The sequence below is a fragment of the Leiobunum rupestre genome, chromosome 9 (genome assembly GCF_980474605.1).
Source record: "Leiobunum rupestre chromosome 9, qqLeiRupe1.1.hap1, whole genome shotgun sequence".
Lineage (NCBI taxonomy): Eukaryota > Metazoa > Arthropoda > Arachnida > Opiliones > Sclerosomatidae > Leiobunum > Leiobunum rupestre.
The window spans coordinates 25,435,828-25,665,620 of record NC_143392.1 but is presented as its reverse complement, the minus strand read 5'-3'; the positions used below and the strand labels follow the sequence as shown (position 1 = coordinate 25,665,620).

The following is a 229,793-nucleotide window of genomic DNA, read 5'->3' as shown; positions in this document are numbered from 1 at the left end:
CATGCCACGTGAGTCAATAGCTCCCTACACTCACTATTACTGTTAACCTCAACAAGTTTTTACGGAAGGGGAAACCCCTTAAACCATACGTGGGGAGAGAACTTGCAAACTCAACGCAGGAGTTGGGCAAAAGTGAAGAACAGCCCCCCCTCCTTTTATTGTTTTTTTATTTTCTTAGATGAAAGCCCAGTGTGTAAGGAGTGCGAAGGTATTTTTTTTAGTAACCGCAAATGATAATTAGTTAAGTTAACGCGTTTTGAAAACCGTCAATTTTAACGCATTTTCGACAATAGTTTAATGTGAGTTCTATACTTTTTCTCCCGAGATAGAGCAGGACACGTGAAAGCAAACTTTATGTTTGGTGTGTACTAAGGAATAATACTGAAAATGAAATTTGTAGTGGTAGTGTAGTCTATACTTAACAATGCAAAAAGTTTTAATCACAATTTATTGTTTAAAAAGATATGATCAATGTAAAATTGTTACTTGCCAGCAATTTTTACAACGGGAAATACGACATATTTCGAGATTTGTTTGTTTATTTGATGACGTAGGACTGATGAGGAGGACGATTCTTTAAATGTCTAGATTTTAATACGTTTTGGAGACCGTAGGACTGATGACGAAAAAGGAAAAGGCTGAAATGCAGAACAGTACTAACTTTTAAGGGTTGGGAATTTTTCTCGTATTTCAACGCATTTTAGGTTTTTTTTAACCATACTATGACTTCTGTGTGATGGTGACTTATACAACGTCGAATGTACTCTAAGTATTGGCGCCTAACGGCGCCGCGCACTCACTTCGCTCGAGCGCTGGGGGCGCGCAGCGCCTCCCCAACCCCATACTAAAAAAAGCTATGGGCCAACTATAACGCAACCTAGAGGACAGCACCAAGCCTGACGCATCAAGTAACATAAACCCGAAAACAATAAACAAAACCAAAGTACCTATTGTTAAAAATAGCCCAAAGGACTTCGTTAACACGTGTGAAAAATCTACAATTTCAAAGCATTTGCGAGGGTAAGAAAAGTTCTTATCGACTGAATTTCAACTTGTGCAATTGAAAACAGACTATTGGCGCCACCCCAACCCCATTCTTGCTATCACGATGGGCCGCCTATAACGCGACCTAGAGGACATTACCTAGCCATAACGCATCAAGTATGGTCCAAATACGCGGAAAACTAAAATAGTTAATTGGTGTTCAATGCTTCACAATGGCCCAAATAATTAATTGATGTTCAACGCATCAAGTATTGTCCAAATACGCGGAAAAGTAAAATAGTTAATTGATGTTCAATTCTTCACATTGGCCCAAATCATTTTTTGATATTCAATTAGTATAGACCAAAATGAAAGTTTGTTTTCATGTGTCCTACTCTATCTCGGGGTAGAACAGCCAGTGAAATCTCCTGATAATACCAGTGAAAATTGAAAAATCCCATTCCCGATAACTTTTAATTTATATGTTTGCGGATAATAATTAATACACCATTAAATTCAGCGTAAAAAATGCTACCAATAAATCGAATAAAAATCGAAATATAATAGGGGGGGCTATTCTTCACATTGGCCAGGAGTTGTTCTGAGTTTTCACCCAGTGCCAATCAATCTTCCTATCCCGCTGATGTCATATCCTTGAACAAGCCGGCCCAGGCCATAACATTAGTTCCACATCGGTGTATTCGGGTGGACAAACCCATACACCCTTAGTAGACACAGGTGGGCAAACTAATATAAAAGCTGTTGAGCCCATGCGATTTCCTATTGTTTGATATATAATTTACTATCCTATGTTAAAGAGTGGGCACTGCCCACCCTCAGGATACGCGGGTGGGCAAACCAATACAAAAGCTGTTGAGGCCATGTAATTTCCTATCGTTTGATAGACGGAAAGTATCAAAGGTGAAATAGGTAAGCAAAACACGACGAACATAATTCTTTTAAATTATTGAAATTAGTGGAAATTCTTAAACTGGGATTCAAATGCGTTTATTTTAGGAAATTTATATCAAACATTTGGGTAGTTTAGGCACCAAAAGTCATGTAAATTCGCCAATTCATAGAAAAAATACGCATTAATGTAATTTTGCAGAACAGAAACTAATAGAATATGTCATTCTCGAATTTTATATTATCTCGGTGACTAAATTGGTATTTTCTTAAGAGCTGATATTTAACATGGATTATTAACAACTGCATGAATCATATTATTGCAAGAATGTATTTATGTACAGTAATGTACTAAGAATATGGCAAGACCGAGATTCTGTCCCCATGGTCGCATACTTGGCAGCTTAAGGGCCTGTTGCAAAAGCCCTAGCCAAAGTGCAACAGGCACTAAGTTTGACTGCTTTGGATTTTTTGGTCTCACTCTTTCACGTAGACGCGAGCGTAGACGATTCCAATCTTTTACTTTTATTGTTCTATCAAATGAGACCAACTTTTCCCCCCGGTCACTCTCCCTTTAAGGGGTTTGGTCGGAGGGGGCGGAAATTAACGGCACGCGTGGAGGGCGGAAAATCTCTGGACCAACTATACAAAATATACAAGTTCGCCAAGAAGGCGATAATATTATTTCTTGCCACACATAAACGACTTCGATAAGAAAGTGCCACACTTATTTATTACTTCTGACCATACACGGCTTTGATAAGAAAGTGCCACACTTATTTATTACTTCGGCCCATACACAGCTTCGCTAAGTAAGTTCCACACTTATTTATTACTTCTGACCATACACGGTTTCAATAAGAAAGTGCCACACTTATTTATTACTTCTAACCATACACGGCTTCGATAAGTAAGTGCCACACTTATGTATTACTTTATATAATAAGGCTACATTTTATAAACGATTTGGAACTGTTTTCTTCTACAAGTCGTAAGTTGGTTTTCCAAGGAGGATTTCATACTGCGCAGAAACCTTATTCTCCTTGGTGTAGCCCCGTGGTGCAATTTAGTTCTCATTCGCAATATTTTCGATTTTCTTAGCTCAACACCAACGATTCCCGAGGATTTTAGGCTTAGCTTGACGCTACCTAAATATGCGCTAAGCTAAATATAAGCAAACAATGCAAAAATTATATTAAGTGAAATTTACGAATAAGGATGAGTAAAATCTAATAGCGTCTGCTTTAGCTGCGACCTAGTGTTGTTAATTTTCCGAAATAATAAAAATAAACTCTTACGAAGGGCTTAGCCCGGTTTAGCCTGTATCTAGCTCAAAGATCGATAGGAATTTAGGGTCTCTGAAGCCTGGGCCCCTTTTTGCGCCACTGACAATGGCTCTCAATTTTAATTGGTCAAAATAGTAACCTAATTTCACCTAAACCTATCCTAAGCGACATTAATCAAAACTGCACGAAAAACTACGCCTTTCCTTCAATTCGCGGTTTTCATAACCCTGGAAAAGAAATAAGATGATGTAGTGTTGTTAATTTTCTGGAAAAATATTAAATTGAAACTGAAATTACTTTTCAAGGATTTTTAATGTTTTTAACTTTTTATCGATATAAAATGTCTAAAACATTAATAGTGTTACATTGTTAATCAGTTGAAACTAGTCTAGATGTTTAATTTTACTTTCAGATTCGAAAAAATGAGGCGAAAAAGCCGCTTTATTTAAATTTTCAAACAATATTAGACAAATCATGAAATGAAACCTTTTTTATTTTTTTCGGAAAAATACGTAAAAGGCCTCGGTCATTTTCCGGAAAATTTTCCGACTTACAACACTACTGCGACCTATCTAGCTTTCAATGGCCAACCAAATGGTGCATAGCGATTGTTTTCGGTCGCGAATATCCTTTGAATTTTGTGCTTTTCCACTGGAACAGTTGAAATTTCCCTACTAGGGGCATGACCGAGCTAGAGGTTCTCTAAGCAGACGGCACGTGTTTTCGTTTTTGCGTTGTCTAGGCTACTAATGAAATAAATACTTGTTGTGAAACTTGTGACAACTACAAGGACTTAGCTAAGATCTCCCCCGCGAAACTCTTACGAAGGGCTTAGTCCGGTTTAGCCTGTATCTAGCTCAAAGATCGATAGGAATTTAGGGTCTCTGAAGCCTGGGCCCCTTTTTGCGCCACTGACAATGGCTCTCAATTTTAATTGGTCAAAATAGTAACCTAATTACACCTAAGCGACATTAATCAAAACTGCAACGAAAAACTACGCCTTTCCAGGCTTTCCTTCAATTCGCGGTTTTCATAACCCTGGAAAAGAAATAAGATGTAGTGTTGTTAATTTTCTGGAAAAATAAAAAATTGAAACAAATTACTTTTTAAGGGTTTTTAATGTTTTTCACTATTTATCGATATAAAATGTCTAATATCAGTAAATATACTACAAAACGTTAAAAGTGTTACATTGTTAATCAGTTTAAACTAGTCTAGAGGTTTAGGTATACTTTTAGATTCGGAAAAATGAGGCGAAAATGCCGCTTTATTTAAATTTGCAAATAATATATTAGACTAATCATGGAATGAAAACCGTTTTTATTTTTTTTCGGGAAAATACGGAAAAAAAGCCTCGGTCATTTTCCGACATACAACACTAACTGATGATGTTTCACACTGCCTACTTGGAGGACCTCTAGCTTGGTCTCTCCAATAATCGCGAAATTTCCTTTCTAGATAGCCATTGCGTCAAATGGAAGGAAATATTTGAAAAAAAAAACTTAATTTTTCACAACTCAGGTTCACGCCTTTATTATTATCCCCCACCTTCTCCAACCAAAAGTGAGGATGATGTAATATTGCATTCTCCCCTACGTCAAACGGGTGATTAAAGCTGCAGCGGTGCCAATTTTGTAGGCGGACAAAAAATAACTTGTTTCTTTTCCCGCAAGATGTCATCGACGTACGGCTTCTATATAAAAGTTTCAAAGTCTAGAGACAAGGCCTAAAATGTATTAACAACTCTTGCGAAAGAATTGCTATCCTTCTTTTTCTCTTTGAAAGAAAACGCCGCCACCTTTTGAGAGGTAGATTGCCCGGTTATATGTTCAGTTCTTTCCGAGAATTCGTTTCGTTATCTAACCCGAGAACGGAGCCAAAATAATATAATTTCCCTCTTAAAAAGTGTTATTCAACTTTTTGGTTCGTCGAAATTTCGACTTTCTTTTAAGAGTAATTACAGGGGGTTTTCTCGTTAATAACTATTTCGCATTTATCTCCTAAATGTCTACCTAGCTCCAAACACCGGTGCGCAGCCGGTGGAACATTTCTACAGGCGCATTGTCTATTTTTGACCTAATTTAAGTGTTCACGCTTGCAAAGAGTGTCAAACATTTTTAAGTTGAAATTAGATAATTCCGTTCCGATTTCAAAGTATAGTTTGGGTAGGAGACGGATAAAATTAATGATTTTTAAAAGCAAACTTTTTGTTTCTTTAGTTCATTCGCGAAATATAATTATTATTGCAACACTACGTAAAATTTCTTAGCCGTATTTTGCCATATAGTCGTTATATTTATAGCGAAAGAATACATATATTTTTCGAAGGCTAAGATGTACAGAGGTTTTATTGGAGAGGCAATTCTTTTTCTGGATCATCATTGAACTTATAATGGACAAGGAGGCAAAACCTTGGAGACGGTAATTGCCATCCGTCTTTTTCTTTGGATGATGTCCCAATCGCCCAAGCTGGCTAGGACTTGTGTAACGCATTTTACGAGCACTTTCCCTTTCGAAGGTTGACAGTCGTAAAGTTGACATCCGACCTTCGCTCATTCGTCCATTCGTCTGATCTTCAAGTTAAATTTAAAACGAGAGCTATCCTCTTGCCACTCCGTAACGTCGCTTACAATTCCAAAATACGCGTTTGTTTACATACAAAATCAATGTTTATTTATTGTGAACTTCCAACGAACTATCAAATTTCTTAATATTCTTTGCCAAACGCTTCTTATTTGACAATATTTGGCCTATGGTATAATCATAAGTCTATTATTCTTAGCCATAAGTGGGTCAGGTAGTCGAAATAATTAATGAGAGCTATGTGTGGACTGTGTAGAAATGACGTCATGGCCGAAAAGATAAGCCAGAACAATACTCAACTTAAAACCAATAGATGTGTCTATAACTAACGTGGCCTTCTTGTTTAAATGTAGCTACTACGTCACTGCTTTAACTTAAGTAATATTACGAGCGCGCGCTTAAGGCGAGAGAAACCTCGGATTTACACGTGCGCGTGTTAAAACTATTCTTATAAAGCTATGACATCGTGACGTAAGAGCAACATAAAAACAAGTTCAGCAAGCGTAGCTGAATTTATAGAAAGACCTATTATCAAGCTCCTATCCAACGCTACGTCATGATTCTTGCACGCGCTAACTGTGACGGCGAGCCAAAGAGCGTCTATATAGGCCTAATGAATTAGTTTCAAGGCCCCCACCCTGAATGTGTGGTCATTTTAGAATAGGTTTTCAGTAAAATGTTTAACACGCGAAAGATATGGGACTGGTACACTTTAAGTAAAATGAAATTATAAACTTATGGTAAAATTGACCATATCCATGTGGCTCAGATTTTTATAAGTACTTGAAGAAATTTCAATTTTGGCGGCTACTGCCCGGTTAGCTCACTATTTCTAGTCCAAATCTTAGAATTGTGATGATGATGATCTGGAATATTGTGGCATCGAGAGGAAAGAGTCGGCTGGGATGAAGATGGGTTCTTTCTCGGGGCGGGCGGGGGTCGAAAGGGTTGATGAGCTGTTTATTTTGAGAAGAAGGGAGGGTTTGTTGGTTCCAGAAATAACTTCCGTCCTCGGCCGTCGTTTCCCCATCTCTCGCGTGGTTCCTCGCTTGCCAAAATTCTGGATTGCGCAGTCCGGAGTGGCAGGGGGACAACAGAATTGCGCAGTTAGAAAAAGCGACCTAAGAACTGGTGTCCCGCAGTAGCCAGTGTCAGTCGTCTCTCGAAGTTCCCAACTCTTTGGACAGACACGCGAAGTCTTCGCCGTTCGACGACGCACCGTGGTGCTTTGGTTTTACCGTTTCATCGTCTTCGAAGATCTATCGTTTGCCCACTGTTACCACGTTGATTGGAGTACTTTGAACCATTGTGGTACATCTCGACATTACCGGATCTTCCAAACTAGATACGCAGTTAAAAAAAGAGGCGTCTAAGATGTCTTCCGCTTTCCGCCTCGCTCACCCACCAAACCCAGCTGGAAAAGCCGTCACCAAAGTCGTCTGGAGAGTCAACGACGCGCAGGAAAATCAGAATCTTGGTATTGTGTCTTTTTAACTTTGTTAAAGGCCGGTTTTCACCATGGTAAAACCACCGCACTGCCGAGCGTCGACGCAAAAAAAATTGTATTAGGCGTAAAGACTGGTTTTCACTAGGGAAAAAAACGTTGACGCAAAAAATACCCGTTAGGCCTAAGCCTTAGTTTCCAGTAAATCTTTAGCGTGCTTAAAAAAAATAAAAACCTTTGTACTTGCCACAGTTGAGTGACGTATCGTTACGCGCGCTAGTGGAAACCAAGGCTGCGTTTAACAACCTTATGATTCATTCCCGATTATCAGCGATTATGTATCAGAAAAACCGTAACAGTTTTTGAACGATTTTTGCTTCTTCCAGCTATAGGTATTAAATTAACCTGTTCCACTAGCAAGTTTTTCTGATACATTTAATAAACGTATGGTTGTTGAACGCGTACTTAGAAGATTTCTGCTTGCCGCCATTTTGATTGATTCTTTTAAACGTGTTTTGAGCGTTTTGGCGTTCAAAACCCGTTTACGTCACGATAAGCAATCGGACCGAACGGTAATGCTTGGTTTCCACTAACACGCGTCATAATGCATTTTTCTTTTCTTGCGTCTAAACGTTTGTACATCTCAAACTTGAATGACGCGTCGTTAAGCGCGATAGTGGAAACCAATGCTAACGCGATCAGAAGTTTCGTATTATTTTAAGAAGTTAGTTATTGAACGCAGCCCAAGCTATATAATTTTTTTGCGTCGCGCTCGCCGTCGTGGCGTTGTTGCGCTAGTGAAAAGTAGCCTTTAGGCCTAACGGATACTTTTTGGGTTGACAGTCGCTGTCGTCACGTATTTGTCTTACTGAAAACCACCTTTAATTGACCTTGGTTATGTTCTAAATAATAAATATTAGAACGTATTGAATTTCGTATTATTGTAAAAACACGTTTGCTTTGTTTTCAAACATAAGCAATCTTTTGGACTTTGTTTACTTAATTTATACTGTTTTTGGGATTTCAATAATTCATACGCTAAATTAACCTAACAAACGCGTTTATTTACGTCGAGGAGGACTTTAATCCGCGGAACGTTTTAACTAATGACGTAACTAGAATCCCTCTTTTGACACGCTTGGAAAAATCCCATTGGCACTAATTCAACTTTGGCCATGTGTTTATGTCAATTTGAGTAGACAGTATGGCGCTGGTTTCCGGTCTGAGAAACAATTTGCCGAGCGTATATAGATTGTTAGGAATTTCCAGATCAAGATGATTTACGCCTGCACTTAACCATTCTTCGCGCTTTCCTCGTAATTGCGATAAAAGTGATTTCCAGAGAGACGAAGCGACTAAACTCTTTCGCCATCCTCTCCCAATCCCGGATGGACTTAGCCAAGAATAATTTCCCAATTTCTCCTCTCCCTCGTTTCTTCTTTCCCTTGAAAGAAACCACGTGTAGTCCTCCCCTCTCCTCCGCTTGTTTCCTCTCGCTAAAATTCTATTTATATAACGGGCTAACTTGCATGTAGATTTTTGCCGAAAAACTGAAACCAAATCTAAATTTAATTTAAAGTTTTTTGTTATAACTTTCTCCGCACTCCCCTTTCTTTTTAACCAGTTTTTTCTTTTATAACCCCATTTTTCCTTTTCGAAGATTTATCCGACTGTCAGTTGATGTCTATCCCAGATGCAATTTATCATCTGATGCGTAATACGGTGCTCCTGGCTTGCAATCTTTCCTGCAACGTTCTCAGGAAGATTCCGCCCAAATTCGCCGTCAAATTCGCAAATATCACCGGTAATATTTCTGGAATTTTGCCCCGAGTGTGTATGCGTATTACCAGAAGCCTATAATAAGAGAAGCCTCTAACTCGCCCAAAATCGTGAAACGTCTCGTTTTCGAACTAGAGGTGTTCGGAGGGATACAGATTTGTTATTGCGATATGTGGCCAGAAAATATAGTTATCTGGATATATTCATACCAGGTGTACAAATCAGCAGTGAAATCACGTAAATTTAGTAGCTTTAATAACTTTAATCAATTAAATATTGAAATCACTTGAAATCTGAAATCATAATTTCTAACATTGGAATGATTGGATAGCCCCTCGATTCATACGCGAGCAGTAGCGGAGAAAACATTTGTAAAATGCAGAAGATTCTTGACATATTAGCTCGTAGAATTCCCATAGGATTTTAAATTTTGAGCTACTCGCCTCGTTTTGATTGAACTTACAAGGAGACTACCCGAGGTGGTTATCACCGATTTTGTTGAAACTCGGGGGTTAAGTAGACCTTATGGTAGTATGAAAATTTCCAAAGGGAAAAGTTGAAATGGGCTTTAGTTTTTCTATGGCAACCGAAAATGGTTTGACCTCTCCATTTAAAAAAGCATGGGATTTTCTCGGTTACCCAAATTTTGTTAAAATTAAATCAAAATTGATCAATTTTACCCAAAATCCTTGATAAATTTTACCCAAAATAGGTCAAATTTATCTTTTTGGGTAAGTTTTGAAAATATAATTTTTTAAAGTAAATAAGTACCCTGTAAAACCAAGAAAATCCCATGCTTTTTTAAATAGAGATTTTTTGTTTTGAGAGGTCAAAAACATTTTCGGTTGCCATCTGAAAACTAAAGCCCATTGCAACTTTTCCTTTTGGCAATTTTCATACTACCATAAGGTCTACTTAACCCCCGAGTTTCAACAAAATCGGTGATAACCACCTCGGGTAGTCTCCTTGTTAGTAATTTCTACATTATAAAGGTAATAAATGTTAAAACTATTATTTGCTATCATAAATATACATACTAATGAACAATAATCGTGATTCTGAAGGCGATATCTCCGTATAATTTTCTCAATACGCTTTGAAAAACCTTAAGCCTTGCCCGCCTTTCGCGTTTAAAGTATTAAACCAAGGATGATCTATACCATGGAGGAAACCATGTCTATACCTAGTTTACCTACGTTTCAGGTTTGCCAACCAACGTTTTGGAGAGCAAACTACCTTTTCGCTACTAAGACTAAATATAGCGCTTACAAGATTTGATAGTCCTAGGCCGTGTTAATTTCTTCTTTGCTCCGTATCGAAAACAAGACGTTTCAAAGGTTTTAAGAAGGCCCCCCAAAAGGAGCTAGTCCGGGGACTGAATGTCTTACTTCGCAGGTTCACGCTACATTTTTCAAAATGTGTTAGTGCAGGGTGAAATACACAGGGCCGTAAACAGGGTGGGGGGGGGCGGTCGGGCCGTGCCCACCCTGGACCGTATGGTTGTATGTACAATTTTTTTTTTTTTATTTGTTTCCATTGCGTGCCCACCCTGAAATCAAATCCTGGTTACGGTGCTGGAAATACATTATATAGTTAATTACTAAAACTCTTATATAGGGTAAATATGGGCTATAACAGGGTTGCCAGAGCACCTGGAAACCTGAAAAACCAGGAAATTTGAAAGCAGGTTTAAAAATTTTCGGGTAATTTAATTTTGAGTGCAAATGGAAAACGTTTCAGGTTGAAGATTTTAAAATTTTTGAATAAAAAAACTTGAGAAGTGATCAGGGAAAACCTGGAAAAGTCAGGGAATTTGGATCTGAAGAAACTGGTAACCCTGTATAAATAAGTAAATATTCTTACGCCGATAAATTGGAACAGTTAAAACGTTAGTGAAAGAATCGCTTCCATTAGAAACTGCCTAGAGCGTTAAAGCTTAGATGTATACTTCTTTCAAAGATGTGTCTTATATTCTTCTGTTATTATGTTTTTTATTCACGTCATTGTTTTGTTTACGCAGAGTTGAACCTCTCTCGTAATCACTTGAGTACTTTGCCAGACGAGCTTCGCGATCTCTCCGATTTGAAGAGGCTGGACATCTCTCACAACAGTTTCTTCTCCATGCCCAGAGTTGTCTTCAAGATGACGGCCATCCACAGTCTCGACGCCAAAAACAATTCCATTACAGGTACCATCACCCCTCTTTTTCTCCTCCTTTATTTTCAAGACCCTCTTTTTCTCCTCCTTTATTTTCAAGAAATTACCTTCTTTTTTTGGTACATTCAACATATCGATAAATGGGTATGCTTACGAGATAGAATAGCTTGAGGTTAAATCTATTTGCTAAGGGGTAGGCTACAGCCACTGATTCTTAAAAAGTAGTCGACTAGTTCTTGAAATTTATGTTAATATTTAGGAAATAATTGATTAAATAGCAAAGACCATTAAAACCCAAATTATTTTTTAAATAAAAACGAATAAGATTTGTAGCCCACATGTGATTAATCTCTAACGCTAGATACAACACTACCAAATTATATCATTCAGTCCCAGCAGAGGTTTAGCTCAAAATTGGCCATACACTACACAGAGTCAGACCAACAAGCATTTAGAATATATTTTAAATGGAAAAATCTACTGCTCACACGCTCTATGAATTGTATTTAACGAAATCAGTGCCATTTACACCTACATTTTGATAAACCTGGTGGTAGAAATATGAAACTAGGTGATCTTATACTTTTAACGTTAGAATAACTTTACCCTTAAGCTATATTTCCCCCGAGCCCTTCGGTTTCCCCTTCCATAAAATATTGTTGAGGTTAACGGTAATAGTTAGTGTGGGGAGCTGTTGGCTCGCGTGGCATGAAGGGCTTGCTACCACCCTCCTACGCATTGTAACCCGGCCACCTGAATTAATGGCTTTAAAGGTCGCTTGATGACTTAGGCCTAAGGTGGTGCCTTGGGTATTAGCCTAGCTGGTTATAATTAAATTTTAAATTAAATTTAAAAGCGATATTTAATGGTAATTTGGGTAATGATGGTAATGAAACTCTGACGACTATTTCCAGACGTGGACGTGCTTCGTCTGAAGGGCGTGACGTCATTGCACGAGGTCAACTTGGAAGAAAACCCCTTAAATTCATCCTGCCACCAACAACTTCGCGAACTTAGCTCAGGCCGTTTGGTCATCGCGGTCAGTGATTTGCCCATCGACAGTGACTCGGACTCGGACTTCGAAGACGAATCTGGCAGCTCTCCGCCCAGTCCGTCCAGTGGAAATAGCAGCGACGAACAGAAATCTCAGTGAACGTGTTTGTCATCTCCATTGTGACGAGCGTCGAGCCATATTCTCATGGTTCGACTTTGTATTTTTATACCACAATATTATTATTAACAACATGGCTGGAAATGTTGATAATTTTCCAACAACCGTGATTGCGTATAGCTTTTTTTCGGAGTTTCTTTTAAAAAACCATTTAGACTCGAAATAAACGATTTTATGAGGGAAATATATAAGAACAGCTACCAAATAGATGGCGCCACTGAGTAAGAACTACGGGGTTTAAGCTATTTTCACCCCTTCTTTTCTATTTTGCAATGGAAAAGCGTGACCTTTCATCCGCTTTCCCGTTGGTGGAATGAGCTTAGTGGCGCCATCTAATCGGTGGCTGCTCTTAAAAAATTTCCTCATTGTTTGATTATTTCGAACTGAAATCAAGAAGAAACTTCGAAAACGTGGGTGTTTAATTTATTAATAAGTTGATAATTTTTATTTTATATTTTGTATTTATAACAAATATTTTTTGTTTGTGTATAGATTTTATAAAAAAGAGATTGAATCGCGTACCTTAGGTCGGTTTTTATATGTATATTGCTATTTCTCTAATACTACTCGCTAACGTAGAAGATTTTGATTAGATACCATGCCATATTTTTCGACGCATTGTCTTTTGAAATTCTATTCGAACGTTTTGTACAAACGGCTTTTTCCTGATTATTATTAGCTAAAGTCTATAATATTGTCCCATAAGTGAGTCCTTTGCGAAAAATTTGCTGGGAGTATATTCGAGAAGCAACGTCATCACGGGAAGAAACTATCCCCCTAGTGGACGCCAAACGCCGCCGAACACACAATATAGTTAATGTTGTGAATAGCTCTGGGTAAAAATTTTACCTATGAAGAATACGAAAGTGTCCTACTTACGGAAAATATTATACACTTATGTTATTAGATTTTGATGAAATTATGAACCTACACTTTTCAAAGAAAATACATTTTGTTATAAGGCGAATAAAATGAAATGAATTGAAAAAATAAATTCAGGTATGAACAATAATATTTTCATCGTTGCTCTATAAATATCGACTCCAAACTGGAAGAAAAGGCCTAACCTACCGTGAATTTACGCGCTTCTGTTGTTAAATTTTAAGTATATCCTTAACGTGTCCTGTCGTGGTGGGTCGCGGTAGTCAAATTGCCCTCTCACAAACCGGAAGTGCCTCATTACATCCTCAGCGCGGGGTTATTAACGAGGCCACCCGAGGATCCCCGAAAGAGGAGACAACGGCGAGGGGGGAGGGCCGCCAGCGAAAGGGGGTACTTACAAAGATCAAAGGCTAACAGCCGCCTTCTGCGCTTTGGGGATCCCAAAACAAATTTTGAAGTACTCTATATAGATTTTGCCCTGGCAGTAACACTGTAAATTCAAAGTAACTGACTAACTGTACCAGTATTACCGGGATATTGGTGGTTTGGGAATCTAATTTTTGGATTTTTAAATATGATTATCCGTTTTTCTATGATGATTTTGAAAATTTAGGTCTGATTTTCGCCCGGATTTCAAGATTTTCACATTGGTTTCCAGATTTTCAATTTCATTTCGAGATTTTCACATTGATTTCCAGATTTTCAATTTCATTTCGAGATTTTTAAATTAATTTCGAGATTTTTAAATTAATTTCGAGATTTTCAATTTCATTTCGAGATTTTCAATTTCATTTCGAGATTTTCAAATTAATATCGAGATTTTCAAATTTATTTCGAGATTTTCCATATATTGAAGTTGATACCAAGATTTTGAAGTTGATTTCCAAATTTTCAAAATGATATCAAGGTTATCAAGTTGATTTCAAGATTGTTAAGTTGACATCAAGATTTTCAAGTGGATATCAAGATTTTGGAGTTGATTTAAAAAATTTCAAGTTTTCTGAAATATTTTCCAAGACTATAGTTAATTTTAAAATTTTCAAGATTTCTGAAATATTTTCTAGTTTATTTCAAGATTTCAGAAATATTTTCTAGTTTATTTCAAGATTTTCGAAACCTTTTTTAGTAGAGTTTACGGGATGTCGACAAACCACTAACGTGGTGAAAACGATTAGGTCCTACCGTAATTAATCCAAGCACGATATTTTGCATATTCAAGAATCAGGTGTTTAAATCGTTTGTCAAACCAATAAAGATCAAGGTTAAATTATTATCTATTCAAACTTCCGCGCATTATTTATATAAAAAAGCGACCTATATCCCATTCATGGCTGTATTTTGTTTCTTATATTACATAGTTATACAGGGTGTTAAATAAAAAACGATACAGGGCCAAAAACTCAAAATGTGTATTAGCTAGGAATTTGAAATTTTAAGGACACACGGAACGTGCAGGGGGCACGAGCGAGGGGGCAATTGATAACGGAAATTTCCATGACCTTGAACCATTTTGATACTCTAGCATGAGTATTTTTCGAGGTAATAGCCCTTCAACCTGGTCTCTGGTAAGTGGTACAACATTTTCCTGTTTTTGTCTAAATTCCCTCGACTTGTCATTAGTCAAATTAGGTGGTATCAAAGCCATTTAGACCTAAAATGTGAAGGGGAACACTTTTCAAATTGAAACCAACTTTGTATCTCTAATGGTTCAAGAGATAAATTTCAAATGACCTTGAAGACATGGTTCAAGGTCATGGAAATTTCCGTTGTCAAGTTACCCCCTGCACGTTCTGTGTCATGAAAATTTTAAATTCCTAGCTAAAATACATTTGGAGTTATTGAGCTTGCATCGTTTTTTAGCTAACACCGTGTACATTATTTGGCATAAAATATTTGCATCGTAATTTACAGACGCAAAAAATCACTTTTAGGATTAATAAATACGTATACAAGTACCCTCCTAAGCAATCTAACCCGGCCACCTGAATTAATGGCAATAAAAGTCGCTAAGGTATAGTGCCTTGGGTATTAGCCTAGCTGATTATTATTATTTAATTATTTTTAAAATAGGTATTTGGGTGATTCGGATTCCAATTTGTAGGTTATAAAGGGCTCATGTATGAGTTGGCTGAAACGGCACCATAGCTGCATAATCGTTACAAACATTGTTATCGATTCCAGGTTAATTTGACTCAAATAATACTCTTATGCCTGGGCCCGCGGCAATGACCCAAATATACCAGAAGCAAATTCATTGAAAAAACAAAACGACTTAGCTCGATATGATAATTCCATGACCCGGCTTCATTGCGCGATAAACAGTTTCCTTTCTAATAATAATTTTCAACCGAATAAGAGCTCTTTTTATTATCAAAAGTAACGTAAGAAACATAAGTTTGCCACGTTCCATATGCTTTTATTATTATCATAAGTAACTTAAACAATTAGGCTGGTGTTATTATCATAAGTAACTTAAACAATTAGGCTAGTATTATTATCATAAGTAACTTAAACCAATATACTAGTATTATTATCATAAGTAACTTAAACAATTAGGCTAGTATTATTATCATAAGTAACATAAGAAATATAAGTTTGCCACTCTCTTATTATCATAAGAAACATAAGTTTGCCACGTTCCATAGGCTTATATTATTATCATGAGAGACATAAGTTTATCACGTTCCATAGGCTTTTATTATCATAAGTAACATAAAATGTATAAGTTTGCCACGTTATTTTTTTAATTATAGTTTTCTTACTATACATAATACAACATAAAAAATAATTTCAAGGCCGTGCAGATAAATTTTGGGCTCCGGGCCAGGTTGTCGCGGGCCCTTCGGTTTGAACTTTTTAAGGGGGTGCTGTGATGGAACCCTAGGAAGAATACCTTTAGGCCCTTTTCTGCCCGTATAGAGTACAGACATTCTAGGGTTTGACCCAGAACAAATTAGAGCGGTTACGAGTTTCATACTTATAGAATCGAATGCGCTCTTTAACGTGGTGTGCTCTCTAATTCTTCTCCCATTGGGGAAAATTCACCATCTTGAAAAATGGCTGCCAAAATTAATAAAACTCTAGATAACGTTGGATGTAATTATCCGAATGGCTAGTGCTATAGCATTAAGTGTAGCTTAGAGCTTTCCGCTCGATTTGTGTTCTATGCATTTCAAACCGGAAGCTGGAAAATATGCATTGAAACAGGATAAATTGTAAATTTCGTGATTTGCTTAAAATTTCACTGTTTAAATAGTACGAATCGCTCTTCTACGCATTGTTGTCTATCAGACGTTTAAAGAAGAGAAAAAAGTCTGCCATTTTTGAAAATAGTAACCAAAATTATAAAAAGGCTACATATTAACATAACGCCTAAACGAGTAAAACCTTAAAATGTAGTATTGAAGGAGTGGAGCCTTACAGTACGAAGTATTTAAAACAAAAACGCATCTGGTATTATGTGAAACAAGTTACAATATCTGAACTTATTGGAAAAAATAATCTAATAGTTGATACTCAAGCAGAAAATCGAATGAGCAAGACGAAAGAATGCTGCGAATATTATTAGAGAGGATATACAAACTCGCGTTTACAATCTGAACGAATATCCATCAGAAGATGAGATAAACAATGGCTCAGCTAACCTAATTCCAATAACCTTGGAAATATTTTTGAAAGAAGTGTCAGGAAGGAAAAACGATTCGAGATCAACCCACGTCAAGCTTAACAGCATCGGACACGCTGTAGTAGCGGTTAAAAAACAATGTTCTTTCATATCCCCTATTTAGTTGGGCTGGCTGTTCATCTCCACAAGCAGATCGGTTCGCGTTATGTAATTGACATCTAGGATTCTGTTCATCTTACCACGAAGTAACGAAATTTGAGAACAGTATTTTGGTGTTCAATGAGTCCCAAATTTTGAACTGTTCGTTTAAACCATTTGTTTTTGAGAACGCAGACGTTAATGTTCGAACACTCGACTGATTAGGAATAATGTGTTACACCTTCTTCCGCTTTAAAAATGCCACGCAAATTAGTAGATATTCCAGCTAGCGTTATTGGATCATTTGGAAAGGTTAATATCGCACCGTAACAAAAGCCTAGTATATCGGGTCTCAGCAAAATTATCGCAACAACTATTTTACTATTTTACTGGAAGACGATTTTCCTACAACGCTTGAAAATGCCAAAATATTTGACTTCATATGGATGTGTGGATATATATTGAAACAACCAAGTTCTACCCTAGAATGGAATGGTTACACGCGATTAGGTGCAAAATGTGAAAACCCTTAAACTACAAGCAAAGTAATCATACTGCCATTTATCAACTTAAATCCATCGAACTTGACAACGATTTACACTTCTCTTTTATTTGCAGGTGATCAGTGTCCTCGATATGACCAGAAAACGTGTGTGGTTACCATTGATCAGCCGCTTTACATTAAGGCGGTAGATATGGTTTTGGGGTTACCCGAGAAATTGTCATCGGTAATAGCTCGGCTTGGGGGACTCCATACCCTAATGTCCTCTATTGGTGTTGTGTGCTATGTAACGGCTGGTAGTGGAAATTCTGAGAGACCACACACCATTCACGTACGAGAATACTTTGGTGTCTCTGGCTTCGGATACTGTAGCAGACGGAACTCTAAATGGTGATTCCACTGTAGAAATTGGCAAAATTTCAATGGAAAGAATGGTAGGGAAGTCGTTTCTATAAACGGCAATGAAAAAGGTATTAAACTTTGGGAAGATATTGTTGTAAATCCACAAAAACAGTTTCGAATAATAGTCTGCGCGTTACAACGCTTGAGGAGGTTAGTCGTTTAATTACCAAGGATATGGTTTAGTGGATGGTGGATTTCTGCTTCATCGTGTAAAGTACTGGCCTCACCTTCGCACATACGGGGCTATCTTAAACCTGTACGTAAAATATGTTAAAAGCCACTACGGAGAAAATATAACTGTTGTTTTTGACGGCTATTCAAAAGGTTTAACCAAAAGTCAAGCAAAATCAATGACTCCGGATATCAAATTCCAAGAAAATAACCTTGCAACGACTTCGCAAGACGCATTCCTTAAAAATTGTAAAAACAAGTGATATTGACATATCCTATTATTACTAAATTACAATCACCTGGTCTTAGAGCTATAAAAGCAAAAAGTGACACTGTCGTTCTTTTAGCAAAGGCAGTGGTTGATTTTGAAAATATGAAAATTACCAAGATGTTGATGTCATTCAGAAGACACCGATGGAAGAAAATTTATATACCGGTGCTAGAAGCCTAACAAAAAGCTTACTACACCGGTGGTCTCATCAGAATGCCCTACGCCAGCATCCACAAGCCGGACAAGTGACAAAACAGCCATGGGTAGCCAAAGGGCACAGCAATGAGGCGACCAGCTTCTACTTCACGCACAGCTGGGGTATAGAGAGTGGATGCTGTATCAAATCCAGCCGACACTGTACCTACGTAGGTGGGGAGCCTAGCCCTTCAGAAAAGGCTCCTAAGGGCGATCGACCCACCTACAAAACGAAGATCTACGTCCATAAATGTTTGATTTTTAATAAGCCTGGAGCTAGTTACGCCAAAATTACTGCTATAAGAAAATATTTCTTACTGTCCTTATATGGTGAAACTAAAAGTAGTACATTAGATGAGCAACGCTACGTTGTATTCGCAAAAGCCACGGGAAATTCACCGATAAGCATCACTTTTGAACTGGAAACTCTTCCACCCACAAGCGCAGCTTCTAGGTAAGTTCTAGCTAACACATGTAAATAGTCTACCACCGAGTTCAAACGTTGCTTGGCAACGGCATAAATGGCGAAGAGTGGGGGTTGCGCCAAATAATAACAACCCATCTCGAACGAAATTAAAAAAAAATGATTTCGTGCAAATGTAAGGGGAGTTGTGTAGGAACTGTCATGTTATCATATAAAAAGATTTACGGATACCTATAATATCTACTTGGAATGCTTATCGCGGCAGATTTTCGTCTCGATGTGGCTGACGGTTTATTTGACGTCACTATGTTAACTTAACAAACAACAACGTGAGAGGGGAGCGCGCGCAGAGGGGATGTTTTCTCTCGTAGGCTGGGCCAAAGCCGCCAGAGTGATCTTACCATACGCGATACGCCAGGATAAGCATTCCAAGTAGAGGTATTGTTTACTGGTAATATATAATAACTGTAATAGTAATGGGGGCTTGCAAATAAATGCTTTCAAATTGTTTACTAACAAATGTGCATCTATTTTTATATTTGAGCATTATTAATTTTGGTAATTTATCAATTTACCCTGTTTCAATGCATGTTTGGTAGCTCCCGGTTTGATATATGCTTAAAATCTTGCGGAGCGCCCTAAGCTACACTTTAAGATATAACACGAGCCAATCAGATAATTAAATCCAACGTTATCTAGAGTTTTATAAATTTTGGCAGCCATTTTCCAAGATGGCGGATTTTCCCCACGGGGGTGAGAAGGAGACCACACCAAGATAAAAAGCGCATTCAATTCTCTGAGTATATAAATTTTCATAATCGTTCTAATGTATTCTGGGTTGACCCTTTTTTGGGCTAGAATGCCTGTACTAGTCGGGGAAGTGAGTCTTCACAAGATATGGCGGAACGAAATTTTAACACGCAGAATTTTGGACCTAACCTAACCGCCAAACCGTCAGTGCTTCTACCAAAAATGAGAGTTGGGTGTAGCGAATTACCAGTTCCGAAAGGTACTTCCAAAGATATTACGTTACTTATGTTAATATTAATAACAAATTAGATGCAAAAATAACCATGCTGGAATAAAAATAATAATAATAATAATCAGCTAGGCTAATACCCAAGGCACCACCTTAGGCCCAAGTCATCTAGCAACTTTCATTTCCTTTAAACTGGTGGCCGGGTTAAATTGCGTAGGAGGGTAGTGGCAAGCCCTTCATGCCACGCGATCCAACAGCTCCCTACACTAACTATTTCAGTGACCCTCTACAAGTTTTTATTATAATAAGAATAATAAATGCTGTTTGAAGGTTTTATCCGTGTTGGACTGTTGCTTGATTCTTATTTCTCGATTATACGTTAGATTGTTTATTTTAACTGCTTAAATTCGAAAATATTTTTATTGATTATTATAAACGGTTTGAAATTGTTGTTTCGTGAGAGATTTTCCTCAAATGCGTGGCTCAAAGGGAGTATAAAAATCCATATTTATGGTCGATCAACGAAATTCACCTTTCTGTCACCAGGTAGAACCAAAAGCGACATGAGACCCAAAAGTGAGTCTTTAAAATATTTACTGACAAGGAGACATCCCGAAGTGTAACCCACCGATTTTGTTCAAACTCGGGGGATTGGTAGACTTTCATGTACGATGAAAAATCCTAAAGGGAATTTATTCAATGGGCAACCGTTTTGCCATGGCAAAGAAAAATGTTTTTGACAACAAAAAATTGAAATTTTCCCATTGAAAATAACATGGGATTCTGACCGATTCCTAGCCCCCCCCCCCCCCCCCCCTGTGAAAAATTTAAACAAATTTCAAAATTTCGAAAATGCCACAAAAAGAAAAATAAATTAAAATTGACAATAAAAACATCAAAATTGATCAACTTTTGATCAATTTGAGGTAAAAATCCCATGTTATTTTCAATGGGAAAATTTAATATTTTGTATTGTCAAAAAAAAATTTCGTTGCCATGGCAAAACGATTGCCCATTGAATAAATTCCCTTTAGGATTTTTCATGATTCATGAACGTCTACCAATCCCCCGAGTTTGAACAAAATCGGTGGGTTACACTTCGGGAGCTAATCTCACAATAGACTATATAGCCTACTAGATGGACTAGTACTAGCAACGGTATATTTAGTCTTTGGTCTGAGGCGATTATCTCTTGCCCCTAAGCCACGTTCACACATACTCTCGTGTGAACAGTTACCGTTGCGCGTCCCAGCGTTTCACATCGCTTCGGCTGAACCGCTTCGTCGACCATTTTGGCAGCGATTCGTGACGTCATCGAGTCGGTTTTTGTGAACCATGAGCCTTTTTTTTACAAAAATCGTCAATCGCGAATTTTTTTTGCGCCTAATAAAATATTTATGCCGTTTTTAGAAGAAAATGTCTCGCAACTTTTTGTCTATTTGTTTAAAAAATACAACAAATTTCTTCTGGGTGCATTCATTTTTAATTAAAATGTTTTGAAACGTCACTCAAATGCGTGAGCAGACGAACTTCTAATTATATTTCTACGCGTGCCCAATTTTCCTCAAAACTCACTGGAAATCAAACGTGTGAACCAAAAGAATTCCAAACGCTAAGAACCGCAGCGAGATCGAAACGAGGCAAAACGTTTCCGAGGGTATGTGTGAACTGAACGTAGCTTAGGTTGTTTTAGGCGGTGCTTGAGCCACCCGAAACATTTCTGAAGCGCCACCTAAAATTTCCAAATAGCGCCTCCTAATTTCCAAAAAGCCCCTTCTCTACGGGAAGAAGCCTTGATTCGGCCAACTATATTGACTTTTTTTATTCGCTAGACAATTGTTTTTTAAATGGTTCCTACAAGAAAGGGACACCAAAAACATCATTTTGCCAAGTCAACCTCGATTTTTCAACTTCCCAAAACATAATTTGGGGGGTTTCCCTAAAGGGGACGCCCTTGACCAGGGCTTATGACGTAAGCGCCACAATTTCTAAATCCTGGTGACGCCACCGCTCACTCGGCGGCGCTGGAGTGGAGAAAATTTCCAATTGTGTAGACCTAGATGTTCTAACCCCGTCTCCCACTCCCACTATTTACTTCGCGCTGAGCTTTCGTTAAACATTATAACGTACTATAAACTAAAAAATAGTGACACGAAAATTATTGCGTAAGTAAAATATTTTATTTCAAACTAAACTTTTACCGTACTGACACACTCTTGAGTCTTATGTCAAGTTTGGTAGAACATAAGCTTTGGGTGATTGGCGTGGGTTACGTTTAGCTGCACGCCCTTTGATTATTAATCATTTTGGGGGGATGTTAAAAAGACTTTTTCTCTAAGCCTTGTTAAGAAACTGTTAAAACTATGTGGAATGTTAAAAATAAGAATTAAAAGTTTCAAAACTAAATGTTAAAAATATAAAAATAAAAGGTTTTCTTAAAAAGTATTTTGTATTATTAAACTTGTTTTTCTGTCGTTAATGATGTATTCGTACTCGTTTTCGAGTTCGCCAAGCCCTTGTAATGGCTGCCAGATGAGACAGTGGACCCCCGCATTGTTCGCGGATGCTCCTTTTCTAGAAGGCCCAAGACACATGTTCAGGGCCGTCTTTACATACTGTTGGGCCCCTGGCACTTTTAATTTTGGGGGCCCCTCGAGTGGCGTAAAAAGGGGGGGGGGGGGTTATTGTACCCGTTAATTTATAGTAATGGCACCAGCCCTCCCGGTTGAATAGTAAAAAGTGCACCCATGAATCTAGAACTTTCCTAAAATATTCGCCTCTAGGAAATTTCGGTGTATACAGTGATTTCAGTATCACGTGGCACGACGTCACCTATGCTTTTTCCCATAGAGAAAAAACTCCCGCACAAAATGGCGACCATAGCCGAAGTTGTGAATAAAATATATTCGTATATTATATACTCTATAAAATTAAACAACATCTTCTAAAACAACTTAATTATCTATAATTTTTACAATAAAAATGTGTTTAGTAATATTTATCTCAGACACTTTATCTGATTTTACTTCTTTAAAGATGTAACAGAAGTTTTCAAATTAATCAGCCTAAGCTCCAGAGAAGGGCCAATGTGTTTAAGATATTCCCAATATCTCTTCTAACTCGGTGCCGAATTATCGTTTACAGAAAATTTTCTGTACTCCGAATTTTGCCACCGGCTATCGGCTTATAACTTACAGCAAATTTTCCAACATCGAGCTTACCTATAGCTATCCCTAGACCCCATTATATGAAATACAGTTTAAGTAAACTCAGGCGGCAGACTGTGAGACTGACACGATGGCATAGGCCTAACAAGTAACAAAGTCGGCCTAGCACCTAGGAATTGAAATAAATAACTGTAGAAAAGTTAAAAAAAATAATTCTTATAAACTTTATATTTAAGAGTCCTAAGTTCTAACGCCAGCCGACATCCAAAACTAAAACTTAATAATATTGCTTGGAGAAAAACCGTGCAAGCTCAGTACGTATTAAAAACCGTGATCCATCCCCAAGGTCATTCAAAGTATTTGTTGTTTCTACGTCTTGTAGGTACCTTTTATTATTTTAACCCCAAAAAGTTGCAAAAACCATTTTTGAACTTACAGCAGCTTAATCGAGTTATCGGGTACTTGACTATGCAATTTTTGGTAATCGATAATCGACGAGTATTTTCCAATTAATTATTCGAGGTCCAGTTCGAGTACTCGACTTCAAAAAATTCCGAGTAATAGATTATGTTCGAGTACTCGCACAGCCCTAGAATTCAAGCTATTAAAAACGGTTAAGAGTTAAAACACGCTATTCTAATGTAGCAGACGACGTGAACTGCTCGTGGTCCAGTCTATTTATTCTAGGCCAGGTGAGTCACTGGTCACCTGTCCGCTTTAAAAAAAATCCTTATTTCCCACTCTGTCCATAATGCTATTAAACTTACTTAGAGAAACGTTTCAGTTGAACAGCTAATTCAAATCATAGAAATCTCATAGGTAACTAGAACTAAGGAGGATTATTATCCTCCTTGGCGGAACCACTCTACGGCCTCTCATTGGCTGAAGGTTCAAGGCGAACTGGCGTCAAGCTCGGCCGTAGGCGGCAGCATTCTAGTTACCTATGAGATTTCTATGATTCAAATCATTTTGGCCTACTAATATATAAAAATAGGCTGTGTCCGCAAAACTGTTGGTGACGGAAAACAAATTATCGAGGGTAGAAATCAGCTTAGACTAAAAATGTGGCGACGTTGTCCGCCCGTCGTCATAAAACGTCTGAGTGAAATACAAAAATAGGGCACAGATATACCTTCGTTTAGTCGTTATTTCAAAGATAAATTTTTAATATTGAATGGTTTTTTATTGGGCCTGAGGGGGCCCCTCTTGATCTCGGGGCCCTGGGCCAGGGCCCAACGGGCCCAATGGGAAAGACGGCACTGCACATGTTAAGTGTTATCTCTTGGGGGGAGCGGAAGGCGAACGAGCGGTAACTTCTGGGATTCAATGAAAAAGAACCACTGTAAATCGGAGAAAACTAAAGCATTGGCTTTTCGGACGCTTTATATTCTTTGGTTCACCTTGAAAAAAATAAAGGTCCTCAAAAATAAAGCTATTTTTCTCGGTTTTAAATAGACTCTGTTTTCACTAGTTATTTCACCAATTCGATCAAACGATAGTTTAGTGGATAGCTTCAGTCCGATTCGCTAAAATCAAACGCTCTTCTAAAATTAAAATTGTTACGGGAAGAAATAAACCGAAATTCTTCAAGCCTAACGGAAAATGCGGATGCGCGCGCTTATCAGGAAATATGTGCAAAATTTTGAGATAATAAGCCTTTCTATAAAGTCATTACGCTTGCCGAACTTGTTTTAATGTATCGCTTTCGTCACGAGATACGTAGGAGTTCAGTTCAGTTTCGAAGGTTAGATCTTTATAAACAGGGCGACTCGTAGAATTTTAATTCGTATCTTGTTCAACTTGTTAAAATGTTCCACGCGCTCTTTCATATTTTAGCGTAAAAGGCTCGCGCATTGTTTTTTTTATTTCAGGGAGCACGCGCGAAATCGCTCGAGCCCCTAGACGCTAAAATATCAAGACGCACGTGGAACGTTTTAACAAGTTAAATAAAGTTTATGCTAGCTAAGTGCAACAAACACAGCACCCCACACAAGGAGAACGCAAACCGTCAAAAGTCGTCCATTTTCTTGTGTAATTTTTTCATTGGTTAGACGCTTTAGCGCCTGCTGCCGTCGGAAGGGAAAAATTCAGAAATTGTCTCCCCCCCCGCCCGTAAAACGTTCAGCTAAAAGTTTCGTCCAATGAAATTTGTTCACAACACCGCGTTTAAAGGCTAGCTGCGTTCTCCTTGTGTTTGTTGCTCCTAGATGCTACATGCTAGCGTCTATTGGCTATCATAAACGTCACTTCTACGTCACGAGTGACGCGCCCGATACATCTAAACAAGAACGCCAATGTTACTTTATAGAAAGCCCTATTAGGGATTCGCGACTGGAAAAAACTATCTTTGGACTCTACTAAACGGTTCGCTTAAAATTTTAATTTAAGTATGATATTTTAAATTAAACTCTTTTCCATAATCAAAATCAGCACGCTAAATTGTATTAGAATTAACATTAATACTTTTATTTTTTAATTTGAAAACATAATAAATAAAAGATTTATCGACAAAAATTTAGTTTTCAATCTGTCTGTAGGAAACTCCTACACTACGGTATGTTTCTACAAATAATATGTGATGGGTGCTACTATAGTACTACTAATTTAGCAGCCTGGCTGAGAATAGGAAAGTTTTTCCTAGTGACGTAGCCACGATTTTGGTATTAGAAGTAGCTTTGCTAAGAAAAATAACTTGGCGAAAAACATTAATGTGCAAAAATAGTTATATAGATGGTGTTACTCTATGCTAAAAATGAATAATTCAGGGACTACTAAGCCGATATCCGCATTAAAAGGAGCGCACTGTTCAGTTCACTTAAAGGGATTCCTCACTCACAACAGGGGGAGGCACAGGGGTAACAAAAATCCAGACTTTCAGTGTGCTTCAAAACCAGTTTTTTTGTGACCCCTATGCCTTCCCCTGTTGTGAGTGAGGGATCCCTTTAAGGGCGGAAAATCAAAGCTTAATTTAGATAAACTTAGAGTCGCTGCAGTTGTTATTTGTTAATTCCTAAAGTAAATGTTATATCTATAACCTATGGTATAAATAGCTTCAAAAATTCGTGTTACACCTAAAGTAAAACGTTGAACCAGAAGTTTATAGTTTATCTCTCTCTGCGCCATAAAAATGAAACCAGTTCCTTCGCAGGGTCGATTCCGTTTCCACTGGGCGAATATTTCCCAACAAACCATGGATCACACGGCTAAGCATTTACAGCGTGTATTAGTTCAAAAACATTGAAAAATAGAAGAATTACTTTACGTAGGGATAATTACTTATTTTTAAGTGGCCATGGTATACTTTCGCGCTATTTCAAGCTGAACTCTTTTAATTTTGTATTTTAACTTATAAAATTAGTATTTAAGTGTAGAACAGCCTTTTGTTTAGTGCTTAAAATAATTTTTAAATTTTAAATTTAAAAGTAATTAAGTTATTACGTTTTGATTCGGACCACCGGAGCTAAACAAGCTGGGCAAGCGTCCAAACTACCATTTAGTTAGGACATTATATCTCGTTAACTATTAATATTAGAATTATCAAAATTATTTTAAGCACTAGAGCAAGGTTCAGCCTAATAAGAAAAATATAATTCAATTATGTAATTGTTAAAACAGAAACGTTCAGCTTGAACTAAAAAGAGGCTTTTACTGTATTCTTCCCCCTTAAGCAATATTTTCCCGACCTAACAGCTATTAGAAGTCATAATATGATTCATTTGACCGCGAACTATTTTTCTCTGATTTTCTAGTTAGAAAGATCAGCTGGAGCCTAGGCAATTACATGTTTTAAGCATAACCAGTATAGGGTAGATCATAAGACTATCAAAGGCCAACCTAAGTTTGAAACGAATAGGATTTCAACGTTAGACAAATGACTGGCGAAACTGGCTACATGAATCCCTCTGGTGGTGAAAAATTCAAACTGATGCACAAGTCCCCCAATGCATGCTACCGGATGGCGAGAGGTAGTATAGTCACGGTGCCGGACATTTCGTCGCGGGACATTTCGTCCCCGGATATTTTGTCCCCGGACTTTTTGTCTTCAAGGACAATTCGTCCCCGGAAAATTCGTCTCCGGACCTTTCGTCTTTTTTTCCCCGGACGTTTTGTCTCCAAAAAAATAAATTTACGAAATTCGAAATATAAAAAATAAATTTACGAAATTCGAAATATAAAAAATAAATTTATACATATACATATACATATATATATACATATACATATACATATACATATACATATATATATATATATATATATATATATATATATATATATATATATACACCTCATACTTCATTCTTGCATAACGCATATAACATGGAATCGGGTAACGTACTTTCTAAAGTAACCAAGCGAGGTGGCGACGTTTTTTCAAAAGACGGTTTTACTGGTAAAATTATTTGGATTTGTCGTGATCGACCACTATGTAAGGCCAGACTTCATATTCGCGATGGCTTCATTGTTAAAACTGTTGGGAAAAAAATCCGTTAGAATTTTTGAAATTAGTCTCCTACTTGTACAAATTTTAAAGACAAAGATTGCTTGAATTAGAGTCTTTATAAAGTGTATAAAGTTTATTTCATCGTTTAAGTTTTTTTTTCAATGGGGACGAAACTATTCCGGGGACGAAATATCCTAAGAGACCAATAGTCCGGGGACGAAATATCCTAAGAGACAAAATGTCCGGGGACAAAATGACCTGGGCCGAACTGTCCCGCGACGAAAAGTCCTACACCCGTATAGTCAGTAGGACGGAGGAGGGCTGGGAGGATTTTCTCTTTTTCTCCGCCAGGTAGCGTAGGTTCTATTTTTTTCTGAATACACGCGCCTTTATACCCAATTCAAACTTAGGGGGCCTTGATAGTCTCATGGGTAGATGGATACTTCTCTCATAAGAGAAATATTATATACTTATGGCAGAAGTAAATGAAACGAAGTTATCGAATAGCGCTCAGAATCGGAGGGCGTTTTCCTTATGAAAATTATGAAAACATCGATTCAAAGAAAAACTAATTTCCATCCCCGTCTTTTGACGCGATTAATTGCACTTGGGAATTGTGGGTATTGCTATTTCTATGTAGAAAACAAAACTTTTGTATGCCTAGAAGCACGCAAAATTTCAAATTCGAGGTCAAAATGTAACGTCCTAAGGAAAACGCCTCCAACATGGGGAGTATAGAAGTCTGATGACTTCGGTGCATTTACTTTTACGTATAGGTTAGGGTTAAACTAATGAAAGCAATAGTTAAACCATTTTTTTTTAATTATCATAAGGAAATAAGTATTTTCCATGTATTTCTCCAAAATCATCCGACAGGCCTACGAACAAACAAGTCCGAATGCCAATGGTAAAAGCATAGAGCAAATCTTCTGCCTCTATAAAGGTGTGACGCGAGTTTTCGTTTTAAATAGACGCGTTGTTAACTTGTTAGTAGTCAAAGATACCACTGAATACCATCAGTAGCTTGAGTGGTTAGTCTCTAAACGTTTACTCGTAGATCCTCATTAGTGACCTAAATTTTACTAAAATATGAATTGTTATTTTGAGCAGTGAGCATAAGTAGTCCCCGAATTATTCTTTTGTAACATAAAGTAACGCCATCTATATTCATATATTTTATCACATACATTTTTTTCTCAAAGTTAATTTTCACAATTTATTATATTTTTTTCTAAAAATTATAATTTTTGTAGAAGAAAAGGAAAAATATAATTTGGTTTTTCGAAAATAATTTGTATTTTAATTTCTGAATATTGACCTAAATGGCGTGCCATAGAATATATTAATTTGAAAATTTATGGTTTTTACGGAGCATAAAGTCAACACATTTTTGGATGAAGTACTACGTATCTTTATGGAAAAATCATGAAATCTTGCTGTACCAATATTAAAAATGTAAACTAAATTTACCTCTATACTGCTCTGCAAAACCCAGCGTTTCTCCTCCAAGGTTTTCTCATAGGGAAAATCACTTTCGCATGCTCTTTAAAGATGACTTCAGTAGTAAAATTATCTTGATCGGACAGGGAGTTGAGAGCACTTTGGGAACAGACGGGCTTTCTTTTTCGCATCAACAGGATCTACACCCTACAACATTTATACCTTTTTGATTCCTAATAACGTTATGGTCACGTGTATAAACAAAAACTTAATTACAACGTAAAAAGGGCATTTTTCATAATGACGCGCACTCGCGGTGTCAAAGAGTAATTAGTGCCCCCATCATCAAGCCCGAATAAGTCATCATTTATTATTTGGGTGCCCCGGTGAGAGCGCAGCCAATTAAAGAAACGCGAAGAACGGAGACAGAGGAACCGTAAGAAATAATTTATTACCAACGCAATTAAAGAAGAAATTAGCGTTCTTTCATAAAGCCACGTTATGACGGGTTTTTTTCTATATAAATCTTTGCCCCCCCCCCCCTTTTGGCCTGCCTCCCCTCCGCACACTTGAACCACAAATGCGTAATATAGAGGTAGTATGTATTCAGTTTCCTATACAGGGTGTTCACTAAAATAGGATCCAAGGCTAAAAGGCTAGAATGGGTTTTTGCGACGGATTTTAAAAGTTTTGGGTCGCAATGCCCGCGCATGGGCTCATTTGACATTGAAAATTTTTAATGACCTTGAACCATGTCTTCAAGGTCATTGCAAATATATCTCAAGAGCCTTTAGGTTTAAAAACTCGGCGCGAAAATCGGCTTCAATAAATTTGTTCCGAAAGTCAGTGGAAGACTTCCTCTTCCTCTACGTCATAACGTCGGCTTCCCTTTGAATGAACTTGAATGATGTCTTCAAGGTCATTAAAAATGTACCTCCTAAACCAAGAAGGTTTATAAACTTGGCTCCAATTAGGAAAGTGTGTGCTATCACATTTTTAGGTACGAATGGCTTTGAACTGGTGTAAACTGACCAATAAGAAGCTAAAATTAATAAATTTTAAATGATCTTTAAGGCGTGGTTCAAGGTCTTGAAATTTTCATTGTCGAATTACTCCCTGTGCGAGCTATGCGACCTGAAAATTTCCGCTTCGTAGCAAAAATCGATTTTGACTTAATAGCCCTGGGCCTTTTTTTTTTAATGGACACCCTGCAGTGCAAACTACTAACGTCACTTGTGTGAGAATTTGCCCATTAAAAAGCAATTCACTATTATTTTTTATTATGGCTTCATTTATTTGCGCTTTCAACCGCCGGTTCTATGATGAAGTTCCGATATTTGAGAACGCTTGGGTATTCGAAAACAAACATTGAAACAAAAACTTGATTATATTTGAACGTATTTAAAATATATTTAAAGAAAAGATTTAGTGGATTTTTTTAAGCAGTAGCTACAATCTTAAATGTATAATAAAAACGTCATCGAGTCGGTTTTTGTGAAACATGAGCCTTTTTTTTACAAAAATCGTCAATCGCGAATTTTTTTTCACCTAATAAAATTTTTATGCCCGTTTTTAGAAGACAATGTCTCGCAACTTTTTGTCTATTTGTTTAAAAAATACAACAAATTTCTTCTGGGTGCATTCATTTATAATTAGAATGTTTTGAAACGTCAGTCAAATGCGTGAGCAGACGAACTTCTAATTATATTTTTATACTACGCATGCCCAATTTTCTTCAAAACTCACTGGAAATCAAACGTGTTGTCAAACAGTTTTCAAAACGCTAAGAACCACCGCGAGATCGAAACGAGGCAAAACGTTTCCGAGGGTACGTGTGAACGCGGCTTAAGAGGATGGAAATACTGGAGGGGAAATATGGGATTCATAGGCCTGGCAATGTGGGGAATTCGGACATAAGATACTAGAGACACCTAGCGGACACCGTAGTCAAAATTTCGTCCGCGTGTTCGTTGGGACTTGGTTAGAAATGCGTGCCGGTTTTAAAATCGTGTTAAAAATTTATTTATTTTGTCTTCAAATTAAATAAACATCTCCGAAATTAGTTTCGTAGAATCCAGGTAGAATATTCGTGTTTCAACTTGTACAAAAAATCCTTGTGAATAGAATGAAAAATAGGCAAAATTTATAGAGACAAAAAATTCTGCCTATTTTTACAATGGCGCTACGCTCGTATGTCCGAAATTGTATAGCTCTCGCGTTGCCGAAGCCAAAGAATATACACCCCAGGAATGGAAGGTGTAGCTTCCTCTAGTGGATATTATTTGTCCCTAGTCTTCAATGGAGGGAAGGTTGTCGTCGCTATTTCCGATTTCTGTGATTGGTCAAAATTTTTAAAATGATTTGGGTAGTTTGGTCTGCTAATAACGAAAAATATTCTTTTTTGAAAGTAAAAAGGGTCCTTGGTAATTCTTTTGAATTTAAATATAAACGAAATTAATAGTTATCATTATTGATAAATAATAATAATAATATTTTTATACTATTATTGAAAACATTTCACAACATACTGAAGACAAATAATATCTTCTTTGCTCAAGGTATGCATTAATAATATAAAACCTACGCCTATGATTCTATGAAGCATTTCAATGTATTTCCTATTTATTGCTAGGATATTAATTCAAAATGGTGAAAACCTGTTTTTATGGGCCATGTACATCAAAGGAAAACCCCAAAACGAAAAGAGTCAATGGGGCATCTGGCATATTTTTTGTTAAGTTTCCTTCTCCCAAGACAGAACCGGAACGTTGTCAAAAATGGGTGTTTGCCTGCGGTAGGACAGATATTACTATTGCAAAGATAAACAAATGGAGTCATATTTGTTCAAGGCATTTTCATGGATTCCAAGGACCAACTCCTAATTATCCAGATCCTATCCCTCTGTTGGACGTATTGACTCCATCCATGTTAAAAACACCTTCAGTAAATAAACACTCCAGTGAAATATCATCGGAATCAACCCAAAACGGTTATGTAACACCAAAAACTAAACCCGTGCCATTTCGAAGAAAAGAATTATTTTTAGATCACCACATGACTGAAAGATTAGAAGTAAGATTTTGATTGTTAAATTTAGTACCTCAGTTTCATAGATAATTAACTGATGTTTTATTACTTTCAGAGACCAACTGTTAATACAAGTATTAACTTGGAAATAGAAAATTTATTTCCTCCATCAGGCTGGGCGATGCAAGTTTCGGATAAAAGTGTGACATTTTCTAAACACAAGAATGACTTTAAAGTTATTGAGTGTTTAATTGATTTAAAAGCAAAACCAGAGTTTTCTATTAATATTTTGGGTGATAAATTTCCCTCAAATAAGATATTCCAAAATATTGATATCAAGTGTAACAGTGATATTTTTAATCTTTTGAAAAAAGTCGATGAATTTAAATTATGTCCTGGAAATGTGGATAAAGATTTGGTAGCATTGTTTAGAAAAAATAATAAGGATGATAGTCAAGATCGTAGGAAGAAAGGTGCCTACAATGATAAACTTAAATCTGTCCATAGCGTCAACTGCTTTCGTTTTATGAAATTCAACAAAACTCAAAAACGTTGTCCGGAGTGTTCAGTTTACAGAGCAGCCTTGCGGAAAATGAGGTTTCGGGCTATGACCAAACATTTAAAAGCCAAGACTGCAGTTAAACGTTCAACAAAGAAAGTAATTGAAATATCAAGAACAAAACGAAACAGACAGTTGATTGAAACTTTATGCAAAGCAAGACTTCAAAAAGAAAATCCGGATTCATTTGTGTCTATAGTATTAAAGGAACAAATAAAGGCAATGACTACATCCAAATATGGTATGAGGTGGGACCGCTCTTTTTTAAACTGGTGTTGTTATGTCAAAAACAAATCAAAAGCCGCTTATGAAGTTATGAGGAAATCGAATATTATACCTATGCCCACGTCCAGAACTTTATACAACCACAGCCACACCATCAATAACTCAAGTGGATTTAATCACGAGAAATTTGTTCAAATGGTTACTGAAACAAAGCTGCATGAACTTCAAGAACACCAAAAATATTTTGTGCTGCTACTAGATGAAATTGATATAAAACCAGATTTGGTAAGCCACAAAAATTCCGGACTATTGACGGGCTTTAAAGACATTTCACCTGAACATAACAAATTGGATGATATTGAGCAAGAAGCAAAAGAATCTTCAAGTCCCCCACTGGCTACCCACATCTTACAATTCATGCTAAGAGGAATTACTACTAATATCAAAATACCTTTTGCGCACTTTCCAACAACCACTGCTACATCTAGCGCATTGTACACAATCATCTGGGACGCTATAAGAAGACTAGAATCGCATGGATTTAGGATTCTCGGTATAGTTGCTGATGGAGCTTCAACCAATCGCAAATTTTTTCACACTTGTCATGCAAATTTTGAAGGAGAAAACGCAAACGTTCCTTACTATACCAAAAATATTTACTCTCTTGATGAAGACCGTCCAATATTCTTTATTTCTGACGCTCCACATCTCATTAAAACTATTCGAAATGCTTTGTTTTCATTAAGTAGGAAAATGTGGAAGAACGGAGAAACAATTAACGCAAAAGTAATTTTTAGGTTATACTACCAACTACTCAGGGATAAAGGAGAATTTAAACACATTCCAAAGTTAACATACTCCCATGTGTTTCTGAGTAATCAATCCAAAATGAAGGTAAGGTATATTAGGTCATAGTAGTTAATTATTAAAATTCTAATATGTACACTTTCCCTTAGGTATCTTATGCCACACAAGTTATCAGTGAAACAGTCGCTTCTGCCATAGAATTGATCTTTAAAAATGATAAGACTAGCCATAAAGAAACTGTGAAATTTCTCAGAACCTTCAATAAATTTTTTGACTTATGTAACGTAAAGAACTGTAGCGAGGCATCTAGATACCTTAAAGAAAATAAAGCTCCTTATTGTTCAGTTAATGATGAAAGACTGAAGGTCAGTTGTCATATTTATGTTAAGTAAAACTTTTGTTAACAGGTATTTTCTCATAGTGGTTAGAAGTTGACCTAATTAATTACTTAAATGATTGGGAAAAAGAAGTTCTAAGCAGACCAGGTGATTTTTCTAAATCAGAAAGACTAAACATGTTGCTTTCTCGGGAAACTATAGAGGGGTTGAAAATGACAGGTACTTAATGAGCCTTACTCTTAATAAAACTTTATATTACATAAATTCTATATTTATTTTATCTAGCTTTATCAACATCAGCGATGGTAAAATTTCTACTAAACAAGGGAGCGTCATATGTTTTAACGCAACATTTAAATCAAGATGTTTTGGAACAGGAGTTTGGGCGACACCGTGCTGCTGGTGGGCGGAATAGTAATCCATCAGTATGGCAATATCAATGCAATATCGATAAACTTAAATCATTGAAAGGATTGGTCCTTGAAGCCATAGGTGGAAATACAAAAATCAATGCATAAATTTGTACTATTTTTAATGCATTTAGGAACCTTTTTATCACAATACTCATTTTTGTTTGACTATGTTACATATATTGCAAATATAAATCTGCATCAGGATCATCATTTAAAAAACTGTAGTCTGAATTACTTGACGGTTGATTTTGTTTAGATGTAAGGAAATCTCTTTTATGAAATTTTTTCTTTGGGGAATTTTCTTTTCCAGATTTGGGGTAGTTTGTTTTTACACTTTCTTGTTTATTTGTTTCTTTTAACGCTTTTCTTAATGATAATTTCCTCCTGATGGCTTCTTTGTGCAAAAATTGGTATTCCTCCTTGCAATCTTTTACTAAAACCTTGCCCCTTGTATTGAGAAAAACATCTACTAATTTCTGAAACCATTTTTGGTCTCCATTAGTTAATTGTATCCAATCATTTGTTAGCTCCAATATTATTGACTTCATAGCCAGTTCTTTAATGTTCATGCCTCTTTGTTGTGACAAATTGTAGTCATAATAACTATCCGAAATATTTTTAATCTTTTCAAATAATCCTAAACAGTCTTCAGTCGCGATCCTTAATTTTCCTCTACTTAATGCTCGAGTCCACTCTTCATTTGAATTTGACATTGAACAGCTCGTTTTATCTTTAACTAATGCTTTTATTATAAATGGTGGACATTTATGTTCGTGTAATCGCTGAATTACAAAGCCTGCTACATAATGCAACGTATCTAGATTTGTCTTCCGTTCTTCAGCATCCTCGTTGAAATTTTCATATAGAGGAATATTTAATTCTTCTCTTAATTTTGATTCTTTTTGCTTCTTTTTAATACTGATTAAAACTGCATTTTCAACACCAATTTTCAGCTCTAACATTAGTTTGTGGAAATAGTCTTGTAGAAATAAGCTAATACAGAACCTTTTCAAATTGATAGTCATGCAATCGTATGATTCAAGTGTTTCAAATATGGTTTTTAACTGATTACTAATATTTTCATTCATACATATTTTGTGGACTTCCACAAAATAATCCTCACGAGTTTTACTGCTCATCACGTTAGATGTGACAATTGAATTCAAAAAATTGTTCAATGAGTAGAAAGTGGTCTCAAATGACACTTCTTCATAATTAAATAGAACATTGAAGAAAGAAACTGCTTTCAAATGGGAAAAGTCCTTCGATTGTTGCTTCATATATTTCAGAGTGGATTTCAGTGCAGCAATACAAGCATCTATGCAAGAAATAAAATTAATTAAAATTATTTGTCATTATTAAACATTAAGGGTTTTTTACCTTCTCTTTTGGTATTCATCATATTTTTTGAAAACAATTTCATAAAAGTACAATAGATTCTTGGCCGAAATCAAAAAATGTATTTTACAAAACCATGCCGAACTAAAGAAACCTAGGCCCGTAAAAGTACGAAAAAAAAATTATTGAGCAGACGATTTTTAATACCGGAAGTTCCCACGACACCCGAAAGCCGCGGCCAATAGGATCCGACTTTCCATTCCTGGGGTGTATATTCTTTGCCGAAGCTAAAACAGCGAGTCCGTGATGGGGGAATACAAATTTCTGTTCCAGGTACGCAGCTAAAATGGTCAACGAAGCGGTTCAGCCGAAGCGATCTGAAACGCTGGGACGCGCAACGAAAACTATTCACACGACGGGATACAAACGGTGCGGGAGCACTCGCAACGTTGTAGAATGTAGAGGGTATGTGTGAACGCGGCTTATGTATCCTGTAGGGTTTGGTGCAGTTTATGTCCATAATTTTTTCACTGTATTTGTTGCGGAAGGATACACGAAGACCAAAAGCGTGGTTGGACAATACTATAACACCTTCACTTACAAATTACCCAGCAAGAAATGTCGCCTTCGTGTACCCTGCTGTACCGAAAACGTAGTTAAATGACGGAAGAAAAGCAAACACGTGTATAAAGGCGCAAAAACGATTGGGTGACTCGGATACTGTACTGAACAATATAACATCTGTTAATTATCGGCAGTGGCGTAGCCAGGGGGGGGGCACAGGGGGCACATGCCCCCCCCCCGAAACGTATGGTCGTACGTACAAATATTTTTATTTATTTACTTTTTATTCAACCAACGTTTGCAGCTCTGGCCGCTCTTGCCGTTGGCTTTAAAAATGTTTGGCGCCACTGTACAGGGAATATTGAAGGGGTCTTCCATAAAGATTGCTTTGCAGGTTATATTCCCTTTTATAGGTAGTTGGAACTAAATCGAAAACACGTAAACTCTAATGGCAGAAATGTTAAATTTGTTGATAAATATAGAATTTAAACGACTAGACGTAGCAGCTGTTCCCAATTTCATTGACTGCTGATTACGTAATCTTGTTTCTTTTCTGCGGTCTACGAAAATAACGAATTGATGGATTAGCCTACATTTAGCCATCCAACTTTCATCGTGTTTTGAATAAAAATCGGTTAAATTATGGTGAGGTTAAATTGGGTTACTATACGAATACTAAGATCTTTAGGTTTAAATCTACTTTAGGTTGCTAGAAAGTGTTTGACCAATTAAAATTGGGAACTGTTGCTACGTTTAGTCACACGTACTTAATTATTAACCTTGGACAAATAATATTAGTTCCTACCTGGATATATCACTCTATAGTTCCGCGTGCATTTGCTAAGTGTTTGTTACGGATTCTACCTTGTAGAAGGTTACGTGTTACGGGAGTTTCGGAAATTCTCCGTTAACTTCGCCGAAGCGGCGCTGCTGTCGCAAAAGCCATTTGTTGGCCAGGTTTTTTCCAAGTGATATATCCAGGTAGAAACTACTATTATTAATCCAAGAATTAACTAAAACAGAGCGAAATATCGGAGACCACAAAATGAAATTGGGTATCGTAACTACGTTTAATCGGTTGTCATTTTAATCATAAATACATCAATTAATAGGACTCGGTTTCCGGCTATAGACCATTCTATAAAATACTACTTATGTGTTTATTAACTTTTGCGTATAGAAAGTCAGAAAGCATGGCCCGATTTTTCATGAACCAGGGATGCTCAAAAAAGGATTCTCTGGAAAACCTGCCAACCTAGTTGTCTGAATAAATAGGCTAGTGCTTTTTTGATAAAATTCCTACTCATTTAACGGTTATAATTTTATACAAAGCATTATAAATAGTTAATTAACTATATCTCATTGATTTTGTAAATAGTTCAGTTATGGACTTACTATATTTTGAAATATACTATCTTCATGTGGGCTACCTTAGCTATATTTTGAAAATCGACTTTATGGGAGACGCTTGAGAAATTACCAATTAAATAGAAATAAGCATAAGCATGATTTTTAAAACCAAAGAATAAATAAATTTGCTATTCCTACTGAAGTAGCACTATGTTGTCTTTGTGAAAGTGTTTGGACTTTTAGCTAAGGATTTATAGACAGGTCTATTCGTAGCTTGTGCGCGCGATAATTATTGCATGAGAGTGGGTAGGGGGGATAATTTCACGTCAAGAGTGGCATCCCCCTTTCCTTCCAGCATAGTTCCTCCGACGCGCTCCCTGCCTGCTTCCTTTCTCATTCCGCACCGACCTGATGTATAACCGTTGTAGTCTGTCGAGAGATTTTTACTGTTAGCGCGGAGCTAGCGAGGGCGAAAGGTTCGAATCGACGCGCGCGCTTCAAACTCCGAACTTTTCCATTGTCGGACCGTTCCTGACCTTGACTTATAAGTGAAATCGTGCGCTCCCTTCCCTCCGTGCCGCCCCCCTTCGTAATTTTTCGTTATCCAATTGACAAAGGCCGCCGAGCGGAACGCGTCGTTTTTTTTCTTTCCCAAGAAAGGAAGCCCCGCTAGTTTAATTTTTAGTTTCTTTTCTTGAGGTACCTTTTTTTCTTTCTTTAAAGAACTGACGGGACTTTTTTCTACGTAGTTTAATTTGTGGATTACATTTTCACGGTAAGAAAATACTTTTAATTTTGCGTCGTTTTTTGTTGTTGTTTTGATTGTCTGGAAAGTGGGGAGGTTTTTTGGTTGAGGTTAAAAACCTTTGATTAAGTTTTTTATTTAGCCACGGTCACACGGCTGTTAAAAGTTACTAATTAACTAGTTTTTAACCGATTTCTGTCATCGTGAGATCAAAACAGGTTGTTATTCGTAACTGACTTCTGCGCGCTGTTTCGCGAAGGAGGTTCGGATGTTTTTTGACGCAAATATTGTTTAATTTGTTATAAACGTGGTAACGCGACGAAAATGTAATTGGACTTTAATACGGCGAAGGTAAAGGTACTACTATAATACTATAGTCCAAGCTTATTAATTCGTTGTTGACTCGTAGTACGTGTACCGTTTTTAGGAGAACATACTAACAGGAAAATGTCAAGTTTGTTAGTGGTTTTCTAACGCTCGTGAGAACTACTTTTAATAAAATAACATTGATGTAGCTTTCAATTAATTACCTGTTAAGCAAGTCTAAAAACGCCTTTTTGAGAATCTAATAATTGAAATATTCAAAAAGACGGTCTAAAATACTTAGTTTTTAACACATCATTGAAGCATTTTATTCGGTGTGCGGCGTAACTATTTTTGGTGTTGGTATTAAAATGTCATAAAAACCCGCGAATCTTCGTTATTTCGTACGATTTTGGTTTAGTGAACGAAGCGAGTATAAATTATATCTTAATAATGCAATCTAAATTTGTACAACGTAAGCTTTATTTTTACTTTTGAAAGCAATTCAATTTTCATTCAGCCTTAACGGTTCTGTAAAAAGGCTGGCGACTTCGATTTCTTGGGCAGTTCCTAAGACGAGTGCCAACGGTCTTTGGTCACGGAATTATTTATACGCTTATTGTCGAAATAAACTTTAATTGCTTTTCGAGCATAGAAATAGTCATACTTATATTTATTATGTACACTTATGGTAGAATCAAACGATTTTGTAATTTATATTGTAGATTCAATCTAAAAAATAAGTTTTTAATGCAATAGTTTAATTTTATTATACTCAATAACCCTGTTTTAGTATTACGTCAACATTTTTATTTCTATTAATTTTGGATTTATAGACATTCTTTTAAACTTTAGAATTAGTTTGGTCTTCATTCATTTTTTCCGTCGAATGCCATATTGAGTTCCGATGCACCATAAATTACACTTTTACGCCAATTTTTACCAAAGCGCCCATCGTTATCTCCAAATTTACGATGGATTTTTTAAAGAGGACCATTTCTTAAGAAATTTAAATTCCTCTATCTCCGTGCCACCAAATCGTACAAAAAAAGGAAATATACGTATTTTTTTCGCCATATTTCTATAGTTCCTATGGTGGTTTGTTATTTGGATATATTTTAGTTTTATCGTTAACGGCTGCTAGAAATGGTTGAAAACGAGAGAAAGAGCGAGCCCTAGAATGAGTGACCTTGTACGTTATTTTCTTTTGGGAAAAGATGTGTTTTTATAAAGCAGCGCTTCTTTACGATAAGTTTCCCATATTTAGTTGACGCGCATTTTTTTACCCGTTCTCAGTTAGGTTCAGTCGTTACCGAATAATTTTTTTTAAAGAACTCGTTTTTAAATAGTTGTATTTTATTCGTTATTTTAACGGTACCGTCTCCGTAGTCGGTCTGACTGGTTGCGATCTCAAAATGTGCATGTAACTTGTAAGTGAATATAATCCAATTTATATAAAAAATAGTCGTGGTAGGGACGTTCGGAATTTTGTCCATAGTGCCTATTTTAAGGATTTTTTAAAACGACCCAAAATTAGGTCACGTTGCCGAAATTTAGTTGTCAAAACCAATTTTACTACTACCGAAACTGACTTCCTGACTGCAATGTTTTTGTAGTAACAGAAGTATATGATATTTTTCTTACGAAAGAAGTATTAATCTACGTATCTTGCTAATGTTATTTGCGTAATCTTGTACCTACGCAGGCACCCGTTGATTTCTCAAAAACGTTTGGGAAGAAAAATAGGGCGTGTTGAAGACCGTCATATATTGATTTTCTAATACAATTTCATCGCTAAAATATTTTTTATCAATAGAGTAATATTGGCGTGACGTCATCCATACGTTTTCCTCTACACTCTTTTATATCCTTATTTGTGAGAGCTGCCATTTTATTACAGGTCTGATTTTAAATAGTAAAATGCAAGGCACGCGACGTCTCGAGCTGATGAGCACGTGCAGGTGCCCTTGCCTGTACTATTTTAAATTAGGCCTGTAATGAAATGGCCGACTTCGTAAAAGAGTGTATAGATAAAAAACTGCCCTCAAAATGGCGGCCATAGCTCAAAGCTACAGAGCGATACTACTTTATAGGAAAATATCCCTACGCAGTGTAATTTTTACATTTTAGCATCTTTAAGCGAATTAATAGAATCGGGTAAGCGTTTGAGCGGTGATGCGGTGTACACGTCCGCGGTTTAGCGGGAAATTCGCGCCTAATAGAATCCGAATCGAGCCTGCGGAGGTACACGTTTCATTTTATTGGCTTAAGCCGCGTTCACACTAGACACTTCGAAACCGTTTTAAAACGGTTTCAAAAGATCAAATTGAAAAATTTTGATATCGAATGTATTTATCGTATGGCTATTAATACAGTTGACACGGTTCCAAAGTGTCTAGTGTGAACGGGGCTTAAGCCAATAAAATGAAACTTGTACCTCCGCAGGCTCGATTGGGATTCTATAGAGTAATATCTGCGTGACGTATGTCGACGTCACCCATTTTTTTCATATAGATATATAATACGGCACTTAATTCGAACGAAAAATACATAGCAGACCTGATTCGAATCGCCAGGATTTCTTAATTGGTGGCGCTTAAGCCATAAGCCCTAGTCAGGGGCGTCCCATTGTGGGAGAAGTCTCCCCCCCTCCCCCCGCTCAAAAAAGTTTGGAAATATGAAACATAAAGGCCGACTAGGCCAAAAGAAGTTTTTTATGCCAATTTTTTGGAGGCATTTTAAAAAAAAAATGAAGAAATGAAAAAATGTTGACATTTTAGGAGGTGCTTTTCGGAAGTTTTAGGTGGGGCTACAGGTCAAGCGCCACCTGAAACACCCTAACGACGTCACTAGAGACGTGTTGAAATAGCTTCTGCTTCAGCATTGTCCCATCACGAGCTTCGAAACCCCCCCAGTGGGTGTTAGTAGGATTAAGGTCCATGAAGTTTAATTTCAATAAAATATTTTTAGTTCGGAATCGTATTGAAAGCCTGATCACCCTCACTAGCGGAAGGCTCTAAACCAAAGAATATAAAGCCCCAGGAATGGAAGGTGTAGCTCCGCCTAGTGGAACCTTTGCGCCTCTCGTTTTTAAAGAGAGACCGGGTTGCGTTAACCGTTTCCGGTTACTCTGATTTGCTTTGCCGGAAGTTTCTAGCGCAGCCAAAACACGCGGCCAATAATATCAATCCTTCCATTCCTGGGGCTTTATATTCTTTGTCTAAACGTTACTGGTCGCCGAGTCGTTAATTACGAAATTGCCACTTTTAAAATGCCTTTTCATATCTCGCACGTAAATTGCTTGTGTGCGTCTAATTAAACTAATTATTACATTAAAGGTCATTAAATAAAGTTTGCCGGAACTATTTCAAATCTAATTTAGTTTTAGACAATGCTCCGTCGCACTTGGTACAATTCCGCAAGAAAAGAGATTAAGCTCGACGCTAAAACGTGTAGGCGTAACGCGTAGACAATATCTCATTTAGCGTCTTTTGGAAAGCGCTTTAAATTCAATAAAATGAGTGTTATATCATTATAAATGTCACATTTTGTGCAGGGACATTTACCCGATCTTTAAAATTACGTCTACGCTCCTACATCTGCAACGTCAACGGGGGAATTTGTAGGAGTGTATATTTTACAAAATGAAGCTACGTCTACGCTTGTGAAGATATAAAGCTACGTTTACGCTTGTGCAGATATAAAGCTACGTTTACGCTTGTGCAGATATAAAGCTACGTTTACGCTTGTGCAGATATAAAGCTACGTTTACGCTTGTGCAGATATAAAGCTACGTTTACGCTTGTGCAGATATAAAGCTACGTTTACGCTTGTGCAGATATAAAGCTACGTTTACGCTTGTGCAGATATAAAGCTACGTTTACGCTTGTGCAGATATAAAGCTACGTTTACGCTTGTGCAGATATAAAGCTACGTTTACGCTTGTGCAGATATAAAGCTACGTTTACGCTTGTGCAGATATAAAGCTACGTTTACGCTTGTGCAGAATAAAGCTAAAGCCCGCCGCACACTGGAATAAAAATTCATAAAGTTGACGCTGGCGCCGGATATCATTTTCTTTTCAAAACACGTTTTTGTCATCAGGGCAAAAGAACGCTGGCGCTGACGTTGGCTTCATTTTCGGCCAATCGCACACTAGCAGATCGCTACTATAGAAAACAGGAACACCATCGGATGCGCGCGCAGTCGTTTGTTTTGATATCCGTCGTGTCTGTCGCGCGGGCATAAATATCGTTTCGTATAGCTATTTTGATTTCATTTATCATTATTATCTTTAAATATTATAATAATTTTGTGATATGCGCAATGGATAAAAAGAGTAGGCATGTAGTGACGTCAGAGACCGAAGCTGAGAAGAGCGTCAAAATGTTCAGGCAAGGATCCTATATGTTAGAAGGATAGGTAACCCTCCGGCCAGCCCGTGTTTTCAAAACGCCGGCAGCGCCGTCGATATTAAGGGAGCCTCTAAACGTGGGACGTCTTGTTTCTATTCCCTCAAGGACAAATTTTGGCGGTGCTTCCTCCATGTTTTGTCCTTGACGGAATCTAAAGGCGGATTCTCTATCGTCCCTCGCCTCATATCCTTGTAACATATAGGATCCTTGGTTCAGGCAAGTTGAAGTCGGTATGAAACGTAAGTTCGTCCGAACAGCAGGTCGCCAGCGTCAGCGCGACTTTAGGCTATTGTAATGGGCGATATATTGTCGCCGATACGAGCAACGTTGGCGGTGCCAGCAACGGTTGCTAGGACGAGCAACCGTACAGTGTGCGACGGGCTTTAGTCTACCCTTATGCCGAATGAAGCTACGTCTACGCTTGTGCCGAAAGAAACTACGTCTACACCTACAAATTTATCCTGCACGTTTTCGATGGGTAGCTAAACCTGTCTATTAAATGAATAAATGAAACCATATGCCTGTAATATTTAGTGTAGACTATAATATTATATTTCGTTAGTTGCTAGTCCGACTTTAGCTCAAATGTATTTTTGTTTTAAATAATTGACCAGAATCTGTTATTTTTTCATCTGCTTCAGTAATAGCATGAATCTATTTAACCCATGAATATCCAACTCTATCATTAGCCACGGTATACTCTGAGGGAACGTGGGGCGGAGCCTATTTTCGCGCCATACGAGTGATTTACTCTTTAAGCCAATAAGAACGAATTCGGAAATGATGTTATTTCAGCGCCAGATAGTTTACGAGAGCTCGGAGAGCAGAATAGCCGCGAAATGACTTCTCAGGTACGGTTCACGTTATTTTGTTCAAAATAAGCTTTACAGTTATAATTCTTTCTAGTATAAAAATATAAATTAAAAAGGAATGTTACTCCGATATTTTGAAAGCAATCTTATGCTATCGAGTGTCTGTGAGATTTATAACAATTTAAACATACAAACTATCTCTGAAAAGCTAAGCCTCGGTGAAACTTTGGAAGAAAACCTGAGTCAATTTTTGCCATATTATTATTAAATAATAAATGCTCTGTTATCATTTTATTCTAATAAAATCTATTCTAATAATAATATGAAATAGATCTATTTATTTAAATAGATTAATGATAAGTACTGCAAAAAGGAAACATAACCATAACGCGTCATTTTAGGAACTAACGCTTCGACTGCTTATAAATAACAGCTGACACAGCTGAGTTCTACTTCGACTCTGTCACTATAAATTGGCTCCGCCCCACGCGTCGCCAGAGGTGACCTAGGGTATTCCAGTTGAATATTCATGGGTTAAATAGATTCATGGTAATAGTCTGGATACTCTGGTACTACCTATACGGCTCTAGCGTTCAAAATCAATATTTAGACTTTCTTTGAATGGAAAATTGTAGTGTTGTTAATTTTCCGGAAAAGTATAATGCGGAAAAATTTCCAAATTGCGGAAAATAAAAAATTGAAACAAATTACTTTTTAAGGGTTTTTAATGTTTAAACTTTTTATCGATATAAAATGTCTAATAACAGTATAGTGTCTAATAACATTAATAGTGTTACATTGTTAATCAGCTTAAAACTAGTCTAGAGGTTTAGTTTTACTTTTAGATGCGAAAATTTGCCAACAATATTAAACTAATCATGGAAAATTTTCCGACTTACAACACTAGAAAATTGTTTCTCAAATATGTAAGCTTATACACGTCCAATAGGGCCCACAATATTGGTAACGAACGTGGGAAACATTTTTAAAATCGATTTCAGCAAAAGCGTAGATCGAAATTGGCCGTAAACTACTCGGGGCAGGCCTAAAGAAATTGCATAATTTATAATTGGCTTCCGCTTTATAAGTAGTATATTCTAAATCGGAAAATCGTGTGCGCAACGTAAATCGGCTTCTTTGATGTTGCCTCAGCCCAAATCTCTCTGATAACTGGCCCGGATGAATCTACTATGATGTAGCCAAACGCTCAGTGGCCCAGCACCCTTTACACGAGGTACAAATACCAGTCTTGACCCAGTAATCCGAAGTCCATTCTCATCTCTAGAGTCCACGAATCTGCATCAGAGGCACTGGTCCAACAGCATATGGAAGCCCAAGGCATTGCTGTCGTAAAAGTGGAAAAAGTCCCCCCTAACCATCTGTCATCCGGCTTCTCCACCTTTCTCGCTACACTCCAGGCCCATAGCGTAGCTATTGCGCTAGACCCGTCAACATGGGACGCCGGCATCGAAATCCGCCTTCATCGCGGGTCGGCTGTTTCAGCGCCAAAAAACACTTCCAATTCAGCGACCGTGTCGGCCTGACCGTCCCGACGGTCTCCCCTGACTCTCCTCTACGCCAACATGGAATCGCTCTGCAATAAGATCCCAGCCTTCCGAGGTTACCTTTCAACTCTCCGCCATGCTATTTGTCGGGGGATTTTTTACTGAAAATCCTACGTCGCCCTCCTAGCCTAAAGGAGACCCAGCGACCATTCCTACATTAATTAAAATGCTACAATAATTATCTGGCGCAAGTCTTCTTCGCCAGTGACTGGCGTCTTATAAACTTCCTCCTTGACGAATCCCCACAGGGAAAAGTCTGGTGGGGTCAAATCTGGGGACCTAGGAGGCCATCGCATTGGACCGTTCCTTCCAATCCAACGCCCAGGGACCTCTTTGCTGGTGAGGAGGCGCACCATCATGCTGAAACCAAAGATGTCGGATGTCGATCGTAGGTACATGTTCCAACGCTTCTGCAACTTCATTCTGTAGGAAGGCAAAGTAGTTATCTCCATTAACTCGATTCGGTAAAATAAATGGTCCAATAACGAGATCTCCTAGTAGACCAGCACAGACGTTGAATCGAAATTGGACCTGATGGTGGTGAGGTAATCCCCAGTGCTGATTTTCATCCATCCACATGTGGTTCTTCTGTCTGTTTAACGGGCCATAGTCCTGAATCAGTTGCAAAAGTCCAATCTAAGTCGCCTATCACCATCGTGAAGTGCTTGGTGGAGCGTGGCATGGTATGGATGAAAGTTATGGTAATCAAGGACACTCCAGACATAATAGGTTGACAAGTCCAAATCGGAGCATGCCATTCTTATACTTGCTCGAGGGTAGACGACAAAGTAGGCGATGACTGTGTCTTCCATATTAATGCTATAATGTCCCTGTCCGCGGAATCTGGGATTCACGTTACTATCATCTTCAACGAAACGAACAGCACGGAGAATAGTGTGGTGATCTGCTCGACTGTCAGGATAGAACATTTGAAATGCCTTACTTACCAGACGGGCGTATTGATGACCATCACCTTAGTAGAACTCTATCATCTTGGACTACTGTTCATGGCTATAGCGAGGCATATTTAATTACTGAAATGCTTTGAGATAATAATTGTAATATCGGTGACTCCGCAATTTAAATTTATAAAATTAAACCAAAATTTAAACGAAGTGCAAATGCAAGAAAAAGCTTCGGGAAATTCAGTTGCCATAAATTAGACATTTTTGTTTATTTTTTACAACCTCCTTTTTTTAAATTTTGTAACACTTTTGGAATTTGTTTTTTATCTCAAAATTAGTTACCAATAAAAACAATTAGTTTAAAAAACGTTCATTTATAGCAGTCATACAAACATTACAATTTATATAGGATTCTTTTTAAATAAGTTGTGAAAAGGCTTAGGCCACCTATTACCAACTTGTTATTTTTCATGACCTAATGTCAGTGACAAATTGACCTATTCCGACCAAACCAATTTCATTGAAGGTTTTCGAGTATGCCCTACAACTTGTTCATTGACAGCTTTCGTCTACCACCTAGCGTTAAAAAAACAAATTCCAAAACCGAGAAAAATGTCAAGATTTTGGATTTTGCTGAAATTTACCAATAACAACGACCTTCACCGATAGTGCATGCACATCCTGAAAATTTCACATTTCTAGGTATTATAGTTTTTGAAAAAAATGCCTCGGGATATCAAATTAAAACATTCGGTATATTTTGCAAAACAAATGTCTATAAAATAATTTAAATCAACTACAAATTCCATATTTATATTTTCCGAATAGTTTTTTTGAGCTTTTCTGTGGTCCCACTGAGAAATATGAAATCCACCGAAAATATGGCACTTCAAACATCCTTTAACGTGTCTAATAGAGAGGTTAAGCCACCCCTCGAAAACGTGAACGGGGGGAACTTGTAGGATTATAGTCGTAGATTTATTCTGTACAACCTACACCCCTACAAGGTCCCCCGTTCACGTTTCCCAGGACTGGCTTAACCTGTCATAATCTCTCTTATAAAACGTGTACGATAAGTGGAAAATGTTTGTGATGGACGCACGCCAAATGAACTCGCTAGTATTTGTTCAGCCATTGAAATGATTACCCACTCAATTTCCCCCCCAATTTCTATATATTGGAATTTTTATCAGTAGAATAGGATGTAATTAGGGAAAAAGCGAAAGGGGGGTCACCGTCTCCCCCCCCCCGTTCCGTTGTTTACCTCTCCATCAGCAAAAGGGGGTGGGTTGGCCTCCGTGGTTAACCAAGCTGAATAAATAGGCGAGCAATTCCACCGTGTTAAATATATTTCCATTGAGAAGACGTATCCCCCCCCCCCTTTCCTCTGTTGGTTTCAGAGTTAACTCGATAATAAATCTGAAGCGAAGCAACGTCGCCATGTAAAAAATAAAATTCCGGCGAAATATTTTGAAGGTCATTCGAGAAATAACTGCTAATTTTAAAATTTCCCATTGTTGTGCTAAAATCGTCTAGAATTAAAAGGAAGTGGAATACAATTTTATTGTAAGAGTACACCTATAATGTATTTTTCTACCATGAAATAGGGAACTAACACTCCGTAGTTTTGGCTGTGGTCGCCATGTTGGGTAGAACTGTTAGCTCCCTATTATTTATACCAATAATTTCCGGAAACTTTTACGCAAATCGGAAAAACATAAAATTCAAATATATAGGTGTTGCATAAAATCCCCATCAAAGAACTACCTAGGAGGTGGTATACTCTAGGAAGCGACATGTAACTGTATTTAGTCTTTAGTTTTCATTGATTTTTCGGGAAACATATTTGCCAGCTTGCACATTCATGGGAGTCGCGCCGACGGTTTTAGAACTGGAACGAACTGAACTGAACTGAACTCCCATCAAAGACTGACGGGGTAAATTTTTGTCGGAGGGAAAACAACATAGCCGGAGTTTATGAAAACACCTATTGGGTGCTTGCTCATAGCGTCGTAGGCATACGTCATAACTAAGCCTCGCCTTGAAAAGGCCGCCATTAATTTCACGTCACAGATTACGTGGCAAAACGCCACACTATCCTGCATAATCACGTGACCGCCATGGGTGTCTTAATGTCATGGCTGACCTATACGCGTTACCATGGCAACGAACAAAAGCCACACCCACGAGCCAGCTACAAATATTGCTTTTTAAGGATTTTTATTCCAGCCTAGGCTATAGGTTTAGTTTTAATTTTGGATTCGAAAAAATTGGCGAAATTTAAAATTAAATTAGGCCAATCATGGAATTAAAACTTTTTTTTACTTTTTTTTGGAAAATTACGGAAAGTTTTCCCGGAAAAAAAGGCCTTGGTAATTTTCCGGACAATTTTCCAACTTACATCTCTATTTGAAGCGCTTAGGAGTTTAATAACAGAGCGCAGGAATCCATACCTCTACTTCGAATGCTCGTCGCGGCAAATTTTCGATGTGGCTGACGGTTTTTTTTTGACATCACTATGTTAACTTAACAAAAAACATCGTGAGAGGAGAGCGCGCGCGAATGGGTTTTTTCTTTCTCTCGTAGGCGGGGCCAAAGCCGTCAGAGTGATCTTACCATACGCGATACGCCAGGATAAGCATTCCAAGTAGAGGTATGCATTACTGTCTATGTTTATATTAAGAATTTATTTATACTGATAATTTATCGATACCGATAAATTATTTATATCAATTATTTATATACACCTATAACAGGGTTGCCACACGTCAGGGAAGTCAGGGAATTTAAGAATGGACCTAAAAAGTCAGGGAAGTTTTAGAATTTGTGAAAAGTCGGGGAATTACATTTTATTTTGCACTTTTTTAAGGTTATTTTTTAGACCAGATCTATGACAAATTCTATGATTATCATTTATTTCCTTGAAAGTTTGGGTAATTTTTTCAACATTGCAATAACCTTTTTACTGAAATATAAGTTCATTAAAATTTATTAACTTCTGATAAAAGTCAAATATAAAATAAAAATTTGGCCTTAAAAAGTCAGGGAAAATCTCTTAAAATGGTCAGGGAATAGTCAGGGAATTTGAATATCAACATTTTGTGGCAACCCTGTATAACGTCATTTATTTAATACCAATCTACTTAAGGCCTTTTCACACGAGCCAACTTTTCAAATCAAAATGCTGAGTCAGCAAAAATGGATCAGTGATCCATTTTTTTCTCGCGTACTTTTTTGGTGGATCAACTCATCGAACTTTTATTCACACGAACCAACTAGTTGACTCAACGCAAGTTGACTCATCTAGTTGGATCAAAAAGTTGGCTCGTGTGAAAAGGCCTTTAGAAATAATGAGTATGTTGAGACGAGTTTTAACGTCGCTCTCAATCTTAGTCACAGCATGCCAGTATGTACGTTCCCTTAAACTCAATCAAATCATATATCCTTGTGTCCATGAAATGTCGTGAAACGTACGTCTTCCGATCAGAATGACGGAACTGAAACACTCGGGTGACGTTTTTATCCTCCCTCTCGTGATGGATTGAAAAATAGATCAGGGTGCCCACAACTATAAAAAATTAATAGGGGTGTGAATCGGGAATACCAAGGTTTTCGGGTGCTTAGCAAAGCATTCTCAAGTTCTTCAATACGTCCGTAATATATCTGTTACGATAGCCGTATCCATCTATATCATTACACTGAAACAAGTAGCCGTACTCATTGGGAACTGCTTTCTCCGCCAAATCACGGTTGTATGCACCGCTACACCGCATCAAGTTCACGGCTCAAACTGTATTACTCTAATACTCTGCCTGTAACAATTGCATTCCGTAAAGATTAGTATAAGAGTAGAGTTTGCAAGTTCTCTCTCCCACTGGTTAAAGGGGTGTTCCCTCGAGTTCTCCTGTTTCCCCTATCCATAAAAACGTTTATAGGATAATGGTAATAGTGAGTGTAGGGAGCTGTTGGCTCGCGTAGCGTTTAGAGCTTGCCACCACCCTCTTACGCGTTGTAACCCGGCTACTGTCCTGAATTAATGACTTTAAAAGTCGCTAGATGACTTGGGCCTAAGGTGGTGCCTTGGGTATTAGCCTAGCTGATTATTATTATTTTGTTTATTAACCTTATGCATTAAAAACTAAACAATTAATTAAAAATAAAGACCCCTGTTGCATAGTAAATGTTTTTAAATATGTATTTAAAAATATCGGTCAACGACTAGTTTCGATGCCGTGCGTACTAGATATTAGAGTGGCCGTTAGGCATCAACATCAGGTGCGCACTCTAATATCTAGTACGCACGGCATCGAAACTAGTCGTTGACCGATATTTTTAAATACATATTTAAAAACATTTACTATACAACAGTGGTCTTTATTTTTATTTAATTGTTTAGTTCCGTAAAGATATTTACTTAACAAAAACCCAAATTTTTTCGATGAAAAAGTTTTAAAAAGTTATTACATAACGCGCAAAATTTTTCTAACGAAACGTATTGTTTAAAATCAGCTGGAGCCAGTTAATGTACGTGTTTTAAGCAAATAACGTTAGCGGTAAGAACTACTTCTCGTTCTACGTGGGTTTTAAACGTTTCCCATAAGACCTTCAATTTTCGTCTATTACCCATTTTGTAAGATATGAAAGCATTACGATAGAAACAAAATGAGAAGATAAATACGATAATTTTAGACTCCGACAATGGCCACCAGTTTATTTGCAATTTACGAAGACAATCTGAGGGTTCAACTATTTTCTAAGTCCGTCTGGTAACAGGCAATTTGAAAAATTTGAGGCAACAGCTGCAGAGCCGACTTTGTTTTTTCAAAGATCGGCTAATCAATAATCGCCAGGTTCAGTCTGCCAAATAAATCTCCTACTCCCTGCGTTTTTTATGGACGTTTACTTTGCAATGGGAATTTTATTTACAGCGTTGGGTAATATTTTAAATACTTCACTGATATTTCGCTTTTTAAATACTTTTGTGATATTTCGCTTTTTAAATACTTTCGTGATATTTCGATTTGTAAATACTTTTGTGATATTTCGCCTTTTAAATACTTTTGTGATATTTCGCCTTTTAAATACTTTTGTGATATTTCGTTTTTTAAATATTTTTGTGATATTTCGTAAATTAAAGAGATAGTGCCAACTCAGATTAATTTAAAATTTTGTTCTTTGGCTTACACGTAATGATAGATTTTTATGTCCTGAATCCGAATATATATACATATTAGCACTTTCAATTAGTATTTCGTTTTATATTTTAATGTAAAATAATGGTATTTCAATAGCCGCGTCAAAACTTTACAGATTGTTGACGTCATGAGTTTGGTCGATTTCGGCGCGCTCGAGCGGCGGGGAATTTCCAGTAGTCTTTTTCTACTATCGCGTAGAGGATTTGTAAGCGCGTTTTTTGACTTTCTTCTCGATCTCGTCGTGTCCGAAGCTTACGAGATCTCTTTCGACAGAGGTTTCAACCAATCATCGAGCTAGTAGTTCTTTTTAACTACCTCCCCCACCCTTTTCCCGTGTTGCGAAGATTTAGCTGGGCCTCTGTCAGGCAGAAGGAAATCAAGTTGCCGATTGATTCCAAAGTTAGTAACATACTTTAATTCTTGTAATACAATATAGTAATCTGTGATGTCTTTTAGATATTAATAGCATTGAGATTTTATGCTGCTGGTTCATACCAGTTGTGTGTAGGACAGGACCTGTTTCTACATGTCTTCAGGCCCGTACATGGGGGGGCGCCAGGGGATGCTCAGCGCCCCTAATGAGTACTTGAGCATCCCCAATCCGACCGACCCAAAAAAAATTACTTTTACTAGCGAGCTAGTATCAGTAGATATTTGAAACCATTTTACTATAGTTTTTAAAAATTGCTTTCCCGCGTCTCACTGCACCAAAAAAACTTTTCAATTGTTTAAATATATTGAACCAGCTTATCAAAAATGTTTTGACAGATATTTTAGGGCTACAACCGGATACGCGAAAAAGAGAAAAGTGATTAGACTCAAGGCATTGGCACCCCCAAAACGAATTTGAGCGCCCCCGAGTTGTGGCGGCTGTGTACGGGCCTGCATGTCTTTCCATAGACCTTCGTAATTTGCCGAGCTAAATGAAGCAGAAAACTTCTTCGTTTTGAATTGTTCATGATGAGACAAAAATTCCACTATTGCCTCTTGCTGGGAAACTGAAACACGACTTTGTCTCTCCGACATTGAAAAAATTAGTTCAGCGATTAATTTATTTCTTTATAGAAGATAATTCTAAGCTAATAAAAGAAATTTCACTAAAAAAACACAACCAATTCTATACACCAAAACTTTTTACCAAACAATAAATCCTTTGGACTTTAAATATATATTGCAGTATTACAATGAAAATAAATATCCTTTCTCTAAACTATAAAACATGTGCGTTTGTAATCTGCTGTTTTTGTGATGGTGTATTCTTATTGGTCGGAAAATAGAGAGCCTATGCGCGATTACAACCGGAAATATGTAGAACCCACGTGGTCTACTCGCTTGTCGAGTGATCGCCTTCGAGATCGACTTCGAGTCGACATCGAGAGTGAGATCGAGATAAATTAGAGAATAGCCTCCCTCGCTCTAGTAGCAACCAATAAACATCAACCTATCTATGACGTAGACAGTATGTGATAAAAAAAAGTTACGCTATCTTTCTATTTTAAAATTTGAAATTAATCGTGAATATTTTTATTTATACCAAATGTTTTATAACTATATTTTTCTTTACTATATTTTTCAATAATTGATGAAAAAACTTCATATACGTAGAAAATTCTGACACTATCTCTTTAATTACTTTGGTAATATTTCGTAATTTAATTACTTGGGTGATATTTCGTGATTTAATTACTTGGGTGATATTTCTTAATTTAATTACTTGGGTGATATTTCGTAAATTAATTACTTTGGTAATATTTCGTAATTTAATTACTTGGGTGATATTTCGTGATTTAATTACTTGGGTGATATTTCGTAATTAAATTACTTGGGTGATATTACGTAATTTAATTACTTGGGTGATATTTCGTATTTTAATGACTATCGTGATATTTCGTATTTTATTTTAAATATTTTGGTGGTATTTCGTATTTTATTTTAAATATTTTGGTGGTATTTCGTATTTTATTTTAAATATTTTGGTGGTATTTCGTATTTTAATTACCTTCGTAATATTTCGTATTTTATTTTAATTTCTTTCATGATCTTTCGTATTTAAATACTTTCGTGATGTTCCATATTTTATTAATGACTTGATGTTCCATGTTTCATTTTAAATTCTTTTATGATATTTATATCATATTAATTATTTTAAATAATATATAAAAGATGTATATTGGAATTTAAAATTTTTAAAATCAAGCATTTAAAATATTTAAAATTGAGTATATTATTTCCAATACTTTCCCCAAAAGAATATTTTACGTAGTATCTTATTTAAAATAATATCCTATAAATTGTTAAGTACATTATTTAAATTACGGTGTAATCCCTATAAAATTCAGTCGAGTTAACCGCACAGCTTTCGTTCTTGGAACGAAGCAGGGTCCTCGACTATTTCGTAGCGCTGACGTGCGGAGACAATGAGGCTTTATTGACCAGGAAACGTTGCCCAAAAATGAATATTATTTTTGAAAGTGACTTGATGGGCGTACACGAAATCCCCGCTAAGTCTCAACGGGACTCCGAGGCGATCCAATCTGCATATTAAAGTGGCTATTTTCGTAATAAGATAACCATTAGTAGAGGTTCCCATGGTAGGATCAGGACCGAGCCCTGGGTCACGACCCTCATCCCAACGGAGATTTTAATTTCACGCATCTATAAACTTGACCCATTGAGAGTCGGTGGAGACAGTGGCGTGGTCGGTACTGATAGCTACGCGTCTCTTACGACCATCATGGTCCGTCGAACAATATGAAAACACGAAGATGTCCTATCTCTACGGGTAGACTACGAAAAATCTAGATATTTTATCGCGCGACGTCAAAGTTGGCGGTAGTGGAACGAACGGAAAATGTAGGTTTTTTTCTTCAAAAGTCCACCCACGTTGATTAAGAAAGCAACTACTTCGGAGTTTTCTATAAAATGGTAAGGTTTCACGAAATGTTTTTCGATGTTCGCGGGGAGTAGTAGTTTAATGCGTTTTCTAAGTTAGGTTATGATGCCCACACGGATGTAAGCTTTTTCCATAGGTATGATCGAGGGGCTGATCACTCCGCGTAATCGGTGTACAGAGCCGTACCTTTGACTGTACTAATGGGATTACGCGTAATCTTTGAAGTCCCTGCCTTTGGCAGTGCTAATCTAAGCGTAATCCGGTGTACAGATTTTCTAAGAGTGGTTAGCCCCTCGGGTATGATGCTCTTATAGACTTAAATTGGATGCATCGGGTATGATTCCACCATAGATATTAGCTTTTTGCATAAGTTATGATGCCTCGTATTAATCTACGCCTGGTATTAAATCTATGGGGCATCACACCCTATGCCTCGGATTAAATCTACGGGATATCATACCCTATGCTTTGTATTAAATCTACGGGATATCATACCCTATGCTTTGTATTAAATCTACGGGATATCATACCCTATGCTTTGTATTAAATCTACGGGATATCATACCCTATGCTTTGTACTAAATCTACGGGATATCATACCCTATGCTTTGTATTAAATCTACGGGATATCATACCCTATGCTTTGTATTAAATCTACGGGACATCATACCCTATGCTTTGTATTAAATCTACGGGACATCATACCCTATGCTTTGTATTAAATCTACGGGACATCATACCCTATGCTTTGTATTAAATCTACGGGATATCATACCCTAGGCTTTGTATTATATCTATTGGGGCATCGAGAAACATCATTATACTACTACTAAAACTGGCGGGCATGGATCGAAAGCAAGAATATATTCGATTGAATAGAGAATGTGCAGGAAGCACTGTTTGCCTAGTGATTTATGGCAGGAAAACCCCGCCCCTCTGCTTTTTTCCCCAGTAAGGCAGGGTGAGAGACACTGGTACAATTTCAGGCTTTCTCTCCGTGTAAAATATCGTTCGGAAATCATGAAAACGGGGGCTATAGCTAGCGCTTCATATTCTCTGTTTGGCTGAATGCATTCTTGGAAGAATGCACGGCGTAATGGGGGGTTACCGAGGTTAAGCCCGCGCTAATGTGTGAGAATTAAAATTGTACGGGATAAAACTACGTCCACACTCTTTGACATTGTCTAGCGATATGATAATTGTTTTTTGATGGATGGGCCAGAAATTATAAGCCACAGCTTTTTAACCGAGCAGCAACGGGGGGTGGGGGGCCAAGTAGTTCGCCATCCGGTGCGGGTGGATATCACTATCTAGGTGTCGTTTTCGGAAGACATTCCACGATGAGAGAGCGAGCAGACACCATGATTTCGGCTCGTGCATTTTGTGGTACCGGTATGAGCGTAAATAAATGTCAGGTACCTTTCAGCCCATTTAATTTCAACGGCCCCAAGGCTCGCCTTTTCGTCCCAGTAATTTTTCAACGCTCCAAACGCGTCGAGTGTAATTAAGCTCCCTGTGAAGTTACCGTCGTGATGAGGGCGAACTCAACAAAAGCTATTATTGACATGGTTTCTCTTTTCAAATTCCTTCGGTTACCGGAGCCGATTTCAATTACCGGTAAAGTATGTTCCTGTTGACATCGTACAGACATTTGTTTTTGTTCTTAAAAGTCGCGAGGGAGGCGTGCGCCAGGTCCCCCCCCACTCCCCGTTCGCGTCGAGCATATTGAGTGTGTTGCCAAGCAACTGTGTTTCTTGTCGACGAATATGGCGAGTAGAAATAGGTCATTTCATTGCAATTGGATTTTTTTTAGTCCGCGGACCTTTACATAACTATTGATTGGTGTGCCCCCTCCTTGGACTAATACGACACGGCTTCCTCGCTAGTTACCAGCGAACACGCCAACGGGTATGGGTACACTCGGTCCCCCCTGTTTGGAAAGCGAAGACTTCAACCACTGGCTACTATTTACCAGTACCTTCTCGGCACTTGTTCCCCCGATATCGACCCCTTTCTTTTTTAACGCGTTTATGGAGGCGCGGTTTTGTAATTAAACGACGCAGACTGTTCTTAACTCCCGCCTTTACCGTCGCTGTCTTTCAAAACGGTCCGTGGCTCAAAACGATTTGAAAATTTAACATCGGCATTTAGGCTCTGTTTTTCTCGTACTTTTGGAGCGGGTCACTTTCTCTTCGTCTCTACGTATTTTCATTTTGGCAAACGTCCAGCTCCATTTTCGGCGGTCCTTTTATTGTTGACTTAGCGGGTGGTTGGTAATAAACGTTATTACCTCATTACCTTGTTCGCGTTGGCCCTTTGATCTCGTCCGTAGGCGGATGAGTTCCGAACCATTTCGGGGGATTACGGATGGGGTGCGGCTCATTGGCGACCAATTACGAATGAACGGGCATGAATCACCCTTTTGCTTATTAAGAAATTTTGTCAGCTATTGACTGTTCCTAAGCGATTCATTTGGCTTCAGGTCAATTGTTGCTCTCGATAAATGATAGAACACGCGGAAGATCGACGGGGTAGCCACTTAAGAAATATGGTGTACAAATAGCGAGAAATCAAAATAATTATTTCCGGAAATCTAGAAATCCACAAGAAATAAAGTTGATCTAAAAAAACTAAGGTTTGTACAAGTTACAATAAATCTAATAAGTCAGGGTAAACGTTAGCGAATTAAGGAATTTAAAAATAGGTTTAGAATGTCAGGGAAAACGTCGGGAAACCAAGGAATTGAAAAATGTCAGGATAAACGTCAGATAATTCAAATTTTATCACGAAAATTTTATGAAGGTGATAAAAAAGTAAAGTTTGTAAAATTTTCAATAAATATTTTAGTCAAAACTTAAATAGGCCTATAAAGTAAAAAATTAATAATTGTGTCGTTCAAATGGTGAAGGGGAAATATTGCGGCAATCCTGGAGAAACATATTTCCCAGTTTGATATATTTCGCCACGTTATCTATCCCAGAACTGTTGCTCCTCTAAAAATTCTCAGCCTTTTTTTGGCTGAAACCTTTCTCGAAAGATTGATACCGTATTGATAGCGTAATAGTCCGCGTATAATGCATTTATCCTGTTAAAGCGGATGATAGAGTAAGATTTGGAAAGATCCTCCTAAAAAATGAATCGCCCGTCTACCGAACTATCCGAGCAGCCAAAGTCAAGCAACTACAAAAACGCCTATTTCAGTTTTTAGTTTTTCGTAGCTAGAATCAGTAACGGCGCCAGGATTATTTTGTTAGGTAGGTCCAGTAATTGGGCCACCTATTATTATTTTTTGGGGTCCCATAGAAGAATTTATGTCAACTTTTTATTTCCTAAGTATCGCAAAGTATGATGATTTCAATTTCTTTAATAAATTAGAGTATAATTGATAAATTTAAAATATTAACCTCCAAATGTTTTCCCTGATTTAATTTTTTTGTGCACTTTTGGTAGAATTTGGCGCTGGGGGACCCCCTTTAAAATATATAGTTAGGGCTCCCAGCGATCCAATAATTCCTATATTTTCCTATAATTTTTAAATGATCCTATAAAATCCTATTATTCCATTTCTATCATATATTTTCTATATTTTTAACATATTCGGTTAAAACCCAACTGATGGAATGTTTCAAAGACTTTACACACCAAAAATAAATATATTTAATTTTTTTAATTTTTCTCTAAAAACAATTACCTTCGTGAAAATTTTAATTTTAATTTATCTGTCATACATTTTTATTTTTATGACTCCTTTTAAATACACGCTATAAAACTTGCCGGATAAAACACCTTAATATTTCTAATTTAGTCCTATAATTTTGATATTTTTGAGCACTTTATAATAGGAACCCTGCCAATGGTCTACCCACTGACGCCGTCACCTAGGAGCAACAAACACAAGGAGAACGCAGCTAGCCTTTAAACACACTAAGGCAGTGTTGTGTACAAATTTCGTTGGACGAGCCTTTACGTTGAACGTTTTACGGCCGGGGTGGGGGGAGAGACAATTTCCGAATTTTCCCCTTCCGACGGCAGCAGGCGCTAAAGCGTTTAGCCAATGAAAACTGTACGCAAGAAAATCCACGACTTTTGACGGGTTGCGTTCTCCTTGTGTGGGGTGCTGTGTTTGTTGCTCCTAGCCGCCAATGACTAGAATAATTACAATATTAATGAATTAATGGAAACAGGTGAATAAAAGGTTTTAAAAAGTACAAAAATGAAATAAAGAGTAAGTCTAATGTAGAAATACTTGGGGATTTCTATTGTAAATATCTTGACTTGCTAGACTACCGCTCTGAGGTATGGTTCGAAGCTTCTCTCTACCTTAGCCACGCGAGAATCCCCATTGATAGGAGTAAGAGTGGTAGCGTTCCGACGCCGCGTTGGACTGCTATCTGCCAGAATACACTCGTTCCGGAATGGGCCAAAACGGAACAACGCGGGTAGGCTTAGATTCGTATTTACCCTTCTTTATCTTCCTGGCTAAACCTATACGGTATAGAATATCCGTTCGACGCAAATTCTGCCTTTTCCGTTTTCGTCTATTCCTGGCTTATAAAACACTGTCGCTCGGCGTTTCGGAGTAACGGTTGCACTTTCGCAACCATTTCAAAGTTGCGTTATGTCGAATAAATCAATATGTTTCTGGAACGATAACAGAGCGGGCCAGTCCGAGGGGATTTTCCCTGACGAGAAAAATGGGTAACTATAGACTCTTCTCGCCCTGGCTGCGGACTATGGTCACGCTCGATAGCCATTCCTTTATTTCCGCTAACTTCCTCGCTATCTCCCCGTGGATATCTGACCTCGTACCGGACACCGGTAGAGCCCGCAACCAGTTGACCATCGCGATGGTAAACTAAGCGTTTTATCCGGCGATTCATCGGGCTGTCTTCCGACCCGGGTTTGGGAAGTTGGGTTTTCAACCCTTTTGATGGTGGCCCGTATCGTTCGATTTACGGCGCACAAAAGAACATATTATTATTATTATTGTAGAAATTTCCGTCCCAATATTGCGTAAATAAAAAATCTAGACATAAAGAGTTGATGGGCCCGTGCCAACAATGAGAGACTTCCGTTCCTATTTTTACGTCGCTTTATTATTTTCAACCCTATTTTTACATTCTTTGGCTTGTAGGGAACTTCCTAGAATTATAAATAAATTGAATGCACTATATTATTATTCGTGATTTCGCGTGTTTACTCGTTGTGTTTGGGATAAAACGTAGAATATTTTGATTGGCGCCGCATTGTACGATGCGAATTTGAGGAGGTAAATCTAGAAACCGTTAATTTGATAGGATCTGCCTATTGTTATATTTATAATATTTAACAGTTGATTTGTTTTAAAAGGTTAAAAATGCGTAAAGATGTTATTTCTAATTCGTATTTCATTTAGGTCTGAAAGCTGTAAAGTATTTAGATTCATTTTCGCTAGCGTACTAACCGAGGGGTAAGACACTCTGCGAATTCGGTGTACACTGCCGTACCTTTGACAGCGCTAAATGGAACCCGCGAACTCTTGAAAATATGTACCTTTAACAGTGCTAAATGCACGAACTCGGTGTACAGATTACCTGAGACTGTTTTACCCCTCGGTATACTAACGCTCCAAATGTTCTTATTCTTGCCAGAATATATTAGGTGCTTTCTTTTCGCCTGTTCTCGGACTAAAAGTGTACTCTTTTTAACCTAAAACGTGTTATTCGCCTGTTCCGGGGATGCTAATTACTCCGCCCCATAAACTATTCGCTGGTTCCGGAGTATTAGGGCTATTCTTTTTACTCCTTCTGAAAAGGAAGTGTAAAGGAGAAAATCGGATTTTGTCGTCTGCTAGCTGAATTTATCCGCTAAAAAGGCCACAGGCAGTCATTTTGGAAAAACGTTTTTACTCCGACTCAAACTATTCGCCACCACAGAATCGGAGTAAAATGACGTCATAACCTTACTCTTCTTACCCTACACCGAATTCCCGGAATAAGCGAAAAGAAACCACCTATTTAGGGATAATGATTATTTTTAGACGATTTTTAGCGTTACTCCCAATCCTCCTTATGCTCTTCCCCCCCTAAGAAAAATCCATATATCATTGGTTCCCTATAACTGACGTCTTCCCACACGACTGAAGCGCACTCCGGTGACGTTTTTCCTTCCCCTCCCCGCCCCTCTCTCGTTCCGGGTAAATTCGACCACGATACTCGGGGATCGTCTAAACTAGTAGCAAGAAACACAGCAACCAAAGAATATAAATCCCCAGGAATGGAAGGATTGATATTATTGGCCGCGTGTTTTGGCTGCGCTAGAAACTTCCGGCAAAGCAAATCAGAGTAAACGGAAACGGTTAACGCAACCCGGTCTCTCTTTAAAAACGAGAGGCGCTAAAGTTCCACTAGACGGAGCTACACCTTCCATTCCTGGGGCTTTATATTCTTTGCAGCAACCCGCATAAGGAGAACGTAGCTAGCCTTTAAACACGCTAACGAAGTGTTGCGTACAAATTTCATTGGACTAGCCTTTAAGCTGAACGTTTTACGGACAGGGGGAAGGCAATTTCCGAATTTTACCCTTCCGACGGCAGCAGGCGCTAAAGTGTCTAACCAATGAAAAATGTACGCGAGGAAATCCACGACTTTTGGCGGGTTGCGTTCTCCTTGTGTGGTATGCTGCGTTTGTTGCTCCTAGGTCTCAATAAATGCATTCTTGATCGAGCTTATAGTTTTAAATCGTTCCTAAGAATTTTAGAGCCAGGGTACAAAAATGGTATACTTCTCCGTGAAAAACGTTCGAAAGTAAAGCCATAAATTTGGTTGTTTATTCCATTCCCAAAAAGCAAGCTTCCTCCGAAACATTCTTCGGTGAGTGTACGTCGATTTCTGGCTTCACGACAAATTAGTCTTGTCACTCCCAAATGTGTACGCCAAGAGAGAGAGAGAGACTTATCGGCACACGGAAGTGTCGAGGTAATCTGACAGTTCTGACGTCATTCGCGGATTTTCGAGGTTAACTTATAGGCGGACGACTTTACCGCTACCAGAGGAAATCCGGAATTAGGGCGGATTAGTACGTATGACGAAATATTCTTACAAACTGTCACTGAGGTAACCGTAATCTTGCAACTTCACTAATCTTTATTAATTAAAATTATCGAAAGTCCGTTGTATATTTCAGTATTGTCATAAGTATATAATTACATTCCATGAATGTGTGTCAGTTAGCAGAAATAATTAGGGGACAGGGAATTTGATAGTAGGCCTACAAAGTCAGGGAAATATCAGGGTATTTTAAGAATTTGAGAAAAGTCGGGGAATTTAAACTATAACCTGAAGAGTCACTAAGGGCTAGTTTTCACTAAACCAAAAACGCCACGACGGTTAGCTTCGACGCCTAATACAATATTTTTGCGTCCGCCCTTCGGTTCCAGTAAAAACCAGCCTTAACACTGAAATAAAAGTTGAAGTAAAAATATTAAAATCTGGTAAAAGTAAAATATAACGTTCGGAAATTCCAATTTTGCTTAGGGAAAATTTATAAAAGTGGTTAGGAAAAACAAGGAAAAGTCGGGGAATTTGAAACTGAAATTTTGGGGCAACCCTGTGATAGCTACGTTTGGTGTGACGTAAAATTGACGTCATACCGAAAGAGATCAGCTCCTCTAGCGAGAACAATACGCGACTTAAAAAGCAAATTATCACGCTATGAAAAAGACGCAAAGACCGGGTATTAGACCTTATGTCTAATTAGTCTGAAGTCCACCAAAAATATGTGGTTGATAAAACTGCGAGACGCGAAAGATAAGAAACTTAACTGTAATTATTAACTTTTGACATTGCATTAGGCTCTTGGTAAAAAGCAATATGGTGGCAGCCTCGAAATGTTGCAGTACCGCGGCGATAAGGTATGGGATCACTTTCTCCAACCGCGTCTTAAGAACAATAAAGAAAAATGAGAGATAATCCCAGTTGCCCCCCCCCCCCGTCTATTGTTTAACGCCTTATCTCAGTTGAAGAGCCCAACGCGATTTTATTTTTTGCGGGAGAGGGGAGCTTATCCATCCATGATTTTATTATATAACAAGGCGAAGAGGGGGAAATCCCACCCGAACGAAGAAGCCTAGCTGTGAAATCAGAGTACGCTCAATAGACCAGCCAGAGAGGAGGGGGGGGGGGGAGAGTATTGGAGGTTTTATTATCTTATCGGTACGTAGGAATTCCCGTGTTCTTGGTCACGCTTATTTGTTCCCGACTCGGTGTAACGAGAACAGCGCTCGGAGAAAGTTTCGCGTCTCTGGCATCACGAGGTGGATATAGAAAACGCTCCTGCAGAAGGAGTGGAGAGCCGATCATTCTAGAGCCAGACGCTCTTTTCAAAGTTTTGACTATTTTCTCTTCTTTTCTTTCATTATTTATGTGTCATCGAAATGCGAAGTTTCCGATTGTCTTGAAATGTGAATGAAGTACTCGAAGTTCTTCAGCGTCGTTCAGTTTCGTTGTTCGTTATCATGCAATTATCGCTCGTTTTAAATGTCGCGATACTCTGGACGATTTTAGCTGGTTTGGCCAAATGTCAACAATCTCAGTCGACGAAGAATCAAAAATGTGGCTACGAGGTAATTCTATATTTCGCTTCTTTACACTTATCTTTTTGTTTGTCACTGTTTTTACCGATTTGAATATTTATTTTTAATTTATTTTGTGGCTTAATTTGGATATTTTCAAATTTAAATCTGATTAAATCTAAGCTTTTCTATAATTAGGTAATTCGGGCTAATTGTCTGTTGGGAAATTGTTTTATTAGCCGTTAACTGGTTTTTCTGGCGATATAGAATTGCAATTGAATCCAATATTTGAATAAAATAAGCAGTTTTTATTTTTTCTTTAGAAAAATTATAATTCTTCAACTTTATTTATATTTTCGAAATTTGAGAACTTTCCAGGCTAATTAACACCTCGTAAATTCAATGTGTATAATTTAATCGTCGGTCTGAAGACTATTTTAGATATAGTAAATATCGGGTTATCAAATTTTAATTTTCCGCTAAAGATAGCTATTTGTTGTTTGTTATTTCTGGCTAGTTTCCGTTTCCGTTTTATTTTATTTTAGTTTTAATTTCTGAGGAATTCAGGGTCGTGTTCGGATATCCCGTTATAATTTTCGCCTATTCTGGGATCTTAGTGTGGGGTAACTAGTGTAGCACAATGGTGTAATTTAACTGCAATAGTTCGGGTTGGTGTAACATAGTTGGGGTAAAAAGAAAAAAGTACTTAGTATCCACTAATCCACTTAAACCCGTTTTTGAAAAAATTTTAACTTCTAAATTAACCTATTCGCCAGTCGATCAGGGACAGATTAGGGGGAGTGGCAAAGGGGTAAATCCCCCCTCCCCGGGCGCCATGCAAATAGGGGCTTATCTGGGGGAGCTCACTGAGATATGGCCCCTGGGCGAAACTTTAAAGGGAATATTGCCCGTTTTCGACGCTGCTTAGTGGTTTGTTGTGAAGGTAATCCCTGAAAATGTTGTTCTTCCTAAAGAACGGGTTGGTGGTTATATTCCTTTAGCTGTGAAAAGACTCGCTTTACAGCCGACCAAATTTGATAACTCCTCTTTACGCCCGTTTTTGAGGAGGAGTATAAAGTGTAGCTCAAATGATCCCAGCTGCCCTTGGACAATAGTTTACAGTGAATTGAGGAATTATCGTCACCGAACACGGGGAAATCGTGGATCTTAGGCTATAAAGTGTACACTTTAGTCCCAGAAGAAACGAAAAGTATCAGCCTACTTAAAACCCCATTTCTCTTTCGTCACTCGGATAGGCTTGCAATCCGGGGAAAGCCGGAATGCTGAACGTTCACATAGTTTGTCACACCCACGATGATGTTGGATGGGTTAGTTCACATTTTTGTATTACTTAAAAACACGCATTCCATTTCAACTCGAACTAATTTAAAATTGAATTTAAGGTATTGACGGTGCAGCAGTATTATCAGGCGTGTAAGTGTTATTAGGAATTTAAAGGGTCGCAACGTCGTTTGAATTTTGAGGGTGGGGTTACGAGTCACGTGACGAAGGGGAGGAGTCACCTGAAATTCTTCCCGAATTTTTTAAACGATTTTGTGGACCTTTAATTCTGAACTGGGGACGATTAAAAAATATATATCCATTTATGAAGATGTCCGTGAAATCATACATTCTGTGATCTTTCATCTGAACCAAGACGAGAACCGACGGTTCGTGTACGTCGAATCTGCTTTCTTCCACATGTGGTGGGAAGAGCAGTCCATCGAAATGAAAAATAGAGTCAAAGATCTCGTTCGAGCTGGTATGAGTCCTATATCAGAATCTTTCTATGGAGAGGTCGGCGTACTCCGTTTTTTTTTGCGCAACTCGTTCGTCAGTTTCAAGTCGGAAACAATATCACTGCTGATTTTCGCTATCTATATAAGTTTATTATATCAAACATCATTTTATGGTTTAATATTATAATTTTATATTCTTAATTATTAAGAATAATATCCTAATATTTGAACAAATTTTATATTATATTAAAATGTCAATATTCAATAGATGGAGCATCGTAAGTCTTCCATATTTTACGTGCAAAAAAAAACATTAGTTCCACTATCGGTCGTAAGATGGCGAGACGAGATGCTATGATATTTTTCCTTTTACGTGCTCTCAGGATCAGAATACGCTCGTGACCTTTTCATAAAACGATCCTGCATACTACGCATACCGTTGTCGTTATTTGTGGTAAATTAACGAACGACCTTTTCATTAGGGCGCTTGGAGTTTGTGGGGGGAGGTTGGGTTATGAATGACGAAGCCGTCACTCACTACTCGTCCATCATCGATCAAATGACCCTCGGGATGCGATTCTTGAACGACACCTTCGGAGATTGCGCCCATCCTAAGACGGTGTGGCAAATTGACCCTTTCGGACACTCCAGGGAACAAGCGTCTTTGTTTTCCCAAGTAAAGAAACTTTTGACATTGGCAGAGGTCACGATGACTAATTTATCTCTCGCACTTTGTAGATGGGTTTCGATGGGGAATTTTTGGGTAGAATCGACTACCAAGATATTGAAGTCAGGAGAAAACGGAAAACGATGGAGTTCCTTTGGAGGGGTAATCCTTCTTTGGGTCGTAACAGCGAACTCTTCACCGGGGTCTTGCCCAACGTTTATTGGCCGCCTAAAGGCTTCTGTTACGACGCGAACTGTTGGGATGAAGAAATTACAGTAACGTTCCTATTCAACGATACGCGAATCTTAGAAATTAGACTAAAACTTGCGTTTCAATGCAGGACCAAAATGCCTTGCAAAAAGCCTACGATTTTATACATTTAGTCAAAGAACAAGTAAGAAATTTAGTTAACCAACGCGTGATTGGAGTCTTAAAATATTTCACATGAACTCAGGCTAAGCAATACAAATCAAATCATACGATCATAACAATGGGGATGGATTTCTACTACCGACACGCCGGAAAATGGTACCGCAACTTGGAACAACTAATGGGGAAAATTAACGAATTGGTACTTAGTTTAATTTCTTCACTATTTGACCACAAATCTGGACTAATAGAAATCAAACGCGTAGCAAAAGAACGGAAGTGACGTCAACATATTCTTTTCAACTCCCGCTTGCTACTTGAAATCCCTGAATGATCAGAAGGTCAATTGGCATACGGAAACGGAGGACTTTTTCCCTTACGCTTCGGAGGCCAATTCCTACTGGACGGGTTACTTCACCAGTCGACCAACGTCGAAGTATTACGGACGGAGGGCTTCGGCCTTTCTGCAGGTAAGCAATTCAAACGCGGTTAATGTTTAAATCCGCTCGTGAACGGCGGCGAAAGAATTATTATTTTTGCGTCTTTTTGGTAGACTTGCAAACAAGTAACGACTTTTGGCAGCATGCCGAATGCGAACATCTTCTCCCTGCGTAAATATCTCTTCTTTCTAAGGTTTATTTTTTTAAATATCACGCCTTCTTTTAATAATCGTAATCGTACGTTGTTTGTTGATTGTAGAATCCGCCGTGGGTGTTATGCAACACCACGACGCTCTTACGTGAGTGTATTATTACTGGTTTATTTCTCTAAAAAGTCGCCGAGAAAAGCTTTGACAATTTCCTTCGTTTACGTAGAGGTACGGAAAAACTGCACGTGGCTCACGACTACGCCAAGTCCTTGTCTCAGGGTATCGCGGAGTGCCAAAACGAAGTGAAGACCGCCCTCAGTAGAATCATGTCCAACGTGTCCATCAGTCTCGATTTGCATTTTTGTAATCTTCTCAACCAAACCGAATGTATCGTCAGTGAGACTCAATCTTTGGTATTTAGGATTTACCTTTCGTAATATGATCGTTTATTGATCATTAGTTAGCGCCGTAATGACGGTCTAATTATAAATCTCATTCAGTTTCAGCTGCTGGTTTACAATTCTTTATCGAGAGAAATTACCTCGTTCGTAAGACTGCCCGTTACGGGCGAGGCTTACGAGGTTCTGGACCATAATTCTAGACCAATGCCAGTACAAGTAAGAACGGAGGGTTATTGGACTGTATTGGCAAGGTCTACTGGCCAGTACAATCCAGTACCGCGAATTTATTTCAACCATAATTCTATAGTAATATTCCATGAGTGTGCCAGTCGAATTAATTACTGGTGGCTATGTGTGAAGTGACTTGCCACTTGCGAGATAATTTGACCAATTTATAGCAAATAGACACTTCAATAAACATCTTCAAGGAAATTGCCAAGAAGTAATATTTCCGAGAGCCATTACCTGGCAGTTACTGTTTATATAGTGCTCGTTGAAATAATGGAAACTTTTCACCTGTAAACAGAACGTCGTGTTTTTGCCTAACCGTAATATGTCAAAAATAGCTACCTGGTTAAAATGGAGCACAGGTGAAAAGTTACCATTATTTCAACAAGCACTATGTAAACAGTGATTTGCAGGTCCTGGCTCTCGTAAATGTTACTTCTTGGAAATATCTTTAACGTTTTTCTTGAAGCGCCTATTAAAATAGTGTTGGCTGTGGAATACGTCCATAGGGTTTTTTCCGGGGTTCACCATGAAGCAAAGAGCACGAAATAGGCCTGATGACTATTTAGTTGGAAGTCTACCTAAAAATGTGCTCTCAGTAAAACTTTTAACACCCGGAACTGACACATTTACGCGAAATATTATTGTGCACTTACGATTACGATTCATCATTTAAAATTGTCGTCTACCGCAGATCATTCCGCTGCAGCAATCGCTCTCTCGAATTCCCGAACGATCCAGCGTGTCCAGGTTCGAGTTGGTGTTCCCTCTGACGCTACCCGCATTGGGAACTACCACGTGCACCGTGCGCCGGTTGCAGAACCTCTCTCCTGTGGAGGATAGGGAAAGCGTCGTTTACACACCCAGAAGCGACAGTATCGATTATCTAGTCATTCAAAACGAAGTCCGTTTCCCGATAAGCACTTACCCTTCAAACCCAGATTGGGTACTTAAAATATTCTCGCTTTTAGTATATCAAAGCCAAGGTGAATTCCATCACGGGTCTGTTGGAGAAAGTCGAAATCAATGGACGTGAAATCAGCTTCAAGCAAAACTACAATTATTACACGTCGCAGCCAGGATTTCAGAACGAGAAAGCGTCGGGTGCCTACTCGTTCAATCCTGTCTTCGAGATACCAATACCCGTCTCTAACAAAGTCAACGCGTCCGTCGTTAAGGTACGACATTAAGATTTCCTACTTGCGCTGCTTATTTCTACCATGCGAATCTAACACTTTCTTTTAGAAACTGTTGGCCAAGGTTGGGTGGTAACTCTCGGCGCGTTCTAAGCCAATGAAGTCTCGAGCACCCCCCCCCCCCCCCCAATGAGAACTAATAAGTAACTTACTTAAAGTATCCATTTCCGGGTATTGAAGCCCTGAAACCCCCTAAAATACGTCCTAGACGAAAACGTGGACTGGAAAACGCTTTTGCGTTTCACAAAATAAATTCCTTAGATTTAACGTGTTAATCGACAAGGCTAATTACTTCTAGTTTTGAGAAAAATACCTGTACAAGTACGAAATTTATTAATTGTTATTAACAAAGATCCGTAATATCAATATTCATGCTTATTGTCGTTCGATTGAAAAGATTCGCGGTTAAAATATACGAAATAAAGATGCTAAGCCTTGGCAATAAATATTACCAAGTTCAAACCATGCGGAACGAAATAGCTTTGGAATAGGTTATGATCGTTCTAATTTCATGGTAGAAATGATAGATTCATGATATTTCTTTATGTAGTTTTCTTTTGGCTTATAACATTTAATTTATTCAGGGTGATCTAGTCCAAGAAATACGCCAAGAATTTAGCTCGTGGGTCAGTCAAGTCATCCGACTATACAAGGGCAAGCCATACATGGAGTTCGAGTGGATTGTGGGGCCCATTCCAACCAAGTAAGTCATTTTACCCTTCATCCGAACCGCAGAAGCAATTTTTGATAATGGCTATAATTCGTTAGAGATTATTACGGAAAAGAAGTGATCAGCAAGTTCGAGACGCCGTTTAAAAGTAACGGGACATTCTACACTGACTCCAACAGTCGCGATTCCATCAAGAGAGTGTAAGCTATATTATGGTCCATGACTATATTACCTCTTGACAAATGGTAATCTGTTTTTGTTCCAGACGTAACTTCCGTCCAACTTGGAATCTGACCGCCTTAGAACCCGTAGCCGGCAATTACTATCCCGTAACGGGTTGGATATATCTCCGGGACAAAGCCACCGACACGCAACTAACCGTTTTCCCCGATAGAGCCCAAGGAGGCTCTAGCATCGACGATGGTTCCTTGGAACTAATGGTCAGTGTTGATTTTTGTTTGAAAAACCCGATTCCTTTACGAAATTAAGACTTCATTTATGGTAGGTTCATCGTCGAACGTTGTACGATGATGGTTACGGAGTGGATGAAGCGTTGAACGAGTTGGGCTTGGATGGCAAAGGCCTAATAGCTCGAGGGAAACACTGGGTTGTCGTGAGTCCCGTGAGCGAGGCCGCCAAACACATCAGAGAGTTGAGCAAAGAGTTGTACCACGAACCCGATTTCATTTTCAGAACTACCAACGAATCCATCTTCGCCGCCGACGAACAGCTATTGCACGTTAGTATTTGACGTATTTAATCTCGTTACGTACGCTAAAACGAAGGATAAATAAAAGGAACCTAAAGATGGTGAACTAATCATTTCAGTATTCCTATTTGAGTCGCAAGCTACCCGCCAATGTCCACCTATTATCTCTGGAAATGCTCAACAACTTGGAAATTCTAGTCAGACTGGAGCATATGTACGCCAGCGAGGAGGACTCCACTTATTCCAAGCCAGCTTCGGTTCCATTGAGGGTAATTGACACGCTTTTGCAATAGTTCTGGTGGATACTACTTCACAATGGCGGACTATACACTCTTTTTCGCGCCTTACCCCCCTCTTTTAAACACCCCGGGCGCGTTCGGCCTTACATCCACCCTCAGCAGGGAGTCCAGGCTCGGGTCTTTGGTCGGCGGGTATTGAGAATTGGGGGCTCAAGGGGGAAACACCAATGGAGGCGCCCAGCAAAATACCGCAAAAAAGTGTGCATTTATTTCTTACCTTAGAATTGGACGCGAAATCAAAAGGCCTCCATTTACAAAATACTGTAAATCTGACCACGCTTCTATCTTTTTGGCCAGCTGATATAAGTTGGCCTGGTAGCTATGTTTCTCCAAACCGAAAATGGTTAATGTTTGCGCCAGAGTTAATTCAACTTAAGTAGATTTGAGTACGGAAGCATACGAATGGCGCCTATAAGTGAGACTCGTTTCCAGAAAAATTCACAATATTTTGTTATTCCACAGGAGTGCCATCTAGGTTATTTGGCTTTTGTTGAAATTTAAGAGTAAATAAATTTTATTAAATTATTTTCATAATTATTCTACCCCCTCTTATTATTTTCTGATTTTTTCCTCGAACTTGCAATTATCTGCAATAGAGGGAGCTGTTCATAAATCAACAAAATTCCCTTCCTTCGCCCAGGTGAGGGGGGAGGAAGAAAGTCTTGTTTTTTTTTGGGTCACAAATTTCTATTATTAGTAAGCCAACCTCGAATAAGTTGAATAACCCTGGTTTGCGCCGGCGAGATATGTTCCTTAACGGTTTGTCCGACCTTAATTTGAAATTAAGACTAAGACTAGCAATTTTTGCTTGGTTGGTAACTACATCAATTTTCTCCTTCTACTTCAGAACCTTTTCTGTCCATTTTCAATCGAAACTGTACGGGAAACCACTCTCTCAGCTCATCAGTATCTTAATACCGTCAAGAAACTACGATGGAACGAGAATCAAATGTTCGGAGATGCTCCGGAGGATGCTTCTAACGCGACGGACTCGTCTAGAGTGCCTAGATCTGCCTCAGGTATTCTATTTTCGCTATTAACTTAAATGTCATCACATACGTAGTAACAGATTTACATAATGTTTATCTTACAATAAAAGTAGATATCTCGTGTGTCACTCCGCGTAATGTCAAAGGGAATATAACCTCTAGGGTGTATGCCAGGGTTCCGATAATGCCGGCCCCCTCCTATGGTTTCAATTAGCAGTATCGGGATTTGGTCCTTTTTTTCGGAAGATACTTGTTATATATGTCTGGTAGTAGGCTAAAAAATAGGCTAAGGAAGATTTTTACGGCCGTGATGAAGCTCGTAGAAGCGGGCGTGTCTTAAGGCGGGAACTCACGAGAAAAACTCTCGCGCCTCACTACCCTAATTCGACGAAAACTCGTCATTAAGTCAAGTCATTATAAGCTTACCTGATTATCTCTTTTATAAACATGCAAATACCTGAAATTAGGTATCACTACACTTCTTTCGCGAAGAACATTATAATTACTTTAAAATATGAAAGGGAATAAAACCTCAGGTATTTGGTGTGGAACACCAACGGTTGCAGCTCTAGCCGCTCTTGCCTTTGGCTTTAGAAATGTTTGGCGCCACTGTACGGGAAATTTGAAAAATTGAAGGGGTCTTCCATAAAGATTTTTTTGCAGGTTATATTCCCTTTAAGTACGATAACAAATTGAGGTTTTTAAATCCATTGTTTTATAAGCCGTTTTTGGGCGGGAAGATCGCCTATTTGTTATCATGACGACGCATTCTTTTCGAGTCAAACCTCGAGCCAATGAATTTGAAACAGGACCGTAGCTAGTTAAGCCCCGCCTTTTTCTCGACGCGCTTTCGTATCACCGTCCCAATGGAACCTTAGAAATTCCCAGTGTATACCTCTATAGAGTAGTATCGCTCTGTAGCTTTGGGCTATGGCCGCCATTTTGAGGGCAGTTTTTTATCTATAGGAAAAAGCATGGGTGACGTCGACATACGTCACGCCGATATTACTCTATAGTTTCCTGCTATCACCTATTACGGATATTTTTAAAAAACCCACGATAAATCTAACCGGATAGGGACAAAATTAAGGGTTTCGCAGCTATGGAACATGCATTCAAGACCCTACCGTATAACTTTAGCCTAACACTATAATTTACCTAAATGAGTCAGTTAGCTGCAAGGTTGCTAGAGACGCTAATATAGGTTTTTGAAGCCTTAAAATACGAGACAAAAAGAAAGTGGTAGGGTCTGATGACTACGTCACTAAAACAATCGATTAGAGTTTCAGACGTAATAAAGTACGCTAAAAAATATGAAGAATACATGGGTTAGGTAGTCAAAAGTCAGAGCAAATATAATCCGAGGACATAATACAACTTTTTTAAATCGTAACGTTGGTGTCAGACCCTTGAAACATAAAAGAAAAAAAATTGACCATTTCAAATCTAGCGTGAGCACCCCTTGAGTTAGCTGAAATAATGACTATGCGTAGAGGATAAGTGCCCCTAGTGAGTAAAAACAGAACTTAGCTAACCACAAATTCGCACACGCCAATCCCGGGCGTCGGCATGGATCCCTGTACTATGACGACGAAACAAAAAGTGCTCAATAGGCCTAATGACTTTGTCAGAAATCAACCAATTTTGTTGAAACTCGGCGGTTCGGTAGACCTTATGGTAGTATGAAAATTGCCAAAGGGAAAAGTTGCAATGGGCTTTAGTTTTCCTATGGCAACCCAAAATGTTTAAAAAAGCATGATATTTTCTCGGTTACTCAAATTTAGCCAAAATTATTGATCAATTTTACCCAAAATGGGTCAAATTCATCTTTTCGGGTATGTTTGGAAAATTTTATTTTTTCAAATTTTTTAAACTGAGAAAATCCCATGCTTTCTTAAATGGAGAATTTTGTTTTGATAGATCAAAAACATTTTCGGTTGCCATGGGAAAACTAAAGCCCATGGCAACGTTTCCCTTTGTCAATTTTCATACTACCATAAGGTCTACCTAACGCCCGAGTTTCAACAAAATCGGTAATAACCACCTCGGGTAGTTTCCTTGTCAGTAAAACCATAAGACTATTGCCCCCCACCCTCCCCCCTAAGTTTGAAGTGGGCATAAGGGCCCATGTATTCAGCACTAGACAGGCGTGAGAGAAATCAAAATTAGGATCTTCGCTACCTGGCGGAGAAAAAGAGCAAATCCTCCCAATCCCCCTCACGCCTACCACCTATAATACCTCTTTCCAGTAGCATGCATTGGGGGATTTATGCATTGGTTGGTTTTTCACCACCAGGTGGATTCATGTAGCCAGTTTGGCCAGTCGTTAGCGTAACGTTAAAATCCCATTCGTTTCAAACTTAGGGGGGCCATTATAGTCTTATGGTAAAACGTTTACTTGTTGAAGATAGGGAACATGATCCCAGCTTCTGGCACTGGGTGAAAACTTGGAACAACTCCTTTCGTGTTGAGTTTAAGTTATCTTTCCATTGGTTAAAGGGGTGTTTCCCCGAAGTTTCCGGTTTCCCTTATGCATAAAAATTTGTATTGGTTAACGGTAATAGTGAGTGTAGGGAGCTGTTGGCAGGTATGGCATGAAGGGCTGGCCACTCCCTCCAACACTTAAAACCCGGCCACCTGTTTAAAGGCATTAAAACTCGCAAGTTGATTACGGCCTAAGGTGGGGCCAAGGTTATTAGCCTAGATGGTTATTATTTTTATACATTTATGTGAAACGTAGTTTTACACAGCGGTTTGAAAGATGATTAACCGTAAAAATCTGTGGTTTTGGTATACGCAGATAATTCCATAGAGGAGGAGCTGGTCAGCAACTCGAATAGCACCATAGAGTTCTTGTCGGACCAGTCCGCTAACGTCCAACAGCAGCAGACCAAAGATGATTTCGAGATCGTACTTGAACCGATGCAAATCCGAACTTTTATCGTTACTATCAGTCGCACTCTAGTTTGTTAAATAGATAAAACAAATATATATATATTTTTTAGTTAATTGTTTACGATGTAAACATACAATTTTATGTCGCTATTATACAGCTGCTCGGCTACAACCAAATAAGTATATCAAATCTAATGGCACACCAAAAATAAGTAACCCACCAAAGCGCGCGTCCCTTCGATAAAATGAAATATTCTAACCATGTTGATAAATCGACTATGATGAAAATTTTATGTTTGAAAAATTTTATTGACAAATACGTTATTTCTATACTATTTGTACCTGAACGAAATTATAAAAATGAAATCTTATAAGCTCACGTATTTCGAGAATGTGTTTTTTTTTCGGCAGTGCTTTTAAAATAAGCTGATTCTACCCTGTCATGGCGACTAAAGCGCGGCGGCAGCAAACGTGGCGCCATCTCTGGATTAATACCTCAATAATTAATTAGATAAACCCCAAGGATTCTAGAAACTCTTGTCTGCTAAATAGAAATTCAGCAAATAATCTAGGAGGTGGATACTTTCTGCTTGTTCTGTGTACACCTTTTATACTAAATTAAACTATTAGCTTGCTTTGGTAGATATTATTCTACACCGTTAACTACTCGTCAAGGTCAGAGTATTCGGTCTACACCAGAGAGTGTAAAGTCACTCTCTGTCTACACTTTAGTCCAGCAATACTTTATAATAGTCAAAAGCGCGAGTGAAGAGAGTAAACTGATAAATTCTGAATAAGCATAAGATTTTTTCTGGTAAGATGTCTACTTGGGTCTTACCCTTACTCAAACTATTCGCCACCAATCGGTGTAAAATAAGATCTTAGGGCTACTTTTCTTACCCTTCTCCGAAATCACAGAACAGGCGGTACTGTAATTAGAAAATTCCGTCTGCTAAGACAGGAGTTTAAACTCAATTTGGTCTCTACATGGAAGGTTTCTTGCTCCAGTGTTTCTAGTACCACGGCCAACTTTGATCACGCGCTGTTCGCGCTACTACGGCCAACACATTCGTCGAAATTCCGCGAGCAAGGATTTTCCCCCTATAAACTGTACTATAATGTGTAGGAGTTCCAATGTAAAAACTATACTAAAAATAATAATCCGCTAGGGGCGCTGACGTCATACACATCTTTTGCTCATAGGTTAACCACGGCCCACTGCGCATGCGCTCGCGTTCTCTCGCCCCCTATGGGGCGAGAGAACGCGAGCGCATGCGCAGTGGGCCGTGGGTTAACACAGGAACGTCAACGAATGAGATGGCCGCTGTAGCGCGAGAGATGCGCGAGAAATCAAAGTTGGCCGTGCTAGTACATATACTTTATCAACCTAGGCGGTGGAATCGGCTATTTTTAGATGATTTTTAGTTGTTTAGAAATAAGGATATAGCTTCCGTTGTTGAAAATACTTGGCGTTGACGTTCCGGATGCTAGGCTGTGAAGTGAGCTCACCTTTGGTAATTACGAAACGAACGGTTTCGAATAAGAGGACACCGAAAGCACCCATTAGTCCAATCAACCAGAGATGGAAGCTGGCTGACAAGTCCGAAATATGCAAAGGGCTTGTGGCTATTTCTTCAACGTGACTTGTTTCGTTGCATTTTTGATTGGATGGTTTGTCCCAGGCCCTGATCATTAAACCAGCATCGACGTACCTCAGTATTCTAAAAAACGCGCGAAAGGAAGCTTCTTAGCTTTTTAACGTGAACTTCGTGAAGGCAGGGTTATTCAACTTTAGGAGGTTTGATTTTTATAAAAACAAATGTGCAAATTTAACAAAGTTGTTTTAATTTTCATACTTATAACTCGCACATTGGTTTTGAAAAACTCTACCCCCTAAGCCTTAGACTTTATAATAGTAATAGAAACTCGTGTCACAATAAGTCACTTTATCCCCCATTCCCCGTTATCTGAAGGATTGGAATTTTATGTTGATTTGTGGATAAATTGCAGATAAATATAAGCTAATGAAAAAATTTAGTAAACAAATGTGTGGTTGACGAATTATAAAATAATTAAATGTATTTAATTTTATAACGTAGGAAGTAAATATTTACATAAGTCTATGTATTTGTACCCCGCTGCTCCGCCTTAAACTACAGCGGCCTATGAAACTAACCAGGCCGGGAAAAAAGTGCGCTTTGCGAAACAACGTTCGGCCAGTGAGACAGCCATCGTGACTGCCTCACATATAGCAAACAAACGCCCTCATCGTGGCCCAACAAAAGGCGACACCATGGGCTGCTGGAAACCCACCCTCGCACAGCTGAGGACTAGAGTGACTTCCTCTTCCACTGCAAACTACCCTCCTCTGTAGGTTACAGAATGCCGAGTATGGAACACCCCTGAGGTTCGAGTGACCCAGCGCTCCGAGCACTCCAGTGACCCAGTACACCGGGTGTGGATCGCCCTCAAGAGCCCAACGACCCAGACGTATTAGAAATTGACTATCTTTACCCAATAACGGTAAAAGAGGGGGGATTATTGGAAAGCACGTTTGATTTATGGGCGCCAACCGAAAGCTTCCGTAATCTAACCTACTAGAAGTTGCGTAACCCTGGTGTAATTAAAAACCGAGGAAAACGCTTACCGCAAGTTAAGATTCTCTTTGAATTTGGCGGGCAATCCACGACGCACCATCAAGGTCACAAATACTCCAAGAAATCCCTCTTTAGCCAGATGGAATTTAGGCGCGTGTCCGCAAAACATCCGTATGATGTCGCTAAGAACTTCGACGTTAGAGATGAGGACTGCTTTTCGCTCCAAAATGGTTATGACTTCGTGAGGTGAATCGAGATTTTTCAATGCTATCTGTCCCTGGTGGCGCTTAATTTGAAGCCATAACTCTCGCATGTTCGCGTCGTCTGAATTCTAGAACGTCGAAAGTACATAAATTACTCGTACTTTTTGATAAGAGATTTTTTAACGATACTTTGATATATTGAACGGGAACAGTGTCCTTCACAACCATGGGACGAATGTTGGGGTATTTAACTATTTGCGATAATCGCTCGATCTTTTCGTTTTCGTTGGACAAAGCCAAACGAGAGATGATAGAGCTAGACACGGCGCTGACGAAAATGACCACTCCAAAAGCCCAAGAGAAGAGCAGTAAACGGCGACCAGCCGTCGTGGTACGCGACTGTATGTTACGTGGTACTCCTAACAGAATACGTAGATGGTATTTTCCAGATATATAGTTTAATCGTTGCTAAAACAAACCTTTGAGCAACAGTACGGTTGCGAAGTAAAATAAGTACTTCGTAATGCGGTATTTGTATCGGGGATAGGGGTTTTGGTAATTAGCATCTTCGATAAAATCACTCCAGTAATAAAGCAAAGACACCGCGATCAAAAAGGCGCCCAAGATATACCACACCTACATCACAAAATATAGACCTTTATACATATTACAAAAAAAATCCTGTCATATAGAGTTAACGAAATTCATTAGAGGCCGAATTTTAACTTCCCAAAGTCTTACCATATGGCGCCAATATAGTAATTTTAACTTTTTTCCATAAAACTTAAAATTGTATTAGAAGCGGTTTGGTAATAAGTAAAATTTTTTAAATTATCTCCATCTAGTATACATAAAAACATTAAAATTGAACCTCTAAGGGCTTCAATCTAAATATTTGTTTCGTGTAAATTTTGTAAATCGGTTAATTGGAACCGAGGGGCTGATCACTCCGCGTAATCGGTGTACAGAGCCGTACCTTTGACTGTACTAATGGGATTACGCGTAATCTTTGAAGTCCCTGCCTTTGGCAGTGGTAATCTAAGCGTAATCCAGTGTACAGATTTTCTAAGAGTGGTTAGCCCCTCGATTGGAACTACAATATCATGTTTTTTTAGATTGTATGTAAGATAAAGTTTACTGATTTACTTCCGCCTGGATAGTTTTCATGCTGAAAAAAGCCGAATTTTCGGATTCCCGATTGATACTGGACAGAATGGAGTAGTATGTTGAGGCGAAACAAGAAGTGAAGTGGGCCACTTTGAATCTTTCGGCGTCAATTCCAAACGGTTGAAAGATAACATCGGCTTCCTACCACAAAAAAATATATAGATAAATTTTTAAGATCTTCCACAGTTCGACTGTAGTTTTACTTCACTCACGTTTCGCGCGATCATCCCCAAAGCTCCCGTCCAGATTCCCGGTTCGGTTTCAGTACCACATTCATGAGTTTTCGGTACCACTAACGTTCCGCTTTAAATATCAAAGAAAGTTATAAATTTGTTTTAAATACTTTAACATCCTACCTTAAATTTAAAGAATCTACAAAGTACTCGAACAGTTCTTTGAAATCCCCTGATAATAAAACTCCTTGTTTAGTTTCATTTATACGAACCCACGGTTCATTCTACGTGTTGAAATTATATATTTAATATAATAAGTTAATAGTTTAGCTACCGTTTTAAATACGTACGTCAAATACTACAAATCGAACCATAATCGAAAAAGATTCCTTTTAACGACCTTAGGACCCTGTTAACTCCAAATATTTAAGCAAGAGCGTGTTTTTCCCGGTCGGGCTAGATCCGGAGCGCCTGTCAACTTAAAACCCAACTCCCGTGTCCACTAACAAGTAAGTGGCAGTTGAAGGCCATGAACGGTCAAAATCTCCCAACTTGGCGAACTTATATTTGCCAAAAGAGGAAGCGAGAAAGCTTCTGAAAGACTCTACAACACCGCGAAGGTAAACAAAACGTCCAATCTGATTGATGAAAATGGACCCCTCTCAACTTTGAATACAGGAGTGATGTTTGCCTAGTCCCCTTCTCCCTGCAGGGATTTCCTTGTTCCCATTAGGGATTTTTCTTTAATAATAAGTTTTTTGTTAATTTAACCTATACAGCACTCAAAGTTCCAAATAAATTTTGCAAACTAAATTTTTATTTATTAAATCTTTCTACAAAATGATAAATTAAGTGTTAATCAAAACAATGTAGTTAAGAGAAGGCTCAATTTTCTGGAGAAGGTGATTGAACTCGTCCACCTGGTGTTTCTGATTTTATGTCGGCACTGTCGCTTGTAGGACCCCAGTCCAGAGACTCGATTGTTTGTTTGCGACCATAAGGGCAGGGTCCAATCAATTTCTCTATGTCTTCGAAATTTAATACTTCCTTTTTAAATAAAGTTTCAGCCAACTATGGTTTTAAAAGTAAATTATGAAGGTAATTCCATACAGTCTTAACCCCAGTTTATATTCTCACCACTTGTAATTTATCTTTGTTTTCTTTTAACACTTTTTCAGTTGCCATATATGCTTGCGATACAAGAACTCTAGCCCGCTGTGAACAATATAAGGTTAATAGAAATGCAGGTTGATTAGATATTGATATGGTATATGTTCACATTTACGTTTCTACTGAATTTTGAAATTATATCCAATTTACAATAAGATATAATACAGTGACAGTAACAATTGGTTCAAAGGTTTTGATGGAAAGGAGAAATTGAAGTACCTGGAGATGAAAACTATTTTGACAGCTGAAGTTCGCAACATTTTACACAATGTCACAAACTGGTGTCCTCATACCGTCTGGGTTATGTTCAATTGGTGGGGTTTGGCTTAAGCAAGTATAATCTACGAGTATTGCCTAACGAGGCAATACCTAAAATGAAAATAAATGTGGCCACATACCTTACCAAACCCAGTTGAGTGGTTTCCATCTTGAATCTTACCTCATCCATCGTATTGGCTAATAATCTACTGTAGGGTTTCTTGCCTACATAGCCAGTTCCTCCTCCCATTTCCTCGTCAGTGGGGAAGTACAGGTTGCCAATGACCGGGTCCATGCCATAATGTTTAATTTGCGCGTACGCCATTTTGGTCACTTTCTTAAGGTCATCCTCCGCGCCAGTTGTAATTCTGTTAAACGTCAGGGATTCGGCCACTCTGCCACCCAACGCCATGCACATGCGATCGAATAACTTTAAGTAGAGTTAATTTTTAACGTATAGCTGTATAAAATGAAGTTAAGGCTTAATTATTACTTCCTCTTTAGTGTATAGTTTCCTATCAGTGGGTAAATACTGAGCAAAACCCAGGACGTTTGTAGTACGTGGTACAATAGATACCTTAACAGTATTACAAAATATTACAATTTCATCATGGGAAAAGAAGGGTGTAACAAATCTCTTTCTTACTTTTAAAAGTGCATCGGTATTTTGGAGCATCCAGCCTACTAAAGCATGACCACACTCGTGATAAGCCACAATTTTCTTCTCTTCCGGGGACATAACTTGGCTACGTTTCTCAGTTCCTGTATTAATTCCAATAATTAGCTATTCAACAAAATCGAAAAAAACGCTTATTTACCTCCCACTACTCTTTCAACAGCATATTCTAAGTTTTGACCCATAACTTGTTTTTGTTTATTTCTCGCTGCATGCAACGCAGCCTCATTGCAAACATTGGCAATATCAGCCCCTATGATTGAAGAAAACATGTAAATATTTGTTTAAAGTGTTCCATCATAACATTTTTAAGCTAACTAACCACTAAAGCCAGGAGTCAAGGTTGCCAGTCTGGCAGAGTAAAAATTTGGCAATTTTTCTAAACTAATAACTTTTAAATGTTTTTCGAATACTTCTTTCCTTTCAATCCTGGTAGGCAGGTCAATTAGAATGTGACGGTCAAAGCGACCAGGCCTAAGAAGCGCCTAAATAATGGTTTTGAGTGATTTTTTTTATGTAAAAACATTATGATTGCTTGTTTTAACGTACTTTATCCAAAGTATCAGCACGATTTGTCGATGCCAACATAATAACGCCTTCTTTAGTAGCCATTCCATCCAGTTCAACTAACAATTGATTTAACGTTTGTTCTTCTTCTCCTGTCCCTCCACCTAAGTTTCTGTCAAAATAAATCCCATTTAGTCTATACAGGGTGTCCACTAAAAAACAAAACGATAAATAATTGAAAAACCTATTTTTTTTTAAATTTCTATGGAACATTAATCGTGCAGGGGGATATTTACTAGTGCAAAATTGAATGACCTTGAACCATGTCTTCAAAGTCATTAAAAAACTATCTCGAGATGGGTTTACGGATTTGGTTCCAATTAGACAGTTGTTGCTCGCCATATTATTAGTTCAAATAACTTTGATTTGACCAGTCAGAAGCCGAGAAATTGAAGGTTAATGAATTGAACCTGATTTCTGTAAGATTGGTTTTCATGACAACAAGTTTTAGAATAATTGCACTCCGTCGTTAATTTAGCATGTATCTTAGCCGACAATGGCATAATTGAACCGTTGTAAACTATTCAGTATTCATTTGTTTAAGTCACATCAAAACTAATAATAATTTTATCAAACACTGAATTAATTAACCTTCAATTTCTCGGCTTATGATTGGTCAAATTTGAGTTACTTGAACTAATAATATGGCGAGCAACAACTTTCTAATTGGAACCAAATCCTTAAACCCAATGCTTCTCAAGATAGGTTTTGAATAAATGTTTTTTTTAATTATTTTTAGTTTTTTTAGTAAAAATTAGATTTTAACTGTACCCGCCACTGCGTCTTTTGCCAATTGCATCAATTTCATCAATGTAAATAATGCATGGTGATCTAGAAAATCCCTTGTTCATTATTTTGTTCATAACTACATTTCATATCTACAATTTGGTGCAAGCTACCTTTTTTTAGCTTCTTTGAACAAATCCCTTACTCGTGCCGCTCCCAAACCTATTTTATACCATAAAATGTAGGAAAACTATGCTAATGATTAAATGAAATTAAAAAATATGACCTCCAATCATTTCTATGAATTCCGAACCAGCCATGGCCAAAAATGGTACATTTGCTTCAGTGGCAACAGCTAGAAAACAAAATTTTTTAGTTAAAATTTTAACTAAGTTTTGGCCCAAGTAGTACAAGTACCTTTAGCAAGCATTGTTTTCCCGCATCCAGGTGGACCTAATAGTAAAACACCCTTGGGAACTTTTGCACCTAACTCCTGAAATTTTTAAGGTTGTAATTCAATACCTTCATTTTGTATTTTACGAATATTTAAATAAACACTTTGTATTTTTCAGGTTTCTTGAGATAGTCTACAAATTCCATTATTTCTTGTTTAGCTTCTTTCAAGCCAGCTACATCCGCAAATCTGACGCCTTTGCCTGCTCCAGTTAAAGGATCAACAACAGTAAACTTTGCACGACCCATTTGAGACTATTAATTGTAATAAATTAACTTTTATTTATTTCATTGTGCCGGTGGAATCCTTCTCTTAATTTCTTACAAAGAAATCCATAGCTTGAGGCGTTTTAATCTGTCCCGATCGAAACATCATCAAGATCATAAGGGCAACGGCCACCAGGGAAACTAGTAAAAGCCACGTGCTCTCCTGATTTCTTTCATAAACAACTGTAACTCCACGTTCACTTGGAATTCCCAATAACTTCTCAGCCTGTCTCAGTTTTTCTTCAAATTTATTAACATCTACTATATTCATATGATAAGTCTTGTATTCAGTCTATAAATAGTTTTGAAGTAACGTTAGTTTTAAAATTATCCTCTCTTCCCAAATGCGTTACCCTTTTTCCCTTGATAATTGAATCATCAAACACGTAAATTGTTACTAGATCAAGATCAGGTTTAACGACTAATTCCTCAACTTCTCCTTTTGAAAGCATATGGTGTACAAACTCATTCCATGATATATATCTTAATGTATCAGGTTGATTGCTTCTTGGGAATAAGAGAGATATTAAAGTTATCACTACATAGGCGCTCATCATCCAAATTGAAGCTTTATAAATCAGTGAGGTTTTAGACTCCCCTAGAGAATTAGAGGTAAAATTTATAACCTTTTTTTCTAAAATATAACTTTTTAAATTTATACCCTCTTCTTCTTTTTTCTTTTTATCGTCATCCTTGTTATCCTTATCTAAATTTAATTTTCGGCATGATGTGTGCAAACATCGTACAAAATTCGGACTAATATCTTAAATAAGAGAAAAACTTTAGTTTATTATATAGAAAATAACAAAATGTACATACAAAATGTGTTATTTAAAGGGAAGGACCTCTGCAATAGTTTATTTACAGCTTTATATTCCCTATTTATTTGTTTAATGACACGCTGCAATGTAAAGACTTTATTACTAAGTTTCAATAAAAACATAGTTTTCCAAAATATATTTTTATACCGATGGAATATGTGGTCTAGATCTTAGAATATTTTGCGTTACGTTGAACAGCGAATGACATTTATACATGGTTATTTAGTTGTTTGAACTCATTTAAAATTTAACTTCAATTTAATATTCGAATCGCGATGTCGAAGGGAAATTGATGACATTTAGGATTGCATAATCATTTAATCATAAGCAGACGACGGAAAAGCTTTCGGGTAGAAGAAGCGATATTTATTTATAAGCTTGTAGATGCTCTAGTAATTTGTACGGTATATTCGTTGATGTTTCTCCGTGCAGTCGTGGCCGAGTGGTTAAGGCGATGGACTCGAAATCCATTGGGAAATTCCCGCGCAGGTTCGAATCCTGCCGACTGCGATGTATTAATTTTATTGAATTTTTAAAATAAGCTTAAAAATTAGACGAACATCCTATAAAGAAAACAAAAACACGATATCAATTGGCAGGATAAATTTTTACTTAAAAACAAGTCATTACAACAGATTGGAATGTATTTGCTAGTCTTGTTTACAGAATACACATTTATTTAAATTTATTTTATTATACCCACTCTTTTAAAAAAAACAGCTTCTGTGACCATTAAATTGAAAAAAAAAAAAAACCTGAATGAACAAGGTACTCAGGAGTCCTTTTCTCTATAATTTAAAACTGCGTTAAAAATGGGCCTTAGAACCTAGAATGTAAAAACAGCAAATATAAAAGAAACAAAACGGAATGTAGTTTGGGAATACTGAAGGTTTTAAATACAGCTGCGTTATTTTAAGATTTTTAGCTCTTGGTAAACAATACCATTTACTCTAGTTTAGTAAATAGTTTTTTTTTTAAATATGGAGGAAAAGTAAACTCAACGAAAAATTTACTCAAACAGATCTTAGGTAACTTCCGAGAGACAAAAAGTATTGCATTTACGATAACTTTCACCAAATAAAAAATTAACCAAATACAGGCCCAGTCAAAAATAAGTACACAATGTATATTTTTTCATTCTTAATTATTTTTCTTATGGCATGATTATATGGTCAATTTAGCTCTTCAAATTTAAAAAAAATAAACATATTGCAAACAAATTAAACCATCATTTCATCAATATATAAATCTTGTCTCAATAAAACAGTATCTAAACAAATTAATACATGCAAAAATTATTAATCAGGGACTGGTTTTTCGGCCTCAATAGGCTGTATAACTTCCTTAGATTTGTCTCTCAGCTTCCAAGTAGCTTATCATTTCATTAATTGGGTGTGTTTCTCGATTTTCAGAGGGTTATAACTCCACCGTCATCTCGTCCCGATGCACTCTTTCCATCTTCACTGTTTATGTCACCGTACATGGTGGAGCCTAAGCCACCCCCTCCTCCTGTATGGTCTCTGATTTCATCCTCATCGTACCTATCATCATCACTATTCACCGATTGGCTGGACTGATGGGAACCGTGAGATAACTGGGAAGATCTGCCGAAGGAATTTCTTCTCGGTAAAGTAACGCTGCCTTGATTAGCTGGTCTTATCGTGACTATTAGGTTGGAGGAATTAGCTACCATCATGTCTGTCACTTGATCTAATGTTTTTCCCGCCACTTCTATGCCATTTACTTCGAGCACTTCGTCGTTAACAGCGAGCAAACCCGTAGATTCCGCTAAACCACCCGGAACAAGGCGCGAAATAAAAATACCCGGAACTTTCTCTAGCCCGTGTGGAGTTACACGAACACTAGTGCCATCTCTTATGTAAAAACCTAATGGTTTGTCAGAGCCGTGTTTTACTAGTCGAACTCTCCGGCACGTTTCAGGCACTATATCCACATCTATAATAGATGATACCTAAAAATTTAAATTTATAATTAAGTTTTTTTGCGGGGAAACAACGGGTGCTGTGTAATAGGTTTTTCAGCCTTCCTAAAATGCCAATTGGCTTGTTAGAAAGGCAAGTCAGACCTGTCTGAAATCTTCAGGCAGTCCAATAGAAATGTGATGATGCTGTTGAATACTTCTAATTCTCGGTACTGATGAAGGCAACAAATACTGGCTGAGAAAGTTCCGCTTCCTATTGGCCCCAAAACCATTCACTTCCTCCCAGCTTTCACCTGGAAATGAACCCCCGCAAACTAAAACAATTATGTTTAATTTCTACATTGATGTAAAATAACAAAATGTATACAAAAGACAATTAATGACAAAAATAAGACAATAACAACCCAAAAGATAGTGCTTAGAAAGAAGGTTTAAAACTTTATTACGTCTTAGATCTTACCATTGCGCTTGAAAGCGTCCTATAGCAGCGTTAAAAGTTTTGGAGGTCAAGATTTAAAGAATAAAATTTTTTGAGAATTTAAGAGTGGCTAACAAGTGATATTTAAAAAAACTCTGAGCCTATACCTTGAGGTTATTTTGTTACCTTAGTAAGGCAATTGGCATAGGAAGGTGAAAAACCTATTTCCACATTTACGGTTGCAATAAAAGTAAGAGAAAAAACTTATGACAACTCAAAGAAAACAAAACCCATGCTATTAAAACAAGATCAACAAAAAACAGATACTTGGAAAAAGATGATTCGTTAGCCGAAATTAAACTTTTTTAGGCTTCTTAAGAATGAGGTTTAAAACAGACTAAAAACTACTTTGTAATACCTTTTCTTTGAACCAAAAGGCGCAGCATAGGTCTAGCAGATGTAATGGCTCTAGCAAAGTTATCGTCATTGTTTATTGGTAACAAATCACCATGCACTGGATCAGTGTAGCATATTGTAAAAGGAATTTCAAAAAGCTTGTGAAAACGTTCGATTAATGAGTAAAATTCCTCAAATTTAGTAAGTTCACTTCGATCTAATGCAAATCGTCTAAATTCTGCATCAAACTGAAATTTCAACAATATACCGAATTAACACACAATTATTTATAGGCGAGTAGAGCTTAATTTAGTCATTGAATGGGCGTAAATTAGATATTTTAGTGGTGTTTTGTAAGCCTTTCCGTGAGTCATGTCATCATTTAATACCCTAAGCCTTGTTATGAAATTTTTACTACGATTTTATATTAATAGAAACCTATGAACTTACTTTACTTTTAACTTCTACAAGGCAACCATCAGTTTTATTTGAAGATTTTTGTGTTTTAGACATGATTTTGATTAATTTCTAACACTAAGTATAATGTAAATGCCCAACCCGTGTAAGGCATTATAATAGTTGGAATCCGATTCGACCCCCTTTTTTGCCCTTCAAAGTGACCCCTATTAAAAGAGGGCACCACGGTCCAACTTTGCTTGTACCTCCTTCCCCCTCCCCCAGCCGGTAAATTTTATCAATCACTTAATGGCGGGTTTTCAAATCTCAGAATTCTAGTATCACCCTTGTAATTAATTTTATTATTCAATAATTTATAGTCAGTTCACAATTACGAAGAAAAAAAGCGGCACAAATTACATAACTAAGTTTAATTAATTTGGAAGAAGGTATGGGAGTTTTGACTGAAAACTCGCCAGGCCAAGGCTTTCTAACCAACATTCTAAGAAATCACGCGTCCAAATTGTCATTTTTGTCCTATATTGGAGGAGTTTTGTGGTTTCTTTCACTTGCTTGGGAACCAAATAACAATCGTACTTATTTCTCGGAAAATGCCTTGTTACCGGCATTAAATCAAAGAGAGTTTCAATTTGGCGGGTTGGCTAATCAGTATTTTCATGTCTTGAAGGAAGAGGCTGGGAAAGACAACGGGTACGAATTGCTGATCTCGTTCTCTTGTAATAGTTCATTATTGTGAATAACTAATCAGATGTATTCGAAAACTAGAATTCCATACCCATATTTACAAGCGCAATTCCGTCAATTGGGGTTGGATGTTTATCTTCATAACTTTACTCTTAACTACCCATTTGGATCTAAATCTGTATAACCAACATTATCCATGTTACAGTCAAAATATTAAAGTTTAACCCTACAATACCTTTAGAGTCATGAAGGGATCAATTTATACGCAATTTTGCGAGCACCAAGGTCTGCTGGACTCGAGTCTCTGGTTTTATCTACTCCTTATCGAAATGAAAACAGTATTCATGGATCAACCCTCCCCAGCATTGCAATGATGCTTTCTTTAGCCAAGTTTTTCAGACGTTAGAAGCGTTTTTGTTTGTTAAATGCAATTTCTAATTCATTAATTGATTTATAAATATACAGAGCAAATTTATTTGGCAAAAGACTTGATATTTTTAATTGCTGATCATGAGTTAGTTGGATTTCAAGCATGGCTCAAAGCATACCATAGCGTGCAACCGTCAGAGACAGAAGGTACTAATTTAACACCTGTGTCAAAATTTTGAGAATAACCAGAATCAGCTTTTTTTTTTCAAACGTTTTCCTCCATTTACAGCTTTAGATTCAGGTTTTCTTTCTGGTCGTAGTGGAGCTATCCAAGCTGCTATTAACTTAGAACTACAATCCGATAAACTCTCTCACATTGATGTAGCCATAGAAGGACTTAATGGTCAACTACCAAATCTTGATTTGTTCAATTTAGTCTTGGAATTATGCCCGCGTGAAAATGTTGTTCCAACTTTTCACAATTTTGTAGGTTACCTTTTTTGAAGATATACTTTCAGTTTAAATTATTCATATAATCTCTATTTTCAGCCAAATCCAGCAGAAAGCGAGTCCTGGAAAGGATATCAAATAGCCCTTCAAACTATGTTATCCATGATGGTTGCGCAAGGTACCGGAGCACCTTCAGGGGCTCACGGGTTGTTCCATCGTTACGCCATTCAAGCTCTAACTTTAAAAGGATACCCTATTGGATTTGACTTCCCCAAAGCTTCTTTCAACCAAGTTGGAAGGTAGCAATTTTAATTAATTACGTCCATGAAGCACTGATTTCAATTTATATAATTTTTACAGAGTCATAGAAGGGATCTTTCGTAGTTTGAACAATCTTTTGGAACGTTTCCATCAGTCATTTTTCTTCTATTTACTCCCAGCTTGCAGACGATATGTTTCAATAGGTCTCTATATGCCTCCTTTTGGCTTAATTGTAGCACCAGCTCTATTTCAAGTATGTCTAATTTGAAGATTATCATGAAAATTAGACTTAATCTAAGCCAAAATTATGACTGTAATCCCAAAGGCTCTCTCTATATATCTATCGATGGAAGATCACATTTTCAGTTCCCAAAAAAAAACAAAAGGAGGTACCGGTAGTCTATGGTCGGCCTTGCCATCAGCTGTAACCGCTTTCCTTTTGGGATATGGAATGGTGCGTTTACCAGAATGGCTAGATTTGCTTGGACTCGAATATAGCTTGACATTCAAAGATAGTCTATATTATGGACTCATAGCGTACATGGGCGCCATTGAAATACTTCCAGCGTTTTACTTGATGAGAAGAAAATTGTAACTTTTTAAAATATTTAGGCTTGTATTAAGCTTAATTTAACTTAATCTAATGTAGGAAGCTGAAAGAACGGCAGTGCTATAAATGCATTGCATTGTTGGCTTTAGGAGCAATATTATTCACTTTAGCCCTCATAAATATATCGACTGCGACGTTTATAGCTGTTTTGTACATTCCAATTGCAACCCTAACTTCTACATTTAAATATAGGTACAAAATAAGAATGTTCTATGGTTTTGTTGGTTAAGTATTTAATTTATTAAAATACTTGCAGAATATTAAGGTTTATTCAAACCTTGCTATTGTTCCTGATCCAACCATTGGTCATAACATACATTATAATCCTTGTATCACATTTATTGGATCCAAATCCGTTTCCAGAAGAGGCTAATCCCGGTTTCAAAGATTATCTGGCAACATCAATAAGAGGACACAAGAATCTAGTGTTATGGAACATTGAGGATTGGCACCTTTATCAAAGCTACAATTTTGTCGGTGTGTCAGCAGTCTTGACCCCAGTTTGGTTGCTGTTTTGGTATTTGCCACCAGCCTGAACATTTTGTGAGTAGTACTACCATTTTTTTGTCTAATTTAAAAACTTACTTATGTGAATTTCTCCGAATAAATATTTATTTGGCACTTACAATAATGGTAATACATGTATACATAAAAATAAACTTTAGAAACTTGCGTTCAAGCGACAAAATACTGAACTTGGTAATTTATAATTATCCCAATTCATTGAGAATCTTTAATTTTGTTCAAGAGTTTTCTGCCATTAACGTGATCTGGGTGGTACTAAAATTGTTTTTTAATAAATGGTGTAAACGTTTTTAACCAGAAGTAAATGAATAGACGTTATTGGACAGGTTTTAATATTTAAATGCAATTTACATAAACGCATGCATTTTAAGGCATATGGTTGAATTTTTTATATGTTAGAAAACGAGAACCACCATTGGTCGAAAGATAACATTGAACAACGTCGAAGAGGTAAAAATGACTGCTTTCCAATAACATTTGTTCATTTACTTCCGATTGGATTCAATACCTTTATCAATCTTTCAAGAAACCCAATTGCTTCATTAACTCTATTTTCTCTCGTTAATAACAAAGATAGGTTGTATAAGGCACTTTGGAATGTTCGGTTTACCTTAAATTACAATAAAATTACAGAAAAGTTAAATATATTATATAATTTTATAGATATTTAATTATTTACCTCCAATGCTTTTTCAAAATACTTTTTAGCTTCTACTTTATCACTGCGATCTAAAGCTAACATCCCCAATCGAAAATAGAGGGTTTCATTGAGGTCTTTTTCAAAAGTTTGCTGAGTTAATTCTTGTAGCCTGTTTGTAAATTTACATTTAAGAATATATTTAAATTTATAAGATTGCAAAGCCTAAAATTTACTTAATAATAGCGGCATTTCTGGTCATTTCCGATTGAGTTTCTTGAACCAACAAAGCTAAGTTTATATGGGCACTCTAAAAAAAGCGTTATAAGTTAGAACGGTTTAGAAAGTTAAAGGTTTTAATCGATTACTTGTAAATTTGGGTCTTGTGATAAGGCTCTACTAAAAGCTTGGAAAGCTTCCTGATCTTTTCCCATGTCTAAAAGTAAGGCACCGTACTGCCCAAGAAAATGGCAAAAGTAGTAATTTTTATTATTAAAATTTAAACTTTAAGTCTTACATTATTTAAGAAACTTGGATTTGATAACTTTCCCGACATTAGGTCCAAATCCAGTGCGTTTTTAAACATTTTCACCGCATCTGAGCTTCTGTTTATATAAAATAACGTATTTGTTACATTGTGTCTGTAAGATTAAAAGTAGCTTAGTTTTTAACCTGTTCATTTTGAGTAGTAGTTCCCCTTTTTGAATATAAGCAGCACTAAAATCAGATTGCAAATCAATGGCTTCGTTTATAAAAGAAAACGCTTCTATCAATCTGGATTTGTTGGTAGCCACAATGTTGGCCATATAAACAAATGCTCTTAGTTCCGCAGTTGAAACAGAATGTTTTTTTCTTTTGACTATGGAAATGGCTTTTTTCAAGAAATTCTCAGCATCCACACTAAAACCTTGCGAATGTAATAAATTTCCGGCATTGATGTAACTTCTTACATCTTTCTCTTGAGCACTACAATTGGAGAGAAAATGAAAGTATAATTTTATAATAAACCAAAAGCAGAAAGATTTATAGTCTGTCATCTTTCAATATTACCCAATAGCTTTTTTGTAGTAAACAAGAGCTTCACCATAGTGGCCAGACTTCTCTAGTATTTTTCCATAGTTATTTAATAGTTTAGTGTTATTAGGAACTATTTCCAAACCACTTTTAAAAAGTTCAAATTCATTTGACCTATTTTGTAATGAAAGTTATCAATCAGAAATTTACCTTTTCTAAACGCTACTTTTGTACTTGGATTGAAACATGTGGAACAACCATTGTTATGCATCGAGTCCAACTATTATTATAGCTAACGCCCTTTTCTAACTTGGGAGCGGTAACATAGAAAGCCATTTATAAATCTTGAATTGAATCAGTGAATTTTGGATCTAACCATGCAATGTCACCCATGCTTCCTCATTGATGGAAAAAACGCGCCTAAAATGGCAGTTAAGAGCAACAAACACAGCACCCCACACAAGGAGAACGCAACCCTTCAAAAGTCGTGCATTTTCTTGTGTACAGTTTTCATTGGTGAGACGCTTTAGCGCCTGCTGCCGTCGGAAGGGGAAAATTAGGAAATTATCTTCTTCCCTTTCCGTAAAACGTTCAGCGAAAAGGCAGTTCCAATGCAATTTGTACTCAACACTGCGTTAGCGTGTTGAAAGGTTAGCTGCGTTCTCCTTGTGTTTGTTGGTCCTAGATGGCAGTCATAGTCAAAGCTACACAATGATATCTTTCTTCCATGATATTAGTCTAGAGAACGCCTACATCTTTAATTTAATAACAGCGAACGCCCAATTTATAGTGTCAACTAGGAGCAGCAAACATACCATCCCAGTGTGGGGTGCTCTGTTTGTTGCTCCTAGGTGTCAAATGTTAACCATACCTCTTATCTTGCCCCAGAAAGGGGTAGGGGGAGAGACGTACAACTCTCCTACTAGTCACAGCCTCTCTCCCTCTGTATCAAATCCAACAAAATGTTTTACTTACCAATTTTGATTTCTCCTTATACTCTTAACTACATGCGATAAAAGTAGACAACCTAACATAAACTCCGATAATATTCTTGAAAATCTGTACAAATAACTAACGACGTAAATATAATTTCGACTATTTCATTTAAACTTAAAAATACGCACCTTCTTTGGCGGGCAATTTTCAAAATGGTACGCATTCCGTCCGCTAGGAGGGCGCATAGTCCCATGCTTGGCAGATATAGCGTTCTCTCGGCCAAAACGAATCCCACGGGTAGGAACCAATTAGAAGCCGGTAAATAGGGGAAAAAAACCATGGCTACGCTCTATGGTGGGAAGAAAGTGTAGGTGTTAAAGACAAGTCTTTTAAGTTCTAATTAGCGGCGTTTACCAGTAGATGAGATATTTTCTTTGATCTAAGGGCGGATAAGATAAGGCCTCCTACGCTAACCGCCACCAGCGCGGTGGCCAGATTCCGGTAATCCTTTAACGAAGTAATTGGAGATAAGCTACCGGAAGTCCAGTCGCAGGAGAGATCAGCCGGGAAGAGGCAAAGCCAGGCGTTTAACACGCTCCAGTGAGCCTTGCTCATTAGGCGAGACGCAAACGTAGCCTCCGCAATCGGGTTGTCCAATCTATGTTTTTATTACGATTAGATCTTGAATTAAACTTGGAACTCCTACTTAGAAACCCCTTTGACTCTTACCTACTAAATTTTGGCATGTTTGCTCCCATTAGTAAGATTCTAGCGGCTAGTAAAAAACCGCTTGATGCGATTATAATGGTAATTGGTAGTTTTCCTGCCTTTTTCCCCATGCTTTTATTCCTACAGCGATTCTATCGAAATATTTCAACATGTGTAAAAAATAACTATTATCGAGGGGTCGGTCATTTGGCCAAATCCCGTACAAAATTTGGAAAAAAATCCACAAATCCAAAATCCAAGAATTTTGCTCCTATAGACTATGACAAATCCACAATAAAAAATCCTGGATTTTCAAAAATCCAAAATCCCGTACACAAAACAGGCAAATGTCCGACCCCTCGTATGTTATACATCTGTTACGAGATAAGTATCCCTTTAACTGAAAAATGTACCTTCGCAGGCTCCCACTGATGTTTTGGGAGCAATAATTATATTTTTTACATTTTGCATCGTTAAACGGAATACGTCATTTATGGGATGCACAAGCCTGCGAAGCTACATGTTTCATTTTAATGATGCTTGTGAGGTATATAAAATTTTGAATTCGGTGGTTTGTAGGAATGTCTTGAATCTACGCTTCTGAACATTAAGTGAATACTTTTTGCTTGTTCTGTACATCTTTTATGCTAAATTAAAGTATTCGCTTTTTCTTATGGGGTGGCGGAGTGGTTAGCACTTTCGCCTCGCAGCAAGAAGAGCTGGGTTCGATCACAGCTTGTGGCACTGGGTGAAAACTCGGAACAACCCCTTCTGCGTTGAGTTTGCGAGTTCTCTCCCCACTGGTTTAAGGGGTTTTCCCCCGAGCTCTTCGGTTTCCCCTTCCATAAAAACTTGTCGAGGTTAACGGTAATAGCGAGTGTATGGAGCTGTTGGCTCGCGTGGCCCGAAGAGCTTGCCACCATGCACCCTCCTACGCATTGTAACCCGGCCACCTGAATTGACGGCGTTTAAAATTCATTTTGCGCGTAAAAAATACCTCTACATGTTATGGTCAAAAAAGCACGCAAAGAAACCTGTAGTGTCGCGCGCTAAAACGTCATTTCAAAATCCGTCCATTAAAGGCTTTAGAAGTCGCTTGATGACTTAGGCCTAAGGTGGTGTTTTGGGTATTAGCCTAGCTGATTATTATTATTATTATTTAAAACAGTTTAAAATTGTTCTATCATTACGCTATCAGATTATAAAATTAGTAAATAAAAACACGAAATTATTGCGTAAGTTTAAAAAGACTTTTTTTATTGCATAATTTAAGTATTCAATTATATTATTATATGAATACTTAAATTATGTAATAAAAAACTTTTTAAACTTACGCAATAATTTGTGTTTTAATTTACTAATTTTATATTATTATTATATCTTATGGAGCAAATTTCTTTAAACCGACGAACTATTTGCTTGTTTCACAGTATTGGGGCCATAGGTCGGCAACACTTTTGGTCTCCAGTCTCCCGTCCTCCAGTTTCCAATGGAAGGTGGGACCTCCAGTCTCCATAGAAATCGCAGGTCTCCGGTCTCGGAGGCCGGAGCCGCTAATGTATGATTGGGGCTACACTTTTTACTCCTCCCCCACAAGCGGGAATAGGTGGTTTCTTTTCGCTTGAACCGGGATTTCGGAGTAGGGTAAGAAGAGTAAGGCCATGACGTCATTTTACTCCGATTCTGTGGTGGCGAATAGTTTGAGTCGGAGTAAAAACGTTTTTCCAAAATGGCTGCCTGTGGCCTTTTTAGCGGATAAATTATGGCTAGCAGACGACAAAATCCGATTTACTCATTTAAATTAAAGAGAGTAGCCCTAATACTCCGGAACAAGTGAATAGTTTATGGGGCGGAGTAATTATCTTCCCCGGAACAGGAGAATCAGGGTAAAAAGAGTACACTTTTAATAAAGACAGTAAACTGATAAAATCCCCTGCTAAAACAGCCATTTTGGGAAAACGTTTTTACCCTGACACCACAAAATGACGTCAAAAGGGTTACTCTTCTTACCCTACTAATCGCAGAACTAGCGAAAACTATCCACCCCAGTGTAGCGCTAATGAAACACTGAGAAACTCTCTAAATAAACTCCCGGTCTATTTTGGACGGCCCTTGGGAAATTTACCTTACAGTAATACCCCGTTGATGTTTGATGTTACGGGCTGGAAGTTTCCTCGCGAAACCCAGACAGTAATTAAGGTCCCTATTTAGCCTTGGAAAGTCGGTTTAGGGTAAAGTGCTGACCTGTTTGAGGAAGAGGTACAGAGCCGAAAGGGGGAAGAACGCGAAGCATTGCTCCTTGCACAAACATCCCAAGAACGCCAAAGCGACGGCCCGAAGACAGCCGAAATTAACTCTTGCTTTTTCCTCCCCGTCCGATGATCTTCTGGCTTTGCGCGGTACCCCGACCTCATCGCCATCTTCACAAACGTGACTAATCGAGATTAAAGCCCAACTGTAAAAAATTGCGCTCAACAACTCCGCTCGTCCGACGATGCTGTCAACCTGCGTGACAATTCAAATAAAAGCAACATTTTTAAACATTGTTTTCCGGATCTCGTGTAGATTATATCATAGAAAATATACCAGACGAATAGCATCAAGGCTTAAAATTTCTATCTCGGCCACCAGCGGCACATCAAAATACTAAGAAGGAAGACTTCTTCGCGAGAATTTTTCTCACCATGAGAACTCGCTAAAAAGCGTCAAATGTAAAAAGATACTTCTAAAGATGGCGGCTTACGAGAATGCCACGATCGTTGTAAACTAAGCCTTTGGCAATAAATATTTTTACACGATTTCACGACAATATATGAAGGAAGAAAACATTTTATTTATAATTTAATAGGAAAAATTTCATCGGATAATAACTTAACATTGGGTTTTCTCTGAAATTCATTTTCGTTTATTTTCTTCAGCATCAAGTGAACTGACTAGAATATTAGCTGCCATTTTTATTTATATTTCCCCCCAAGCCTTTTGACCAAGTGAGAATGCTCGAAGGACCGTCAAAATTTTGAGAAGTGAGAATTATCACTATCAACGGAAGAATTCTCAGAATTTTGACGCGCCCCAGAATTAATGGCATTAAACATCGATGCTTGGTGGTGCTGATTATTATTATTAAAATGCTATCCGTTTTCAAAAGATGAGGGCAAAGATAATATAAATATCGTACCATAGACTCGAAATAACCGCCTGGCGCGTAGTCAATAGCGTTTTTACCGTAAAATTAGCTCCATAGTTACCATGGTAACCAACTACAGATCAGACCACGACCAACTTAGATGACACGCTGTTCGCGCAACAGCGCGTCATCAAAGTTGGCCGTGATAGGGTGATGGCAGCGACTGATGGAAGCGGGTTTTTTTCGTCAGAAAAGCAGACGATTTCCCATTTTTAAAACACAAAACCGTCAGTTTAGCCGACGAAAATTAAGCAGTTTATGAGTTTCTGACTTTGGCCGCTACGTGGCTCTAGGCAAAAATGAAAAGGCTCATTAATTAAGTGCCCCTTAAAGTTATATTATTACCGGAAGTTTATCTGAAGTACCTGTAACTTAAATCGGTGAAGTTGCCATTCTTATGCTATATTTTCTATGATAATACTGGAATTTCAAAGTATTTTTAAACTCCTGCCAGAATAATATTAAATTTTTACCGCTTCGGTGTGTATGGGGTGAATGGCAAACAGCAGAGAAGCCAAAAAACTCGTACGGGCGGAAAATCGTAAAAATTTCTCGCATAACCTTGAAAATTGGTATTCAGTTTCAAAAAAAAATATTGGGCTGGAGTCTGATTGCACTTTGAGTCAATGATCAGATCAATAGTTCGGTGTACGGTAATGCCGTTTTATTTTTCGTTACGGGAAATATAACTTCAAGGAGATGACCCGAGGTGTAACACACCGATTTTGTTCAAACTCGGGGGTTTGGTAAACCTTCATGTTACTTGAAAAACCCTAAACTATTTGTCAAGGACTCAAGGTAAGAGATTGGGTCGACAATTTTTACTCCTCCTTAAAAGGATGTGTAAACAGTGGCAGATGCTATTAGTTTTTCCTCATCTGTATTCGTAAATTTGACTTCATGAATAATGATACTTGCATTTTAATATAATTTTTGCATCATTTGCTTATATTGTGATAAGTTTATTTAAGATAAAAAACGTTCTAATGACCTTTTAATTTGTCTGTAGCAGACGCTAGATAATAGGTGCAACGTCGGAGAAGCTAGCGGCGCCGTTACGCCACCTTTCGGTTGCGAAAATCGTTTACTTTAGCAACTACCTATCTAGGTTTCAATGGCGAACGATAGTTTTCGGTCGATAATTCACTGGATTTATTTCTGTTTTATTTCTTAAAATATTATAGTACTTATATTAAAATGAAATCAAAGGTTTTTGTAATATTATGTGCTCCCTGTTTCAGTAACGATTGTAGCTTGAACAACTTTTTTCCATAGCTCTTAAATATAGTGCCTTGAATGAATAACCGTTGACTCACAGTGCAACAGGTTGCGTCGTCTAAATTTCGCGTTTACAATTCTTACCTTTGAAGTAGAAGGCAAACAACTGCGTGCAGAACTATATTGACAAAATGATAGCTCTGCGTTGATAGTTGCGAAATGGCGTAGTTGAGTCGGAAACTTAAAACGCACAACGGCCGGTATGACTTGTGACTAGACTCCTAAGATAAGGTGGCACGGCTTAATTTAAACCAGACTTTTTCATTTCTTTCTAATGGTACCAAAAGTTCATTTTATACTCTTAGGAGATAAGTATAGATTTATCTTTCTGCTAATGTTATACGCTTAAAACATGTACCTTCGCCGGCTCCCGCTGATTTTGGAAATGCGTTTTGGAAGGAAAAATAGTGCGAAGCGAAATTCACCAAATACAAACATTCTAAAAGTGTAACGTCGGGAAAATACAATTTATAAATGAGTATTTATTCCTTACGCAGGATAATTTTTAGTTTTCACATCGTTAGGCGCAGTAATACCATATGTAACATAATTACTCATAAGTATGCCTCTGTATAACATTTCCATTGAAAAAAATTCAATGAGACCTTGTTTCACGCGGAACATACATTAAGCGGACCTAAAAATGCATATAATCCTTGCGCTATTGAAAAGGTTACCATGGAAATGAAATCATGTGATCGCGAGGCACGAGCTAAACTTGACATTGGCAAAGCCAGAAACGCGCGAGGAATTCTCACTAACTTCCGTTTCCCATCAGTAAAGTTGATGACGCGTAATTCGTCACGGAATTGTAAGTGACGTAATTTGCGTCATATCCCGTGAACAAGGTTTCATTAACGAAAATGCTTTTATGGCATACTTATGAGTGATTATGTTACGTATGGTAATACATACAGTGGTAATGTGATGCGGTGTACCAGAGGTTTATTATAAAACACCTTGTGGTGAAAGGGTTTTATTACACTTCTTGGTGTATTCATCCGTGGTTTGGGAAATTAGAGCCTGTGAAGGTACATGTTTATTTTTATAACGTAGATGAATACTTTTATCGTAAGAGGTATATTTTGAACTTCTGTTGTTACCGCTAAAAATCACTAACCAAATGAATTGGAGTTCCCCAAAAATCGTGGTACCATATATTTCGTAATGGTGTAGTTTGTCGGACATCTCTGTTGGAGACAATAGCGGGTATGTCGTCGAAGACCATTTCCCCGTCCAAAGAGTTCCAATACGTCAGAATGCATAGCAGGCATATGGTCACCGTGTGCCACCACTTGCCCATTTTTCATTCTGGCCGCGAAAAACAATTACCCGTTAATTTACTCCAACGTGACCGATCATCGTAGCTACAGTTTATATCCCTATCAAACGCCCATAATCCAGTCCCAATCGCGTTTTAAATAGTCAATTAACAGGATCTAACAATTTGTTTCGCCAGTTTTGACGCGATACCCTTCAAAACTATTTTTATTACTATTAAAACGGGTTTTTCTTTTGAAAGAACAGTTTTATATTGTGTTAGAGAAATAATGAAACAATCGTTCGTGGCAAAACTATGTTTTTACGCTTGGTCAGTCACGCGTGCCGATACTTCATTCACAAAACCGCGCTACCTCTGCCCTTTTAACATCAACGCTCCCATTGTAAATCTCCTAAGAAAGGTACTTCCAAAGTGGACAATTATCATCCTCATGGCGGTTAACCCTTACCTTCTGCGAAAAAGCGTTGAAAAATACTTACAACATGTGATAAATTTCCAATTTATTTACCGAAATTCGCTACGAAGTCATCGCTTCGAAGTTCGAATCACTAGCTCGACTTTCCGAGTGGAAGTTTTCGCGATTTCTGACTACATAGGGTCTACGGCGCTCTCGGTTCTTCAGGTGTTCCCATCGGTGGATGGGGTCAAGAAAATACCCTCTTATTTTTTCCCCGTGCCTTTTAGCGCGCCGTTCGCTTTCTATAGGTACCTTTTTCCCTTCGGATCCGCCAGTTTAGTTTTTCGTCTCCTAGCCCGCACGCTATCGCCACCCACAGGAATAACTCCCACCAATTCAACTAGTATAAGAATATAGATTACTCGAAAACTGGTTTTGGCATCCCTAATTTTTTTCCCCTCGGGGGCGCGCATTTTATATTATGTCTGTACAGTTGCGCAAAAACTGCCTATGAGCAGCTGGATGTATATTAATGCATGTAAACGACGTTTAGTTTTGCGCCCAAGAAAGAAAGAAGGAAGGGGAGGGGGGGAAACGAGTGGCTTATTATTTTATACAGACTACTGAAGCCGACAAATAAGTGTTATTATTACTGACATCCTCATCTTTCGTTCCCTCTTTCATACTAAGAGGGATTTTGTGTGTAGCTATAAGGGTGGTTTCCCGTTTTTATTTCAAAATTAACCTTTAATATTATGTCCCGAGTTTGTTTTTCAAGCGGTGAACTTGAATTTTTTTAGGGTTCTTAAATGTACGCGAATGTATTTCCTACGAGAGAAGTAAACACAGACTCAGAAATGTAAAAATGAGGGCTTGAGGCAGTTTGAAATAAACGCGTTTTTCCCACCATACCGCGGATGGATACACCGCATCACGAATCAAAATTTACCGCGTGTATTACATCACCTGAAGTTGTAAAATCTCGTATAAAATATAAATATTACAATTGGTAGGAATATTTTTCAGACGAAATAGTGTTCGAAAATGACTAATGTGATTTTACCGAGCACTATTTTTTTAGGTATGCACCGATATGGGTACAGCCGACCGATATATCGGCTATTCGTGGCCGATATTTACAAAGTGGTCTATCATAACAGTAGTGTATATTTATTTTATCATATTATGATAAAATCATTGTAAAAGACGGTTCAGTGCACTGTTATTCTAGTTTTTCATTAAATATGTTTCTTTTCATTTTACTTGATACATCACAAATCGAATATCGTTGTTTTTTATTTGTTTACGCCCGTAACCCCTTGAATGTATGATCTAGCTTCTGAAGTCTGGCGTACGTGGCGCAGCCAATCAAATAAAATTAATCGATAATTTTCTTATTTTTAAAAGTTTTTCCTGAAAATATTTTTTTATTACCGGTATCGACCATTATCGGCCTACAGTATCGTCTTCGTTTAGGCCGATATGTCGGTGCATCCCTACTATTTTTCTTCCGGAATGTAAAAATCGGCTGGAGCTACATGTTTCAGGCTAATCACATTAGAAATATAGAAATATGAGCTTTATATAAACTTCCAATGTAGGGAATTCATTTGGTTGTAGAAGTGGTAACCTCATTTAGATCATATAGTCCCATCTTACCTAGAGCTGACGTCACAAGTACTATTTCGATATGAAAGTATTTAGTAAACATTTACCCTTGTCATACTTTTGTTACTTATGGTTTCAGTAGTGATACTTGCCAAATGAGAACTTTTGAATATTACGCCTCTGCATCGGTAATTACCGTAATTGTCTTATTTTACTCATTAAGAGTTTATCATTTCAGGTATGACGTCAATTCTACGACACTCTACACATGCAATTATTTCGACTAACTAACCATAGAAAATATAGACGTTCTCTGTGCTGACCAAATTTTGGAATAGAATTATAAAATTAAGGTGAAAGTTTATAATGTAAACATAATTTCAATGCCTTTATAAGTAGGATCATTTTTCTTACTTCTGTAAGTAATAAATAAGGTTAATTGTTAAGTTAACAGTCGTTTTAAAACCAAAACTCCAGCATTGTATGAAAAAAATTTAATGTTTCCAAACTTATATTTGTAATCTCAACTACGAATTATAATTGAAGAGTGACTGAGTGACAACTTTTTAAAATAAATATTAGTCAGCTGCCTCAATGGTATATTTTTAAAAGGAGGTTTATCGGGCGAAATTAAAGGCGTACACTTCAAAACCTCGCAAAACATAGTCATTCAAATTTGGCTTTCATTTTGAAAGTGATAACTGAAGGTCTTTTTCTGCGACAATTTGTGCACAGCAAGTTCATTTAACACGTCATTATAAATATATTACAACAGTGATGTGGTAATGAACAAATATTTAAGTAACACTCTCTTAAATCATTAAGGGATTATATTCAATGGTTTGCGCAAAGCAACAACGCTCTTAACGTAAAGGCTAATATATATTTAATAATTTATTACAACAATCTTTCCTAAATGTGTGACAAAAATAGTTGATATTTATTGGAGTAGTCACGCAGTCACTTTTTTCATTTTTTGGGTAATTTTCATTTATACACATTTTTTGGTTAGTTTTTACGAAGCAACAGTAATTTTTACTTTTTTTGCCGAAAAAAAATAAAACTAAGAGTTCATAAATTGATATTCCTTCATAAGCTAGAAGAATAAATATTGCATTACAAAAACAAAAATTAATTTACAGTGGTGGAAAGCCGATTCTTTCCTCTCACCACAAACTCTTTCGAAGATGTCTATATCAAAAACCCAATCTGGGTTCATCCCTAACATGCATTTGTTTTATTATAAATAAAGGGAAGTTATTTTCTACATTTTAAAAAAATAACCCTGTTCTACAACTAAAATTTGTTTTTGGCCAAAACTTTTTACAAAATTTTTCGTCATGTGCTTGAATCGCTTTTGCTGGCTTTTTTTTCTCTTAATGAAAAAAAGTATAAAAATTTTCCATTTATATAAATCTTATATTTTATACGTTTTTAAGTTAATGGAAATATTTCTTGGAGATTTGGTTATCAATATTTTAATTTAATTTTTTGGTTTAATCTTAAGCAGCACTGACGAAACTAAAGCCCTGAATTTTAACGCTTTTTTTGATTGGTTCCTTAAACAAGATTTCTTTTAATATAAAGCCTTTTTGTTAGCGATATAGGCATAATTTAAAATATTAGCCTTCATTCTACTTTTTATTTGTACGCACAATAGAACTTGCACGGTAGAATGTTAAACCTTTCTTATAGCTTTTCATTTATTTAGAAAACAAATCATTTACGAGGGAAAAAAGTTAAATCTAAAAGAAATGATCCTTTAACGCAAAGGCTTAATAATCTTATATCACTTTACAATCCGGCGGAATTGTTGGGTTTTTGTTTATTCTATTACGATTCTTGCACAGGTCCATTTAAATCTTCATTACTGGCTGATGTTGAGCCACTATCTAAAAGAGGTGTACCGCTTCTTTTACTGGTACTTTTCATCATGCGGTCTAGCTCAGCCGCAACGTCAGTACGTCCTGTAGGTTTATCTAGTGATGAAAATTATTTACTACTTAAAAAGAACTATTTAACTCTTTAAAAAAAAAGTCATCACCCACCTCCTCTTAAAGGTGTAGTGACCATTCCCGGAGAAGGACTTCCACTTTTTCTACTCAGTAAACTATTAAAGAAATTTTGAAGTACTCCTTCGCTATTTGCTTTCAATCCATCAGGCTGGAAAAAAAAATTCCACTTAATAATGAAATTTAAATATAGTACTAACAAAAAATCACTTTTTTAGTTGGAGTGACTCCAGGAGTATTTTTGTTCCTATCACTCTTAATAACTCCATGTGGATTCCTCGAAGGTGATTCCTAAGCCCAAAAAGACAATTGTAATTCCAAATATTACGGTGATCACATGATTTTAAACAAACCTGTCGAGTTGGAGTTGTTTGTTGACTTAAGAGCGTTTGCTGCCTTGTTAAGAAAGACTGATCATTTTCAGATGAAACTTCAGCTTCGCGCTGAAGTGTCTGTGAAAAATTGTAAAATTTTGTATCTTGATTTTAAAAACCTTGAAAAAAAAAATTAAGTACCTTTCGAATTAAGGGCTTCATAATGACATCGGAATAATTGTCATCAGGCGATGAATTTGTCAAATTTTCGTAAAGAATGGCAATTTTTTTGTCATTGTCCCAGCCTGCCGGTCTGGGTAGAAAAGAATCAATAAGTGGTACAGGTATAATATAAAGCGAGGTCTACCATTAACCTACATAAAAACAGCATCCTTTTCGACTACTAGCGCGGACATTCTAAAACCAAAGTTATATATCCTGTGGACTAGGTATTTGTAGAGCAAACTACAATTTCTATCTTCTTTAACCGAAGTATAAAACAAAGAGGCACCATCTAAAATAGTGTAATCAAATAAGTAAATTTTTTAACATTCAGATATACGGAACAGTTAGATTTACATCTGAGACAAAATTTTCTAATAGCTTGTTGGATGAAGTCAAAATGTTCATCCTTGTAGTCGTGGTCCTTTTCCAAGGTGGACATGTAGTCAGTCTTAAAGTCAAGATTTAAAATATTAATAACACGAGTGAAAATTCAGCATGTGGATAAATTTATGAATTATACTTTTGTGATAACAACAACGATATCCAGCCCTAGATTGTTGGTTAAAGTGTTTTCCCCCAAGGGAAGCAAGGCACCCCCATCTTCCAGTAAAGGGGAAGTGGTTTTTTTGGCTAATGCCTCTATTTCATCTCCGGGGTCGGAATAGTCTTGAAACCTCCTTAAAACTATTTAATAAACATTGTTATTTAATATTCAAATGTCAGAATTTTACAGTCATTGAGTATACCTTGTCGTTGGCATTCTTCAAAAACTTCATGGCTTAACTTTAGCCTACCAATGTGTTCTTCTAACAGGGCTGCCCAGTTCTCTAGAGACTCCATCATGTCCCAAGGTTGAGCCATGGAAGCCACGAGAAGCACCGTGCTATGTGGGAATGTGTCTTCATTTAAAACAAATTTTAGGAGGTTTCTATGCCATTGGTTGCCATCCATGATCCACACACCAAGGCGGGTCACATCTAAAGATTACAATGATTATAGTCTAGATGAAGATGCACTTGATAAGAAACTGACCATCTCTGTAATCATCTTTTACTGCGATGCAATGATATTCTAAACCAGATCCTTTCTTAGGCTCTTCATTGCCTTGTAATCTTGCGATTAAGGAGGTTTTTCCAGTTTCTTCATCTCCTGTCATTTCATATGAATCATTAGTTTTCATCTCTCAATTTGGAAATTTAAAAATTACACCTTTCCTTACCAAGAACTAATAGAAGTTTGTTTGAAGGTAGTTTTGTAATGGAACTTTCCTGCACTTGAGTCAATATAGCTGACCTTTATAAACATATGAAATTTATCATTGCCCAACTGACAGTTCATCAATATTACTTTGATTTATACTAGCTTTGGTACAAAAGTAACTAAATATTCCCTCGAATATTCTATGTTTATTTTTTTTATTTAGGCTCATGGTAATATTATGCGTTGTGGACCAAAGTTGTAATTTTAAGGATGGGCTTGTGTTCATGGTGTGGACAAACTATGGTAGGTTTGGCTTAGCATAGGCTTAGTTTCACACGCTTTTATATTATAAGCATTAAGGAATCCAGCTTAATTTTTTAAATAGTATCGGTTCGCCTAATTTAAATTAGTCTATAAATTGTTCAATTATTTACCAAATACTTTGGTCCTCTTCTTCATCGGCATTTTCTTCCAACTGCGTTGACCCCGGGATAGGTTTGTCGAAGACGGGTGCCATTTTTCTTTGACTTTCGCGAAAGGGGGATAGAACTATTTCTGAAACGTCATCTATTTCGCGTGACTCATGCCGTTGAATTTTCCCATTTCATTGGCCTTTTCGTAGCAGCTGAGAAAGAACGTCAATCCTTTTCCTACTATTCCCAGAGGTATCCTACTAAAAATATTCTCGAAGTCTTCCGTTTTCCGTCATACGTCTGTCGGTCTTAGGACGCGTTTGTCGCGTCAAGTTGCGTGTGTGTGTGAGAGAAAAAAGTTGATCTAAAATAAAGTTGATCTCAAGCAAGAAGCCGTATCTCAAGTATGCGGTCACCATTTAACGATTCCGGGGTGATGGTAAGAGAGTCAGGACCCCGAAATCACGGGTTATTATAATGCCCAGAGACTTTCTTAAACTTTAAACATGAATAAAAACCGAGTGAGCATTAATTACGATGGCAAAATTGCCGGTTTGTACGATTTGGGCGATACCTTGGGTCGCGGCCATTTTGCCGTTGTGAAGTTAGCCAGGCATGTTTTTACTGGGGAGCAAGTCGCGGTCAAAGTAATTGATAAGACCAAGCTGGACGATGTTTCGAGAGCTCACCTCTTTCAAGAAGTTCGTTGCATGAAGCTGGTTCAACATCCAAATGTGGTGCGCCTGTATGAGGTTATTGACACCCAAACCAAGCTCTATCTAATTCTAGGTAAGGTACCATGCACATAGATGTGCCAAATATGTAGGCCAATCTTAAATTTCCATAATCTGTCAATTGTATTGTTGAGCAAAATAATATAAATTATATGTTCTGCCAAATACACACTTATCGCATAACAACTGGCATACTCCTTGCTGAACCGTAATGTTATCTAAAAGCCACATTATTATTGGTATCCCATAAACTAGATTCTCGTTGATAAATGCTCCTATCATTTCCATTCATCATTTGTCTATTAATCTCTTCTAATCCCTAGGGAGACCTAATGCTACTTTTACTCACTATGTCATATCTAATCACTAAGTAAACTTCCTGGACTTGGTTGCCAAAGTATCCATGTTACTTGACCTTTACCTCTAATAATGAAAAAAGTTTCCACAATACATATTTTGTGGTTCCTAAAATTTTATATTGTGAAATATAAAATACTACTCAATCCTTATTTATTATGACCCCAATTTAATAAATAGGATATTTTACATCTTTATAGTGTTACATAAACATTTGGATTTGTTGTCAGTTTAATTTGTCAGCTTATCAATGTTTGTATATATAAACCCCAGCTCTGGTAGTTAAACTAAATAATGTTTCTAGATCAATTTATTATACCATTGTATAGATAAATGAACATTAATTAGTTCATATAAATATTTGATTGGAAATTCTACTTAATTTTTAACTTAATGCACGTCAAACATTAGCTTATCCCTAAGCGAAGATAAAAGGCTAGTCAGAACTAAATTATTCCAGTGCATCCCGTATAAGTTCTGATAAATATCTAATGATAACTAAAAGCTTTTTTATTATTTTATCCAATTCTGCAGAATTGGGAGATGGTGGAGATATGTATGATTATATCATGAAGCACGAAAAAGGAGTGGATGAAGAAATGGCAAAAAAATATTTTCGCCAGATAGTTAATGCTATTTCCTATTGCCATAAACTACACGTTGTTCATCGAGATTTAAAGCCTGAGAATGTGGTTTTTTTTGAAAAACTTGGAGTGGTTAAATTGACTGACTTTGGTTTCAGTAACAAATTCTGTCCTGGCCAAAAACTAGAAACTTCATGTGGTTCCCTCGCTTACTCGGCTCCAGAAATTCTGCTAGGAGATTCCTATGATGCTCCTAAAGTGGGTAAGCATGATTTATTTCTTTACATAATTTTACACTATGGTTTTGCATTTAGTCTTTAATTCACTACCATAGCAATGAAAGTAGGTGGATGGTTCCAACCAAACTATAGTGGTTGTCCCATGCAATTATATTTATTTATTTCGCTACAATAATAACAAATGTAATAAAATACCTTTTAAATTGCTTGTGTTCAAACTAAAACACATTTTTGGGTGTGTGCAAATTTAACCTTGGATAAATACCTAAAACTTTTTTTATCTTACTTTGTTTACTTCATTTAAAAAAATACTGCAGCTAGAGTACTATCGAATACATGCAGGATTTGTCTCTGAAAAATCATATGCTTTGAATTTTTATTTGAAATTTTAATGTAATTATTTTAACTCCTTGCTTAAATGCTGAACTAATGAATCAAGGAAACCTGATTTTGAAATGATAAAGTTAAATTTTTTAGGGCTCCTTCAAGGTTGACATATTAATATTAATAGTCATAAATGGTTTGAGGCTATGTTTAATTGTCGAGGTATAAGGCTTTTTATTTTTTCATGAGGGGGGACGCCTTTATATAAAAAAAACATGTCAGGGAGTTAAGTTTTGTAATTTTGAACACTATAGTAGTTAAAACCCATATTTATACTTGAAATTTAATTTTTTTATGACCTTTATTGTTTTAGATGTTTGGAGCTTAGGTGTTATATTGTATATGATGGTTTGTGGGCACGCTCCCTTTCAGGAAGCTAATGATAGTGAAACTTTAACTATGATAATGGATTGTAAATACACTATACCCTCCTATATATCTGGTGAATGCCAAAGGTACATTTTATTTCGTTGAAATCTGATTTTGTAAAAATTTGTGAACTTATATATTTTTCAATATTTATTCAAAAAGCTTAATTGAAAGGATGCTTATTAGAGATCCGGAAAAGAGAGCCACTTTAGAGCAAATTGCTAATGATCCTTGGTTAACTTTTGGTTGCTATGCCAACTCAGTACCTGAATGTTTGCCACTCGTGTCTCGCGAACATCTTTCCGAGGAAGATCACACCCATATTATACAGAAAATGGTCAATGGAAACATTGCCACTAAAGACGAAATACTCGAGTATGTAGTTTGTTTTTGAGACCACATTTTCCAGAAACTCGATAACACGAATTGTTTTAAAATTTTAGATCCTTGGATAAGAATGATTATAATCACATTACAGCCACTTATTACTTATTGGCTGAAAGGAAATTAAGACTTCTTAGGCACGAGAAAGCTCAAATACTGAACAATAATAATATTAGCACCAACAGATTATCCAGGGCTGATCTGTCACCAATAGCAGTGACTCCTGGGTATTTGCAATTTTTCAAAGTTTCTAGCAATTTAAAGAAATTAAGGAGTAATTGTCAACTTTGTTTAAATAGAATATCATCCGCGACACCTTCTCCCGCTCAAGAAAAACTTATCACTTCTGTTGATGGGTTAATATCTCCTTGCCTCGCTTCAAATTCTTTGGTTTTGGATTCTACATCCCCCTTATCATCTGATGTACAAAGATTGACTTCAAGTGCCAGTAGTGGCCTGTCTATGATGTTGGAATTACCCAAGGGACCCACTCTTTTAGGTTATTCATATTTTTAATCCGATATATTTTATCAACCTGTAATTGTTCTTTCATAAATAAAATATTTTTTATAGGCCGCAAATGTAGTATAGTTCGCGAGGAAGAGGATTCTTCAGCTAGTGCTTCAAACTCTCCGACCAAATCTCCTTGTCAGGATCTGACTTCTCGGTTGTTAATAGTGCCCGAACAGTTGGGAAAGATAGTGGAAGACACAGGAGGAATGTCTCTTTCATTCTCGGAGAACAGTTTCAATTTTCCAGAGACTATTAAGTCAGAGCAGTCGATAGTCCATTCAACAATGCCATCCACCACTAGACAGAAACTCTCCCTCCCTGTCTCGAATAGCGCGACTGCTCTGAGAAATATTGAAAAAGATCACTCCATATCTCCCGGTAGTTATTCTTCACCCTCCAAAAATTTGACAGGATTTCGAACCGCTGGCGGTTCTCAATCTCCTGTGGCTTTAATTTCTCCTGGCTCTGCAACAAAATGTAAGACATTACCATCACCTGGTAGGAGATTACACTCTGTACAAAGCTCTCCTCATCTTTTACTTAATGAAATAAATGAAGATGACAGAGATTCTGATACCGGTAACGCTTGTGTTAGCCAATTGAGACATCATCGTAGCAGCGCAGCGGCTGACCAACAGCGCAAGAAACAAGTAATTTTATCAGCAATCTAATCTCCTTCATACATCCGTGATCTTTTTCAACTCTCCTTCGCTTATTTTTACAATGTTTGTAAGAGTGTGGTCTTGGCAACTCCTGTTTTGATAGTAGCAAGCGCAAATGGCATGTAGTTGTTTTTTCGCTTTATCACCAATTTCTCGCTTCTGTAACTTAAAAAAGACTTTTATAAATTTGCCAAACAGGAATTCTTTACTAGCAGAGCATGCTTGGTAGTTTCATTATTTTTCTGTGGACTTTTGGTTCAGACTTTTAATTAGGTGTTAAACACTGTTTAACGCTAGATTTTCTGATTTAATGACTTCTAAGAATTGCTACTTGAGCAAACTTCAGTCGCACGGATCGGCTGTTTCTCACGCCATGTTAAGGATTATGGGTAAAAGGCACAAATTTGTCAAGAACCGGACTGCCAGTTGTAGCAGCTCCGATGCTAGTGATGATGAGGAAAACTTGAAACGCCGAATGGGTAAACTCAAGTTACCACACTCAAGAAGGAAAGACGGTGATAATCCAGATGGCAATGGCAATTCCGGAAATAATGGTGCTTATCGCCTTTATGGATGATATTATTGGCAATACTAAAATTAATTACTGCTTTTTTAGGAGGAGGAGGCGGCAGTAGCGGTGGTTTTGATCGTGATGGAAACAGCGGTGGTAGCTCGGGAATTGACAAGGAAGGCAATGGTGAATCAGGCCGAGGGTTCTCTCCAGGCAGTGGAAATTCCTCACCCAACATGGACAGTTTAGAACTGAGCCAGACTGAAGAATGTCTCTACGAAGAAGTTCAAAGTGCTCATTTAAGCCACGTAGTATTCTCCACTGATAGCACAGATAGTTTGGATCTTATATCTGAACCACAACCAAGGCTAGTTTCTTCTGTCTCATGCGGAGATCTTTCTTCTGGTGAAGTGGCTCAAACTAACTCTAAAGTTTGCTACACGGTGTCTGAAGCGGAGGACTTGATTGTGAATATAGACCCGGTGATTAGAATTGAAACTCAAGTGGTTGAAGGTCATCAAGTAGCCTCTAGAAAAACTTCTAGTAACAAAACATCGGTGTCCAATACGCCGTCGCACAAAAATAGAGATTTAGAGAGCATAGGTACCAGCGTCGCTGAAATTCCTAGCATTGGAGGCGATGTAAGCTTATCCGCTAAATTGAGGTCCAAACTCAGTAATAGTTTGAGTCTGAATAGTGGTCTTAGCTGTTTGCAAAATACTAATAGTTCAGATTCTTTAGCGGCTATTCCCTCAAACAAGAATAGCGGTGGGAGAAGCACACCTAAATCCCCTTTGAAACAGCAACAACAATTAGATATCAACCAAAATGGTTGGAAAAAACATGGGAAGCAAGCCAAATCTGTTGTGGATGTCAAAATGGCTTCCAAATGTTGCACTCTGTGTTAAGAGGGTTCTGGTACCTCAGTTTTGTAACGGGTTGGTTACGGAACTTTGGTACTTAATGAGATGTAGCTGATATTTACCCGATTTTTGGGGTATTCGAGTTACCTATGTGGCTTTGCTTAGTGCGAGCTTTCTTAGTTAGTTTCGTGGTAATATAATTAATAGCCTAAACAAAATAGTTGCGAAACCTAAAGCCGTTTCTTGCGTGTAGATATGCGCTTATTTGCAAATTTTAACAAGCAATTTGCTCAAGAATATATTCCTTAAAAAAAGGGCTATGCATTATGCAACTACCCTATAAAGCATTGCTTTGCTGTTAAAAAAGTTGTTGAGTTGTAGCCTAGACGTTAATGCTCTGCCAAAATTCCGATAGATAAATAACTAGAGCTCTACCCGAAATCTCATAGTAGTATTTATAAAACTTGGTGGTAAATTTACCTACTCAATATTGAAATTTTGTTTCCGGGGTGAAGGGGGTATAAATAGATCTGATATTGAAACTTTGGACACTTTGTAAGTCAAGGCAAATTTTTTTTAAATGTAGACTGCTCGTACAACTTACCATTTGAGCTAAGTTGTAAAATAAAGTTTAAATATTTTATTTTAAAATGAAAAGCTTTAACGACAGCTCTCGCTAGATTTGAATAAACTTCCCTCGACTAGTTGAAGGATACCTTTTTAGTATTACCTTTTAAAAAAATTGTATTTTGGGACAAAAAAATGGTTGGTCCAAAAGCTTAGCAATATTTCTCTTGGCGTGTAATACGAGAGTCATTTAACATTCTTTTTTATTTAAAATACATATATTTACAAAAAACGTAAATTATTTGTTTTAAGTAGGTTGTTAAAAATTAAAAAGAAAATGTGTGAAAGTTTTAGTTGATATATTCAATTATGGCAGTTTGTGCTGGTAATTCTGTAAAAAAACTAGCTGTTGGACATTAGGTCTTCAAAGATTATGGGAAATGTTTACAAAAGTCTATCTAATTATGCTTTAAAAAGAAAATTTGTAAGGTATATTTTGGTCCAAAACGGTCAAAGGATAAGATTTTAGGAAAAGTCGATTTGAGAAAACCTAAAAGTAAATGAAGAGAGAAATGGGCATTAGCATCAGTTTCATGTTATTTCAATGTTAAGAAGTAGCAATTTTTTTTTAAAATAGGCATCCTAAAAATTTAATGTAAAATCTAGTAGAGATAAAAATGTTAAAAATTTGTTCTTCGTATAATGTGGTGGAAAAAAATACCCTGAAATGTTTAATTTTAATGGGCCATTTTTTTAAAAATTAGTGCGTTTTTTAGGAAAGCTTTTTTACCTCCATTTCTTTAATTTAGTGTTTTTTAAATTAAATTTAACTTATACTCATTGAAATTAAGTTTATAGATTTAAATTATCTTGTACAGTTTATAATATGAAAAGTTTTTTTATATAATATAAAGTTAGCTGTCCCTTATTTTAGGCTTTTGTGTATATTTTAAAAAGTATAAAACCCTCTTATGTTTTTCCATGACTGCCAAGAACCATTTTGAGGGAGCAATAATTTTATTACAACTATCATGATATTGTTCTTGCATGTACAGACCAAAATAATTTATTAATTAAAAACCAGTGTTTCTATGTATTATAATATTGGTACTACGATTACTTAAGCCTGTATTGAAATCATATCAAAAATTACTTAAAATTTCGTAAAAATCTTTATTTAACAATTTGACTTTTTAAAAAAAATAAAAAGATCAAATTTATGTATCTTTAAAAAAATTTACAGCGTAAAATATTTTTAAAAGCTAAACGGTTAATCTTTTTAAATATACACAATTGTCAGCTAATTTTATCAAAGCTATAAAATATAATAGCTGGATCACAAAATTCTTCTAGGGCGTGCAAAAAACACTGCATTTTATGGTCAAAAAAGGTAAAAATTTGACCAAGAAATTTAGTGGTATTGACACACTAAATTCATTTTACGATCTGTCAAAATGCAAGTACGTTGTAAATTATTTTTGAGCTCTACGTTCGCATTTTGGGCAATAAGGTTTACGTTTTTCGAAACAGTCCCTATAAAAATAAATTTAATTTTAATTAATCACACTTAAAAATCATATTTGTTCATAATACCAATGGAATAATGAAGAACACTTTGGACAAGAAATTCGGCTTTCCTGGAAAGGAAATAACAATTCGTTGCTGCGACAAATTTCGCAGATAAAACCTTTTCCCTGACAGCTCTTTGGGATAAACAAAAACATTTAAATATTTTAAAGGGTGACGGTTAATCTTTACACTGTTTACAGTTTACATAGAGGCACGTAGCGGCCAAGAAGAGAAGACATCAGCTGCTTTTTTTTTATCTACTAAGCAGATGCTTCATGCTTTAGAAATTATAGTCTATTTAGCAGATGAAAATGCAGCAGTTAATAAGCTTATTGCATTGGCTGCTACGCGAGTCTATGAAAGTTAGAAAAAAACAATTTAGTATGAATACTTCGCATTTCTCTTCAATATGTTTTTTAAAACAGGAATGAGTTTCTTTCAAAAACTCGAGAAGAATCCCGTTTTGGACGTCTATTAAGTCCTGCATAGAGTAGAAATTGGAATTTTCCACAAAATGCTGTCTGTCTTTTAGTTTCAGAAGTAATTTGCTCTCCAAAGCTGCGTGGCAAGAAAGGAAATAACGCTTCATCACCAAAATTTCTTCCCTCAATCTCTATAAATAAGCAACCATTTTAAAACTAATTCATGATAGCTTAATAAAATTTCATTCAACCAAAAAAAAAGCTATTTTAAGTGAAAACAATTTAATTTAGAAAAAGTGTCAATTCGAAGTTTAGTCCTTTTTAACTTACTTTAACTAAAGCTAATTCCTCAACAAATGCGAATAAACTTGGGTTCAGTTTTTCAAGATCTAATATCGATTTGCAAGCCATTGAACGTAGAAATTGTAGGGAAGCTCTAGATACCTAAATTAAAATATGCCATATAAATTTTTAAACATTTGAAATTATTCGTATCTACCTTTCTAAGCTGAAAATCCCAATTTTTGACCACTCGAGCTGGAATAACGGTGGTGTTTTCCCAATGACAGTACGAACAGTAATATAGACCATTATAATCACATAACTTCGGAGCCGCAAAACCAACTTCTAGTAATATTTAATGAGATTTGAAACATTTACTTTGAAAACTAATTAAATTTGAAATCTCAATTTTTACTATATAGAATTCTATTATGGCATTCGGAACACCGGTATTTTTGATTGGCTAAACCTATTTCTGGACAAACATCTAAAATGTAAGTAGGATTTTCTTGTACCTAAAGTAAAAAAAATATTACTTTTTAAGAACATAATTCGGTGCTTTATAGTGAAGATTATATACTTTTAAAGAAGTGCATTTCCTGTTAACTGAATTAAGGCATTTGTTGTGGCACCTATAACCGCATTCTAAAATGTTTTTAATTTTAGGCAATATTTAAGGAAAAATTTACAAAAGTAAATTTTTTTACCATTGCAACGATACCACGTGTGTAAAACTGCTATAATTACTCTGCAACATTTTTCACAGTATTGCCCTGATTCTTCCAAATTGGTTCTTTTACTAAACTTATGTCCCATTAAAACTTTCTCTTCTGGAGGAGATTCATCGACATTGTCCTAAATTAACAAATTAATTAGTTTAAAATAAAATTTTATTAAAAAACTGTAGATTTTAATATGTACTTTTATTTCTTGAAGTTTGTATCTAAGCTGAACTAGTTTACGGACAAGTTTCTTCCTTTTTTCTGTCATTTCATCAGTTTCTAAAATCATTTCTTTACAATTTTCTATTGCATTTTCTAGTTCTTCCACATTACTAAAGCCAAATAACCCCTAATCAACATATTCTTCTGTTAATTATATAAAACAATTAGTTTTAATAAATGTTTATATCACTTCTGGTCGTGAAAAGTGATCTTCAGAAAGTCCAAGCTCTGCATCAATTTCATGGTCATTTACTTTTAATTCTTCAGGAGAAGTAGTCATTCCCAGCGTCTTATCAATATATTTTCATTTAACTAGAATGAGTGATGCTTATAATTCTATTTTTAGCTTTCCCCTCTTGGTATCACAGTCTTTATTTGTCAGATAAATGCTCATCATCTGACTATTTCTCAAAATGTCAACAAACCCAGCTGCTTTGCTTTCCCACTCCAGTTTGTTTACCAACTTCTAAGCCTTGATCGAATGTCCGTTTTGTACCCGAAGATAATAAATGATTACTGAAACAGTTGAGATTCCATCTACATCACAAACAACATCGTGCATATTTCAAACAGTTCACTAATATCATTTTTTAACTTTACATTGGGATCATCGAGAGTTCAAGTATTTGATCCATATGAGACTGTGACCCCAAATTTGTATGACGCAATATGAGCATGCCGCGTTTTTCAAAAGCAATTTGGCCTCTTATTAGTTACCAAAATAAAATACTTATTGCTTTTAATATGAAAGTGCTAATTAACTTTTGGAGTTGAATGGCTTTAATGTCCTAGCTCGTCAATTATCTGGAGCAAGGAAAAGGTTAATGTTAGGCAATTAGATTATTAGATCCCTTGCGATGATAACCGACTGACCTCCAATTTGTATTGTAAACTCAGGTCAGATGGTAAACTTTAAATCCCTAATACGTATCCTAGTTTCAGGGTATTTATTTAATCATATTTTCTTACGATTTACAATTAAATGAGTATCTTAAATTCGTAAATATACTTGTGACTGAATTTACTTTTTATTACTTTTGTTTTAGGGCATGATGTGGCTTTCATTACCGCTACGGGCTAAAAACCTGAAATCGATCACGTTTTGACTGAATATTTTGCTACGCAAATATCCAAGAATCTAGGTTTTCTCTGTTTTTTTTTTGTTTTTTTTCCTTCATTGCGAAAAACAATTAGTACCAAACGGTAAAAAGTCACCTTACACGTTTCGCGTTCTTAATTTTATTGTTTTCCTTATAAGATTTCGTTTAACCCATTTTATTGTTAAAAAATATAGCCCCCCTCCGCTTTTTGATCAAAAATAGATTGTAATTAGGAATACATTAGTGGCGGAGAGACCACCTCCACCACTTGATTATTTTCTTAAACGTCCGTTTTGCTGATATGCGTTGAAACATGTGTAGCTCGCGCCAAATGAGGAAAGAATCTTTTTGTTTTAAATCGTGGCTGTTTTTTTTGGTGGCCCATCGGAAATAATAAGGCCATCGAATTTCTGACTAATAAAGTGCCGCTAAATGAAGCCATGCGCGTCCTCCGAGCATCCTCATCTAAGATGGAACGCCGCTTATCCTTGCATGCCATTCTATCTCTATCCTCCCAGTACGACTGTTGAGCTCTCACCACGGACACCGCTGTCAAAGGATAAATTGATCGGTGAGTTTTACTTTTTTTTGGGCTTCTGGATTTTTAGTTTTATCGAAGTAAGCAAAAGCTTTTAAGTCAGAGTATTCACACCAGAAGATTCGTATAATATAACTTTTACGAGGGAAGCTGCGAAAAACTGTACCTTTGTTTTGTTCGTTCGAAGAAGTTTTCATACGGTTTCTGGAGGGTCGACGAATTTCACATTTCTGCGATTTAACAGAAACTAAAAGTGATTGGTGATAATTACGTTCAAAACTAGTCGTAGAAGTATTAGCAGGCGTAGGGATATTTAATATAATAGTTTTAAATAGTCACTATATTGATCTATTTCGCCGTATTTTTAAAATCAAGGGGAATCTGCTAAGGTATATACTTCGAACCAATTACATTAGTAGAATAAGTAGATGGATACTTCCCTTTTAAGATGTATATTATATACTTCTGATGAAATAAGAAGATGGATACTTCCTTTTTAAGATTTATATTATATACTTCTGGTGAAATTGTAAAATTTATAATTTTGTGACTTCTTAGATTTTTTTTATAAATGCAAAAATAGCTAATGACACATCAATAGTCTTCAATTTCTTATATTTATTCAGAGCTGTAATCAATTTATACAAGGTTAAATTGAATTTGAAATCTATGTCAAAAATAAATGATCAGTTATAAAAGCCTGAGACGTCAAAGTACGAAATTAACCTCGTAGGCTATTATTATAATGCTTTAATAGACAGGTTAAGCAACTTCTCCAAAACGTGAACGGGGGAACATGTAGAAATTTAGATTGTACACAGTAAATCTACAAGTCCCTACACGTTTTCTAACATAACCCAATTCTCAATATCAGAAGTTTATAACAACTGTCTTACCAGAGAATTATAAGTATCCGTCTAGGTATATAATATATCTGTTACAAGAGAAGTATTAATCTAAGTATCTTGCCAATGTTTTTGACTTGAAACATGTTCCTACCCAGGCTCCCATTAATTTTTCAAAAAACGTTTGGGAAGAAAAAAGACCGTCATATGTTGATTTTCTAATAATATTTCATCGTGAAAATATGGTCTATCAGTAGCTAATCATCTCTATGCAGTGTAATTTCTACATTTAGCATATTTAAGCGAGTTAATATACGTGATAGATTTTGACCCGCGATGCGGTGTACACATCCGCTGTCGCCCGGGAAATTCTCAACCCCGATGTAAATTCCATGAGTCGCGAATTTACATGTTTCATTTTAATAACCAAGGTGGCTACTTCTCTCTGGTTTAGGCCATTAAAATGAAACATATGCTTCGAAACAGTTTTAAACTGACTCGATTTTCCCGCTAAACCGCGGAAGTATACACGTACGTCATCAAGCCTCAAAATTTACTCCCCGAAACACTGTAAAATGTCAAAATTACACTACGTAATGATATTTACCATAAGTCTATAATATTGTTCAATAAGTTTGTCACTTTGGGGAATATTTTACTGAGAGCTAGTAACGGAGTGACGTCATTACAAGAAGAAAATCTCCCCCTAGCGAGGTGCTGGCCAAGATTATGTGTGACGCTTAAGCAAGCAGACGCAAAACGGTAACGAGGCCCGTAATGCAGTCTGTCTTGAGAATAGCTCTCAGTAAAACTTTTGCTTGTGAAGAATAAGAAGTATCACACTTTTGTAACAATATTATTTACTTATGTATTTACTTATAATCAAAATTTTCCTTGTGAGATAGTTTTTGAAAATTAGTATAATGATGAATTTCCCCAAGCACTATTTTGTTCTTCCAAAATGTATTCTGGAAAATCAACGGTAGCCTGCGAATGTACATATTTCTCACAAACGTTATATCGTATACTTCCCTTAATATCTAAATTGATGTCAAACAAAATTCTTGGTGTGAAGCAGACTTGGCCATTTCGTAACTATATACCACAGTCAATGCCCGCTTTTTATGGCTATTTCTGTTAAATCTCAATAATAACGCTTGTCTGACGTGACAACAAACGGTTATTTGGTTGTCGAGCTCTGGTTTGTATAATAACGGACCGGATTATAAGTGTAGTGTTTCCAGTTTTGCCTTCGATCAATCACGGATAAAATCGGGCTGGTGATCTAAATAAAGATTGCCGTAACAAAACATCCGTTATTTTAGAACAACGTCGAGTTAGCCAGTTCCTGCTTAACTAAAACGTAAATTTAACGCTCATTTCGTCAACCTTCGGTGCGTGTTAAAAATGTCCCGGGTCTCATCAAATGTTTCCTCCTCCGGAATCGTTGTTCCGGAAACAATTTGAAATGGCATCATCGACAGTGCGACAATTTTCAGCGGTTTACCCCAGAAAAGATTTCTCTTTACCTACATCGCGGGGAATTATCCACGAAGATGCTAATCCCCCCTCCTTTTTCCCAGTACTCAAATTACTTGAACAGCCGGTCTATTCTATTCACGCCATGGCGTCCAATAACGTCGAAGGGAGATTGAAAATAGTATAGTGCTCAGTCGTGCGCGCGATTTCGGACCATCAATTTCCAATTAGCATTTTTACCCACTGCCTTTGATCGAGCTAAAATAAACGAATTTCCACCCTCTAGTTTCTAGATATCGGAATAACTAATAAATGGGACAAATATTAAAACGGAACCTAATATTAGACCGTAAAACGAGAGCGTGTTTTCCGTTTCTCATTTTTCATTCAATCCTTCAGCGTCTTCGTTTTAGGGACGTTCGGCATTACGATGAGGACCCCTTGTTTTCTAATGGTAAGTTCAGTTTGATTAAAAATGACCGTTCAATTTTGTAGTTTGGGGTTTGATTGTTTGCGATTTGGCGCAGTTTTGGGCCTGGTTTCTGGGGCGAACTTTGTTGGTTCAAGGTCAGGATGTCATTACCGCCTCCCCCGTCCATCGCGCCCGGATGCTGGCCAACGAAGAGGACGTGGCTTTCGTCAAAATAAGTCCGCAGCAGGTGTTCACGATAGGCGCGAAGGAGCCGTCGGAAGAGCACGTGATGATGCCGCCCATGGCCGAGTTGCCACCCAGGCCACCACCCCATCCTTTAATGTTTCACGATCACGTCCAACAAAATCCATGTACGTTTTTATTTAATCAGACCTTCGGAGTAAGCTAACATCTTCGTGTACGTTCAGACTTCATGAGTCAAATGCAATCGGTGCCGAGAAGTTACGTACATCCCAAGCCTAAACCCAAATCGCAGAAACACACGTTGCATCGACCGGCCAGCGCCGCCACTTACGTATCTCCTCCAGACATTCGACCTCTGACACCGCCAAACAAGAAAAAGAAAAACGGAGATTACGAAAGGACCAGAGCCGAGGCGAAACGGTACAGACCGGATGGGAGTGCCAGTACCGTATCGAAAACAACTTTAGACACCAACGTATTTCCTCAACATACCAACGGAGAATCTTCCCTTAAAATTAAAGCCATTGACGTACAATGCGCTAAGAAGGTATTTGTATGAAGTTTTCCATCAAATTAACGTTTTTGGGTAAATACGTAACTTGAGCAACGCGTCTTCTTTTATTTAGGCGATGCAAGTTCGCATTCAATTCGAAGGGGTTTTCGACGGAACCATTTACAGCAAGGGTCACTTCAGCGACCACTCTTGTCGTTACGTGGCCCCCGAAAGTCACGGACAAAGCTACGAGTTTGTCGTCTTATTGGATAAATGCGGAACCAATTTCGTGGATGCCGGAGACGCCGGGGGTCAAACTTACCTGGAAAACACTTTGATCATACAAAACGAAGCTATGGTTCAAGAAATCGGCGATACGGCCCGAAGAATCAGGTATGACGGTTTTCATAAACTTCTTTTGTAGATTTCGACTAACCTTTGAAGTCTCGTTAAAGATGTTTATGGACGGGTCAATTGGATAAGAGGGTGTCCAGCAATATGAAGATCGACGCCTTGGACGTGGTGGCGGTGACGTACAGCGGGGACACCGTGGAAAGCTTCATGGACATCCAACTGGGTAGAGGACCGCACGCGCCGCCCGTCACCGGCTTGGTCAAAATCGGTGAGACTTTGACCATGATCATTTCCATACACGGCTCTGACGACCACGATGTCCGAGTCAAGGATTGCCAAGCTCACGACGGAGATCCGAAAAACACCATCCAAATGACCGACGCCAATGGTTGCATTCTGAAGAGGAAGCTGATGGGTCCGTGGCAGAAGACGAGGACCCCTTCTTCGGATGGTTCCAGCAGCAGCGTTCTGGCCTATTCGTACTTCCAGGTTAGTATGACCAGAAGTATGTAAATATCTCTTAAGAGACTGTTATTAATCTCCCTAGATGGATACTTCTCTAGTAACAGATATATTATATACTTCAGCTTTCACTCGTAATTACGCTGCTCTGAATAAGTTTGATGGTATTTAACGAAGAGTTGTTTCCAATAGGCTTTCAAGTTCCCGGACAAAATGGAAGTGTTCTTAGAGTGCAACATTGAGATATGCAAGCGAGAATGTCCCGCAATTTGCGAAGAAGAGTATTTTGGAAAACCACGTAGTCGCCGAAGCAAGTTGGTAATGGTGGCCGGTCGGGCTTCGACAACCGTGAACGAACCGGTGGAACCAGTGCGTTTGTTAAGAGGAATCCGTGTCGTCTCGCAAGACGACATCGCGGTTTCGGGCCGTACTGAGAACGGTACCATCTCCCTGACCAAGCAGTTCGTCCGCTCCCGTTCGGAACTCAGAAGGAACGGAATGGGCAACGTCTGTATGTCCACACCGAGCTTCGTGTCCGCTTTGGTCGCCATTCTGTTGATCCTGATTCTAGCCTGCCTCATGACGGCCGCTCTCTGCTTAAGAGTGCGTTCGAACCATCGCACGGCGCGCAACAAGAGGATGCCGATGCGACGATAGCCGAGAATTAACGCTTATTTATTGTGAGATGCTCCGATTATTCAAAACTGTCAGGACTATCAACATTCTTCTATAGCTTCTTCCCCTGTCCCCTAACAGCCAAGATCACTGGCCAAAGAAGCCAACTACAATCCATATTCAAGTCAAATCAAATCAATTAGGTTGGACATTCACTTTATAAGTGAATTTCCCCCCTTCTGATGGTTGGTTTTCATTTTTCATAATGTTAAAAGGGCGTGACGCAAAAAATAACCCAATAGGCTGGCTTAACACTTTTTTGCGTCGAAGCTCGCTGTTGTTGGATCTTAAAATTCATTGTGCGCGTGGAAATACGCCGCCATGTTAGGGTATCAACGCGGGTAAATAAGCCTGCTATACCTCATGATTGGGTAGTGTCGCGCGCAAAAATGTTATTTTGAAATCGGTCAGTACGTTGATGCGTTTTAGCCCATTTAAAAACCAGACCTTATTTCCGGCACCGCTTTAAGCGCAAGAGGCCAAGGACTATATAAATAGTACTTTGCACGTCCAGACATTGTGTTTTAATACTTCCAAACGAATTGGGAATCGGTTTTATTGAAGCGCCAATTAATGTGTATTTAATTGCGAAAAATGTCAGAACTCTCGAGATAGTGTGAAATTTCGCGAATATTTAACTTAAATTTGAGAATTCCTCGAATGGTTTGCGTAAACGAAAATATTTGGTGCCTACTCAAGGATACAAACGCTGTGCCAATGAATTCTTGAGAACTCTCGTAGGTCATTTAATTTCTGTTTTTGGTAAGCAGTATTTATTTATTAGTCAAATAATATTTATTATTAGAATGTGTTTGTTGGGAAATTCCATCGGAATTTCTTTAAAAAATATTTCAAAGCGAATCGGTAATCTACCCTTTTTATATTTTGTTTAAAAAATCATTTTTTATAACAACCTCCAATGATATTTGCTCAAAGAACACAACCAAAGTTATTAGGAAGAAAATAAAAAATTAAACGTAATAAATATTTTTTTTAAAAAATGTATATAAAACGAATAAATTATATATTTTTAGAAGCTGATGAAACCTATTATGAAAGAAAAAATATATCAGTGAGATCTTAACAAATAACATTGTTCACGACCGAAACGAGCTGTGCCCATAAAGCTGCTAAGGTCTCTATTATCAGAAGCTTATAGCAAACCTACTTTGTAAAAAACGTAAGCTTGAATTAATACACCACAATATCCCTAAGCGTTAATTAAACCATGGTATAACAATAATGCTTTTTACTGTGCCTCTTCAACAGTCCAAGACCTACAAGGCAGGGCACAGGTCGTTATGTAGACGTTGTAATAACCAGCTAGGCTAATACCCAAGTCACCACCTTAGGCCTAAGTCATCAAGCGACTTTTAAAGCCATTAATTCGGGTGGCCGGGTTACAATGCGTAGGAGGGTGGTGGCAAGTCCTTCATGCCAAGCGAGCCAACAGCTCCCTACACTAACTATTACCGTTAACATCATCAAGTTTTTATGGAAGGGGAAACCGAAGAGCTCGGGGGAAACCGAAGAGCTCGGGGGAAAACCCCTTAAACTTGCAAACTCAACGCAGGAGTTGTTCCGAGTTTTCACCCAGTAACATAAGCTGGGATCGAACCCGGCTCCTCTTGCTGCGAGGCGAAAGTGCTAACCACTCCGCCACCCCAACTTGTACAAGATCTCATTAAAGTGGTTACTAATAGTTAATATAAACACTCTTATTACTAAATAAATAATTTAACTCGAACGGACCGATAAATATGGTCTTAATAATCTGTTAGCCTTGAAAAAGTAGAACCTTCTGTCGTCTGCTATTTTGTAATATTTTCCGATAAAGTGTGCATTTATCGAAGCGCTTTTGAATAGTGCCTTTTATAAAGTAACGTGGCCTTCTTGTTTAAATGTTGCTCTTACGTCACAGTCTCTTACTTTTACAAGTCTACGAGCGCGCGCTACAGTCGCCAGATGAATATAGATTTCTCTAGCGCGCGTGCAAATCGCTCGTGCGAAGAGTACACTAATAAAGCTAGGTCTTGTGACGTAAAAGCCACATTTTAACAAGTTGGCAAGACCACTTTTATTTTATAAAATCAATTATTGTGCATGAAGTTGGCCAGTCAAATCTCTTAGAAAGGCTGTTACCGGAAAAACGGTTAGCTAGATACATTTAATAAATTTTTGCCACTATGTCGCATCTGCTAAATTCTTAGCCCTAACACGGTAACACCATAAGTCTATAAATACATTTAACATAAGTGTATCAGTTCTAGAATTACCGTACATTTTGGGTAAACTTCGTACTACCCTCTCTAAGGCCTAGAATGGTAGTTTATTTTCAAGTTGCGAAGATTTCGGTCGCGAATACGTAAGCAATAAATGAAAAATAATTTACCCTTTGGACAGCAGACGGAGCTGTGTTTTTTCCTCCGGTTTCTGCAGTATTCGTCCGGTACTTTTGACAGGATAGCGCTAGCACACATGGCTTCGTGGATGCATTCACCGTCCAAAAGCTGACACGGGTCCAGATCCCGTTCGTGAATGGCTTGCGGATTGGTAAGCGTGTTTAACAAATAACTTCCTGTAACTACCGACAAAGTAAAGTTAAATAATAACAAAGGAATTCTCATCGCGACGTTATTAGGCTTAGCAACGTTAACATAAGCCCCTAGCAGTGCCCTCTAGGGAGAGTTTTTGCGTCGCGGGCTAGGACAAAGTTTGGCTACTTGGATCGCTGGAGGTCGCTCGCGTCGCCTGCTTTGATTATTAACGGCTCATATCAAGCGAGGAATAAAACGGTGTTGTACGGTGCAAAAATTAAGTTTACTTTTCTTTCCCATTCTTTCTTTGACGGCGTTTGTTAATTTTGCTGATGATGCCAAAATTTGCTTAGCGAGGAGGGCTGCCATTATCCTTGAAAACGACCGCAGTTCCTCTTATTTCCCGAATTGTAAACAGAAACGCCGAGTTTCATTTCTAGTTACGTGTACCCTAAAATGTCACTTACATATTTGTGGAATGATGCTGTGAATTATTTTTACAAACCCAGGGTACGTTAATAGTAAATTTAACCCTTATATTTCGATTAATACAGATTATAACAGGGAAACTCAAAAGCTAGTAAATTAGTCAGAGGATTTCAAGAACTAGTCAATAAGTCAGGGAAAAATCAATGAATTTCACGAACTAGTCAATAAGTCGGAGAAATATCAATGAATTTCAAGAACTAATCAATAAGTCAGGGAAAAATCAATGAATTTCAAGAACTAGTCAATAAGTCAGGGAAAAATCAATGAATTTCAAGAGCTAGTAAATAAGTCGGGGGCAAATCAATGAACTTCAGGAACTAGTCAATAAGTCAGTGAACAATCAATGAATTTCACGAACTAGTCAATAAGTAAGGGAAAAATCAATGAATTTCAAGAACTAGTCAATAAGTCAGGGAAAAATCAATGAATTTCAAGAGCTAGTAAATAAGTCGGGGGCAAATCAATGAATTTCAGGAACTAGTCAATAAGTCAGTGAACAATCAATGAATTTCAAGAACTAGTCAATAGGTCGGCGGAAAATCAGAGATTTCAAGGAAATGGTCTGGGAAATCCTTGAAAAATAAGGGAATTTTAATCTTAAAACTGTGGCAACCCTCTATAATGTCAAAAGTATGTAATATATCGCTTAGAGATAATATTAACTCTCCTATGCTGCTAATGATATCCGTTTGAAACATATACCTTCGTAGGCTCCGCCTGAGAAGCTACGTTTTTCATTTCTATGGCGTAGATCGATACTTCTCTCGTAAGAATTGTTTTTATATACTTCTGATAATATATATCTTACGAATGCAAAAAAAATGAATGTAATTATGCAGCTTACAGTGAAACGTGTACCATCAGTCCATCACAGGTTCTAATTTTATTGAAATGATAAAATTACACTGCGTACGGGTATTTACTTATACCATAAGTAACATAACAGAAAAACGTATGGAAATTCCTATGGTTTTAATGTTATTTTTCTGACCGAACCCTTTTTCAACACTGTCGTCCAACTCCGAATTAAGTAGTTTATTATTGTCCTTGAGCAATAACTATTGGGATCTCGGTTGAACTAAACCACGATTGCGCAATAACTCTAAACATCAGTTCAGTGATTTTTTCACAATGTCATACTTATCGGCCTTATATATTAGATTTATAAAGTTACTATTTAGTATTTCGCCTCGCACTATTTTTTGATTTTTTCTTTGGAAATGTGTTTTGAAAAATCAGCTGGAGCTTGTGAAGGTACATGTTTCAAACCAATAACCTTAGCAATACAAGGACGACAATAATTTTATAAAAAAGAAATATTTTATATACTTCTTGTTCGGTAAACATTGTACAAGTATAGTGTAACGTATATTTTGTGAAGATGGCGGCCATATCTTATAGGCAGTGCGGGTTAAAATTAATCAAGTTAGCTCTGTGCGGACGGGCTAAATTTTACGCACCCCCCCCCCGCAAGGCGGTTTGACAGTTAAATAATTAATGTTTGGTACAGGAAAGCCTCGTTCGCATTGATAAGCGTCGCCAGTTCCTGAAAATCAAATTATCGTACCAGAGCTAAAAATTATCGATTTTAGAAAATAATTAATGCACGCCTGAAAATTGGTGTAAAATTTTACTTTTCTGGGAAAATAGACGTTAAATTTGAGAAATCAAAATTGTAAAAACCGCTTAAATGAGTTCGAGCGATAAAAACAAAAATCCTAACGTTTAAAATTTGCAGATTTTAATTGGTTTCAGCCAATTGAAAAAAGATCGTACGCTATCGTACGCGCAAGCAGAATTCGAAAGATGCGTACTATTTAGTACGCCGTTGAAATTATCGTCGTGCCCAAACTTAGTTCGAAATTATCGACGTGTACGATGATTATCGTACGTCTGGCAACGCTGCTTTGACTAATTATTAGTTCGAAATTATCGACTGGCCAGTTATTAGTGAAAAAAGGTATATTAAAAAAAAATAATTATAATGGTCTTATTAAAAATGCCGCTTCAATAATTAGTTCGCCCCTTTTTTTCTAATTGTTGAGCCTTTAATTGAAAATCCGGTACTAGTATTTCAGAAAGGGGGACGAAGTAGGGAAAAATTCCTAAAAGTTAACCAACTGTAACTTCCAAGATCGTCAAATAAATTTCAAGGGGAATTTTATTTGCGAAGGCAAAGGTTGAAATTATCTACGGGGAAACTCCGCAAGATGACATTTTGATATCGTCTGTAAACTTTAAAACTATCGAAATCTTTTCTCCTTGAAGTTTCGAAAATTGTATTGATAAAATACGTATTGCTCAGGGTTGTTTTTATAAAATATTTATTGACCCGATTTCCGTTATAATGTATTATAAGTCGATATTAGATGAGAACTTTACTGACCCATTTCGTATACAGAAATTTAATTTACCTTAGAATATCCTATTTGAAATATTATTATTACTTTTTTAAATGTGGAAAACAAAATTAAAAAAAATTGCATTTATTTTTTGAAGGTCCAAAATTAAATTAAAAATAAGAGTATACTCAATTTATTTTTTTTAATATATAAAAGAAAGCGATAAATATTAATAGAGTATATTTTTCATTTTTTAAACCTCCAAAATTAAATAAAACCTAACAGAGTACACTCAATTTATTTTGGTCTAAAAGTATTAAAAGGGTATACCCAATTATTTTTTAAATTTCGAAAAACAAAGTTAAAAAATAGTAAGATATTATCTATTTATATTTTTAAATGTGGAAAACTAAATTAAAATTACAATTAAAGACTCGAAATTATTAGGCCATAATTTCTAGTCTTTTATTGTAATTTTGAATCCCTGAGTGCAAGTCGATTCAACCTTTTATAAATAGAAAATTAATATAATTTATTTAATTATTTCAAGGAAAATATCCCTTAAAATCTCAATTAATCTATGTCTAGGAAGGGTAAGTGGACAATAAAAGTAAAATATAAAACTATCAAAAAAGAACAATTAAAATGTAATACTAAAAAATAAATAGTTTTACCTGAAACAGTGGTTGCCCTGCAGTTCAAACAACCATTTAATAGAATGAAAAGTAACGGCAGCGTGTAGATCTTCATATTTGGTGGCAACGCGGGGAAATACGATTTATGATTCAGCTTCGAAAAGAAAGATAAATGTTATTTGATGAAGTCGAGAAATATATCCCTTCAAATTTTAATAATACCCCGTGCTTCGCGAACCGAATCGACACCAGCGCTCCCAACGACGTAAACAGGAAGCTCGTATTTCGAGGACTCTAATATTTGGTCTCGTTAATAGGCGCTACATCACTCGTACCGGGAACATGTATAATGAACAGTCTGCGAGGGCTAACCTGTCTATTTTTTCAACCAACAAATAATAATAATGTAATGTAATTAATATATAATATAATATCATATCATATCACGTCCTATCACATCATATCACGTCCTATCACTTTATATCACGTTATAACACGTCATATCACATCAGATCACGTCATATCAGGTCATATCACATCAGATCACATAATATAATATTTTATTAATAAAAAATCAATTACAGTACTTGATTTTATGTCGTTCAAACTTTTTAATGTATTGCCTGGGTTTGTAGAATATAGAAACCCAGGTATTGCTAAACGGAATAATTTATTTCCTAAATTAAAAAGTGGTCTTGCGCAACTTGTTAAAATGCTGCTTTAACGTCACAAGACAGCTTTATATATTCTACGCGCAATGTCTCTGGCGTCAGTAGCGCGCGCTCGTAGCCTTGTAAAAACCAGAGACTGTGACGCATTAAAACAAGAAGGCCACGTTACTTAATAAAAAGAACTATTCGTGTGAATTTGTTTTTCGTTTTGTTTTGGGAATTTACACCTGACGTAGTTCGAAATAAAGCCGCGTTTGCACTTCGCCTTGATACCGATTCAAATCATTTCGAAGAAGTCGCGTGAACCAGGCTAAATCGTTTAAAACCGATTCAAACCGTTTTCTACCGCTTACCCGTAAACGTAGCTTAAATGTAGTAATATATTGAAGAAAATACCAAATTTAACAGTGCCAAATCTCTGCATAATATCCATTCCATACAAATGTAGGTCTCCAACTCGAACCGATAATTGTAACCACCTGTTATTGTAGATATTGGTAACGTAAAACTTGTTTATCCCCAAAAAACCAGGTGTTGCATATACGTATCGATGTGGTTATAAATAATAATAAATGAAGTAAATAATAAATATAGTATTATAAAGTATTGTTATGATATTAAAAAATGGGTGGAAGGTTATTATAGAGTTTTGAAATTACAATAATAATGGAAATCACTAAATAAATTTGATATTAAAAATGGCTAAAATTTCATTTTACAAAGTCTATACAATTCCAGTGAAATTGGTGGAGCAAATTTTCCCGAGTGGTTAGTCCCATCCTATTTCTAACTGTTTATTTTGTTTGTTTTAAATTCCTTGTCACTCCTTTTTATAACCGTTAGTTAAAATTTCCATAATTCATTTGCATTCATCGTTATGCATTTCTTTTAGTTTGTCATTATGACGTCTTAGAATAGAAATTAAATCGGTTTTACGGCGATAGAAAATCGGTCTTACCTTTACATTTATGTAGAAAGTGAAGCGGCTATTAATACCCTGAGTAGTCAAAATAGACTTTGTTGGCACCTTGAAAACAATTCTATTATTGCTCTTGTAGATTTAACGTACATCGACTCAACAAGAAGGAATTTATTTGGATTTGGGGAGAATGACATAGTTGAGACGCTCGGCCGGCACCATTACTATTACTACAATTACCATATGTAACATAATTACTCATAAGTATGCCACTAGCTCTATTTCTTCACTAACGGTTTGTTTCACAGATATTGCGTCATCCGCACCCTACGTAATACTTGACGTCATATTTGACGTCATCGAATCTGAAATGCCGATTATGCCGTCGCACAATTAGCTCTACGTCTGATAAACCGACGACCATTATTTTAGTAAACAAACCAGTTTGAACAACCAAGGCTTAGTAGCTAAAATGAACTACAATATAGTGTCAAGTTCTGTTAATGTAATTAATGAAGTTCTCGGAGACTCAGATTCTAAAATAAATTTGCATTGTCAAACAAAATAGGCAGGGTTAAAGGCCTAGGTTTTCTTCAGTCTTTGCAGATTCTTTTATAAATTTCAATAAAGCTACATTGGGCTGACTAAAATTCCGACACCAAAAATTCCTTCTCAATTGAGAGGTTTTCCATTAGCTTAAATACATATGTTAGTAGCCAATAGTGTGACTTCCAAAATTACTAGGATGAGTAAAAAGGAAAAAATCTAACGTAGTCCACCTTAACTATGGATAACTGGCTAAGCCTTGTACATATAACCTAGGAGCAACAAACAAAACACCCCAGATATAACCATAGATATAAGAAACGTATATAAAGGTCTAGATAAAATATTTCAAAGGCAGTGAATACGGAGGTGACAGCTAGCAGAAACGCGTAATTTCTGCAGGCTATCCTTATAAGGCGCTATCTATCAGTAAGAAAGCTCGTGCTATCGTCGCGAGAGCCATTGTCTCCTGCTTAAAAATTATACTAAAAGTCACCAATAGATGGTGTCTAAAGACTACGGCCTGCGGAAAGGTCAAGCACTTAGTACTAAAATGCTAAGAGAGCTCGCGCTCTTGGTCACGTGCCTTCCTCGGTGTCTGCTAGGTGTCAGTTCCGTATTTTATGTTAGGCTTAGACGCCCCGAAATTTATTTAGACCTTTATATACATTTCTTATATCTATGGATATAACTAAGTTTTAAAATAAAATCCACTTTTGCACAATTTGAAATATTTAATTTGCGCGCTACGCACGTTTCGACTCGATAACGTGCGTAGCGCGCAAATTAAATATTTCAAATTGTGCAAAAGTGGATTTTATTTTAAAACGTGGTCCACCTTTTTACTGGTTCGTGGTGAAACAAACCGTTAGTGAAGTTTTTTGAATGGAATAAAGGTACAGTGGTAAACTTACGAGTAATTATGTTACATATGCTGTTACTACTAAGCCAACTCTTATTAGAACGAGGGAAGTTAAGCTTGTGGGAAAAACTCGTAGACGCTAATAAACCAATTGACGGATTTTGAAATGACGTTTTAGCGCGCGACACTACAGGTACATGTCTTGGGCACACAGCCTTCTTTGAGTGCTTTTTTGACCATAACATGTAGAGGTATTTCACGCGCAAAATGAATTTTAAAAGCCGTCAATTCGCATAAAACATAAGGGAAACAAACATTTAGAAACCACCATCGAGTATAAAATTTTAATTTCGTATTTCTACACTATATGACGCCAGCGTGGATATTTTGGTGCAAGATTTAAAAAAACATAAATTATTATATTTATTATATAACTATAATAATTTAAGTGCTATTTATATAAAATATTTTAGAAAATATAGTTATACAAAATTTCAGCTTTTAAATAACCACAATTTAAATTAGACTTTCGCGGGTTTTATCATTTTTGATATTTCTGATTGTGAACTGATAGCGCCATCTAGTAACAAGTAGATTATTTAAAAAAATCACACAATGGCAGTACCCCTGTAAAAGGGTCTTCTCCCTTCTTATACGCGTATTGGTGTATTTATAGTTTAAATTGATAATGATAAATCTTCCGACTTTGATCAGCATAGAACAACCGCGTAATAAACTAATAATCGTAATAAAATCGTGTGAAATTTAATTATCCTTACGTTTTTTATTATTTTTAAGGCTATTAAATATTCGAATTCGTTTCAATAAATATTTATTTTCGGGCAATTTAAGTAACCCATTTTATAACTTTCTATAGTGAACCATATACAGAATGACTCGTGCTTTTCTATAATAACCGAATTGAAAAATTCAAGGAAGTATTAAATGTGTGAAAGGATAAATTATACACGCAATTAGGGTTCCCCTAATTTGCCAATTGAATTTTACCCCTTTACAAGAAGGTTTTAGAGTTAACAGATAATATGTAGCTGCAAATATAGCCTCTGTTTTCATGATCTCCCAAAGCAGGAATCCATATCTCTACTTGGAATGCTTATCGCGGCAGATTTTCGTCTCGGTGTGGTTGACGGTTTTTTTTGACGTCACTATGTGAACTTAACAAACAACTACGTGAGAGGGGAGCGCTCAGAAAAGGGATTTTTTATCTCGTAGGCGGGGCCAAAGCCGTCAGAGTGATCTTACCATACGCGATACGGCAGGATAAGTATTCCAAGTAGAGGTATGGATTCCTGACTAATAAATAATACGCTAAGCATTTTATTACGAAAAATGAAATGTTTATTTATTCAAATAAATATGGCATTTTATGAATTAAGGTTTTCGATGAGGATTTGGGTTGGAAGGCAATATCAAAATAACTGTAGTTTGAAAAACGTTGGCATTTCCGGTTTGCATCAAAAGATGAGTATGCAGCAGACTGTTCCTTCCGTGGGACATCGGGCTCTCAACTGCCTGGGAGCTCGGCCGCAGCCTTCCTGGGTTCGGCATTCACCTCCGAAAGCGGAACATCTCTTCTCGGATATCGACACTGCGCGAAAGAATCAATTATTATTGTATCCGCTTCTTTCTTCTGACGTCAATGAATTTTACGTATTTTAAAAAAGAACGGCTTAGGTGCCCTCGGGAATCGTAAAATAATGGTCGTACAAATCTTTATCCTCAACCGCGAAATTAATTGGGACCGGCAATTTTTTACTAAATTTAACATTTTAAATTGCCTTACAACTGGCTAAAATTTAATATATCATTCGTTCTATTGAAAATTAGTTTTTGACATAAGTATTAATTACTTATAGGCAAAAGTATTATTTACTTATTACCAAAAGTGTTATTATAATATTACCAAAAGTATTATTATAATATTACCATACATATTATTTACTAATTAGCAAAAGTATTATTATCTTATTACCATACGTATTATTTACTTATTACCAAAAGTGTTATTTACTTATTATCAAAAGTATTATTTACTTATTACCAAAAGTATTATTTACTTATTACCAAAAGTATTATTATCTTATTACCACACGTATTATTTACTTATTATCAAAAGTATTATTTACTTATTATCAAAAGTATTATTTACTTATTACCATAAGCATTATTTACTCATAACCATAAGTAGTATTTACTTATTACCATAAATATTATTTACTCATTACCAAAAATATTAGTTACTTATTACCAAAAGAATTATTTATTTATTGTCATAAGTATTATTTACTTAATACCATAAGCATTTTTTATTGTCAAAAGTATTATTTACATAAAATACCATATTTATTTCTATTGAAATTATTTTTTATTACCATAATAACTATTTACTTATTGCCATAATTATTTCTATTGAAATTAGGTTTTATTACCATAAGAATTATTTACTTATTACAATAATTATTTCTATTGAATTTAGTTTTTTATTACCAAAAGTATTATTTACTTATTACAATAAGTATGAAAATAAGTTTCGTTTTTTGGTTTATTTTCTGATAATTTTTGCTATTGTCATACTTATTGTTAATACGTTACTTATTCGTTTATTAATTGCTTGGATTAGGGGTAATTTGTCGAAATTAAACTTTTCATATCAGTGACTCAGATGGAGAAATACTTGTTCAAAATGAACTCTTTAAGTACGTCAATAAGTGCACGAACATTTTGCTCTATTTTATACATATATTCATAGCACGTTGATTGAATATTAAAGACAGCGCATGAATAATGGATTTTTCACGCAGCCGTGGCGACGGGGGAATATGCGCCCTTATGGTCTACCCTGAAATCAAACCAAGGGGGCCCAAAAACATTAAAATTAGGTAAAACATTTGAGGGTAAATGTTGAAATTCTTTAAAATTCTACCAAGAATGTATTTATTTATACTCAGGGAGAATGAATATGTCGAGACTATCGACGGACCCGTTGAGGCCCTAACCCCGTCACGCTAAGGGGGGGGGGGGAGGAAAAAGGAGGCGGTCTTATTTTTTGCGTCCTCGCAGCAGCGTTAATCGCGTCGAAATACGTAATTTTTAAGAACCAATGAGATTGCAGTATTATTTGATTTTATTAAAGCGGAGGAGCATACCGGAGGCTTCAACGGATGGAATTGGAGAAACGCTAAAAATAATCTCGACATATTCATTCTCCCTGAGTATAACTAAATACATTCTTGATTCTACTAAAATTGAAATTTTGAGAAATTAATCGCGAGTTGTAAATCTTTCGAGTGGGATCAACACTTTAAAATAGTTACCCACTTGGACTAATTGATCTAAAAATCGTTTCATATTAAGAACGTATTTATTTATTGATTTGATTTGCGTGTAGGCGGAAGGAGGAGGGGGGGGGGAGGGTGACCTCGCAGCAGGAGGAACCGGGTTCGATCCCAGCTGGTGGCAATGGGAGAAAACGCGGAACTACTCCTACTGCGTTGAGTTTGCAAATTCTTTCGCCACTGGTTATGGGGTTTTCCCTTTCCATAAAAACGTTTAGAGGTTAACGGTAATAGTGAGTGTAGGGAGCAGATCAGCGTTGCCAACCGTACTATAATTATACCTTTCGTATTTTTCCGTACTAGAATTTCAATCGCTTTTTGCGATAATTGTACTATAATTTTACTATATTTCCGATATTTGTGCGATAATTTAAGAAATTTTAGAAAATTCCTTCCTGTTAACATAAGAACGGCGTTTCCAGTTTCTTATGTTACTCCTAGTAGGCTAAGAATTGAAATATTATACGGCCGACTTGACTAATCAAGCGTGTTGTAGCCTAACGAAAACGAAATTTGTTAGTAACGGCCAACTATGATAAAGTGCTACCACGCTATAGCGAGTAATCAAAGTTGGCCGTACTTGTATACTATAATTTTCGAGAAAATCGATAATTTTTCGGCTTCGATACTATAATTTCAGTTTTGGGACCTGGCAACGCTGAAGGAGCTGTTGGCTCGCGTGACACGAAGGGCTTGCCACCATCCTACGAATTGTAACCCGGCCAACAGTTTAAATCATTATAAGTCGCAAGATGACTTGGGCCTAAGGTGGTGCGTCGAGTGTAGGGAGCTGTTGGCTCGCGTGACATGAAGGGCTTGCCACCATCCTACGCATTGTAACCCCGCCACCTGTGTTAAGCAGTCGCTAGATGACTTGGGCCTAAGGTGGTGCCTAATTGGGTATTAGCCTAGCTGATGATTATTTATTAGCTTACTCTTTGTGCATTAGGGAGCGACCTCCCTGCTGAGGCGCGTAGGAACGTTTTGGATCGCGGGGGGTACAACTTGGATGCTAAATTTGGCGCCCCCCTCATCAGCGGCCTTTTGGCGAACATTCTAAACCAATTGGCGCCCCTTTCCAATTTCAAGGGGGCTACATTGTACGCTGTATCCCCCCGTTCCCCTAAGAACAGGGGCGTATTAACCATTCGGCAAAGTAGGCACGTGCTTAGGATGGCATTACTCAGTACTTGACTTGCCCCTACTTAAAACAACACCGAAAAGGGAAAAAAGACCAACAACGTTTCGGGAAACTAAAATATATTTATTTATTTATCAATTTATTAAAAACCGATACGCCCCTACTTAGCTGACCAACCCTTTAGACAATGCCCAGGAGTGCCAAATATTTCTGTGCCTGGAGGCGTGGAAAGGGTTAATCCGCCCCTGCCTAAGTAGAAATAAATACTTTCTGGTTTCAGCCTAAGCCTTAGGCGCGCGAGATTACCTTGATAGCAGCATTTGACGCCTTCCCCAGCCTGATCGGGACAGAGTTCTTCGTCGGGTGTGATGAGTCTTTCGGAGGGCCCCAGCTCGCCGTCCAGGTAGAAGGCCGAGCTGATATTGGCCTCGAAGCCAGCCGGACACGTCCCGTTAGCGACGCAGATCCCTCCGGCTTGCAGGCAGGCGGGCTCGTTTCGGGGCGACACTTGGTCCACTTCTTTGGGTAACGAGGCGGCTAAGACCTCGTCCTTCGCTTCTATGGTCGCTCTGGTCCCATTCAATGACGCTCCTTTGGGGAAAATTGCGAAAGGTTAAGTAAGATCGAACCAACAAAAGCATTTTTGGAGCCTGATCGTTTTTACACTTTTCGTGCCATCTAGGAGCAACAAACACAAGGATAACGCAGCTATCCTTTAAACACGCTAACGAAGGGTTGTGTATGAATTTCATTGGACGAGCGTGACGAGCCTTTACGCTGAACGTTTTACGGGCGGGGGGGGAAGACAATTTCCGAATTTTCCCCTTCCGACGGCAGCAGGCGCTAAAGCGTCTAGCCAATGAAAAACGTACGCAAGAAACTCCACGACTTTTGACGGGTTGCGTTCTCCTTGTGTGGGGTGTTGTGATTGTTGCTCCTAGGTGCCATTTAGATTTTCTGGTTTTCGTGTTTGTTAATTTTTTTGATAGTTTGACAAATTTTACAAATTTTCGCGTTTTGATAGTTTGACAAATTTTACCAAGTTTCGCGTTTCGATAGTTGGTCAATTTTACAATTTTTTTAGTTTTGTCAATTTTACAATTCTAGGAGTTTTGATAATTGGTGGATTTTAAATTTAATTTTGCGCGTGAAAATACGCCGCCATGTTAGGGTATAAAAGCAGCTAAATATGCCTGCTATCCCTCACAATGTATAGGTACTGTCACGACGAAAAACGTAATTATGAAAACCGTCAATTTTACCAATTTTCTAGTTTTGATAATTTATCCATTTTGCACGTTTTGTTAATGTTACCACTTTTTGCGTTTGATAATTTGGAATAGAAATACAGTGCACCGGTACTGGGGGAGTAGTTCCATAAATGTATGATAAGTGCGTCACTTCAGTATCTTCCCCGTGTTAAATATATTACTGAAAGCTAGAATGACCACTCATTTTGGGCGACCTTCGGATCAAGTCATTAGTGATTTTTGCTTCGTCGTCATAGTGAGCGCGTGGAGGAAGCCGTAGCATAAATTATTCGTGTCTTGTTCAACTTGTTAAAAAGTTCCACGCTTTTAGCGTCAAAGGCTCGCGCAATTTTTTCTTCATTTGAGGGGCTCGCGAAAAATTGCTCGAGCCCGTTTAGTCTAAAATATCAAGACGCGCGTGGAACTTTTTAACAAGTTGAATAAGACATCAATAGAGTTTTTATGATAGAATCTAATAGCTATCAGAAACATTGAGTTGATAATATAGTACTTCTAGAGCCAAAATTTGTATTTGATGTTTGGGGCCACTTTCTTGAAATCACGTACGAACCGAAAAAGTTATCATTAGTCGGTGGCGTCATCTACCGCAAGCCAGCGGTGATAATAATTTAAGCCATTAACGTGAACAGAGTATTATAATAAGCAGAAGATATTTGAAAAAAAATATTTTATTTCAAAGATAAGTGACGTCACCGATAGATGATTTCAAGAAAGTGTTTCTCCAGACCGCAACCACAGCAGATAAAAATTGCGGCTCTGAAGTACTATATTCCCAACTCAATGAATTCGGTGAACTGACACAATAATGAAGCTATCTTTTTTGAGAAAATATTTATACTCGTTTATTTTTTATATTCATATTATTTAGTTTTATTCAATTGAAAAGATGCGCAGTATAAAGTCTTAAAAGTTGGTGTTGGAAAATCTGTTATGGAAATCAAGGATATATATATACAGGGTGTTTCCAAAGGTTATGGTAAAATTTAAGGAGTTGTAGGGGGTGAGTTGAGAAGTATGCTTTTTTTTTTCATTTTCCTACGATGAGTTAAAAGAGCGCCAGAGAGCTTCAAAGTGTGGCCTACTAGCCCCTGGAAGTAGGCTGCCATAAGCGCAAAACCAAGCAGTAGGGACTTTAAATACTGTTTAAGTTTACTTTTTTTTAACCTGGTTACCTCGATTTGTTTACAAAGTCCTTTTTACTTATCACACGAACCCAAACCTTAAAGGGGAACGGTCGAGCTTTAACCAGTTAGATAGCCCTATAGCCCATTAAAAACTAAAATTTATGGGGAAAACCGCATCCAAAAATATTGAGTGGTTAATTTTTAATAAAAAAGGGAAATTTCGGGAAATCGAAAAGTGCGCGTCAGCCGCGACACCTGGTGAGAAGTCGGTGAGACAGAAAAACAACGTAAAAGCGCGCGCTGCTGAAGAAGCAAAAAATTTGTTTTTTTACGCGCGGCGCGTTCCAGTTATAAGAGACTTAAGCCTAAATTGCGCGATTTTAAAAGTTAGGATAGTTCGCAAATCGCTCATACGGGGTTAGGGGCGCTGGCGGCGGCCCCTAAGATGGCGACGAAAATTCAAACCCAAACACCTGGCGTTATTTTTCGTTTCAACTTTTTGGGCCAAAAGCTATTTTTTCAAGACAAAAAAGTTACGTGTTAGTATATTGAACGTCTTGTTAATCTTTTGATACGGAAATAAGGCCATATTTGGAAAAGCTTGGCCGTTCCCCTTTAATGTAAACCCAACGGTTCTCGAGATAGTTTTTGAATGACCTTGAAGACATGGTTTAAGGTCATTCAATTTTACACTGGTAAATGTCCCCCTGCACGAGGAATGTTCTAAAGAAATTTGAAATTTAAAAAAAAACTTTTTTCAGTTATTTATTATTTTTGGATCTTTAGTATAATAAACAGATATTTTACTTTTATCAGTTAGCTAATTTTGAATTAAAGGAAATATTAATTAAATTTAATTTCTATTTAATATTTTAGTTTGCCCAGATTATCTAAGTATTTTAATTTTTTTAAGAAGATATTTTTTTGCCAAATATTATTCCCCCATTTTTTTTAAATCACTTGATTTAAAACTGACGTTTTTCGACGCAATTGAAGTGGAAATAAATACTTTATTGTGGAAATTATATTTTCTCCATTCACACGGGGCAACACGGTTTGCGACCAGCGTTGACCAACCATGTTTTTCTCGTGTGAACTCCCCTTATTTCCTTTTGCAAATACCTTAAAACGAACCTTTTAAATTTGCATAGGTCATCCGGAAAGAGGTTTTAATAATAACCGCATCTTTGCAAAGTTTCGTCGCTAATATTGCCGAACTTTATAGCGTAAACAAACATTCACATGGCAGCGAAGCCATAACAACAGCTCCGTTTATCCCGCCTTTTATTAGACTGTCTCAAGCGAAGGATCAATTTCCCAGGTGACTACGCCGAATAACTTAATACACGTAATTTTTAAAATGGAGTTGTCTGGCGTCGATTATAAGCTCGATCGGCTTGCCTAAGTTCATCTTATGGAGGGTTATCTCCATAAACCTAATATACCTCGCGCTTTTGACTCAATTAGGGAAATTATATAGACCATCTGGCAATACCGTTTATCCGCCTTTGAGAGGGGTCAGAAATTGTCGTATGGTAGCACTGCATTCTCGTGGAAAAGCTGTATACTTCGGTTCAGAAATATAGTAATTTTGGAGGTGCAGTTTCGACTGTTTCCTAATAACTGAGATTAAAAATATAGTGATGATATAATAATTTTTAAACTTTATTCAGCTAAAGCTATGAATTTCATTTTAATATTTTAATCGTGTTTAATTATACAAGGGTGTCCTAATAATTAAGATAAAAAATTTAATAATTTAAATTTTTATACTGGCAAAGCTGCAAATGTGATTCTAATCAGATTTAATCGTACAGGGGTGTTATAATAATGAAAATTAAGAAATTAATCGTGATTTAACAACTGTATCATAATAATCAATATTGAACTAATTAATCGTGATTTAATCATTTAATAATTTTTAATCATCCAAATTAAGCTACAGATTTGATTTTTACCGGAGGGGCTCAAAAAGGAAAAGATGGATATGGGAATTAGGTGAAATGGGAATTAGGAGAAACGGGAATAAAGTGGGCAGGGCTCAAAATGGAAAAGATTGATATGGGAATTAGGTGAAACGGGAATAAAGTGGGCAGGGCTCAAAAATGAAAAGATTGATATGGGAATTAGGTGAAACGGGAATTATTAGAAACGGGAATAAAGTGAGCAGGGCTCAAAAAGGAAAAGATTGATATGGAAATTACGTAAAACGGGAATTAGGAGAAACGGGAATAAAGTGGGCAGGGATCAAAAAGGAAAAGATTGGTATGGGAGTTAGGTGAAACGGGAATAAGGAGAAACGGGAATTAGGAGAAACGGGAATAGAGTGGGCAGGGCTCAAAAAGGAAAAGATTGATATGGGAATTAGGAGAAACGGGAATAAGGAGAAACGGGAATTAGGAGAAACGGGAATAGAGTGGGCAGGGCTCAAAAAGGAAAAGATTGATATGGGAATTAGGTGAAACGGGAATAAGGAGAAACGGGAATTAGGAGAAACGGGAATAGAGTGGGCAGGGCTCAAAAAGGAAAAGATTGATATGGGAATTAGGTGAAACGGGAATTAGGTGAAGTAGGAATAAGGAGAAACGGGAATTAGGAGAAACGGGAATAGAGTGGGCGGGGCTCAAAAAGGAAAAGATTGATATGGAAATTAGGTGAAACGGGAATTAGGTGAAACGAGAATAAAGTGGGCGGGGCTCAAAAAGGAAAAGATTGATGGGAATTAGATCTGTGGTATCGCATTTACATAAAATCGGGATGAATTATGTGGCATTGGAAGGAATAAAGTAAACTCGGAATAGGACACAAACGGATTAAAACGGAATAGGAATTAAGTGGAAGGCGATTGATATAACAATTTCTACAGACAATATTTTATGTTGTTCCGAGAATAGCGTGTAATTGGAATTAGCTGGAAAATGGCTCAGGTCAGTCACCCACCCATCATACCTATAAGCACATATTGAAGTTACAATAATTTTACTCTGACATTATTTATTTTTACAATTTCCAATATTGTAGAGATGCTATTTCCTCTCCCATTAATTTTGATTAACTCTTTAAAACTGTTTAGATCAATTTAGCCCGAATCTAAGTTACAATATTTTTCCATTCGGACGCTTCGTGTTTTATAGTCAACGCGTTTCCGCTAAACGCATGAACCCGCTTTTTACTATCATTGTCAAACGACCAGTTTCCATAACAACCAATTTGATAATTTGCGCTCAAAGATAATTAATAAATACCCTTACATCAAACCTTGTTCCGTATTATTTACTCTGCCCCCCCCCCATCCCTTTCATAGTGTTACATTTGTATCATGGCAGTGTAATTTCAAATCCATTTCGAGTTAGAAAATTACTTTGCCTTGTCGCGAATGCGGAAATTTAGCATTTCAGGTGGAACGGATAAGTTTACTCTCCACGTCACTTTTTCCTACGTTCAGGTACCCGTGAACTAGGTCATAGAATGCTTTGTGGAAGCTTACCGTTATCCGTTGGAAATACCCTAGAGCTTAGTTTCGCCAATATAATCTACTTCGATAATAATAAAGTCATTTCCGTTGTTATTTTTCCCTGCCCTTATTTTGAGTACGACCGAAGATAACTTTTTTAATCTACTCTGGCAGCGTAATGTCAGGCGTCGCCTTGGTTTTAGATACCCATTTACCTCGCCTCACCTGTCCTAAGCTATGCCTTTTCGAATCGTTATCACTCCAAATGGTCTAGGAAATTATTTTCCCTTTTTCCGCGAGTATTAAAGGTATTAACTTTTCCATCCCCCACCTCGCCCCCCCCTAAAATCCGGAGCATATGCTTGATCAAGTCTTCCAGAGGAAAACCTTAAAATACTAATCCGTTTAGAGGTTTTTTTGTTTGTTTTTTTTTTGTACAACGCTATAAATGTATTGACAACCGACATAGCCTGCAATCCTTTTCCGCGTATTTGAATACGTCGAAATCGATTTTACATTATATTATTACATTTGTACGTCCATTTTGTGTAAGGAATAAACAACGCCAGGGGAAAGATAACCGTTGCTTTTGAATGTCCCTTATGTTCATAATATAATCATTTTTAAATCGCAGTTGAATCGTTTCAAACAACGTTAAATCACTTTCAAACACGAAATCATCATTTACCAACACGATTTCTTAATTTTTAATAAAGATTTCATAATTTTTAATAACGATTTCATAATTTAATCATTTCAAACACGATTTCATAATTTTTAATAACGTTTTCATAATTTAATCATCTCAAACACGATTTCATAATTATAGAAATAATCTAATTATTTTCAAACACGATTGATTAATTTTAGTAATAATTTAATTATTTTTAAAACACGATTTCATAATTTTAGTAATAATTTAATTATTTTTCAAACACGATTTCATAATTTTAGTAATAATTTAATCATTTTTCAAACACGATTTCAAAATGTGGTTATTTGCCCATTTTAGTGGTTTTTTCCAATTTTCGACTTTAAATCTACATATTTTTTTTAAAACGTGGTTGTAAATTATATTTTCAGTTAGTGCTGATCATTTTGGAACTACGTTTCATCAAGCAATTTTAATTTTAAGTGAGATTTCAGACCAATTCGCGGAATCCCACAGCCCATTTCGTACTAATTGATACAGGCGCCATGCAACCCCATAAAACATTGAGTGCGTTCAACGCGTTCGCGTTTCGCTTCCTTATTTCCAAAAACAGGTAATTCGAAAAATTTATTGTTGATAAAATTCCTCTTGGGTGTATTAAGTTAATGTACAAGATGCTTGAAAATTGGTTCTAATTTAAATTTAATATTTTAAATATACTTAATACATAGGGGGGGGGGTTGTGTGTACTTAAATGTCCGTGACATTTTGTTTTATATAATTTCTTTTGTTTCCGTTAAGTATTTACAGTCTGACTTATGACCTAATTATTTTGTTGTATTTAACTCAAAAGCTTTAGTGATCACTTTAACGAAAGAGTCTACAAAATCAAATTACCAGAAACGTAAAAGTTTTCCTCATTAATATTTAATATGCCTTAATTAATTTACGCTCTGATTAATATATTCATTTGCCACGCGGAAAAACCAAAATATTTACGCTATAAGAGCGGCGACTAAATTATATTTTTGGCCTACTGGCGCCTGTAGAAGTGTTCCACTAGCAAAGCACACCTGTTCAGGGAGAAGCCCACTTTACACGCAAACGCGCAATGGAAAATCTTCGTTTTAAATTTTAACGTAGCTGCTTACATTATTTATATATATCAACTAAGCATTCTTTAGCTATTAATTTTTAGCTAAATTTTCCCACGCTTAAATTATTCAACAGTAAATTGATCTGTCCTAGTAAAAATCCCCGAAGAAATGTGTACGTGCAATGTACGCTGGAAACCCATTAAATGCAGCTAATGTTATATTTTTATTGTTATTTTGGGGAAACGGTAATTACAATAGTGCAGGGATAATTAGTTCTTACGTGGACATTCTAAAAAGCTATTTCATCGACAATAAGAGGCTGATAAATAAGTTCAATTTTTTATTTTTACACAATTAGGCGGAGTACTTACAGGTAGTTAATTGAAAACTGCCACGTGTAGACGTACAATCTACCTTCCTACAAGTCCACGTTTTTAAGGTGTGGCTTAACCTGGCTATTTTTATTTTATTTTATAAATTTTTATACATATCTAGGAATATATATGTTATCAGAAGTATATAACATATATCTTAAGAGATAAGTATTCTTCTGAGAAGTAAAAATGAAATATGTACCTTCATAGGCAGTATTTTCATTGGGAGCATTTTCCCAGCAAAACGAAAATGTTTACACCGCATCATGAATTCACATTTACCACCGTATTTACACTGAATTACTTACTAACCATATTATTTTGAGGAAATAGTTTTAGGAAATCACTATGACAACGGATTTCACCCAGTACGATTTGGATTTCCGAAAAATATTTTGTAAAATCAGTGAAAACTTGCAAAAGTACATTTTTCAAGCATAAAGCTATGTTCACAAAGACGTGAAAATTGGGAAAAGGCAGAAGATGAAACCTGAAGGAAGAAGTAGAATTTAGAAGTTAGAGGTTCACATACCCGCCAAAAGTCGAAATGAAAGGATAATTCCTAAAGATGAGGAGGGGGGGGGGAGTTCGGAGTTCAACTTAGATCTATACTCAGTTGCCGGTGAAGAAAGACCAAATATCTAGTACATTTGGCGGAAATGTACTAGCACGAATTTCCGGTAAATCGAAGACAAGAATTTCGAATTTGCCCTGTTTATGGTTGAATTTCTAAATATTCCTGCGCTCGTTATATGATTTTGGAAAATACCAAAAATTATTGCGTTATAATTCGAAGTGATAAATAATTAATTAACATAGAAAAGATTTAAGAACAGTTTTAATAATTTATTTTTAGTACTACAAATGAAGCATACCTAAAAAATTCGTTTGGCGAATCCAGGGTAAGTATAGAACAGCTATTGCCGTGAGTGGTTAGCACTTTCGCCTCGCAGCAAGAGGAGCCGGGTTCGATCCCAGCTTGTGGCACTGGGTGAAAACTCGGAATAACTCCTTCTGCGTTGAGTTTGCAAGTTCTCTCCCCACTGGTTTAAGGGGTTTTCCCCCGAGTTCTTCGGTTTCCCCTTCCATAAAAACTTGTCGAGGTTAACGGTAATAGTTAGTGTAGGGAGCTGTTGGCTCGATCTCGTGGCATGCAGGGCTTGCCACCACCCTCCTACGCATTGTAACCCGGCCACCTGAATTAATGGCTTCAAAAGTCGCTTGATGACTTAGGCCTAAGGTGGTGCCTTGGGTATTAGCCTAGCTGATTATTATTATTATTATTACCACGTTGACGTACATAAACGTGCGTTTTGATGATTGTTTAGTAGCATTATACTAACAATACGCTAAGTCTAAATATAATAATCAACATCAAATATTTATTGATCACTTTGAAATTTACGCAATTGTTTTTTAATTGTTTTTTTTAAACGTCAGTGAACCCAGCTTAAACATCAGCAGTATAGGAAGATTACGTTGGAAAATGTTATATACTTCTTATGTTAAATACCCCTCATACTATATACTTTTGCTATATTTTATATTCTTCTGTCTATATGATATATTCTTCTGTCTGCACTATATATTATTCTGTCTACACTATATATTATTCTGTCTACACTATATATTATTCTGTCTATATTATATATACTTACTTCTATATTATATATACTTACTTCCATGTCATATATTCTTCCGTCGATACTATATATTCTTCCGTCTATATCATATATTCTTCCGTCTATATCATATATTCTTTCGTATATACTATATATTTTCCCGCCTACATTATATATTCTTCCGTCTATACTATATATTCTTCCGTCTATACTATATATTCTTCCGTCTATACTATATATTCTTCCGTCTATACTATATATTCTTCCGTCTATACTATATATTCTTCCGTCTATACTACATATTCTTCCGTCTATACTATATATTCTTCCGTCTATACTATATATTCTTCCGTCTATACTATATATTCTTCCGTCTATACTATATATTCTTCCGTCTATACTATATATTCTTCCGTCTATACTATATATTCTTCCGTCTATATTATATATTCTCCCGTCTATACTATATATTCTTCCGTCTATACTATATATTCTTCCGTCTATACTATATATTCTTCCGTCTATACTATATATTATTCCGTCTATACTATATATTATTCCGTCTATACTATATATTATTCCGTCTATACTATATATTCTTCCGTCTATGTTATATATTCTTCCGTCTATGTTATATATTCTTTCGTATATACTATATATTCTTTCGTATATACTATATATTCTTTCGTATATACTATATATTCTTCCGTCTACATTATATATTCTTCGGTCTATACTATATATTCTTCCGTCTATACTATATATTCTTCCGTCTATAATATATATGCTTCCCTCTATACTATATATTCTTCCGTCTATACTATATATTCTTCCGTCTATACTATATATTCTTCCGTCTATACTATATATTCTTCCGTCTATGTTATATATTCTTCCGTCTATGTTATATGTTCTTCCGTCTATACTATATATTCTTCCGTCTATATTATATATTCTTTCGTATATACTATATATTCTTCCGTCTACATTATATATTCTTCGGTCTATACTATATATTCTTCGGTCTATACTATATATTCTTCCGTCTATAATATATATTCTTCCTCCTATATTATACATTATTCCGTCTATATTAAATACAGCCACCCATACACCTGATTCATACAAATTAAAAAAACCCAATGTTTGAAACTATCTAATCTCGAACTGTATCAGGGAGATTGTTTGGCAAATTTGGGATTAAGTTGGCGAAGTTTTATTTCTTTCACGAGAAAAGTATATTGGCCGTTTACGCCCGATCCCCGGCCGTTTTATTTCGCATATTCCGCGCTCGAACCCAGCCTCACCCGGCAGCAAAATAGAAGGCGGGGTGCTTTAGACTACTCAGTCGTCGGGAAGCGCGGTGAGTGGTTCGGCTTCCGCTCGGATCGGCGCGCCTTTCTATCGGGGCTTTTAAGAGGTAAATCCGGCGCTCATTGCCTACCTGTTGCCAAGGTAACAGAGTGGAAGCAGACGACGGCGGCGAACAGCAGCAACAGCCAGCGACTCGGCTCTCGGAGCGCGGACGTCGTGGGAGGAGGGGACATTTGGATCGGGCTCTGGCGCGGGTCGCTTCCACTATTATACTTCATCATCTTTGCAGCTTTCGACGCCAATGGAATTCAACGATGATTACACTCTCCAGGTAAAGTCCTTTAAAAAAAAACAACAAAAGTTTACGCTTGATTTTGATTGTTAATTGGCGAATCGTATCCGCTGGAACTGACGAGCGCGATTTGATAGCTATTCCGTGGATATTTCCCTAGATACGTTTGAACGCTTTCGGGTTACGCGTCTTCCCCGTCAAAATATACCTCGCCTTCGTATTCGTAAATAAGAGATTTTAGTTCCCGGGGATTTCCGCCCTGCTAATTGGACGCCCTTAAAACGAAATTAGCCCTTTATAGTTGCGGGGAAAACCATCTTATTTTTGTTGCTATATTGTTGCCACGTTTTGAGGACAGTCTTGATGATTTATCCAAGGACTACACGCTTGACTGTTCCGACTGTGTTTAGCGTTATCACTCAGCCATGGTACTTTATACCAATAATCCCCAATAATAGTGTTTTCCTCGTTCTTTATAATGTATGGAAACTCCGTAAGGTTTATTAGAAATTTTCCGCTTCATCAATATCGCTTGTTTAAATATGTAAATTTTGTCATTATCAAGTTTGCACAGTTAACACGTACTATTTTACAGTAATTTTTGCATGAACGCCGAATTGATTTTGCAAATATATTGGATAAATTATCCTAGTTTAAATAATCCAACCTATCAAACTTAATTTTTAATTGTGCAAATTTTATCATAATTAAGTTTGCGTTGTTAATGTATAACATTTTACTGTAATTTTTTCAAAATAATTGGAACTTTGAAACCCCTTTTTTAATTATGAAAATTTTCCCATGGTCTAAAGCTCGTTAACCAAGATAAACGAGTACTATATTACCGTAATTTTTACAAATATATTGACTAAATTAACGTGACCTATTGCATGATTTCCTAAAATCGGAACCATCCAACCCAATTTTATTTTTTTGGAAATAAATATTTTAGTTACATTATTTTAACTGTTATTCCACGAAAATCATATTTAAGAAAAAAGTCGGAAACAGCCCAATAACTCATATTTTTCGGCTGTGGGGTGCAAGGACCTAAATAACTCAAAAACGTGCGCGTCATATCCCAGTTTTATTTTGGCGACCAGGTAATTTTTCCTAAGACAAAAAAAAAATACCTAAAAAGAATATAAAAATAAACCTAGCGATTAATTTCTGGGGCTGCGTTCTGTTTCTTTTCTGCGTCGTCACAACTCAGCCGCCTCAAAAAATGAATAAGCACCACCCACCCACATCCGGCCTATTGCCAAAATTCATACGCGTCGTTCCCGAAATTTCGCTAATTCGCTACTTTGCTCACTTTTTGACATTTCGACAGTGGTTTACTTTTTTCTTAAATATTAATATCGATAATGGTTTAATATTAATGTCGATAATGGTTTTATATTAATGTCGATAATGGTTTAATATTAAACTTGATAATGGTTTAATATTAAACTTGATAATGGTTTAATATTAAACTTGATAATGGTTTAATATTAAACTTGATAATGGTTTAATATTAAACTTGATAATGGTTTATTATTAATGTCGATAATGGTTTATTATTAATGTCGATACTGGTTTAATATTAAGATTGATAATGGTTTAATATTAAGATCGATAATGGTTTAATATTAAGATCGATCATTTTTAATATTAAGATCGATAATGTTTTAATATTAAGATCGATAATGTTTTAATATTAAGATTAATTATGTTTAATATTAAGATCGATAAGGTTTTGATATTAAGATTGATAAGGATTTAATATTAAGATCGATAAGGATTTAATATTAAGATCAATAAGGATTTAATATCACTGTCAATAAGGATTTAATATCACGGTCAATAAGGATTTAATATCACTGTCAATAAGGATTTAATATCACTGTCAATAAGGATTTAATATCACTGTCAATAAGGATTTAATATCACTGTCAATAAGGATTTAATATTACTGTCAATAAGGATTTAATATAATATATGAATATAAAAGGATTTATATTCATATATTCAATTTCATATTAAAGGTAGTATGTTCTAAATCGAAAAATTGTCCACTAACACCCGTTACGACTTATTTTTATGTAACTAGCGCCAATCATCTCTAGCTCTTGTTAAACCTGGTGACAGATATGGGAAATTCGTTGATCCACCATAAATATGAAGTTTATGCTCCTTTAACATTGAAATGTTTAATATTTATCTTGAGGTTTAATTTATTGATAATAACTTCATATTTATATTAATTAAATTAAATGTTTTTGTTTATTTCCATCTGCGTTGGCTCCTTTATAGAGTAATTCGTAAAACCATAATCATAAACGTGGCAACTGAATTGGAATAAAATCTGCATAACTTATGCTGTTTTTTGGATATTAAAAAAAAATTAAATATTTCTTTTAAATTATTTAATACGCTTTGTATTGATTATAAACTCAATCTCAGTTTCGGAGAGCAAACGCTATTTTCATTGATTTTATTGGATGAGGTATTACTGGTTTATGCTTTTCATTTTAAAGTTATTAGAATCCAAAACGAAGCTACTGTTTGTTATAGTAATTTTCACGTTCCGATTCACTAATACATCATTATTCTGACAAAACGTTATGTTTATTTTTATAAAGAGTTTTAAATTTTCCATATAAAGCCTTAGGTAACACCAGAAGTAAATAATATATGTTTTACGATATAAGTATACGTCTCGGCTGTATAAAAAGCGAAACATCTTCCGTCGTAAGCTCGAGGCAAATTAGCAATGGGAATAAAATATCCTACGTTTTATTATCTTACTTATGGCTTAGGTAATGGTACAGTTGTTACTATATGCGTTGTTAGTAAGTTTTGTAATAAATAAAAACGTCGTTACATTTGTATCTATATATTTAAAAAAAATATATATGCAAATGTAACGACGTTTTTATTTATTACAAAACTTACTATCTTACTTATCAGACATTTTTTCAAATGTAATAGATTTAGAAGCTCTTTTTAGTGTATTTCGCCCAGCACTTTTTCGCTCCCGAAAAATCAGTCAAAGCTTGTAAATGCACATTTTCAAGCGAAAAACATTAGCAATATAGGCAGTAGAATACTCCTCTCATAAGAGTCATATATACTTCTGGTAATACATAATTTAAACAGTCCATGTAATTAATTATTCGATATCTAAAAAAATTTACATAATAATAATAATAATAATAATAATCAGCTAGGCTGGTATATTTGACTATACTTTACGATATTCGTAGTATTTTACTCACGATAGCGAAAGGTTCACCTTAGGCTTATTAAAACAATGCGTATACATACTTTAATTCTAAATAATGGTACCTTAAGTAAATAGTGGAGGAGAAAAAAACGACTTTCAAATAATATGAAAGGTTCATTTATGACGCGTGCTTGGCGTAGACTATTAGCGGGGCTGCTAACGATCGACTCTTATGGTTGGGAAACAGAATTATGACGTTAACACTTACCTCGTGAAGAGACGTGATATCCGCACCTCGAAATATCCGGCTAAGAATGTTTGGTCTGGGATGGGGGTAAGCTAGCTTATACCCGAGGACTACTACCTGTTCCGTTTTTAACCGAAACACTCTTCTCGAAATCTTGAATTAATTAGACGCGGGAAAAACCAGTTTCATCATGGCCCATTTGAAAAACCGACTGGAACAGTTCGTGTCGGATACAAATGATAACCTGACGGTACGACTACAGTTGACTATCGGGTTGACGTTTGTGACGTTTGATTTACCGGGATAACGTACTTATGATGTCGGGTAAGCGTTGACTCCTCCTACACTAAAACGAGTCTATGATTCGTACGCTTTTTGACATTATCACTTCAAACGTGTATGGTTTGACCTCAATAGAATAATATGTATAATTATTTTTTCCGAGAATTTTAATCGCGCTAATATTTTGATGGTTGTTAATTTTTCAATTTAATTTCGGTTGCATAATGTTGGCTAAGATGTAATACTTGTTGCGACCATTCTTAAGGTTCTTTTTTTCTCGCGAAAATATACCTGATTTACTTTAAAGCTTTCTGGGTTCTTTTTCGACATTTGCTCGAAAGAAAATTTTATTTTTAGCTCTCGGTTGGGTTTTTACCACCTCAATTTTAACCTATCTAGAATCGTTCCTAGTTTTGTAAAACTGTTCTTTTACGTCTCAGTTGACCCCAACAACGATAAAAAATGGTGTTTTTGTTACGATATCGTTGTTTTCCCGAACTTTCTGCCGACGGTCAACTTCCGTCAAGGGGTGGACTTTTATAGAGGCTGCCGACGGTCAAGGGGTGGACTTTTATAGAGGCTGCCGACGGTCAAGGGGTGGACTTTTATAGAGGCTGCCGACGGTCAAGGGGTGGACTTTTATAGGCTGATCGTTTATCTAAATAGCTACCCATGTAACTACAAACGTTTGATCGCTGCTTTAAGTTTATAACATCAAAAAAACGCACTTAATTTAATTGAAGTAAAACTACATTTCTAATTTTATCCATGGAATGTTGCGACTTGACCATTAAAATATTCATGTATTGAAAAGTAATTTTCAATACTATTTAGTATTACGCTACTCGTGTAAAGATTATGAATTGCTTTCAATACTATTTAGATTTACGCTACTCGTGTAAAGTTTATGAATTGCTTTCAATACTATTTAGATTTACGCTACTCGTGTAAAGTTTATAAATTGCGAAAATATACCTGATTTACTTTAAAGCTTTCTGGGTTCTTTTTCGACATTTGCTCGAAAGAAAATTTTATTTTTAGCTCTCGGTTGGGTTTTTACCACCTCAATTTTAACCTATCTAGAATCGTTCCTAGTTTTGTAAAACTGTTCTTTTACGTCTCAGTTGACCCCAACAACGATAAAAAATGGTGTTTTTGTTACGATATCGTTGTTTTCCCGAACTTTCTGCCGACGGTCAACTTCCGTCAAGGGGTGGACTTTTATAGAGGCTGCCGACGGTCAAGGGGTGGACTTTTATAGAGGCTGCCGACGGTCAAGGGGTGGACTTTTATAGAGGCTGCCGACGGTCAAGGGGTGGACTTTTATAGAGGCTGCCGACGGTCAAGGGGTGGACTTTTATAGGCTGATCGTTTATCTAAATAGCTACCCATGTAACTACAAACGTTTGATCGCTGCTTTAAGTTTATAACATCAAAAAAACGCACTTAATTTAATTGAAGTAAAACTACATTTCTAATTTTATCCATGGAATGTTGCGACTTGACCATTAAAATATTCATGTATTGAAAAGTAATTTTCAATACTATTTAGTATTACGCTACTCGTGTAAAGATTATGAATTGCTTTCAATACTATTTAGATTTACGCTACTCGTGTAAAGTTTATGAATTGCTTTCAATACTATTTAGATTTACGCTACTCGTGTAAAGTTTATAAATTGCTTTCAATACTATTAAGTACTATTTGTGTATTTTTTTTTAAATACAAATTGCAAAGTTTAGCTTTTAGATAAATTATCAAATATTGGCGCATACAGAATTTCATTAAATATCTGCAGTGGCGTAGCTAGGGGGATGCGAAGGGATCAAAATTTTACCAAAATCGCGTGATAAAATCACGTGGAAAGACCCGAAAACCGTCAAAAATAATATTTATAACGATTCTTCATATTTGAAACGTGCGTTTCGATTTAATCTTTAAATAGCCAGGTGGTAATGTAATACGTATTCCGTTAATCCCACGCGATAATTTAATTTAAATATTAAAGGTACGTGCACCGTATTCTTAAAAATGTGTTCTATAAGTAATCCCCGCGCAGAAATCTCTTCAGCTTCTCCCTCCGAATAACGAACTGCGCCAGGATTTCGGAGTCAAGAGTGCGGAGAATAGAAATGAAGGATTGAAGGAGCGGAGGAGGAGTAGGGGTGAAAAGAAACTCAGGAAAAATGTCCTAATCTGTTTTTTGAGGGTTAAGGTTGAAAGATCTATATAACTACGGATGTCTGTATCAGGTTTGCCCTCTCTCGCGCGGGGAGTCTCTCGCGAAGTTTCCTGAAAGGTTGGAGAGTGCGTTTGTTGAACGTCACTACGTAGAGTCAACACACTCGAAGCCGTTGCTATGACGACCGTTCTTGGCCAGTTGCGCGCTCTAGCGGACGCGGGAGAGAGCGTAATCCCAACTTATAGAAATATATGGAAGGCTGATAGATGGCTTTTTGAATGGTCATGCCCGAAAGAAAAAAAATCCTCTCAGTTTTCAAGACTGCGATCTCTTGATGAGATTATGACCCCTGCTTTTTTTCAGAATTGGTCATTGAAAGCGCACCCTTAACTCCCTAAGCCCTATCCCCCCCCCCCCGTTGACTTATCTATATATCAACTGACGAAATAGACCGTGCTTCTATGTGATGTCAGCGATTGGTTGGCTGACTTGAGTGAATGGCTGAATGAGGGCGGGAGGGCAAGAATGCAATAAAGGGGAATTTTATTATTCTGCCATCACTGCCCGAAATCGAAAGACCTTTGCCCTCACCCTGACGTTCGTTCGTCCCCCCTCCTCTCATCCCGATAATCTCGCATTCTTAACCCCGCGATAAAGACCAAGCTCTGCCCTTAAAGAAGGTCGGTACATTCTATTAGTCTATTTTGATAGTTACGTTTCCGGGGATTAGTTAACGCTTGGCTAAACGTAGCAATGATGCCCAATTTCTAGCCGAAACCCAAATACATATTTCAAACGTTAATACTAGCGAGGTTAAGCCAGTTTTCGAAAACTTGTAGGGCGAACTTTTATAGGAACGTAGACGTATACTGGTCGTAGTTTTGCACAAAGGCTTTGAAATTGAAATTTGCAGCATTCGTTTCTGAACAAGACGTAGATGAGTCGGTGGAAATTTGGTCTCAATCGCTGCATGTCCGGTGTAGATTTGAGGTAAATTAGTTGTTATTATAGCAATAACTGCTGTAGTTTTCAGCTGACCTCGCTCGTACTTATAGCTGTCGATTCAATTACGTACTAGTAACAGTGTAATTTATCCAATATTTAACCTTAACCTAACTCTAAAGCTTGTTTTCCACAAGCGCACGTCATAATGTTATTTTCTTTAAGCGCGTAAAAACGTTTGAACGTTTCAAAGCTGAGAAACGCGTCGTTGCGCGCGCCAGTGGAAAACAAACTTAACGCTTACAGTGTTGATAGAAATATTAACCTTCACCATAACATAGCCATATCCTAACCCTAACAAATATAGTGCTTTTAAAGCACTGCTTTAGTACTGATAGTATCAGTAACCTTAGCACTAACCTAACCATAACCTACCGTATTTAGTGCTTTAGTACTGATAGGAACATTTAACTAAACCCTAATGAATTTAGTGATTTAGTACCTTAACCCCTAGTGCGTAAAGTGTTTTAGTACTGATAAGAAAATTATTTTTCAACCTAAAGCATATAGTGTTGTAGTACTACCAGACACATTAACCTTAACCCTAGCGCATAAAGTGCTTTAGTACTAGTAAAAACATTAACCTTAACCGAAACGCATAAAGTGCTTTAGTACTGGTAAGCACATAATTTTCAACCTAAAGTATATAGCGCTTTACTACTGACAGGAACAATAACACAATCATAACCTAACCTTAACCTATTAGGTCGAGCTCGGCGTTTGGATAAAAATTAACCACTTATTTTATTTTTATCCATAACCTACAATTATCCGAAAATATAAATTATTTTTTGCATGTTAAATCGTTGTTTATCCATGGATAATATCCATAAACAAACAGTTAACCAAAATATTTACGATTAATCGAAATTTTGTCGGTTAATTTATCTGTTACGCAGAGCTCTAGTTCTAGCAAGCGATTCGCTATAATCATAGACCCCGGAAAATAAACTCGATGACGTAATAATAATTATAATAATCTAGCGACTTTTAAAGCCATTAATCCAGGTGGCCGTGTTACAACGCGTAGGAGGGTGGTGGCAAGCCCTTCATGTCACGCGAGCCAACAGCTTCCTACACTAACTATTACCGTTAAGCTCTAGAATTGTTTATCCACAACACTGAATAGAGAGTACTTCCTTATTACTATAATGGAACTCCCATATTTTAATAAATTTCCACTTGCAAATATAAATATTTAGGCCCAGCTAACTTGCCCCCCCCCCCCCCCCCCCCCCCCCCCCCCCCCAACGCTGTGTTCAAAAACTAACAAGTTGATTGAAAGGCACCCATTATCGAGGGGCTAACCACTCTTAGAAAGTCTGTACACCGGATTACGCTTAAATTATCACTGCCAAAGGCGGGGACTTCAAAGACTACGCGTAATCGTATTAGTACAGTCAAAGGTACGGCTCTGTACACCGATTACGCGGAGTGATCAGCCCCTCGCCCATTATGCACCATTTTGACCCATCAGTAACCCATTACGCACCCATGGTGTTCAGTAAGAAATTGCAATTTCAAAGGGGGGGGGCAACTTTATCCGAGCCCCCCCACTTCCACTTTTCCCTAAAATTTGTTAACCAATCAAACGCAACCATTCCGCACCATTATGCACCACATCAAATGTTAATTGGGGGACTAGGTTAACCCCAGCCCCCCCCCCCCTTTCACTATTAGCATCGAAAATGGTGCCATTCAAACGCAGCCATTACGCACCATTATGCACCACAGTCGAATGATTACACACCATACTAGTTAAGGAAATAACTTAATTTTTCAATTTTGGACTTTCAAATTTTCGAATTAAAAAAGTGGGGGCTAGGTATAGGTGTCGTTTAAAACCGTACGATTGGTTTTTCCGTATGAATTTTTTAATATTTCTTGGAATCGAAAGGAGTTCAAGGGGCGGACAAGTAATTCACCGCTATCGAAAAGCCGTCGATATTTGGCTATTGGAAAACTCGTACCCTCGGTACCCTATTAATAGTCGTATCCTTCGATCGTTTAAATAGGTTTTCGTTGAGGTGGGGGGCGTATCTCTTATTTGACATATCGTCCTCGAAGGACAAAGAGCTATTATCTTTTCGCAGCACCGAGAAAGACGCGTTTTGTTCTTCATGGGAGGTTTTTTTATTTCTTTCCTTTTAGTCAAAGCCAAGTTTTATCGAAATTTCTTATTGATGTAATACGTCCCAGCCTCAACAGCTTAAAGTGACTGAAACGGGGGGGGGGGGGGACACATCACGTCGTAAAAGGGACGCTCTGATGTTAAGCCGACGTGAGGTGACGGACGGGTTAAACGTTTTTACTCCACCATCAAACCCCCAACCCTGTACCTTTCTGTCTTAGAACAAGTAGTCCAATAGAAATTTATAGTCCGGCGCTTAAGTTGCCATCTACATTCGTGAAATAATTGACCTGAAATCACAATAATCATATTTAATTATCAATTTTAATTTAACTATCAATTTTAATTTAATAATCATTTAATTATCAATTTTAAATTAATAATCATTTAATTATCAATTTTAAATTAATAATCATTTAATTATCAATTTTAAATTAATAATCATTTAATTATCAATTTTAAATTAATAATCATTTAATTATCAATTTTTATTTAATAACCATTTAATAATTTATTTTTATTTAATAATCATTTAATTATTAGTTTTAATTTAATAATCATTTTATTAACAATTTTTATTTACTAATCATTTAATTCTCCATTTTTATTTAATATTCATTTATCTCTCAATTTTTATTTAATAATTATTTAATTTTTATTTAATATTCATTTATCTCTCAATTTTTATTTAATAATTATTTAATTTTTATTTAATATTCATTTATCTCTCAATTTTTATTTAATAATTATTTAATTTTTATTTAATAATCATTTAATTTTCAATTTTTATTTAATAATCATTTAATTTTTAAATTTTTATTTAATAATCATTTAATTTTCAATTTTTATTTAATAATTATTTAATTTTCAATTTTTATTTATTAATAATTTAATTTTCAATTTGTATTTGATAATCATTTAATTTTCAATTTTTATTTATAGTGAGAGCGCATGGTGATAAATTGTTCGAAATTGGTATACAGCTCTGAAAATTAATGTACACGTGCCTTGAACTATACTCTCGACTACCTAAATTTTATTTTTCAAAAAAACCGACTGTAAAAACTTTTATAAACAAAAAACGGCCTTGTTGCCGAGGGCGCGCGCATCTTAGTTTAACCGTGTTTCAAAAATTTTTGTTCTACGTTGCACCGCATCTCCGCAACTTTAGGAAGTAAAAAATGGTAAATCGCGTGGTAAAGGTGGTAAAGTTATGAATTTTTTTATGGTAATACGTGTCACAGTGCTACTTAAAACCTGATATGGAACCACATCGAGGTATTTTTTTTACTTGACTTTTTTTCCATTTTTCATTATTCTCCATAGGGAAAAATGGTAAATCGCGAGTATCTCGGGTGGTAAAGGTGGAAAAGTTATGAAATTTTTTATGGTGACACGTGACATAGTACTACTTAAAACCTTATATGCCATTTTTCCCTATGGAGAAAAACGAAAAATCGTTAAAAACGACAAGTAAAAAAAATATCTCGATGTGGTTCCATATCAGGTTTTAAGTAGTACTGTGACACGTATCACCATAAAAAATTACATAACTTTTCCACCTTTACCACCCGAGATACACGCGATTTACCATTTTTCCCTATGGAGAAAAATGAAAAAAGGTAAAAAACGTCAAGTAAAAAAAATACCTCGATGTGGTTCCATATCAGGTTTTAAGAAGCACTGTGACACGTATTACCATAAAAAAATTCATAACTTTACCACCTTTACCACGCGAGCTACACGCGATTTACCATTTTTTATTCCTAAAGTTGCGGAGATGCGGGGTAACTTAGAACATGTATTTTAAAAACAGCGAGTAGATGTTTTTATGGACGTTTAGGATCTTGTTTACCATTAAGTGAAGAGAAGGTTAACCTCTTTCCCTTTCCGCACCGCTCATATCGCACCAATTGCTCTTTTTAGGGTTGTATAAAACGTCCAGTTTTACGGTTACGAGTTATCGGATCGTTTTAGTTTGGATTTATATTTGTTCCCTGTTTTTACGGATGGAAATGGTTTGGCTTTAAGGGATTTTTCACCATTAACTTATACGGGACACGATACGATCGTTAACCTTTGACCCTCCCCCCGGACTTAACGAACCGCCTAAAGACCATTAAAGGCAGTATATTCTGAATTGAAAAATCTTCATTTACGCCAACGACTTGTTTACAACTTAACTAGTGTCAGCTAAATGTGAAATTAGCTGATCCATCAGAAATACTTCACTTAAAGTAAGTATGAACTTCATCAACGTTTGAGATTCACATGTTTGTCACAACGTGTGACTAAAGCTAGAAGTGATTGGCGCTAGTTAAGTTAATAAACAAGCCGTTGCGTGTGTTAGCGGACAATTTTTGGATTAAGTTAATTCTTCCTTTTACATAGACGAAATATTAAAATTTCAAATACTGAGGACAAGCTACTAGTTTATCTGTTTGTTGATGGCGATAAATACCAATATAGGATCTGAAATTTAATTTGTCAATATGCAAGAGTCAGTTTCCATGGTCTCAAACAAATATTAGCAGGCATCTTTACCTGCTTTTTACCTACAGCGCCACCCGCGGCGTACGTGTGAACTTAACAATCAGGTCCAATTAACAAATGCGCTATTGTTTGTCCTTGGCAGCCTTCCTTCAACTTGAGCGATTTCAACATCGAAGTTCCACTGGACACGACAGAGTCGGGTCAAGCGGCGGCGGCGGCGGCAACCACGAATGTCGTGTCTTTTTGGCTCAATAATTCCAGTTCCGAAATCCGTTCAGTCGGTGACCATGACCGTCCCGGAGACTCGACCTACACGACCCGGCTAGCCACCAACCCCAACAACCCTCAGGAAGCCGTCCCGTCCTTGATCTTCTACGCCCTCCTCTCGACGCAAGGGACCACCGCCAACATCCTACTGGTCAGCTCGTTATTGGTACAACCGGCGCTATGTCGCCGAGGAAACGCCTTCTTGGCCAGTCAGGGATTGACCAATTTGGTCGTCACGGCCATATTGTTTCCGGCGTCCGTCGTACAAATACTTTCAGGTCATTTAATAGCGCTTATCTTACGAGAGAAGTACACCTCAGGGCAGGAATCCATACCTCTACTTGGAATGCTTATCCTGCCGTATCGCGTATGATAAAATCACTCTGACGGCTTTGGCGCCGCCTACGAGAGAAAAAACCCACTTGGCGCGCGCTCCCCGCTCACGTTGTTGTTTGTTATGTTAACATAGTGACGTCAAAAAAACCGTCAGCCACATCGAGGCTAAAATCTGCCGCGATGAGAATTCCAAGTAGAGGTATGGATTCCTACTCTGGGTCATTAGAATGAAACGTGTACCTTCGCGTGATCAAGTCGAATTTACCGTCAAACCGCGGATGTATACATTGTTTCATGGCTCAATATCTGCAGCGTTCCTTACTCTGTCTAACGCTAATAAAAAATATCGATGTGAAAATCCCTAAATAGAGTGTCTTTCAAAACATGTGTTGTGAAAGCAACGGGATGCTGCTAGGGCACGTGTTTCGAGCGAAGAACATAACCAAGAAGGGTAGATGAATACTTACTCTCGTACGACAATATTATATACTTCTGATATTGGATATTTATACGTATTCGTTTTGTGTTTCCGTGTGTAGGTGCCAGCGGCGGTGAAATGGACGAGACCAGTTCCAGTTTCTTGTGTTACGCTCAGTGTTGCGGGGCTTTGTGGTGTTTCTTGACGTCCATCTTGAACTTTCTTTGCATCGCGGCCGAGAACTTCTTGCGCACCAGGAAAGACGACAGCGACTTGTACGGGGTCTGCTGCCGTCCTTTAGCGCTAACTACCTTCTGCGCGTGCGCCTGGATTATGGGCGTCGTCGGAGTCGCCTGCATCGCATTGGGCGAAACGGGCCCCGACCCGTGCCAGCACCGGTATTCCAACCTGGACCCGTTGACGCTGTTAGGGCCCGTGTTCCCGCTCGGCCTGGCTTCCTTCGCCTTCTTGGGGGCACTGGCGACGGGCCGGAAACGGAAGGAGAACCGCGGCGCCCGGGAAGGCCGCGAACAAGCTCAGCAACGCGGCCTCTCCAGGACAAACACGCTGGCGTTCGCGCTGTTCCTCATCTTCTGGGCGCCCATCGTCTTTCTGTGTGCCTTTGGCAGCCCGCGCGCGATGAAGCATTCCGCTTGGCACTTGATCACTTTGGGGCAAACGTTCGCCTGCATTTGGCCCTTGGTCTACTGCGTCACTCACGGCTCCTTCCGCAACGCGTTCATGCTACTGGTCAGGTACTGTTGTTGCAAGGCCCACACGGACGCCGTCTCAGTGGCCAGACTGAGGGACAAGACGGGCGTTCCTTTAGCCACCACGGGTCCCAGTTCCCTCCGGGTCCACATCGGCATGGAACCTCGATGTTCCGTGGACGGTTCGGGTCGCAGAGCGCGTCTTTCTTCGTTCCTCGTCACCGATTCGGCTCGAGCGCGAAAAATGACCGAAGACTTTCTGTAAATGACGACCGCTTTTTCCCAGAATGGATTCTGTTATCTAGGACTACGGAGGAAATAGCGTAAGCCTTTGTCACCAACGTAGTGTAAGTTCGTCTGCATTTTAATCACAAAACAATGAAACATAAATGCAGATGGCGATAATAGGTGGTTGTTCCGGGATTTCGGAGTAGGGTGAAAAGATTCACCCTATATAACGACCTTTTACACCAATTCTGTGGTGGTGAATAGTTTGAGTTGAAGTAAAAACTTTTTTCAAAATGGCCGCCTGCGTTGATTTTACCGGATAAATACGAGATAAACAAAAGATTTTATCAGCTTACTCTCTGAACACTTCCTTTTCAGGAGTGGTAAAAACTGTAGCAATATTTCACGGTGTAGAGTCATTATCTCCACCAGAACAAGCGAATAGTTTAACTTAGCGAAATAAGTGTACACCTTCGGTTCCAGATGACGTATCCACTCTAAGCGAGAATCATACCCCTAGACCAACGGACCATGTTACTTTGCTCTCAATATGTGAATATGTAGCCTAACCCGTTGAAAACTTCTCCATAAAACTGGTTTGTAGAGAGATCTTCCGCGGGGTCCGTCCGGGATTTGAACCCGGGACCTCTCGCACCCGAAGCGAGAATCATACCCCTAGACCAACGGACCATGTTACTTTACTCTCAATATGTGAATATGAAGCCTAACCCGTTGAAGTCTCCTCCATAAAAGAGTATCACGAGAAAACTGCAATCAGACGAACTTTCGCTATTAGGTACTTGAATGCATTCTTGCTTTTATTGGCCCCATAAAGGCCGCTACAGTAATTTGTATTATAATTTATGTATAATATAATTTTTAGTCCTTCTATTATTAATGTGAACTAATGTGAACTAGTCAATTAATTATTGCGTGTCACGAAACGTAGCGTGTTATTTTTTTATATACCGGCGTGTTATAATATGGCTGAATGTTTTATATCGTGGTATATATATATTTTGTAAACGTCAAATCCGTGGCCATATTCACTCAATATACACCGACATTGCAAATACCTTTGTCCTGCCCCTGATAAGTTTACGACCAATTTTGGCCACCATGTTGCTGGAACTGAATGTATAAAGTTGATATTGGTGTAGCTCTGGACATCCTAGGACTGTCCGACTATCTTCTGCCATATTAAACCTCCCCTAACGTAATTAGTCAAATCCGTGGCCATATTCACTCAATATACACCGACATTGCAAATACCTTTGTCCTGCCCCTGATAAGTTTACGACCAATTTTGGCCACCATGTTGCTGGAACTGAATGTATAAAGTTGATATTGGTGTAGCTCTGGACATCCTAGGACTGTCCGACTGTCTTCTGCCATATTAAACCTCCCCTACCGTAATTAGTCAAATCCGTGGCCATATTCACTCAATATACACCGACATTGCAAATACCTTTGTCCTGCCCCTGATAAGTTTACGACCAATTTTGGCCACCATGTTGCTGGAACTGAATGTATAAAGTTGATATTGGTGTAGCTCTGGACATCCTAGGACTGTCCGACTGTCTTCTGCCATATTAAACCTCCCCTAACGTCATTAGTACAGCGAAACGTATGATGACGCACTGTATATAATTTAAAGGCTCACAGAATCGTTTAAAATATTTCGCAACGAATTTCAGGTATCATTGCCGCTTTCCAAACCACGTGATACGTAGCCCAACTCTCAAACCACGAACGATCCTGTGGCTCTTTAATCAACTGCTTTGTTAAAGCACGGCCAACTTTGACACTCACGCGATAGCGGCCAACCCATTCGCCGAAATTCCATGAACGAGGTTTTCCCCGCTATAAGCCATGTTATAAACTATCGGCTTTCAGCGTCACACTCGTTTTTATATTGGCTTCAATGCAAAAACTATTCTAAAAATAATTTTCCGCTAGGGGCGCTCGACGCCGGGAGATATTTTTTTCGTAGGTTAACATAGAATTTCAACGAATGGGTTGGCCGCTATTGCGCGAGTGTCAAAGTTGGCCGTTGTTAAAGACCTTATAAACCTCGTCGACATAGAAGAAACAACCAGATTCAGTGGCGTAGCCAGAAATCCTTCAAGGGGGGGGGGTTCAAACTATATAAAATACCTAAGAGGGGTCGAGAACGGGGGGAAATTTTAGTACAGCCAAAGTTACAATCGAGAGGGGGGGATTGGACACGGAAACCCCCCCCCCTTGTCCAGGTTACAGTGATGGCGATAAATACCGATAAAACGCTGTTTTCAACTCAAATTTAAAAATAAGTACCTTTAAAAACTAACTAAGTGTTTATAGTAGTCAATTTCGCGTTCCGATTTAATAATTGGTCATTATTACGCCGAAATAAGCTTGAGTTTTCATTATGAACGCGTTTTAACTTTCATTAGGCCTTGGCTTCGAATAAAAAATTAGCTGACGAATGAGATTCCTCTCCTTCGTTAACGTACAGCGTCGAGCCCCCTTGCGGCGTAGTGTGATAATTTGTTTCAATGGTGTTAACGAGGGTTATAGGGTCTTCCACCGAAAATCGTATTTAGTCACGTTTCCCGTACATCGAAAACAAAATATCTTTACCAAACTGATTATTATTTAAATTTAATTAAGTTGTTTGTTGTTCATCACCCTCAACGCTGAAGCCGTCCACTAACCGAAACGCGCCTCAATTATTGTAAAACACCATCTATCGTCGGTGGCCAAAAATACAACTCCGTTACGAGAATATCTGTACAAACGAAAATAACTCGTCAGTCTTGCAAACTTGCAAAGCCTTGCATTTTTATATAATTATAAACCAAAATTGTATATTACTTAAGTTGTCAAGTACTTATATAAATATAGCTATATATCTCAATATACATGTAGATGGGAAATCCTATCAATAATATCTGCCTGAGCTTTTTGCAACTTGTTAATTTTTAAACGTTATTTACGAAAATACGGTAATAAAAGTAACGCTATTTTAAAGAAACGCCTAATGGAATGTGTTTTTTATGACTTCAACACACTATGCTCTTATCAAAAGTAAATGAGCATTTTACTACGGATGTTTACTCATACTCTACACATGCTCTACATAATGAAAAATTTATCACAGAATTCTTTTCATGGGAGTCACCTACTCTTATACGAAATGATTATACCAAAAGTTAATATAGGGGTACGTTCAGTAACGCTCATCAAAAACATCGCTGAGTAATCGATGCCATCATTTTGTTACTGTACGATTTTTCACGTTTCCGATTTGACGTCATGATAGGCATCCGATGCTCATCAAAAAAAACCATCTTGGCGAGAAGGTTTTTTTGATGACTTGACGTCAAACGCGTCGGTGTTAACATTTATAGCCGCGATCTTTAAAAACAGCGCTGACTAAAATAACACCGTTCAGTAACTTACTACGTCACTATGACGATGAGCGGTCATCAAGCAAACATCAAGTAAAAACTGATTTTTCCCAGATTCGCGTTACTGAACGTACCCTAAGTTGAGAAAGTGTTGGACTGACCGCGTATTCTAGCTTCCACTGTGGTTGATAATTACCATACGCAATTAGTGTGCTTTGATTAGATTTAATTCAAATTGCAAATATTTTAGTTTAAAATAGTAGAATATAATTTTGTAAACACTTAAAAGTTTAGTTTGAAACGCTTACAAGTATAGTTTGAGACGCATAACAGTTTAGTTTGAGACGCGTACCAGTTTAGTTTGAAACTTTTACAAGTTTATTTTGAAACGCTTACAAGTTTAGTTTGAAACGCGTACTAGTTTAGTTTGAAACGCTTTCAAGTTTAGTTTGAAACGCTTTCAAGTTTAGTTTGAAACGCGTACCAGTTTAGTTTGAAACGCGTACCAGTTTAGTTTGAAACGCTTTCAAGTTTAGTTTGAAACGCGTACAAGTTTAGTTTGAGACGCGTACCAGTTTAGTTTCAAAAAAGAAGGGAACTCCTTTTTACCGCGGCAGAGTACACGTTTTGATAAAATCCCTGTAAACCGGAATCGGAAGTGAAATCTTTAAAAATAATTTTGCCCCTATACTAGATAGTCGAGGTATCCAAATCAGAATTGAAGACTTTCTACCACTATTTACTTTTGGCAATACTAATCCTTGGGGTTTTTTTTTTTCTATTTTCTTGACGCGATTTCGGAACTTAAACCATTTAGCTTTTCGCCGAAAATGGCAATTTCCTATCAAAAAAGAGATAGAACTGGGAAATATTTTGAGAGGCCTAACTAAAAGGCCGGCGAAACTACACGAAAGTTCTATTAATAAACGTCAACATAGTTTATTGGTTGAAAGATTTTATTATCTAGGTTTTGTTTAAAGGCTAGGGCCGGTCTTTAGATAGAGAGTTATTTCCCCGAAGTTAGCCGAATAGGCCAATATAGACGTCACTTTTTCCCCCTGGTGATCCAATTAGCCAGCGCGTTGTCGGAAAGTTACGTACGAAAATATAGGCGCGCGCGCTGGAGGCTAGTTCGTTTGTCGCCGTATAGATGGAGCCAGGAGTTCCGCGAGCGACCAAATCCCCGAGCTCGGCGATTTCAAGCTCCGGGCCATTTTATGTTTGAGGCCACTAGTTCCCATGGAAACCAGCTAAATCGCTCCGGGATACGTATTCTCTTTGACGGGGAGTGGGGGTACGCGAAATATTCCCTGATAAACTACAAAACGCCCTTTTCTTCCATATAAAACCCGAGGTGGACTGCGCGTGTAGGAGTCCTAAAAATTCCCCACCTTAGGCTATCTTTTATATATTTTTGTACACGCGTATGCAAACTCGAACGAAAAGTTTTGGCTAGCTCATTGTTTTAGGGAAGTAAACTGTTTTCACGAAACCATACGCGTCGGTTTATGTTAAAACCGATAAACCCGTATAATATAAAAATACGCATTAATTCCATAATAATGATAGTGGTATGAGAGAGAGAGAGGAAAAAATTAAAACATTTTGCCAATGTATCTTCAGGGTATGGGGTTGGCATATGCTCCCTCTCGGGTAGGTCGGGGGCAAGGGGAGGAGGGTGGGTGTGGGGTGCAGGTTTTTAGGGAATCTTTGAAGAAGGGCCTGGCGGGCTTTTTAGACCTCTTTTTCGTTAAAATGCCCTGGGGTCATTTCGAATATATTTTCCCCCGAAAAAGTTCCGATATATATAGCGTTAATGTATGCTAGACTACGAGTCTAAGAGGCCTTTTTTATACCTCCAGCTTTATACTGGGATCTAAAACTTCAGAAATAAAATTCGCCCCGAGCTACGAATTGTTCGTTTGGTGCACGCGCCAGGCTTCTTTGCCTTCCCCCCTCTCCCTTTAAGTTTCCCTTCCCTCCCACCCATTGCAAACAGCGACGCCCCGCGGCCAATGGTGTCTCTACTTTTACCCTCGTGCTAAATTCTATTCCTCGACCTGTCCCCTTCCTCCCCCCCCCTTCAGTTCCTTTTGATTCAAATCCGAATAGTTCTCCCTCCCTCCCTCGTTTTCCTTTAAACTGGGCTCCCCTCTAAGCCTTTTCTGCATAAACGCGTGACTCCGAGCGTTCACACTCTGACATTTTATTTTATTTTTCGTCATACTTCCCGCCCCCTATTCTCTCTATCTCTTACGAAATTTTTATTCAATCAATTTCTCCTAAAAAGGTCGAACCTCTGTTGAAAGTGAAAGTAGACTTTTTTACTCCCCACTTTTGCGCTGACGGAGGTAGATTTCGAAGTATCTAAAATGAAATTATCTATAAACATTTAACGTTAATTTAGTTCTTCAATTTGCTAGAAACGCAGACTCCTAGACAGGTTAAGCCTGCACCAAAAAACGTGTTGGGGAGACCGTGTAGTGAAAACAGTCTACGCGCCATAAAGCTACGGCTTCATTCCTACACGTTCCCCTGACGCGTTTTCTAGCGCGGGCTCTGATTGTATATTATTGCGTCAATTTCATGCCGAGGGGGGGGAGTAAAAGATTTTGGTACAACGTTGTGATTTTCAGTGATGTCCAATGATATAGTTAAGTGGTTTATTATGATTACCTACAGTTTGCTACCACGTCGTTGCATATGGATATCTCTAATAATAATAATAATAATAATATAGTAATATCAACATAATAATCTTATGTTACTTACAAGAGCGATTTTACGGCTGGGCTAACCGAATTTTAAGGATCCCATTTTGCCTACTCGACGGGGTTTGGTGTTAAATGTAGCAATACCTAATTTTGTGTTAGACCTCGAGGGGAGGGGGAGATCGCACGCGAGGGATGGTAAAGTTTATAATTATTCTTAAGCACGTAAATTTCTTCTTAAGCACCTAAATTTCCTAATTATAGCATAAGTAATAAATTTGAGATTAGATTGACAACTTGACAATTCCTATTCTTTGAATACTAATTTTCGGACCGAACATTTTTTTCCGCACTAAATCTCTCGCCAAGCTCCAATTTGGACTTTCAGCCTAATTGAATAGTTATCGTCCCTGGCAGTAGCATATTTCGCCTTGACACATTTAGACACTAGGGGGCTCTGTGCTAAACTAAACCTAAATTGCACAATAGCTTTGAAAACCAGTTCAGTGATAATATTTTCTGATTGTCATACTATTTTATGTTACTTAAAGCTATAGTAATATTCGGTCTTTCAACGAATTTATTTATGGTCTTGGTCCAAGGAGTATTTATGTTTTAGTTTCCAAAACAACAATGTAATCTTCGCGGAGCCTTTGAACGAATAATTTCGTAATTCGTTTTCGTAGACTGAATTCCTAACGTTAACTTGTAAATCGAAATTGAGGCTAGTCGAACGGCAAGTACTTAGTGGGTTTGGTAAATTAGCGGAGTGCGAACGAATAGGATATTTTCGCCCGAAGGTATCGTCTCATTACAAGCAGAAAATAGTAGCCCTGTAGCCTCTCGTGGCGTCCCGCGGGCTTTTCGCAACTGCTGGCTGCCTGTATGGGTGCAGCTGGTAATTTAAATAACTCTCAACCAACCGAAAATCTTTAGGTATACGACGCTGAACGAGAGGGGAAAAAAAAGAATAAAAAATAAAATAATTTTTCAAGCGTTTTTTTTGTAAAATAGTAAAAATCGCCCCGGGACTACTTTTGCCCTAAGCCCGTCTTGAGATGATAAAAAGTGTATAAAAAATCTGCTAGTATGTAGTTGGGGAAGGCGGTGTAAACGCCCAGCGCTATTTTCTCCCCCACCTTCGTCTTTCCCTCGCTGGATAGTGGTGCTCGAAGGTGAGCGGGGGGTACCGTTTGCGCGGTTAAAAGGAGTGAGCCCCGGGGCGTCGGGAGAGAGCCTGCCACGCGCTCGCTTCCCCGCGAGAGAGACGCGGCGCGGCGTCGAAACCCCGTCAGCACGCGCTGCCCCGACGCGCGAGCGCCGCGTTTCCCCCTGCCGGACGGCCCGGGAATTAAAGAAGGATAATTTCAGCTCCATCCACCCTCCTCGATTCAACGCCGATTCGCCGATTCTCCAGACTCAGATGGCCACATCGGCGAGAGGGTCCTCGGCGGAATTGTCGCCGGGCAGTTTGTCCTCCGTTTCCGGTTCTCGTCCGGCCAGCGCCGCGGCCAGTCCCGCCAACAACGACCAACCCACTCTCTACGCGGGACGTTTCAACATTGCCAGGTAAAGATTTTACTATCTCTCTCTGTGAAACATTCTTATTTCTAACCACCAGATTTGTCAACTGGGAAGATGTTGTTATTGTGGTAGGCTTAGGTTTGATAATAGGTTTTTTTATTAGGCTTCAATTTCGTTTAGGGTAGTTCGTTAACGCTCATTTTATGTAACTAAATATTGGCTTTTCACTGTCCGTTAGTTGATAGTTTAGAATCGCGTGGTATGTATACGTTGACATGTTTTCTAAAATAACATAATCTTGTTTACGTAATATTTGGAATAAATTATTTCGTGATTTATGGGTTTAATCTCCCGGAACTTCCAACGTTACATACTTTGATATTTCCTACATTTAGATTACCATCGAAAACATTAATTAGAATAAAAGTTTTTAAACTTAATTTTCTTACTAATTTGGTTTCTTTTTTAAAAATTAATACCTTAAATTCGTGTTTTCTACGATTTTAGACGAAATCAAAATTTCGTCTACTACCAAAATAGGTCAAAACCCCTGTAGAAGTGCTCTAGCCGCATTCTCATCGGTAATGCGGGGAAGTCAACATTTTAGAAAACGTTGCTTGTACACAGTACATGACACTCCTTTAAAAATGCTCTTCATTCAAATTGTATTTATTCTATTTTCAGAAATGTTAATCAATTTATAATCTTACAGAAGGAAATATATTTATATATTTATACGATTAAATTAAGGGTTTGCTTCATTTTAGATAAATAAATGCTGAACCTCAATTGACATGACCTTTTACCTCGCCTTTTATGACCTTATACGAACATAACTACGTATACTTCGAGGTTATTCCTGTGAATCGACTCTTTCGATTCTGATTGTTTGAAAACCAGTCATTTTAAGAGCCGTTTGTTTCGGGTTTCAAACGCGCTTTTAATTTAAAATAACTTTTTTGTTGAAAGAATGGAAATGTGTTTAAATGAAAATAATTCATCGAGGCGAAGAGGGGGGTAGCAAAGCTGTGGGGTGGGGGGAAGTCGGCTTTCTGGCAAAAATTTCGAAATGAAAAAAGTTATTTCTGATGTATATTTAAGAATGCAAACTAATTCTTATCCCCGGGGCAGGAATTCTTGCGCATTGCGAGTCTAGACGCCCTAGGGTCATAGACGGGGCTTCTCTCTCTCTCGAAAAGTTCTCGGTAAGCCCGCCAGGGGGCCTCGTCGTCGCGTAGAGAGCGGAGGCGGGGAATGGACTTCTCTCTCTCTCTTTGTACATATCTCGACGCTGCCGCTTTTGCAGGACTATCCGTGTCCCGCGGCGGAATCAGGCGCGGCGTGTGCTAGTCACGTGAGAGCCCGAGGCCTCCGAGATGCTCCCGTCACCGCAGAATTTTGGATTCCATCGACGTCGAGTTCGAACCGGACTCTTTTCTCGTCGACACGGGCCGAATAAAAGCGAAACGCGACGTGGAGGATCGCGTGGGAACGCGTCCCCGGCTGGCTCGAGGCGCCTTCGCGAGGGGCGACCCGCAGTTAGGCCCGGGCTTCCGAGGAAAAGGACTCTACGCGTTATTACGCGCTGGTTCCGCCAGAACGCCACGAGGGATTTGGCGCTAAACTTTCGTAGCGCCCCAGAGTGCATTCCCGTCGTCATGGCAACGCCCGGGGTATATTCTCCTTTTCCAAAAGCCAGCCACTCTTACGCGTCCCCCGAAAACGCGTCCCCGTCCGAATAGACGCGCTACGTAATAAAGTAACGTCGTCCAAGTATTATAGATACCTTTAGGTATTTCTCGATATATTTTCCGCGAAACTCGACCGAGAACCCCCACAGGAGACGAGGGAGAAGAGGTAAACAAACGCGCCCTAGGAACAATCTGGCGGTTTTTCTAAGCCGGCTCCTATTAGGGGGAAAGACAGGATCCACTCTTTTCACCAGCTTCGGCTATATTTAGAATGTTAATTCGTTTGATATAAAATTGGCTGGAGGGGAAAAAGCGGGGTGGGACATCCGTTTCCATATCGATACTGATCCTCGTCGAATTTTTCCTTTGGGCAGTTTAGCGGAGCGTTCATGGTTGGGCCAAGATCACAAACCCCTGATGCGTCCGGACTCCCCCATTTCTTACGCCAATAGCGCCAATAACCACATCGCCGTCATGGCAGCGCATTCCACCGGGAGCGCGTCCTCCTCTCCTTGCGGGGTCCCGGCTTCGTCCTCCCACAATCCCTCGCCAGTTACCTCAGCCACGCCGACGCAAGCCTCCCATCACAAGATATCGGGCATTCCTTGCGTGGCGGCTGCCTCGCGGTACACGGCTCCTGTTCACATAGACGTCGGTGGCACCATATACACTTCCTCGTTGGAGACGCTAACCAAGTACTTACATCTTTCTAACCATTCGTTAAATCACGGAGAAAGTGTTAGGAGTCGCACTGTGATAGTATTTCGAAGTGCCACTGTGATGCGAGTTGGAGAATGGGGATGACAAAAGCGGGGTGTAATCAAAGACACTGTTCCGCTAACGCTATCTCTCTTTGACGTCATCACAAAAATAACGAAACTGGTGCTTACCCTCTTTATTGTCAGCCCCCTTTTATAAGGAACTTTTTCCGCTAGTGGAGTGACCGAGCTAGAGGTTGTCTAAGCCTTGGACTAATTAATATTGGGACGTTTCGTTGCCACTAAATTTATTTAGCAAGCGACCAAAACTCTTCTTGATATTTATCTATCGGGAAAAATAGGCGTAACATTGACTACCCAAGAAGCGGCCATGTTTAAAAAAACAGTAGACGCAAATTCTAATTTTAAAATATGGCCGTTCCGCACATGCGCAGTTTGAGTTACGCGTTTATTAGTTCTGAGAGGGATCGGAAGAAGTGGGTTTTACGTTTAAGGGAAGCCAAAACATCTTTGTATTCATTAGTCCAAGTCTAACCAGATTTCGTTCCCAGACTACACAATGAGGGAAATTTTTAAGAGCAGCCACCGATTAGGTGGTTTAAGCTAATTCCACCAATGGGAAAGTGGGTGAGAGGTGATGGCCCTTTCACCTTCTTTTCTATTGGGCAATGAAAAAGCGTGACCTTTTATCCGCTTTCCCATTGGTGGGAATAGTTTAAACCCCCTAGTACTTAGTGGCTCAGTCTAATCGGTGGCTGCTCATAAAATTTCCCATAGTTTATTCCATCGGTAATCTTGACGTCGCTGTCTGCTTACAGGACCTCTAGCTCGGTCACGCCACTAGTGGCGAAAGTCTCTTCTGGCATTGTTGTCCAACGCGACTCCTAACTTTTTTCCAAGATGAAACTACTCTGGTGAATTAAATTCCTAATTGTTTCTTCAATCGCAACAGACATCCGGAATCGAGGCTGGCGAAAATGTTTAACGGTAGCATACCCATTGTTTTGGATAGCCTCAAGCAGCATTACTTCATCGACAGGGATGGCAAAATGTTCAGGCACGTCCTGAATTTCCTCAGGACGGGTATCGTGGCCATTCCCGAAGAGTTTCCCGAGCTGGAAATACTATGGGAAGAAGCCAAATTCTACAGCATCGCCGATATGCTGAGGTGCTTTTTTTGGTTATTTTTTGGACCCTTGCAATTAGTTTTAAATTAAATGTTTAATGACAATATTTAGAAATTCATAAACGCTACAATTAAACAATATTTAAACATTCATACATATTAATAAAAAAAATTTTAATAATAATAATCGACTAGGATAATACCCAAGGTACCACCTTAGTCCTAAGTGAGCTAGCAAAATATGGTGTTTAAAACTAAAAATTTGAATTTCTATGCTTCTTGTAGTTATTTCCTTTAGACTTTTAAGGAATTTAAAAGTTCACTCCCAAAAGTAAAAAATGTAGGCCTCCTTGCTAGAATTTATGGGCCCCTTTAAAATGTCAAGGTAAACGATAGCATACTTTACCTACCATCTGGCTGCGCCATTGATAGAACAATTCACGTGGGGGGAAAAGTACAAGGTACCGTTGGAGATACGATTTTAATGCATTTTCTTAATACTATTCAAAGTTTTACATCTATTTATTTAAAAAACCCTTAAAATTAACAATATTTTTATGGTAAAATTATAAATAAAAATTCAAAAATTTAAAACAGATTTTTGCGTCTCATAACTAAAATTCTAGCGAATTAAAAAATTGACACCCTATGGCATTACCGCCTGTAAATCAATCTTGAGGTGGAAACTAGTAGAACTTGACGAGCAATATCTTTCGTCTTTAGGCAACTAGAAGTGATATTATTAGCCAGGAGAAAGAGAGACATGATGAAGAATCGATTAGGTTTGAAAAGCGTCCACAGATCCGCCGGAAACTGCAAAAGGAGAGCGATTGGATCCTCGTCAGCGACAATCCCAATGAGGCGAGCGAACGTAGATGAGGTACGTTAAAACTACTACACCTTCGGGCTTTTGTCGAGGAGGTTAAGTCGATTGTATCTCTGTCGGGGTAGGATGACGGCGACACGGATAGCGAAGATATGTCGGGGATGGATCATCGGAACAGTCAAGAGCAGAACCAGAATCGTTCCGGCCGAGAAACGTCGGTCGGTGGAAGGGATTTCGAATGTCTGGCGCTGCACGTCAGTCCTGAACTAGGGGAACGTATCGTCATCAGCGGCGAGAGAGCCTTGGTCGAAGAAGTCTTTCCCGAAATCAGTCAACCCTTGATGGACGCCCGGAGTGGAGTGGCGTGGAATCAACAGGATTCCAAACACGTGTTGAGGTAAATTTCGGCCCTCCGTTACCAAGAATGTATTTATTTGCACTGAGGGAGAATGACTATGATTTTTAGCGATACTTCCAATCTCCCTCTAGCCCCTTCCCCCTAAACAAAATCAAATCAGCCGACGCGATTAAAGTTCACGCTGGTGAAGTTTTCCCTTCCCTCCTCTAGTGCCGGCCGGAAAATCGTCTTAATATAGTCATTTTCTCCAAATATAAATAAATACGTTTTGCCGTAACTAAATGAGCTGATCCCACCATAGGTTGTTTAAAAATATACTAGAGTTTTATCCTACTATAAATTCCTGTCATAGCAGACGAAATTTTATAATTATACTACCGCCATCTCTAGGCTTCTTCAAGTCTTAAATTGAGTGTATAAAATAGCTGTCTGCTTATTCTAATATCTATACAACAGCTAAAAGTTTCAGTCGATAAATATTTAATTCCTAAAGTTGTCTGCTATTGCTTCACGCTATATCGTTAACAGGTATTAAAGCAGTTGGCACTATTTTTAGAAGCTCGAACCCTATTTGACCGACGAAAGTTTCTAAAATTCCGCAAGCTTTGCTGATTAATAGTTCAGCAATGAATCTACAGATGGCACCACGTTTGTGGCTATTCGCTATGACAGGGCGGGATGGACTTATTATGTTGAATCATTTAAGACTAAGCTTCCTTTTTACGTTTCGAAATGTAGGTTTCCGTTGAATGGCTATTGCAAAGTGAGTTCTCTTCAAAGTATCGGACGACTCTTGAACGCCGGCTTCAGGATAGCCGCTAGCAATGGCGGCGGGGTCGAAGGTCAACAGTTTAGCGAATACCTTTTCGTTCGGAGAACCCATCCGACGTGATCACCATCCGATATTGACGCGTTCTCGAAGGACTGTAAAATAATTATATATCGAGCTTAACAAATTTCAAAATCTTATCCCCAATGGCCGACCTGAAGTGTATTCATATTCCTAGCCGAAGCTAAATGATTATTGGAAATCTTTCGAATTTCACTGCCCTCCCGTGAACCCCGTCACTCGGGTCCCTATTGCCCACAAAGAAACAACTTCAAATGACTGGTGACTCGCTGTTAGATCACCGTGTTTATGTAAGGCGTAGCTTAAACTGAAATCAGAGTCCACTACCTCCAAGATTCATCTGGTGCTACGTACCCCAAAATCATAATTCATTGTATATCATTTTCACGAGGAAATTATATATGTATACACTTGGAATGTTTAAGGTAGACTAGAAAAGGGCGTGGTTTACAGCGGGTACTTTGCTAAGCTAAACTCAGTACATAATCGACATTAAGCCTGGTCTCGAATAGAAGGTTTACTTTCCTTATGTGTTCATTTTACGCGGAACTAGATCAGTTTAAGCCCCACCCGTTTTTCGAGCCGCTTTCACATCACAGTGCAAATGGATCCTTGCTTTCACATCACAGTGCAAATGGATCCTTAGACAGTCCAAGTGTATTCTTATTTAATTTACTGATTTAACTCGAGATCTAAGTGCTATTCCTTTGACGATAATGCCGTCCTATTGTACAAATTAGTAGGCCTAGGGGGTTCTCTTTTTAGTAAATAAGTTATCATTGTTTGAGCCTATTTTGAAATTTCTCGAGAAAAACTAACTTTCTGGGAATTTGGTTTAGGCTGCTTTTTGTTTAAATTTGATTATTAACCCACCGTAAATTTCGAACTTGTGCCATAATTGATATAAATAGTCTAAATAATATTATACGTTTTTTGTTATGCAGATTATTGATGAATTTCGGGAGAAAAATTAAAAAAACTGTAAATAATACTTCTATTTTGTCTTAATTCAATTTACAAGCATTCATGGAGGAAAAACAAGAAGCGTGGGGGGAAATGTATAGAAAGGGAGATGTCAGTTTACTGTAGTAAACCTTTTATTTACTTAGGTGCGATGCCGCCATCTACCGCTTGAGTTTTAAAAGTTTGCTACTCTCATTCACGACCAACTTCGATAAATCGCTCCCAAGCCGAGCGCATGAACGACGTTGACCTTGGCCTATTCATTCCAGAAGCGACTAAACGAAGCAACAGTTCCAAATTTGATTGGCTGTGAATAGACCCTTCAATAAAAGTAAAACATCTTCAAGAAAATTGAAAAGAAGTAATGTTTCCGAGAGCCAGGACCTGCAAGTTACTGTTTATACATTGCTTGTTGAAATAATGGAAACTTTTCACCTGTATGGTATGCAACAAGTGTTTCTTATATTTTTGACATATTAAGGTTTAACAAAAACACGGCGTTCTGTTTGCAGGTGAAAAGTTTCCATTATTTTAAGAAGCACCAAATAAACACAGGATTCATACAAACATGGAAATCAGTGAAAACCTGGAAATACCACTGAAATTTATTTTAAGCAAAAAAGTCGGAAATATCAGGGAAATTGAAAATTTTACTGAAAAATCCGGGAAAATAATTATGAGCAATTTGTTTTTGTATTACTGAAATTATTACTTAGTATTGAATTCATACGTGCAATCTTGACTATATTATATTAGAAAGTGTAACAGTAATGCTTTTAACATTTTAGAGACCCCTATTGTTTTAAAAATTACACCTGGAAAATATTCAAAACTACTCCATAAAACCTGGAAATATCAGGGAAAATGGTTTTTGAAATATTGTATGAACCCTTAAAAACAGTAACTTGCAGGTCCTGGCTCTCGGAAATATTTTTTCTCGGTGATTTCCTTGAAGATGTTTTATTGAAGCGTCTATTATGTCAGTTTGGTTTTATTTTTTTTATACTAGGCTAATACCCAAGGCACCACCTTAGGCCCAGGTCATCTAGCGACTTTTATTGAATTTAAATGTTGTGTTCGGGTTACAATTCGTAGGAAGGTGATTTAGCTTCGTTCAGCTTTTCCGAGAAAACGCAAAACGTAGGCAGAGCTTCTACCACCAAGTCAACGCTATTTACCGCCACTTGGCTTTCTCGGAGGGCATCTTGCATATCCTCTTTGGTGGTTATGCCTATAATTTTCTTGTAAGCGGTGGAGGTTGGTGCTTTTCGTCTAAAAAACCTCGTACGCTATACCTCCAATTGTCGAAACACTTTCGAATTTTAGCTTTTGTTCTGCCGAAGCCACCGTGATCAGAAAATCACCGCTTTTTAATACCTCCGCTTCTAACCCCCTTCCAAAAGTCGTGTCCACTAATCTGTGGAGATCCTTTGTAGAAATCTCCGTGAATTTCTTCGATCCTTCTTTCGGTTTGACTTTTAAATAGAACCGCTTCTTTGTGCCTACCAGAAGAGATTGCTTCCCCGATGGCCACTTTTAATAAGAAGATTTATTGGTGTATATGGCATCGGGGCCTTCGCACCATAATCATCACGTTTTATAATAAAGGGAAAAATAGATGACGTCCACAGCTAAAATAAGCCTTCACACCAGGAGCGCCATTTGAAATTTTACACAAAAAATCAAAATGCACGTACAACAATTAATAAAAATTCCAAAGCTAGCACACAATGCTACAACAGTGTGGGGTGTTGTGTTTGTTGCTCCTGGGTTACACTGAGGTAAAGTCATGTTAGAAAACTTTCCGTTCACATGCACGTCCGATTTCTAGCACGTTTTGAAGAAAATAGAGCACGCATAACATAGTCAAACAATTAGGAGTTCGACTGCCCATACGTTTGAGTTCAAAACATAATATTTAAAAAGGCCAGAAAACATTCGTTGTATTTTTTACACAAATATACAAAAAGTTGAAAAAAATCCATAACAATTTTGCCGGGCGCAAAACAAATTTGCGACAGTCTTTTTCGAGTCGACTAATAAAGACTTTCCTGCATAAACATAACCTACATCTCGGGAACCTGTAGAAAAAATGTAAAGGCACTGTCACTTTGTCAGCTAGAGGTCAAACGTCAACCATAGATTACGTTCTCCTCTACGACGATCTGGAGCGACATCTTATGGAGATGAACATTGATGAGAACGGCTTCATAAGTTTAGGAAGCGACCACAACGCTATAGTAACACGCTTCTCCATTAACGTCCCACGTGAAAAACAAAATGTAAATATTACCAAAACAAGCTGGCTCACTAAGAATCCGGAAAAAATGCAAGAATACGCCAAGGATGTTGATACCAAACTACTTCATTTGGATAATATCTCCTACGACATTTTCCAAGAGACTGTAAACTCGGCAGCCGAAATGAACCTGGGGAAATGCAAACCGAGGGGCAATGGAAAAGATCAAGTACTAAAAAGCTGGTTTGATCACGAAGTAAAGTCTGCTATCAGAGAAAGAAAGGTCGCGAATAAGGTATACAGAAACGCTACAAATAAAGGTCTGGAGGATGAAGCGAAAATTCTGGAACTATGGAAGATCTACCCAGAGAAGAAGGACAACGTTAAGAAATTGGTTTCCTCCAAAATTAAAGCAATAAATCGGGAGACTGAAACGAAAATAAGAGACGCGGGTTCTGGTGCGAATAAGTTGTTTTGGTCGCTTTTCCTCGACTGCAACCGGATTAAGCTAAAAGATTCAGAAGGTCAGAGTAATTTCGATCCTACTTCCATCCGTGACTTGATCACTGACTATGTCGCGCAAGATGAAGCTAACTTTCTCGTTATATGACCTTGGATTTTCAACGCCTCGAAGCGGTACAACTGGAACAGGAAACGCGGAACGCTCTTATGGACGATATTTCATTGATGAACTTCACGCGGCGGTGAAACGCTCGCCACAAGGAAAAGCAGCCGGACAGGATGAGATCGCCAATGAGTTGATCAAAAGTCTCGGCGAGACAGCACTGGAAGCACTTTGTATCTTGTTTAATCGAGTCCTCAAAGTAAATAATATTCCGGAGACGTGGAATTGGAGTGAAATAAAACTCATCTTTAAAGGCGGGAACAAGGACGATGAAGACTTCGCGGCTTACCGACAAATAGCGCTTTCGCAGTGTTTGAGCAAATTATACATGTCAATCTTGAAGGCAAGACTGGAGAACTTTTTTACGGAACATTCGATTCTAGGTAAGCTTCAAAATGGTTTCCGTAAAGACCGAAGAGGCGCCGATAATCACTACGTACGTCCTTACTCAGCTACTTGAAATAGCTAAACTGGAAAAGCGCACACTCTATTTGGCCTTCCTGGATTTAAGCAATGTTAGAGCTTGGCGTTCCGGAAGTTTTCGTCTCCCACCTTAAAGATCTCTATAAGAACGTATCCTATCGCTGCTGGTTCGGGAATATAACCACCGACTACATTCCTAGCGCTGTCGGTCTATCACCCGCTTTCTCCCATCTTGTTCGCACTCTACCTGCAGCCTCACGAGAACCGCCTTCGTGCCTCTGGTCTCGGTTTTCGGCTTCGTCACACTTCCTACGCTTGATGTTACTATCCCAGGCCTCTTCTTCGCGGATGATATCTTCAACGCCGCGGACTCTGAAACAGAGCTACAAAAAATATTAGACATCTGTGGGTCATACGCTCTGGACTACGGTCTAGAATTAAATGCTGGGAAATGTGGCGTATGGCTTTCAACCAATTGGAAGGAAACCATCCTCTCGCGTTCAACATCCAGGGTAGTAAGGTACCGGTAGTGGAGGCAATTACTTACCTTGGAATCACCATCTCAAGACAAGCCGACTACCTAGAAGCCCACGAAGAAAACCTGAGAAAGCGCGCCATGAAATTAGTTGGTGCCGTAAAGCACAAAGGCGCTCACTCGTATAACACTTACACCGTAACGCGTACTCTTTGGAAGACAATTGCCGTACCGAGCTTAACTTATGGTAACGAGGTTCTCAACTATAGTCCAGAAACCCTCAAAGCGTACGTGACCAGGCACAAAATTCAGTTGGCAAATTGGCTCTGGGAGGAAACTTCTGTCAATGCGGCCATAAAAGGCGAAATGGCTTGGTTGACCTTCCAAGAGCGAGAGGCAAAAAGTAAACTTCGGTATCTAGGGCGTCTTCGTTACATGGGTAAAACTCGGATATGGTCTACGAATACATTCGCAAAAGTGGTCTTCGAACGAGATGGGTGACTCGAACCACCAACCTCGACGCGCGTTATGGCTCCGCGGTCTTGAGAACGGATGTGACGAATCTTCGGGGATGGATCAAAGCGGTAGATCAGTCGATACTCAAAAGGTCCGCTGAAATTTGGAAAAAGGAAATAGCCAACCACCCCAGCTTGGAATAGTACACCATGAAACCACATCCTTCTCTCGAGCCCTTCTACAGCAATGATCGTCGAAGAACAGGGGCACTATCAACATCCAGTCGCCGCGCAGATATATTCGGGGAAAATCCTGAGTGTCCCTTGTGTGGCGATGCGGTAGAAGATGTTTTTCATATTGTGATGATATGTCCGACTCTCGCTCAGTGGCGCGTCAACAATAACCTAGGATAGATGATAAACTTGTACCTTCTCACGCGCAGTCGCATGAATTTTCTTTTCTCGCGCTCTTTTTCAAATTCGTTTATTTTTCGATTCCTAAAAGTTAGGCTTAGCAAAATTATATAATATATTATATATTTTATATTTTAATTTCTCTTGCAATCTACGCCGAAGCTCATAGCGGCCGCGGGTTTCCATAATGGCGAAAGATAAACCTTTCAAGACTAAAAGAAAAAAGCGAGATATATTGGAACAACCTCTCGATTGGATCCGATGTGAAACATGTGCCAGGTGGGAATTATTTGACAATTCCCCTCTCCATGATACTATTACTTTCGATGAGGTAGATGATGACACCTCGTTTGTCTGCAAACTGTGTGCCATTTCTGAAAACCATAGGCTCCTCCAAATGGAGGTGTCTTTCCTCCGCGATGAAACCACTTCTCTCGGAAAGCATGAAAAAACTATTGACGACAAAGTGTCATCTCTCGAAACTCTCATGCAGACTACGTTGAGTGATATTAACCAATTTAAAAACTGTGTCCATAATCTTGAATCTGCACTGACTAAACTGGAACAGTCGAATGCGTTTAAAGTCGGCCTTGATTCACGCCACAATATCCTAACTGACAAAATTGACACTCAGGCTTCGAATATTGCCTCGGATGTCTTCGCACGCCTGGATTCGGCCTTACAATCGCGTGAAGCATCCTACGTTTCTAAAATGGAAAGTCTGATTGACATCTCCAAAATAACAAATAATGTTTTTGAGAAAATTGATCCTCTTCTTCAAAAACGAGAAACGACCCACTTATCTGAAGTTAACGCTAAGGTTCAGGAGATTGTTGACAAACGTCAAGAAGACTTACGGAAAAATAATGTGCTACTACTTAACGTCCCCGAAGATCAACAATCTTCTGATGATTGTTCAGGACGCGCTCAAGTTGCAAACTTATTACGTCAGTGCGAGCTACCCCAGCAGATCAAATACTTTCGCCTCCCACGTGACCGTCCTTCGCTCTCGGGTCATCCTAGGCCTTTCAAACTTTTATTTGACAATGGACAAAATAAATCTAAGTTCCTTCAACATATATCCTACCTTCGCCAAGATCCAACATTTGAACTACATACTCGCCCTGATCGTACAATAACCCAACAGCGCCTTTACCACACAACAATTCCTGCATCACATTCATCTACTCAAACAACCATTCCTGCACTACATTCGTTTACTCAAATAACCATTCCTGGGCCACATTCATTTACTCAAACAACCATTCTGGCGCCACATTCGCACCCGATGGGTAACCTTCCTCCTGCGCCTTTCCCTTCCTCAAACTATCTACTTTTAAACGCTCGAAGCCTCCGTACATGTGAAAAGCGAGGTGAGCTATCATTTTTGCCAACTTTACTAAATTGCCCGGAAACTGATTGGAAATCTCTAACTAACCCTGTGGATTCGTCCAAGCACGATAATGTTCTTGTCGCGGCTATTGATTCGACTCAGGATGGTTGTCTTCCTGCGGTTCCTGTAAATACTGCTAATACTCCTCAATCTTCTTGTCTGAACCCCCTTGCGGGGCTGTTTATTCCCAACTCACTGAGTGACTCTTCCCGACTTCAACCGCGTTTGCTTCTGCTGACCAACCCCTGTACTCTAACCACCTACAAGACGTCGGAACTTGCCTCTATAATCTACACCAACCACGTCGATATAGTTGCTCTCACGGAAACTGGTCTCAAACCTGAGGTCTTTGATGGCGAACTGAGGCTGCCGCAGTTTACTATATTCCGCCGGGACCGCTCTGGTTCCCAAAAGGGAGGGGGTGTCGCTCTCATGTTTTCTACTTCCTGCACTGTGCTGCAGCACCATATCCTGTCACCATCTGACTCAGACACCCTCTCCTCCCAGTACGGGCTGGATTTCCTGATTGTTCAGTGTTCCGTCCCGGGACGTTCGTTCCTGTTCTGCCTTCTTTACCGGTCTCCCTCCTTTGACAACCACACTAAACTGCTAGACGTCCTACAAGCCACTCTCCGCTTCAATGCAACTTTTCGGTCGGAGTTAATACTGCTGGAGGACTTTAACTATCCCTACGTAAACTGGTCCTTAGGACGCACTGTTCCCCCAGCTGATGCCGCCACTAAGCGTTTTTTCGAAATGGTCACTGACGCCAACTTAACACAGTCCATCTACTGTCACACCCGTTTGGGATATGTCTTCCAGCGCCCTAGTACACTGGACCTTGTCTTCTCTATTGAAGAACACCTTGTTTACGATGTCAAACAGCTCCCTCCACTGGGTAAAAGTGACCACAATGTCATTCTCTTATGCATCGCCTGCCCAACACGATCGGTGCCTCACCGCCAATGTCGTGACTTCTCCAGAGGGGACTACGACTCGTTCGGTACCTTTATCTCCCAGGTCGACTGGCGAGCTGAATTTGGCTCTGGCGATGTTGAATTCTGCTGGTCCCGTTTTTCAAGGTGACCGGGACAGCCTTACAAAAGCCCACAACCGTTTTACTAAACTCACTAAGGGCCTCGAGTGCCTTCCTCCGGTTGCGCGGAATGAGGCCCTCAAGCTGGACTCCCCGCTTCTCAGACACGCGATTAATGACCTGGTGTGTATCTGGAGCATGTGGTCGGGTCAGTCTGCTCTCCAGTTGTCCGCTTTCTTCAAATTAGACACTCTTCGCAAGACCAGGGGTCATGCAGCAAAAATATTCAAACCACGGGCCGGACCAAACAACGTCAATGGCACCTTGCTTTCCGTGCTATGCAAATTTGGAACTCCCTCCCCGCAGATGTACTTTCTGCTCAATCTCGTTGGACTTTCCGCAGCCGCACTCGGGAGTTTCTTCATTCTACCGTTTAATTTTTTTTCTTGCTTTTCCACTTGTGGGTTATATACAAGCTATTCTAGCTTCGTAACTTGTATTTTTCTTAATAATAAATAAATAAATAAATAAATGCTCCGAAACGACCTTTTTTTCAAGATGCCTAGCTTTAGACCCAGAATCTACCTTAGGGGTCATTCCACGTCAAGTCGACAACTCATGCAACCATGGGTCAGCCGAATCAAATTAAATTTAAACCACCTAAACTAGGGACAAAACCATGGGGAAATTGAAAATTTGGGTGATATCGATGCAGCGGTTGCGTAACTAGAGGCTTTCGAAAATAAGTAACTTTTTCAAACTCTTGAAAAGTTCATTTTCGCACCCTCAAATATTTTAAATAATAAATTGAAGAATATTTCGATGATTACTATGAAACTCTCGATTTGAGGGTAACATATAGCGCTGATTTCGAAAACATTGATTATTATTTTCTAAATATTACCGTTTTATTATACCAAGTTAAAACTTCGTGATTTTTATTCAACGGAGTGTCATTTTCGACGGCCAATTTCGTGATGAGGGCAAACTTCGATTTTGGAATTTAGACTTTCATAAACATGCTCTTAAAATAAGCTTTAATTTGGTGTACTACACTTTAGGTCTAAACGATTTCTAATAGTCGAAATATTAGATCAATGTCAGTAATAAATTCTCGAAATTTTCAAAAAGATTTTATTTTAAAAAATTAAAAAGACCGACTCCCAGATATCAGTTGCGATATCTGATCTGGGGGAAAAGAACAGATCAGATCGGTTTCTATTTATTCGTTCTTTAGAAATAAAAATATGAAAACCTGGTAGAAATGTTAAGGTTGGATAAATAAAAAAGTACTGTATCAAAATAACGATATGTGATATTGATTTAATGTTTAATTAATACTGATTCCATTCCTAATTTCTAAATCTTAATTTAGTGTTTAATTAATACTATTTCCATTCCTAATGTTTGTTTAATATTAGTTTAATTCTTAATTTTTATTTAATATTAATTATATTCTTAATTTGTATTTAATAATAATTGAATTATTAATTTTAATTTCATATTAATTCTATTCTTAATTTGTATTTAATAATAATTGAATTCTCAATTTTTATTTCATATTAATTTAATTCTTGTAGCAATGTAGTAGAATCATGTAGGATGATTGTAGTAACCATGGAGGTATTTTCTTAAATCACCACATACAATCAATGCTATGCTGCTCCTTGCATTACCTTCGCACATGCACAGTGGCTATTATGCCAAGTGTTTCAGTGTTTGCGACTGCGTGCTTGCTATATAAATTCAGTGTCTGTATTAATTGGTTCCAAGACTATTGGTGAATTTTTGCGTTTACGTAAGATGTTGTGTATATAAAAACGAACTAAAAAACCAACTGGACTATAGTTATCACTAGATAGCCCGTAGTGGCTATTCTTATCGCATCACTAGATCACGCGTAGTATAAATACGGCTGCACGATCTGGAACGGGGCAGTCGACCGAACGATCTATAAATGTTTACCTCGTCATTCATCATGTAAATAACTATTTCATGTATCATCAATCAACTACCTTTACTCTCGTAAATATCATGCTGTAATTAGTTGGAACATAACAGATGTAATGCGATGCAATGTAATGAGATGTGATGCGATGCTATGTAATGAGATGTAATGCAATGTGATGTGATTTAATGCAATGTAATGTAATGCGATGTAATTCGATGCGATGCGATGTGATGTAATGCGACGTAATGCTATGTAATGCGATTCGATGTAATTCAATGTGATGCGATGTAATGCGATGCGATGTAACGCGATGCGACGTAATGCTATGTGATGTAATGCGATGCGATGCAATGTAACGCGATGTAATGCGATGTGATGTAATGTCATGCGATGCGATGCAATGTAACGCGATGTAATACGTTGTGATGTAATGCGATGCGATGCAATGCTATGCGATGTAATGCGATGTGATGTAATGCTATGGGATGTAATGTGATGCGAGGTAATGCGATATGATGTAATGTGATGCGATGTAATGAGATTTAATGCGATGTAATGTTATGATCATAATAATTTTAATTCAAATATTAAAAATAATTAAATAATTGTGATTTTAGTTATATCCATGTGTTTCCTCCGTTAATAAAAAAGTTTTATTTATATTTTTCGCCATGGATCCAAATAAAGTTTTTAATATTTATAATGTTATGAGATGTAATATGATGTAATGCGATGCGATGTGATGTAATGCGATGTAATGCTATCTAATACGATGCGATGTAATTCAATGTGATGTGATGTTATGCGATGCGACGTAATGCTATGCGATGTAATGCGATGCAATGCTATGCGATGTAATGCGATGCAATGCTATGCGATGTAATGCGATGCAATGCGATGCGACGTAATGCTATGCGATGTAATGCTATGCGATGTAACACGATGCAATGCGATGCGATGCAATGCTATGCGATGTAATGTAATGTCATGCGATGTAATGCGATGCAATGTAATGCCATGCTATGTAATGCGATGCGATGCGATGTAATGTAATGTAATGCGATACGATGTAATGCGATGCAATGTAACGTAATGTAATGCAATGTAATGTAATATCAGATCAGATATCGCAACTGATATCTGGGAGTCGGTTGGAAGCACTATTCTAATCGAGTGTTATCTTTTTAATTTTTTAAAATAAAATCGTTTTGAAAATTTCGAGAATTTATTACTGACTTTGATCTAATATTTCGCATATTTGAAATCGTTTAGACATAAAGTGTAGTACATCAAATTAAAGATTATTTTAAGAGCATTTTTATGAATGTCTAAAATCCAAAATCGAAGTTTGCCCTCATCACGCAATTGGCCGTCGATAATGACCCTCCGTTGAATAAAAATCACGAAGTTTTAACTTGGTATAATAAAACGGTAATATTTAGAAAATAATAATCAATGTTTTCGAAATCAGCGCTATACACTCTTTTACGAGCGTATCGACCCCCCCCCCCTTTACAATCTCCCATGTGGCGGCCGCCACCGCCGTACTACCTCTGCCTCCACTATTGAATTTTTCCACCCTAACGGGTCCCCTCACCATGTAGTCAAGTTATGGATTCCTCCACGAATATTCTCCGTAAAAGAATCTATATGTTACCCTCAAATCGAGAGTTTCATAGTAATCATCGAAATATTCTTCAATTTATTATTTAAAATATTTGAGGGTGCGAAAATGAACTTTTCAAGAGTTTGAAAAAGTTACTTATTTTCGAAAGTTACACTTCCGCTGCATCGATTTCACCCAAAATTTCAATTTCCCCATGGTTTTGTCCCTAGTTTAGGTGGTTTAAATTTCATTTGATTCGGCCGACCCATGGTTGCATGAGTTGTCGACTTGACGTGGAATGACCCTTAGACTATAACCTGATAAACCAAACAGAAAACTTGCTCCAAAATTGGGGAAATCTGCGTTTGGATTCGCTAGCGAAACGGGTATAGGCGGCGCCACAGTCGCTACCCCTGCAGCTTGGTTTGTCTGCGTACTTTGTTGATCAAAACAAACGATTAATATGGCGGATTGTAGGCGCAGAGGTGGCATAAATTGCCTTTTTGTAGTAATACTGCCTTTAAAGATATTACAATTCGAGTAAATGGTGAAAAAAGAACGTTGGAGTTATCGTTTCACAACTTTCCGAAGTGCAAAATCTTTTTAATGTGTGGTTAATTAATATAAAATCAGGGAAGATGCCTAGTTAGTGGGCACAGATTTGCAGCGCCATTTTAAAGATAAAGACTTTTTAGAAAGAAATGGTGAGACACAAATTTTACTTGTTATTACTGATTTTAAAGTTAATATTATTAAATATATATCATAATAACTGTCATTTAGATGAAGAGAATTCAAGAGACGCATGAAATGCAGTGCCATTCCAAGCAATAATTTACCATGTAGACTTATTACAAATCCAATGTAACTAAATAAAAAGAGAGGACCCTACGTTTTGTGAATCGTCTTAAAGGTGATCTGTTTTATTATATACTGCAAAATAAGGAAATGCTAATGAATTAAATTAATTTTAGGTCAAGCCGTTCGATTGCCATTATCGCTGGAAAATATTACATTGAGGCCCACAAAATTATGCGTTAAAAGGGCATATTTTTCTATTTTGTATTGGACCCCAATTTTCCTATCTTTGCTACCCTGATGGTTCGGTATGAGTTTTCGAGTTGATTAATAACATTTCGAGCTATTGCCGCAGATCCCAATATGATTAAAAATAATACTGTAAATTCAAATGGTTTTTATTTTTAATACTTATTTGCATATCTTAACATTTTATTCACTTCTATTCTAATTAAGTGGTTTCTTCAATGAATTTAATTGCTTTTAACTTTGAATTAATTCTATAATACATTTGTTTTTGCCTTTTTAGTTAACATGGCTTTGAGTAGAAAATTCATAACATAAATAGTTCAGTTCATTTGTTATCTACAAATACTAATTGGCCAAAATTTAAAATAGGAACTAATTTAACATATTAAAAATATAATTTTCCTTGACTAGAAGTGTAAATTTAATTTAACTTTTCTTTAACTAAAATCTAAAATAAAAATTATATATTTGGACAACGTTTTTCTTCAAATATTGTCAGTCTCTCTTAATATCAATTAAAAATAGCCCTTGAGAGAATAGACAAAAAAATGAAAAGGCCTAGCTGAATTTTTCCATAGTAGCCTCTACAGTCGTTAGCCAGTAGATTCCTTCCTTTCCAACTTAGTAATTTTGTGCCACTGCCTCTTCAATTGATATTATCTTCGCTACAAATTGACTCTCCACAAATATTTCATCCCGACTAAAAGCTAGAAATACATTTTTGAGACTAACTAAGTGACCAAATAAGAGTACATAAACCTTTTTGAGCCAGCCAAATTCAACCCTCGCAACTCTACCATTTTATTACCGTACAAAACCGAAGGCACAGTTAGTTCTTTTCCTTCATTTTACCCCACTTCTCAAGTCAGAAAGTTGGGATAGCTCTCAGTATCTTTATATATAAAATGGACCAGCAATTTACTGCATGTTTGCAAAAGCCTGAATTTCTAGAATAATAAGTAAAACAGGTTACATTAACGAATTCGGTTTTAATAAAAAATATATTTACCCACTATTGCATGAACAATGGACACTTTCAATGCTGTGTTTTCCATCACCAACTTCAAATTTAAACTTTTGTTTTAAGCATCCGCACACCTTATTCTATGGATCAAGAGTAGATTACTCTCCAATATACTTAAAAATTTCAAGCATGGAGCGATTCACTAATATACCAAATAAAATTATTTAAAATACATTATACATTATACAAAATGCTGAAGCTACTAGTCTATGAAATTAGAACAATCTGGGCTTGTTCTAATGTGAAGATAATAATAAATTTCCTACATACCTTTGAAACTTTCAAACTGATCCCGTGTATGAATTCTCCAAGGCCTACTCATAGTGTTATTAAACTCGAATATTTCAATATTACGGATTCAATACCTATTGACAGTTCAAAATTAATAAATAAATGTCGTATAAACACCTTTGTTAATACAAAACATTCGAACACGCTTTAAAAATATGCTAAAATCGTTAGTAAAATGTTTTAATTGATGTTATAAAACGCGCATTTTCGCATAACGCCATTACCCGTATCACCCAAATATAGTTCTAGGCAGTGTGACTAGGTGGCGCAGCTGTGGTTTTCGGTGGCGATATCTAAAAACTAAAAATTTAAAATTATTTTTATTTTTTGTATTTTAAATTTAACGAACTCCTCCCTGTTTTAAAAGGGACCTTTGTATTTTTGGAAGGTAATTAAAATAGTCATTAATTCTTGTTGCAGCCTACTTCCAAGGACTAGTAAGCCACACTTTGAAGCTCTCTGGCACTCTTTTAACTCATCGTAGGAAAATGGAAAAAAAAACAGGCATACTTCTCAACTCACCCCCATTGCAATTTTCGCATTACCTTTTGAAACACCCTGTATAGCTACGCTAAAGGAGATATCTAGTGGAATAAAGTAAAACTAACCAGAAACCATTAAATGTTTTACTCCCTGCCACTGGCTTACCAATTACCGAAGGGGTAGACACTGTACGCGATATTACCTTTGCTCTAGCGTAGTGTTTCATATCTACCTTAGCGTAGCAACTATGGCGGTGTTGCTCTCTACGTAACCAATTCTCTGTGCGCGAGGACTATTTATATTTCTGAGACCGGTTTCCTGGTCTCTCCTTTAATGTTAAGAAGTGTGCTGTCCTCCACCTAGGCCGTAAAACCCCAACTTTACGTATTACATTAAAGGTGAATCCTTCTCTTCTTTCCTCTCTGAGAGGGATTTAGGTGTTATTGTCGATCCGTGACTCAAATTCTCTACGCACACTAATAGGGTTACCAAACGTCTATCGACTATTGCCGGGCTCATTCGCCGTAGCTTAAACTTTCGCTCCCCACGTTTAATTAAGCAACTTTACAATTCCCTCACGCTCCCTATTCTTGATTATTGTTCCCCTATTTGGACCTCTCATAATAACTGCGGACCTATTCTGTCCTACAAAAGTCACAGAATCGCGTAACTAAACTTGCTACTAAATTGCAAAATTTGCCTGCCTCTTCTCGTTTAAAATCCCTTGGTATTCAGCTTGTTTGACTCGCGTCATAAAATCAATACCCTTTGTCTGTTACATAAATTATTTTACAATAATTTGGATCTTAACTTTAATAAGTTTTTCACCCCTCAAATCAATTCCCGTACTCGTGGCCATTCCTTAAAATTGTGTAAACCACGTGCCGCCTCTACTACTCGACTAAATTATTTTTCTAGTGTCATCTAGGAGCAACAACCACAAGGAGAACGCAGCTAGCCTTTAAACACGCTAACGCCGTGCTGTGTACAAATTTTATTGGACGAGCCTTTTCGCTGAACGTTTTACATTTTCCGAATTTTCCACTTTCGACGGCAGAAAGCGCTAAAGCGTCTAACCAATGAAAATTGTACGCAAGAAAATGCACGACTTTTGACGGGTTGCGTTCTCCTTGTGTGGGGTGCTGTTCTTGTTGCTCCTAGTTGTCATTACTCATTGGAATGCTTTACCATCTAATATTGTTACACAATCTAATTATCACAAATTCCGATATTTATTATGTTAACATTTATCTGCCTGTTGATGATCTCACAATATTTTTTTTCGTTACTCCATTGTTTTCTTAATGTTGGTTTTGCTTTTTTTAATTATTTGTATGGATCTTACGGGATCTTATTATTAATTTTTTTATTTTTTTAAACTTTTTTCTGAAAATAATTTATATTCTGTTCATTTTTAATACTGCGATTCTGTATGTCTACGCATAAGTCGGCCTTTGCGGCTTTGTAGATAACCCAATGAGGTAGAATAAATAGAGATCCAAATCTGCCTTCCAGGACCTACCATTTCGCGGGACAGTATTTGTTGAGTTGGAGAGTTAGGCCTAGTCATAGAAATCTTATACTCCTACCTAGAATGCTCCGGTCTACGGGAGAACCTGACGCCAGGACATTTTGTAGCAACAACTAATGATTATATAGTCTTTGCTTAAGCTTCAGCCAATCAGCGGCCATTCATTGATTACGGCAAGCCACTAGCGCCATCCGATCCAAGCTCGCAGAATTCCCATAGGTTTTTGCTGGAATTTTTTTACTTCAACGTTTTTGGATTTTTATTTAATAATAGTGGTAAGATTTTTTACACTTATAGTTTTGTTTTCATATTTACTTATTATAAGGAATATTTAAATGCCATTGTGATGAAGATAAATAAGAAAACCGAAACTTTTACCTGTGCAACGACACATTATCGTCCACCGCAAATCGTTTTCTACATTGTGGAAATGAAGCATCGAGGAGCCATAACAACAAACAACGCAATAGTTATCCAAAAAGTTTTCATATAAGAGAAAAATCTTTACGAGTAAAGAAACAGTCTACCATGTTTAAAAACTACATTAAACTCGATTGACGTAGGCCAATCAAATGCTGGTTCTTAAGGTGACATAATCTAAAATTGAATTATTATTTTCAGTAACTCAAAATAGATGGCAACGAGTCGTTGCCGTAATCACTCTTTGAATCGTGATTGGCTGATAATGATGAAACCTCCGAAAATGTACGGAATCATTCTACGTTATAAGATTTCTATGGGCCTAGTAAATGAACTTATTCAAATGGTGTTGGCGCCATCTATCGTGTTATTGGAAAACTAAACCTTAATATATTTTGCAAAAGTGTCTGATTATACACTCTTTTTGGATGCTAGACTCCCCGCTAAGGGCAGAAACAATAACCGACGAGCGGGAGGCAAGTAAGAGGGTTAGAGGGGTAAAATAAAGGCGCGAAAAAGAGTGTATAGAAACCGATGGCTCCAACACGATTGGATAGAGTTGAAACTTAAGCCTAATTCTTCGACTCAAATAAAACGTGTCCCGCGAATCCCAGATTTCTTTGGACCTCTACTTATTCTACCTCATTGAGATAACCTCACTAAATAAATAAATATAGGATATCTGCTGTTCATACGACATGATCCAAATGTTACGCTAGCGCTCGCAGCAACGTTTCCGAGGGTACGTGTGAACGTGGGTTCTGAAAGACTGAAACCTTCTTCGACAGCTGGCTTTTGGAACCCCCCTCCCCTCCCCTTCGGTGCTTGACCACTTGCGTTGCCTTTTCACTGTAGCTCTATCCAAAGATAATTTAAACTCGTACCCTAGATTCGAATACTGAGAGCTTTCCCATTGACGGTTTTGTTACGAAGCGTTTACTCTTTTCCGGCACGTTACCTCAGAAAAATCGGGCTCCATCGGTTGCGGTAAGGCGCAAACCATGGAGCGAATTTTTTCTTAGTTACAGCGGGAAGTGGTTAAACGCTATCGGCAACGCGCTAGAGAGTGATTTCGAATCTAGGGTACGAGTTTAAATTATCTTTGCTCTATCTACCCACAATCAATGCTTTTGGCCCCAAAATCAAACTTGCCGCGTGTAACTTTGCGCCAACCAATCAACATCGAGATAAAACTATAACCACAGCAGTCGGTTGTGTAGCTGACTTTTGACTTTGTGCGATGTGTTTTTCTTTTTAGATAATCAAATTAACGTAAACAAATTACTTCTTTTGCAATTTAAATCAATTTTTGATGGTGGTTTAAAAATAATCAACCCGACAAAATGTCAGTAGCGCGTTTTTACTGCTACCAAAAAGGTACTAATTTTCCAACGAGGCTTAATAACTTGGTGCGTTTCTTTTCATCTACCACCAAGCATTCTCAAAAACCGAAAGAATCAAATTATGCTGTTTCAAATGTTAAAGATACTTCATTGGGTCAATTGACCATTGGAGAAAAAGGTTTCTTTTTAAAAAATATTGAAAAATAACTTTTTACTTTGATTTTAATCTTGTGATACTTCCAGTGAAACAAACTACAAAAGATGCTTCCTATTTGGGAATAATTATTGCCGGTGTTGGAGTAACTGGAATGATGTTTTACGCAATATTTAGAGAACTGTTCTCTAGTGAAAGTCCAAATTCAATATACAGCTCTACTTTGGAAAGAGTTAGGAAAGACGAAAAAATTGCATTAGCCATTGGAACTCCCATTAAAGGTTATGGAGAACTTAGTTCTAGAGGTCGAAGGCGTCATGTTAGGTATTTCAAAATAATTTAAACTCCGTAGCATTTTAACTATTGAATTCTATAAAAAAAATTTTTTTTAGTCATTTGGAATTTATAAAAAATGGTGTTTCTCATATGCGTATGAAATTTTACGTGGAAGGAACAAGAGCGAGAGGAACGGTTCACTTAGAAATGAAAAAGGTAAATTGATTATTTATTACCGCAAAAATTTTATTTTCATATTTTAAATTTCATTTAGGATGACAATGGGAAATATAATTATCAGTATTTGTTCTTGGAATTGGATAATAGCAGAATTATAACTTTAGAAGATAACAGAGAAAATAAATATTAGCGTTTTTTAATAAATGGTTTTAAACCTAGTCTGTTCCCTGTTTCCCGATTCTTTTTGTTAATATTTAAGTTTTATAGAAACCTTTTTTTCAAAATGGTAGATTTGATCGGTGCATAATATCAACGCCTTCACACCATTTGCTACTTGGTTAATGGCCGTATTTTGTCTCACAGTATCAAACATCTATGGAAAATACAACATATGGTTCATCTTTGTACTAAACAAGTCTGGTTTTATAAAATTGTCGCAGCATGCAATTATTTGTAAATTTCCGTAATGATTGGAAAGCCCCCATAAGTCATGGTGTTCATTCGCCGCTTTATAAGACATTCACTACCTATATGAAAATAAGATCGGAGAGAATAAATTGCGCCATGGTTTCTACCTCCACAGTATGTGATATGCAAGCCGATAGATGGCGCTCTTCAATCTACATTTTTTTAACTTTGCGTTTGGAAAAAAATTGTGTCCCCTAGATGGGAGGATAGAGGTTTCAGTAGGAGGTCTTTGATCTCAAAGTCTTCTTTCTGATTGGTTCTCCGTACCCTTGGTGTTTGAATTTGGCCAATGACGTTTTATGAGCGTTTATTTTTATTTTGAGATAAAATATTCGTTACGTTAGAGACGTTTTTATTTTCGACTCGTTAATGAACCCCAAAAATTAAATTAAAATTAGTTATTTAGAAAGATTAATTGTTCGATGTCGGAATGGCTTCTCAAAACATCGATCCATTGAGCTTTGCCCCAGAAATGAGCAGAAAAACCTCGGATGATCAAAGAAGACAAGATGCTGGGAAGCATTCTGTGAGCAAAAGGTAAGCGTAACGGAAAAACCGAGTCTTAAATAGTTGACCCTAAGCCTAAATCAAAAATTATAAAAATGTTATGGGGCCTAATTAATTTTAAGCCTATTTGCGAGTTTTTAGAAGTTCATTAACGATGGATACCGAAAACATATACAGAGGGATGTAACGTTTATTTTCAATCCTTTATAAGGCAGACTTTAATTAAGCTAATATTGCAAAATACTGTACATAGCACACACAGAGACTGAGTCACATGCCCTTTACTCAGTAACTTTTACAGAGTTTAACCTCTGTTCTCACACTTTGTCTGTACTGTTTAGATTGCAGCAAGAATTGATGAAACTTATGGTAGGAATACTTTCTGTAGCATGCTTCTTATTCATGATGGGTTCAAAGTTATTAAAAATGTTTACAAACTATTAAGATGTCCCCTGACAAAAGTGTTTCGGCATTTCCTGATGGTGAAAACTTGTTTCGTTGGATTGGTACAATTACTGGAGCTCAAGGAACTGTAAGATTTAAGTGGTGGTCACATTTTGCAGCAGTATATCTTTTTTTTTGTCTTTTAGGTTTATGAAGGGCTTACTTATAAACTTTCGTTCGAATTCCCTAGTAATTACCCATATACTGCACCCACGGTTCAGTTTGTAACACCTTGCTTCCACCCCAATGTCGATACCATTGGAAATCTATGTCTAGACATTTTAAAGGAAAAATGGACTGCACTTTACGATGTTCAAACGATATTATTGTCAATCCAGTCTTTACTGGCGGAACCCAATGTGGATAGCCCCTTAAATTGCCAAGCGGCAGAGTTGTGGGCTGATCAAACGGCTTACGGCAAAGTGCTGAGAGAAAAATATGAGAAAGAAGTTAGGCGGAAGTCCAGTCAATAAGACATTTTATTTTCATCTCATAAGGCTGCGTTTCAATGCGAAAGATAGAAGAAAATGGTTATTGAAAGTGTTTAAAAGGATTTTATTTCGTAAAATTTTAATGGCAATGATTTTTGTTTGATTTAAATTATTTATCTCGCTTTGCTCAGTTTAAAGATATAAAAAATTAGTTTTTGCCGAAAGCTGAAACAATGTTTTATTTTCTTGAGATTTCTCTTAATATTTTAGAGAGATCTTTTCAAATTTCAAATAAAATGGTATTTTTAAACAAATTTTTGTACTGAAACTTTTGCATGTAAGGATATTAAGGGAAAACAAAATCCTGCTAAACACTATATCATTCAATCTTTGTATACATGTAATATAGACATCTTTGCACTCGATAGCCTCAATATATTTAAGTCCCTGTGGTTTCTACATTTTATGGGAAAAGAGAGCTCATTCCTCTCTTTTTTGAATATACATATATTTTTTGTACAGATTTAATTTAACCCCGAAAAGAAAAACTAAAAACAGCGCAACAGTTTTTAAATATCATTGATAAATTGTCCGACTATTGTGGGCTTAACATTATCATTAGAATCTGTTTATGGAGTTTATTTTAAACCTTGTGTATATTTAAAAAAGCAAAAAAATTAATTTGCATACGTCACTTTTTGTGACTTTTGCTGTTTGCCTGTTTAATCTTTCATTATGAATAAAGATCACCATTTGTGCTATTTGTTAAATTTTAATTGCTTAAATCTTCAATAATAAACATCTCAACTTCTGGTGAAAACTTAATAAAATATCAGTGGTCCTCCTACGTCGCTGTAGCTATTATTATAAAGCTAATGTAATTGAGAGGAAACCGATATTTAAAAGAAACATGTGCCAAATAACTAAAATTAAACTTCAATATTTTCAATTATTTTATTTAAACAGCTACTCGATGGTGTAGGTTTAAAACTTATCAGTTTTGTAAACATATAACTTTTTTTTTATTCAGAGTCATAAAAATTTTCATCTTCGTTTTCATTTTCATCATAGTTACTATTCCAAATCTCATTTTGTCTCTCGTACATTTCTTCATAAACCACTGATTTTAATTCTTTATCTATAATAGTCTTCCTTGATTCTGTTTTTTGCTTGGCTTTCCTTTGTTTAATAAATTCCTGAAATTCTAATGCCCTGTTGTTTGTGGAATTGTCGTAGTTTGTACCAGTAGTTGAATTTTCTACACTGTCAAGTTTTTGCGTGGGGTTAGAACGCTTATGTTTTTTAAGAATAATTTGTTCCATCAATTGCCGGTGATCCAATCCCAAAACATTCTGCTTCATGTCTAAGGGAATATTTTGGTCTTCTTTCCACGGTTCAGATTTGTTGTATTGGGTGTCTCTAAGAGCTTCAAAATCATGATTCACCAAAGCCTGAAAGGTAAATTGTTCAAGCTTATTTTTTTCAACTTCTTAAAAATATGTTACTTCTAAAGATTGAGATGTTTTTGGTGGTTTAAATGCGGCTAAATATGCAGTTGGGTCTTTTTCGTAATCAGGTCCAAAATCTGCCTTTGACAATGCAAATTCTAATTCCGTTAGATTAATGCATTGTTTGTCCATCACAAAGTTGATATTTGGGATTCTTCCCATTAAATTGCGGGCAGTTAATATGGATCTATATATAGATTCAAAATGAAAAATAATAAAATTGCACATTCTTTAAAATTATTTTCTATTAGGGTTTATATTGGCTTGCCTTATTTTTCCAGAATTTTCATTCAAAATTGTAGCAATTTCTTTTAAACTTTTGAAGTCACTGCTATTCCACCAAACATTCACATAATTATAATTTTGGGATACTTTAACCTTAAAAATTATTATAATTTAATTTCATGGAACTATCAGTGTTATTTTAAATTCATACGTTAGTTATTTCCAAAGGATACTTGTTAAGTTCTTCGATTTCATCATTAGCAATTAAGCCTGTTATGTGATCCATGAAAAGAGCTTCCAACACGAATTTTCTACGATTAATTTTTTTAGAGTATTCTGAGAAATCAATCTTAGATCCTGGGATAGCATCCTATGAAATTTTTTTTTAAATTTTTAATTTTCAGCTTACATGTTTTATTTTATAATTGTTTATTTACACTTAAAGTTGGATTATTCCTTTTTCTAGAAAAGAATGAATACTATTAACAATTAAAATTGATTGATTTTAATCATGGGCTTATACTTTTTTGGTGCAATCAGGAGTTTTTTCATAATTGTTTGCTGTTTTGCCAATGTAAAGTCAAATTTCGCACAGGGTTTTGAGTTGTGAAATTTACAAATAAGATATTTAGTTTCAGGAATTATTTGTGAAAATAGACTATGAAATTTGGAATAACAGATTTTTGAAGAGTACATGTTTTATTAATTATAAAACAAAGGACTAGAAGTATCAAGAAAGGGATAACTTTAATTGATTTAATAAAGTATGAGTAAATTTAACGAAGTTTGTCGAATAATCAGCATATTTAATTTTTTCCGCCGTTTTCTTTGATTTAATTTACTATAATTATTAATATAACAATTACTTGTAATATTATTTTATATCTTTAACTAAGTACCGTTTCCAAGTTATAATCTCAGAGCTATGGTTAAGGTTAACAACAAGTCAACAAGGAATTAAGGGAAAAGAGCGTTGCGAGATCGAAAATCTGAAATTATCGTATCTAGGCCAAAAAATTATCGATTTTCCTGGAAAATTATCGTACATTTCTTTTTGGCGATAAATTTTAATTCATACATAAATGCGTTGAATTTAGATTATTTTTTAAAGCACTACAGGAGTTTTATTTCAGGGAAATAAACAAAATGTCTATTATCATTATTAACTGAACTTAATATGTTTAAAAATGTTTTAAAAAATGCGGTAATAGCTAGGAGTAATAAACTCACACTCTGGACTACGCGTACAGAAAATGTATATCATTCATTTTTAAGTAGAAAATTTATATAAATTAATAATAAAATATAAATCGTTCGTAGGTTTTTAAAAAAATCTAAAGATTATCGTACATTATAGTACGTTGAGGCAGAATTATCGAAATAATGGTACGATATCGTACGCCATAAAAAATTATAGTACGCCCTAAAAATTTTGATTAAATTATCGCACGTCTGGCAACGCTGAGGGAAAAAAAGGGGGGAGGTTAAGTTAGGGTTGGACATAAGGCAATAGTCACAGCATTTGACACTAAAATAATGCTCTGACTACTAAAATTAATTGAAATCTGGGTGTTCACTAGTCAATTTGTAACTCAAGTTATAATTAATTTCCTATTTTAATTCTGACTGGTAAAGCAAAATGTTGGCTTCCCTGTTTTTATGCCTAAATTTTTATCCCCACTAGTCAGTGACTACTACATAAATTAAGATAGGAGGTTCACTTGCATAGATAAAATAACTTCGTATATAGATAGGAAACGCCAGAATTTTGGCCGAAATCTGGTGGCGGCACCCGAATAATATTATTTGGTGAAGTTCGCACTACTCGAAGTACGTACTAGAACCTTGGTGTAACCATAGACATAAAAAAGAAATAGACACCTTACGCGGAGTTTGATTTGCCAAAAATATACGGAAGCGATAACTAGCAGACAACCGGCAGTTGTTTCGTATTCCTGGGGTACTACGTGTAAAGCGCCACTTAAGTTTAGTGGCGCTTTAGACTAGGCGCCCACTGGCTCTCTGTTTCGTATCCGTCCTGCCCATAGATATAAGAAATATATATAAAGGTCTAGATAAATTTCGGGGCGTCTAAGCCTAACATAAAATACGGAATTGACACCTAGCAGACACCGAGGAAGGCACGTGACCAAGAGCGCGAGCTCTCTTAGCATTTTAGTACTAAGTGCTTGACCTTTCCGCAGGCCGTAGTCTTTAGACACCATCTGTTGGTGACTTTTAGTATAATTTTTAAGCACGAGACAATGGCTCTCGTGACGATAGCACGAGCTTTCTTACCGATAGATAGCGCCTTAATTAATTAGTCCATGGTTACAGTAGCTGAGCAAATGGCAACGGCTTCCGTATAAACAACTTTCAAACTCTGTAAGCGAATTCGTAACACCTAAATCTTCATCTAACGCAACAATGAAAATTAAGTTTTTAAAATTCTGTAATTGAGAAGTATATCCTCGACATTCAGCTGCTTCCTCAGGTTTACCTTTCTCAACCAAATTTTCTAATGCTAAAACAACAGAATTGAACCTATTTCTAAAATAATGAATTCCTTTCTTTTTACTCCACCATCTTGTATCGCAACTTTGAGGCATTTTAAGGACGACGTCATAGCCCACCATGAATCTATTTAACCCATGAATATTCAACTGGAATAGCCTAGGTAACCTCTGGCGACGCGTGGGGCGGAGCCAATTTATAGCGACGGAGTCGAAGTAGAACTCAGCTGTGTCAGCTGTTATTTATAAGCAGTCGAAGCGTTAGTTCCTAAAATGACGCGCTATGGTTATGTTTCATTTTTGCAGTACTTATCATTAATCTATTTAAATAAATAGATCTATTTCATATTTTTATTAGAATAGATTTTATTAGAATAAAATGATAACAGAGCATTTATTATTTAATAATAATATGGCAATAATTTACTCAGGTTTTCTTCCAAAGTTTCACCGAGGCTTAGCTTTTCAGAGATAGTTCACTTCCAATATATTAGAGCAGCAAAAAACCAAAACGAGATTTAACCGATGAGCAAGCACGTAGATATAGAAAGTCTAAGGGGGGGGGTTATAACACAACCAAATGAAATCACGCGAAATTTTTCGTTAGCAATAACGCATATTTAAAGTACTGGCTAGACTCGGGACGAGTGACAATGACATTTCCGCACGTGTATCAAACGAAGTTTTTTAATACATTCGCGAGAAAATGATAATAAAACAAAGAACAAAATTGATATTGTTTTGCAAAATTTAATTTCGCAAGAAAGGAATCGAGTCCTAAGGGGGGGGGGGGGTTGAACCCCCTACCCCCCCCCCCTTATATACGTCCTTGCCGATGAGCGTAGCAGTGGACGTACGGACAGTTACCACCTACTGCCCCTTCTATTCTAATTCTAACACCTGATACGTGTCCGCTCATTACACTAGCCCCATCGTATGTTTGTGCAACGCAATTTCCAATTAATAAACCACTTTGCGTTAGAAGGTTTATAATAGCTAAGCTGATGTTTTCAGAATCAAACTTAAGCAAATCTGTGTACCCTAAAAATCTACGACGCCCATTTCATTTTTAGTACACCGAACGCAAACACTTAAGTGCCTTACACCTGCATGATCACGAGTTTCATCCGCAATAACAGAGTAAAAGCCACCTTATTCATTAACTTCTTGGACAATGGTTTTCCTAGCTAAACTAGCACTAATATTTATTATTTCGTTTTGAATGGTACTATGCATATATTGGCATTATTTGGCATACTCTCGCACTTGGTCCTTAAAGGGCAACGCAAGCTCTGTGGCAAAAAAAAAGAAAAACCAACGTGCTTTTTAACCCCCTACACCCCCCCCCCCTCGGTACTGGCGAAACCACGCAGAGTTTACCATAAATTTCGCACTTTGCATATATATTCAAACAAATGCCAGCTCACTTGCGTTGCCCTTTAAATCAGGAGATTTACTTTTCAATAGTTCTAAAATTTCAACGAAATTCCCTCTATTTTCATTTTTGTCGTCTGACCTATGTCCCCGAAGCGCGAGATTTTGTTGGGCCCATAATAAAACAATTTCCACGTGAGTAGCTAGCACCTCTCTATTTCGAATAACGTCCAGTTTATGGTGGTCATAAACCTGAGACGCTATTGTGCCACGGGATTTCGATTCCAAATAGTCTAGGTGCTTTTTGTAGGATTGTTGGTGCAACGATTTAGGCGAAGTAAAATGTTCTTCGAATTTTTTGGCCATATTTTTCCAATCCATCAATAAAAGCTGTATTACTGCTGCTGATAAAATGCCGGACAACAAAAACAATAAACTTTATCTTTCGCTATAGGGTACTCAAGCATTGGGTAATTGGCGTACCACAAGGAATTAAAGCTTCGATTTTTACCACCAATCAAAGTTTTGGGAAAGGAAGTGAGCGTAGGTTGAACGGGCAAACAATCTTTATCCAAACTTATATCTAAAACGTTGAACGGTCTAATACATGTAGATAAATTAAACGAGGCGTTGGGGATTTCTGCATTTTCAATGTCAAAGTTGCTTTTGGGGTTTTCAACTAAATCTGTAACATTAGGCTCGATATTAATTGGTATTTCCGAAATCTCGCCAGCAGTTGGATCGATTTCCGTAGCCATATACTGTCGTTTGGTATAACTTCAACGCTATTTTGAATTTTCATGATATCGGAATCGACGTTCTTTATTTTGACCGACGATTGCAGAAAACGTTACATCGCGTCTTTCTGATTACGAACTAAGTTATCTTATCTCTTCCGTTTTTAGCGTTTTTGAGCCCCCGATATAAACTTTCTGGTGTTCATTTGAATCACTTCAAATACCCGTGTTCGATAAAAACGCAAATTAATTTTTAAAATTAGCCAATAGCTTTGAGTTTGAAAAAGGCTGTTGAAAAAAGTATGATCTACTAATAGCAGAAATACATTCATTCATGTATTTCTGCTAATAGCCTTGAAAATATTTGTTGAATAGATATAATACTAGTAGTCTTTAAAAAGGCTGTTTAAAATAGTATCTACTAATAGCCTTGAAAAAGGCTGTTTGAAAAGCGTAAATACTAATAACCTTTAAAAGGCTGTTAAATAAGTATCTACTGATAGCCTTGAAAAAGGCTTTTTGAAAAGAGTAAATTCTAATAACCTTAAAAAAGGTTGTTTCAAAAAAGCTTTTTGAAAAATTACACTAACTACTGACTGAGAGACTTGAAATAGAGAACTGTTCCTTTCTCGTGAAAAAATCGAAATGAAGACTTGAGTCTTGAGAATTCTACGATAGAGGTCCGACGAGTCAAAGAATACATTCTTTGGATGAGTCAAGGAAGCCACTTTCGTTCCATGTTGCTATCCAAGACCAGTATGTAAAACCCGTTCTCCCTCTACCCCCGATGGGGTGGCGGAGTGGTTAGCACTTTCGCCTCGCAGCAAGAGGAGCCGGGTTCGATCCCAGCTTGTGGCACTGGGTGAAAAGTGTGAAAACTCGGAACAACTCCTTCTGCGTTGAGTGTGCAAGTTCTCTCCCCACGGGTTTAAGGGGTTTTCCCCCGAGCTCTTCGGTTTCCCCTTCCATAAAAACTTGTTAAGGTTAACGGTAATAGTTAGTGTAGGGAGCTGTTGGCTTGATCGCGTGGCATACAGGGCTTGCCACCACCCTCCTACGCATTGTAACCCGGCTACCTGAATTAAAAGCTTCAAAAGTCGCTTGATGACTTAGGCCTAAGGTGGTGTCTTGGGTATTAGCCTAGCTGATTTAGAAATGTTAGAAATGTAACAGCTATTGGCCGTTCGTCGGAATTCTGAGAAATTCGCCTTTGCTCTCCATGACCATTGCAGGTTTATCTCCCCCCCCCCCTCCCACTAACAGGTCCCAAACGTCGCCAGCGTGGTGGAAAATTTCGGTGATCACTAACAATTCCCAGCAAAAAAAAGATATTTTGCTAGATAAGTCAGTGAGAAAGAGGAAAAAATTATACTTAATTCCCACCAGCCTCTGTCGAAAGATCTTTTGGCGGATTTTCTTTCAACAACAGTACTCAATAAGGGGTAACAACAAATGGTTTCGCGAAATAATTCTACACCTTAAGTGCAGCTTTTCCCCCCAACATCTCTCTGCTACAATCTTAAGTTTTAACCGGTGTCTACCGAAAAACCTGCGATATTTTTTGTAATTTTGAGCCCATAAATTCTGGAATACAAACTTTTTAAGAGAAGCGACGAAAAATATCAGAATTTCAGAAAACAAATATTATAAAATTATATTTTCTTAAAAAAATGGAGGCCCCCGAAGTAGGCACAAATATTTTCAACGTAGGCACGTGCCTACTTGTGCCTACTGCTGCTCGGAAGAGCTATTTAATCGCCTAATCTGTGTATACCTAAGTCAAGAAGATCTGAAGTCATATTTAAAATATGAGTCATTTACTCCATAGCTTAGTATGGGCAAAACCCGGTCTTTTTAAAAAGATTCTGGAATGTTACGTAAATCATGTAAAATATCACTTCGGAACTAACTGCACGGTAGTATTTGATGGTTACCTAAATAAACCTACAACGAAAGACATCGAGCACATTCAGCGCACTTACAACAGATCGTCGCCAGAGATTCGTTTTACAACTATTATGACATGCACGGTCAATCAAGCAGAGTTTCTTAGCAACTCTAAATAAGAAGCGGTTTGTTTCGGTTTTAAAAGAAAGCCCCCGGTCAGAAAAAGTAGATGTTTTCGTTGCTCAAGATGACGCCGACCGTGATTTCGTTAATATAGCCCTTGAGAAACACAAAAATGCAAGTGTTGTGGAACTTGTGGTAGTCGGTCAAGACACCGACTTACTTGTCATGTTGAGTGCTCTCGCTCCCGAAAAATCTGACAATTTATTTTTCATGAAACCTTTAACAAGTTCCAAGCCTAGCGTAGTTTACAATATCAATATGTATTTGCTTTTCATTCACGCGATAACTGGGTGCGACACCACATCAGCTCTCTATAAGAGAGGGAAAATTAAAGCTCTACGTATTCTGAAAAACAATTCGCCGACGCAAAAGGATATAGATGTATTTGTTAACTCAGGTTCTACCCAAGATCAAATCGCTGAAGCCGGGGAAAAGTTCATCCTCAACTTTTATGGCGCTACTAACGAAAACCACTTGGATGGAACTAGGTATTATCTATACAATAAAGCGACGGTGAAGCTAAACTTAAAGTTAACATTTGAGTTGGCAAGTTTAATTACCTCCAACTAGTGCAGCAGCTCGCCAACACTCTTTAAGAGCATACCTTCACCTCACTGGTCAGATCGCCCGCTAGCTCTCTCTCTTCGCGTTTCGACTTTCTCTTCAGAAACGAGTTCCAGAGATGCGCCCCCGTTGGGCCCTGACCAGTTCCAAGGTTGCTATATATATGCCAGTCCTACCCCAAGAAAGACTTACAAATTAAGTTAATTAATTTAAACTTTATTCGCAGAACACCAGTTAAAGCCAAGTATAGGCTTTTGTAAAGGTTAACAGGCTAAGAACAGAAATGACAGAACTGGAATTTTAAACAAATGAGGGACAATAGAGCAGGTTGACAAAAAAGGGAAAACATTGTGACCGACAAGTAAAACAAAATGGTAATGAGTTACGTGTGTAGGATAAAAAAGTACAAAACTAAAAATAAATAAAATACGAAACGGGCAAGTGACAGAATTATACAGCAGTAAGTAAGGCCATAGACGAAGAACGATTAAACCCGAAATTTAGCCGTTCTTCGTCTATGGTAAGGCTATGACGAACCAAAATGATTATGACGAACGTCAGTTGTTGCGGACATAGAAATAGAAATGAGACTAGAACAACGATCAGATTGGGGGCAGTGTTGGAGATAAGCTTTTTAAAAGTACTGGTCAATGTGACCACTATACCCCCTACTTAAAACATAATTTACTGGTCATGACCACTCAGGGCCGGCTTGGTGTTTTGCGGGGCCGGGTTCGAAATTTACTTGCGGGGCTCTCGACTTTCGGATTTCATAACACCTATAGCTTTACCATCCCTTTTACACTGTTTACACACCCCCGTTTTACCCCCCGTCGTTTTATTGATCAAATATTGCACTATTTTAAGTTTCTAACATTGGAAGACATTAATTTTATTTTTCATAGTTCATTTACAGTTGTAACAGTAACTTGTTACCTTTACCCTTTAAAATTGACATCTAGATCTTTTGGCAGAAAAATCTTTTATTACGCCATCAAACTCTAATGATTTCGCCACTTTATTTTCGATTGACAATAAGGCTAGTGATGACAGTCTCTCTTGGCTTATAGTTGTTCTAAGATAGTTTTTAATTAATTTCAATTTTGAAAAAGATCTTTCTGCTGAGGCTACTGAAACTGGAGTGGTCAACAAAATTTTCAAAGCTATTACGATATTAGGGTACAAATCAACCATGTTATTTTTAGTTATATAATTTAAAGTATCAATAGCTGTCAAGACTGTTACAGGAATAACATCTTTAAACAACTGAAACTCTTCAAATAATTCTTCTCCGTCTACATCGTCAATTAACGTAGATTCAATTTTGTTTTTGTACCCCCACCATATAAGAAGCCAAATACATCTTTGTGCTCTCTGTACAGTTTAATCTACTTTCCATGGCGGATAACGCGTTATCAACTATTTTTAAAAAATAATTCGTTTTAAATTGAACCTCACTATTGTAAACTGTTTCATCGGGACCTTCATAACTAAACATTTTCTTTTTTTCGTGTCCTAACTTCCCTAAAAATTGTTGGAAATCCAATTCAACGATAATTTTGAAAAACAATTACAGTTTCTGCTAAAATGTTTAGTCACTACGTCCATTGCCACTTTTTGGTTTTGCGGACTATATTAACTTTGGTCAACATTTCGTACCAAATAATCAAACTAACAGTGAAATCAAAAGACGTAAGTTCTTGAAATAAACCCTGAGCCTCGCTCCTAATTTTCACATCTGGAGCTCTTTCTGAAATCTCGCTTAGGGCTTTTAAAAAGGCCGGAATTTGAAATCTAACAGCTCTAACCTGGCCACCACCCTCCTACGCATTGTAACCCGGCCACCTGGATTAACGGCTTTAAATGTCGCTTGATAACTTAGGCCTAAGGTGGTGCCTGGGTATAAGCCTAGCTGATTATTATTATTATTATTGATTGGTGACAAAGTTACGCGTTCAAACGATGATTCAATCGCGCACACAATTTTATCTTCTCCGACACCCGATGACTGAACGAAGTTCTCTCTTAATTCTTCGTAAACCCTACAGTTTTCGTTGCTTATAAGTGTTTTTTCGAAAAATTTTGAAGGCGCATCCGTCTCTTTATCGGCAATTTCTTCATGCTTTCTTTTCCGTTTTTCTTTTCTTCGCCACTCATATACTTTCTTCCCAAGTTCCCATATATTGGATATTGGAAATGGACATTTTTGTTACCTTATCTTTAACTGGATTTTCCAGGAATTTCCCGTTAAATGCTTGAAAGTGTGAAATACCGAGAAACCAGCGGGGGCCCCGCTGGCCCACTACGCTGCGGGGCCGGTTTATTACAAAAATAGTCACCCGCTTCGTTTAATGGTTTCTTAGAAATTTTAGATGCATAATAAAATAGGTGAAATGATCCCACAATTTATTTGAATATGAAAAAAAATGGTTGTCAAAATCATTTATTTTCTGATATAAAAGGAAATTTGCGGGGCCCCTTAAATTCTATCTAGCGCGGGGCCGGGTGCGACCGCACCCTTTGCACCCGCATCACGCCGGCCCTGTGACCACTCTTTTCTACCCCACTTATCTCCCTCCCTCTTTTATTTTACTTTTGAAAGATAATTGTTAATAGCGATTAGGAACTATAATGAGTTTTATTTATCACAAACCAAAGAGCTTTGATATTTATCACATTTCTTAAGGAATTTTTAAAAATATTTCATCATCTTCTTGTTCTTCGAATAAAAACAGTTTTACTCCTTTTTGACCTTCTTTTAGTTTCTAAAAGTCATAAAGACATTGCTATGTCTTCTATGCTTATTTTCTTAAACATATTCTTAATGATTGATCTAGATGTTTCGCATTTAGCTCGACGAATCTGACTGATTGTAGCGGAAGAACGTCAAATTGCATTGCTGCCAGATGCAGAAGTTCAAGTTCAAGTTTTTTTTATTGACAATCTAATATGTTTTACATATAAGGTATTCAAGGGCCAAGTCAATGAGCGACTTATATGCCACGAAATACGCTTAATTTACGAGTCAAAATCCGCAATTTCATTGGCTGTGAGAAACTGAGAGCACAACGCTTTTATCATTTTCTATTTCGGTATAGAATTATACTTTTAATTAAAAATAAACTGGCCATTATGACCAGTGAACCCCTCAGATTCTATTTAATTTACTGGTCATAGCCCAAAATAAACTGGTCTTTGACCGACGCCACCGCCTTATTTCCAACACTGATTGGGTGTAGATGTACCAGCTAGAAGGCGGCCATTAGAGTGGAATTGCGCATATCCGCGCCATTTAATTAAAAAAAATTGAAACTAAATATGATCACGTGGCATAACGTCGTAAGCAACGTCGTCTGGGGGGCGATTCTGTAAAAAATCGAATGGGAATTCGATCTCGATACCCTATACCATGTCGAAATCGACTTCGACAATTTGCATTGATTTATGCTTATTCGAAATCTTTACCGAATACCATTCGTCGAGATCTCGAAGTTCGAAATCTAGTTTTCGAATGAAAATTGGATTTTGAATATTTACAGAATAGGCCTCCAGTGGTTTGTTTATGTTCTTCGATCAGTTTTCGACATTGTGGAGTTGTAAAAAATGCAGATTTATTATTTCAACGACATTATAAGTTATTTAAACAACTATGAAAATAATTACGTTCGCAAGAATCTACATTACCGTAAATTACAATTTTTTAAACGTTTTAAATTTATTAGCCTTGAAATAAAATAAGCTTAGAAAGCTTATGTCTTATTAATTGCTTTTCCTTTCATTTCCATGTCTTTGTCTTTGGAAATTTTGTTTAGGCGAACTTTGGCATATAACATAATTAGTTTTCTAATTAAACTAGTGCGATGATGGCCCATCCTCAACTCAACGTCAAACACATGCTCTTGAAGTTCGCTGAAAATTAAAAACACTGATATTCCGAGATTAGTATAAAATAATTCCTATAATATTACATACTTATGAAATGAGCATTTTATTTCTTTCCGAAATCGGTTAGTACAGAGCAAAAAAAAACCGCAATTTTTTTTAATTTTTAATTTTCACGATGCGCAGTGGCTCGCCTCCTTCAAAATTTCCACCATGACCATGGCGACAAGGTTTAATACGCTGGTCAGATGGCGCGGATAACCTGATTCTACCCTAATGGAAGCCTTCTAGCTTGCCCGCTTCCTTTCCTTTGGTATTGGTGAGAAGTGCCGTGGTTCTAGTCTCATTTCTATTTTTATGGTAAGGACCGGTTGGATTTATAGACGCTGTATCCGTTCCGAGGTTGGTAGTTCCTCGAGGCTTGTGAACCAGTACCGGATTTACTGAAGGTGGGGCCCTAGGTAGATTTTGGTGGGGGCCTATGTAAGGAAAGCATAAAAATTAAAAAGTCGCATGTCCCGAAGCTAAGCTTATGTCACGAGAATAATGATTTTTCAAATATTAAAGCAACAAGCCTGATATGTTTTTGTCTTAAACTGAATTAGTGAAACATCTATTGATTTCATAGGTGGTGTGGGCCTTCTGTTGGAGGGGGACAATTCCTTAATCCGCACTGGGCTTGCCACTAACTTAGATACTCTAATCTGGGCTTTCTGCAGGGCAAGCTGATCAGTAGCGAGGCGCGGGGTCAAGATGGGGGAGCAGTAATCAAAGATCGGCTAGTGTAGGGCATTGTACAAGGTTTTAATGAACGTTAGAGAGGTTCAAGGTTCAAGGTTTTATTTTTGACTTGTACAAGAGTACACCCAAAATGGGAGCACAGTCGATGAAAAAAAAACCAAAAGACACACAGAACAATTCTTTACTTTACAGAGTTAAAAACACTTATATAATAAAATAAAAATAAAAATAATAAGTGGTATCATAAACATGGAACATTTTTATATATATACAGTATCTTTGGTGAAAGGTGATCCAAAACTAACGCAGGCAAATCAGCAACTGAATATTAAGTGGCACGAGCTTCTTGACGACACTTGTCAGTATAATAATAATAATTTTTATTTATCAGGAGAGAAAGTGCTATGCACTTATTGAGTCCCGAATACATACACAAGGATTATACTGTAGTAAATTCAAATAAAACTGGAAACCCAAAAACCAGAAATAAAAAGAAACAAAAGAAAATGAAAACAAAAATTAAAATAAAATAAAAAGAAATGAGAAGTATTAATTTTCCAGAGAGCTAGGATGTGTATATTATCCCTTTTAATTATGGACTAATCTACTTTTTCGCGTATTTTTTCATCCTTCTCACAGTCCATAGGTGGTCTCTTCTAACTTAACTCTGTGTATAACAATGTAGAGGTCATCATAGTTTCCAGAGATCCCCAGGATGCCACATAAATCTGGTTTAGGGGTGCTTACTCTCCACATAAACATTTCCTCATCAGCCTCAAGAGCTGGACAGTATAGCAAAACATGTTCAAGGTTTTCCATTGGTGAGCCACAAAGCTTACACATCGGGGAAGTACCAAAACGCCGCTGCTGGTGCTCACCCGTTAGCAGAGCCCCTGAACTTACATCAAAAAGCAAGCCGCTGGGCTAGGAACCATCATAGAAGTTTTCAGCCTGAGGTTTAGGTTTGACTGTGTCAAGCTTTCCTTAGAATCGACAGCATTACGCCAAAGATTTTGAGCTGCATCAGTAACCTCGGTTGCCACAATGGCAGCCCACTGGGCCTCATTTTGTGCAGTGTTGTGCTTAGACGCCTTACCGTATATATGAGCGAAAACTAAGGTTACTTGCATAAAAAAAGAGTCAAAAGTGATGCGGCTTTTTTAAAGCCTTCACACCATGCGCGCCAGATTCAAAATGGTAATGGGCCAACTGCGCAATTCCCATTACCGCACATGCAATTTCGCAGTTTTCCATTTGCTCAGTTTTGATTTGCGCAGTATCCCATTTCCGCAGTTTTCCATTAACGCGTTTTTCATTTTCCCATTTTTCATATGCGCAGATATTTTCCATTCGCGCGGTTTCTCAATGGGTCATTCTTCAATCTTGTCATCTTCATACCTTAAATTACCTCTTTAGTGCTCGAATTACGTTAGGAAAGATTGTGAGAGATCTTTAATAGAATTTCAAGCTTTATTTTTTAACGGTTGCATATTGGCAGACCACAATTCATCTACTAACAACTGGTCAGCTCACTTCGGGAAACGTAAGTCGTAATACCATAAGTCTATAATATTATTCCATAAATTTGTCACTTTGGGGAATATTTTACTGAGAGTTAGTAACCGAGTGACGTTATCACAAGAAGCAAATCTTCCAATATCGAGAGTAGCGTAGCCAGGATTTTGTTTCGGGGGGGGGGGGGGGGCACACCATTAAAAAAAAGTAAAAAAATAAAAATATTTGTACGTACGACCATACTGAATATCGAGGCGCTGTCAAAGGCTACGTGTGACGCGTTAGTATTAAGCAGACGCAAAACGGCGACGAAGCCCGTAATGCAGTCTGTCTTGTGAATAGCTCTCAGTAAAACGTTTGCATGTGAAGAATAGGAAGTGTCACGCTTATGTAACAAAAATATTATACACTTATGGTAATACCTATATCCATTTTAAGCCTCACCATTCTTGTTGAGGAGGAATTGTTAGCCTCACCCCTCTTGTTAATGAGGGATTGCTAGCCTCACTTGTTATAGAGGAATTGAAGCTGTTATTTTCACTCTTACGGTGTTCTGTGTAATTAACGATGTCGTTAGCGGTGAGCTGGCTCCAAAAGGACTTTAGTGAAAGGTCGATTGCTCCTCAACGGCACTCAATAGAAATGTAATTTATACGTCCTTCGATTGGTATTATTTCCCTCTGTATAACTACGCCAAAGCAGCACCGTTGTTATTAATCGAAGTAGTTTTCGGCCCCAAAAACGAAAGTTACTTTTAAGTCGGGGATTGCTCATCAACGGCACTCGATAAGAACTTTATTGAAACGTCGTTTTCCCACAAAGATCATCCGAATATTCACGAAGATTATGCCGGGTGAATGTTTAAGGTTGGACTCTATTCTATGATGAGTACTTCCAACCGCAAATTTTTGGACTATTGCAATTGAGTAGTCTAATTTTATACGATTTTTTTAACAGAGTGAATGTTCTATATCGGGCTGTGATTATTTATTATGTTTATTACTTTTTGGTGTGACTTTTTGTACAGGGTGAATGTAATATGTCGGAATGTATTCTTAACAAATCAGCGGGATTGTGTGTACGGAAATGTCCGTTAAGTTAAGTTAGAAGAAACCACCTATGGACTGTGAGAAGGATGATAAAATACGCGAAAAGGTTTTCTGTACTATCTGGGACAACAAAAGTAGAACTGATGAAAACACAGTTTTATTGTTTAATCTATACTAAGTAAAAAGAGTATTGATACGTTTTGATATTCCTCGGGGTATACGAAGATACAATTATTATTTGTAGACGAAACTAATGGAGTTTTTCATTATACATATTATTTGTACTGCAATTTCTTTATTTTTAGCGTTTTGAGCACGTAGAGCACGTGATGGACGTGCAATTTTTTAGCATTTTTTAGAACTTAGGCCAAAGTAGACGAATATTGGGAGATATCGTAGGTCTCGTTGGTATTTGGCCTACAAAATCGTTCTGTGGCTGGTTTTGTTGTGTTTATAAATATGAATTCCCACAGACTTTCGTATCATCTCTCGACCTTTTGGCTAAAAGTAAATGTGGTATCTGTTACACTCTCGAGCACAATTATCGCTGCTCGACTAAGTGAAAAGTATAGTATTCACTACGTAATGCTAATAGCAAACTAAGCCTTCTCTTTAAATTAGGTTAGGTTAAGGTAAAAAATCTATTATTCTAAGGTTTTCATAATAAACAACGAGGGTCTCATTTGCAATTGTTTTATTCTTTGAAATGTTCCAGGAAATTAAAATATTAAACATGATTGATAAATAAAGTTATAAAGTTCTTTTTATTAATTAGAGCGGCGTTATAATATTTTTCAAAAGTAAGGATATATTTCCCCGATATGAAGTTAATTTCCTACCCGAGACGACACCTTAACTTCCCCGAGAAGATACCATAACCTACTTTAGTAGACACTATAATCTAAGCAAACCAGTTTTTTTTCAAATTTTTGCCGATCGCAGCGACGCCTGTACGTGGGGAGTAATCGCAGAGATCCTAGGATTGTTTCCGTTGTTTACAATTTTTGCGTCTCTCGGCTTGAAACGGGCGCTTCCTTCCGGCCGAAGGGCGGCGTTGATGCTTGCATTTTTTTGTCAGGTTTTCGACGAAGTTTCGCATCTCTATAACTGCCAGGATCTCTGCTATAACCTACCCGAGAAGACACTATGACCTACCACAGAAGACACTATAACCTGCCCGAGCAGACACTATTATAGGCTTAATTTAGTTAGAAAGCTCTATTCGCTATTAGCATTACGTAGTGAATACTACACTTTTCGCTTAGTCGAGCAGTGATAATTGTGCTCGAGAGCGTAACAGATACTACATTTACTTTTAATTTAAAGGCCGAGAGATGATGCGAAAGTGGCTGGGAATTCATATTTATAAACATAACAAAACCAGCCACAGAACGATAAGGCACCAGAGTGGAAATCGATTTTGTAGGCCAAATACCAACGAGACCTACGATATCTCCCAATATTCGTCTACTTTGGCCTAAGTTCTAAAAAATGCTATAATAATTGCACGTCCATCACGTGCTCTACGTGCTCAAAACGCTAAAAATAAAAAAATTTAAGTACAAATAATATTAATATTACTAAAATCAAGGAAATATATTCCCACCCAAATCACCTACTTTTACCCCTGGTCCCGCTTAGATGGTGGAATTAAAAAACACAAGAAAAATCCATTGAAAAAATTTTAAACATTATAATAAAAAAACTCCATTAGTTTCGTCTACAAATAATAATTGTATCTTCGTATACCCTGAGGAATATCAAAATGTACCAATACTCTTTTTACTTAGTATAGATTAAACAATAAAACTGTCTCTTCATCAGTTCTACTTTTGTTGTCCCAGATAGTAAAGAATCCCCCGCGAAAAAGTAGATTAGTCCATAATTAAAAGGGATAATATAGCTAAATCCTAAACAAATTTGAAGAAATTAAAAAACTCACTAATAACTCGTACCAATAGGTCTTCGAGAAAACAAAAAACGCGAAACTCGGATCAAATAGATCTTCGAGTGACATCTTTTTCATGTACTCCATAAGGTATATTTCGAGACATCGGCTCTCGGACTAACTTGCAACTAGCACGGCCAACTTTGATTTCGCGCTGCCGCGCTATATAGCGCGGCAGCGCGAAATCAAAGTTGGCCGTGCAACTAGGAACGTTCTTTTCTCTCTCTTTCTCACGTGTTGCCGAAAAATTTTGTAAAACCAATTATATAATTATATTGATAGGAAAATTTTAAATATTTCTAGAAATGTTATTTAAAATTTTTTTCGGTTTAGCGTCCCATATGTATTTAATAAGTCACGAGACAGCGCGATTTGAAAGAGCAATAAAAACCTCACGCCCGGCGATAGTTCTGCCGTTCGGGTTTCGCGCTAAAATTATAGGAAATAGTTACTTTTTAGGTTGTTTTTTTATAATTAAAGGGGCTCCAAAGTTCGGTGGCAAAATGTGTAAAGTGCAAAATTTACGGTGAGGGGTTGGGGGAAAGGAAAAGCATGCTAAATTTTCTTTTTTTTGCCATCGAACTTTGGAGGCCCTTTAATAGGAAGCTAGCTCGTTATTGTGGCGTATTTTAGAGAGCAAGAAAAATTATTTTAATTTTTTACGTGTCGGGTCGGGTTGGGTCCGGAAAAATTTAATTTAAAAAATTTCGGGTCGGGTCGGGTCGGGAAAAAATTATTTTTACGTTTTTTGGGTTGGGTCGGGTCGTCTCTACTATAAACTGTACTATAACCTGTAGGAGCTCAGCGCCACGCTCGTTTTTATATTGGCTTCAATGCAAAAACTATTCGAAAAATAATATTCCTCTAGGGGCGCTCAAATCATACACGTATCTTTTGCTCATAGGTTAACATAGAAACCTCAACGAATTGGTTTGTCAACCCCCGAGGATGATTTCTCCATCCAGGAATTAAATATGGTTCTGGCCACTTTGAAGACAGGGAAGGCGGCGGGAATGGATGGCGTACATGCGGAGTGTCTAAAGGCCCTGGGACCCGGTGCAAGATCGACACTATGCTTCCTCTTAAATACCATTAAGATAAATAAAACCATAACCCAGTCTTGGCTCACTGCACGTGTATCGCTTATCTATAAAGGTAAAGGTAAAAATTCAATGGACCTAGACTCATATCGCCCCATTGCTGTGACCTCGGTAATATTCAAAGTGTATGCTATGCTGTTAAAGGGTCGCCTAACTGATTTTTTGGAGAACAATAATGTGCTCTGCGACGCTCTGGGCGGCTTTCGTCAGGACAGACAGATTGGAGACCATTTATTCGTCATCACACAGCTAATTGAACTAACTAAAAAAAGTCTACTCCGCTGGAAATAGCGTTTCTGTATCTAAGGAAAGCTTATGACAGCGTTGACCGTCACTAATTGTGGGAATATCTAATTTTCCAAGGCAGTTCCGAATACACTGAAGTCGGAAATTGAGGCGCTGTACACGGAGTGCAGGTATACTTACCACCTGAATGGAACGGAAACTGAAGAAATTGAGAGCCGCGTTGGCCTACGGCAAGGGTGTCCGCTGTCCCCCATGCTATTCACAGTGTATTTGCATGATTTGGCACACGTGCTTATGGACGCTGGCTGCGGTGCTAGGCGTCGGGGTCCGTGGACCACCGGTCTGATTTGGTTGTGTCATGCCTGTTTTATGCAGATGATATTATACTATTCTCAAACAAGCACTCCGATCTACAGCGACTGCTTGACGTATGCACTGATTTTGCCAGGAATAGAAATTTGGTCTTCAGCATGGAGAAATCAAATACAATGAGCCTATACACTGATAAAAATGACCCCTAGCCCTATGTCCTCAACGAAAAATGTATGCCACAGGTGACTCGTTATACATACCTTGGGATTACTATTAGTAGCAATGACAATTACCTAACAACCATGGAGGAGACAGTGGCTAGTATAAGCAATAAGATGCGTTGGGCGGTCCGTAATCTCTCAGAACATTCTTACAATAAATACTCCGTAGGCCACACACTCTGGAAGAGTGTAGCGGTTCCAACCATAACATATGGTAATGAAGTAGTCTGCTACTCGGCAAAGACTAGAAACATAGTAGAGCGTTCTCAAAGATCAGTGGGCAAAACAGCACTGAATGCAGGCCCGTTTGCAGCTAACACTGCTGTGGACGGAGAAATGCGTGGAATACAATGGCTACAAGAGAAGCTCGTAGCAAGATTAAGTACCTGGGAAGGCTCAAATTTATGGACCCTAGTCGTTTAGCTAGTAAAATGTATACGTATATCCGTGCAGGTGGAATGAGTACGGAGTGGACGCGTGCCATTGAACGTATTGACCGCCAATTTTGTGGGGGATCAAAGAGGGACCGGGCGAGTTCCTATAAGGAATGGGTGGCGTATGTGGAAAAGGAGGTAAAGGAACGGGCGCTAGTGCTCTGGAAAACACAAGTTGGTGGACAGGAAAGCTTCTGCCATTATAAAGTCAAAGAACAGCCAAAGAAAGAGGCCTGCTACAATGGTTCATGGGGAAGTGGTCTCGTCTTCCAACCCTTGTACTGGGGCTCTCCTTACCAGTAAACGTCCGGTAGAGCAGTTAGGTCCAATTTTTTGCACTGCACTTTGCAAGCTATGTGGAATGGTCGACGAAGACCTGTACCATGCACTGTTGGAATGTCCTGAGACAGAAGTGGACCAGTCTATTTGTGATTGGCGGGCAGATAATTTTGGGAACCGCTTAGCGTAATTCTTGGACTTAATGGTGCAAAGTGGGATTTCGCTGTGGTGCAGAAAATCCTGGAAATTTGGCAACGTAAAAGGAACAAACTTCGGTCGCTCTCCTAATCACCAATGTAAATATTGTAAATAACATAAATTTTAAAGCTCAAAGTTTGTAAAAAAAAGAAAAAAAGAGCTATTTTACCTTGTAAATATTATTTTGTAATTTTAATGCTGCGCTCCCACAGAAGCCGCCCTGTTTCAAAAGGGTGTATGACCATAGAAATAGAAATTAGACTAGAAGCACTGCCCTTTCCGCCAATCCCAAGGGAAACAGGTGAGCTAGAAGGCTGACATTAGGGTGGAATCGCGATGTACGCGCCATCTGACAAACGCATTAAACATTGTCGCCATGGCTACGATGCGAATTTCGAAGAGGGAAAAAAAGGCGATCCACTGCGCATCACGTCGTGCGCAGCGGTGGTCTTTTCGTGTTTAAATTTTTGCGTCTAAAAGCATATCCGCAAACGAAAATGGTTAAAAACTGCGCTTTTCCACATTGTAAAGAGAGATCTGGGAAAGAAATAAAATTATCATTTCATACGTATGTAATATCAAGAATGTATTTATTTATTCTCAGGGAGAATGAATATGTTGAGATTATTTTTAGCGTTTCTCCAATTCCACCCGTTGTGCCCCCCGGTATGCTCCTCCGCTTTAATAAAATCAAATAATACGGCAATCTCATTGGTTCTTAAAAATTACGTTTTCCGAAGCGATTAACGCTGCTGCGAGGACGCAAAAAATATGACCGCCTCCTTTTTCCCTCCCCCCCCCCCCTTAGCGTGACGGCGTTAGGGCCTCAACGTGTCCGTCGAGAGTCTCGACATATTCATTCTCCCTGAGAATAAATAAATACATTCTTGGTAATATTATAGTAAATATTTTATAATAATCTCGGAATAAGAGATTTTTTTAACACTAAGATTTCCTCTGAGAAATGCTGAATTACTAGGAAAATGGGTTTTAGCGGTAAATCGCGAAAATTGGACTCCATCTTCAATTACTTCATTAGTAAACATTTTCTGCCAGATGAAATTTACTTTCGAAATGGAAGGCACCATTTGAAAGCAAATGCTGTACCTACACAAGTAAAAATTACCCTATACATTCTGAAATAAAAAACTAACTGAAATATGAATAATTTCTTTATTAAAACAAGAATTTGAAAGAGCTCCCAAAAATATCTATTCCAGAACAAAGCATATTTACATCTTCTAGAGTATGCCAATTTATTGATTTTAGTAATTGTTATTTAGTTTCCATATTTATCAGAGGTTATTTCAGAAAACTTACTGAAAAAGTGAACTACCGGAAACCATTCAATTTGACTTGACTAATACCATATGTAACATAATTACTCATAAGTATGCCACTCAGCCACTGTAACTTTATTCCATTCAAAAATCTTCACTAATGGTTTGTTTCACCACTAACCAGTAAAAAGGTGGACTACGTTAGATTTTAACCTTTTTATTCATCCTAGTAATTTTGGAAGTCACACTATTGGCTACTAACATATTTATTTCAGCCAATGGAAAACCTCTAAATTGAGAAGGAATTTTTGCGTCGGAATTTTAGTCAGCCCAATGTAGGTTTATTGAAATTTATAAACTCGCTTAGCAGATCGAAACTGAGTAAGACAAGGCTTAGTGCCTTTTTAATTAAAAATCCCATATATGCCAATTTAACGAAGTTTTTTATTCACAACAAATTTTTTACTATATTGTATCTCATTTTAACTCCTAAGCCTTGCTTGTTCAAACACGTTTGTTTACTAAAATAATGGCCGTCGATTTATCAGACGTAGAGCTAATTGTGCGATGGTATAATCGGCATTTGAGATTCGATGACGCTAAATATTACGTAGAGTACGGATGATGCAATATCTGTGAAACAAACCGTTAGTGAAGAAATAAAGCTAGTGGCATACTTATGAGTAATTATGTTACATATGCTAATACTGATGATAGTTTAAAAGACACTGAAACCTAGGAGCAACAAACACAACACCCCACACAAGGAGAACGCAACCCGTCAAAAGTCGTGGATTTTCTTGTGTACGTTTTTCATTGGTTTTAGTTAAACCAGGCTCCCCGCCAGCAATAGGCACAAGTAGGCACGTGCCTACGTTGAAAAAGTGTAGGCCTACTTTGGGGGCCTCTAAATTTTTGAAACGGTACCTATTATAACCCTCAATATTTTTAGTTACTAGTTTGTAAAATAAGATTTGATATTTCCATTTTTAGCCTACTGGGAGTAATATAACAGATTGGAAACGAAGAAAATCGAAAGTTAATTTTATTGAAATGTACTATAATTAGAGTACGGTTGGCAACGCTGTCCGTGATTATAGATTTTCCCCTTGAAAAAACTTTTTCTTTTGAATTGACTGATAAGAGATGGTGACGCCGGGAGGGGGAAATACGTCATGCTAGGCCGCAAAGTGCAGGGACACCTGTCTTTTTGCCTCGGTGTCAGTGAGAAGCTACAATACACTTATACACACAACAAAGACATTTAGTTTCTTGGAATTTGACGACGTCAGTGAAGAGGACCGGAGGGGGGGATTGCCAAAACTGGATTTCTCTCTTTCTTGTCCCAGCAGAGGTAAAGCCCAAGCCTATTGCTTTGATAGGAAGGGGTTATTCTTTCAAATATTGAGGAATTTGGGTTTCCCCTTTTTCCCTCTTTTGCGAAGTCACGTGATTTCAGTGACCATCGAACGGGGTCCGTCAGTGATTAGGGCCTCGCGTTTCGTCAATCGTCATTTCGTTTTCGTCTCCTGAGCAAGATAGTTCTCAATTTCGAGTCTCTTTTGGCCAGAATTTAACTAGATTTAATAGTTGTTTTTTCAACAGCCTTTTTCAAGGCTAATAAGCTATTGTAGCTTAATTTTCCAAACAGCCTTTTTCAAGGCTAATAATCTATTTGTAGCTTAATTTTCCAAACAGCCTTTTTCAAGGCTAATAAGCTATTGTAGCTTAATTTTCCAAACAGCCTTTTTCAAGGCTAATAAGCTATTGTAGCTTAATTTTCCAAACAGCCTTTTTCAAGGCTAATAAGCTATTTGTAGCTTAATTTTCCAAACAGCCTTTTTCAAGGCTAATAAGCTATTTGTAGCTTAATTTTCCAAACAGCCTTTTTCAAGGCTAATAAGCTATTTGTAGCTTTAATTTTTCAAAGGTATAATGACGTCTGACCCTAACTCGGAAAACTTTCTTAACGAAAACGATATCGTAACCCATTGTAACACTTATAATCGGTTTCAATTCGACCTGAATTCGTTAAAAAGCCAAATTAAAATAGCCAGAAATTTAATTATCCCCAAGAAATTTACCAGCGTAATCGACTGCTTCCACTATTTAATTAAAATGGCAGATGGTTTCCCCGACCTAGTGAAATACTACAAAATTGTTTCTTGCATTCCTGTGGCAAATACAATCTCAGAAAGAAGTTTCAGTTCACTCAAAAGAATAGTTCTTTTTATAAACTAACGTGGCCTTCTTGTTGAAATGTTGCTCTTACGTCACAGTCTCTTACTTTGACAAGCCTACTAGCGCGCGCTACAGTCGCGAGGAATATAGCTTTTTCTAGAGCTCGTGCGAAGAATACACAAATAAAGCTGGGTCTTGTGACGTAAGAGCAACATTTTAACAAGTTGGGCAAGACCACTTTTTATTTTATAAAATCAACTATTGAAACACGTCTACGGACAACTATGGGAGAATTTAGGCTTTCAAATCTGGCTACACTGTCGATAAATCGTGATTTGTCGAATTGTTTAAAAGAAAACCCAAAGTTAGTAGTCGACGAATTTGGAAAAAAATCTAATCGAAGAGTGTCATTCCTTGATTAAAATGCCTTTAAAAAATTCAATGGGAAAATAGAAATCATGTCAAAATTTAAAACATTTAAATAAAAAAAATCTTTGAAACTCGGGAATTTTTTAAATAAACATTATAGATGGGGCCTCTAAATCAAGCTGGGCCTACGTGCATAAAATCCCTGGCGGGGCTACTGAGTTAAACTGTGATTATTTGTGGTATTTCAGACTTACAATGATTGCGCAAAGTTAACGTGTGACTTTAAGGGTGACACGGTAGATATACTGATATAGTAGATTTTTGAGATTTTTATGATTTTCCTAAAGCTGTTAAAATAACTTAATATAATGTCAGATAAATAAAAAAAGTTTTTAATACGTTGCCTACGATTTATTTTATGTTATTCCACGTGACCATATTTACTTATTTAGTTTAAATTGTTTCTTTGAGATGGCGCGACTATCGCGATTCCACTCTGATGGCAGCCTTCTAGCTTGTACGTCCCCGCCCAATACAATCGTGCTTCTAGTCTAATTTCTATTTCTATGTGTATGAGGGCAACAATAAACCCTATTAACAGCGAAACACTGATACATGTCCAGCGTTGCCAACCGTACTATAATTATAGTACATTTCGATAATTTTACCTTTCGAAATTTTCCGTACTATAATTTCAATCGCGTACTATATAGTACGCTTTTTACGATAATTGTACTATAATTTTACTATATTTCCGATATTTAGGCGATAATTTACAAAGTTCCTATCTGTTAACATAAGAACGGCGTTTCCAGTTTCTTTTGTTATTCCTAGTAGGCTAAGAATTGAAATATTGTACTCCTTGGAGTGTTTATTTTGTACTCTAAAATACGGCTGACTTGATCAAACGTGTTGTAACCTAACGAAAATGAAATATGTTAGTAACGGCCAACTATGATTAAGTGCTAACACGCTCTAGCGAGTAATCAAAGTTGGCCGTACTTGTGTACTATAATTTTCTAGAAAATTCGATAATTTTTCGGCTTCGATACCATAATTTCAGTTTTGGGACCTGGCAACGCTGTACATGTCCGTCTTGAGGATGTAGTCTGTGGTTTCATCTTATCCAAAAATCGAGTGAAAAATCTTTATACTGTTTTCTAACGTTATTTTTGAAATCGTTAATGATTAATATATCATTTTATGGTAAATTAGTTTTAATTAATAATTAATTATGGCTACATCTAAAGGAAGTAACACTTATAATCGGTTAAATTGGGAAGATGCGGTAAGTTATTTTTTAATAAAGTTAGCCTTGGTAGTAGGCCTACAGCCCTACACCTCTTATTTTATAATTTTAAACCTTGGTTTATAGGAATTCCCCGTTTTATGTCAAACCTGCCTTGGGGATAATCCGTATATAAGAATGGTGAGCAATCTAATAATGTATAATGATAATTATATAAGTTGTGCATTAAGAGGTTCAATTTCAGACTAAAGAAAAGTTTGGAAAAGAGTGTAAAATATGCTCGAGACCATTTACAGTGTTTCGGTGGTGCCCTGGTGCTAGAATGCGATTCAAAAAGACTGAAGTTTGTCAGACATGCAGTAGACAGAAAAACGTTTGTCAAACCTGTCTTTTGGATCTTGAATATGGTAGGTTTTGGGTATTAAGATTTTTAACAACCCACTAAATTATATTTTACTTTTCAGGCCTCCCTGTACAAGTTAGAGATCAAGCATTGACTATTAAAGATGACATTCCTAAGTCAGAGGTCAACAAGGAGTATTACTCTCAAAATCTCGATAGCCAAATTCAAAATCTAGATAGTACTGAACCCTATGGGCAATTAGGCAAAGCTCCCTCGAGTGGTGAACTTTTAATGAAATTGGCTAGAACAACCCCTTACTATAAACGAAATAGACCTCATATTTGCAGCTTTTGGGTGAAAGGGGAATGTAAGAGAGGAGAGGAATGCCCTTACCGGTAAGAATCTCATTTTAAACCTTTGTTCAATAAGCATTATCAAGTTAATCTCTTCTTTCTTTAAGTCACGAAAAACCAACAGATCCAGACGATCCATTAGCTGACCAAAATATTAAAGATCGCTTCTACGGTCTAAATGATCCAGTAGCTGACAAATTGTTGAAGAGAGCAGCAGCAATGCCGAAATTAGATCCTCCAGAAGATAAATCAATTACAACCTTATATGTTGGCAATTTAGATGAAATTGTGGAAGAAAATGATTTAAGGTTTGTTGAACAATAGCTTGTCTTACCCATACAAGTAAGCCAATCAATGTTTCATTCATCTTCAACAGAGATTATTTTTACCAATTTGGAGAAATCCGCTCAATTACAATGTTGGCCAGGCAACAGTGTGCCTTTATTCAATTTACCACTCGGGGTGCAGCTGAATCTGCAGCGGAAAAATCTTTCAACAAAGTTATTATGGCCGGCCGTAGGCTTACGATTAAATGGGGAAGATCTCAAGCTAAAACATCAGTGGTATTGAATAAAGAAGGTGAAATGAAGAACTTGGAGCCAGTTCCAGGATTACCCGGAGGTTTGTTAAAAAAAATCCTATTGTAATAACTGTTTTCCTTGAAGCACAAAATTCTGTTTTTCTTTTTCAGCTTTACCAATGCCTCCCGAGGAATTACGTAATAATTATTTCAATTTGCCACCCGCATCTTTTCCACCTCCACCTCATCATTTAGCCCCTGGAATTATAGGATTTCCGCCACCACCTCCACCTGGTATGACTTACACTTCAGCAGCAAATAATATCAAGAACATACTTAGGTCCCTAAGAACCTTGAATCCTTAAACTGCTGCATTGCTCTCGTACTATTTAAAATGGCCATGCCCTAAAATCTTTGTTGCGTCTTCTGGAGGTTGCAAAACTTTGATATTTTTTTTATTGAATAACCTAGGTTAAAATCTCACATCTGCCTTTGAATAAAGGTTTTTGAAACCTATTATATGTACAATAACTGATGTTAAACTAAAGTTTTGAATAGTTCAATCGAAATAATGATGTGCTATTTGAATAAATGTTTCCCCATGGTCATTTAATAATAATATCCTAGATTTGCAACCTCAATATGCCTCTACTTGCATATTTTAGGGCATGACGCAGCATTGCCTTGATTCATATGTTCTTGATAACGTCAACCTTTTGAGTAGCCAACGTTACTTAAATGGTGGGCATCTGACATATGTTTGTAACCATTTTTTAAATCTTGAATTATTCTCAAGGTTTTCCATTTCCAACTCATTTTATGGGCATGCCTCCACCTGGTTTGCTGCCAACTGGAAATCCAGTTGGTCATGCCAATCCTACTCAAACTCATTCTATGGTGGGTGATCCATCAGCCAGTATGTCAAGTGATCCGACTGGGAAACCAGACATTGCACCCAATGATGCAAATCGCATTGCCCCCATACATTATCCAAGCCAAGATCCACAAAGGATGGGCTCGCATGGATCTAGACCTTCTTAAAAAATATGACCACTTTTATTTTTTGCTAATAATATTAAAAATATCATAATAAATATGCGTATAGCACAATCAGTTGTTTATTTTAATAATTGGACTTCTGTGTTATATTTTGGTTTTCAATCTAAGTATTTAAAATTTCTATTTGAGTGAAGGGGTACTAAGTAAGTTAAAACTAGAACTGCATCACTAGCAACAACGTTTTAGATTAAAAAATATTCCCCTAGTGTGTTGTACTTGCACTTTTGGTGCTGTATTATTTCTAAGTATAAATTTTGTTCTCCTTTAGAATTTACAGGACACTTAATTAGTCGTTTAGAGTAGTCTAAAAATGTATGATTTAAATGGAAAAATGATAGTGAATTAACGCTTTGAAAGGTCATTGTCACAATGGTTTTTCAATCATGACAAAACATTGAATCAAAGCTTCAAAAATGACATTTCAAAACGCGAAATGTTTTCATTGGGGTTCAGATATTCGTCTATTTTTCACCCATTAAACGTTTTTCAAACGATTTAAAGGGAGGGGAGTTAGTTCTAAATTTCCATTCCAGATGGCGCTGTCAGTTGTGACCGTGCTGTAGCTAGTGGTTAAATAATAACAAATTTTATTGTGGGTTATTCACTTTCTGTTGGAAACAATGGCTGGTAATTATTTGCAAACGAGAGTTTTAAATCATGCCCAAAAAGTGTGTAGTCTATATAAGAGAGCTTGTCGAAATATAGAAAGCTGCGAGTACAGTCGGTAAGTAAAATTCTTTGTAATTAAAATTATTGAATTCAACTTGTCTTATTTTGAGCCTTGGTCTTGGTCTTACTTTGACCCCTGATAGAATGCTAGCCAAGCCAGTAAAGATGGGTAGAAATTTATTTGGAATAATAATGTCATAGCTAAAATTAAAATATTTCTTTTTATGGTACCGCTTTGTGAAAATTTTCTTTTTCAAACTTCAGCTTGGCTACAAGAAAATTTAGGCTTCTTTTTCAAGAGTGGTTTGGAAGCATGTAGTTTAATTTACTTGTACATGTACCTTTTATTCTAAATAAGTTACTACAACAACGTTCTTACATGTATAGTTCTGATATGGTATGAAGCTTCTCTAGTTGATCGTGGAAAATGTCCTCAGTATCTAATATAAATACTTCTAAGCAGGGTAACTAGTAATGTTAAAACATAGCTGCAGGGCCGGATTAAGCAATAGGCCAAATAGGCCTGGGCCTAGGGCACCAAGCCTACACGGGGCACCAAGAGGGTTCGAAAAAAATAAAAGTACAAAACTTTAATCATTTGCTTTTCACAAAATATTTTCGGGAAAAATTTTAGTAAATGCGTCCACAACTATGAACCAAAAACATTGGATTATCACATTCTCTGACAGACTGCCGTCTAGCCCCTGACGACATACTAAATCTGGAAGCAAAATGAATTTTCCTTCCATTTCTCAATTATAAATTGAAAGGGGGCACCAAAATTAACTTGGGACTAGGGCCCCTTAAAGTCTTAATCCAGCCCTGCATAGCTGGAATAGCACCTATGTTTTCTCCTCTATATTGTATTATATTAATGGGGCTAAAGGCACTATGCTTGGGTAGCACCTATAGAGATTGGTCCATGGCCAATGTTTTCTCCTCTATATTGTATTATATTAATGGGGCTAAAGGCACAATGCTTGGGTTTTTCTCGGCATCAGTTGTTGCCAATGCCTGTGGTAAACTTATTACGTTAAAAATAACATGGAAACACCTAAAGATTTTTTTTTCTTTAGCATAAATATTAGATATCATTGTGTTATTTTGCGTGGGCGATTTGATGCAAACAAGGATGAAAAAGATTTAAGAATATCTGCTCAGCTTTTAGAGGATGGGGAAAAAGAATTGTTTAATAATCTACATCCACAACCTCGAAAATGTATGTTATTATTTATATATTCAACAGGTAGTAATATTTTTCTAAAAGCCTGTTTATTTAAACTACAGTTCATGATTCACCTGGAGGAATTTGTTATCTACGTTACCCAACTCCTCCGGATTGGGTATGACTTTTAGTTAATACTTTATTACCAAAGTAAAATAGAAATGTTATTTTAAATGGACTGTTATTGTACAGATTTTAGATTATTGGCACCCTCTAGAAAAGGCTCAGTACCCCGAATACTTTTCTAAACGCGAGCAACGCAAAAAAGAATACATTCAGATATGGGAAAAGAAATATGGGAAACCAGATCCTGCCGAATTACAAGATCATTAAATAGTTTACTTGGAAAATAATTGATAAATATTTAAATTGAATTTTTGTTGTTAGTTCTTTGGTTGTATTCTGTCAAAAACCACTAATCTATCAAATAAAAACTGACAGATCAGAGATATATATTAAATTAAAAAGCATTCATCATTATTGAAGGCCTAGTGTGTAAATTTATTAAAACCAATGTCGGTTAGTTCTCGCAGAGAACTGAAGTACTTTCTCTAATTGAATTACTCCCTAAAATTTGTTGCGCCCATTGGTGTGAAAAATGTCCCACTTTTTGAACCTTCAGGTCGAGGTTACTTTCTCATGCAAAAGACTCTTTGTATTTAATTGAAAAAGAAAAACATTTACATGCCCTTAAAGCCAATGGATTAGACCTTGTTTTAAATTTTTGTTGCCTCAAGGCAGACCTACATTACGTTACAGACTTCTTTGGAGTGTCCTAAATGTGAATAAACCAGTTTTCCTCGTACTTTTTAGTCAGCTTTGATTTGACTGAAGGAATATAACGCGAACTTAATTTGGCTATAGGGTTATACCATTTTGGAATTACCAGATTTATCGAAAAAAAACTACGCCGTTTATAATTTATGGGAAAATTATAAGTAATTTATCAGTCATAAGCGTGACACTTGTCAACATGATAGCTCTATCTAAATTTTTACCGTGATATTAGACTAGCTTAGTCATATTTAGTAACAACATAAAATACCAGTATTTAAAGTATGGCTGAATTGCGCAGTATAACGCCTCTTGAAAGTGATAAAAATGCAATACAAATGCTAAATGAAGAACCAAATGTAAACAAAGCCTTCTATCAACTTCACCCGGAATTCGGTCTCATTGGATTAAATGGTTCACCATTTCTTGACACGCGAACTGAACAAAAATATAATGCAGCGGAAAGTGTAAGAACTGTGACAGCTGATGTGGAATCTGTGGATGCTGATGCTTCCAAAGACTCTTCCTTAACTAAATCTATAATTATTAAGAACTTAATCGTTATAAGCTTTGCTTTTCTGATACTTTTTACGGCTTTCCATTCCAACGCCCATTTGCATCACAACCTTGACAACAACCATAACCTTGGTAGGTATATTTTTATTTTATGTAATAGATCTTTATATAATTTAAAATAATTTTTCACAGGCATGGCATCTTTGAGCGTAGTTTATGCTGCCATGATTTTTTCTTGCGTTATTGTACCTGATCTATTTATAAATCTATTTGGATTGAAGTTAACTCTCATCATATCGATAATGACCTACGCTATTTACTTTTCCGCCAATTTTGACTTCACATTCCAAGCCCTGATACCGTCCTCGCTTATATTGGGATTGGGTGGTGCCCCTCTGTGGACAGCTAATTGCATTTATATCACCGAACTTGGAAAACAATATTCTCTATTATCAGCCAAGGATAATTCTTACGGAACTGTTTTGGGTCTAATGGAAATAATAGTCACTAAATTCTTTGCCATATTTTTTATGGTGTTTCAAACTGGACAGGTAAATTACTATTTTGTATAGAGTTATTTTTGTTATTGTTAACGTACACTGTATTTGTTCAGGTATGGGGAAATATGATTGCCCATGGCCTATTCATGTCTCCTCGGGCATCAAAACCCAATTCGAGCATCGATGTTTGTGAAACAACTTTCTTCAGTTGTTCCTTCAAGCCGTCTTTGGTGCCAAATTTGTCCCTAGTTCTGGAAAACACAGGCAAAGTTGTGGATAATTTTACAACTTGGGAAAATAAGTCTCCAGTTGAAAGTCAAAATGATTGGCTTCATCCATTGCACCCGTTTAACCACCATATTGACATGGATGAAACTGATTCAAGCTATTATGAATATCTGTTCCCTGGAATTTACACCGCTGCTGCTATATTTGCAGCTGCTTTGATTTGGATGCTTCTACAACCTATGGGATTGAAATACGAGCACCACAACTTTTCTCGTTCCTTTTTACGAAATTTAATCTTTAAAAACAAAACCATAACTCAACTGAAGCACCCTTATCAAGCCCTACTTATACCCATTACCATATTTAGTGGTTTAGAACAAGCTTTTATAGTCAATGATTTTGCAAAGGTATTTGGAAACATTTCATATGTATTTTTGGAGAGCAATTATTTTGATTTTCTCATATTCCTTTTTTTAAAACCCCCAGGCATTGCATAATGACTCTTGTTTTAATGTCAGTTACATTTTAATTTGTTTTGGAGTTTCAAATGCATTTTTTTCTCTAACATTTGGATGTCTGGCCAGACACCTTGGAAGAATTGGAAAAGTCAGTTTAGGAGTGTTTCTAAACATCATGGCAATTGCAACATTGTATATCACCGAGCACTATGTCAATAACGTGAACAGCAAGTTTCTCTACTATATAGTAGCCGCATTATGGGGAGCCAGTGATGCTGTTTGGCAAACTCAAATTAATTGTAAGCTGGATAAATTTCAAATATTTAAACAACTTAAAACTTGACATTTTCCTTTCAGCTTTGTATGGAATTTTCTTCGTAGAGGAAGAACGAGTAGCGGCATTCTCGAACTATCGTTTATGGGAATCTATTGGCTTTCTTTTGGCTTACTCCTATAATCATGCGGATATATGCTCAAAAACCAAAATTATGTCCCTAGTTGTTTTCTTATTCCTTGGTTTTATATCGTATTTGGGTATTGAGCTTCATATGGTAAAACCCTCTGAAGATTCTATGCCACAAAGGTATTCAACTGAATAATTTATTTTCAGTTTTATTATGGTTATTTATTTGCCCTTAACTTATTACCGAGTAACTCAACAAAAAGTAAAAAAATACAAATTATTATATATATTTCATGTTATTTAAGCGAAAGATAGATTTTGACAGTTGTGTCTAGGAATAGCATACTCTATTTAAAGCTACGAACGATTTCTGGGTTAACGTGTCATGAAATCCTATTGGTCCAGCTTCACAATCAGCACATACGAGATACTTAGTAGTACCATGTATAGTATTACTAAAGCCAACATTTTCAAAACCAAAAATACTGTCCACACACCAGTAGTACTTTAAAGTTTCCCCTTCGGCATTTTCATCACTTTCTTTTGATATTTTCATGAAGGGTAAAACGTGCTGTAGAGTACAAAATTTGACATTAGTTTAAATACTTTTGTAAATGAAATTTTAATGAATAACCTCAGATAATGTAAACAAAGCAACGCCCGAATTTAGTATTTTAGAGCTGCACCTTTCACAAATGATTACTTTAGCATTTTTGTTACTTTCGTCTATAAGATCATTACTGGGTTGTTCTTCCATTACTTTTGGTTTATTGAATTAAACCGTATATTAAAATAAGAATATTGAAGCTCGGATCATTAGGGTTTATTCAACTGTATATTGCCAGTAATTTAATAAAATTTAAAATTAAAAACCATCTATTTCTACATATAAATAATTAAATTCGGTGAGTACCGTACATTCCGCTCCCTATACTGCGGGTTAAAGGTTATCATTAAATCTGGACGTACGTTTCGTAGCAGACGAAGTTTTGTTTACATTTCAGTAAAGCCACCACGGCGTGGGGTAAAGCTTTCCTTCGAAAGACTCAAAATATTTAGTATCGTAAATTTAATTTAAAATGATTATTAGCTTTCCTTCTATGTAAGAACGGGTAAGCGATTTCATTTTATTGCACGTTAACATATAAAGTAAACGCTTAATATTTGTTTTTCTATAAATAAGCCTTGGTAGATAATTTACGTTATTATCCCTCAATAATGTCAATGGAACCATCAGCTCCTTCTGCTAGCGGTACGGGTAACAAATTTAAATCATTTGTATCGGAAACCGATTTAGAAGAGCTTAGAAAGAAACGTCAAGAAGAATGGGAGAAAGTGCGAAAAAATGATGATCCCTTAGGTATTGAATTTTGATTGACAGAATGTCAATATTGAGTAATCAAAAAACTAACACATTTCCAATGTACAGAGGCCCCGGAAGAAGCTTATGACCCAAGATGTTTGTATGATCGTTTAAAGGAACAGAAAGACAAAAAACAAACGGAATTCGAAGAGGCCCATAAATTAAGTGAGTTTTTACAAACACAATGATACCATTAATAAATCACTATCTAAATAGAATGATATTTTTGTAGAGAATCTTATTCGTGGCTTGGATGATGATGAGGTTTCATTTCTTGAATTAGTTGATAAAACTAAATTAGAAATGGAATCAAAGATTATAAATGAAGAGAAACACGAAATAAATGAATTTAGAAAAGCGGTGGCCAACCTGTCAGAAGAAGCCCAACAGCAGCAATTAAATGAAATGAAAAAAAAGCTTTTGACTAACGAAACGGCAACGAAAAAACTATCGAAGCAGCAAGATTTATTAGCTAAAGCTGTTAAAAGGAAAAGGTATGTGGTTAATTTAAACCTAGATTATATTCAATAAATATGCCTATTTAAAATTTTTCAGCTCGACTGGAGCTGATGAGGATAAAAATCCCAAAAAGTCTAAGCCAGAGAGTGGTGAAACTTCAAGGAGTAATGAAAACAGTGCCGTCCAATCTATAGTTACTGATACTAAACCAAATGGTTCAGTTCCGCCTTCAGCTACAATTCCCACTGGTCTTCGTTGTATCGGAGTTTTACCTGGTTTGGGGGAGTATAACTCAGATAGCAGTGACTCTGAGAATTCTTCAGATAGCGATTCTCCACTCGCTCCTTATGAAGTCTATGATTTGGTGGGGCGACGTATAATTCATCAACCAACCCAAGCAAAATCTTCAAACTAAAACTGTTAAATTTCTAAAAGCTTAAAAGTAAAGAGAGAACCATATTTAAATACCAAAGTTTTGACTTTTTTTTAATTTTTGAAAAGGGGGCAAATGGGATGGGGTAAATTGATAATTATATCCAAAAAAAGGAGCTAAAAAGCTTTAATGTAGGATACAACTCAGGAATGGGTATGTAATTTTTCATGATTCAAGCTACAGTTTTTAAATGACAGTAAATTTTATACTATAAATTCCCTAAAACATTGTGTGTATGTAGTATGTAATCAGAGGAAAATTAAAAAATTTAATTGCCAATTTTTAAGCTCTTGATGAGAGTGGAAAGGATTTAAATTTGGCGCCTCAGTGAGGAGCGACGTGTTTTTGATTGGGAGTAATAGCGGGGAATTTGAAACACTGTTCAAATAGTCAACAAAGCGTCCTTTTCTGAAATGCTTTATGAAATTCGTCTATACTTCAGCTACTAAAGACAAACAATTTGTTGTCAGAATGAGGAATAATACCAGTGAAAACGCATTTTTGATGTCAAATACAAAAATAATTGCCTTCAGAAAGAAGCGAGTGTTTATAATAGTCAATTTTGCTCCGCCGAAGTGAGTGTGTTTTTAGGAATTTTCAATAGGCTTTGACCTCAAAGAAAAACCAACTGGCCACGGCCAACTTCGACACTCGCGCAATAGCGGCCAACCCATTCGTTGAAGTTTCTATGTTAACCATGGAGGAATAGTAGAGGAGGGGAAAGGAAAGAAGGCGCTAAATCCGACAGCTTATTGCTAGTTCTAGACGGGGAAAAAAGGGGGGGAAGTTGAGGTAGACTACCCTAACCAGTAGATCGCGCTGCCTATGTGGTATGAAAACATGGAGGAATAGATAAAAGTCTACCTCGACATATCCCCCGTGTCTACATCCCACTTTACGCGATTTCTGAAGAGGAACGTCAGTGCTTAGCCCAATCAGAACTATCAATACCACTCCAGGGCTATTCCTCTATGATGTTAACCTACGAACAAAAATATCTCTCGGCGTTGAGCGCCCCTAGCGGAAAATTATTTTTAGAATAGTTTTTGCATTGAAGCCAATATGAAAATGAGCGTGGCGCTGAACGCCGATAGTTTATAGTGGGAAAATCCTTGTTCATGGAATTTCAGCGCGAGTGTCAAAGTTGGCCGTGAGCTGGCTAAGTTAAAGGACAATAGCTTTTACCCCATAGATATAAGAAACATATATAAAGGTCTAGATAAATTTCGGGGCGTCTAAGCCTAACATAAAATACGGAATTGACACCTAGCAGACACCGAGGAAGGCACGTGACCAAGAGCGCGAGCTCTCTTAGCATTTTAGTACTAAGTGCTTGACAGCCTTGGAAATAAGGTTTTTTTTAAACTGGTCCTTCTGACCAGTGACCCCCTAGCATATGAATTATTAAACTGGTCCTTATGACCAGTGACCCCCTAGCTTATGAATTATTTAACTGGTCTAATGTCATTTATAAGCCTAAAAAAACCTATATTACATGTTTAGAAGTTAGATTATGTTGGTAACATTAACTTTACACGTATTCAAAATAGTTAACTTTATTTTATGAGTACCACAAGAATAGTACAATATAGTACTATCTCACCTAAGACTTCTACCATAGCCTAGAAGACCCTTGTAATTTACCGTATTAGCTCTCTTTCTCTAGGCCCCGTAACTCCAGAGTCCCCGGTCCGTTACCGCGTAGCCAGGGTAGCCTACCGTACTTGGGGGAAAACGAGACTTAGAGGATTGAGGGTTTGAGGCCGGAGGGGGGTTAGACAGTTCCACTCGTTTGAGGGATGCGAGCGAAGGGACTCTACATAAAACCTCGGCGTGCGGCCGCGGCGGTAGTAAGTGGGTCGCTGTACATAGAAATCCAGTGAATAGGGAAATCAAAATTGATATAAACCTTGAATTAAAAGGTCATCTCCTATTATTTGGAATTATTAAACTGGTCACCTTCTGTTTTTTTGTTATTATTTCGAATTAATAAACTGGACACGGTGACCAGTGACCCCCCAAATTTTTAATAAATAAACTGGTCTGAGCAATTAATTAACTGGTCTTTGACCACCTGACCACCGTTATTTCCAAGGCTGGTGCTTGACCTTTCCGCAGGCTCTCTCTCGGGGTCGGTGCTCGGTCTCTAGTGGATCCCGGCCATCCCATAAACAGGATAGAGCTGTTGGCCATTCAATTGGCACTTTCATACGCTTCCGCTCATCTTGAAAGTTCCATAGTCCTCTGCTCTGACTCCAAAAGCGCGCTTACGATGTTACATTCGCGTTCAAATGATCCGGTAATCACCGCTATTCATGACTTATGCGACGGGTACTCCTACTCAGTGACTCTTTTGTGGTGTCCTGCTCACGTCGGCGTAGTGGGCAATGAAACGGTGGACGGTCTCGCGGATGTCACCAGTCTTCCGCGTCCCTCCAAGGTGGACTTTTTCCTCCCGGCTACGCTCTCTGAATTGAAATCTGCGTGTAGTAAAGTGGTTACCAGTGCTTGGTGGGACTCCTGGCAGACCCGCGCCACCTCCTACGCGCTCAGGGAAGCGAAGCCTAATCCGGGCTCTCGCGAGATTATGCGGCGGCAGCTTCCCAGGCGGGATGACACTCTTTTGGCGCGCCTCGGCTGCGGACGCCTTCCCACGAAAGCAACTCTCTTCCGCTTTAATTTGAGTAGCTCGGATTCTTGCTCGAAGTGCGGGGCGGTAGATACCGCGGAGCACATTCTCTTCGCCTGTCCATCCCAAGTTGCAGCACGGTGAGGTCTCCTTAGTAGTCTCCATAAGAGGGCTCTTCCCGTCTCTCTGACGGGTGTGTTGAAAGCGGTCCACGCCGGATTTTCAGACGTCATTTCTGCCACTTGTGCTTTACTTCGCAACGCTGTTCGGA

General features: G+C 37.4%; 23 protein-coding genes, 2 long non-coding RNA genes and 2 other non-coding genes across 44 annotated transcripts; 15 read left to right on the top strand and 12 right to left on the bottom strand.

The window, feature by feature from the left end:
• Nucleotides 1-6,846: 6,846 nt before the first annotated feature.
• On the top strand, nucleotides 6,847-13,307 carry LOC149926991 (leucine-rich repeat-containing protein 20-like). The gene is made up of 4 exons (XM_090158664.1): nucleotides 6,847-7,239; nucleotides 8,867-9,010; nucleotides 11,006-11,173; nucleotides 12,057-13,307. Exons 1-4 carry the CDS (start codon nucleotides 7,137-7,139, stop codon nucleotides 12,293-12,295), a joined length of 654 nt encoding a protein of 217 aa, XP_090014790.1. The 5' UTR covers nucleotides 6,847-7,136; the 3' UTR covers nucleotides 12,296-13,307.
• A 24,657-nt stretch (nucleotides 13,308-37,964) lies between these two features.
• Nucleotides 37,965-74,092, top strand: LOC149926990 (lysosomal alpha-mannosidase-like). Its single transcript, XM_090159365.1, has 23 exons — nucleotides 37,965-38,349; nucleotides 62,829-63,009; nucleotides 64,215-64,286; nucleotides 64,362-64,392; nucleotides 64,571-64,720; nucleotides 65,180-65,373; nucleotides 65,436-65,639; nucleotides 65,705-65,758; nucleotides 65,819-65,935; nucleotides 66,000-66,203; nucleotides 66,287-66,344; nucleotides 66,433-66,472; nucleotides 66,549-66,735; nucleotides 66,823-66,939; nucleotides 67,646-67,855; nucleotides 67,923-68,129; nucleotides 68,732-68,850; nucleotides 68,916-69,017; nucleotides 69,083-69,257; nucleotides 69,323-69,556; nucleotides 69,646-69,795; nucleotides 70,673-70,844; nucleotides 73,615-74,092. Exons 2-23 carry the CDS (start codon nucleotides 62,902-62,904, stop codon nucleotides 73,785-73,787), a joined length of 3,078 nt encoding a protein of 1,025 aa, XP_090015491.1. The 5' UTR covers nucleotides 37,965-38,349; nucleotides 62,829-62,901; the 3' UTR covers nucleotides 73,788-74,092.
• Nucleotides 74,093-75,672: 1,580 nt separating this feature from the next.
• On the bottom strand, nucleotides 75,673-78,223 carry LOC149926989 (putative glutamate receptor). The gene is made up of 8 exons (XM_090157784.1): nucleotides 78,200-78,223; nucleotides 78,033-78,133; nucleotides 77,889-77,979; nucleotides 77,656-77,817; nucleotides 76,989-77,145; nucleotides 76,699-76,928; nucleotides 76,357-76,637; nucleotides 75,673-75,730 (listed from the first exon to the last, which is right to left on the bottom strand). Exons 1-8 carry the CDS (start codon nucleotides 78,221-78,223, stop codon nucleotides 75,673-75,675), a joined length of 1,104 nt encoding a protein of 367 aa, XP_090013910.1.
• Nucleotides 78,224-78,644: 421 nt separating this feature from the next.
• Nucleotides 78,645-83,086, bottom strand: Spg7 (SPG7 matrix AAA peptidase subunit, paraplegin). Its single transcript, XM_090158563.1, has 18 exons — nucleotides 82,935-83,086; nucleotides 82,786-82,867; nucleotides 82,628-82,729; nucleotides 82,320-82,564; nucleotides 82,025-82,258; nucleotides 81,805-81,954; nucleotides 81,664-81,739; nucleotides 81,533-81,601; nucleotides 81,420-81,468; nucleotides 81,292-81,351; nucleotides 80,503-80,632; nucleotides 80,276-80,438; nucleotides 80,096-80,206; nucleotides 79,924-80,039; nucleotides 79,771-79,854; nucleotides 79,459-79,707; nucleotides 78,987-79,064; nucleotides 78,645-78,920 (listed from the first exon to the last, which is right to left on the bottom strand). Exons 1-18 carry the CDS (start codon nucleotides 83,001-83,003, stop codon nucleotides 78,735-78,737), a joined length of 2,253 nt encoding a protein of 750 aa, XP_090014689.1. The 5' UTR covers nucleotides 83,004-83,086; the 3' UTR covers nucleotides 78,645-78,734.
• Nucleotides 83,087-83,215: 129 nt separating this feature from the next.
• Nucleotides 83,216-83,297, top strand: TRNAS-CGA (transfer RNA serine (anticodon CGA)). Its single transcript has one exon. It is a non-coding gene; the product is annotated as a tRNA-Ser (tRNA).
• A 95-nt stretch (nucleotides 83,298-83,392) lies between these two features.
• On the bottom strand, nucleotides 83,393-86,146 carry LOC149926986 (partitioning defective 6 homolog beta-like). Of its 2 annotated transcripts, none has more exons than XM_090159146.1 (4): nucleotides 85,994-86,146; nucleotides 85,566-85,791; nucleotides 84,874-85,022; nucleotides 83,393-84,759 (listed from the first exon to the last, which is right to left on the bottom strand). In XM_090159146.1, exons 1-4 carry the CDS (start codon nucleotides 86,054-86,056, stop codon nucleotides 84,196-84,198), a joined length of 1,002 nt encoding a protein of 333 aa, XP_090015272.1. In that variant the 5' UTR covers nucleotides 86,057-86,146; the 3' UTR covers nucleotides 83,393-84,195. The 2 variants fall into 2 exon arrangements, with proteins under 2 accessions (XP_090015272.1, XP_090015271.1); XM_090159145.1 differs by having other exon boundaries at nucleotides 83,394-84,759; nucleotides 84,874-85,043; nucleotides 85,994-86,145.
• A 59-nt stretch (nucleotides 86,147-86,205) lies between these two features.
• Nucleotides 86,206-100,751, top strand: GAA1 (glycosylphosphatidylinositol anchor attachment 1). 4 transcript variants are annotated; one of them, XM_090159143.1, is made up of 11 exons: nucleotides 86,206-86,650; nucleotides 86,726-86,822; nucleotides 86,886-87,045; nucleotides 87,110-87,220; nucleotides 87,303-87,499; nucleotides 87,563-87,762; nucleotides 87,824-87,977; nucleotides 88,050-88,315; nucleotides 88,374-88,526; nucleotides 88,591-88,877; nucleotides 90,212-90,330. In XM_090159143.1, the coding sequence occupies exons 1-10, from the start codon at nucleotides 86,391-86,393 to the stop codon at nucleotides 88,868-88,870; spliced, it is 1,878 nt and encodes a 625-aa protein (XP_090015269.1). In that variant the 5' UTR covers nucleotides 86,206-86,390; the 3' UTR covers nucleotides 88,871-88,877; nucleotides 90,212-90,330. The 4 variants fall into 4 exon arrangements, with proteins under 4 accessions (XP_090015269.1, XP_090015268.1, XP_090015267.1 ...); XM_090159142.1 differs by lacking the exon at nucleotides 90,212-90,330 and adding an exon at nucleotides 89,850-89,942; XM_090159141.1 differs by lacking the exon at nucleotides 90,212-90,330 and adding an exon at nucleotides 89,568-89,675.
• Nucleotides 88,938-98,663, bottom strand: LOC149926985 (protein O-mannosyl-transferase TMTC3-like). Of its 3 annotated transcripts, none has more exons than XM_090159138.1 (17): nucleotides 98,611-98,663; nucleotides 97,740-97,930; nucleotides 96,704-96,840; nucleotides 95,815-95,902; nucleotides 94,399-94,659; nucleotides 92,176-92,306; nucleotides 91,861-92,104; nucleotides 91,635-91,795; nucleotides 91,486-91,581; nucleotides 90,547-90,684; nucleotides 90,169-90,462; nucleotides 90,014-90,101; nucleotides 89,865-89,951; nucleotides 89,733-89,806; nucleotides 89,539-89,668; nucleotides 89,368-89,469; nucleotides 88,938-89,114 (listed from the first exon to the last, which is right to left on the bottom strand). In XM_090159138.1, exons 2-17 carry the CDS (start codon nucleotides 97,920-97,922, stop codon nucleotides 89,055-89,057), a joined length of 2,274 nt encoding a protein of 757 aa, XP_090015264.1. In that variant the 5' UTR covers nucleotides 97,923-97,930; nucleotides 98,611-98,663; the 3' UTR covers nucleotides 88,938-89,054. The 3 variants fall into 3 exon arrangements, with proteins under 3 accessions (XP_090015264.1, XP_090015263.1, XP_090015265.1); XM_090159137.1 differs by having other exon boundaries at nucleotides 98,381-98,662; XM_090159139.1 differs by having other exon boundaries at nucleotides 91,486-91,569; nucleotides 98,381-98,662.
• A 386-nt stretch (nucleotides 100,752-101,137) lies between the features above and the next one.
• Nucleotides 101,138-104,226, bottom strand: LOC149926983 (cytoplasmic dynein 1 light intermediate chain 2-like). Its single transcript, XM_090159144.1, has 12 exons — nucleotides 104,092-104,226; nucleotides 103,677-103,750; nucleotides 103,490-103,606; nucleotides 103,204-103,434; nucleotides 102,978-103,141; nucleotides 102,812-102,905; nucleotides 102,611-102,746; nucleotides 102,434-102,545; nucleotides 102,272-102,370; nucleotides 102,129-102,209; nucleotides 101,955-102,069; nucleotides 101,138-101,885 (listed from the first exon to the last, which is right to left on the bottom strand). Exons 1-12 carry the CDS (start codon nucleotides 104,172-104,174, stop codon nucleotides 101,740-101,742), a joined length of 1,452 nt encoding a protein of 483 aa, XP_090015270.1. The 5' UTR covers nucleotides 104,175-104,226; the 3' UTR covers nucleotides 101,138-101,739.
• A 141-nt stretch (nucleotides 104,227-104,367) lies between these two features.
• On the top strand, nucleotides 104,368-111,339 carry Snrk (SNF related kinase). Its single transcript, XM_090159510.1, has 9 exons — nucleotides 104,368-104,859; nucleotides 105,696-106,007; nucleotides 106,682-106,823; nucleotides 106,900-107,112; nucleotides 107,181-107,348; nucleotides 107,421-107,620; nucleotides 107,695-108,284; nucleotides 108,619-108,850; nucleotides 108,913-111,339. The coding sequence occupies exons 1-9, from the start codon at nucleotides 104,577-104,579 to the stop codon at nucleotides 109,713-109,715; spliced, it is 2,943 nt and encodes a 980-aa protein (XP_090015636.1). The 5' UTR covers nucleotides 104,368-104,576; the 3' UTR covers nucleotides 109,716-111,339.
• Nucleotides 111,340-111,399: 60 nt separating this feature from the next.
• Nucleotides 111,400-114,498, bottom strand: DEF8 (differentially expressed in FDCP 8 homolog). Of its 4 annotated transcripts, XM_090159513.1 has the most exons (12): nucleotides 114,480-114,494; nucleotides 114,172-114,386; nucleotides 113,645-113,766; nucleotides 113,432-113,581; nucleotides 113,218-113,365; nucleotides 113,091-113,155; nucleotides 112,926-113,025; nucleotides 112,728-112,855; nucleotides 112,559-112,672; nucleotides 112,198-112,419; nucleotides 111,831-111,940; nucleotides 111,400-111,770 (listed from the first exon to the last, which is right to left on the bottom strand). In XM_090159513.1, exons 3-12 carry the CDS (start codon nucleotides 113,732-113,734, stop codon nucleotides 111,710-111,712), a joined length of 1,188 nt encoding a protein of 395 aa, XP_090015639.1. In that variant the 5' UTR covers nucleotides 113,735-113,766; nucleotides 114,172-114,386; nucleotides 114,480-114,494; the 3' UTR covers nucleotides 111,400-111,709. The 4 variants fall into 4 exon arrangements, with proteins under 4 accessions (XP_090015639.1, XP_090015640.1, XP_090015638.1 ...); XM_090159514.1 differs by lacking the exon at nucleotides 114,172-114,386 and having other exon boundaries at nucleotides 114,480-114,498; XM_090159512.1 differs by lacking the exons at nucleotides 114,172-114,386; nucleotides 114,480-114,494 and adding an exon at nucleotides 113,880-114,143.
• Nucleotides 114,499-114,778: 280 nt separating this feature from the next.
• Nucleotides 114,779-120,255, top strand: LOC149926980 (uncharacterized). Of its 3 annotated transcripts, none has more exons than XM_090158607.1 (7): nucleotides 114,779-115,125; nucleotides 117,816-117,870; nucleotides 117,944-118,199; nucleotides 118,257-118,579; nucleotides 118,659-118,918; nucleotides 118,981-119,368; nucleotides 119,534-120,255. In XM_090158607.1, the coding sequence occupies exons 2-7, from the start codon at nucleotides 117,847-117,849 to the stop codon at nucleotides 119,996-119,998; spliced, it is 1,716 nt and encodes a 571-aa protein (XP_090014733.1). In that variant the 5' UTR covers nucleotides 114,779-115,125; nucleotides 117,816-117,846; the 3' UTR covers nucleotides 119,999-120,255. The 3 variants fall into 3 exon arrangements, with proteins under 3 accessions (XP_090014733.1, XP_090014732.1, XP_090014734.1); XM_090158606.1 differs by having other exon boundaries at nucleotides 118,257-118,585; XM_090158608.1 differs by lacking the exon at nucleotides 117,816-117,870 and having other exon boundaries at nucleotides 118,257-118,585.
• A 622-nt stretch (nucleotides 120,256-120,877) lies between these two features.
• LOC149926979 (uncharacterized) lies at nucleotides 120,878-127,149 on the bottom strand. Of its 4 annotated transcripts, XM_090158534.1 has the most exons (4): nucleotides 127,087-127,147; nucleotides 126,059-126,173; nucleotides 122,409-122,600; nucleotides 120,878-121,063 (listed from the first exon to the last, which is right to left on the bottom strand). In XM_090158534.1, the coding sequence occupies exons 1-4, from the start codon at nucleotides 127,126-127,128 to the stop codon at nucleotides 121,047-121,049; spliced, it is 366 nt and encodes a 121-aa protein (XP_090014660.1). In that variant the 5' UTR covers nucleotides 127,129-127,147; the 3' UTR covers nucleotides 120,878-121,046. The 4 variants fall into 4 exon arrangements, with proteins under 4 accessions (XP_090014660.1, XP_090014659.1, XP_090014658.1 ...); XM_090158533.1 differs by lacking the exon at nucleotides 120,878-121,063 and having other exon boundaries at nucleotides 121,070-122,594; nucleotides 127,087-127,149; XM_090158532.1 differs by lacking the exon at nucleotides 120,878-121,063 and having other exon boundaries at nucleotides 121,070-122,600; nucleotides 127,087-127,148.
• Nucleotides 127,150-130,242: 3,093 nt separating this feature from the next.
• Nucleotides 130,243-148,412, bottom strand: LOC149926978 (uncharacterized). Its single transcript, XM_090158303.1, has 4 exons — nucleotides 148,191-148,412; nucleotides 144,553-144,761; nucleotides 133,821-134,105; nucleotides 130,243-130,626 (listed from the first exon to the last, which is right to left on the bottom strand). Exons 2-4 carry the CDS (start codon nucleotides 144,701-144,703, stop codon nucleotides 130,493-130,495), a joined length of 570 nt encoding a protein of 189 aa, XP_090014429.1. The 5' UTR covers nucleotides 144,704-144,761; nucleotides 148,191-148,412; the 3' UTR covers nucleotides 130,243-130,492.
• LOC149926977 (uncharacterized) lies at nucleotides 144,644-158,709 on the top strand. Its single transcript, XM_090158302.1, has 3 exons — nucleotides 144,644-144,753; nucleotides 156,403-156,805; nucleotides 157,403-158,709. The coding sequence occupies exons 1-3, from the start codon at nucleotides 144,724-144,726 to the stop codon at nucleotides 158,254-158,256; spliced, it is 1,287 nt and encodes a 428-aa protein (XP_090014428.1). The 5' UTR covers nucleotides 144,644-144,723; the 3' UTR covers nucleotides 158,257-158,709.
• A 128-nt stretch (nucleotides 158,710-158,837) lies between these two features.
• Nucleotides 158,838-158,909, bottom strand: TRNAP-CGG (transfer RNA proline (anticodon CGG)). The gene has a single exon. It is a non-coding gene; the product is annotated as a tRNA-Pro (tRNA).
• A 5,013-nt stretch (nucleotides 158,910-163,922) lies between these two features.
• Nucleotides 163,923-172,407, top strand: twz (BTB/POZ domain-containing protein twz). Of its 4 annotated transcripts, none has more exons than XM_090159131.1 (7): nucleotides 163,923-163,974; nucleotides 165,683-165,891; nucleotides 167,912-168,232; nucleotides 169,209-169,424; nucleotides 170,106-170,262; nucleotides 170,334-170,605; nucleotides 171,305-172,407. In XM_090159131.1, exons 2-7 carry the CDS (start codon nucleotides 165,746-165,748, stop codon nucleotides 171,456-171,458), a joined length of 1,266 nt encoding a protein of 421 aa, XP_090015257.1. In that variant the 5' UTR covers nucleotides 163,923-163,974; nucleotides 165,683-165,745; the 3' UTR covers nucleotides 171,459-172,407. The 4 variants fall into 4 exon arrangements, 2 of the variants coding, with proteins under 2 accessions (XP_090015257.1, XP_090015258.1); XR_016474017.1 differs by lacking the exon at nucleotides 163,923-163,974 and having other exon boundaries at nucleotides 165,584-165,891; nucleotides 171,305-171,988; nucleotides 172,046-172,407; XR_016474018.1 differs by lacking the exon at nucleotides 163,923-163,974 and having other exon boundaries at nucleotides 165,584-165,891; nucleotides 171,305-172,014; nucleotides 172,073-172,407.
• Nucleotides 172,408-175,900: 3,493 nt separating this feature from the next.
• Nucleotides 175,901-176,476, bottom strand: LOC149926974 (uncharacterized). The gene is made up of 3 exons (XR_016473810.1): nucleotides 176,337-176,476; nucleotides 176,214-176,267; nucleotides 175,901-176,049 (listed from the first exon to the last, which is right to left on the bottom strand). It is a non-coding gene; the product is annotated as an uncharacterized LOC149926974 (long non-coding RNA).
• A 6,972-nt stretch (nucleotides 176,477-183,448) lies between these two features.
• LOC149926973 (uncharacterized) lies at nucleotides 183,449-184,186 on the top strand. The gene is made up of 3 exons (XR_016474117.1): nucleotides 183,449-183,700; nucleotides 183,780-183,909; nucleotides 183,971-184,186. It is a non-coding gene; the product is annotated as an uncharacterized LOC149926973 (long non-coding RNA).
• Nucleotides 184,187-189,002: 4,816 nt separating this feature from the next.
• LOC149926972 (mitochondrial import inner membrane translocase subunit Tim21) lies at nucleotides 189,003-189,963 on the top strand. Its single transcript, XM_090158636.1, has 4 exons — nucleotides 189,003-189,313; nucleotides 189,379-189,613; nucleotides 189,682-189,781; nucleotides 189,840-189,963. Exons 1-4 carry the CDS (start codon nucleotides 189,136-189,138, stop codon nucleotides 189,933-189,935), a joined length of 609 nt encoding a protein of 202 aa, XP_090014762.1. The 5' UTR covers nucleotides 189,003-189,135; the 3' UTR covers nucleotides 189,936-189,963.
• Nucleotides 189,964-190,532: 569 nt separating this feature from the next.
• On the top strand, nucleotides 190,533-192,365 carry LOC149926971 (ubiquitin-conjugating enzyme E2 C-like). The gene is made up of 4 exons (XM_090158704.1): nucleotides 190,533-190,750; nucleotides 191,062-191,089; nucleotides 191,166-191,252; nucleotides 191,311-192,365. Exons 1-4 carry the CDS (start codon nucleotides 190,644-190,646, stop codon nucleotides 191,635-191,637), a joined length of 549 nt encoding a protein of 182 aa, XP_090014830.1. The 5' UTR covers nucleotides 190,533-190,643; the 3' UTR covers nucleotides 191,638-192,365.
• Nucleotides 192,366-192,530: 165 nt separating this feature from the next.
• Nucleotides 192,531-194,259, bottom strand: LOC149926970 (uncharacterized). Its single transcript, XM_090158703.1, has 6 exons — nucleotides 193,852-194,259; nucleotides 193,766-193,790; nucleotides 193,540-193,698; nucleotides 193,372-193,481; nucleotides 193,101-193,290; nucleotides 192,531-193,046 (listed from the first exon to the last, which is right to left on the bottom strand). Exons 1-6 carry the CDS (start codon nucleotides 194,022-194,024, stop codon nucleotides 192,618-192,620), a joined length of 1,086 nt encoding a protein of 361 aa, XP_090014829.1. The 5' UTR covers nucleotides 194,025-194,259; the 3' UTR covers nucleotides 192,531-192,617.
• Nucleotides 194,260-217,454: 23,195 nt separating this feature from the next.
• LOC149926969 (pre-mRNA-splicing factor RBM22) lies at nucleotides 217,455-219,916 on the top strand. The gene is made up of 8 exons (XM_090158542.1): nucleotides 217,455-217,629; nucleotides 217,717-217,770; nucleotides 217,835-217,997; nucleotides 218,055-218,328; nucleotides 218,394-218,594; nucleotides 218,663-218,907; nucleotides 218,978-219,100; nucleotides 219,603-219,916. The coding sequence occupies exons 1-8, from the start codon at nucleotides 217,576-217,578 to the stop codon at nucleotides 219,845-219,847; spliced, it is 1,359 nt and encodes a 452-aa protein (XP_090014668.1). The 5' UTR covers nucleotides 217,455-217,575; the 3' UTR covers nucleotides 219,848-219,916.
• Nucleotides 219,917-220,430: 514 nt separating this feature from the next.
• ND-B22 (NADH dehydrogenase (ubiquinone) B22 subunit) lies at nucleotides 220,431-222,517 on the top strand. Its single transcript, XM_090158543.1, has 4 exons — nucleotides 220,431-220,589; nucleotides 221,611-221,753; nucleotides 221,822-221,877; nucleotides 221,952-222,517. The coding sequence occupies exons 1-4, from the start codon at nucleotides 220,486-220,488 to the stop codon at nucleotides 222,090-222,092; spliced, it is 444 nt and encodes a 147-aa protein (XP_090014669.1). The 5' UTR covers nucleotides 220,431-220,485; the 3' UTR covers nucleotides 222,093-222,517.
• A 1,846-nt stretch (nucleotides 222,518-224,363) lies between these two features.
• On the top strand, nucleotides 224,364-224,893 carry LOC149926967 (UNC93-like protein). Its single transcript, XM_090159040.1, has 2 exons — nucleotides 224,364-224,534; nucleotides 224,593-224,893. Exons 1-2 carry the CDS (start codon nucleotides 224,411-224,413, stop codon nucleotides 224,832-224,834), a joined length of 366 nt encoding a protein of 121 aa, XP_090015166.1. The 5' UTR covers nucleotides 224,364-224,410; the 3' UTR covers nucleotides 224,835-224,893.
• Nucleotides 224,820-225,668, bottom strand: strat (RAB interacting factor STRAT). The gene is made up of 2 exons (XM_090159041.1): nucleotides 225,273-225,668; nucleotides 224,820-225,209 (listed from the first exon to the last, which is right to left on the bottom strand). Exons 1-2 carry the CDS (start codon nucleotides 225,393-225,395, stop codon nucleotides 224,970-224,972), a joined length of 363 nt encoding a protein of 120 aa, XP_090015167.1. The 5' UTR covers nucleotides 225,396-225,668; the 3' UTR covers nucleotides 224,820-224,969.
• LOC149926965 (PSME3-interacting protein) lies at nucleotides 225,641-226,932 on the top strand. The gene is made up of 5 exons (XM_090159039.1): nucleotides 225,641-225,750; nucleotides 225,822-225,998; nucleotides 226,068-226,166; nucleotides 226,234-226,495; nucleotides 226,557-226,932. The coding sequence occupies exons 2-5, from the start codon at nucleotides 225,857-225,859 to the stop codon at nucleotides 226,873-226,875; spliced, it is 822 nt and encodes a 273-aa protein (XP_090015165.1). The 5' UTR covers nucleotides 225,641-225,750; nucleotides 225,822-225,856; the 3' UTR covers nucleotides 226,876-226,932.
• The last annotated feature ends 2,861 nt before the right edge of the window (nucleotides 226,933-229,793 follow it).

Bases quoted from the DNA above. Each gene is read 5' to 3' on its own strand.
- LOC149926983 (XM_090159144.1), bottom strand. From the start codon at position 104,174: ATGGCACCCGTCTTCGACAAACCTATCCCGGGGTCAACGCAGTTGGAA. The intron at 103,607-103,676 runs GTAAGGAAAGGT...ATGAAATGACAG, and splicing joins CAAACTTCTATTAGTTCTTG to GAGATGAAGAAACTGGAAAA. The intron at 102,371-102,433 runs GTACTTAATTTT...AATTTTTCACAG, and splicing joins TGAAGCCCTTAATTCGAAAG to ACACTTCAGCGCGAAGCTGA.
- LOC149926985 (XM_090159138.1), bottom strand. From the start codon at position 97,922: ATGGGCAAGTGGTGGCACACGGTGACCATATGCCTGCTATGCATTCTG. The intron at 92,307-94,398 runs GTCAGCACTTTA...ATATTTCGATAG, and splicing joins TGTACCTCTTCCTCAAACAG to AATCGCTGTAGGAATAAAAG. The intron at 91,582-91,634 runs GTGCGTATTTTT...TTACGTCGTTAG, and splicing joins AAAATTGCCCGCCAAAGAAG to TTATTTGTACAGATTTTCAA.
- ND-B22 (XM_090158543.1), top strand. From the start codon at position 220,486: ATGGCTGGTAATTATTTGCAAACGAGAGTTTTAAATCATGCCCAAAAA. The intron at 221,754-221,821 runs GTATGTTATTAT...TTTAAACTACAG, and splicing joins ACATCCACAACCTCGAAAAT to TTCATGATTCACCTGGAGGA. The intron at 221,878-221,951 runs GTATGACTTTTA...GTTATTGTACAG, and splicing joins ACCCAACTCCTCCGGATTGG to ATTTTAGATTATTGGCACCC.
- LOC149926986 (XM_090159145.1), bottom strand. From the start codon at position 86,056: ATGTCTAAAACACAAAAATCTTCAAATAAAACTGATGGTTGCCTTGTA. The intron at 85,044-85,565 runs GTATTACAAAGT...TAATTGTTTTAG, and splicing joins CCTTTTGGTTCAAAGAAAAG to TTTGCGGGGGTTCATTTCCA. The intron at 84,760-84,873 runs GTCTGACTTGCC...TTAAATTTTTAG, and splicing joins TGCCTGAAGATTTCAGACAG to GTATCATCTATTATAGATGT.
- Spg7 (XM_090158563.1), bottom strand. From the start codon at position 83,003: ATGTATAAATGTCATTCGCTGTTCAACGTAACGCAAAATATTCTAAGA. The intron at 81,469-81,532 runs GTCATATTTTTT...GGTATAAAATAG, and splicing joins ATTCATAGAAATGATTGGAG to GTTTGGGAGCGGCACGAGTA. The intron at 79,855-79,923 runs GTAAGAAAGAGA...AATACTGTTAAG, and splicing joins ATACCGATGCACTTTTAAAA to GTATCTATTGTACCACGTAC.
- LOC149926991 (XM_090158664.1), top strand. From the start codon at position 7,137: ATGTCTTCCGCTTTCCGCCTCGCTCACCCACCAAACCCAGCTGGAAAA. The intron at 7,240-8,866 runs GTATTGTGTCTT...TCCTTTTCGAAG, and splicing joins GCAGGAAAATCAGAATCTTG to ATTTATCCGACTGTCAGTTG. The intron at 9,011-11,005 runs GTAATATTTCTG...TTGTTTACGCAG, and splicing joins CAAATTCGCAAATATCACCG to AGTTGAACCTCTCTCGTAAT.
- DEF8 (XM_090159514.1), bottom strand. From the start codon at position 113,734: ATGACTACTTCTCCTGAAGAATTAAAAGTAAATGACCATGAAATTGAT. The intron at 113,366-113,431 runs GTACATATTAAA...TTGTTAATTTAG, and splicing joins ACAAACTTCAAGAAATAAAA to GACAATGTCGATGAATCTCC. The intron at 111,941-112,197 runs GTATTCATACTA...TTTATCCCAAAG, and splicing joins ATATTGAAGAGAAATGCGAA to AGCTGTCAGGGAAAAGGTTT.
- LOC149926967 (XM_090159040.1), top strand. From the start codon at position 224,411: ATGGCAATTGCAACATTGTATATCACCGAGCACTATGTCAATAACGTG. The intron at 224,535-224,592 runs GTAAGCTGGATA...TTTTCCTTTCAG, and splicing joins TTGGCAAACTCAAATTAATT to CTTTGTATGGAATTTTCTTC.
- LOC149926990 (XM_090159365.1), top strand. From the start codon at position 62,902: ATGCAATTATCGCTCGTTTTAAATGTCGCGATACTCTGGACGATTTTA. The intron at 66,345-66,432 runs GTAAATATCTCT...TGTTGATTGTAG, and splicing joins TGCGAACATCTTCTCCCTGC to AATCCGCCGTGGGTGTTATG. The intron at 66,940-67,645 runs GTAAGAACGGAG...CGTCTACCGCAG, and splicing joins CTAGACCAATGCCAGTACAA to ATCATTCCGCTGCAGCAATC.
- LOC149926989 (XM_090157784.1), bottom strand. From the start codon at position 78,223: ATGGTTCGATTTGTAGTATTTGAC. The intron at 77,980-78,032 runs GTAGGATGTTAA...TGATATTTAAAG, and splicing joins GTAGATTCTTTAAATTTAAG to CGGAACGTTAGTGGTACCGA. The intron at 77,146-77,655 runs GTAAATCAGTAA...TTTGTGATGTAG, and splicing joins TGAAAACTATCCAGGCGGAA to GTGTGGTATATCTTGGGCGC.
- LOC149926979 (XM_090158532.1), bottom strand. From the start codon at position 127,128: ATGGAATGGATATTATGCAGAGATTTGGCACTGTTAAATTTG. The intron at 126,174-127,086 runs GTATTTTCTTCA...TTCTTTTCGAAG, and splicing joins ATTTGGCACTGTTAAATTTG to CTGAATCATAAATCGTATTT. The intron at 122,601-126,058 runs GTAAAACTATTT...CTTTGTCGGTAG, and splicing joins CAGGGCAACCACTGTTTCAG to TTACAGGAAGTTATTTGTTA.
- Snrk (XM_090159510.1), top strand. From the start codon at position 104,577: ATGAATAAAAACCGAGTGAGCATTAATTACGATGGCAAAATTGCCGGT. The intron at 106,008-106,681 runs GTAAGCATGATT...TTATTGTTTTAG, and splicing joins CTATGATGCTCCTAAAGTGG to ATGTTTGGAGCTTAGGTGTT. The intron at 106,824-106,899 runs GTACATTTTATT...TTATTCAAAAAG, and splicing joins ATATCTGGTGAATGCCAAAG to CTTAATTGAAAGGATGCTTA.
- strat (XM_090159041.1), bottom strand. From the start codon at position 225,395: ATGGAAGAACAACCCAGTAATGATCTTATAGACGAAAGTAACAAAAAT. The intron at 225,210-225,272 runs GTTATTCATTAA...TGTACTCTACAG, and splicing joins CTTTGTTTACATTATCTGAG to CACGTTTTACCCTTCATGAA.
- LOC149926965 (XM_090159039.1), top strand. From the start codon at position 225,857: ATGTCAATGGAACCATCAGCTCCTTCTGCTAGCGGTACGGGTAACAAA. The intron at 225,999-226,067 runs GTATTGAATTTT...TCCAATGTACAG, and splicing joins AAAAAATGATGATCCCTTAG to AGGCCCCGGAAGAAGCTTAT. The intron at 226,167-226,233 runs GTGAGTTTTTAC...ATATTTTTGTAG, and splicing joins CGAAGAGGCCCATAAATTAA to AGAATCTTATTCGTGGCTTG.
- LOC149926980 (XM_090158606.1), top strand. From the start codon at position 117,847: ATGAGGACCCCTTGTTTTCTAATG. The intron at 117,871-117,943 runs GTAAGTTCAGTT...GATTTGGCGCAG, and splicing joins GGACCCCTTGTTTTCTAATG to TTTTGGGCCTGGTTTCTGGG. The intron at 118,200-118,256 runs GTACGTTTTTAT...GTGTACGTTCAG, and splicing joins TCACGTCCAACAAAATCCAT to ACTTCATGAGTCAAATGCAA.
- LOC149926972 (XM_090158636.1), top strand. From the start codon at position 189,136: ATGTCAGTAGCGCGTTTTTACTGCTACCAAAAAGGTACTAATTTTCCA. The intron at 189,314-189,378 runs GTTTCTTTTTAA...TGATACTTCCAG, and splicing joins ATTGACCATTGGAGAAAAAG to TGAAACAAACTACAAAAGAT. The intron at 189,614-189,681 runs GTATTTCAAAAT...AATTTTTTTTAG, and splicing joins GGTCGAAGGCGTCATGTTAG to TCATTTGGAATTTATAAAAA.
- LOC149926970 (XM_090158703.1), bottom strand. From the start codon at position 194,024: ATGTACTCTTCAAAAATCTGTTATTCCAAATTTCATAGTCTATTTTCA. The intron at 193,482-193,539 runs GTATGAATTTAA...ATAATTTTTAAG, and splicing joins ATCCTTTGGAAATAACTAAC to GTTAAAGTATCCCAAAATTA. The intron at 193,291-193,371 runs GCAAGCCAATAT...ATCTATATATAG, and splicing joins GAAAATTCTGGAAAAATAAG to ATCCATATTAACTGCCCGCA.
- GAA1 (XM_090159140.1), top strand. From the start codon at position 86,391: ATGGGAGTTTTGACTGAAAACTCGCCAGGCCAAGGCTTTCTAACCAAC. The intron at 87,046-87,109 runs GTTAGAAGCGTT...ATAAATATACAG, and splicing joins TTTAGCCAAGTTTTTCAGAC to AGCAAATTTATTTGGCAAAA. The intron at 88,316-88,373 runs GTAACTTTTTAA...AATCTAATGTAG, and splicing joins TACTTGATGAGAAGAAAATT to GAAGCTGAAAGAACGGCAGT.
- LOC149926978 (XM_090158303.1), bottom strand. From the start codon at position 144,703: ATGATGAAGTATAATAGTGGAAGCGACCCGCGCCAGAGCCCGATCCAA. The intron at 134,106-144,552 runs GTAGGCAATGAG...TTTTCCCCAAAG, and splicing joins CTCTGTTACCTTGGCAACAG to GAGCGTCATTGAATGGGACC. The intron at 130,627-133,820 runs GTAATCTCGCGC...TCTTTCGCGCAG, and splicing joins CGTCAAATGCTGCTATCAAG to TGTCGATATCCGAGAAGAGA.
- LOC149926971 (XM_090158704.1), top strand. From the start codon at position 190,644: ATGGCTTCTCAAAACATCGATCCATTGAGCTTTGCCCCAGAAATGAGC. The intron at 191,090-191,165 runs GTAGGAATACTT...CAAACTATTAAG, and splicing joins AAGAATTGATGAAACTTATG to ATGTCCCCTGACAAAAGTGT. The intron at 191,253-191,310 runs GTAAGATTTAAG...TTTGTCTTTTAG, and splicing joins TTACTGGAGCTCAAGGAACT to GTTTATGAAGGGCTTACTTA.
- LOC149926969 (XM_090158542.1), top strand. From the start codon at position 217,576: ATGGCTACATCTAAAGGAAGTAACACTTATAATCGGTTAAATTGGGAA. The intron at 217,630-217,716 runs GTAAGTTATTTT...CTTGGTTTATAG, and splicing joins GGTTAAATTGGGAAGATGCG to GAATTCCCCGTTTTATGTCA. The intron at 217,998-218,054 runs GTAGGTTTTGGG...TTTACTTTTCAG, and splicing joins TCTTTTGGATCTTGAATATG to GCCTCCCTGTACAAGTTAGA.
- twz (XM_090159131.1), top strand. From the start codon at position 165,746: ATGGCCACATCGGCGAGAGGGTCCTCGGCGGAATTGTCGCCGGGCAGT. The intron at 168,233-169,208 runs GTACTTACATCT...CAATCGCAACAG, and splicing joins TCGTTGGAGACGCTAACCAA to ACATCCGGAATCGAGGCTGG. The intron at 170,606-171,304 runs GTAAATTTCGGC...TTCGAAATGTAG, and splicing joins GATTCCAAACACGTGTTGAG to GTTTCCGTTGAATGGCTATT.
- LOC149926977 (XM_090158302.1), top strand. From the start codon at position 144,724: ATGGAATTCAACGATGATTACACTCTCCAG. The intron at 144,754-156,402 runs GTAAAGTCCTTT...TGTCCTTGGCAG, and splicing joins ACGATGATTACACTCTCCAG to CCTTCCTTCAACTTGAGCGA. The intron at 156,806-157,402 runs GTCATTTAATAG...TTCCGTGTGTAG, and splicing joins CGTCGTACAAATACTTTCAG to GTGCCAGCGGCGGTGAAATG.